Here is a 230,536-nt window from a genome sequence, read left to right as displayed (position 1 = left end):
TATACAAAAGTAAACTAGTATAATGAAATCCCGTATACCATCACTAGTGTCCCATCTTCCTTCCATCAATATCAGTAGCTGGCAAAGTGTACAGAGAAAAAATATTTTAGGTTTTGCAGACCATCCTACTTGAAAACTTAACAAAAATCAAAATAATATGTCATGATATGTGAAAATTAGATGAAATTCAAATTCCATTGTTTTTAAAGTTTGTTGGAAAACAGCCATACTCATTCCTTTACAATTGCTCCCTAAGGTAGCAGAGTTTTGAATAATTTGGGGTAGTTGTTAGCAAACTGTGCCTTTTCAAAATCTCTTGGTTCTCCAGCAGACCTGTGAAATGACATGTGAAAATTTTGGAAGTGGCAGGAGGAGAAGAAATTACCCTTGTTGCCATATTCCCCGTTTTAGTAATTAGCTGCTTCATTCTCCTAGAACCTAACAAGTATCCTCGCTGTCTTTTTTATATATGTCACATTCAGACTAAGCCTTTCAGCTGTATCTTCAAAACACATCTAACTATTTTTCTACACCACTACCACCAGGATGTGAGTTACTACTAAATCTTTTATGGATTATTGTAGTAGCCTCCCCATTTGTCTCTCTGCCTCTGCCTGTACACTCACCCCACTCATGGATTAGTCTCAACATAGCAACAAGAATGACCTTTCAGCATAGAAATAAGATGTTACATCCTTTGCACAAAACTTTGCAGTGGATTCCCATCCCACTTAAAAGGGCCAACAAGGACTTATGTTTTCCTCCCACACTTCCCTCTTTAACATCTCCAACTATTTTATTCTGGCCTTCCCTTATATCACTCCAGACACATGGCTTCCATGCTGCTCCTCAAATTCACAAAGCACATTCCACTCTCTGGGACTTTACCCAGAATATTGTTTCCCCAGATGCCCACACACAATCTTCAAGTCTCTGTTGAAGAATCACCATGTTCAGAGTTCCCACTATGGTGCAATGAGATCCACAGCGTCTCTGCAGCATCAAGACAGAAGTTCAGTCCCCAGCCCTGCACAGTGGGTTAAAGGATCCCATGTTGCCACAACTGTGGTGTAGGTGGAAACTTTGGCTTGGATATGATCCCTGGCCCGGAACTCCATATGCCACAGGGCAGCCAAAAAAAAAAAAAAAAAAAAAGAATCACTTGTCCATTGATGTACTCTGAATGTTTGTGTCTTCCCAAAATTCATATGTTGACATACCACCCCCCCAAGGTAATAGTATTAGGAAGTAGGCCCTAAGTCATGAGGGAGGAGCCCTTACGAATGGGATTAGTGCTTTTATTAAATAGGTTTAACTAGCTCCCTAACCCTTTCCACCAAGTGAGGATACAAGGAGAAATCTGGGACCTGGAAGAGGGCATTCACTCAACCATGCTAGCACCCTAATCTTGGACTTCCAGCCTCCAGAACTGTGAAAAAGGAATTTCAGTTTATAAACTACCCAGTCTTTGGTATTTTCTGTAGCAGCCCAAACAGACTAAGACATCTGCGTGCATTCCCTGACACTTCTTTAGAAAACAGCATCCCCGGAGTTCCCATTGTGGCTCAGTGGTGAGGAACCCAACTAGTATCCATAAGGAAGTGAGATCAATCCCTGGCCTCATTCAGTGGGTTAAGGATCCAGCATTGCTGTGAGCTGCAGTGTAGGTTGCAGACGCTGCTCGGAACTGCATTGCTGTGGCTGTGGCATAGGCCAGCCAATTCAGTCCCTAGCCCGGGAACTTCCATATGCTGCAGGTCTGGCCCTAAAAAGACAAAAAAGAAAAAAGCATCCCCTATTCTCCCTTAATCTATTTTTCACCATAGTATTTATCAGATGACATATAATTTATTTGTTTAGTGTGAGTTTCCCCCCTAGTAAAATTAAGCACCATGAAAACAGAGACTTTGCTTTCAAGTCTTTTGGACAGTGTCTTATACACAGTAGGAGCTCAATAAACATCTGCATACTGCATAATGAAAAAAAATACCTATTTCACTATGTATCTGTACTATTTCCACCTCCAGTTTTCCTCCCACTACAAATTTAGTTATAGCATGTTGGATTCATAATAAAACAGCTCTATAGGAGTTCCCACTGTGGTGCAGTGGGTTAAGAATCCAGCTGTGTTAGCTCAGGTCACTACAGAGGTGCAGGTTTGCTCCCCGGCCTGGCACAGTTGGTTGGGGATCAGGCATTGCCACAGTTGTGGCATAGGTTGCAGCTGCAGCTCAGATTCAGTCTCTGGCTTGCAAACTTCCATATGCTCTGAGTGCAGTCATAAAAAAAAAGAAAAGAAAAAAAAAAAAAAAAGGGAGTTCCTGTCATGGCATAGCGGAAACAATTCTGACTAGGAACCACGAGGTTGTAGGTTCGATCCCTGGCCTCACTCAGTGGGTTGAAGATCCAGGCATTGCCATGGGCTTTGGTGTAGTACATAGACTTGGCTTGGACCTGGCATTGGTGTGGCTGTAGCATAGGCCAGCAGCTATAACTCCGATTGGACATCTAGCCTTGGAAGCTCCATGTGCTGTGGGTGCAGCCCGACAAAAGACAAAAAAATAAAGTTCCCTAGTGGCTCAGTGGGTTAAGGATCTGACATTATCCCTGCCATGGCACAGGTTTAGTCCCTGGCCCAGGAACTTAAGCATGCCAAAAAACAAAACAAAACAAACAAACAAAAAAACAGTATAAAACATAAATTTAATCAATGTATAAATTACAGCAAAAATAATAAATGTGTTCATAAACAAAGGTGATAATATTATCATACATGTTGCTTCTCAAACTGTTAAATGCATACAAGTCCCCCAGGGATCTTAGTAAAATGCTGATTTTTAATTCAATAGGCCTGGGATTCAGTGGGTCAGCAGTCTATCAAACTCCCAAGTGATGCCAATGCTGCTGATCCACAAACCACACTTTTGAGCATTAAAGTTCCTATAGTTAATAAAAGATGCATTTTTCTTTGTTTTGGAAGTAGTCTGATAGCTTTGTATTCATCTACTGTCATATTCTTCACCTTCCCCTGTGATGAGTAACATAGATATTGGAGAGATAGGAGTATGTGACACAAAACCAAGCCAATTGCTACATGTAGGCACTGAATCCTCAAGTATGACATTATTGCTGTTATAGCAAGGAAGAGATAAACACATCATCTGAGGTGACACATGGATGTTCCCACTGGGACACAAAGGAGAGCAGGCTTTTTGTTTGTTTTAGTATCTACATCATAGGGGCAAGCCTCAGCTTTGCCACCAGTAAGGAGACTCCAGGGCACTGACCTATCCTAGTTAACTCAAAAAGGACTAATGCATGTAATCTGTGTGGCAGTTCCCCCCTTTCTGTCCCATAAGCCTCTAGCTATGCACTGAGGAAGAAAGTCAAGGAACATATAGTCTCTTAGGAATCTGCTGGTTGATGCTCTTTTCCATCTAATAATTCTATTGATGGGGTAGGCTGGTGGTACCCATCAAACTTCTGTGAACAAGGATTATCCACATCTAATATCTCCTTTCCCTTTTCCCTCTGACAAAATACACACTGGATTGCAGTCGAGGATTAAGCAGTCCTTTGCTGAAGTTTTCAAGTCTGCCATGCACCCTCTGCAAAGTCCTACCTTTAAGCTGTTCCTCTTCAATGTCTCTATTATCCTCACAGAATAAGTGTGGGTCCCAGGCCCCTCTTGAGTCTGCCAAATTCTGCTGCACTTAGATGTCAGCAGAGGCTTCTGACAGCTCCCCTGAGTAGGGATACGATTTTTTTGTGAGTAGGCCCTGCAAAAGCACCTATGTGTCTCTCCCCCAGTGTCTCTCCGGTCACTTTTTCTCCTGACAGACCTCGAGCGAATACATTTTCTTAAGTAACCTTCTTGAATAACTTGTCCCTATTATTGAAAATCATATTTCTGACCAGAATTTTCATAATAAAACCACATATACAGTAATACAAATAGCCCTGGATGGTCCTGCGCTCAAATAGTTTCTCTTCTGATAGCAGAATTATGAGTTTCAGTTCACCTCACTAGATACAGCCTTAGAATGTTACTAAATTAATTAACAATGAAAATTACATCTGTCAAGATAATTGGACTGTTCATGTGTCTCTTGGGGCATTATTTTGCCATAGAAAGAATTAAATAAGGAGATAAAATATAATCTTAGTATTTTTTTTATCATAACGCAGAGCAAGTTAATTAGATTAACTTGATGAGTAGTGACATCTTATATAAGAACCTGCAGGCAATTATTCCCACTATGGGCAACCTGACAACTGAAGCAGATACACAATTGTGCTATAGAGAAGGGTTAGAGGCATGTGAACAAGTTTTTACTTTTCAACCTTCCCTTTCAAAAATTGTTGTTGTTGTTGCACCCACAGCATATGGAGGTTCCTGGGGTAGGGACTGAACCCATGCCTCTGCAGTGACCCAAGTCACTGCAGTCAGAATCTTAACCCACCACACAACAGCAGAAATTCCCACAAATTCTATCCTGGCCATCCTCCCTTCAGTCCATACATTTTCAGTTAGCCTAACTAGAGGCTTACAGGTTTTACAGATCTTTTCTAAAAATCAGCTTTTAGTTTGTATATTTTCGATACTGATTTCTGCTTTAATTTTTATTATTTCTTTTCTTGCTCTTGTTTTCCTAGTTTCTTGAGGTGGAAGTTTATTTTTTATTTTTTTAATTGTTATTTCCCCAATACAATTTTTTTTCCTGCTGTACAGCATGGTGACCCAGTTAAACATACATGTATACATTCCATTTTCTCACATTATCATGCTCCATCATAAGTGACTAGACATGGTTCCCAGTGCTACACAGCAGAATCTCATTGCTAATCCATTCCAAAGGCAATTGTTTGTATCTATTAACCCCAAGCTCTGAGGTGGAAGTTTAGATGATTGATTTTAGACCTTTCTTCTTTTCCAATATATGCATTCAATAATGTAAATTTCCCTCTAAACTGCATTTGCTGCACCTCACAAGTTTCAATAAATTGTATTTTCATTTTCATTTAGTTCAAAATTTTTAATTTCTCATGAGATTACCTTTTTAACCATGTGTTATTTAGAAGTGTGTTGTTCAAGTTCCAAGTACTCCCGGGATTTTTTCAGCTGTCCTTCTGTTGTTAATTTCTAGTTTAATTCCACTGTGGTCTGAGAGGAGACACTGCATAATTTATTATTCTTCCACATTTGTTAAGGTATGTTTTAAGGCGAGCAGTTGGTCTATATTGGTGAATGTTCCATGCGAACTTGAGAAAAATGTATGTATGTATGAAGGAATATGGAAGTCTTACTATATCCAGTATGATTGATGGTCCTGTTAAGTTCAAATATGTCTTTATATCTGCCTCCTGGATATATTTCTGATATAATTGGAGTCTCCACCTATAATAGTGGATTCCTCTATTTCTCCTTGTAGTTCTATCACTTTTTCTTCATATATTTTGATGCTCTCCCTTGTTAAGTGCATACACATTAACAGTTGTTCTAGCTTCTTGGAAAATTTGCCACTTTATAATTATGTAAGGCCTCTCTTTATCCCTGATAATTTTCCTTGCTCTGATGTCTACTCCGTCTGAAATTAATATAGTTATATATACTTTCTTTTTATTAGTGTTGGCCTGTTTTATCTTTCTCCATCCATTTATTTTTAATCATTTACTTTTAATCTTTTTTTGTTTTTTGGCCACATCTGTGTCATGTAGAAGTTCCTAGGTCAGGGATCAAACCCAAGTCACAGCAATAACCAGAGCCACAGCAGTGACGCCAGGATCTTAACCTGCTGAGCCACCAGGGAACTCCAATCTATAAATATCATTACAGTGGGTTTCTTGCAGACAACATAAAGTTGGGCCTTATTTTTTTATCTGTTCTGACAATCCCTGCCTTTTATATATTGTCTTTAGAGCATTAATGATTATGATGATTTTATATGTTTTATATGATTATATGATTATGATGATTTTATATGATTCTGTTTTCTCTCCTTTCTTAGCATAAGAACTATACTTTCTTTTTACGTTTTTTGTTGTTACCCCAAAATTTGCAATATACCTCTACAAGCAAAGTCCACTTTCAACAAACACTATACTTCTTCACAGGTATTGCAGGTGTTTTTTTCTCTAGAGATTCTTTCAAAAATTTTTTTTCTTTTTTGCCAAATGAATGGTTTATTCTATTGTTATTATTGGTTTATTATTATTATTATCTTTATTCATCCAGTAATTTTAGCAAAGGCAACAGTAGGGTGATCTAAAAGTAAAGTTTCACCTTATTAATGTGACTCTACAATTGAGACATTGAAAGCGTGATTTTAAATGAAGGATCTGTTCAGTCATAAGTAAAAATCAGCCCAAGGTAATTTTTATGACATTTGACTGTTGAAAGTTTTTTTTCATTTCTCTATTTTTTTTCAATGAATTTTATTATATGTATAGTTGTACAACCAACATCACAACCCAATTTTACAACATTTCCATGCCAAACCCATGGCCCATCCCTCCCTCCTCCAACCTGTCACCTTTGGTAACCATAAGTTTTTCGAAGTGTGTGAGTCAGTTTCTGTTCTGCAAAGAAGTTCACTGTATCCTTTTTAATTTATTTTTTTATTTTATTATTATTTTTTGTCTTTTTTGCCATTTCTTGGGCCGTGCCCTCGGCATATGGAGGTTCCCAGGCTAGGGGTCGAATTGGAGCTGTAGCCACCAGCTTATGCCACAGCCACAGCAACATGGGATCCGAGCCACGTCTGCAACGTACACCATAGCCCGCAGCAATGCTGGATCCTTAACACACTGAGCAAGGCCAGGGATTGAACCTGCAACCTCATGGTTCCTAGTTGGATTCGTTAACCACTGAGCCATGACGGGAACTCCCATTGTATCCTTTTTTAGATTCCACATGTAAGTGATAGCAGATGAGGTTTGTGTCTCACTGTCCGACTAATTTCACTTCACATGTTAATTTCTAGATCCATCCATGTTGCTGCAAATGCCATTATTTCATTCCTTTTTTATGGCTGAGTAATGTTCCATTGTGTATATGTACCACATCTTCTTTATCCACTCTTCTGTTGATGGACATTTAGGTTGCTTCCATGTCTTTGCTACTGTAAATAGTGCTGCAGTGAACACTGGGGTACATGTACATTTTCGAATCGTGGTTTTCTCTGGACAGATGCCCAGGAATGGGATTGCTGAATCATATGGTAATTCTATTTTTAGTTTTCTGAGGAATCTCCATACTGTTTTCGACAGTGGTTGCACCAATTTACAATCCCACCAACAGTGTAACAGGGTTCCTTTTTCTCCACACCCTCTCCAGCACTTCTTGTTTGTAGACTTTTTGATGATGGCCATTCTGGCTGGTGTGAGGGGGTACCTCATGGTGGTTTTGATTTGCATTTCTCTAATAATGAGTGACGTTGAACATCTTTTCATGTGTTTTTGGGCCATTTGTATGTCTTTGAAGAACTGTCTGTTTAGATCTTCTGCCCATTTTTTGATGGGGTTGTTTGTTTTTTTGGTATGGAGCTGCAGAAGGTGTTTATAAATTTTGGAGATTAATCCCTTGTCAGTTGATTCACTCTAATAATTAGTGATGTTGAACAACTTTTCATGTGTTTTTTTGGCCATTCGTATGTCTTCTTTGGAGAATTGTCTGTTTAGATCTTCAGCCCATATTGAGCTGTAGGAGGTGTTTCTATATTTTAGAGATTAATCCCTTGTCAGTTGCTTCATTTGCAAATATTTTCTCCCATTCTATGGGTTTCTTTTCATTTTGTTTAGGGTTTCCTTTGCTGTGCAGAAACTAAGTTTAATTAGGTCCCATTTGTTTATTTTTGTTCTTATTGCCATTACTCTAGGAGGTAGATCAGAGAAGATATTGCTGTGGTTTATGTCAGAGAGTGTTTGGCCCATGTTTTCCTCTAAGGGTTTTATAGTATCTGATCCTATAATTAGGTATTTAATCCATTTTGAGTTTATTTTTGCGTATGGTATTAGGGAGTATCCTAATTTCATTCTTTTACATGTAGCTGTCCAGTTTTTCCAGCACCACTTATTTATGGAACTGTCTTTTCTCCATTGTATATTTGTGTCTCCTTTGTCATAAATTAGTTGACCATAGGTGCATGGGTTTAACTCTGGGCTTTCTATTCTGTTCCACTGATCATATTTCTGTCTTCGTGCCAGTACCATACAGTTTTGATGACTGTAGCTTTGTAGTATAGTCTGAAGTCAGGGTGCCTGATTCCTCCATTTTTCTTTCTCAGGATGGATTTGGCTATTCTAAGTCTTTTGTGCTTCCAAACAAACTTTAAGATATTTTGTTCTAGTTCTGTGAAAAATGTCATTGGTAATTTGGTAGGGATTGCATTGGATCTGTAGTTTGCCTTTGGTAGTATAGTCATTTTGACAAAATTGATTCTTTCAATCCAAGAGCATGGTATATCTTTCCATCTGTTTGCATCATCTTTGATTTCTTTTATCAGTCTTATAGTTTTCAGAGTATAGGTCTTTTGTCTCTTTAGGTGGGTTTATTCCTAGGTATTTTATTCTTTTTGATGCAATGGGAAATGGGTTGTTTCCATAATTACTCTTTCTGGTCTTTCATTGTTAGTATATAGAAATACAGTTGATTTCTATGTATTGATTTAATATCCTGCAACTTTACCAAGTTTTCTGGATAACCACTAGGCCACCAGAAAACTCCAATTTTATTTATTTTTAACTTAAATAGACACATATATCTAATGGCTATTGTATTGGACAGTGCAGCTCTAAAGCTAATTTGCACTGTAGAAAACACAGAGGATAGAGAAATAAGTTAAATGACAATTTAATAAAAATAAATTTATGTCTAGAGAGATTAACTAGCACTGTCATACACTTCTTATGGATGATGGAACTAGAATTAGAACCCAGAACTCCTTAATCCTAGGCTTTTTTCTTTCTTTTTTAGTCATAGCCATAGCATGTGGAAGTTGCCAGGCCAGGGATCAAATCTGAGCCATAGCAGTGACCTGAGCTGTTGCACCAACAATGCCAGATCCTTAACCTGCAGAGGCACAAGAGAACTCCATGGGCTTTTTTGACAATTATATTGTGCTGCCTTTTCAGAGTCCATAGGTTGATGAATTTTGAGTAATTTTTTTCAACCTCAGCACTATTTAAATTTTGTACTGGATTTTGTTGTTGTTGTTGTTCTGGGGAGATTTGCTGTGCATTGTAGAATGCTTAGCAGCATCTGGCATCCATCACTGGATGCCAAGACTATATTCCAGTTGTGACAACTAAAAATATCTCCAAATAAGGCTACATTTCCTGGGGACAAAACCATCCTCACTTGAGAACCTCTGGTTCCCTTAGTCATATAAGATGTCCTTTAGGACCCTCAAGAGAGGCAAGGTAGATCCAACTTACTTAACAGTGTAATGAGAACTTCAAGAATGTGATCTAGGAGTTCCCCAGGTGGCTCAGTGGGTTAAGGATCCAGCATTGTTACTGCTGTGGCTCTGGTGATTGCTATGGCACAGGTCCGAGTCCTGGCCCCAGAATTTCCACATGATGCAGGGAAGGCAAAGAAGGAAAGAAAGAAAGAAAGAAGGAAGGAAGGAAGGAAGGAAGGAAAGAAAGAAAGAAAGAAAGAAAGAAAGAAAGAAAGAAAGAAAGAAAGAAAGAAAAGAAAGGAAGGAAGAGAAAGAAAGATCTAGTTTTAAAATTGTAAAGTAACTCAAGACAGAGCTGCCTATTGGTGGCTCTCACAAGAGTGAAGACTAAAAATCAAGCATGCATAATAATTGTTGAGCACCTGATATGTAAACAGTGCTATATGTGCTTTACATCTTTTATCTCTAATTCTCAAACTAGCATTGCAAGGCATAGGGAATTCTCCTCATTTTACAGATTAGATGATGTGGTTGAGAAAGTGTAAGGAGGTCACACAAGTATCTAGCAAAAAAGAGAGGCAGAATTCAAACCAATTAGCCATATCTGAATTTAACCCCAATGTACTGTTTACTTGGATACCCATCTCTCTAACTTGTACTCAAGACTGCAGATCTGAAGCATAATATAGAGATGGGGGGGGGGAAGAATACCAGAAATTCTTACTGAGGTAAAGGTACATTCAATGGGGAGAGCTGCAGGGAGATACCACCAGATAATTACTATGATTAATCAGGTTTCCAGTAGAGAGTGCTACCTGAGCAAGATCTTGAAGGAATGTTAGAATTTGGGTGTTCAGAAAGAAGAGAAGGAGAATTCTGAAAAGAGAATGCCTTAGGTCAAGTCTTGACTTCTGAGGAAATTCTCCCCTAAATTTGAGGAGATCATGAGCAGTCTAGCTGGGGTGGAAGAAGGAAGACAATAAGGTCGGGGATATAGATTATAACTAGCTGACAAGGGGTCCTAAATGCTGGCTCAATGATTTAAATTTCATTCTGTGTAAAATTATAGTTTTTAGGTAGGGACATGATAAGATTAATACAGTATTTGTTGGAGTTTCTGCTGTGGTGCAGTAGGTTAAGGATGCGATGTTGCCGAAGCTGCGGCGTAAGTCATAGTTGCGGCTCAGGTTTACCCCCTGGCTCAGGAACTGTCATATGCTGCAGGTATGGCCAACCTCCCCTGCCCCCCCGCCCCCGCCAAAGAAAATCCCTATATTTGTTGCTCAAGACCCTGTAATAGCTTTCCTAAATCGAAATGTAATCATACATTCCTCCTCCTCAGAGTGTAATTAAAATTCAGTTGAAAAATGAAAGCAAGCCAATTCACGTTCATGTACAATGAATTTTCGATGGTGGCTGGGAAGTTAATTGAAAGTTAAGACTTCCATGGTTTACAATAAAGAAAAAGTCTTTAATCAAGAAGAAAAAGGAAATTTTAATATAAAAATCAGTATTTTCTTATTTAAAATTTTTATTTCCTTTTTCTTAAATGTGAAAAAAAAATTTGAGACAGAAAGATTTCTTGTTCTAAGAAAGCAGTTTTCTTGAAATTCAATTGCTCTAATTCAAATTCAAGTGAATCAATATCTGAGATCTTTTTATTTATGTATCAAGGAGTATCTTTCTCACAGCAATGTAATACTAGAAGAATTTGTGTGTGTGTGTGTGTGTGTGTGTGTGTGTGTGTGTGTGGTTTTTTTTAGGCCCGCACCCATGGCTTATGGAAGTTCCCAGGCCAGGGGTGGAATCAGAGCTGCAGCTGATGGCCTATACCACAGTCACAGCAACGTGGGATCTGAGCCGAGTTTGCAACCTACACCTCAGCTCACAGCAACACCAGATCCTTAACCCACCGATTGAGGCCAGGGATTGAACCTACGTCCTTATGGATACCAGTCAGGTTCATTACCACTGAGCCACAATGGGAACTTCCAAGAATTATTTTTTAAAAAAACAACTTTGTGTAATCTGTAGTCTTGTGTCTGCTGTACCACCACACATCTCCATCAGTTCTTTTCCCTACATTTTTCACAGGAAAAACAAACAAACAAATAATGTATGATACTTCTGACATTAATCAGCATTCCTAGGACTTATGTCTGGCACTGTGTTTTCAGGGTCTTTTTGTTCTGACTTGTATATTAATTTGATTGATGGGCTCCTTTTACTTTTTCTGTTTGAGTAATAAAGTGGATTAATAATCATCAGCTTATTTGGAATTAAATTAATGAGATCTAGGGTTCCATGTATAAATGACTGTAACTGTAACACTTTAAAAAAAGAGATCCAAGATCAAGTAATTAAATTAATACTTTGACACATTGAAGGCAGTCAACTCAACAATGATCAAAATAGGAAACGCTTCAGTTCTTTGAGGACACTTCTAAAAGAAGTTACATATTTCATTTGTCCTATTTTATTATAATAGATTTAATATAAAGAAAAAGATCTTTGTTTACTGAGCATTCCACTCTCATATTTCCTGCCAAAAGGATCATTAGCATTTGTTTATCACATGATTCATCACAGTGAAACACATCAGTAGATCAAGAAGATTATGGTTTCCAGCTATGAATAAGCTGATGGAAAAATAGTGCCCTAAAGAAATAAGTATGAATGAAACAAAAGCTTGTTTCAGTATAAATATGAGAGAGAAGAGAAAATTAAAGAAATTTTTTTCAGTTTAGTTTTTAAGTTTCCAAGTGAGATATCAAGCATCCTCTGTATAGGATATACCCTTAGTTGAATAATTTTACAAAGAGAAATGGCACCACAAAAGCCCGGTTTCCTATTTGCATCTTCTTATTGTTTACAGTTATCCACTCAGTCTTCATTAAAAGCTTTCTGATGTTTTAGTGGATATTAAAAGATTATTTTATTACAAAAAAAGAGAACCACATAGGGCTGGTGGAGAAAAGGACAATATTATTTAATGGTTATAAAGTTTCAGTTTGAGATTATGAATAAGTTCTGGAGATGGAGAGTGATGACGGTTGCACAATAGTGTGAATGTAACTGAATAGCAATAAACTGTACACTTACAAGTGATTAAAGTGGTCACTTTTACCTTATGTATGGCTCACCATGAGGAATGAGAGAGAGAGAAGCAGCTTATTCTGCTTGACTCGGTTATGGTAGAAAGTAAGAAATTCTAAAAAGAAAGTTATAAACATTTTATATAATATTTTAGACATTAAACATTTTATTTCTTATCAGTCAGTTTTTAAAACAGTAGAGGTTATGGAAGCAATTCCAAACTCAAGACACCCGAATGACCAGGTGAGTCAGATCATGGATAATGAAAACAGCAATTTCCTTTCCCTTTTAGTTTCTTGATCCACCCTTTTCAGCCTTTGCTTTAAAGTAATATCTTGGAAGTTCCCATTGAAAAGAATCCGACTAGTATCCATGAGAGTGCAAGTTCAATTCCTGGCCTCACTCAGTGGGTCAAGGGTCTGGCGTCACCATGAACTTTGGTGTAGGTCGCAGATTCGGCTTGGATCCTGTGTTGCTGTGGCTGTGGCGTAGAACAGCAGCTGCAGCTCTGATTCGATTCCTAGCCTAGAAACTTCTATATGCCATGGGTATGGCTCTGAGAAGCAAAAAAATAAAATAAAATAAAATAAAATAAATAAAATAAAATAAAGTAATATCTTGGTAATTGCCAGTCTTGCCCACTTCCTAGGGTATCTCTCTATTCCTGTTCATAATAAGTACCTGTGTAAGTTAAGGGGGGTGGGGATTAAACTAGCATGACACATATACCATAAAACACAGTGGATTAAACAGGACAGGAATTTTAAATCTTTCTCTAATGGCAATCTAATAGTAGGTAACCTGTCCAGGTGGTAGGGCAACTCCCTTTCCCAATGAGATCCAAGGATCCAATTCTTCCCTTCTCATTGCTCTTCCAACCCCTAGGATGTTGTCCTTGTCAACCAGCTCACAGGAAGGGAGGAAGAGTAGAAATAAAGGGCCATTTTTTCTTGTGAAAGTGACAGAGAAGTTGCCTATCATTTTCTCATATTCTATGGGCAGGACTTTAGTCAATGGCTACATCCAAATGGAAAGGATAGTGGAAAATATTCCTTCTCACTAGGAATCCATTTGCCTGACAAATACTATGGAAAAATGGATTTGGGATGGACAACTTGCAGTCAGCCACAGTACCCTACTTCTACCATCATCTGGATAACTAAACCTTGTTTGTTTGATTTTCTTATATCTCCAGAGACTGAAAACTTTTTTTTTTTTTTTTTTGGTAGAGCCACACACAGGGCATATGGAAGTTACCAGGCTAGGGATCGAATCAGAGCTACAGCCTCCGGCCTAGGCCACAGCCACAGCAATGAGGGATCCAAACAATGTTTGTGACCTACATCGCAGCTCACAGCAATGCCAGAATCCCCAACCCACCAAGGGAGGCCAGGGATGGAAGCTGCATCCTCATGGATACTAGTCGGATTCATTTCCGCTGGGCCACAATAGGAACTCCACGACTGAAAACTGTTAAGTTGCATCTATCACAACATTCTTCTAAAAGATTCCTACAGGATTCCACAATTTCTGTAAACCAAACCACCTCAAAACTTAGTGTTATAAAACAACCATTTTATTGTACTCACAGATTCTGTGGACCAGGAATTTGGGCAGAGCAAAGAAGGGATGGCTTATCTCCTCTCCACAATGTCTGAGGCCTCAGCTGGAAAACTCAAAGGCTAGGGATTGAAATAATCTGGAGGTATCTTCATTTACGTGTCTCAAGGTTGATGCTGACTATTGTTTGGAACTTCAGGTAACTGTCAACGCAACACCAGCCTGTAGCCTTTACATGTAGTCAAACTGCATAGACCTGTTTAGGCTTCCTCATAGGGATTTCTTAAACAAGAAACCAAAAACACTAGCTGTGAGAGAAAAACACAAATAAGTACATTAAGAATATTTAAGCACACTAAGAGTAAGAATGCTTGTTCCTTGAAAGCACCATAAAGAATAAAAAGACACCTTGGAATGGGAAAATACATTTGCAAAACACATTTTTGATAAAAGGTTCCTATCTGGAATAGATGAATAATTCCAACAAATAAGGAATACAAACTAACTACATTTTTTAAAATGGGCAAAATATTTGAATTGGCCATTCACAGGGAGGGGAATATAAATGGCCAACAAATATTGAAAAGATATTCAAACTCATTTGCAATTAAGGAAACACAAATTAAAATCATTTTAAAAAAACAATATATTTGTATCACTTTGCAAAAATTATGAAGTCTGACAATAAAAAGTACTGTTAAAGATATGAAACAACTGGAATTATCAAAAACTCTCAGAGAATACACTGGTACCATAAGATTGAAAATCAGTTTGGTACTGTCTGGTAAAAATAAAGATATGAATATCTGATGAGCCAACAACTACTTTGTATATAGGCTGGAGAAACTGTGCACATGTGACCAGAAGATATGTACAACCTGTACCATTTGAACATCAACCTGTGTATTTTACCAATTTAACCAACTAAAGGAGAAAAATCAAAAAAATCATCTCAATAGATGCAGTATGTGACTAAATTCAACAACTGACAACCACTATGGAGAACAGTATGGAGGTATCTTAGAAAACTATACATAGAACTACCATATGACCCAGCAATCCCACTCTTGGGCATATATCCGGACAAAACTTTCCTTAAAAAAGACACATACACCTGCATGTTCATTGCAACACTATTCACAATAGCCAAGACATGGAAACAACCCAAATGTCCATCAACAGATGATTGGATTAGGAAGATGTGGTATATATACACAATGGAATACTACTCACCCATAAAAAGAACAAAATGCCATTTGCAGCAACATGGATGGAACTAGAGACTCTCATACCGAGTTAAGTATGTCAGAAAGAGAAAGACAAGTACCATACCATATACAAAATCATTTATATCTGGAATCTAATATATGGCACAAATGAACATTTCCACAGAAAAGAAAATCATGGACTTGGAGAATAGACTTGTGGTTGCCAAGGGGAAGGAGGAGGGAGTGGATGGTTTGGGAGCTTGGGGTTAATAGATGCAGGCTATTGCCTTTGGAATGGATTAGCAATGAGATCCTGCTGTGGAGCACTGGGAACTATGTCTAGTCACTTAATGATGGAGCATGATAATGTGAGAAAAAGAACGTATACATGTATGTGTAACTTGGTCACCATGCTGTACAGTAGAAAAACAAATTAATTAAAAAATAAAAATATAAAATTTCCATATGACAGCCCATCCATCAGAAGATATGGTGCCTCAGGCCAGATTCACCAAGTACTTCCCTGAAGCAGGGGAGTCTTAAAGATATTAACGTCTTTTTAATAGGTCTTTAGCAGTCCACTCATGCCTAGTCCAGCACAAACCAGAAGCCTGGACACAATTATTACAGAGATAAATTGTTGGGCACTAACTCTGTGCCCAACAGAGATTTATTTCTACTTCTTTTTCAAGAATGAAAATCACTAAGCACCTGCTAATAAGATGGGAAAGGATTCTGGGGTCCTGGAAGCTACAGTTTATGCAAAAACAACATAATTACTAGCCCATAAAAGCATAAACCCATCACTTTCTCAGAAAGAGAAACACAAAAACATGACCACTCTGGAAGTGTATTTTTCATCTTTTCTGTGAGGACCTTCAAAGAAGCTTGACAATGAGAAGAAAACATGCCTTTTAGGAACAAAATAATGCCATTTACAGCAGCATGGATGGAAATAGAGACTTTAGTACTAAGAGAAATAAGTCAGAAAGAGAACAAAAAATGCCATATGATATCACCTACATGTGGAATCTAAAATATGACACAAATGAACCTATTTATGAAACAAAAAGACTCACTAATATAGAGAACAGACTAGTGGTTGCCAAGGGGGAAGGGAGGGAGGGGGATGGACTGGGAATTTGGGGTTATTAGATGCAAACTGTTACATTGAGAATGTACAGCACAGAGAACTATATCCAGTCTCTTGAGATAGAACATAATGGAAGATAAAGAAAAAGAATGCATATATATATATACACAAAAAAAAGTTATAAAATAAACACTTGGCATATGAGAGAAGCTCTGAAATATAAAGCACTCCAAAAGTGTTATGAACTACAAAATGTAATGCTTCCTTTCCAATTAAATATCCTCTGAACTATTTGGTATACAAAAGTCTAAGATAGTAGCTCAGGGACAATGTTCCTTAAAGATTGTCCCTTCTATTTACTCCATCTTTATAACATCTTTTCAATGAAATACTTTATTGCCAGGGATTTCAAAGATCAAGGAAAATAAAATTAAACTGTTAATAATAATTTGGAAAAGATACTAGTTCCCACATTTATATATGGATGCATATCCTATAGCCCGTAACTCAAAGGATCAACTTTTAAATTTATAGATGGTAATTCTCTAGATGGGCAGGAAGTTTACTCTTTCTTATGGTGAATTTTGATAGTTCATGAATAACTGTTAAATTTGGAGTTAAATCTGGCTATAATACAGACTAGGATAAAAAAGTCTTAGGTTTAGAGCTTCAGTTCTTGGCTTCGTGGCTGTAAGGTATTTAATTAATCTCACTGAGTTTACTTTTCTTCCATAAAATTGGGATAGTAATACCCAGGCCAGTTGTGAGGATTAACTTATAAATATAAAGCATCTGGCATTCAATAAGTATTAATTATTATTGCATTTTGGAACGAAGTTAAGCAAATACATGTTAAATGAACAACACCTTATTTTCCACCACTGTTGACAGTCTAAATACGGCATAGCTTGGGGAAGGGTAGGGTAGACAAGTTAAATAGGAAACGACACGCTGCTAGGTAGCAAGGCATTACACAATTCTTTCTTTTAAACGACTTTTCAAAACACTGAGCCTTAAATTCCAAGTTCATTATCGAAAACCAAATGATTAAACATATTATCATTCATTATACATTTAATTTTATATCTATGTACAAAAATCATATAATTCTTAAGTAAACATAATTCTTCTTTCATAAAAGTGGTTCAGTTCACTTCTGCTCATTTTCTCTTTAAAATGTTTTCAGTCCTGAATTGAGAGCAAAATTATTGTGAGCAAAGCTACAAAAAGTAAGGAAATTTAAGAATCCCAAGATTTAATAGTTATGGCTTATCTAATTTCAAATTTTAAAATTTCTCAGGAGTTCCTATCATGGCTCAGAGGAAACAAATCTGACTAGCATCCATGAGAACACAGGTTTGATCCCTGGCCTTGCTCAGTGGGTTAAGGATGTGGTGTTGCCATGAGCTGTGATGTAGGTCCCAGACGCATCTCAGATCCCGTGTTGCTGTCTGTGGCTGTGGTGTAGGCTGGCAGCTAGAGCTCCAATTTGACTGCTAGCCTGGGAACCTCTATATGTTGTGGGTACAGCTCTAAAAAAAAGAAAAAAAAAAAAACCAAAAATAAAATTACTCAGCTAAGTATCAAAAAACAGCCTTCAAATTATCATATCTACTATATAATTTCGGCTCCAAATGATTTTACAAGTAACAAAAAATGTCACTTATTCCCTACAATTTGGTGTTCTCAACTATAAAATAGGAAAATAATACTTAGACTTGGTTCTATGACAGAAATTTTGTGAAGTTAAGCAACATGTGAAAATATTTAGAAATAAAGTGATTACAAATCCTATCTCATGAGGGAAGTATTTATATCAAATGAGATATTATATATATAATAGGTTTTTCTGGAAATAATACAACACTCTGCAAGGTATTATTTTTGTTATTGTTACTTTTATCATTATTACCATTAATACTACTATCAGGCATCAAACACAACAATATCTAGAGGGAAGACAATTCATGAGTCTAGAGCGAATTTTCATACTGCATACAATAGGAGTAGTCAATTTATATACATTTATGAGTATTGTGACCTTTGCTTTCTTGTAATTTGTCTGCATGAAGAATTTTTTCCATCCCCTCCCTTTCTATCTGTGCCCTAACATGAATCTCCTGTAGGCAGCATATTGTAGGCCCTTGTTTTTTAATCCAGTCTGTCACTCTGTGTCTTTTGATTGCACAATCATTCCATTGTTATTTAATGTAATTATCTCTATTTCTTTTTTTTTCTTTTTAGGGCTGCACATGTGGCATATGGAAGTTCCCAGGCTAGGGGTCAAATTGGGGCTGCAGTTGCTGGCCCACCTTATAGCCACAGCAATGCTAGATCCAAATTGTGTCTGCAACCTAGGCCACAGCTCACGGCAATGCCAAATCCATAACTCACTGAGGGGGGCCAGGGATCTAACCCACATCCTCACGGATACTAGTCGTGTTTGTCACCACTGAGTGACAATGGGGAACTCCGAAGGTAATTATTGATATGTATTTATTGACATTTTAAACCTTGTTTTCTAGTTGATTCTGTTTCTTTGTTCCTTTCTTTTTTCTTTTCCTTCTTGTTTTGATGATTTCCTTTTATTTTATGCTTATGTTCCTTTTGATTTTTGTGAATCTATTGTATGTTTTTGATTTGTGATTACCCTGTTTTTCTTATTTTTCTCATCTATTTATTCTGTTTTTTTAATTAATTAATTTTATTACATTTATAGGTGTACAACAATCATCACAACCAAATTTTACAGCATTTCTATCCCAAACCCTCAGTGCATCTCCCGCCCCACAAGCTGTCTCATTTGGAAACCATAAATTTTTCAAAGTCTGTCAGTATCTGTTCTTCAAAGAAGTTCATTGTGCCCTTTTTAAATTTTTTATTAATTTCTTTTTTTTTTTTTTTTTGGTCTTTTTGCCTTTTTTTGAGCTGCTCCCGAGGCATATGGAGATTCCTGGGCTAGGGGTCTAATCAGAGCTTAGCCGCCAGGCCTACACCAGAGCCACAGCAACTTGGGATCCAAGCCTTGTCCGACCCACACCACAGCTCAAGGCAATGCCGGATCCTTAACACACTGGGCAAGGCCAGGGATCAAACCTGCAACCTCATGGTTGCTAGTCAGGTTCGTTAACCACTGAGTCACAATGGGAACTCCAATTGTGTCCTTTTTTTAGATTCCACATGTCAGTGATAGCATTTGATGTTGGTGTCTCATTGTCTGACTGATTACACTTAACATGATAATTTCTAGGTCCATCCATCTTGCTAAGAATGCTAGCATTTCGTTCTTTTTAATGGCTGAGTAATATTCCATTGTGTATATGTACCACATCTTCTTGATCCACTCCTCTGTCGATGGGCATTTAGGTTGTTTCCATGTCTTGGCTATTGTATATAGCGCTGCAATGAACACTGAGGTACATATGTCTTTTTGAGTCATGGTTTTCTCCAGATAGATGCCCAGGAGTGGGATTGCTGGATCAAATGGTAGTTCTATTTTTAGTTTTCTGAGGAACTCAATTTTTGTTTTTTATAGTGGTTGCATTGCCGGAGGCCAGTTCTGGCAGCCAGGGAGTGTACACTTTCCCGATAGGAGATGGACAGCGTTGGCAAATGTACATACATAGACAGTCTCTTTGTCCCTTCTTTCAGGGCACTGGACTGCTCAAATTTTATTGGCATAAGTGGTTGATTATATAGACAGTTTTTCACTATAGATTACATCACAGTGTTAAAAGTACATTGGTTAACTATTACATGGTATAGCAGCTATACATCATGTTCTAAGATCTTTATCTTAACTAAACTTAGTGAGTACAATTTAAGGGCAATTAGGTACAATACATCATGTAGAAAGGAGGAGACTCAGTTCAAAACATCCCATGGCCAGCCAGTCTTTACAAGTAAGAGGTCACAGACACAAGAATTTGGCATTCACAAATCTTGTTTTTAGACTGGTGCTTATCTTTAAAGCGTTATGGCAGGGAGACAGTGTAAGAAAATATAAACCAACTTAACTATCTATCACTTAAAAGCTTTCAAAATCAAGGACAAAACTCACAGCTAGGTTTCATGAATAATATATGTCTAACTTCTGTGAACTTCATTAAAATCCTAACTCTAAAGTTTACTATATAACTAGTTAGTAGATAAACACTATGTTTTAATTAAGTTGGATTTAAATAGGGGAAAGTCCTTCAGGATGAAATTTTTATTATATTATTGTTGTAATTGTTAAATCACAAATCACTACAGGAAAATGAGAATGGAAAATAAGAATAATAAGTAAATAATCAGGAAAGACTGAGGAAAACTGAATAATAAAACAGGAAAGACTAGGTCACCCGAGCAACAATCCATGTTTTCCAGTGCAAACATGGAAATTGTTTTCCCAGGAAAGCCCCAATTCTTCCCCATCAACATCAAAATGAGAGCTGTGTAACCTGAGGCCTGCCCTCGGCTTGTACCATACAGGCAGGTCTTAGCCTGACTGGAAGCCCACCTTCGGCATGCACCGTTCAGGCAGGCTTTTTATCCTGACCAGAAGCCCACCTTCGGCATGTACCATTCAGGCAGGCTTTTATCCTGACCAGGAGCCCACCTTCAGCTTGTACCACTTAGGTGAGCTCCCTTCCTTGATTAGGAACCTGCCTCCATGTTTTCCCACCTTCAGGCAAGGTCCTTTTTTCAGGTCCCTGTATCTCCTCAGCTCCCCGTGTTGCACCAGTTTTCATTCCCACCAACAGTGTAATAGGGTTCCTTTTTCTCCACGCCCTCTCTGGAACTTACTGTTTATAGACTTTTTGATGATGATCATTCTGGCTGGTGTAAGGTGGTACCTCATAGTGGTTTTGATTTGCATTTCTCTAATAATGAGTGATATTGAACATCTTTTCATGTTTTTTGGCCATCTGTATATCTTCTTTGGATAACTGTCTATTCAGATCTTCTGCCCATTCAATATCCACAAATTAGTGTGATACACCACATTAACAAAATGAAGAATAAAAACCATATGATCCTCTCAGTAGATGCAGAAAAAGCCTTTGACAAAATCCTGTTTTTCAAATATGTTAATCTCTTCCTTTATCTACTTGCTTTAGATTCAGTTATATAGGCTCAAACACACTGTAGGAAAAAAACCCCTATATTTTCTTACATTCCCCCTCAACATTTTACGATTTTGATGTCCTCTTTTACATCTTCATGTTAATCCCTTTGCTCTTCATTGTGGTTATAATTGCTTTCACAGAAATTTCTTGATTTTTTTTTTTTAATCTGTGTACTGGCTTATTTAGGTGATTTACTTTCCTATATATTCTTCTTTTCTATTTAGAGAAAACCTTTCAATATTTCCATTAGGACAGTCTTACTGTTGCTGTATTCTTTAATTTTTTGCTTGTCTAAGAAATCCTATGGCTTTATTTCTCTTCTAAATAATTTTGCTGGGTAGAATATCCTAGGTTGCAGATTATTTCCTTTTAGGACTTTGAATATATCTTGCCACTCCCTTCTGGCCTGCAATGTTTCTGTAGAGAAATCAACTGGAAGCCTTATTGGGGGGGGGGGCCCTTGTAATTAACTCTTTGTTTTTCTCGTTGCCTTTAGAGCCCTCTCTTTGACTTTTGCCGTTTTAATTATATCTTAGTGTAGGTCTGTTTGGGTTCATCTTGATTGGGACTCTGTACTTTCTGTACCTAGATATGTTTCCTTCTTTACATTTTCCAAGTTTTCAGTCATAATTTCCCTTTTTTTTTTTTTTTTTTTTTTAATTTTCAGGGCCATACCCATGGCATACGTAAGTTCCCAGGCTAGGTGTTGAATTGGAACTGCAGGTGCCAGCCTATGTTACAGCCACAGCAATACCAAGTCTGAGACACGTCTTCGACCTGCACCACAACTTGCAGCAATGCCAGACCCTTAACCCACTGAAAAAGGCCAGGGATTGTGTCCTCATATTCATGGAGACTATGTCAGATTCTTTTTTTTTTTTTTTTGGTCTTTTTGCTATTTCTTGGGCCGCTCCCACGGCATATGGAGGTTCCCAGGCTAGGGGTCGAATTGGAGCTGTAGCCACCGGCCTACGCCAGAGCCACAGCAACGCGGGATCAGAGCGGCGTCTGCAACCTACACCATAGCTCATGGCAACGCCGGATTGTTAAACCACTGAGCAAGGGCAGGGACTGAACCCGCAACCTCATGGTTCCTAGTCAGATTCGTTAACCACTGCGCCACGACGGGAACTTCCCTACAGATCTCTCATATATATATATATATATATATATATATTTTTTTTTTTTTTTTCTTTCATTTGGCATTTTCTCCACTGTTCTGATTGGGTGATTTCCATCATTCTAACTTTCAGATCACTTATCTGTTCTTCTGTATTATCACTCTGCTATTCATTGCCTTTAGCTCAGCTTTCATCTTGGCAAATGAGTTTTCCAATTTTTCTTGTTTCCTCTTTATAATGTCTAGTTTCTTTTTACAATAATACGCATTTCTATCAATAGCCCTTCTTAATTCCTTCAGAATTTTCATTATCTCCTTTTTGAACCTGGTGTCTATTAGACCCAAGGGGTCTCTTTCACCGTTTGTTCTTTCAGGGAAATTCTCTTGATCTTTTAATTAGGAGTGGTTCCTCTGCTTCTTTAATCAATTTAAAGTTCTCTTACTCTATGAGTTTTTGAGAAACGATTATCTACTGTGGTCTTGGAGAGCTATTTTTTTTTAAGTGGGAGCATTCCCGTGTAGCTTGCATGTGTTTAATATTTTTAGTGTGAGAGATGTTTTTCATATGGATGCCTTCCACTTCTTTCCTCAATGTGTGCTGACCCTTCTCCTTTTGATAGGAGGGAGAACAACTCTTGTTGTAGGGACCAGAGCTTGCAATGGATATTGAGCAGAGCCTTCTCTTTGCTCTGTGGCTGTCACTCACCTGTCAGGGGCAGGGTCTGCTCCCTAGTTGTTGGGATAAAATTCCCCAGATCCATTTCTGAGTTGCAGCATGAGGTAGGTGGGACTGGAGTTTCTTCTGGGAGAGAGGCCTTTGCCAGAGCTGTCCACTGGGGAGTATGCTCTGTGGTGTTATCTGTGTTGGCTCACAAAGTAGTGTTTTTGGCACTGCCCTCGGCCCCACCTCCACTGTGAAAATGCAGGCAATCAGCCCTGGAGGCACTTAGCATTGTGTTCACAAAGCTGCCAGCACCGATCCTTAGATGCCAAGTCAATGATGTCAGGTCCTAGGACTGTAGTATTCATGCACCTGGATCCACTCTGGGAGCTATGGAAGCAGCCAGACACCAGCCCAGCCTCCCTGTGCACATGCCCACAAAGTCCCATAGCTGCTAAGGTTGGACCCATTCCAGCAACTGAAGCACTCCTTGTCCTACTCACAAAGTTTACAGAAGCGATACCAAGAAAGTGGCTACTTTGGTGGGCCCCACCCCACCTTTTGTGGGCCCCTTAGCAATGGTGCTTTGCTTCCATGACTGGCCAGGCTTCTCCCGAGTACATTCCCCAGCTGCAGCCTATACCACATTACAGGCTATCTCTGTGCAGCCAAACGCTGTCCTCTGAAACCCAACTTTAAGCACTCAGCCCCTGCACATGACAGTAGGTGCTTGTGTCAGGCTGGGGATTGTAGAGGTGGCATGGATCTTCTGTGCTGGTCTCTGTTCTGCCTGTTGGTGCTGTCCTCCAAGCCTCTGAAGCCCCCTTTCTGTCCTGGATAATCTCCTCACTGGTGAAGGGGCTTCTCAGGGTGTAGGAATCTTACCTCATAGACAGTTCCCTCCCTGGGGCAGAGGCCCATCCAATCTTTTTCTTTCTTTCTTTCTTTCTTTCTTTTGTCCTACCCAGTTACATGGAGTTCTTGAACTTCTGGGTGTCTGATTATCTTTTGTAATGTTTAGAAAGGCATTCTATGGGAATTGTTCCATATGTAGATGTATTTTTGATGTATTTGTGGGAGGAGGTGAGTTTCACACTCTTCTATTCCGCCACCTTGAGTCCTTCCAGTCTAAAAATGTTTTGATCCATTATAATTTATTTTTATTATTATTATTTTTAATAGCCACACCTGTGGCATATGGAAGTTCCTGGGCCAGGGACTGAATCTGAGCTACAGCTGTGGCATCGGGGCAATGCCACATCCTTTAACCCACTGTGCCAGGCCAGGGATAGAACTTGCACCTCCACAGTGACCTGAGCTCTCTTCAGTTAGATTCTTAGCCCACGGTACCATAGCACGAACTCCAATTCACTATTATTTATTGATACTACTGATAAAATATAACCTCTTCCTTCTCTTGTTTGATGGTTTATGTAAATGTGATAAATTAGTTCAAGAAAATTAATAAATTTGAAGGGAGCTGGATTAGGATTTTTAGGGTTAGAATGAACTTTATTTAAAATCTGCTATCGTACATTTGTACAAAGTGAGACCAGGCATAGTAGCTGACTAATCTGTAATCATAAAATAGGAAACTGCAAACCAAGCACCAAAGGTAAAAAATCTCCCAGAGATAAATATTGAGATCAGTGGTTTCCTAAACTGTTCCTTCCACACATCAAAACATTTCTTTGAGAGAGTTCTGGTTATGACTCAGTGGTAATGAACCTGACTAGCATCCACGAGGACGCAGGTTCGATCCCTGGCCTTGCTCAGTGGGTTAAGGATCCAGGCTTGCTGTGAGCTGTGGTGTAGGTTGCAGATGTGGCTTGGATCCTGTCTTGCTGTAGCTGTGGCTGTGGCCAGCAGCTGTAGCTCCGATTCAACCCCTAGCCTGGTAACTTCCATATGGCCCAAGTGCAGCCCTAAAACAAACAAACAAACAAAACAAAGAAACAAACAAACAAAAAACCTCTTTAATTTAGATACTCTCTGAATAAAATAAAGAAAATTCTATTAACTAAGTCATACTATAAAATTAATGCATTTTTATTAATGCAGTTGAACAAATAATCATATATATAGGCAAGTCATATTATTCATTTGTTTAATGATAATGTTCAGTTCTCAGATCCCTCTGCAAATTAATCTACAACATGTCAGGGGTTTCAACCAACAGGTAGGGAAATAATGATAAAGAAAACTAGCAAATATCAATAGGAAATGTAATGATACAGAAAGAGAAAACAAATAAAAGATTGCCTTGCTATAAAGTGTGCCTCATACCCATTTAATGAACAAATTGTTCCATTTTATAGCTTTTTACTACTGGTTTGCATCCAGTCCCTGTTGACAGATACCCATGTCATTAGACGTATCATCAGCACTGGGGCCCATGTGGATAGTCTCCCCATGTCATGGGCTCCATAGAGAACCAATGAATTCTATCATTCATCCTCACGCTCAGGTTGCAGAGGAAGAAATCGAGCGCCAGAGAAATGAAGTGATTCATCCAAGATTACTCATTTAAGTGAGTAGCAGAACTTGTTTTCTGCTCCTATTACTTCATAGCAATTTCACATACCTCCCAAACTACATATTCTACCAGCATCCATTGCCAACTTTTCTTTTGTAGTTTACTTCCCATGAAAATACTTTTAGCCAAAGGGTACAGACAAAAATAGAAGAATTAATTTGTTATAATATTGCAAGGCAGGTTTAGGTGAAACTAGAAATAATCAATATACTGCTAAAGGTTGTAACTTAACGAAATTCATGACCATTTTAAGCCATCTTTTCGCATATATATATATTTTAAAGTAGAAATAGGTAAAGCTCTAGCTTCTGTGTTTAATACTACAGAGTTAAAATCTATGGAACTCTAGTGTAATTAAAAATTAAAATGACCTCAGTGTTTCCATGGAAATAAAAAGACCTCATGAATAAAGAATTATTTATGCACTTGACACAGAAGTCTGTTACTCTGAAAGTCATACATTGTTTCTTAGCTACCTCAAGCTTGATATTTTTGTTTTATTTTATTACTGCCTATATCCTTTGGTTAAATTCTTCTTGAAGGTCTAAAAAATCATAATTTCTATTAATATAATTCTGATATAAAAATATTTCAATATATTTTCAAATGTTAATCAAACCTGAAAGAGGAAAGATCTTCTAAAACAGTTAATATATTTATATAATTCTAATCATCTTTTTAAAGCCAGAATTTATACTTCCACTTAATCGTATTTTAGGCAAAAGCAAAGTAAGTAGAAAAATTTAATAATTTATTAAATCTAAAATTGAATAAAGTATAAAAAAGATTTAAAATGATAGTTTAAAAAAAAGACTGGAAAGCAGAAAGACTTGAAAGAAAAAAGACTTTTCTGAAATATTTTGAAATCAAGCCTAGAAGTCTGAATCCCCTAGTGCGGGGGAGTATTAAATGTAAATATGGTACAATAAAAGGCATTGACTGGAGTTACCTTATATTGCAATGTCTCTTGGAGATCCCTGTCTATGATACACTGATGTACTTGTTGACTAAGGGCCTGAAGAGATTGCGTCAATCAGCAACTAATTTGAGGTATCTCCTGCCCCTACATTCTCACACAGGTTCCAAGCCGGACTCAACTGACCAGTTGAAAGCATTGTTGGTGTTTTTTTTTTTTAATGCCTTAGCCATTTTTCCTGCTCTAGCTAATGTAAGTGTTGAAGGGCCCCAGAGCTAGATCCTGGGCATTCTTCTCTTCTTTATCTACATTTCTTTTGCTTACCTACGTATTTCTCTTTTCTGTTTTTAAATACCATCCATAGGTTGATAAATCACAAAAATGTTTATCTCCAATCTTGACCTCTAGATTTATGTTTCTAAGTGCCTACTAAACATTTCCATTTAGAAATCAAACTAACCAGTCCACAAGACAGCACTTGCTTTTCTCTTCTGAATCTATTCAACCCCAACAAGTCTTCCTCAATTCAGTAAAATTCACGACCTTCCATACAAGTCACTGAAGGCTAAACCCTGGAGTCATTCTTCATTCCTCTCCTTCCTTCATCACCAACCCCATAACCACTCCCCAACAGCCCATCAATCAGCAAGTGTTGATGACTCTTTCTCCAAAATATATCCTGAATCTGTTGGTTTCTCTTTGCTCACTGCATCACTATCACGCTAGTTCCAAATCACCATGTAATTGCAATAATCTAATTGCTCCCTCCATTTCCATCCACGTCCCTCTACAATACATTCTCCTGCAACATATAAAGCAAGATATATCACTTCTCCACTAAGAGTCTTCTAATAGTTATTATTGTTCTTAGGATGAAATTGACCCTATAATTACCATGGACTCTCAGGCCTTCTGTACCTGACTGACTTCATCTCATACCATCTCCTCTATTGCTCTCTAAGCTTATGCCACACTGACTTTTTTCAGCTCTTAAACACATTTTTTTTTTTCTATCTCAAGGTCTTTGCATTTACTCTTTTACCTGTGAAGCTCTTTCCTCTGCTTTTTGAATGCTATCTCCTTGAAAATACCACAAAAAAATAACTTGTTGATAAAGCAAAACTAAGTTTTCTGCTTACTGTAGCAAGGAAAAATACTACCTTGACAATCTTAACAGTGTGTCTGAGGGGGAAGAGATATTGGTGAGGTTTTGGGGGTATAGTTTAAGGTGAGTTTTCAATGCAATGAAATACCCCAAGACTAGCACTGGGTAAAGTCTGCAGAGCGGACAGGGAAACCCCAAGCCAAAGACACCCATCAAAGAATCCTCCTTCTTACAGAAATGGATCTGCTTTAGTGCCTTTGCCATGCTCAGTCATGGGCTGAGAGTAGCTTGTGAGAAGCACAGCTTCTGCACAAGTGGTAGGTCTAGAACACAGAACCTGGGGCCATCAGTCAGTTACTCTACCTGAAACAAGAGCCCCGAGTGGCTCATTTTTCATAGCTGCCAATGCCCATCTCTTCTGACAAACAGACCTATCTCTTCCCACAGGTTCAGGGTGCAGGTCTTCCATGGTTCTTGTGTGCCTCCCTTCCAGAGGGGAAACTCAGATGGGACCTCTGACATTGCAGTTGATCTTTAGGCTCACAACTGGTACTCATACTCTCCCTCTTTCAGTAGCTATTTTAATTCTAATCCCAGCTATCACCTCATCTGACTTTGGTGGCTTACAGGTGGTGTGACTCAAATCTTAACTTCCGAAGGATCTGAGTAATCACATTGTTTTCATGCTGGCATTGCTGCATGTGTGCACTCGCCATTACAATGGGACATGGGAGTACCAAAAGGTGCCCAGATGGGTCATTTGGATTCCATATGTAGTCCTTGCCCTGCCACCTCCTGCTGACCAGGGTCCATCACCCCTGCAGGAATGCTGATGCTGGTCTTACCTGCTAACACCTGGGTACAAGGACTCTAAAGTGCACTGACATTAGCTATATCTTATAATTCAATAAAAACTTTGTGTTCCTCCTGACAAGACTCCCCTTTGGGGACCAGGACCTGCAAAGCTGAAACTTAAAGGTGTGGGAAGCACAAAATTTCCCAGTGTGTCATTGGGAATGATGGAAAAAGGAGTCATTCCTGCCTCTGCCTGGTGGTTACTGGGCCCACACTTTCTTCCTTTTGGGAACACAGCACAATACAGAGGTCTCTGCCTTAATACACATACTACCTGACCAAAGATGGCACTGAGGCTTACAGAATGTTGCCTCTGAGTTAATGCTGTAGTCCTGCTTTTAGAAGGCCATTTCAGGAATCTATGAACCCATCCTAAGTGCAGCAATTTCTTTAAGAAACAAACCATGGTACATATACAAAATGGAATATTACTCCGCCATTAAAAAGAACGAAATACCAGCATTTTTTGCAACATGGATGGACCTAGAAACTGTCATGCTAAGTGAAGTCAGCCATACAATGAAACATGAACATCAAATGCTTTCACTGACATATGGAATCTGAAGAAAGGACAGACGGAACTTCTTTGCAGAACAGATGCTGACTCACAGACATTGAAAAACTTATGGTCTCTGGAGGAGACAGTTTGGGGGGTGGGGGGATGTGCTTGGGCTATGGGATGGAAATCCTGTGAAATCAGATTGTTATGATCATTATACAACTACAGATGTGATAAATTCATTTGAGTAATAAGAAAGAAAGAAAGAAAGAGAGAGAGAAAGAAAGAAAGAGAAACAAACCATGTAAGTATTTTGCATACATATTCACACCTCTTTGTAATTATACTGCGTATAGTCTTTTTCTTTTTGGGGTCTTTTTAGGGCTGCACCCACAGCATATGGAAGTTCCTAGGCTAGAGGCAGAATCGGAGCTGTAGCTGCTGGTCTACGCCACTGCCACAGCAACACCAGATCCAAGCCTCCTCTGTAACCTACACCACAGCTCATGGCAAAGCTGGATTCTTAACCGACTGAGCAAGGCCAGGGATCGAACCGGCATCCACATGGATACTAGTTGGGTTCATTATTACTGAGCCACAATGGGAACTCCTACCGAGTATAGTCTTCATTGCTTCATTTAACCTAGGTGACCAACTTTTTTCCCCCCAGATAAAACTAGAAGACAGAAAACCAGGGACTGTTTAGCTATTTTTCTAACGAGCATGCCTGTCATTTTATTTTATTTATTTTATTTATTTCTTGCTTTTTAGAGGGCCGCACCCACAGCATATGGAGGTTCCCAGACGAGGGGTCAAACTACAGCTACAGCTGCTGGCCTACACCACAGCCACAGCAACGCCAGAGCCTTAACCCACTTAGTGAGATCCAACCTGCAACTTCATGGTTCCTCGTCAGTTTCTTTCTGCTGAGCCATGAGAGGAACTACCCCCCACCTTTTTTTTTTTCATTTTATCTTTATAAGTTTTAAGGAGGCTGTGTAAATAACTAACTCCAAAGGTGTTTTGCAGCCTGTAAATCTATTTTTAAATGTACATTAACAGCTAAACTATTTAGTGACTAATGTTCCATCTCTCATTTTTTTCTTCAGATTATGTCTAAATCTTCAAAGATTATGTATCAGTTAACACAGTTTAATACTTATCTAACATATTTAGGTTACCTAAGTATGTAGAGATTACAGTTTTAGTTAAATATAAAGTTATTAAGAATTTTGATATGACAGAAATATCTTAAGAAAGCAAACCTTTTAAAGAAACTCATCATTAAAATTTTACCTAGTTAATCATGATTCTAAGTTTAAACAATTTGTAGAAATAATGATTATAGGAGTTCCCACTGTGGCACAATGGGATTGGCAGAGTCTTGGGAGTGCTAGGTTGTAGGTTTGATCCCCTGCCTAGCACAGTGGGTTAAGGATCCAGCGTTGCCATAGCTGCAGCTTAGGTCATGACTGTGGCTCAGATCTGATCCCTGGCCTAGGAATTCCATATGTTGCAGGGTGGCCAAATAATAATAATAATAGTAAATAATGATTATAATGATAACTCATTTGTCCCATAAAACCAATGAAAAAATATAGGAAGTTTAAATTTTAAGATGTCCAATCTTCTTATATAATCTATAATATTGTGTTGGCATTAATTTCATATATTAAAGTCAGGAAGATAATTGTTTTTCAGTCCTATAAACCAGTACAATTGACTTACTCTAATTTGTCTACCGATTCAACTATTTATCAGGAATATTCTATGAACATTTTCTATATAATATATAAACTCTGTATTCAGAAATAAAATCACAGAAGCTATTGAAATCCTGCTTCAAAGCTGGAACCAAGACCTTTTCTTCTTTTCTTATAGTTTTAATCAGAAATATCCCTTAAAAGCAAATTTAAAGAAAAGAAACACAAAAAAGTTAATGATTTTTCTTTCCATTTTAGAAATTCTTCATTAGATAGTCCTAGATTGAGCACATAATCACAGAATAATTGTTTTCATCAATTAATTCTTAATGTTCCCCTAAGGAGAAAAGAAAAAATGAGAGGGAGCCAGCTTTAGTTAAATACAAACTTATCATTATAAAAAACTAAGTGTCTTTCCTTAATTAAAGAGAAGGGAAAACTTAGATGCAGGAAAACTTATCATTATTTTTTTTATGGCCACACTTAATGTATATGAAAGTTCCCAGGCCAGGATCAAATCTGAGCCACGGCTGCTGCAATGCCAGGTCCTTAATCCACTGAATGAGGCCAGGGATCGAACCTGCATCCTCACAGATACTAGGTTCTTAACTGCTGAGCCACAACTGGAGCTCCCAGGAAAACTTATTTTGACACACATGCATGAGAGAGAGAGGGAGACAGGGAAACAGAGGGAGGGAAGGATAGAGAGTCATTATGACTCATTTAACATTAATTCAGGTCCCTTGACAATTTGATTTCTATGATTAAAAGCCAGTAGTTATTAATACCTGAAGTATAGAAATGAGAGGGAGGGGGTTTCTTATATTAAACAAAGTAAAGTTTCTCTTAGATTAATAAGACCATCTCTTTCTGAGGTGTTTTGAAGGGAAGAAGAAAAAGTCAGAAGGTGAAACAGAACAGAGGAAAATGGAGGAATGTAGGTTGAGGAAAGTGGAATAGAAGAATAAAGAGTGTTATATTCAAATTTTGATTTGAATAGATCTAGAAAAGACAGTTTTCATTTTCTCACATTTTTCCTTTGCTTTTGTCAAGGAATCTTTTAGGGAAGCAATTTCATAATCCCTTGAATATATTTTAGAAGTTTCCTTTTGCCTTAAAATGTAGAAAATTGTATGTTTGGGATATTGCTTCCTTTTTGATTCACGGTGCCTCCCAAAAGGAACAGTTTTATTCATAACAAAAGTTCCCCAGAGACCGACTGTGGTGCACTGGGTTGAGGCTCCTCTTGTGGCTCAGAGGTAACGAACCCAACTCCTATCCATGAGGACGGGGGTTCGATCCCTGGCCCCGCTCAGTGGGTTAAGGATCTGGTATTGCTGTGAGCTGTGGTGTAGGTTGCAGATGTGGCTCGGATCTGGTGTTGCTGTGGCTGTGGCGTAGTTGGCAGCTGCAGCTCTGATTAGACCCCGAGCCTGGGAACTTCCATATGCTGCAAGTGTGGTCCTAAAAAGACAGACAGACAGACAGACAGAAAGAAGGAAAGGATCCAGCATTGCTGCATCTGTGGCATAGGTCACACCTGTGGCTCAGATTTGATCCCTGGCCCAGGAATTTCCAAATGCCGTTGGTGCAGCCAAAAAAAATTTTTTTTCCTAAAGTAACCATTATAATTCCAAATAATCCTTTTGTCACTTAGAAAGTTAAGATGACATACCATCTTATATATATCTAGTATACATACAGATAAGATGCAGGAGTTCAGCCCAGAGTGGGTATACAACTAGACTAAAGATAAACCTATGAGTCTGGCAACAGTCAGTCAAATCTTGGGCACCTTGTGTCTTAGGGATCCAGCCGAACAAAGAGAACTAGACTTTCAATGGGCAAAATAAAACAAGAGTGATAAAGTTCTGACAAGATTCTCATAAGTGACTTGAGACAGTTTTTCTAAAGGATGCCAGTCTGAATAGAAGTTTTCTGAGCATACAAACTTACTCCCATCTTTATCCCTATGAACTTCCTTTTAGATGGACAATGAAGAAATAACAAGGACAAACAGTAGTATTGTCAGTAATAATGCATATTTCTACCCCAAATAAGAGTTTTTCAGACTGACTGATCAATGGATTTTTCAAAAGGGGTTTGTTATTCTTAGGTGTTACTCTAAACTAAACAGACTAAATTTGGCATTTGGAGTGTCTGATGATAAAATAAGAAATGAGGGCTCAAACCCAATATGAACTTACCTCACCATCGTCAATGGAGAGACCCTGTGAAGGAGGCTCAAAGGGCCTCAGAAAAGCATGCTTGTTTCCAAGTTGACCAGATTATGATGGGACCTCCAAAACAGTCAAATATTGGCTCCATTAAAATACCTCCAAAATAACCTGTTGATAAAGCAAAACTCAGTTTTTTGCTTACTGCAGTGAGGGACAATACTATCTTGAGTCTTAACAGTGTCTCACAGGGAAGACAGAGGCACAACATTTATGAGTTTTGGAATCTGGTTTAGGATGAGTTTCAAGGCAGGGGACCTAACTGGGATTAGGCAAAGTTTTTAACAATATTTTTGATTGGTCAAAGGGAGTTAAGAGTTTAGAAGTAAGTCTTGGGGAGTTCCCGTCGTGGCGCAGTGATTAATGAATCCGACTAGGAACCATGAGGTTGCGGGTTCGGTCCCTGCCCTTGCTCAGTGGGTTAACGATCCGGCGTTGCCGTGAGCTGTGGTGTAGGTTGCAGACGAGGCTCGGATCCCGTGTTGCTGTGGCTCTGGCGTAGGCCGGTGGCTACAGCTCCGATTCAACCCCTAGCCTGGGAATCTCCATATGCCTCGGGAGCGGCCCAAGAAATAGCAACAACAACAACAACAAAAAAGACAAAAGACAAAAAAAAAAAAAAAAAAAAAAAAAAAAAAGAAGTAAGTCTTTCACAAGCTTCTGTCTTTTTAGACTAATCTTCTGCTATTTCCCTACATAACCTGAGTTGTTGTGCCTGGAACTTTTTTGATTTAAAATGATTTTCCCTTTGTTAGAATTGATAGTACTTATCAGACCATTTTAAAATTGTAGAACTGTCTGCCACTACACTGTGAGTAGTTATAGGAGTAGGATTAGGTTTTGTTAATCTTTCTTACAGCCAGCAGGTCACAGTGTCTGGTTCTTAATAAATACTGTCACAGTTGCCCATGATTGGAGAAAAACACATAAACATGCTGACTAATCTGATTTTCAATTTACGAACATAACCTCAAAGGATCTCTTAATCAAGCAGGGCAATTAACAATAATATACCTTCCTAGTTTAATTACTCTCCTACTAGCTTTTCTAAACTCCCTAACATACTTCCCCCACACACCAATCTCCACAATCACCAAAGGCCTTGCTTATTTCACTGAGACAACTAATCAGAAGAGTATTTCTAAGGACTCTCACTTGTACCAACCTACCAGCATCTTTACCCACCGTAGTCTGTCTTAGCATCCATCCACAGAAGTGGTACCCATGCTTCTTCAGGCAGAGCCAGAACTTCGTATTCTTGCAGTTACCCTCATTGTGTGGTATCTGTTCTCTTTAAAAACTCTCGCCAAAATGAACCTACTAGCACTCCTAAATGTGCCATATAATTTCTTTTGCTTTCTCCCTGAATTCTATACATCTGCAATTTAATCTCATGTCCACATCCTGTCATGAAAGATCCAACCTTAAGACCCTACCATGGATAGATTGCTTGCTTTTCTGGACTGTGTAGTAAAACTTACGTGGAATGGTATTGGTCATACTTTGGTACCAAAATGAGCTTTATCACTTAATAGTTGTGTAATAACCTCAGGCAAGTTATTGAATTTCTGAATTTCAGTTCTCTCATTTATGAGAGACACTATTAGTAGGTTAAATGATATTCAATGAATTCTTTCTTTCCTACTAAAGCACAACTTTTCTTGGAGTGGTAATATAGCTCTTTTTAAAGAGTTCCCGTGGTGGCTCAGTGGAAACAAATCTGACTAGGATCCATGAGGACGCAGGTTCAATCCCTGACCTCGCTCAGGTGAAGTGGGTTAAGAATCCGACATTCCTGTGAGCTGTGGTGTAGGTCACAGATGTGGCTCGGATCTGACATTGCTGTGGCTGTGGTGTCGGCTGGCAGCTACAGCTCTGATTTGATGCCTAGCCTGGGAACCTCCGTATGCCACAGGTGTGGCCCTAAGAAAAACGAAAAAAAGAGGTAATTTTCCTAGCATCCTTTGTAACTAGAGTAGTCATACAACAGTTCTAACCAGTAAGTTAAACACAGAAGTTGCTGTTAGATCGTCTAAGAAGGACCTTTGGCTCATTTACCTAGATCAGACCTTTTGCCTATTCCTATTCCTGTCTGAGCTCTGATCAATGCTGGAGGTGGAATGACTGCCTCTAGTCAGTTTGGTCAGACTGTCTTTGCACTTCGTTTCATAGGAAAAAAGACCTTTTTATTTGGTTAAGCCACCATAATCATGTCTGTTCCAAGCAGCCAAAGGTGCTCCCTAACACATATACCATCCTGACAGTAAGAATAGTGCTTATGCTACAGGCTTTTAAAGTTCATTATTAATAAACTTATAAAAATTAACACATACTGAGTGGCAAGGATCAGATTCTGTCTAAAACCACAGCATGGTTAACTCACTAATTCTTCATAACAAATTAGGTAGCTGCTGCCACTACTATTCCTTCAGATTAAAAAAATGAAAAACGAGAGTTCCCGTCGTGGTGCAGCAGAAACGAATCCAACTAGGAACCATGAGGTTGTGGGTTCGATCCCTCGCCTCATTCAGGGGGTTAAGGATTGGTGTTGCCATGAGCTGTGGTGTAGGTCACTGACGTGGCTCGGATCTGGCATTGCTGTGGCTGTGGCTGGCAGCTGTAGCTCCAATTGAACCCCTAGCCTGGGAACCTCCACATGCCACGGGTGTGGCCCTAAAAAGCAAAAAAAAAAAAAAAAAAAAAAAGAAAGAAGGAAAAACTGAAAGCCTAAGTAATTTGTCCAGCTAAAAAAGAGGAAGTAGGATTCAAATCCTAGCTGTCTGACTTCAGAGCACATGCTCTTAAGTACAAATCCATGCTATGATAATAAGAAACAACTTACGCCAGACAAAATGCCAAGTGCTTTAACCAAACAATAAAAAGCACCACAGGAGTTCCTGTCGTGGTGCAGTGGAAACGAATCTGACTAGGAACCATGAGGTTTCGGATTCAATCCCTGGCCTCGCTCAGTGGGTTAAGGATCCGGCATTGCTGTGAGCTGTGGTATAGGTCGCAGATGTGGCTCGGATCCTGCATTGCTGTGGCTCTGGCATAGGCCAGCTGCAACAGCTCTGATTAGTCCCCTAGACTGGGAATCTCCATATGCTGTGGGTGCAGCCCTAAAAAAGGACAAAAAAGACCAAAAATAAATAAATAAATAAATAAATAAATAAATAAATAAATAAATAAATAAAAAGCACCACATACAATATCTGGTGCTCATTAAAAATGTCAGTTCTCTTCTTTGGAAGTAATGTCTTCTTTGAATTCCTATGTAATTTTATCTATAGTTCTACTATCAAGTTTACTGTTTTCTACACTGTATAAAGTTAAATATCTTATGTAATAGACACCTAGTTCCTTTGAGACATGGCACCTAACTATCAGTGACAGTACACACAAGGCTAAGTCATTATAACTGGTGGAGCCATGAAAGGGGGGGTTGGAAACTATACCATCAAAGGTGGTCCCTATATAATCAGGCAGTTCTCGAGAATTCCTGTAGATCAATAATATACCCTAAGTCCCACAATGATATACTTACTTGTCTCACCCAGATTTGTGGTGCCCCATCCTATCTCATAATCTATCCTTGCACTTCTCTTACAGTCTCCTACTTCATCTCCCAACTTTATTGCTCCTGCAGAAACTCAAATGTGACATTACGTCAGAATTATTTGGAGAACTTCCACATCTAGTCAAGATGGAATAACAGTAACCAGATTTACCCTCCTACCTGAAACAACTATAACATTGCATCAAATATATGAAACAGTGATACTCAAAACACTGGACATCATACAACAGAGGACAGTGATCCCTGAGAGATGGAAAACAAATGAGTTGAAGCCTATGCTATATCCCAGATTAGCACGTGAAGAGAGTTTTCGGACTGTAGTGCGTGGAGATATAACCCAGGAAGAGCCTCTCTGGGTAGAGGAGATGAAGCCTAGGCCAGGAAGACAGAAACAGCTAGAGTTTATAAGATCAAGCACTGGAGAAAAGAGAGCTACAGCAATTTAAAAAATCCAGAGATTTGCATTCAGAAGAGTACTTATGATCAGTGCACAAGTAAAGGAAACTACTTGAAACTGGAGAAAGAACATTAAAGGACTTAAGGGAACAACCTCTGAGGCTCACAAGGGATCAGAAGAGTGCCATTTCCCACCAGCCACGGTGGAAATCTCACTAATTCATAAGCACAATGTAGAGTACTCGGTAGCGTTTTGACTCAAGTGGGACAAAATCAACACTAGATTAAATATAGTTCTGGTCCTACATAACAAAGCTTGAAAGCGAAACATTAAACTATTTCTGAGAAATTGTGTCCTAGAACAAAACTCAAGAATATTTACAAGAATATAAAAACACCTAGCACTCAACAAGATAACAGCTACGTCTGATATCTTATCAAAAGTTACCAGACAGGAATTCCCATCGTGGCTCAGTGGAAACCAATTTAACTAGTATCCATGAGGATGCAGGTTTGATCCCTGGCCTTGCTCAATGGGTTAAGGATCTGGAGTTGCTGTGAGCTGTGATGTAGGTCACAGACACGGCTTGGATCTGGCATTGCTGTGGCTGTGGTGGAGGCTAGAGGCTACAGCTCTGATCCGGCCCCTAGACTGGGAACCTCCAAATGCCACAAGTGTGGCCCTAAAAAGACCACCAAAAAAAAAAAAAAAAAGTTACCAGAGTTCCCTTGTGGTACAGCGGGCTAAGGATCAAGAATGTCACTGCAGTGGCCTGGGCCCAGGAACTTCTACATGCCACAGGCATGTGGCAAAAACAAACAAATAAACAAACAACCAGGAATGCAAAGAAGCAGGAAAATGTATAAAAATAATGAATAGAAAAATCAGTCAATTGAAATTGCCTCAGAAAAAGAAAATGACAGAATTAATTTATAAGGGCATTAAAATAGTTTTGTAACCGCATTCCATGTGTTCAAAAAGCTAGAGGAGAGACTCAAGATATAGAGACATGGAAGATGCAAAAACTTTCCATGTTAAACTTTTAAATATGAAAACTCTGATGCTTTTGTTGAGAAATACACTAGATGATCAATAACCAAGTTTTATTCATAACCGGCCAATAACTCAGTAATTTGGTGTTAACAAATATGTTAGACATTACAGAAGAAAAGATCAGTGAATTTGAAGACACAGCAAAATGAAATATATAGAGATGGAAAAAATTAAAATGAGATATGGGATAACTTCAAGCAGACATAAATATATTTGAAATCTCTGATAGAGAGTAAGGGAGGAAGACAAAATGTTTTTTCAGGAAAAAAAAATTCCAAATTTGATTAAAACTATAGATTCAAGAAGATCAACAAACACAAATACAAGAAATGTGAGGAAAACTACATCAAGGTATATAATAATTAAATATCTGATAAAAAGAAACCATTAAAGTCAGCAAAAGGGGGGAGGGAAGACACACACTAAGGAACAAAGATAAAAATGATACCAAATTTCTCATAGGAAATAATTTAAGGTAAAAGACAGTGGAGGTAAAGGTAAGGTAAAAATCATTTTAAAAATAAAGTAAAAAAGTATTAACTTGGAATTCTTTATGCAGTTTCAACATCAGTTGAAACTGAAGGCAAAAATACAGACTCTTTGAGTCACAATAAATATGAAAAATTCAGGAGCAACAGATCTATAAAAAAATGTTAAAGTAAAAGAAAAAAATGACTCCAGAAATATAGATCTATACAAGAGAATGAAGAACACTAGAAATAATAACTATGGAGGAAATATAAAGATTTTTAATTATTTACATCTCTTTACAAGATAAGTAGTTATTTAACATATAAATAATAATAGTGTACCATGGGGCTGATAAGGTATACAGAAATAAAACTTATGAAAACGACAGCACAAAGGTGAGAAGGGAAAAAAACAGAAGTATACTCTTTTAAGAACTCTACACTGTATAAGAAATGTGGTGGAATAGTACTTGAAGATAGACTGTGATAGTTAAAGATGTACAATATACGAGTTCCCGTTGTGGCTCAGTGGTTAACAAATCCGACTAGGAACCATGAGGTTGCAGGTTCCATCCCTGGCCTTGCTCAGTGGGTTAAGGATCCTGCATTGCTGTGGCTGTGGCGTAGGCCAGCAGCAGCAGCTCCAATTAGACCCCTACCCTGGGAACCTCCATACGCCGTGGGTGCGGCCCTAAAAAAAAAAAAAAAGACCAAAAAAATGTACAATATAAACATTAAAGCAAACATTAAAATAATGATTTAGGGGAGTTCCCGTCATGGCTCAGAGGTTAACGAATGCAACTAGGAACCATGAGGTTGCGGGTTCAATCCCTGGCATTGTTCAGTGGGTTAAGGATCCAGCGTTGCTGTGAGCTGTGGTGTAGGTCGCAGACACGGCTCGGATCCTGCGTTGCTGTGGCTCCGGTGTAGGCTGGGCGGTTGCAGCTCCGATTCGACCCCTAGCCTGGAAACCTCCATATGCTGCAGGAGCGGCCCAAGAAATGGCAAACAAGACAAAAAAGACAAAAAAAAAAGGAAGAAAGAAATTGCATTTCTATATACTAATAATGAAAGACCAGAAAGAGTAATCAGAGAAACTATCCCATTTGCAATTGCATCAAAAAGAATAAAATACCTAAGAATAAACCTACCTAAAGAGACAAAAGACCTATACTCTGAAAACTATAAAACGTTGATGAAAGAAATCAAAGATGACACTAACAGATGGAAAGATATACCATGCTGTTGGATTAGAAAAATCAATATTGTCAAAATGACTATACTTTCCAGGCAATCTACATATTCAATTCAATCCCTATCAAATTACCAAAGACATTCTTCTCAGAACTAGAACAGAATATTTTAAAATTTGTATGGAGTGAGTTTCCATTGTGGCTCAGCAGGTTAAGAACACAATTAGTATCCACGAGGATGTGCGTTCAATCCCTGGCCTTGTTCAGTGGGTTAGGGATCTGGCGTTGCTATAAACTGTGATGTACGTTGCAGATGCAGCTTAGATCCTGTGTTTCTGTGGCTGTGGCTGTAGCTGGCAGCTGAAGCTCTGATTTGACCCCTAGCCTGGAACTTCCATATGGTGTGGGTGCAGCCCTAAAAAGAAAAAAAAACAAAAAACAAAAAACAAAAAAACCCAAAAAACAAAACAAAAACGACAATAACAACAACAAAAACAAGACATTTCTTCAAAGAAGACATATGGAGATGGCCAACAGGCATATGAAAAAATGCTCAGTATCACTAATTATTAGAGAAATGCAAATCATAACTACAATGAGGTACCACCTCAGAACAGTCAGAATGCCATCATTAAACAAGTCAACAAATAACAAAAATGCTGGAGAGGGTGTGGAGGAAAAGGTATCCTGCTCCACTGCTGGTGGGAATGTAAACTGGTATAACCACTATGAAAAACAGCATGGAGGTACTTCAGGAAACCAAATAGTGAGCTACCATATGATCCAGCAATTCCACTGCTAGGCATATATCCGGACAAAACTTTCACTGGAAAAGACACATGCACCCCTATGTTCATAGTAGCACTATTCACAATAGCCAAGACATGGAAACAACTAAATGTCATCGACAGATGAATGGAATATTACTCAGCCATAAAAAGACATACTAATGCCATTTGCAACAAAATGGCTCTGGCGTAGGTCGGAGGCTACAGCTCTGATTGGACCCCTAGCCTGGGAACCGCCATAAGCCGCAGGAGTGGCCCTAGAAAGGACAAAAAAAAAAAAAAAAAAAAAAAAAAAAGACAAATACCATATGATATCACTTATTTGTGCAATCTAAAACATGGAACAGATGATCCTATCTTAAAACAACAAACAAAACAGAAACAGATCGCAGCCAAAAGAGCAGATTTGGGGTTCCTGAGGGGGAAAGGGGAGGGAGTGGGATGGATGGGAATTTGGGGGTTTTTTGGAAGCAAACTGTTATGTTTGGAATGGATGGGCAATGGGATCCTACTGTACAGTACATGGAAAAAATGTGTGCTTGGGTCACTTTGTTGTACAACAGAACTTTATGAGACACTGTAAATCAGCTCTTATAAAAAGGAGTCACTGCTAGTAAGTCAATAAAAGAGGTAGAACTGAATCACAAAAAATGTTCAGTTGCACCAAAAGAAGGAAGAAAATGAAGAAAAAGTGAAAAAAGAACAGGTGGGACAGGAATTTCCATTGTGGCTCAGTAGGTTAAGAACCTGATGTTGTCTCCGTAAAGTTGCCGGTTTCATCCCTGGCCTTGCTCAGTGACTTAAGGATCTGGTGCTGCTGCAGCTGCAGTTCTGATTCAACCCCTGGCCCAAGAACTGTCATATGCCACAGGTGTGGCTGTAAAAAGAAATAATAAAGATAAACAAAAATAAAAATAAAAAGAACAGATGGGATGAACAGAAAATAAATAACAAGATGGAAGATTTAAGCCCAACCATAACAATAATAATATTAAATGCATCTGAAACCTAAAAATACATAAAACAGGATAAGGAGTTCCCGTTGCAGCACATTGGTTAACGAATCCGACTACCAACCATGAGGTCGCGGGTTCGATCCCTGGCCTCGCTCAGCAGGTTAAGGATCCAGTGTTGCCGTGAGTTGTGATGTAGGTTGCAGACTTGGCTCGGATCCCGCGTTGCTGTGGCTCTGGCATAGGTCGGCGGCTACAGCTCTGATTGGACCCCTAGCCTGGGAACCTCCATAAGCCTCAGGAGTGGCCCTAGAAAAGACAAAAAACAAAACAAACAAACAGAAAAAAACAGGATAAGACCTCCTGATGAATGAGTATGATCTATTCCAGAAATGCAAGGACAAGGCTGTTTTGCTCTTCGAAATTGTTTCTCACTATAGCGAAAAACTATAAAAAGAAAAACCAAATATCTCAATATACTCTCAATGCATCCAGAAAAAGCACTTGAGGAAATCAGATATCCATTCTTAATAAAAACTCTCAGGAGTTCCCATCGTGGCTCGGTCGTTAATGAATCTGACTAGCATCCATAAGGACACAGGTTTGATTCCTGGCCTTGCTCAGTGGGTTAAGGATCTGGTGTCACCATGAGCTGTGATGTAGGTCGCAGACATGGCTCAGATCCTTCCTTAATGTGGCAGTGGCTCTGGTGTAGGCTGGCATCTACAGCTCCAATTAGACCCTGAGCCTGGGAAACTCCATATGCCACAGGTGCGGCCCTAAAAAGCAAAAGTAAAAGCAAAAACAAACAAACCGAAAACCTCTCAGCAAGATAAGAACAGAAGGAATATCACTCAATTTTATAAATGACTTAATGCAAAAGCTATGGTTAATATCACACCTAATAGTGAAAGATCAGAAACAAAGCAAGGATATCCACTCTAGTTACTTCTAATCAAAATAAGGTTCTAGCCAGTCTAATAGTTGAGAAAAATAAATAAAATGCATCCAGATTGGAAAGAAAGATATAAAACAACTAGATTATCTATGTAGAAAATCTGATAGAATCTACCAAAAAGCTATTAGAACTAGTAAATGAGTTTAATAAGGTTGCAAAAAAATCAACTGTCAGAGTTCCCTGGTGGCTCAGTGGGTTAAGGATTCAGCATTATCACTGCTGTGGCTTGGGTGACTGCTGTGGCACAGCTTCCATCCCTGGTCCAGGAACTTTTGCATGCCAACAGGAGCAACCAAAAAAAAATCGACTGTATTTCTATATACTAATGCAAAAATCAGTATTGAAATAAACAATGTCATTTATAAGGTCTTACTGACGAACATGACAAAAGATATGTGACACTTCTACACTAAAAACTGAAAACACTGCAGAGAAAAATTAAAGAATACCAGAGTTCCCATTTTGGTGCAGCAGAAACTAATATGACTAGTGACCATGAGGTTGCAGGTTCAATTCCTGGCCTTGCTCAGTGGGTTAAGGATCCAGTGTTGACGTGAGCTGTGGTGTAGGTTGCAAACATGGCTCAGATCTCTTGTTGCTGTGGTATAGGCCAGCAGCTGTAGCTTAGATTCTACTCCTAGCCTGATAAGCTCCATATGCCATGGGTGCAGCTCTAAAAAGCAAAAAAAAAAAAAAAAAAAAGTATTAATGCTAAGATTTCAATTACCCTCAAATTGATCTATATATTTTACATCATCCCAGTCAAAATCCCTTCAGGTTTTTTGTTTGTTTGTTTGTTTTCCCCCAGCCTATGGGGTCTAATTGGAGCTGCAGCAGCCAGCCCACACCACAGCCACAGCAATGTGGGGTCCAAGCCAAATCTGTGAACTACACCACAGCTCACGGCAACTACCCACTGAACGAGGCCAGGGATCGAACCAGCATCCTCACAGATACTAGTCAGGTTTGTTACCACTGAGCCACAATGGGAACTCCTTGTTTGTTTGTTTTTTAAGAAATTGATGATTCTAGGTGTTCCTATTGTACAGCAGTGGAAACGAATCCGACTAGGAACCCCAAGGTTGTGGGATTGATCCCTGGCCACGCTCAGTGGGTTAAGGATCTGGCACTGCCACAAGCTGTGGTGTAGTTTGCAGACACAGCTTGGATCTCACACTGCTGTGGCTGTGGTGTGGGCCGGCAACTGTAGCTCTGGTTGGACCCCTAGCCTGGGAACATCCATGAGCCGTGGATGCGGCCCTAAAAAGCAAAATAAATAAGTAAGTAAGTAAGTAAGTAAATAAATAAATAAATAAATAAAATAAAATAAATTGATGATTCGAAAATTCATTGGACTTAGAATAGCCAAAACAAAGTTGAAAAAGAGGAGCAAAATTCAAGAAATTAATACTACTCAACTTCAAGACTTATTATAAGCTACAGTAATCAAGACAATGTGGTGCTGATATCAAGATAGACCAGAGCTTTTCAGTCTTGGTACTACTGGGGACATTGTGGACCAGATAATTTTCTGTTGTAAGAGCTGTCCTATGCCCTGCATGATGCTGAGCAGCATCTCTGGCTTCTATCTACCAGAAACCAGTGGTTATATCCCTAGTTATGACAACTAAAACTGTCTCCAAACCTTGTCAAATGTCCCCTGGAGGAAACTGCCCCAGTCGAGACTACTGAGATAGATAATAGATCAATGGAACAGAACAGAGTTCAGAAACTGGCCCACATATACCTGACAAATGAATTTTTTCATCAAAGTTATAAATTCAATTCAATGGAGAAAGGATAGTCCTTTCAAAAAATGATGCTGGGAGTTCCCATTGTGGCTCAGTGGCTAACATGGCTCAGTGGTTAATGAACCCAACTAGTATCCATGAGGACATGTGTTCAATCCCTGGCCTTGCTCAGTGGGTTAAGGATCTGGCGTTGCCATGAGCTGTGGTGTAGGTAACAGATGTGGCTCAGATCCCACATTGCTGTGGCTGTGGCTGTGGTGTAGGCTGGTGGCTTCAGCTCCAATTCAACCCCTAGCCTAGAGACATCCATATGCCACAAGTGTGGCCCTAAAATAGACAAACAACAAAAGCCAAAAAAAAAAAAAAAAAAAAAAGATGCTAGAACAGGTATTCATATGCCAAAAATAAAAAAGTCAATCTATACACCTTGTACTACATATACAAAAATTAACACAAAATGGATCACAGACCTAAATGTAAGCCTAAAGTTATAAAACTTCCAGAAGAAAACACAGGGAAAAAAATCCAACCCTTTGTTAGGCAAAGGTCTTTTAGAGACAATATGAAACTATGAACCTCAAAGAAAAATTAGATTTCATCAAAATTAAGAACTTCTGCCCTTTGAAAGATTCTGAGAGTGAAAAGATAAGCTCCAGATCAGATGAAAATATTTGCAAATCACATTTCTAATAATGAACTGTATCTAGAATATACTCTTTAAAACTCTGTAATATGAAAACAACAACATAAAAATAGATGAAAGATTCAAACAGACAATTAAAGAAGATATGCAGATGGCAAACAAAACATGAAAAGATGCTCAGTTCCTATTGTGGAGTTCCCATTGTGGCTCAACGGTAATGAACCTGACTAGTATCCATGAGGATACGGGTTCATTCCATGGCCTCACTCAGTGGGTTAAGGATCTGGAGTTGCCATGAGCTGCAATGAAGGTCACAAGTGTTTTGAATCTGGCTTTGCTGTGGCTGTGGTGTAGGCTGGCAGCTGCAGCTCTGATTCAACCCCTAGCCTGGGAACTTCCATGTGCTACAAGTGTAGCCCTGAAATGGGGGGAAAAAAGATGCTCAATGGTATTGGTCATTAGAGAGATGGAAATTAAAAGAAAAAATACAATGAGCTACTCGTACACATCTATTATAATGCCTAAAATTTAAAAGCCTCTCCATACCAATACGGAGTGCTATGAGATAGAGCACCTGGAACTCTCAAACACTGCTGATTGGAATGTAAAATGATACAAGCACTCTGGAAACTTATTTGACAGTTTCTTAAAAGTTAAAATTTGTACCTACCATACCATTAAAAGTTAAAATGTATACCAATCATTCTATTCCTATAGATATTTACATAATAGAAACGAAAGCATATGTCCAAAGACTATGCAAATGTTCATAGCAGCTTTATTTGTAATAGCCAAAAACTGTAAACAACTTAGATGTCCATTAACAGGTGAATGGATAAGCAAATTATGGTATGTTCAACAATGGAATATTACTCAGCAGTAAAAAGGAATGAATTAGTCATATATCCTGTGACACAGATGACTCTCATAACTATGCTGAGCAAAAGCCAGATTTTTTTTAATTACTCAAATGAATTTATCACATCTGTAGTTGTATAATGATCATAACAATCCAATTTCACAGGATTTCCACCCCATAACCCAAGCACATCCCCTCACCCCCCAAACTCCTCCGGAGACCATAAGTTTTTCAATGTCTGTGAGTCAGCATCTGTTCTGCAAAGAAGTTCAGTCTGTCCTAACAAAAGCCAGATTTTAAAAAGGTTCATACTATATGATTTCATTTTTATAAAACTGTAGACATAGCAAATTGATCTCTAATGACAGAAAGCAATTTAGTAGTTGTTTGGGGATGGTGGGATGGGGGTACAGGCAAGAAGTTGGAATGGATTATGAAGGGGCACTTGGTTTGGTGCTCATTATCTTGACTGTGGTGATAGTTTAATAGATGTGTATGTATATCAAAACTAATCAAACTGTACTCTTTAAACATGTGCAGATTATTGTATGTCAATTATATATTTCAATAGAGATAATTAAAAATAAAAACTCTGGGAGTTCCCGTCGTGGCGCAGTGGTTAACGAATCCGACTAGGAACCATGAGGTTGCGGGTTCGGTCCCTGCCCCTGCTCAGTGGGTTAACGATCCGGTGTTGCCATGAGCTGTGGTGTAGGTTTTAGACGCAGCTCGGATCCCGTGTTGGTGTAGGCCAGTGGCTACAGCTCCGATTCGACCCCTAGCCTGGGAACCTCCATATGCCGCGGGAGTGGCCCAAAGAAATAGCAAAAAATAATAATAATAATAAAAAATAAAAATAAAAACTCTGGGAGTTCCCGTCGTAGCTCAGCAGAAACAAATCTGACTAGTATCCATAAGGATGCAGTTTGATCCCTGGCCTTGCTCAGTGGGTTAAGGATCCAGTGTAGCCACGAGCTGTAGTGCAAGTTGCAGACGCAGCTTGACATATGCTGGACGTATGCTTTCATTTCTCTTATGTAAATATCTATAGTAGTAGAATGATTGGTACAAATTTTAACTTTTAATGGCATGGTAGCCACATTGCTGTGGCTGTGGTGAAGGCCAGTGGCTACAGCTCTGATTCAACCCCTAGTCTGGGAACCTCCATATGCTGCAGGTATGGCCCTAAAGACACACACACACACACACACACAAAACCTCTGCTAGTATGTAATTTCATTCTGTCCCTCTGGTTTTAGAATTCTTTTTCTAATTGAGATATAATGGACATACAACATTGAAGGTGTACAGTGTGTTAATTTGATAACATAGATACTGCAATATGATTACTACCATAATTTTAGTTAACACCTCTATCATGTCACATAATTATTATTTCTTTTTGCAGTGAGAACAATTAAGATCTAGTCTCCAAGCAACTCTAATGTTTATAATATGGTACTGTTGACTATAATCACCATGTAGAACACAGATCTCTAGGACTTACACATTTACTGGCTACAAGTTTGTACTGTTAAGCAACATATCCCTTGCACTCTTATGCTCATCACGTTCTCAAAGGTTTTCTACAGGAATCATACAATTTATTTTTCTCATAAATCAATTTAGGATCCATTAATAAATATGATTTTTTTTTTTTTTGGCTTTTTAGGGCTGCACCTGTGCATATGGAGGTTCCCAGGCTAGGGGTCTGAGCGGAGCTACAGCTACCAGCCTATGCCACAGCCACAGCCACAGCAGCGCAGAATCCGAGCCACATCTGAGACATACACCACAGCTCACAGCAGCACCAGATCCGTAACCCACTGAGCGAGGTTAGGGATCAACCCTGAAACCTCATGGTTCCTAATTGGATTAGTTTCTGCCCTGCCACTTTGAGAACTCCATAAATGTGATTTTTAAAAATTCTGGGGAGTTCCCATTGTGGCTCAGTGGTTAATGAATCCAACTAGGAACTATGAGGTTGCGGGTTTGGTCCCTGGCCTAGCTCAGTGGGTTAAGGATCTGGTGCTGCTGTAAGCTGTGGTGTAGGTTGCAGACATGGCTGGGATCCAGTGTTGCTATGGCTGCAACATAGGCCGATGGCTACAGCTCCGATTAGACCCCTAGCCAGGGAACCTCCATATGCCGTGGGTCCAGCCCTAAAAAGGAAAAAAATAAATAAAAATAAAATTTCTGATTTTATTCCTTAAGTTTTAAGAATTCAGTCAACAATGAATATCTGTAGTATTTAACAACAGAATTCATAGGTAACATGTATGAGGCAAAGGTATACAAGGCTTTGCCATTACCACTAAGTTAATTAAGTAGAATTACAGATATTTAGAAATAAAATTATACACCATTTAATATGGCTAAAGCTGGAGTTCCTGCCGTGGCTCAGTGGAAACGAATCTGACTAGGAACCATGAGGTTGTGGGTTTGATCCCTGGCCTCACTCAGTGGGTTAAGGGTCTGGTGCTGCTGTGAGCTGTGGTGTACGTCGCAGACGTGGCTTGGGTCTGGCATTGCTGTGGCTGTTGTGTAAGCTGGCGGCTATAGCTCCGATATGACCCTTAGCCTGGGAACCTCCATATGTGGCAGATGTGGCCCTAAAAAGACCAAAAAAAAAAAAAAATCGTCTAAAGCCCAATTGGTTGATGAGAGTCAAAGCAGTACCCTCTGGAGAGGGTGAGATTTTCTATGGTCTTGAAAAATAGGCAGAATGGAGTTAAAAAAAAAAAAAAAGCAAAGGGGGAAAAAAATTAACGATCCTTCCTTTTAAAATCATACTTGTGTCATTACTATGAAACTGTACTTGAAGATGTTACAGTGCCAAAATATGGGGGCAGCAGGTGGGGAAGAATTACTTATACCTCATTACACACATCGCTTTAAAATACTGATAGCTGACTGAGAACACGAAATGCACATATATGCCCAAACATAATGATAACAGGAGTTACTGGCTGTCATGCTTAAAAATTTTCAGGTTCAATTTTGAACATAAATCTCTAGCCAAAATTCTCAGGTATTAACGTGTTTATTCAGCATCTTTAAGATGAACAAAACTACTACTATGTCGAGGAAAAGTATAAAAAGGAAACTAACAGGTTTAAGGAAAAAAAACACAGGATTTTTTTAATGAAAAAAATTACATTGTAACAAGGACATACATTAAGTTATATATATCTATATATATATACATATATACACACTTTTTTAAATTTTTTAAAAAACATAGTATAAAATTAAACTGCATCTTTCTCATATTCACATGATTACGTATTACGTATATATTTTGACAGGATATAAAGATGAAACACAAGTTGGCAGGCCTCAAAATTAGAAACTCTAATGCAGGACCGTATCACCAAGTTTATTTTCTATCACTTCTGTGACTTTTAGAAAACATTTACTTTGGGTAAGACAAAAAAGTTTAAGTTCTTTTAAGTATGCTGCCTACCCAGAAAATTAACATTGAGGGAAAGACCCACCATGGCTGTGTATATCTATAACTCACTGTAGTGTATATAATGTTCACTTGGAGCCTTGGAACACGAAAACTACAATGAAGAAACAAGCTCAGCTGTAATTAGGAATTCTAACTGCTTATTCTGAATGTCCACCTTTCTACTACGATATTACACCTTGCAATACATGACACAAAAAAGCATGTCAAACTTTGCTGCAGAGCTGTTAGGAGAATGCCAAATATAGATACTGAAAATTCTATGCACTGTATTTAATACCCTGTGCATTTAAAAAAATAATTGAATATTTAAAATATGTAAACATACCTTTAAAAAAGCAATGCTAAGCACCTTTAAAATACAATACTGATATACTGTGACTGAACATGCATTTAGAGGACAAATTTAAAAACTAATTTAGAAACCACTTTTAAAGAACTACTCATTGAAATACTTACATGAAAATATTGATAGTTCCAGTTCCTACCTAAAAACCAAAAGAGTATACAATTAGGGATTTAAACCTTCCTTCATGCTCTCTTTTTCCTTTTTCTTTTGTTTGTGGGGCAGATGCACTGTAACTTTCTGTCCTCATAAAAACAGTATCAGAGGAGACGTTCACAAAGAATGAAGCTGAGAAATATTTTTTTAAACTATGTTTTGTTCTTGAGCAAGTTTCAAAGTCTGGATCCTCTGACATTTCTCATCCTCATAGGCAACTGACTAGAGTTTGTATCTTGACAAGCATTTCTCCTTAGCAACTCAACATCAAAAAGCAAGGAATGTCTCCAAAGGAATATATTCAGTTGGTGAAATATTTAATCATAAATTACTGTCATTAATGAAAGATGAAGATCTATTATTTAAGATCTTGGAAAGTTTCCATAAAAAGTAGAAATAACAGTTGTTGTGGCTGTGGGGTAGGCTAGCAGCTACAGCTCCGATTCGACCCCTAGTCTGGGAACTTCCATATGCTGCATGTGTGGCCCTAAAAAGACAAAAAGAAAAAGTAGAAATAACAATTGAAAATAATATTATCCACAATGCAACATTAAATGAATTTGGACTTACTCCCTTTTAAGTACACTCGGACTAAGAGAAATCTGGGTTTGAGGTAACTAAGAATTGTGTTTAGCTTAGCATAACATAGATTTGGCAGCCTGCCTCTATAAATGCTGACCAAGTATTTTTAATTCTTAGGAAAAAGAAAAGCAATTCTTTTTTTTTTTTTTTTTTTTTTTTTTTTTTTTTTTTTTTTTTTTTTTTGTCTTTTTGTCTTTTTGCCTCTTTTTGTCTGTTGTTGTTGCTATTTCTTGGGCCGCTCCTGGGGCATATGGAGGTTCCCAGGCTAGGGGCTGAATCGGAGCTGTAGCCACCGGCCTACGCCAGAGCCACAGCAACGCAGGATCCGAGCCGCGTCTGCGACCTACACCACAGCTCACGGCAACGCCGGATCATTAACCCACTGAGCAAGGGCAGGGACCGAACCCGCGACCTCATGGTTCCTAGTCGGATTCGTTAACCACTGCGCCACGACGGGAACTCCGAAAAGCAATTCTTATTTAAAAATCAATATATATGCAGCTCGGATTTGATCCCTGGCCCACAACCTCCATATGCCACACTTGTGGCAAAGTAAAAATCATATATGTAACTGAGTATTAGCTTTGCATTAAATAGCTATAAATATTAAATTTTATGTTAAATAGGGTATACATCTAAAGAGCAAGAAATTTTAGAATTCCACCTATTTCAAACACAGCGGTGCTTTATAAGGTACATAATTGTATACCTGTACAATTAAAGTGAATTAAAAATGGGAAGTTGGACTTAGAAAAGCCAAAAAGATCCATAGTCATGTAAAGTATTAAGGTTAAATTTCATATTCTGCATGCTTTCAATATTAAACATTAATATCCATTTGAAATTCTTATCGCTTTAAAATAAAAATGTAAATATACCCACAGTCTCTGGGGGAAAAAAAAGGCTTTAGGTTGATTTCTTGACAGCTATAATTGACATTTCTAGTTTACCAGCCTTGCAGAAAACAGTGGCTTATAATAAATATACTGATTAGTATTTATTCAGTATTTGAAGTAAATATACTTACAAAAAGACTCATTCATGTAAAGTGTTAAGGCTGAATTTCATATTATATTCTGCATGCTTTGAATATTAAACATTAATCTCCATTTGAAATCCTTATCATTTTTAAATAAAAATTTAAATAAAACCACAAATGGTTTCAGGTCGGGGTGGAGGGAGCCTTTAGTTAGATTTCTTGATAGTTAAAATTGACATTTCTTTTTACGAAACTTCCAGAAAACAGAAGCTTATAATGAATATAGTGATAAGTACTTATTCAGTATTTGAAGGAAATATACCTACTCAACAAGTAAATATAACACATCAGTTGTTTTAAAGTTTTAAATGTAAATTAAATTCTAAACTATAAGTCCTTACCTTGAAATACTATGAATTCTAATACCATCAATTAATTAAGAACTCTGGCATAGAAAAATAAATAAACTCAAATTATTTTTTCACTAGGGCTGAATCTTCAATACAAAATAGGAAAAAAATATCCTCTGCTGACACAAAAAATTCTCCTATCTGTAAACACCAGGGACTTCTCATATTCTTTCTGAATTCTCTCCGTTCCTACAATTTCAACCCATAAGTAGTATTTTACCTACAATATCATATAAATCTATGCATAACACATTTATTTCTCTTGCCTGTCTGATTCAAGTTAAAATGCTCACTACTTCCAAAGACATTTTAACTTTCTAGTGTGTAACCATTGGTGTGCTATTGGTTTGTAGGTTTAAGTCTAAAAATTAGTATGGAAGAAGCTAAAATGCAGCTACACAGTTTCCATACATGTGAATGCCAGACTTCACGTTATGATGTAAAATCTATTATTTTTCTTTCCAAATAAGACAAAGATATTCTCTCACTTATTTGCCAATTAAAAAATTTTCTTAACAACTTTAAAGAGGAAGAAATTTTTTAGAATTAAAAAAAAAGTCATTACACACACACACACACACACACACACACACTCACTCAAACACATGGTTTTTTGGCTGTTCTTTTTTAAGAACCCAAATTAGGTATTTTCAGAGGATGAGTCAGATAACTATTTGTGTTCAGACTGTATCGGTGTGGATAAGTTCAGATGATCTTTTGAAATACTGGCCTTATCAGATAATCAAAAAGCATAAGAATTATACAAGAGGAGTAAAATAAAATAAAAATAGGGAACTGGAAATAAATATGTTAAATTTAAGATGCTCATTGAACCAGTCTTCAGTCCACTTATCACAATGCTGCGTTTTGATAATATTCACCTTCTTTTCTCTGACATCAGAGGTCACCAGAGTTGTAAATTCTGAAAAGCTTCAATACTTTATGTAGCAGATAATTTCTTACAGTCCAAATTTTTTTTTGCTTCCACAGACAATGCTGGTTCTTTGGGTTCTTGCTTAACTTGGTTCAAAGAAACGGTACCTTCCGGATTTTCTTCAACTTTAAAACCAAACATCAAAAAAAAACCTAAGGGTTAATATTATTTATAACAGTGTAATCTTTGGAATTATATGAATTTAGAAGCAAAGCAAAAAAACAGTGGTTTGGAAAAAACCAAGTAATTTAGAAAATCAGTTGGTATATTTTGAGAACTTGGTGCTTTTGACATCTTAAATTCACATTAAATTCTTTCAAGATGGAAAAAGAGACCAAGAAAACTATAACGTTATTCTCTTCTAAAGATATTTTGACCAAAAAGCAGTCCATTATTTGATAAAATTATGAGGAGTATCTCATATTTAAACTATTTATTTATTTATTTATTTATTTAATTTATGGCTGTGTCCAAGGCATGCTGAAGTTCCTGGGCCAGGGACTGAACCCACCCAACAGCTGTAACCAACCAGAGCCACAGGAATAACACCACCAGATCCTTAATGCTCTGAGCCACTAGGGAACTCTTAAGTGTCTTTAAAAGTATGTGTGACTAAAAGTCAGGAAGCCTCTAATTATTTGAAAATATTATCTTTTACAAACATCAGACATACACTACAAATTCACTGATATGTTACCATTCTCACACGGCTTCCATATGTGGTCATATATCAAGGAAAATATTCTCTCCCTAAAGAAACTTCACTACGTAAGTATTTCAGAAAAATATGTCACGTCTTTTTTTTTTTTTTTTTTTGTCTTTTTGTCTTTTCTAGGACTGCTCCCACAGCATATGGAGGTTCCCAGGCTAGGGGTCCAGTCGGAGCTGTAGCTGCCAGCCTACACCATAGCCAAAGCAACGCGGGATCTGAGCGCATCTGCGACCTACACCACAGCTCAGGGCAACACCAGATCCTTAACCCACTGAGCCACGCCAGGGATCCAGTCCGCAACCTCATGGTTCCTAGTCGGATTCATTAACCACATGAGCCATGACGGGAACTCCAGAAAAATATGTCACATCTTAAATGATAGCTCTGTCTCAGCTGTGAGAACTATGTGTTTCCTTATCTGAAACATTTCGGAATGCACTTACCATTCTGATTTTAAAGTACTTATGACCAAATTAATGCAAATGTGGTATTCCAGCAAAACTGTGAGTTGGCAGGTGGGATATCTAAGTCTTTCTCTCTCTTCCTCAAGAATATCACTTTTTCAGTTGCTATAGGAAACCAAGGTTAAGGGGATCATACTTGCTTAGAAAAGTGTACTGAACATACCTAATGCTTGTCATACATAGGTGTGTTGGCATTTAGCCCACACCATAACTGAGAAAACAAGTAGAGGATGGGTTTGAGTGACCCTGAGAATTTACATTCAGGTGAAGCAGTCCCTCGGATCATATCTAACTTGATAAATTATGTAAGTTCAGATCCAAAGAGGGAGTCCTTTAAAGCAATCTGAATTAGGTCTCCCAGAAATACCTTGGCTCAGCAGAGGGAGGAAGCATCTTAGAATGGGAAGAAGCTTTGGAGGCAGACAGATCTGGTTTAAATCCCCTCTCTGTCACTTATTAGATGTGACCCTTAGGCAATTATTTAACTCCAAAGCCTTGGTTTCTCCATCTTTAGAATGGCGACACCACTGTCTGTTTCATAGAGTTGTTGTGAGGATTAGTTCATGTATATTCCTTTTCTCTCTTTTATATTAAAGTTTCTAAATAGACAACTGCCACAGCCCTCTGAATAAATTTTCTTAAAAGTAGTGCTTCCTATAAATTTAAAAGACTATGATTCTTTTCTGGAAGAAACTATCATACATGGAGGGAAAATACTTGACATATTCTAAGGATAATTTCTATGAAGACTTTTGTTCTTCAAAGCAAACTGCAAATCTCTTTCAACAAAAATGCCTGACCCAGAACAATTTGTATGAAAAGAAGTGACACAGGTCAAGCAGGAGTTAACAGAGTTAATTACTATGTTGACTGGGTTCATTCCAAAGTGAAGGCAATAAAGTCCTGAAATAAACCCAAGTCCCCAAGTCTTAGTTGTTCCCTTTCACTTTTCATTCAGCTCAACATTTAAGTCAAAAACTCAGAGTCCTCCTTTCAACCTTTTTTTTTTTTTTTTTTTGTCTTTTTCAGGGCTACATTTGAAGCATATGGACATTCCCAGGCTAGGGGTCTAATCGAAGCTACAGCTGCCAGCCTACGCCACAGCCACAGCAACATGGGATCTGAGCCGCGTCTGCAACCTATACCACAGCTCACAGCAATGCCGGATCCTTAACCTACTGAGTGAGGCCAGGGATCAAACCCACAACCTCATGGTTCCCAGTCAGATTCGTTTCCGCTGCGCCACAACAGGAACTCCACTCCTTTCAACCTTTATATCTGCTAATTTCATTCAATTTTACCTTGTGTGTATATCAATTTTTTCATAATAACCTTTACACTAAAGTTTTCCTTTTAGTTAATCTCTATTTTCATGCATTCTAAAATGACCTTCCTGATTTCATATCAGCACAGATTTTCCATACAAAACTAGGTAAATTCATGCTTATAAATTTCTTTCTTTTTTCTTATATTTTTACTTGATTTATGTATATATTATAAACACACTGAGTAGAAATGATAGGTTTTTTTCTGTAGTGTAATAGTGATGAGAGTTCATAAAGGTTAAAAAGAAAAGAAAATCATAAGATGGTTTTAACTTACTAAGAGCTGGGTGGCTGTCTACAATCTGTATTGGAATGGCCTGCACGTTTCCCAACAGAATTTGATGAACATTTCCTTCCAGATTCTCTGTGTCCTCAACATCTGCAACTTCCACCAGCTGATCCATTGCAACCAGATTTTGATCTGGTTCTGGAAGGCTACCCATGGTAGAGGCAACAGTATTGTTTTGGGTTAGGCATGTATCTGTTTGAAGGCTATGACTTTGACCAAGCAGTAGAGAATTATTACTCATTATAGCACTTCCTACTGAATCCAAAAGTCTTGAAGGACTGGAGGTGGGGTGGTTATTTACTGATATCAGAGCTGGTGTTCCATCAGGAGACATGAATCTTGGCTGCAACTGCAAACCCTTTGGAATCAAAAAGAGTTACATCAAAATGTTTGAATTTACTATGTATGGTTTTCTCATCGAATATATTACTCTTTTGATCAAAACTGGAATAAAAACTAAGAGTATAGTTACTAACAAATATTAAGTGAGGACAGAAACAAAAAACAAAGGAAAATTATTACAACTAAATTTTACTGTATGCATAGTCAATTCAAATGTTTCCAAAACATATCATTCATATTATCATCTTAAATAAAGACACAAAAAAGTCAGGAAATTAATGATGAAAACATCTTTGATCATTATTATAATTCTATAACAATTTCGTAAAATCGCTAAGAGAAGAGAGGAGACTGAGGAAAAAAGATAAGGGCCTCAAATTTGCCTATTACAATGGATCCTTACCTGTAGTTGTGTGAATATTTTTGGCTGAAATGAAGAAAGTGAGGAGAGCAAGTGAGCTGGCTCTGGAGACAAAGAACCTCTTGTCTGATTTGTTCCCAATTTGGTGGAAATTGATTCCCCTGGTGAATTTCCTAAATTATATAAAAAATAAACTATTAAAACAAAATAACTTTCATGGCTTCTACACTTTATTACAACCCTTACCATCAGAAATGGAATAGGAAATAAGGTCAGAGGTTTGAAAAGGATTTTAAGAAATTTAGTCCACTATTTCCAGAACCTGGTAGATCAGATCATCAGGATCTTTTTTTTTTTTGGTCTTTTTGTCTTTTCTAGGACTGCTCCTGCAGCATATGGAGGTTCCCAGGCTAGGGGTCGAATTGGAGCTGTAGTCACCGGCCTATGCCACAGCCACAGCCACAGCCACACAGGATCTGAGCCGCATCTGCAACCTACACCACAGTTCACAGCAACGCTGGATCCTTAACCCACTGAGCAAGGCCAGGGATCAAACCCGCAACCACATGGTTCCTATTCGGATTCCTTAACCACTGAGCCATGACGGGAACTCCGATCATCAGGATCATTAAGGGCACTTTAAAAAGCATAAATTCCTAGGTTCAACCTCCATTAATTTTAACTCAGTAAATATAGGGTGGAATGTAAGAAACTATTGTTTCCTTGAAAGAGTCTATATCTGTAGTTCTAACAGTCCATTGTCCAAACATCCATTGAGTCCCTCAGTTACAAAGAGCAAACTTAATCTTTGGTAGCCCTGGTGCTAGGACAATGCTTGGCATAAAGCAGGTCTTTAATAATAATAGTATTAAAGTTCTTTCGACAACTCATTTTGAAATAAATAAGAATAAAAATTTCTTTTATAAATACCTCAATTTTTAAAGTAACTGTCCTTAGGAATTTGAGAACTTTTCACATAATTCTTATATTTTAACCCAAATATATTCATCTCTTTAAGTCAACCAAAAACAAATTATCAACAACTATTTATTGCTTCTATACTGCATACTGCACCCATGTAACTAAGTAATTTTTTAAAAAATGGCCCTGGTATCAGACAAAAATGGATGTAAGTGCTGGCTTATCTATGTAACCACCAACATGCTACTTAACTCAGTTTCTAAACTTGAATTTCCTCACCTGTAAAATCAAGACAATAAGAGAATTTTCCTCAAAGGACTGCTGGGAAGATTAATGGCACCCTCACATTTCTTGATTTCTTCATTTCTTTTTTCTTTTTTTAATGGCCATACCTGTGGCATATGGAAGTTGCCAGGATGGGGGTAGAATCGGAGCTGCAGCTGCTGGCCTATGCCTCAGCTACAGCAATGCGGGATCCACTGCATCTGTGACCTACACCACAGTTTCTGGCAACACCAGATCCTAAACCCAATGAGCAATGACAGGGATTGAACCTGCATCCTCACACAGATAACATCAGGTCCCTAATCCACTGAGTAACAATGGTGACTCTGATTTCATTTTTAACTGTTCTACCTCATTTTGCTGCATGACCCCTTATTATAATCATACCCTGGACTATTCCACATCTGAAATCTCTAACTCAAACCACCTATTCTCTGATAACAACCTTTTATTCTTCCAGGGATTTTGCTCAGGTACTCCATTCAATTGTTCTCCAACCTCATGTGAACCTCCAGTTAACCAATTCCTCAGTTTTTTTCAGATCTACCAAAGTCTTCCTTAATTAAGTTCTCTTCCCATCCAGCTTAAAGTCCTGGGTTATAATTTTAGTCACTCTCTTGCAGATACCTCAAACTCCTTTGGTCACACCCCCTGGTAAAATCCTAACTCTGTATAAAAATGGCTTCCAGCGTCTATACATATGAAGCTGACTGCCCAGAAGAAATTTGCTGCTATGACTAACACATGAATTTCTGTTAGTAGGAGGAGGAGGAGTCTAACACAAATTCATGTGTTAGTCATCAACCTCAACAGGGCCTTCACATAATAACAGTTTTACAATGTTTCTCTCTCTCTATGTTAGGGGTGATAGTTAATCTCTTTTTTTCTCAATTCCTGGCCACTTTCCCTGAGATCTTTTCTCATTCTTAGCACTCTCACTTAAACAGAAAAGAGAAGCTATCAGAAATGTCTTCAACTTCCCATACCAAAGTTATTAAATATCTTTACCTTCATCTATCTCTTCAGGTTTCTCCTGTCCTAAAATATCCTCCCTCAACCCCATACTCTTTTCATAGCAAACTTTTTGAAAAAGTGGTCCCCACTGTCTCTGCTTCTTCATTCATCTCCCATTTATTCTTCAACCTCTGCAATATGGCTTTCTCCCAATCTACTATGTTAAAATAGCTCTGGTGCTTAGGCTTTTTCAAACTTGATCTCATGATCTTTTTCTCTCCTCTGCTACTCTACTCTTAGACCAGTGCTGCTGAGCTCAGTAAATGCCACTATCAGTTTCTCATGGAAGAAACCTGCAAGTCATCCCAGATCATTCCCACCCTTTCACCTCCCATAGTTATTCAATCAATAACCAAGGTCTTCAAGTTCAACTTTTAAAATAACTCTTGAGTCTGTCCAATTCTAGTATAAATGCCACCAGTTGTAATCTAAACCACTATCCCATCTTCACTTGGACAGCTGAACGTCCTCTTAGACCTTTGTTTTTTTGGTTCTTTGTCTTTTTAGGGCCATGCCCATGGCAAATGGAAGTTCTCAGGGTAGGGGTAGAATCGGAGCTGTAGCTGCCAGCTTACACCACAGCGACACCAGATCCAAATCGCGTCTGCGACCTACACAACTCATGGCAACGCCAGAACCCTAACCCACTGAGCAGGACAGAGGTTTAAACACACATCCTCAGGGATACTAGTAGGATTTGTTACTGCTGAGCCACAGTGGGACTCCCTCGAATCTGTTTTGTTTATCTGGTTTGATCTCTAAGCATTGCCTATACTTAGGACCATACTGGCTTTGCTTTGTTTTGTTTTGTTTGGCTGCACCTGTGACATATGGAAGTATCAGGCCAGGGATCACATGTGAGCTGCAGTTGTGAAATATGACACAGCTGCAGCAATGCCAGATTCTATGGGATCCTTTTGCACTGGGCTGGGATTGAACCTGCACCTTCACAATGACCCCAGCTGCTGTTGCAGTCAGATCCTTAACCCAATGTGCCACAGCAGGAACTCCTCTTTTTTTTCCCTGCATCCATAGCATCCAGAAGTTCCCTGGGCAGGGATGAAACCCATGCCACAGCTGTAACCAGAGCCACATGCTGACATGCTGGATCCCTAACATGCTGAGCCACCATGGAATTCCCATACTAGCTTTCTTAAGTTCCTTGGACCTGGCAAGCTCTATCTTGCTTAGCCTTCAAACATACTATTCCTTTGATTGGCAAATTCCTATTTATTCTTTTTTCTTTCTTTTTTTTTTGCTTTTTAGGGCCTGCACCTGCAGCACACGGAAGTTCCCAGGCTAGGAATCGAATTAGAGCTATAGCTGCCAGTCTATACCACAGCCACAGCAACTCAGGATCCGAACCACATCTGCAACCTATACCATAGTTCATGGCAACACTGGATCCCTGACCCATTGAGTGAGGCCAGGGATCAAACCTGCATCCCCATGGATATCAATCGGATTCGTTTTCACTGTGCCACAACCGGAACTCCCCTATTTATTCTTCGGTTTTCAGTTTAAAAGTCACTTTCTCAAGTGTCTCTTCTCTACTCTCAGGACCAAGCTATATGTCTCGATCACTATTCCCATACAATTTGGCACAAATCTCTCATGGCACGATTCATAATAGTAATTAGAATGTAATGTAGTGTATTTTTCTCTTGTTAAACTTTAAATTCAGTAAAGAAGGAAACATTTTTTGTGTGCAGCATTTATCTCACTGAGTTAAATATACACAGAACAAATGAATAATTCCAAAGAACCTGCAAGTTATTTTGTAGGCAAAATGACTCTTAAAGGTTAATAAGCCAAAGAATAAAGAAAAAATTGTACTGTATTATTACTCATTAATTTATTCTAAAGCATTTATTCAGATGTTAACTTTTTAGCAGCCATTATGTTAAGAACTTGGTATATTAATTTGAATAAATTACAATCCTCAAATCATTTTGAAAGATACAAATGCAAAAACAAAAGGATACCATGTTAAATGCAGAGGTAAATACAAAAGAATGAATATATAAATTTACATGGGGGTGAAGTTAAGAGAATAAAGTCAAAGAGACTGCTATTTGAGCAGTGAGGGGAGTTTCTCATGTGGAAGAGAGGAAAAGACTTCTAGAGGAATGAACAAAAGGGCTGAAATAAGTTTGGAAGATTGAGAGAACACAGGAATAAGAACATATGAGAAAAAGCAAATCTTACAAAATGGATAATAGTTTCTTAATCAAGGTATCTTAGGATTACTACTATTGAAATTAGCCTAGCTTTATAGTAAACTATGCTTAATAATCATTAGCCTCAAAATTTCAATCATAAAGAAGTATAAAAGCTGTATATAGGAGAACATTTAAACAACTAGCAATATTTTGATAAATCCTAACATAGTTGCTCTTGCCTCTTTGGACCACAGATTCCTTATCTATAAATCAAAAGACATAACATCCTAAATACCTTTCAGTTTGATTTTATATCTTAAAAGTATTCAAGATAACTTACCTTCTGCAAATGTAACTGTCACAGTCTCTCTGAGAATATTCCCACTATCTGTAGTCCATTGAAGCTGAAACGGGAACAGTTATTTCAATAAAAAGAAGAAAGCATTTAACTTGAAAACTATTTTAAAACAACAATGCAATTGTTCCATTTTATTCATAGTACAAATGTACTTTACTCTGTAATTACTCTCTTTACTTGTTCACATTCTCAAACATAGGTATATTTAACTATCCAAATAAGTTAGCTTCCCAAGTTCACATAGCAAGAATTTGGATAGCAAGTATAGAGGGCAAAGACCTCTGCTAACCAAATATGTTTTCATTCCTGAATGTTGGACAGTGAATGACTAAGCGTTTTGGATAGAAAAGAATAGTAGCTCTAACTTTAAAAATATCTGAATCTACACAGTAAATGAATTTACATAGTAAAAAAATGAAGAGCAAAGGATATTGCTAGTTGAGATTTTAATGCCAAAATCACGGCCTTAGTTTTTCTAAGTAGTTATACTACTCACTACAAAGTAGGGAAATTTTTCATAGAAATGGCCACTTTTCAGGGGGAAACTACAATATCACAATATGAGGTCAAACGCATATTTACAGATGACATATAGAAGCAACATCATCATTTTGTGTATTCAAGTATAAACTATTCTATTTAAACTTGCTGATCTATTTTAAAAAGGTGGAGATATACACAATATGCATTCAATAAATATCTGTTAAATGAATACAATATACTTTTTATAGAGATAAAATATGTTGATTTTTTTTTAAGTGAACATTACTATTGTTATAAGAGTCAGGGTTGGAAATTTACTGATATTTCTTCTTATGAGAGTAATCAAAAATATTATTCAGGAGTTCCCGTCGTGGCGCAGTGGTTAACGAATCCGACTAGGAACCATGAGGTTGCGGGTTCGGTCCCTGCCCTTGCTCAGTGGGTTAACGGTCCGGCGTTGCCGTGAGCTGTGGTGTAGGTTGCAGACGCAGCTCGGATCCCGCCTTGCTGTGGCTCTGGCGTAGGCCGGTGGCTACGGCTCCGATTCAACCCCTAGCCTGGGAACCTCCATATGCCGCGGGAGTGGCCCAAGAAATAGCAACAACAACAACAAAAAAGACAAAAGACCAAAAAAAAATATATATATATTATTCAAATCCTCATCTGAGAGTTCATAGTGTTTACATTTTAAGAAAAAGATATTACTGTTTTTCCTTTTATCACAGTTACTTATTAAAGACTTAATAGCAATCAAGCACACATTAGGCCAAATAATAACAGAAGCTGAGATTTAGTAGTAAAACAAGGAATTACAGTTGTAATCATACCGTTGCTGGAATAATCTCTGAGTTATATACATTATCTCCATTTCTCAAGGATTTCTGTACCTCATGGATGTGATTTTTTATATCATTTACAGTTGGAAAAAAGGATAAATTATGTCTTTCAGGTACCTCATCAGGTTTGAATAGTTCTCTTTCCACAAATTTTCTGTGGAGAATATAAAATAGAATAAAAACATAAACAATCTAGCAATCTACTCTGTATCAAATGAGAAAGGTTCTCTTTTAGCATAAACTTCTGTACAGTAGCTTTATGAGTGGTTTATATTTTTCCACTTTTTTCCCAAACATTGTCATAGAATTCATTCAGATTAAAGAAATGTAACATTTTCATTGGTTAAACACCTGTATATCTTAGAGTGAGCTTTGCTATTTTTATAAATTTAAAGAAATCACTATTTTTTTTTTTTTCTTTTTAGGGCCAAACCCGTGGCATATGGAGGTTCCCAAGCTAGGGGTCAAATCGAAGCTGTAGCCTCCGGCCTACACCATAGCCACAGCAACACCACATTCAAGCCATGTCTGCAACCTATACCACACACAGCTCATGGCAACAGTGGATCCTTACCACTGAGCAAGGCCAGGGATCAAACCCACAACTTCATGGTTCCTAGTTGGATTCTTTTCTGCTGTGCCACAATGGGAACTCCCTATTTTCAATTTACTTACTTATTTATTTTTGGTCTTTTTGTCGTTTTAGGCCACACCCGTGGCATATGGAGGTTCCCAGGCTAGGGGTCTAATTGGAGCTGTAGCAATGGCCTACACCAGAGCCGCAGCAAGGTGGGATCTGAGCTGAGTCTGAGAACTACACCACAGCTCACAGCAACACTGGATCCTTAACCCACTGAGTGAAGCCAGGGACTGAACCTGCAACCTCACGGTTCCTAGTCAGATTCGTTTCCACTGTGTCATGAAGGGAACTCCCTATTTTCAATTTAAATATAGTGTTTTGAATGCTTACTATGTCAGGCACTGTATGGAACACTTCACATCTAGTATCTCCTTTAACCCATGCTATAATCTTGTGAGGAAGGTATAGTTATCATTCCCACTTTACAGATGAGAGAACTGAGGGCTCCAGAAGTTAAGTAAATTGTCCAAAGTTATACACCTCCTAGTAAGAGAGATTGGGCTTACACTGAGGTTACGTGCATAAACATCATGCTTCACTGCTTTCAAAAGGTACCAATTAATATATGAAATATGATGTGCTCAAATTTTATAAGCAGACAAAAGAGAAGATATTAATAAAAGGCAGCACTGCCAAACGATGGTATAAAAAACAAACATATAAAAAATAATAAAATTCAATACATATATACTCTGTGTACTACATTCAGTAGTTCATACTGCAGAGCGGTATTGTATCTCAGTTCGTTAAGACTTAGGTTTAATAAATACTGGATAGCTGGGGAGTTCCCATTGTGGCTCAGTGGTTAACGAATTCAAATAGGAACCATGAGAGGTTGCAGGTTGGGTCCCTGGCCTTGCTCAGCAGGTTAAGGATCTGGTGTTGCTGTGAGCTGTGGTGTAGGTAGTAGACGTGGCTCGGATTCTGCGTTGCTGTGACTGTGGTGTAGGCCGGTGGCTACAGCTCCAATTCGACCCCTAGCCAGGGAACCTCTATATGCTGTGGGAGCAGCCCAGGAAATGGCAAAAGGACAAAAAAAATAAAAATAAAAATAAATTAAAAATAAATACTGGATAGCTTTGTTGACTCTGTTCTAACAATGCCGCAATAGAAATAAAAATAAAATGTCTAAGAAAGCTGCTAAATAGAAAAGTCATGTTCTAATAAAGAAATAATTGGAGTTCCTGTCATAGCTCAGTGGTTAATGATACCGACTAGGAACCATGAGGTTGTGGGTTCGATCCCTGGCCTCGCTCAGTGGGTTAAGGATCCGGCATTGCCGTGACCTGTAGTGTAGGTTGCAGATGCAGCTGGGATCCCGAGTTGCTGTGGATCTGGCGTAGGCCAGCGGCTACAGCTCTGATCAGACCTCTACCCTGGGAACCGCTACATGCTGTGGGTGCGGCCCTAGAAAAAAGACAAAAAGCCAAAAAAAGAAAAAAAGAAATAATCCTAGGAAATACTCATTGTGCTGTTCAGATCAGCCTATACAATAACCAGTAGGAATAAGGTCAGTTAAGCAGCAGAAATCATGGCAAAGAGTACAGGCTATAGAATTAGATCTAGATTTCTCTTCTGCCTGCACCTCTTTCTTTTTTTTTTTTTTTTTTTTTTTTTTTGTCTTTTTGTCTTTTTAGGGCCGCACCTGTGGCATATGGAGGTTTCCAGGCTAGGGGTCAAATTGGTGCTACAGCTGCCGGCCTATGCCTGAGCCATAGCAACACCAGATCCAAGCCGTGTCTGCAACCTACACCACAGCGCACAGCAACGCTGGATCCTTAACCCAATGAGCAAGGCCAGGGATGGAACCCACCACCTCAAGGTACCTAGTCGGATTCGTTTCTGCTGTGCCACGACAGGAACTCCAGCCTGCATCTCTTAAGCTAGTTATTTAACCACTCTTAGTCTACATTTCCTCATCTGCAGAATGAAGATAAATACACCAATTTTTTAGAGTCATTAGAATAAATGAGATCATGCATATAAAGTGCTTAGCAAAATACCTGGCACACACACAGTAAGGGCCACATAACCAAAATTTTCATTATTATATACTGACTACCAATAAAATTAGACCAGAGTGCCATATATAAAATTTCATTAGACAAAAAACTATATATTTTGTTGTAAAAAAATTAACTGCCTTTCAAATAGCTAAAAGTAAGTATCTTGGCTTATATTTTAAAATCTTGGGTTCTACAAAAAAATTTTTTTTATAAATGTATTTAGTACACAACTCAACGTATATATCGTTCAGAAATAGTCTAATTTGCCAAATCTGAATGTGGAATATCTCAAATGAGTACTCTGAATCATTACTCTGGCTTGCCAAGCATCTGCTGAAAAACGATCAGTTCATAAATAAGATTGTTTTAATAAATTAATGTACTATATTCCTACATTTTAATAAATTAATGTACTATGTACTCTGATAGCATATATCCTGGAAAATATCTATAATGTTAGGTGTATTATTTAAACCAACAAACAAAAGTGAAAGATGTCAAAGAACAATTTGTTTCTACTGTACCTTAGCTGCTTCCTTACTGCATACACTTGTTCTACTCCTTGTGATACTAGTTCTTGAATTTTATGTGCTACCTGAGGATGTAGACGTGAGGGTAATGCACAATTCTCATCTCTAATTGCAGTATCCTCTTCTTCAAGAGAAGACATAGGAAAAGGGGAAGGTGATAAAGGGAGGCAGGAAGTCTCTAATTCATGATACTGATGAGCCTGTTGCGTAGGTAGCTGTACATACCACCTAACAAGAGAAGATATTTAAAATCATACTACTAGACAAAGGCAAGGGTTATAGTTACTTGAATTGAACCTGGGCCTCAGCAGTGAAAGCACCAAACCCTAAACCACCAGACCACCAAGGAACTCCCCAGTCATAGTTACTTATATTAATACGCATCAAAAGAAGGAATAATCTTTTAAGAAAATACATGTGATTGTATCATATTACATAAGTATAAAACTTTTAAAATTTAAATAAATTAAATAGAAATAAAATACATATAAATAAAATTTAAAATGTCCTCTCAAAACCTTTTCTTTCTTCAAATGGCTGCACCCACGTCATACGCAAGTTCCTAGGCCAGGAATTGAATCTGAGCTGAAATTGCGACCTACGCTACAGCTACAACAATGCCAGATCCTTTAACCCACCGTGCTGGGCCAAGGACTGAACCTGTGCCTGCACAGTGACTCTGGACACTGCAGTCAGATTCTTTTTTTTGTTTTGTTTTGGCTTTTTAGGGCCGAACATACAGCATGTGGAATTTCCCAGGCTAGGGGTCTAATCGCAGCTACAGCTGCCAGCCTACACCACAGCCACAGCAATGTGGGATCCGAGCCACATCTGAAACCTATACCACAGCTCAGGGTAATGCTGGATCCTTAACCCACTGAGCAAGGCCAGGGATCAAACCCACGTCCTCATGGATACTAGTTGGGTTTGTAATCCACTGAGCCACAGTGGGAACTCCCTGCAGTCTGATTCTTAATCCACTGTGTCACAGCAGGAACTCCCTCTCTTAACTTTCCTAAGATTGGTTTTATACCCAATTTAAAAAAATCTTTATACACTCTTACAGACTTTTACTATGACCTTAACATTAAGGAGGGTGCAGGATTTAAGTCTACATGAAAATGGTATTCAAGATTTCATATTAAGTAAATTTTAATAAAGTCTCATTACAAAATAATGAGACTTTTAAAATCATTATCTTTGGAAATGTGTATTTTTGTATTCCTCCACCATTTTGTTCCCAAATTACAACTTCTGTGTTGTATCTATAGTCATTCTAACCAAAGAGTAGATGTAATTCGGTGCCTATAAAGACTGAGCTATGTCAGAATCCCCTCCGACAGGAGCTCAACATACTGCCTCTACAACACTCCAGCTCCTGTTGCCCCAAGGAGCAAGAGAATATAATGCAATGCAGAAAAACAGACACCAGGAAAATAAATTGATCTGATAGAATACTGTTTTAATAAATATTTTTATATAAAATGCTTGCATTGACTGACTGTGTGAAATGGGGCCTACTTAAAAATTACACGAATGTTCTGAAGGATCTAATTATTGACTATATTCATTTTTCATTATACTGAAAATTTTTCTAAAGATCACAACAACTGTATTCCATACATTTAACTCCATTACACAATTGCAAATTCTTCCCTCAGACTGGCATATAAAGGAAAGTAATAAAGAGAGCTAATATTTCTTATTTAAAACCTGAAGCATAAAAAAATATAAAATGGAATTTTATATATGGTTTAGAACACAAATTTAGCAGCCATAAGTAATCTAAGATGGATTTAAAAAAATATATATATATATTTTTGCAAGTTCAGCTTCTAATAAGTATCTGAAACAAAGTATTAAATATATAATGAAATATGTTGTTAAATACATATTTGTCATTTGGGGAAAAACAGTATACAGAATTCTTTGGTCAAAATTACCCACAACATTTGGCAGATAAACTGAATAGCTATACAGCAAAAATCATTTTAATACCCAGGAAGCTACAGGTAAGAACCATTTCTTATTGAAATAATTGAAAACCACTTCTTAATGAAAAACCATTACAAAAAACATTTCTTAATGAAATAATTGAAAACCATTTCTTAATGAAAAACCATTATAAAAACCATTTCTTTTTTTTTTCTTTTTTTTTTTTTTTCTTTTTGCCTTTTCTAGGGCCACACCAGCGGCATATAGAGGTTCCCAGGCTAGGGGTCTGATTGGAGCTGTAGCCACTGGCCTATGCCAGAGCCACAGCAATGCCAGATCCAAGCCAAGTCTGCGACCTACACCACAGCTCACGACAACGCCGGATCCTTAACCCGCTGAGCAAGGGCAGGGATCAGACCCGCAACCTCATGGCTCCTAGTCAGATTTGTTAACCACTGAGTCACGATGGGAACTCCATAAAAACCATTTCTTAATGAAATAATTGAAAAACATAATATAATTTCCCTTACAGACAGAATTTTTGCAAATAAAACCAAGTAATCTGTAAAATAAAAGAACGACATAAATGTCATACCTAAGAACACCACCAGCATCCACCAAGTTCTTCTTTAGCATGTTAAAGGCTTTCTCCTGCTCCATTCGGATGATTTTCCTGTCAATTTTGGGGTCTGTAGGAACTCTATACTCAGGAAACTTCTGTACCTTTTTAATATAAATCCTTTTTGTAAGAAAAAGAATTTGTTTCATTATATAATAATTTAAGAAAATCTAACTTAAGATCAATCAGAGGTTTACTTTAAGGCGCTCCATGTGGCTCAGAGGGTTAAGAATCTGGCACTGTCACTGGCTCAGGTAGCTGCTGTGGCATGGGTTCGAGCCTTGGCCCAGTAAATTCCACATGCCATGGACTAGGCCAAAAAAAAAAAAAAAAAAAAAAAAAAAAAAAGACATGAATCTAAGAAGTTCAAGCATCAAAATTTAGAGAAAATTTGATTAATCTAGAGAGCATTCAGATGACCATGCAAAAGAAATGGCATATTCCCAATACATAATACTTAGCAAATTAGCAATAATCATTACTGGTATTTCTGTTGTGGCTCAGCAGAAATGAACCTAACTAGTACCCATGAGGATATGGGTGTGATCCCTGGCCTAGTTCAATGGGTTAAGGATCTGGCGTTGCCTCGAGCTGTGGTATAGACTGCAAACATAGCTCAGATCCCATGTTGTTGTAGCTGTGCCATAGGCCAGCAGTTGCAGCTCAGATTCTACTCATAGCTCGGGAACGCCATATGCTGAAAGTTCTGCCCAAATAAAACAAACACACACACACACAGAGACAAAAAAATAACAACAACAAAAAAAACCCCAGTAATCATTACTTTAGCAAAAACATCTAAATAATATTTTTTTTTCCTGGATCTGTCTCTTCTCCATTCTCCTGGAAGCTATAAACACACTTTATGCCTGGATTACCTTCATACTTTCCTTCCAGGGCCTCAGGGCCTCCAGTTTTCTTTTCTTTTTTAAACTTTTTTAGGTCTGCATCCTCAGCATATGGAAATTCCCAGGCTATGCAACCTATACCACAGCTCATGGCAACACTGGATCCCCAACCCAGTGAGAGAGGCCAGGGATCAAACCCACATCTTCATGGATTCTAGTCAGATTTGTTTCTGCTGTGCCACAAAAGGAACTCCCCAGTTTTTCATGTTTTTAAATCCACTTGCTATATCAATGCCACAATAATTCTTCACATTTGTATTTCTCTGTTGAAGAATGTATCTACTCTTTTTTTCCTTTCCTTTTTAGGGCTGCACCCTCAGCATTTGGAAGTTCCCAGGCTAGGGGCTGAATCAGAGCTGCACCTGCTGGCCTATGCCACAGTCGCAGCAATGCAGAGTTGGAGCTGAGTCTGTGACCTACACCACAGCTCACGGTAATGCAAGGTCCCCGACCTGCTAAGCAAGGCCAGGGATCAAACCCACATCCTCATGGATACTAGTAAGATTCATTTCTGCTTCACCACAACAGGAACCCTGCATCTATCTGCTCTTTAATCAAGTACAAATTTTTTAGCAGCATTCATGGCATTCTATATGATTCTAGCTTATTTAGCCATATTTTAATTACTTAAAATATAAAATTGCTTTTTTTTTTTTTCTTTTTTGGCCACCTTGTGGCACGTGGAATTTCCAGGCCAGGGATGAGATCCGAGCCACAGTTGTGACCTACACTGCAGTTGTGGCAACAGAGGATCCTTTAACCCACTGTGCCAGGCCAAGGATCAAACCTGCATTCCAGTGCTAGATATTGCCAATCCTGTTGTGTCACAGAGGGAACTTTGAAAAGCCTTCCCAACTGGTTTTACTTATTTATTTATTTTTGCCCTGTTTGTGGCACATAGAAATTCCTGGGCCAAGGATCAAATCCACACCACAGCTGTAACCAGAGCCACAGCAGTGATAACACTGGATCTTTAACCGCTGAGTCTCGAGGGAACTCCCTTCTTAATTGGCTTTAAAAACTTTTTGAGAATGCTGAGGTTTATAATATGAGCTATAATGCTAAAATAAAATGTTCCAAAGCTCAACTACATCCAAACTTCACATGTTATTTTTAAACTTCATCTTATGATTTAAAACACTTTCAAAGTGTGAAAAAAGAATATTACTAAAGGGTATTATCAAAATCTTTTATTGGTGCACATTCTTCATTTTCACCCACGGCAATAACTACTCAGTAGTCCTAGTTCACCTAAAATTTACTATGTTGGTGTTATACATTGCTGGTATGAATATAATTGGTAAAAATCACTCCACAAAGCAACTACGCGCTGTCAACATTTAAAAAGAATATAACCATTACCCTAGAAATTTCATTTTAAGGAATTTATTCTACGGATAGACCTACACAAGTGTACAGATAGGCACAATATTATTAACTGCAGCTTTGTATATAATAAGAATACTTCTCAGCCTACATGTTCATCATTGGAGGACTAAAGTAAATGACAATTCATCTATAAATGGAATATTATATGGCTATTAAAAAGAAGGACCCATGTAGTTCCTATTGTGCCTCAGTGGTAGCAAACCTGAATAGTATCCATAAGGACATGGGTTTGATCCCTGGCCTCACTCAGTAGGTTAAAGGATCCACTATAGCGGTGAGCTGTGGTATAGGTCGCAGACGGGGCTTGGATCCCATGTTGCTGTGGCTGTGCCATAGGCTGGCAGCTATAGCTTGGATTTGACCCCTAGCCTGGGAATCTCCATATGCCATGAGTGCAACCCTCAAAAAAAAAAAAAAAAAAAAAAAAAAAGAACTGTGAAACTAATATAATATTATATGTCAATTATACAACCATCTTTAAAATCAATCAATAAAGGAACCAGTTCATTTTTAAACAGACATGGAACCAGCTTTCAGATATATTGGGAATGAAAAAAAAAAGTATAGAGTAGTATATATCATTATATTCACACTAGTATGAAGCATAAAGAGCTGTGCAGTAAATAACCACAATAGGCATTCAGTATGGAAATAAATCAATGTAAATTCATAGCAGGAAAGAAGGTGTGGTACTCCTAAGTTTAAGGAAATGAAATACTAGTAATCTTTACTGAGATGTTCACCATTTATGAGGATAAAATAAGGTATACACCCAAATGCATATACACAGAATATCTTTGCAAGGTTCCTCAAGAAACTAGTAAGAGTTGTTGCCTTAAAGTGGGACACAGGAAGCAAGGGTGAGAGGAAACAGATTTCACTGTATACTTTTTAGCACTGCTTAAACTTAATAGAAATGTGCATATTAGCTGGTCAAAAACAAGTACTTAATGAAAAAGTAAAAGAAAATAAAACTTACCGGGCTGGACAAGTGGCTTTGTAGAGCTGACAAGACCTGCTTTCCTGCTCACTGATTTTTTTTAACTGGAAACCTTTTCTTCTTGGCCCATACTGACACTCCATTACCACAGCTCTACTCCCTGTGGGCCAAAACCAACTATTGATATTAATTCAAATATCCATCTGTTCTGGATATTAATTAAAAATAACTTGGTTGTGGCAATGTCAAATCTAGATTTCCAACTATACATCAGTAAGTAGGGAAGAAAACATCAGTAAGTCTTATTAAGATGTACAAACACAAAGGAGTTCCCATTGTGGCTCAGTGGTTAACGAATCCGACTAGGAACCATGAGGTTGCGGGTTCAATCCCTGGCCTTGCTCAGTGGGTTAAGGATCTGGCGTTGTTGTGAGCTGTGGTGTAGGTCACAGATTTGGCTTGGATCCTGCGTTGCTGTGGCTCTGGCTTAGGCTGGTGGCTACAGCTCCGATTCGACCCCTAGCCTGGGAATCTCCATATGCCACGGGAGCAGCCCAAGAAATGCCAAAAAGACAAAAAAAAAAAAAAAAAAAGATATACAAACACATAAACTTTAAAGTTTATTGTAACAGATACCAAATGTACCACATTATGGTAAGGAAATAAGCAAGTACCACATTTACTGAATGTCAACTGATATTTACACGCATATGATTTTTTAATAATAAAGTTTTACTACTTTATAAGTATAAATTAGCAAATGCTACATTTGTTCGTATATATTAACAACAATTTAAATTTTTATTTCCTTTTTTTTTTTTTTGTCTTTTTAGGGCCATATCTGCAGCACATGGAGGTTCCCAGGCTAGGGGTCAAATCAGACTGTAGCTGCTGGCCTTCCCACAGCCACAGCAACACCAGATCTGAGCATCTGCAACCTACACCACAGCCCATGGCAACGTCAGATCCTTAACCCACAGAGTGAGGCCAGGGATCGAACCTGCATCCTCATGGATACTAGTCAAATTAGTTTCCACTGAGCCATGATGAGAACTCCCTTATTTCCTTTTTCTATTTGAGCTACTAGAATAGTGTGATGACTAGCCTTTAAGATGGCCCCAGTGATCCCTGCTTCCTAGTATCAACGTCCTTGTGTAATTTCCTCTCCAGGAGCATGGACTAGACTTATTAACGTACTTCTAATGAATATGGCAGGAGTCACAGGATTTTTTTTTTTTTTTTTTTTGCCATTTCTTGGGCCGTTCCTGCGGCATATGGAGGTTCCCAGGCTAGGGGTCGAATCGGAGCTGTAGCTGCCAGCCTATGCCAGAGCCACAGCAATGTGGGATCCAAGCCGCGTCTGCAACCTACACCACAGCTCATGGCAACGCCAGATTGTTAACCCACTGAGCAAGAGCAGGGATCAAACCCGCAACCTCACGGTTCCTAGTCGGATTCGTTAACCACTGCGCCACCACGGGAACTCCAGGATGTTATTTTTGATATTAGATTATTAAAAAAAAAAAACAAACCTGTGACTTTCATCTAGGGTACTTTCTTGCTCTCTCTGGTTGAAATCAGATGTCATTCAATAAGGTAGCTCTGTGGAAAGGCCCGCATGACAAGGAATAAGGCCTGCCAACTGCCAGGTAAATGAGCTTCAAAGCAAATCCTCCCCTAGTTGGGCCATGAAATGACTGCAGCTCCAGCCAAGACCTTAAATACCATCTTATGAGAGAACCTGGGGCAGAACCACTTGCTAAGCTGCTCTTGGACTCCTGACCCAGAGAAATTGTGAGACAATAAATGTTTGCTGTTTTCAACTACCAAATTTGGGGTAATTTGTTACACTCCAATAGACAATACAAACAAGTAGATGTGAAAACTATACAATGTAAGTTTTAAGTTGAATATCCTAATCTATGTAGAATAGGGCAAACTTTTCAGATGTAAAACCAAAAACACCATTCATGAACAAAAACGTTGCTAAAGCTGACATTAACTGCTATTTAAAAGACATCATAAATAATGGTAAAAGGAAAATCAGTTTGAGAATCAGTATTTTATAATACATAAAACAAAGAACTAATATGTTGAGTATAAATAACCAAAAATAGGAGTTCCTGCTGTGGTGTCTCTGGAGCGCTGGGATGCAGGTTTGATCCCCTGGTCAGGCACAGTCGGTTAAGGATTTGGCAGTGCCGCAGCTGCAGCACTGGTCACTACAGAGGCTTGGATCTGATCCCTGGCCTGGGAACTCCATATGCCATGGGGTGGCCAAAAAAGAAAATAAATTTAAAAATAAAAAATAAATTTTAAAAATGAAAGTAATAAAAGAACCATAGATAATTTTTAAAAATAAAAATTAACTATCAAACAGAAAAATGGCCAAAGAAGGAGTTCCCATTATGGATCAGCAGGTGAAGGACCCAGCATTGTCTCTGTGAGGATAAGGGTTCAATCCCTGATTTCACTCAGTGAGATAAGGATCTGGTGTTGCCGTAAAGTACTACATAGGCTGCAGATGTGGCTCAGATCCAGTGTTGCTGTGGAGTAGGCCTCAACTGTAGCTCTAATTCAACCCCTAGTGTGGGAACCTCCATATGCTGCAAATGTGGCCGTAAAAAGAAAAAAAAAAAATGGCGAAAAGCTATGAAGAGACAATTCAGAAAGAAAAAAAAAAAGGATATTAAATAAATAAAGAGAAGTTTATCTTCACTAGTCAAAGGGAAAGGCAAATTAAAACAACAGTAAAATACTACCTCACACTCCTCAAATTGGCAACAATAAAAAAATTTGATGGGAGTTCCCTTGTGGTTCAATGGATTAAGGATCCAGTGTTCTCACTGCTGTGGCTCTGGTTATAGCTGTGCAAGGGTTCAATCTCTGGCCTGGGAACTTCTGCATGCCGCAGGCACAGCACCCCCCCCATGCCCTGGCCAGAAAAAAAAAATTGACGATGCACTAAAACAACTGAATTGAAGTTCCCATTGTGGCGAAGTGGAAACAAATCTTGGATCTGGCGTTGCTGCTCCTGTGGCTATGGCCAGTGGCAACAGCTCCAATAAGACCCCTAGGCTGGGAACCTCCATATGTTGCAGGTGCGGCCCTAAAAAGGACAAAAGACAAAAATAAATAAATAAATAAAACAACTGAATCCACTGATCAGTCTTAAAGTTATAAATGGTTACATACGTAGTGTTAAAAGGACATAGCATACCTACAAAGTATTCTTGGAAAATACTTTAATGAAGATTAAATCTGCAATTAATCAAACCCCAAAGATCTAAAAGTTTACAGAAAATAAAGAAGACAGATAAAGGAATATGCTTTAAAACACCACAGAGGAGCTCCCATTGTGGCTCAACAGTAACAAATCTAACTAGTATCCATGAGGATGAGGGTTCGATCCCTGGCCTGTTCAGGGGTTAAGGAACCAGCATGCCGTGAGCTGCAGTATAGGTTGTAGAGACGTGGCTCAGATCTGGTGTTGCTGTGGCTGGAGTAGGCTGGCAGCTGCAGCTCCGATTCAACTCCTAGCCTAGGAACACCCATATGCCACGAGTGTGGCCCTAAAAAGCAAAAAAAAAAAAAAAAAAAATTTTTAATTAAAAAAACTACCACAGAGATGGAATCAGCAAAATCTCGAATATAGCAAACTCTACGGGACAAACAACCTGAAGGAAAAGAGGAGAGAAATTTTTAGATGGGAAGAAATTTAACTAAATTTAATCTGTTAACTTCACATGCGAATTTGAAGAAACCTATGAAAAAAGAACTATGAGATAACTGGAGAAATGTGAGCACTGGACAGTTTATGACATTATGAAATTACTATTAATTCATTTACAGTGTGATAATGGGATTATCATTATATTTTTATATCTATGTAGAGAGTCCTTATATTTCAGATACATTCTTCAGTATATTTTATATACTTTAGTAAGTATTGATGAAACAATCATCTAGAATTTCCTGTAAAGTCACCTTGGGGAATGAAGAAGTGGGGTTATAAATGATACAAGAATGACCACATGCTGATACTTGTTAAAGCTGGATGACAGATACACAGAATTATGAGATTTCATTTATTATTACCGCTACTTTGATACGCATGTGAAAACCCCCATAGTATAAAGATTTTAAAAAAACCTGACAATGCTAAATCACAGAATAATGTGGGAAAGGGAAATTTTCATACATTGCTTAAAGGACTAAACTTGATACAGGCTGTCAATCCCTCACATATGATTCTGAAATTTAAAAAGCACAGGAGTTCCCGTGGTGGCGCAGTGGTTAACGAATCCGACTAGGAACCGTGAGGTTGCGGGTTTGATCCCTACCCTTGCTTAGTGGGTTAACGATCCGGCGTTGCCGTGAGCTGTGGTGTAGGTTGCAGACGCGGCTTGGATCCCACATTGCTGTGGCTCTGGTGTAGGCTGGCAGCTACAGCTCCGATTCGACCCCTAGCCTGGGAACCTCCATATGCTGCAGGAGCAGCCCAAGAAATGGCAAAAAGACAAAAAAAATAAAAAAAAATTAAAAAATAAAAAAAAATAAAAAGCACAGAAAACAGGAGTTCCCATTGTGGCTCAGTGGTTAATGGATCCAACTAGGAACCATGAGGATGCAGGTTCAATCCCTGGCCTTGCTCAGTAGGTTAAGGATCCGGTGTTGCCATGAGCTGTGGTGTAGGTTGCAGACACAGCTCGGATCTGGCATTGCTGTGGCTGGGGTGTAGGCCAGCAGCTGTAGCTCGGATTAGACCCCTAGCCTGGGAACCTCCATATGCCACGGGTGCAGCCCTAGAAAAGACAAAAAGACAAAAAAATTAAAAAATAAAATATAAATAAAATAAATAAAAAGCACAGAAAACAAATTCTTTTGGAATTCATTTGGCTATAAAACCTGACCTGAACTTTTTGAGGCTAGTTATACCCTTATTTTCCATTTAGTGTGATTATCCATTAAGTACTACTGTGTTTTACTATAGGATATGATCTATAGAATACTTGCTAGGAATATTCTGTAATTTATTACCATATTACATTATAAAAATTTATAATTCTGAAATACATCTGGTCAAAAAAATTTTAGAGCAGGGATTTTTGGACCTGAACAACCACTTTAGAGAGCAACTTGAGATAATCCTGTACAGACGAAAGATGCATACTTCATAACTTACCAATTCCACTTTAATGCCTACACTCTAAAAAAACTACTTCTAACTATCCAACAGAAAATGTACATTGTAGAGGTTAGACTATAGGACTCTTTGTAATACTGACAAGATGGAAACAACCTTAAATGATCATTAACAGAAAAATAATTGTAATTTGGTCATATGCTGAAATGATCAAATCTAAGTAATGGTTTAATATTATATAATTTAAATTATAATAATATAATATATAATATAATAATTTAATTGGTTAACTAGAATCTGTAAGTATCAATATGGTAGATTTCAAAAAATGAGTGAGTGAAGTTTCCCTAAAAATGCCTATAGTTTACTACTTATATAAACTTTTAAATATTCAAAATAATAAAATGTTATTATAAATACAAACATGTACGGTAAAGTATAAAAATACAGACTGGAAAAATACACACTAAATTCATGTAGTGGCTCCATGAGGAGAGTTTAAAAGGGAAGAGAACTAGGAAGGAGAATAAAACTTGGGGCAGAAGGGTTACATCTTTCTCTAAGTAGTTCTGTTTATCCTCAAAGGCCCAGGATGAGGCTGCAACTCCTCCAGTGGAGTCAGTGCCCCGACAGTTCCGAAATAAAACATTTATTTTAAGGTTCTCTGGGGTCGGCTAGTCCTAGTGTGACTCTGAAAATTTAGACTCTACTGCTTTAGTAAACACTAACCCAGTGTTTGAGAAAGCTGTCTGTAACATACCTAGTGGTTGGGAATGCTAATACTAGAATTCTATCAAATAACTCTAGATTGTATACAAATGCTATACAGTAACTCCAGAGCTATAAGCTATATAAAATGGACACAGATTTTTTTCCCCCCACAGGACAAAACAAGAGAGAAGAGGGAGTTCCCGTTGTGGCTAAGTGGTTAACGAATCCGACTAGGAACCATGAGGTTGTGGGTGCCATCCCTGGCCGTGCTCAGTGGGTTAAGGATCTGGTGTTGCCGTGAGCTGTGATGTAGGTTGAAGACGTGGCTGGGATCTGGCGTTGTTGTGGCTCTGGCGAAGGCCGGCGGCTACAGCTCTGATTAGACCCCTAGCCTGGGAACCTCCACATGCCGCAGGAGCAGCCCAAGAAATGGCAAAAAGACAAAAAAAAAAAAAAAAAAAAAGAGAGGAGAAGATATCTGGATTGAATGGAAAAAAAAAAAAAAAAACAAACAACCATCCAACCAGCTATACATGTGTAAAACAATAAAACTGCTCTATTGTTTAGTTTCATTGAATAGTTCTACCTGGAATTTGAATATTTTTTACTTTCTTTTTACCAGTATAAAGTATTATTTATTTACCCTAATATACTAAAATACAACCTTACAACATAAAATAATTATATTTACTCTAAGTTTTCTTTTCAATTTAATATACATTCTCATCAATTAAGTCAGTTATCATCTAGCAAAATGAACATGTATCACCACAGGAAAAACCGTATTTTCACAATAGATCATGGCTGCTATTAAACTTTTAAAAATAACTCTTTAAAAAAGTACCTGCATTGACAAATGGGATTCCATCATATGGGACATACTGAGATTTCCACATCAAGCGTGTAGCTGGCTTGGCTGGGCTTGGAGACTGACGGGTCCCCCAAACACTCTGTGTTTGCTGTTTGTGAAATGTTAGGACACTTTCTAATTCAGTCTCACTTACACAGTAGCCACGGTATGAATCTCCAATTTTCTGCATGTGGAAATTCAATAACAAAATTATTAGTAAATATGTATCACTGCACAAAAAATTTAATAAGGCAGTTATCCAAGATGAAGGACTCCAAAGCTTTCAAAAGACAATGCCATTTCTCCCCTCAGAGCAATGGTCTATTACAACCAATAAGTCTGATCTGAACTCAATCAGCATCAATAAATGGATGTCGTCCAGGAGCCTGTTAGAGAATATAATGTTAAACTCACTGTTACAGTATCTTTATCAAAATCATGCTTAAGAGAAATAATATTTAGGGAAGATAGCTTGAAGAACATACTGTGTATCCACTCTTCCAAATATTTAAAATTCTATCCCTGGATCCAACTAGGTCAACATAAAACCAGCCACAAATTACTAGTTCCCTTTGGGGCTTCTTTTTCTGAAACTGATTTTGATACAATGCTATGAGTCTATCTGAAAATTGTGATTTTTATCTCTTATAAAAAAGATGTCAGGAGTTCCCATCATGGCTCAGCGGCAACAAACCCGACTAGTATCCATGAGGATTCAGATTCAATCTCTGGCTTTGCTCAGTGGGTTAAAGAAAAAAAAAAAAAAAAGTCAAATAATTTTTTTTTTTTTTTTTTTGCTTTTTAGGGCCATAACCAGGGCATATGGAGGTTCCCAGGCTAAGGTCCAATCCAAGCTGCGTCTGCGACCTGCACCACAGTTCACGGCAATACTTGATCCTTAACCAACTTAGCGAGGCCAGGGATCGAACCTTAAACCTCATGATTCCTAGTCAGATTTGTTTCTCCTGCGATATGACTGGAACTCCAAGAATTTGCTTATTATATCTCAAGATTCTTTTTATAAAGATCTTTCTCTGCCTGGGAACTTCCATATGCTGTGGATGCGATACTAAAAAAAAAAAAAAAAAAAAAAAAAAAAGATCGTTCTCTGAAATTCCTATCTGCCTTAGTACTAAAACTAGTTAATGTTTTCTTTTATGCTTGTGGAAATTAGCATAACTAGTTTTACCTGATGGATAGAGAACTTAATAACTAAATAGGTTTCCCTTTTGAAATGCAGATGCTTAGATTAGACATGTGTTGTGTGTGTGTGTACAGACAGACACACAGACACACATAATCATTAAGATATATATTTCTTACTTCCATTTTACGGTTCCATTCTTGTTTTTCTTTATTCTTTAGCTCCCACTTTTTAACTTCCACCTTGCTAATATACTTTATGTATTTTTGTAAGCTGTCTTAAATTCTTCCTGAAACAAGGCAAGGTATAAATAAATCATGTAAATAAACTGATATTATCTATCCATAACCTTATGAGTATCCCTCAAGTAGAAGAAAAGCTTTTTCTATAACAGAGAAATTTTTTAACTGTGATCTTTTAAACTGAAATACATTTAGAAGTTCCCTTGCAGAGCAGTGGGTTAAGGATCCAGCTGTTGCCACAGTTGTGGTGCAGCCACAGCTGTGGCATGGGCTTGATACCTGGCCCAAGAACTTCCACATGCCACAGGTACAGCAAAAAAAAAAAAAAAAGCATTTAGACCTAGAATTGAACGCATGTATGTTTCCTATAAGAGCAGAGATGTGGGGATACGGATTTTTTTTTTTTTCCTTGGCCATGCCCACAGCATGTGGAAGTTCCCAGGCCAGGGACTGAACCTGTGCTGGCAGTAACCTGAGCCCTTGCAGCGCAATGCCAGATCTTCAACCCACTGTGTCACAAGGGAACTCCAGGAAAAGGGATCTTGTTCCTTCTAATTAGACTAAATAATTCACCTGGCAAGAATACATTACACAAAAGGAAGGTTAGAAACATACTGTTGTAGGTATACTTTGGGACATAATAAAAAGAGATAATCTGGGGAGTTCCCTAGTGATGCAGTGGGTTGAGGATCCGTCATTGTCACTGCAGGGACTCAGGTTGCTGCTGTGGCACAGGTTGGGAACTTTTACATGCTGAGGGCACAGCCAAAAAAAAAAAAAAAAAAGATAATCTGATGCCAAACAATACATTATGTACAATTTCCCCTAAAAATAGAGAAAATACTTATGCTTATGAATTTTCTTCTAGCCTAGATATTTCTTCATCAAAATAATCACCTGCAAAGAAAATTAGGAACATCAAGTCTAGCCATAATGTGTTTTTTATAAATAAAATGAATACAGAGTATATAATGTCAATGAAAGGAAAAATTCAGAATTAGTACAATGTAATCAGGTCCACATCAGGAGATAAAAGTTCAAATTTCTATTGAAATTTGTCCAACTAGTACATTTTGGTCAAATCTAAAAAATACCTATAAGAAAAATATTAAATGGAAATTCAAAAAGTAAAAAGGACTATTAAACAATATATTGAAGCAAAATGAAGAAAGTATTTCTTCAGTCATTAAACAAAAGGGTTTTTTTTCTTTCTTTCTTTTTATCTTTTTAGGACCATACACATAGCATATGGAAGTTCTCAGGTTAAGGGATAAATCAGAGCCACAGCCACTGGCCTATGCCACAGCCACACCAGATCTAAGCCACATCTGCGACCCACATCACAGCCCACAGCAGTGCTGGATCCTTAACCCACTGAGCAAGGCCAGGGATAGAACTCACATCCTTGTGGACACCAGTCGGGTTCTTAACCCACTGAGTCACAACAGGAACTCCAAAAACGTTTTTCACTATTAATATAGCTTGGAAAAAAGAAAGAATCCTTCACTGTTGGAGATAATTCAGTATGCTGGGCAGTTTTAACTAATATTTTAAGATATATAATATTAGATAAGCCACACAATATACCATGATATAAAATGAGATAATTTGGCCACATAATTGCTAATGCTTTTATGTTCATAGCATTTCATGAAGTTTAGAATAATGATTTTTAAAACCCTCATTAAACAGCAAGAATAGTAACTTTAGGGAGTTCCCGTTGTGGCTCAGTGGTTAACGAATCCAACTAGGAACCATGAGGTTGCGGGTTTGACCCCTGGCCTTGCTCAGTGGGTTAAGGATCCAGCATTACCGTGAGCTGTGGCGTAGGTCAAAGACACAGCTTGGATCTCATGTTGCTGTGGCTCTGGTGTAGCCAGTGGCTACAGCTGTGATTAGACCCCTAGCCTGGGAACCTCCATATGCCAAAGGTGTGGCCTTAGAAAAGACAAAAAAAAAATAATAATAATAATAGTAACTTAAAAAACCAATGAAGGGAGTTCCCATCATGGCTAAGAGAAAAAAAATCTGACTAGCATTCATGAGGACACAGGCTCAATTCCTGGCCTTGCTCAGTGGGTTAAGGATCCAGCGATGCCATGAGCTGTGGTGTAGGTTGCAGACGTGATTCGGATCCCACATGGCTGAGGCGTTGGCCAGCAGCTACAGCTGATTGGACCCCTAGCCTGGGAATCTATATGCCACAGGTGTGGCCCTAAAAAAGCAAAAAAAGAAAAAAGAAACCAATGAAGGAGTTCGCGTTGTGGCTCAGCAGGTTACTAATCTGACTAGTATCCATGAGGATGTGGGTTTAAGCCCTGGTCTCACTCAGTAGGTTAAGAATCCAGTGTTGCTATGAGCTGTGGCATAGGTCACAGACATGGCTCAGATCCCATATTGCTGTGGCTGTGGCAGGCAGCTACAGCTCCAATTCGACCCCTAGCCTGGGAACTTCCACATGCCACACATGCAGCCCTGAAAAAGGAAAAAAGGAAAAAAAAAAGAAATAGAACCAGAGAAAAACTATGACTAACAAAAAAAAGTGTGAGGGGGGGAAAAATCTTACTCTCTGTGACTTAGAAAAGCAACAAGAGTGATAATGTCCTACTAAGTGTAATACATCATTAGACCTTACAATTAGAAATATTCTCAAAATATTAAAACTTAAGTAATGTTTGTCCTTCCCACATTTTAATATTTGTTTAAAACAATGAAGTATTTTAATAATTAAATACTTATTACTATGTATGGTGTATGTGTTGAAAAGCATGGCCTTCCCTCAAAAAGTATATAGTTTAAATGCTACATAATAATGAACAACCCAAGATAGCAAATAATTAAGAATGGTAATGGCAATAATTGTCAAATAATTTAAAGATATAAATAGGTAAAAGATAAAGTAAATCACTAGATTATTACAGAAAAGATATATAGGGATTGCATTGGGATTTGAAGAACAGTAGTTAGAAAGGTAAGTAGAAGAAAAAAATAACTTAGGAAATGGAAATAAAAAGATGTGGAGGAGGAGATAAAGGGAAATTCTCAAGTGTTTGTAGAAAGTAGAAAGACTGGGCTAATACAAATGAAAGATGCCTTGGAGAAAGGAGGAAGTAAAATAGGACAAGATAAGGTGATACTAGATTATGGAAGACTTTGAATAAGTAGCTAAATGATGTGGAAAAAATAATATTGAACTTATGAGGCAGTGAGAAAAAGACAATGAAGGTAAGATTTAAAGATAAGTAGTTTTAGGGAGTTCCCGTCGTGGCGCAGTGGTTAACGAATCCGACTAGGAACCATGAGGTTGCAGGTTCGGTCCCTGCCCTTGCTTAGTGGGTTAACGATCCGGCGTTGCCGTGAGCTGTGGTGTAGGTTGCAGACGCAGCTCGGATCCTGCGTTGCTGTGGCTCTGGCGTAGGCCGGTGGCTACAGCTCCGATTCAACCCCTAGCCTGGGAACCTCCATATGCCGCGGGAGCGGCCCAAGAAATAGCAACAACAACAACAACAACAACAACAACAAAATAAATAAAGGTAAGTAGTTTTAGAAAACTGCAGAGTTAGGGAGTAGAAATGGAAGAGTCAAAGAGATGAACAGGAAGGCTGTTACTATAATTGGGTCCAAGATAGCAAAGTTCTGCAGAAGAGTCTTCCCGACTCCCAAAGAGATACTTTAAAGCTACAAGAATCAGATGACTATCTGAATATGGGAAAATAAAAAATTAGTCTAAAACTTTATTTTAGACTTTTCCTTAGAAAAGTTATTTGTTACTATACAGGCAAGGCCTTTAGTAAGTAGAATGAGTTGTAGCATAGCAGATAATTTCTGTTTAGGGTATGGTGAATTTGAGATGAAATCCAAGTAAGCTTCAAGTAAGTAGCTAGAACAAAAGCAAGGGCAGAAATAAAGGACTGGTGATACAGATTTGGGGATCATTTTTATAAAAGTGAGAATTGAGGAGTTCCAATTGCGGCCCAGCAGAAACAAACCTGGCTAGTATCCATGAGGATGCTGTTTTGAACCCTGGCCTTGTTTAGTGGGTTAGGGTCCAGCGTTGCTATGAGCTGTGGCGCAGGTCACAGACGGAGCTCGGATCTGGCATTGCTATGGCTGTGGCTTAGAAAAGCAGCTGTAGCTCCGTTTCAACCCGTAGCCTGGGAACTTCCATATGCTGCACCTGTGGCCCTGGAAAAAAAAGGGAGAGTTGAAAGTCAACAAAGTTGATAAGCTCCTCGAGGGATACAATGTAGAGAAATAAGACAAGGTCAAACAGTGAACCTTGAGAAATTTCCACTGAGAATACGAAAAGAAATAAGTGCAACCAAAGAAAGAGAAAGAATCATAAAAAGTAGAGGGGTTCCTATTGTAGCTCAGTGGTTTAAGAACCTGACATAGTATCTTTGAGGATGCAGGTTCAATCCCTGGCCTCTATTAGTGGGCTAAGAACCTGACATAGTATCTTTGAGGATGCAGGTTCCATCCCTAGCCTCGATCATTGGGTTAAGGATCTGGTATTGACGCAAGCTGCGGCACAGGTCACAGATATGACTCGGATCCCACATTTGCCATGGCTGTGGCACAGGCCAGCAAATGCAGCTCTGACTTGACCTCTAGCTCAGGAACTTCCATATGCCTCAAGTGTGGCCACATGCCTTAAGTGTGGCCATAAAAAAGAAAGAAAAAAATATATATGTAAAAAGAAGAAACAGGAGTTCCCGTTGTGGCTCAGTGGTTAACGAATCCTACTGGAACCATGAGGTTGCAGGTTCGATCCCTGGCCTTGCTCAGTGGGTTAAGGAACCGGCGTTGCCGTGAGCTGTGGTGTGGGTTGCGGACGTGGCTCGGATCCCGCGTTGCTGTGGCTCTGTGGCTCTGGTGTAGGCTGGGCGGTCGCAGCTCCGATTCAACCCCTAGCCTGGGAACCTTCATATGCCGCGGGAGCGGCCCAAGAAATGGCAAAAAGACAAAAAAAAAAAAAAAAAAAAAAAAAGGAAGAAGGAACATGCCAGTGAAGTTTTATGGAAGACAAGAGAAAAGAGTTACAAAAGAAGAAATGATAGTGAAGTGTGAAGGGATTGACATGATCCCTACTTTAATAGAGCTTACCATCTCTAAGGAATAAAATGATAGATGAGTTAAGAATACAAACATAAACAAAATATTACAGAGACAGACTCCATCAGTTGTATGCAAAAGTGGCCATTTTGTAGTTATAACCAACTAAATGAATCTATATTGGATTATTGTAACTCACCTCACAGCTTCTAAGACGACAGGCCCATATAGGTGTGTTAGAAGAAAGTGGCTGAAGTGGAGCCAATAAGGGTTCTTCAAGGCTTCTGGGACAGAGAGAATACATAAAACTATACATTACAAGTTACACACACATGGCATTCAGCTATTTTATCCTCTTAGCCAGCATCAAAGACAATACGGAGGAGTTCCCATCTGCTCAGAGGAAACAAATCTGACTAGCATCCATGAGGATGCAAGTTTGATCCCTGGCCCTGCTCAGTGGGTTAAGGATCTGGCATTGCCGTGAGCTGTGGAGTGGGTCGCAGATGTGGCTCAGGTCTAGTGTTGCTGTGGCTGCAGCGGAGACCAGCAACTATAGCTCTGATTTGACCCCAAGCCTGGGAACTTCCATATGCCGCAGGTGGGGCCCTAAAAAGACAAAACAAAAAACAAAAAAAACTGAGACCATCAATTACAAACTGTAATAATAAATAGATTGGTGTGATAGGTGTAATTATGATATTATGTAATCATTTCTATTTTATCAATTGCTAAAATGAAGATCCAAGTTTGTTCTTCCAAATAACTGTAGTCTCAAAAAATTAAAGTGTTTTATATATTTTTGTCAGAGCTTATTTTGTATTCTTCTCATTAAATAGTTATTTTTCATTTAACAAAAAAGTAAGCTAATAAATCATCTTTGGGTGACTTATTAACAGTAATGTATTATGCCAAGCTCTAAGACTAAATTCACAAATATATTAACTCTAAAATATTTTCATAGAATTAAAAAAATAAATAATACAAAACCCACATCTGTATTTCCCTAAATTTTTATAAAGTGTTATTTTAAGGCAAAAATAAAAGCTGAAACAGACATTAATAACATTTTAAACACTTTACTACAGAGGAATTAAATGCCTAAAAATGTGAGGAACCATTAAAAATTTCAGGAACTTGGAGTTCTTGTTATGGCTCAGTGGTTAATGAATCTGACTAGGAACCATGAGGTTGCAGGTTCGATCCCTGGCCTCATTCAGTGGGTTAAGGATCCGGTGTTGCTGTGAGCTGTGGTGTGGGTTGCAAAAACAGCTCAGGTCCCATGTTGCTATGGCTCTGACGTAGGCCAGCGACTACAGCTCTGATTAGACCCCTAGCCTGGGAACCTCCATATGCTGAGGAGCAGCCCTAGGAAAGGCAAAAAGATTAAAAAAAAAAAAATTTCAGGAACTAGAATCAGTATTTCTCTCTCTCTCTCTCTCTTTTTTTTTTTTTTTTTTTTTTTTGCTTTTTAGAGGCACACCCATAGGTGTGAAGGTTCCCAGGCTGGGGGTCAAATCAGAGCTGTAACCACAGGCCTACACCACAGCCACAGCAATGCCAGATCTGAGCTGCATCTGCGACCTATACCACAGCTCATGGCAATGCTGGATCCTTAACCCACTGAGCAAGGCCAGGGATTGAACCTGCATTTGCATGGATACCAGTTGGGTTCGTTACTGCTGAACCACAATGGGAACTCCTTAACGTGACAATTTTAAAAAAATCTTTCCCCAGTGATTTCAAGTCAGAGTTCCTCTTTCCCACCAACTCACCTGGTCACTGTCTTTTTGGGTAATGTGAGAGATGCTTGTGGATGAAGAATGTAACTTCTGTTATTGTCTCCTAGGGCATCCACTCTTAGAGTTGGTAAGTTTCTGTCACTGGGTTTCTCTTCGGAAACATCTTAACAACAATAACAAGGACAAAGGAAGATCACGATCTTGAGTGAGACCATTAAGAAAGTAACTAACCGGAACTAATATATTTGAAATAGGAAAGGGAAGATATGCTCTGAAGCCAAAGATAACAAAACTTGTAATGTTTACTGAGAATTTCTCTGATAAACTTGTTTACTTTTAAAGTGTAATACTGTCTACTGAACTTTTGTAATTAAGTTTTGGAACTTTTATTGAACAGCTAGGCTATAAAGTGGTAGAAGTGTTATATTAAGAGTTTCACAATATAATAGGAAAATGTGAAACTTTTTTGTTTCTAGACCATGTTTGTAATGTTGTCTGCAAACTATGTTTTTTCCCTTAAGTTTTAACAACTGTCATCAAAGTCAGAGAATCATAACACTGAAGTAAGAACATCTGCCCTAAATCATTAGCTGGGAAAAAACAACTATGTAGGTATGATGTTAGAAAAGAGATTCAGATAGACGGGAAAGTAACGGAAGCAAAAGGAAGAAAACTAATAGGGATATTATCAAATAGGTAAAGAAAGAATGAAATTAAAATAGGGAACATGATTCTTTCTGAATCTGAAGGAACAAAGTAAGAGGAAAGAGGAAAACAGAACCAAGGATGAGAATAGTTAAAAAAAAAGTAAAGTGTCACATGTCTAACAATATTGATGAAAATACAAATGTAAAAATCTCTCCAGTAGCTAGTAGCACTATATTCTTGTTATTGCTGCTGTTATTATTACTGTTATTAAAATTAAGAAGAATTTATTTTATGCTCACTGGTCATTTGGGAGGAAGCAAGAGTCAACGAGCTTCATAGAATTCCAAAATGAAATAGACAGCTAACCTAGACGGAGTTGAAAAATGAACTTGAAATTTATTTGGGCTAAGAAACTTTTTCCAATTATTCAGTTTACAATCTTACCCAAAGAGATAAATTTTAGCATGGTCTTTTATGAGGTGATTTTCTGAAATACACATTTGTTCTTTTAAAACATTTTTAGGCCCCCTGTATCCCATGATTACTCACCCCGAGGACTGTTCACATCCACAAGCTGCTCCTGAGGTATAATCACTTGTGTCATTCCTGACTGGGTAGATGGAATTACACGTAGAACCTGTCCATTTTCTGATGGGCTGGCAACAATCATCTTGGAAGCATTAAAAAAAAAAATCAAATGCAAAAGTCTATAATGATTCAACAGAATCACTATTTAGAAAATTATTAGACGTGCCCTCTTCTACTACGAATACTTATTTTTATTTTTTATTTCTATTTTTTCTTTTTTTTCTTTTTAGGGCTGCAGCTGTGGCATATGGAAGTTCCCAGGCTAGGGGTCAAATAGAAGTCGGTCTATGCCACAGCCACAGCCATGGCAACACTGGATCTGAGCCACATTTGCGACCTATACCACAGCTCGCAGAAACGCTAGCACCTTAACCCACTGAGCAAGGCATTGAACCTATATCCTCATGGATACTAGTGGAGTTCTTAGCCACTGAGCCACACAAGGAACTCCTTCAATGACTATTATTTCATTTCCCTCACTTTATAGATGAAAATACTGAAGTGCATGAAAATATTTTCCAAAGTCTCACAATTGATAGGTAGTAAAGCTAGATTTCAAAACAGGGAGTTTGACCCTGTGTCCTAAGATCTTTACCACCTACGGTCTTAACCACTACAGGGGCGTGAGGTCTAACTGCTTAGTAATCTGAGTAAGTCTTTGATTAGACTAAACATATTTACTTTTTTTACTTACTGTATTATCTACACATCTTTGACCTATTTGTATGGGAATCATCTGTGTCATTTTTGAAGTCATTTTCATTTAAAAACAGTAATTTTTTAGATGTCTAATTAAACAAGATTTATTTTTCTAACTCTGTATTTTTATATATACTATCTTGGTCTATATGGAATACTACAGAGTACCCCCAAAAGTCTGGAAGCACAGGGAAACTGTATATTTATTATCCTTTTTTTTTTTTTCACAGTTAACAAATGAATTCATTGCCTCAAATTTAGAGGAATGTAAACTTTGAATTTATCTAAGAAGAAAAGGAAAAACATTTTGAGCCTATCATTTAACACTATAACTAGTACATTACTTAAAAATAAATTTACCCTGGAGTTCCCATCATGGCTCAGGGGCTAATGAATCTGACTAGGAACCATGAGGTTGCAGATTCGATCCCTGGCCTCACTCAGTGGGTTAAGGATCCAGCGTTGCCGTGAGCTGCAGTGTAGGCTGGCGGCTACAGCTCCAATTAGATCCCTAGCCTGGGAACCTCAATATGCCATGGGTGTGGCCCTAAAAATAAAATAAATAAATAAATAAATTTATCCTATATTTTCAGAACTTTCTGAACATCTTATAAACTTGATTACCTAACACAGAAGCAGTTTTACTGTTTTATCTGAAATCCACTGTGCTTGGTTTTCCCTAGTGCAAGAACTCTCCTTATTATTTCAACCTACTTTCCCGAACCTCTCTTTAGCTATGCAAAACATGAAAACATTGTTGATGGCCTTATAGAGACAGCATTCTTATGTGCTTTAAGAGTGTCATTTGAAAAACTTTAAATTTGAAAAAAAAATAAAACACCAAAACTTCAACAAAAAAAGAATGCTTTAAATATAATCATAGGAGTTCCCACTGTGGCTCAGCAGGTTAAGAACTTGGTATAGTGGCTGTAAGGATGTGGGTTCAATCCCTGGCCTCGCTCAGCAGGTTATATCAAGTATTACAACAAGCTGTGGCACAGGTTGCAGATGCGGCTCAGATCTGGTATTGCCATGGCTGCGGCACAGGTCTGCAGCTGCAGCTCCCATTCACTCCTTGCCTGGGAATTTCCATATGGCACAGGAGTGGCTTTAAAAAGAAAAAAAAAATTATAAATATAATTATAAATATTTCCTAGAAATTAAGAGTAGAAACTGTTTCCTTCCAACTTTCTTGTAATAAAATCTTGCCATACACATAAAAAAAAAATGCTCAACATCACTAATTATTAGAGAAATGCAAATCAAAACTACAATGAGGTACCACCTCACACTGGTAGAATGAATATCATTAATAAGTCTACAAATAACAAATGCTGGAGAGGGTATGGAGAAAAGGGAACCCTTCTACATTGCTGTTGGGAATGTAAATTGGTATAATCACTATGGAAAACAGTATGGAGGTACCTCAGAAGACTAAAAATAGAACTACTCCAGCAATCCTACTCCTGGGCATATATCTGGATAAAACTTTCATTCAAAAAGATACATTAATCCATATGTTCATTGCAGCACTATTCACAATAGCCAAGACATGGAGACAAACTAAATGTCCACTAACAGATGAATGGATTAAAAAGATACACAATGGAATACTACTCACCCATAAAAAAGAACAAAACAATGCCATTTGCAGCAACATGGATGCAACTAGAGATTCTCATACTAAGTGAAATAAGTCAGAAAGAGAAAGACAAATATCATGTGATTTCACTTATATGTGGAATCTAAACTATGGAACAAATGAACCTATCTACATAATAGAAACATAACAGAAAAAAACTCATGGACACAGAGAACAGACTTGTGGTTGCCAGAGTGGAGGGAGAGAGAGTGGGATGGCCTGGGAGTTTGAAGTTAGTAGATGTTAACTATTACATTTAGGACGGATAAGCAATCAGGTCCTGCTGTATAGCACAGGGAATTACATCCAATCACTTGTGACAGAACATGATAGAAGATAATATGAGAAAAAGAATGTTAATATATATGTATAACTGGGTCAGTTTGCTGTATAGCAGAAATTGACAGAACATTGTAAATCAGGGAGTTCCCGCCGTGGCTCAGTGGTTAACAAATCTGACAGGGAACCGTGAGGTTACAGGTTCGATCCCTGGCCTTGCTCAGTGGGTTGAGGATCCGGCATTCCCGTGAGCTGTGGTGTAGGTCGCAGACGTGGCTTGGATCCCGCGTTGCTGTGGCCCTGGCGTAGGCCGGTGGCTACAGCTCCAATTCCATCCCTAGCCTGGGAACCTCCATGTGCCATGGCAGCAGCCCTAGAAAAGGCAAAAAGACAAAAAGAAAAAAAAAAAAAAGAACACTGTAAATCAACTGTAATAAAAAAATTTTTTAAAGATCTTGCCATAGCTCTTACCACTTCAGCATGAAAAAAAATATAAACTCTGATGATGAACTGCTTTACATTTGTTGAGTGCATACTAAGTGGCAGACTTTACATGAATTACCTTATTTAATTGTCATCACATGTACATGAACTATACACATTTTATATGAGAAAACTGTCACAAAGTGGTTACAAAACTCACGCAAGGAACACAGAGGTATATAGTCCTGAGATAAAATTCAAACTCAAGTAGCCTAACTCCATTCAACCACTACTCTGCACTGCCTCGCAATATCTAATGATGCTACTTAACCTAAAAAAGGACAAAAATAAAAAAATACATTGGGCTGTATTTATTTGTTTTTCTTTTTAGGGCTGCACCAGAAGCATATGGAAGGTCCTGGGCTAGAGGTCAAATTGCAGCTGTAGCCACAACCACAGCAATGCAGGATCCAAGCTTCATCTGTGACCTACACCACAGCCCATGGCAAAGCTGGATCCTTAACCCACTGAGGGAGGCCAGAGATCGAACCCACATCCTCATGGATACTAGTCAGGTTCTTAACCTGCTGAGCCACAACAGGAACTCCACCCTACTGGATTTTAAAAGGTGCAATATTATTTTAAACTCTAATTCTTATAAATGAGATTAAATGTTTGTGAAAAATATTTCGCTCATTCTTAAAAAAGAGGAGTGCTGTGGTCATTTTTAAATCCAAATAAAACACATATAATAAAGTTATTATTTACTCATAATTGAGATTGATTTATGAAATGGTCTCCATTTTGAAACTGTTTCCCAAGCACAACAGCAAAGAGTCTCCTCCAAAGACAAAAAAAAAAAAAAAAAAGTTCCCGTCCTGGCGCAATGGTTAACAAATCCGACTAGAAACCATGAGGTTGCATGGTCGATCCCTGGCCTTGTTCAGTGGGTAAGGATCTGGTGTTGCCGTGAGCTGTGGTATGGGTTGCAGACTCGGCTGGGATCCCGAGTTGCTGTGGCTCTGGCGCAGGCCGGTGGATATGGCTCCGATTAGACCCCTAGCCTGGGAATCTCCATATGCCGCGGGAGAAAAGGCAAAAAAAAAAAAAAAAAAGAAAAGAAAAGTCTCCTCCATTTTCTGTTTCCTTAGCTTATTCCAGCTGGTATACAAAAAACTACTTTCAATTCATGTTATATGATAATGGTGATATTACTTTTTCTATTAAAAAAGGGATTTATCTTTGCTATGAAAACAAACATAGCTTTGAAGAGTCATCTACCGCAATACATTCTATTTGAGGCAGACCAAGAAAATAATCTGAAAATCTTGGCAAACAGCCTTTTATCTACTGGCTCTGTGTGTACAATACTTCTAAGTAAAAAATATCATCCCTGCTTCACTCCAAAAGCTTCTCTCATCCACTACAGATTCACCTACTACAGCCTCTACTAGTTCCTTGATAGTTTCTATATTTAAAAAAAAAAGTTGTTTCTTACAAAAAGTTCCATTTGGTGGGAGGTATTGATAATGGGGAAGATTAGTCACGTGGAGAGGCAGGGGGTATATGGGAAATCTTTATACTTTCTGCTCAATTTTTCTGTGCACCTAAAACTGCTCTAAAAATTAAAGTGTTTTTAAAATAAACAAATAGGGAGTTCCCGTCGTGGCACAGTGGTTAAGAAATCCGACTAGGAACCATGAGGTTGCGAGTTCGATCCCTGGCCTTGCTCAGTGGGTTAAGGATCTGGCATTGCCATGAGCTGTGGTGTGGGTCACAGACGCGGTTTGGATCCCACGTTGCTGTGGCTCTGGCATAGGCCAGTGGCTACAGCTCTGATCAGACCCCTAGCCTGGGAACCTCCAAATGCTGTGGGAGCAGCCCAAGAAATGGCAAAAAGACCAAAAAAAAAAAGGAGTTTCCTGGTGGCCTAGCAGTTAAGGATTTGGCATTGTAACTGCTATGGCTTAGGTCACTGTTGTGGCACAGGTTTGATCCCTGGCCCAGGAACTTCTACATGCCAAATAAATAAATAAACCAAAAACAAACCAAAAAAGCTCCACTATGCTTCCTAGCATATCACCACTTTCTGATCTGTAGTTCTTTACAGAAAATAGCTTCTTATACTCCATGTTCCTTATATTTATTTATTATAGGCTCATGCCACACGTTTCCTATTTCATAGCTTCAAATAACCCTCAGTATCATCTCCTACCCCAAGTAATGTAAAATCATCTTTTTTTAGCCATATCCATATATGGCGTTTGGCATATGGAAATTTCCAGGGATCGAATTCTAGCCGCAGCTGTGACCTATGCCACAGCTGTTGCAACACTGGATCCTTAATCTACTGCACCACAGCAGGAAATCCTAAAATCATCTTTATAATTGTTTACATAGAAAGTTTAACACAATTGCAAAGAGAATGGGACCTCTTTTTAGAGAGAGACAAATAAACAACTTTAACATCCTCTTAAGGAAAGGTACCATGTGTAAAACAATAACTCTTTATACAGTTAGACTCTTTTATCCTTCCATTAGAACACAGAGACTTTCTAAACATTCTGATAGAAACTAGAGTAAAGGTCAAATAACAGGCAATGGAAGTATTTCATTCTGAGCATGAAATATTAAAATCCATTGCTTTACATCTAGATGATCTTGTGCATGTTAACCTCTGCTGGTGATACAGTATGGTTACAGAAACTTACGCTTACTTTGCATTTTAAAGTAAGCCCAGAAACATATTGAGGCTGAACATACACAAAAAGTTGTCTATAGGAGTTCCTGCTGTGGCTCAGCAGGTTAAGAACCCAACTGGTACCCATGAGGATTAGGTTTTAATCCCTGGCCTCCCTCAGTGGGTTAAGGATCCGGCGTTGCCATGAGCTGTAGTGTAGGTCGCAGATGCGGCTTGGATTGCAGTTGCTGTGGCTGTGGTGTATGTAGGCTGGCAGCTGTAGTTCCCATTTGACTCCTAGCTTGGGAACTTCCATATGCTACAGGTACGGCCCTAAAAAAATAAATAAATAAAAAGAAGTTGTCTACAATTAGCCATCTCTCAAACAATTACCCCCAACCCTCAAATTTAAGTTGATTATGAGGGAGTAAATGGACATAGATTTACTCTAGAATGCTCTACACTAGGAACAAAAACAAAGATTAATTTTAGGTTAAATGGCTGCCTACTTATGGTATAATTTATTATTGAAGTTATGATTTTAAAGCAATTTTTCTTACTAAATTAAAATTAATTGCAGAAAGTTTGGAAAATACAGGCAAACAAGAGATACATTAGTTTTCATATTATTACTAATATGAAATACTAAGAAGAGATACATACTATTTCATATTATTACTTAATATGAAAGTATATTATTGATCAGAGAGCAATTTATAAGTTTTTCTCAGGAATTTTATTTCAATCAAAACTATCTTTCATCTATTCTCCAACTACAAACTTGGTCATAAATACTTTGGGCTAGGAGTTCCCGTTGTGGCTCACTGGAAATGAATCTAAGTAGTATCCATGAGGACACACGTTTGATCCCTGGCCGTGTTCAGTGGGTTAAGGATCTGGCGCTGCCATGAGCTGTGGTGTAGGTCCCAGACCCGGCTTGGATCTTGTGTTGCTGTGGCTGTGGCATAGGTGGGCAGCTACAGCTCCGATTCAACCCCTAGCCTGGGAACCTCCATGTGCTGCAGGTGTGGCCCTAAAAAGGCTCAAAACAAACAAACAAACAAACAGTTTTGGCTAAAAGTTTAAAGCAGTATTTCCAACTTTATGCATTGTTATTCACATATCTACCTATAAAGATCAGTAAGGTTACGTCTAAATTCCATTATTCCACTGTACTTCCACTGATTTTTCTTCAAGAAACCGTATCAACATGTGACATGCAAATAGTAACTGACATGTTGATAGAGCAATAAGCTTGAGTTCAGTCAAATGTATATGCAAAAAGGGGGAGCTGGGATAAAAACACACACAAAAAGCAAATATAAGTAATATGTAGGCTCTGGAACTTTAGCACTAGTTACAGATTATGCTACATTTCCAACTGATCTCAAAGCACTAGTCTGCCTAGACATAGTGGCTGTGATATATTGGTTTGAAGTACTATTTGTAGTCCTGAAAGGAAATCTTTTAAAATCCTGACATGACTTAAAAATTACTGTCACGGAAACAGTATTTTCAAAGCAACATAAATCAACAGTGTCAAGAAATCAAGGCCATCTAGTAAGACTAATACATTTTGCTAAGTAGCATAAAACTGGTTATTTTAAAAACTTACTCACCATTTGTGCATTAGAATCACCCAATGCCTGAAGCTCATATTGAATAGGTTGCCCATTTTGATCCACTAAGTGGAACTGCTCTGCAGAAAGAGTCTGTGTCTGCGTCAGAGGCTGTGGTATATTCTGTGATATGAGTGAATTTTCTGCTTCAGGAGTAGTAACAGGTAAAACTTTAGGAGAACCATTTTGTTCAAAAGAAGGATCCCTGGAGTCCATACAGGTTAGACGCTTTTGCAAAGAAAAAAACAAAAAACAAAAAACACTTAAGTGTTTGTAAAATATAATGTCACAATTAAAAAAAGTGTTTTAATAAAAATGGAAACACTCATTTTTCAGTTATTCACTTTACTTTTTGCAAGAGTTTTCTTTTTTTTTTTTGGTCCTTTCAAGGGCCACACCCCCAGCATATGGAGGTTTCCAGGCTAGGGGTCTAACTGGAGCTGGAGCTGCCAGCCTATGCCACAGCCACAGCAACACAGGATCCAAGCCCCATCTGCGACCTACACCACAGCTTATGGCAATGCCGGATCCTTAACCCACTGAGTGAGGCCAGGGATTGAACCTGCAACCTCATGGTTCCTAGTCAGATTTGTTTCCGCTACACCATGACAGGAACTTCCAAGAGTTAAAATTCTTAAATGCATTAAATATAACATTATTCCTTAAGCATAAAAAACTATTAAATGCATGTCATTTTCCATTAGAATGGAAAAACATTCCCAACAGTATCCCTACCTCGAATACCTGAGAATCTGTTTTTGTCTCTTCGGAATCATTATGGTCGACTCTTAATGAATCAATAGACTGTTCCATACTGATACCATATTCAATTCCATTTTCTTCTATTATTTAATAGCTGAAAGAGTTTAAATACCTTGTCAACTAAAGCACTTAATATTTTTGTGAAATGTTTGTCTTAAACAAATTTCTCATCTCCCCTACTGTGTTACCCTATATGATTATGGTTAAATCACTTATACCCTATAATAAACGTTCTTTCTTGTTAAATGACTTGCAAAGGCACAAGAATAAATTCAAGGCAGAGCAAAGATTCTTATTACGTAGTTTCCTCACCCTATCCTTATTACACTAATGTACTAGTTTATTAAGACTGCTGCTATGTGACAAATACTATGGTTACACCCCTTCGAATACTTCTAAAACCCTCATTTTACAAAGATTTAATGCAAATAAAGGTTTTTAATTTAATGAGCCATGCCCTACTGCAGCATTAGATAATTTAAAAAGAGATCTCTTGGTGCAGATGGAGATTATACACACACAACTCTTACTACAACACACAATTATACCAATTAATATCGGCATGACAAGCTTAGAAAATGAAGATATGTATTCCGAAAAGTTTGAGCCACTTAGGCCTACCACCGTGGTTTTCAACTGCATGCAATTTTGCCTCCAACATACCCCACCATCTTCTGCCCCCTGGGTATATTGCGCAATGTCTGGAAACTTTCTTGGTTGTCACAACTGGAGAGAGTGCTTCTGGTATCTAATGAGCAAAAGCTAGGGGTACTGTGAAACACTTTACAATGCCCAGGACAGCCCCCACATAAAGATGTCAACAGTGCTCAGGTTCAGAAACTGTGGCCTACTACATGATAGTTACTACTGGATTCTGCTGATTTATGTCTCAAAATTGGAGTAAAGTCAAAGTGAAGCTGGTGAAGAAGACCATTGAAAAATTTATAATACAAAATAAACTTCATAGAATCTTTTTAAGAACCCACTAGTTTAATTTTATTTTTCAAAAGACAGAGTACATTCTTTTTAAAAAAAAATTTAAATTTTATTTTTTCAATTAACATGCATTACTTGAACTCTTTTTTTTTTTTTTTTGTCTTTTTGCCTTTTCTTGGGTTGCTCCCACGGCATATGGAGGTTCCCAGGCTAGGGGTCGAATCAGAGCTATAACTGCGAGATCCGAGCCACATCTTCGACCTACACCACAGCTCACGGCAACGCTGGATCCTTAACCCACTGAGCAAGGCCAGAGATCAAACCCGCATCCTCATGGATCTTAGTTGGGTTCATTAACTGCAGAGTCATGACAGGAACTCCTATAGTTCTATGGATTTTAACACACATAATCATCATCACAATCAGGATATACAATAATTCCATCACTCTGAACCCTAATTTATATTTATACCTGTATCTAAGACTTATTTAGGAGTTCCCATTGTGGCTCAGCCGTAACAAACCCAACTAGTATCCATGAGTATGTGGGATTGATCCCTGGCCCTACTCAGTGGGTTAAGGATCTGGCACTTCCGTGAGCTGCAGTGTAGGTCACAGACGAGGTTTGGATTTGATGTTGCTGTAGTACAGGCTGGCAGCTGCAGCTGCGATTCAACTCCTAGCGTGGGAACTTCCATATGCACCGGTGCAGCCCTTATAAAAACAAACAAACAAACAAACAAACAAACAAACAAAAAAAACTTATTTAGTATATATATTTGAATACAAAGGAAATTTATTTTTTGTGATAGCATCCAAACATACATTTGTAAAATCAATCATGTCAGAAAATCTATAAGGTTTGCCATTACATATTTTAAGATAATTTTAAATAATCCTACTCAAATACAAGGAGTTCCCATCGTGGCTGAGTGGGTTAAGAACCCAACATAGTCTCTGTGAGGATGTGGGCTTGATCTTGGTCTCACTCAGTGGGTTAAGGATCCAGCATTCCTGTAAGCAGCAGCACAGACTGCAGATGCAGCTCGGTTCTAGGGTTGCCATGGCTGTGGCACAGGCTGAGGCTGCAGCTCCGATTCAACCCATAGCCAGGGAACTTGCATATATCATAGGTGCGGCTATTTAAAAAAAAAAAAAAAAAAAAAAAAAAAAAAGACACATACCATATGATCTCTGTTACATGTGGAATCTAAAATAAAAACTAAGCTCATAATCCAACTGCAGTGGCTCAGGTCACTGGGGAGGTGTAGGTTCAATCCCTGGCCCAGCACAGTAAGTTAAAGGATCCAATGTTACTGCTTGTGCAGCACAGGTTGCAGCTGTGGCTTGGATTCAACACCTGGATGGGAACTTCCACAGGTGCGGCCATTAAAAAAAAAAGAACAAGCTCATAGATGCAAAGAACAGATTAGTGATTGTCAGAGGCTAGGGGTTGAGGGTGGGAGAAATAGTTTATTGATGGATTTCTAATGTACATTGAGTATAAAAATTCAAGAACTCTATTCAAAGAGAAAACTTTTACAAAGTTAGATCCAGCGGAAAATAAAGTCCCACTGAAGGACATATTTAAACTGAAATAACTGCTGTTGAGAATACAAATTTTTTTTTTTTTTTTTTTTTTGGCCATGCCTGCAGCATGCGGAAGTTCCCAGGCCAGAGACTGAACATGTCACCAGAGTCACAGCAGTAACAATTCTGAATCCTTAACCTACTGAGCCATGAGGGAACTCCAAGAATACAATTTAACAAAATACAGTGTAATATTCACTGTTTAAACATGATGACATTAAGAGTAGAAATTTTTTGAGACTTCTTTATTTTTATTTTTAATTTTTTATTGTTATTATTATTATTTTTTCTTTTGCTTTTTCTAGGGCCGTACTCAGAGCATATGGAAGTTCCCAGGCTAGGGGTCCAACTGGAGCTGCAGCTGCCAGCCTTCACCACAGCAATGCCAGATCCGAACTGTGTCTGCAACCTACACCACAGCTCATGGCAATACCAGATCCTTAACTCACTGAGGGAGGCCAAGGATCAAACCTGCATCCTCATGGACACTAATCAGGTTTTTAACCTGCTGAGCCACAATTGGAACTCCCAATTTTGATTTGTAAATATTATGACTATTATGATAGAATACATGAAAATTATTAATTTAAGTACCATAGCTACAAAACAATTTAAAGTTCACTGAATGTTATACTTAAGAATTACTAACTAGAAATATTAATAATCATTCTGCTATTCTGTGATACAGGATCTATTATCAACATTTTACAGAAAAGGAAACTGAGGCTCACCACCATAAAAGGTTATAAGGTTATCTTTTTTTTTTTTTTTTTTCTTTTTAGGGCCAGACGCAAGGCATATGGAGGTTCCCAGGCTAGGTGTCAAATCAGAGCTACAGGTGCCAGCCTATGCCACAGCCACAGCAACGCAGGCTCTGAGCTGCATCTGCGACCTACACCACAGCTCACGGCAACGCCAAATCCTTAACCCACTCAGCGAGGCCAGGGATTGAACCCACAGCTTCATGGTTCCTACACGGATTCGTTTCCACTGCACCACGATGGAAACTATCATTTATTGAGCACTTATCATAGCAAAGCACTAAGCTCAGTGTTTTATACATGCCATTTTATTTAATCCTTTCAATAACCCTGTGATTCAGTTATTTGCTCCAATTTACATATAAGGAAGTAAGACTCAGGCATTTAAGTAACTTTCCAAAGACTACAAATATATTAGGTGGCTGAACAAGAACCCAAACCTACATATATTAGTCCTAAAGCCCACTCTTTATGTTACAATGGGAACGTTTTCAAGATAACAGACAAAGCTCCCTCCTTCATAAGACATGGTTTTAAAAAAAAATTGGGGGGGAACAGGTTAACAAATTAAAGATGCTGAAAGAAATTCTTTGTTCACGTTTGTTCTCAACTTTTCCCGGTTGAAATTTAATTACTGGCAGTGCTTAACACACAAAAGCCCTCTTACAAGGAATCTAAAGATATCTGACCCCACAAAAAGCTAGAGTTTCTAAGTATGCAGGAATTACCACCACTGAGAAAATATTCTGTAAACAGATCCAAAAGAAGATCTTAGTAAGGAGTGGTAAAAGGTGAAAATAGCTTAGGGGAAAAAAATTCTAAAAAACTGACTCTGTCTTCTAATAGATGCCCTCATTCCAATACAAATTATCCCTACTGATTTAAATTGTTTTCCATTTTGTTTACTTTCTCTATCTGAAATTTCATCAAAGAAATATTCATTGGCATTAATAAGGATTTTCTCTTTAAAAAAAACAACTCTGGAGATTATCAGTCATTAATAAATTCGTGTAGATTTATGTATGGACAGCTTTTTTCCTTTAAGATGAATTTAAAACAGCTCCCTGAAAAGTCTAGTTTGGAGGTGAGAAAGCAGGTATATTTGAGACAAGAGTACTTAAATGGGATTCAGCAGCGGGGTGAACTAGATGCTGCAGTGAAGAAGGAGAGCAAGACAATGCCCCAGGGAAGTGCACTAGGATGACATAGGATGATCAACAAATATAAACCACCCAATTCAGAACCCTGCCCAGACTGGGATTGTGCAAATGGGAGAATGATAACTTCTTTTCCTATATCTTCTGGGAATTAAAAACTCACAATTTTCCTTTCAATATGCTGCACAGGATAAAGTCTTTATGGTTCTTACACGGAAAAGTGGGTTTCAACATCTGTTAACCTAACTCATTGTTTCAGTGGAGATTAAAATTACATTTTTAAGTTACAAACATCCTTTTCAAAAAATATATATATTTTTTTAGGGATGCACCAGCAGCACATGAAAGTTCCCCGGCTAGGGGTCAAACTGAAACTACAGCTGCTGTACCATGCCATAGCCATAGCCAGATCTGAGCCGCGTCTGTGACCTACACCACAGCTCATGGCAAGGCTGGACCCTTAGCCCACTGAGTGAGGTTAGGGATCAAACCTGTGTCCTCATGGATGCTGGTTAGATTCGTTTCCGCAGAGCCACAGTGGGAACTCCTCAAAAAGTAATTTGAATGAAGTGAGAAGTATTACTCCTTCCTCCCCTAGTTCTTCCATTAATTTATACTCCTCAATCCTGACAACTGCACCGTGATTTACAATACCCCATTTTCCCATCTAACCTCAATGTCAGCACATGCTATATAGATTATTATCCCTAACTTTTAATTAACTATGTCAAAGTAAAGTTTTAAAGAATGAAGATATCAAGCAGTTAGGTATAATATATTTTTTTCCAACTGGTAACCATAAGCAGAACAAAACCATATACTAAGTGTAATTTGACTTTTTCATTAATATGTGAGACAATAGTTAACTTTTATAGAGTTTCTACTTTCAATTAGTTAAAAATAAAACTATTACCTTCACGTAGTTGCTCAATTTTAAATTCAGGCCTCAAGCATTCTTCTTTGCCCAGAAAAGCACTCTCCTTTCCACTTAAGTTCTTCCTCGTGGGGGCCCTAAATCATGATGGTTGTGGCTTCATTTAAGTGAAAGCTTGTAATTATGTCTTCACCGCAACATTTTTTTCTGTAATGAGAAGGTATTCAATGTATATTTATTTTCCTACACATAGAGAAAGCTACTAGATTTTGTTATGCAGATTTTATTATAAAATAGTATTACTGGCCTGGTATAGTTGACCCCAAAACTGTTGCAGTTAAATACTAAAACTGTCTTTATGGAAGACTGCATGTGTAGGGGTAGGTGACTTCATCTCTGTGTTGGCTATTTGGACCAAGGCCTTGTTTCAACTCTCGCATTCTATAACTACTACAGAAACAAAGATCTCCACGGTAAATTGCATTTTTCTCCACTATCAAAATATTTACTAATTGGGCATATCTTGGGGCCATATAAGCTTGAGAATAAGGGGTCCCCTCCCCATACCTCATCCCCTAAAAAATCCTAGCATTAACGTGATAAATTTCTTTCTTTCTTAAGCAGTATTGGGATTGGATAAAGAGAACAGCAGAAAAGAGAAAGTATTAAAAATGTAATCTAGAGAGTTAATGATATGAGTTCAGAAGACACATTAAGGCCATTAAATTTTGCTGGCAAACTGCTTTCTAGAATGTTTCATATCACATTTTCAAAAGTAGGTTTTACCTCATATCAAGAACAAAGATTAGGAAGAAACTGTTAAGTTAGAAGTTCAATGTTTTAATTTATGGAGAAACGGGGCTTTTCTTGTTTATACACATCGAATACAAGGCAGAGGGGAAGACATTATTCAGGCTGTAGTTATGCCAGTCTCTGTGGACCCTATGGGAGTTACTGCTGCTTTGATTGTGTTCAATAGCATTTTTTCTTTTCTTTTTTCTGTTTTGGCTGCCCTGAGGCACATGGAGTTCCTAGGCCAGGGATCCTATCTGAGCCACAGTTTCGACCTAAGTTGCAGCTGCAGCAATGCAGAATCCTTAACCCACTGTGCTGGGCTGGGGATCGAACCTGCGTCCCAGAGCTTCCAATACACCACCAATAACGTTGTGACACAGTGGGAACTCCATGATTTTGTACAACAGCAAATCTATTTGTTCAAAACATTAAAGGTATTTCTTAGCTGCAATTTCTAAAAATTACCTTAATGTTTAATTATTTTTTGAGTTTTCCCAGACTTTTGTGCGGCAAAATTTATCTGTTAAAACCAATAATCTAAGGGCAAATTCCCAAATAGACTAACTAAAGGATAAAGCCACTTGAAGTTTAGAGTTTCTCTTAATTCTAGGTACCTTGGTTAATGTCACAAGATTTAAAGCATATAAAAATCTTACATTTAAAAATCAGTGTCTGACCTTATTAACTACAAAAAAATACTGCTCAAAAGTACTTTCGAAAATAATATTTCCCTCATCTTTTATAAAAGGAACACAATGTTCCTTTTATGATTTATACAAAGTTGCTATGAATGAGTCATGTCAAAAATTAAATCAAGACTCCTAGTTCACAAATATTTTATAGAATAATTTATTTTTTAAAAGATGGGTTTTGAAGGTTATAGTGGGTTAAATCAACATTGAAACATTAAATGTGTGCAAATAAATATAAACAATAAACAATCTATTTTAACTTTTAACTTTTCAGGGAAAAAAAATTAAGGCCAATGTTCACAATGTCTCTTTTATCTAAGGTTTGTCCTCTCCATAAACTTCCCTTTAATCTTGTTTTCTACCCATTTCTTACCCTGCACATACATATCTCTTTATCTCTTTGCTCTTTAAGGAATTTATATAATTATTTCATTTAATTCTTAACAATAACTCTGAGGTAGATCTTATCTCTATTTATAGATAAGAAAACCAAAGGCGTCTCAAGTAACTTGCTTAAGATCACAGAACATTCGAGCTTAGTTCAAAAGTAGGGGAAAGAAATCACCCAAATCAGGACTGGTTTACTCTTTATATCATACCATATCTATGCATACTCTTTTTATCATACCATACCATGCTATCATATACAGAAATAAATAAACTTCTAATAAAGAGAAACATATTTTCCAAGCTGTGGTTCTCCAGATAACAATGTGTCTTCATAAGGACCTTAGGAAATGAATCATGTAGGAAATCATTATAACCAAAAGCTTGAAGTTAATGTTCTTAGTAAAGAAAAACATTCAAAGTAAAAATACTAACTACTCTAGGTATTACATGGAGTGAACACCAAATGCGACACATAAGTCACTGCTGAAAAAGCATCCAAGCCATCAGAGTAGGTGTTCAGCTATCCTGGAATGTTAACTAATTTTCCCTTAAAAAAGGTCTCAGTCAAATGAAACACATATTTCAGTGAACTCAACATTTCTGCTTTGCAAACTGAAGTCTTATTAAGCACATATTTAGGTTTTGTATCTTACTGATCATATTTTTCCATTTGAATTAGGATCAACCTGTATTAACTACCAGGTATAGTATTTTATTTTGATAAATTTTAAAACATAATAGTTAAAAATTAATCTGATTAACTATACATTTAAAAATATATTTTAACCAATGATATACTACTAAAATTATCTGAAAAACTATTAGATTTATTTCAAGTTTTAAGAATTTTAATTCAATTTTACTACTGTAACTTAAAAATCACATATGATTAAAGCAAATGATATTTGAAACTGTCAAATTTCTTTTTACTTCTACCAAATTCAAAATATATGGGTTAAATAGCAAGACTTCAATTAAGAAGGAAAAAAAGTTTCAAGCTTCAGGTGGTCTAACTAAGACATACAGTTCTTAAAATTACAATGATGCACATGGTTAAATGACCACGGATTCTACTTGCAAGTCTAGTCCTTTCCTAGGCCCTCAGCACAGAGGTTTTTTCATTTTACTCTTCTAATCATGAGGCTAGTCCTTATTCACGTTGTCAAAGCTTCTAGTTCACCTGGTATCTAAAGGGTAATGGTGGTAATAATAGTTAACATTTACTCTGTGGCACTTAATCTCACAGTTGACCAAGATGTGTCACAGAGAAGTTATTAAGTAGCGGAGGCAGGATTCGAAATAAGGCATTCCGGTTCCACTACCCACATTCTAAGGTGAGTAAACGGAAAACGGTCCTAATTTCACTGTCATTGCTGCTAATAACAGATTATTTTTCGCTTACAATTGTTTAAATTCCTTCTCATAGTCTATGATTGATTTAAAAACCAGGCGTCTACTTAATCGTAGTACATCTTTAAGCAACGTAACCAAGGAGAGCTTTAGTTGTTTTCACCTGCACACATACCCCTTCCCAAAATTTTGCAATCCAGTTCTGCCTTACTCTAAACTGCTGTCTCTTTAAATTTCCCTCTTGGAGCTTCTCTAATGAATGCCTTAAAAAGCGACTATGAAATCTAGATAGTATCTCTCCATCCATCTTCCCTCAAAAAAACAACTCGGTTGCATTAGAATAACTCCCGGGACCATTTGGTCTTTGGGTGACTTCAAAAAAAAAAAAAAAAAAAAAGAAAAGAAAAGGTAAAAAACCGTAGAGAGTGTGGGAGGACGCCTTTCTCCTTCTAGATAGTATCTCTCCATCCATCTTTCCTCAAAAAAACAACTCGGTTGTATTAGAATAATTCCCGGGACCATTAGGCCTTTGGGTGACTTCAAAAAAAAAAAAAAGAAAGAAAAGGTAAAAAACCGTAGAGAGTGTGGGAGGACGCCTTTCTCCTTCTAAAAGGAAATTAAAAGGGGGCTCCTAAAGAGAAAAAAAGAACTCTAAAAAGCGGGGCGCGGGGCTGCGCATGGGACTACACACTGGGCGCTCCAGCCCAGGGGTCCGAATCCAAGGCGGTTCTTCCTTGCGCTCTGAAACCCTCCTAAAAACACGAACTTCCACCTTCTCCAGCGAACCCCGTCCCGGGCGGGGCGCAGTAGGCCTCGACACATAGGGCCCCGAATACCGCCCAAGGTGGGGCGCTGAAGGCGCCACCGACGCCGGGTTGCAGCAGGGGGCGGGGGCCGGCGGTTGCTCAGGGACCGGGCGGGTCAAGAGGCGGCGGGAGGAGGAGGCAGCAGGAAGAAAGGGGGGTTGGGAGGTAGTGTCCCGTCCGTCGGCGCAGACAGCTCTCCCAAACCTCGGACTCCCCCAGTCCCACCGCGGCCGAGCGCCCTATAGGGCGAGAAGGGAAGTCCAAAAAGTGCTGGAGTAGAGGGAAGAAAATTCAAAACGAGTCTACTCAACCTCGTCTTGGCTCCGAGGCCCCGCCATGGAGACCCTCACAGTGCGCAGGCGCACCCCTCCGGGAGCGCGCAGCGCAGTCGCTCGAGATAAGACCACTATCAGCCACCGTCGCGTTTCCCTTCTGATTCGTTCTTTCTTTCGTATCCCCTCCTCTCACCTGGATCTAAAGCTTGAAGCTAGTGGCGAAACACCAAGAAAAATCTCGGTAGACCGAAAGTGTGATTGGGAGTATGCTTGAGCAGATAAGCCCGGAAAGGCTTTCGTGAATTAAAGCTGATGGCAGAGGAAATATAATAGATATTTGGCTGGAGTCGGGAAGGTTTAATGCAAATAAGATATCCCTAGGGGAGAGAGGCAAGAAAGACTACAATTCCCAGTGGGTACAGCTTCTGACAAGCGCTGCTTTCTGGGGTTTGTAGTATCTAGGAGCTGTGTTTGAATTATCGGGCCTAAGGATGGCCTCTTTAAAAAAAAAAGAGAGAGAGAGAGAGCGCGGATAAGCGGATTTGAATCAGGCCTCTCTGTATTTTCATAATCGAGCGCAAGCTTAAATATATATATTTTTTAAATACAAACAAAATTAAAGGGAAACGTCGCCTTTAAGACTATGCCTTACTAATCGATGACTCCTAAATCTAGGAATAGGTAGTCGATGTTTGTGGGCTGGGCCTTGTGGAAGGGGAGCCTCGTGGTGCTTTCTGGCTAGGCAGGCCGGAGGAAGGAAAGCGGAAGCCCGGAGTTGGACTGCAGTTTTTCATATACACGTGCAGTGTAATTTTGAGCAACCTCTTTTTGTAGCCTTAAAGACCCGAGCACGGGTTATCTAACTGTTACCCTGTACGTTTCTGTAGGCAAGCCATGGCTCAGCTCCAGACACGCTTCTTCACTGACAACAAAAAGTAAGTATGCTTACTCTCTTCCTCTACCCACTTCTCCCTTCCCTGGGATTCTTTGAAATGACCGCTTAGGGATGGCCTTGTGCATCCCTGGTTGTCTTTGCCGTCAACTCACTTTTTCTGTTTTGCTAGACTCCTCGCTTGAGCGCGTTTTCCGCCCGGGTGAAAGCAGTACCTAGCGAGAATTTCTCAAGGATCACCGATCCTTCTGCCTGGCTTCTCAAGCTCTGTGTAATTTGAAGTGTAGAGGGGCCTGAAAGGCCTTAGGTTTGCGTCCTGAATGAAGCGCATTATATGTAACTGAACAATTAACAACAGGCCAAGTCGTTATATCCTGTCTGCTAGTGGTGTTTCCCAGTATCCGAAAACACGATTTCATTTTCTTAAATAGGTAATAGACAATGCCGTTCTAAACCAGGCTAGAAAGTAGAGCTCTCAATAGGGGGTTGATAGAACTGGCTTTAGGTAGGAGTGTGAAGTCAATTCAGTTACAAACTTGTGTATTTATATACATACATAGTGTATGTATGGTATACATACAGAGCTTTGTGTATGCATACCTGTATGTATATAAACATTTTTACCAATTTTACAAATGTTCTGCAGGTATGTAGCATTCATTTGAAACCTAGTTGTATTCTGTTTTGTGGCATATAGCACACTACTATTTAACTTTTTGTGTTCTATCTCTGATTATATAGAATGCCTCTTGATGGTAGGGACTATATTATTCTTCTTGGATTGACTGAGTCAAATGTTTGCCGAGATTTTCTGGTGCTGATGATAAATAGTAAATATTTGTTGTATTAACAAGCTAATGTAAGCTCTAAACTGAAAAAAATACTACCTCAATTAAGATTACACTTCTTGGAGTTCCCGTCGTGGCTCAGTGGTTAACTAATCCGTCTAGGAACCATGAGGTTGCAGGTTTGATCCCTGGCCTTGCTCAGTGGGTTAAGGATCTGGTGTTGCTGTGAGCTGTGGTGTAGGTCGCAGATAGCAGACGCAGCTTGGATCCTGTGTTGCCGTGGCTCTGGAGTAGGCCGCTGGCTACAGCGCTGATTAGACCCCTAGCCTGGGAACCTCCATATGCCAAGGGTGCAGCCCTAGAAAAGGCAAAAAGACAAAAAAAAAAAGATTACACTTCTTTGAGTTCCCATCGTGGCTCAGTGGTTAACGAGCCCGACTAGTATCCATGAGGACTCGGGTTCAGTCCTTGGTCTGGCTCAGTGGGTTAAGGATCCGGCATTGCCCTGGGCTGTGGTGTAAGTCACAGACGTGCCTTAGATCCAGCATTGCTGTGGCTGTGGTGTAGGCCCGCAGCTACAGCTCCAATTAGACCCCTGGCCTGGAAACCTCCATACGCTGTGGGTGTGGCCCTAAAAAGACAAGACAAAAAAAAAAAATTACACTTTTCATTCTGTGTTTGTAGCTTTATGAGTTGACCTGGTAAATCATATTCACTTATCTTGTATTGTTGCTTACAGTATATGTAAATTGTATTATCAGTGCACATATGTATGTGTACTTAGCCTAAATACTTCTCAAGGAATACGGTGATGCTGTAGCATAATCACTATGTTTTTTTCCAGTTGAAAGTTTTATGAAGATTGTTGTAGACTAACATGAAGCTTTAGGAAATAATCATTGATCACTGTATTTTAACTCCCGGAATAAGCAGATAAATGTCATGTGTGTTATGTGTATACATTAGAGTTTGTGTATATTTAGATTTGCGAAAAAGGTAACAAAACCTACAAATTAGACTTACTTTGTCCTTCCACATAATATGTTCTGATCACTAAAATTGGGGGGTAATAGATTTTCTCACTTTGCGTATAATTTACATATATGTGTAGAGTCATATTTTGAGTGAGTTGTGCTACCCTCCCCCTCATTTTACTGGCCAAAATAGTAAACCAAAACTTTTAATTTGTAGGTTTTGTTACCTTTAGGAGAACCTAAATAACTGCTTGCTTTTTTTGGCATGATGAGTATATAACTATAGCCTTAATACTCAAAGTATAGTTTGAGAACCAGCAACATCAGTATTACTTGGGAACTGGTAAGAAAATGCATCAATCTCAGACGCTACCTGATTTAGAATCTACATTTTAACAAGTTCTGAACCCTCTGCACCTACCCTTCCATTGTGGCAAAAAGATAAATTACAGCATGTCTTGATGAGCCCTGTTAAGTTCTACCTTAACATCTTTTGAAACTTCTCCATTACCCACATATACAGCCTTAATTCAGGCCTTACAGAGACTTTTTTGTTTTTGTTCTTTGTAACAACTTTGTTGAGATGTAATTCACATACATCATTTGAATTGTCTAATTCAGTAGTTTTGAGTATATTTGCAGAATCGTGCAACCATCATCACAGGAAATTTTAGAACATTTTTCACCATTCTTTATCTGTTATCCCACCCCCCAAATACTTCCAGATCCCCTCAGCCCAGGGCAATCACTATTTTACTTTCTGTTTCTAAAGGTTTGTCTGTTCTGGACATTCATATACATGGAAATATACAATAAGTGGTATTTTGTGGCTGGCTTCTTTCACTTAGTTTGGTGTTTTCCAAGGTTCATCCATGTTTTAATATATATGTATCAGTACTTCATTCCTTTTTACTGCCAGATCATACTCCATTGTGTATATATACCACATCGTGTTTCATTATTCAGTTGTTGGACTTTAGGTTGTTTTCACCTTTTGGCTGATATGAAATAGTGGGGATGTGCACATTTTTGTACGAGTTTTTGTGTAGGCATACATATTCATTTCTCTTGGGTAGTACTTAGGAATGAAATTGCTGGGTCAAATGGTAATTCTGTGTTGAATTTTTTGAGGAACTACCAGATTTTTCTAAAGCAACTGTACCATTTTACATTCCTACCAGCAATGAATAAAGGTTTAATTTCTCCACGTACTCACCAAGACTTACTATCTGTCTTTCTTATTGTAGCCATCCTAGTGGGTATGAAAATGATATCTGTGTGGTTTTTCATTTCTTTGATGACTAACAGTGTTCAGCATCTTTTCATTTGCCTGTTGGCCTTTTGCATATCTCTTATGGAAAAATGTCTATTTTGGTTCTTTGCCCATTTTTAAAATAGGGTTATCTTTTTTATTGAGTTTTAAGTGTTCTTTATATATTTTATGTACAGTTCCTTATCAGATACATGGTTTGCAAGAATATTCTTTTCATTCTCTCTTCTAAGAGTTTCTTAATCTCTCTTCTGTTGTGTATGCCTCTAATCCAGTCTCCACAGTGCTGCCAAGAAAGATCTAACTAACAAAATTCTGATGATATTCTTTTACTTAGACAGTGGCTCCTCATTGACTAGGGAAAGAAGTAAAAAGTGCTTCACACAGTATCTAATCCACTTCATGCGCATCTCTTAATGTTATCTTTGTTCACTATCTAGAGTAAAATAACATTTTCTGGAATAAGAAAATGGGTGGGCAGTTGAGTGACTCTTAGGTTTGTTTTTTGTTTTTTGGGTTTTTTTTTTTTGCTTCTCTCCCTGTTTTCCTGTACCCCTTATTTCTGTCTTCCTTCATTTTACTTAGCAAAAATTCACTTTTCTAGACATAGCTTAAGGGTGGTCTTTTTTGTGCATCCTTTCAAACTCTGCTCTCCCATCCTCTTTTTCTGTGTTTGAAATGATCTACTGCTTCTTTGTTCTCCCATTTTATACATTACTTATGACATTGTTCTTACAGTTTCCTTGTATTTGATTATCAGACTTTTACCCTTTCTGAGAACAGAGACCACAGGTTAATTCATTTTTTAACTCCATGTAGCAAAATGTCTGGCATGTTTTAGATACTCAGCAAATGTTCGTTGAATGAATAAATGCACGTTTATTAAAATATCTGTAGACTTGATCTTGACGTGTCATTTCCTTTTTATAGATATGCGGTAGATGATGTTCCCTTCTCGATTCCTGCAGCCTCTGAAATTGCTGACCTTAGTAACATCATCAATAAATTGCTGGAGGCCAAAAATGGTGGGTATATATACTCTGAGAAGTTTGGAGAGGGCACAGGGACACCACCTAAACTAAAATATATCGCTGTGTTATTTATTTCCCTTTTTTTGGCCTTATTTTCTAATACTGCATACATTTATAATGGTAAAACTTATACATTTATAACATGGATTTTCTTGCTACATGATACTTTGAAATAAGTTTTCCAGAAGAAAAATTCAGTTTAATTTGTTTTTAAGGCAGTATGGATATAAGGTGGTTGAAATTTAGGAGTACAGATTTTAGTGTAAAAGTTGTGATGTAGAGGTAATCAAGGATTGTGAGGGCTAGGTTGGATAGGCATAGAACAAGCATCTTGATGTAGCCCCAGTTGCTATACTTCTACAAAACAAAACAATATTTGTATTTGAGTATTTCTTTTGTATGATACAAATGCCAGTATTTTGTATGGTAACGAATTTGTATAATAACAAAATGACAACATCTGTATTTGAGATTTTTTTATATGATAACAGTCCAATAACAAATGCCAAATACTTGGTATTTTATCTAAGTATTTAACATTCATTTAAAAATTAATGGACAAATCAAACATTTATAAACATGCAAAAGTATCAAGTAAAACATTCATAAAGCTATAAATGTAAAAATAGCATATTAAACTTAGGCTATTGCATGACTATAAATTTTTAGCCCCCAAAATTAATATGACAGTGTATGCAAAAGTATGGATCGAAGAAGATTGGTCATAAGTTGATAACTGTTGCAAATGGATGCTACGTATAAGAAGGTTTACTGTATTATTCTCCACTTTTATGTATTTTTGAAATTTTCTATATTATGTTCCTTTAAAAGGCGATGAAACCATACATATAATAGAAGATTAAAACATGAAAAACTGAAAATGAATAAAGCATGAGATTTAAAAACAAAATTTGTTGTAATTCTCTGGTGGCCTAGCAGTTAAGGATCTAGTGTTGTCACTTGGGTCACTGCTCTGGTACGGGTTTGATCCCTGGCCCAAGAACTACGGCATGCTGTGGGAGTGGCAAAAATTAAAAAAAATAAAAAATAAAAATTTGTCAATAGAGCTATCATTTAGAGGCGAGCATATTTTTATGCAGATGTTTCTGATGCTTCAAAGCTCTTTTGATTCTACCCTAATTGAAGTAATGGGGAAGTGAAAATTATAAACTAATGCCTAATGTTTTCCCCTTCATCTTCAAATAGTTTCATAACTTTTTTGTTAAGTTTAAGATGATGTTTTTAAACAACTTTTTTTGGCAGGGGGAGGGGATAAGTTCTTTTTATTGCTAGCAAGATAGAATTCTTGATGCAGAGATATTCACATGGCGTTTCCTATCAGCCCTTGTCTTTCATCATGGATGTAGTATAGAGATTTTGACGTATAGTTTAGTTTTCTGAGTTTCAAGAATGTCATATATTATACTAGTTGAAAAACTCTTTGAACTAGAATAAGAATTATTTTCTTGCAATAGATGTTTTGCAATACCGATATATGGTGGTTCGTCGTTACCCAAACGTTTGCATGTTTCTCTAAACTTGTAGATGAACATTGGTTTGTCTTTTTTGTCTAAATTGAATAACTGAGTCATTAATTTTGAATTGTAGATGCAAGTGATACAGATTTTTTAAAAGTAGCAAGCCAAAGAGTCAATGAGGGAATTCTTTAAGAAGGATTATAGCGGCGTTCCTGTCCTGGCTTAGTGGTTAGTGAACCCTGCTAGCATCCACGAGGACTCGGGTTTGATCCCTGGCCTCACCCAGCGGGTTAAGGATCTGACGTTGCCATGAGCTATGGTATAGGTCGCACATGCAGCTCAGGCCCTGCGTTGCTGTGGCTGTGGTGTAGGCCAGCGGCTACAGTTCTGATTTGACCCCTAGCCTGGGAACCTCCATATGCCGTGAGGTGAAGCCCTAAAAATACGGAGACCAAAAAAAAAAAAAGAAGAAGGATTATAGCTAATCAGAAATAATGAAGAATTTTTAGCAGTTTGTAATTCCAAATGATAAATGGATTGAAGAGGTGATTATGAGTAGCTACTAAAGTCACTAATTAAGTAAAAGGCTGACAGAACAACAGTATGCTGGATGGGGTCAGACTGACATTATCTGAGCCCAAAGGTGAACAATATTGTGAAGAGACACAGTGAGATAATGTGCCTCCTAATGTGATGCAATAGGAAATACAACAACGTGTGTAAATATTCTTGCCAAAAACAAACCAACCAGCCTGCAGTCTAATCACGCATTTAGGTCTGCATAATATACAAGTTGTAGATAGATGGTTGAGGAACGTGGTAAAGGATACTTGGAGATGTAATCAACCAAAGCCAGAACATAAGAAATACTATAAGACAGATGACCCAGATTCTTCACCGAATGAAAGTCAACAGGTGGAAAATGGAGGGAGAACTGTTAAAGATACTAATCAGGAGTTCCTGTTGTGGCTCAGCGGGCTAAGATCCCAACATAGTATACGTGAGGATGCGGGTTCCATCCCTGGCCTCCCTCAGTGGGACGGAGCTGCAAGCCATGGCATAGGTCACAGATGTGGCTCGGATCTGGTGTTGCTGTGGCTGTAGCCTAGGCCTGCAGCTGCAGCTCCGATTTAACCCCTCTCCAGGGAACTTCCATATGCCAAGGATGTGGCTATATAGAAAAAAAGATATTAATCAAATATAAAGATGTTAATTATGTGAGGACTTTGGATCCTGATTCTAAAAAGCTCACTGTAGAAAGATTTATGAAACAAGGAAATATGAACATTGACTAGCTTTTAATATTGTGAATTTTTGAAAGTCTTTATATTGTAGAGCTACATGCTAAAGCATTTACAGATGAAATGACATCATTTCTGAGGTTTGCTTTAAAATAAACCAGCAGGAGAGTGGAGGGAGGAGTATAGGTGATAGTCCATGAGTTGGCACAAGATGGGAATGAGGACATTATGTTATTTCTACTTTTGTATGTATTTGGGATTTTCCTTAGAATAAAAAAAGGTTTTTTTTAATCAAGGTAATTACACCATCAGCAATAAAAATATTATTCCAATAGAACAAAGTATTTCCGTTTTTAAAAATCACACAGCATACTGGGATACATGGCCAGATTATGAAATAATGGGGAAACTTGGAGGCCACAATGGAATGATAGGTACCTGTTTGTCGTTTACTTCTGCCAACACCACTTCAGGTCCTAAGAGTGATAATTTTATTATGTATTTTCTTTAGAGTTCCACAAACATGTGGAGTTTGATTTCCTTATCAAGGGCCAGTTTCTGCGAATGCCCTTGTTCAAGCACATGGAACTGGAGAACATCTCATCAGTAAGTTCAAATGCTTACCTGCTCTGTTTCACTCAAGGTACTACCAGATAACACAGGAAAACTCCATTTAGAATCAGCTTGACTCTATAAGAACCAAAATCCTTTTGATTATTGTTTTTTCCTAGAAATTTTAACCTCAGTTTGTATATATTCAATTTTGAAATCCTCTTTTTTCTTCTGAAAGTGTTAGTCAAGAAATGCAGATGAATGAACGTGGGACAGTACCACTCCGTGTTTGCGGAAGAACTGTCAAGAAAGGGAATAGCAGCTATATGTGTTTTTTGTTTTTTGGTGTTTTTGTTTTTTTTGCTTTTTAGGGCTACATATGAAGGTTCCCAGGCTAGGGGTCTAATTGGAGCTATAGCTACCGGCCTATGCCAGAGCCACAGCAACGCCAGATCCAAGACATGTCTGCGACCTGCACCACAGCTCATGGCAATACTGGATCCTTAACCCACTGAGTGAGGCCAGGGATTGAACCTGCAACCTCATGGTTTCTAGTCAGATTCATTTCCGCTGTGCCACGACGGGAACTCCCATGTTTATTATTAATAAAGATGTATAAAATGATTATGTACATGTATAAACTTAAGGGTTAGATTATTGTGATATGTTAATATCTTTGCCCCTTCCTCTAATTTTCAACCTTAATTTTATTTTTATAATTAAAAATATAACTTATAATTGCTTTTATAATTTGGGAGGCAGTTTTTGGTAAAATATACATAAAATTTATCTTTTAAACCATTTTAAGTGTACAATTCAGTAGCATTAAGTACATTCACAATATTTTGCAACCATTACTACTGTCCATTTCCAGAACTTTTTCATCCTTAACAGGTGTTCTATACTCATTCAACAATATGCTCTGGCTTTATAAAGTTTCTTATATTCTTTTTTTCCCCACTTTTAACATGAGATCATTAATATTTCTTAATTTTACTCTTAGCATATTGCTAGGTCACATAAAGTTTTTCACCTTTTGTATGGCTCCAAAATTTCTGTGCTGTGAAGGGGAGTTACATGAAGGTGGTAAACTGCAGGGGTCTTTTATTTTCATAATGTACCATTTAAAAACTGCACCACCTGATTGATTTCTGCTTCATCTCTGTGTCTAGGAAGAGGTTGTGGAACTTGAGTACGTGGAGAAGTATACTGCACCTCAGCCAGAACAATGCATGTTCCACGATGACTGGATCAGTGCAATCGAGGGAGCAGAGGAATGGTATGGCCAGATGAATGTTCTTTTTTTTTTTTTTTTTTTTTTTTGTCTTTTTGCCTTTTCTTGGGCCGCTCCCGTGGCATATGGAGGTTCCCAGGCTAGGGGTCTAATCAGCGCTGTAGCCACCGGCCTATGCCAGAGCCACAGCAACGCAGGATCCGAGCCGCGTCTGCAACCTACACCACAGCTCACAGCAACGCCGATCGTTAACCCACTGAGCAAGGGCAGGGATCGAACCCGAGACCTCATATTTTTCTCTGATTACCTGTTTCTTTTTGAAAGAAATTTTGTGACTGATAGTATCAGGGGCCACACCAAAGACCTTTAAGTTTAGTGTAGTCAAGAGGAAACATATCTGCTTTGTTAAAGAAAACTAAATATATAGTTTAAGTTTTCTTTGTTGTCTCAAGATATTGTAGTGGCATTTGTCTTCTGACTAGGTCATGTGTCTCGGGGCATTTTATTTGTCTGAGTATGTTGCTTTTAAGACCAAGAATATAATTTGTTTCATAGAAGAAAACCCTTTCTCACCACAGATCTCCTGGTCAGCTACCCTGAATGTGCAGATCATTCCTATTTTAGCGCTAAAGAGGGCACGCTAGAAGTTCTCTGGGTAACTGGCTGCATGCTGCAGGTGTGGCCAAATAAGTAAATTTTAAAAAGGGCAGATTGGAATCGAGAAGATATGAAGGGGAGTTCCCATTGCAGCTCAGTGGAAAAAAATCCAACTAGTATCGATGAGAATGTGGGTTCAATCCCTGGTCTTGCTGGGTGTGTTAAGGATCCGGCATTGTCTTCAGCTGTGGTGTAGGTTACAGACGCAGCTCGGATCTTGTGTTGCTGTGGTGTGGTGTAGGCCTGTGGCTGCAGCTCAGATTGGACCTCTAGCCTGAGAACTTCCATATGCTGCAGGTGCAGCCCTAAAAAAAAAAGAAGGTATGAATGATTTAGAACAAACCCCCTACTGATTTAATGATTTAACTTGTAGAAAAGCACCTCAGGAATGGATCATAGTGGGAACTTAACTTTTAAAAAAATGTCTCCCTAGAGTTATTACATAGTTGTCTTTACTGGCTTTACTTTTACTTTAAGTGGTTCTACTGTTTTTTCTCTTTAATGGTTGTCACTGGTTAAATACAAAGAACTATTAGGCTTCACAAACAATTCGCTTAGCTTCCCTGGGAGTTGTAGTATTTATAACAATAGTGAAAATGAGGTTCAGGGTTTATCAGTTATGTTTTTATTTTTAGGAGGTCAGGAAAAGCCAAATGTAACATCTTCTGATCTAGTGTGCTTTGGAATCTTAATCTTTATAGTAAAGAAGAGTTTAAAAATATAATCCTCAAGGTTTTATCATTGGTTTAGAAGTGTCACTAATTTCAGGATTTGAAAAAGCTGCTTTTTGTATTTAATAGGATTTTTTTCTCTTCATAGGATCTTGACTGGTTCTTATGATAAGACTTCTCGGATCTGGTCCTCAGAAGGAAAGTCAATAATGACAATTGTGGGACATACAGACGTTGTAAAAGATGTGGCCTGGGTGAAAAAAGGTTAGGACTCTTTGCCTGGGCTGAGAGGAATTCTGGCTTAGGGAACTGGAAATAAGCCATTTTCAGTGTTGGGACAGAATGGGGATGGGGTAAGAAATGTCTCATGCCTTTGTAAACCAGTTCAAGTGAAACCTGACTGAAATTGTATCACATAATATAAATTTCCAAGTTAATACTGAATGTGTTAAATGTCTATCTTTTGTAGTATTTTTGAAGAATCTTCCCATAAGTTACTTAGGGTAACTTTACTATAAGTTAGCTTCTTTTTCAGAAGCCAGTCACATGAAGTCTTTGACCTTTTTAACATCTTCCTCAACAAACAACAAAAAATTCAATTCTGGAGTTCCCATTGTGGCTCAGTGGTAACGAACCCAACTAGTATCCATGGGGATGTGGGTTCAATCCCTGGTCTCACTCAGTGGGTTAAGGATCCAGCATTGCTGTGAGCTTCATTGTTGGTCGCAGACACAACTCAGATCCTGCTTTGCTGTAGCCTTGGCAAAGGCCGGTGGCTGCAGCTCTGATTGGACCCCTTAACCTGGGAACCTCCACGTGCCACATATGCAGCCCTAAAAAGCAGGAAAAAAAACATTCAATATTTTGGTTTCAAAACACTATTTAAAATATTTGTACTAATTTGCTTCTGATTCTTGTGTTTTCCTTTCTTCAGATAGTTTGTCTTGTCTGCTACTGAGTGCCTCTATGGATCAGACCATTCTCTTATGGGAGTGGAATGTGGAGAGAAACAAAGTGAAAGCCCTGCACTGCTGCAGAGGTCATGCTGGAAGTGTGGATTCTATAGCTGTTGATAGCACAGGAACCAGAGTAAGAACTACTGTTATTAGTACTATGTGGAATTATTATTTGAGCTTCTTGTGCAAAAAATTTCTACATGGCATTCCCATCGTGGCGCAGGGGTTAACGAATCTGACTAGGAACCATGAGGTTGCAGGTTCGATTCCTGGTCTTGCTCAGTGGATTAAGGATCCGGCGTTGCTGTGAGCTGTGGTGTAGGTGGAAGACGTGGCTTGGATCCCGCATTGCTGTAGCTCTGGTGTAGGTGGGCAGCTACAGCTCCGATTTGACCCCTAGCCTGGGAACCTCCATATGCCACGGGAGCGGCCCAAGAAAAGGCAAAAAGACAAACAAACAAACAAAAAAAGTCTACATGAAGTCATTGTGATTGGTCTACTTTCATATCATTTGGTGACTAGAGAATATAATTTCAAACCAAAAGTAATACTGATATACTGATATAGTAAGCGATACAAAGATTTACTCCCTCACTCTGGGTATCTCTGGTTTAGAACTTTTTATAAATTGCAGAAAATTTAAGAACTCAGGTAAAGAAGTAATTTCTTTATGTAACCTTCTTAAATCATAGTGATTGATATTTTTAGTCTTTCAGATAATCACAGTCCTGTCATCAGTTGCTAATATCTAACTGATCACCTAGGACTTAGCATACACTAAAGTTAGTGTTTTCTCGGCTATGCCTTTGGCATGTGAAAGTTCCTGGGCCAGGAATCAAACCTGCACCACAGCAGTGACCCGAGCCACTGCAGTGACAATGTTAGATCCTTAACCCACTATGCCGCAAGGGAACTCCCTAAAGTTAATGTTGATAGAGGTTGTTTTACTGTTATTACTGATCTACTCTTTATCGTGACAAAATGGTAAAAGTCAGTTAAAAGAAAAAAACCATAAGGGCAATAGTTGACTTATGAGGGAAATAATATGAACTCTTACCATTTGAAATCTCTCTAAACTGTGATAGAGTATTCTAGATTCAAGAGTGTTTCTTCAGCATTTCTTTGCCAATTAGCATAACAGGACATTTACACATTCAGAGGTAAAGATTTATGAGTATTCCTATTGAGCCATAAAGAAGGTTTACATGTCGTTGAGTACAAACTTAAGTGAATTAATGGTACTCTGTGTTTTTTGGTTATAAGAGACAGAAACTCATCTTGAACTTTTTTAGCTTAAAAGATGGTGAAATCTGGAGTTCCCTGGTGATCCAGCATTATCATTGCTGGGGGCTCAGGTCACAGCTGTGGCACGGGTTTGATTCCTGCCCCGGAACTTCAAAAATAAAAGATAAAAAGTAAAAAAGATTGTGAGAACCAAGGAAGGCGTGATCAACCACAGCATGAGCAGGGTGATGATGCATATGGGTCTCAGGAACCAATGGAGTAGAGGCTTGCATGCAGCCAGCACACCCTCTCCCTTTCATGTCTCCCCAGATAGATTTCCTCCTCTCTCACCTCAAACTGGCTTTCTCCATATGGCAATAAAACCTGCAATATCTCAGGTTTTATATCCTGTACAATCTTTCCCTGGAAAAGACAGAACCTCTGGAACACAGGTTTTCAAACAAGGTTCTGAAGAAGGAGGAGACCTGTTGGCACAGTATACGTCAGTTGCCCGCCCTGATTAAGCAACCATGGCCAGAGTACAGGGCCATTTAAAAATGGTGCCTCTTTCAATTGCCATGAGATGGAGGGTGAAACTTATCAGAGACCAGGAAGACAGGCAGATAGATGATACCATACTAGTAAGAATTTCAAGTAAGCAGAAAAAACTAGGCAAATAATATGATGAATTATATTGCATATTCTCTTTCCCTTCATATACATACACATATATATATATATATATATATATATTTTTTTTTTTTTTAGTTTTGCAGTGGCTCCTGGGATAAGATGCTAAAGATTTGGTCTACAGGTAAATGCAATATTTCTTCTGCCTTGACTTAATGATATTTCAATAATTTCAGTGAGAGACAACTCTTTAGCTCATATTTTGATATAAGAATGGACCAGGAGTTCCCGTCGTGGCGCAGTGGTTAATGAATCCAACTAGGAATGATGAGGTTGCAGGTTCGATCCTTGCCCTTGCTCAGTGGGTTAACGATCCGGTGTTGCCGTGAGCTGTGGTGTAGGTTGCAGACGCGGCTCAGATCCTGCGTTGCTGTGGCTCTGGCATAGGCTGGCGGCTACAGCTCCCATTAGACCCCTAGCCTGGGAACCTCCATATGCCATGAAAGCAGCCCACGAAATAGCAAAAAGACAAAAAAAAAAAAAAAAAAAAAAAGAATGGACCAGAGCTTTTTAAAGTCACAAATAAAGTACCATAGTATAGAGAAAAATTAGCATATTTCTTTGTATTTCAAAATGTTTTCTACCCTCATACCCTCTTATTTATTGGACAACGTCCCTGCAAGTCTTTGTTGGTGCCTTGGGCCATAATTGCCTTGGTTCTCAAAGTTCCCTTATTCAGGAACCTAGAAATAAACAAAAATACCCTCTGTGTCATTTTCATACGTGTTACTGTTAGAGATATTTCTTTCTTTCTTTTTTTCTTTCTTTCTTTTTCTTTTTCTTTTTTTTTTTTTTGTCTTTTTAGGAGGTTCCCAGGCTAAGGGTCTAATCAGAGCTGTAGCTGCCGGCCTATGCCACAGCCACAGCAACACAGGATCCAAGCCTCATCTGTCACCTATACCATAGCTCACAGCAACGCCAGATCCCCAGCCCACTAAGAGGTCAGGTATCGAACCTGCGTCCTCATGGATACTAGTCAGATTCATTTCCGCTGAGAGAAATTTCTTCATTAAGGTGGTTTGCTTTAAAAATTTTTTTAAACTATAGTTTTACCAAACTTAATTTTCTTACTATGAAAACAGATTAGAAGTAACATTAGGGGAGGAAGAGGGAAGGCTCTTTGAGGAAGGCACCTTGATAATAGTAAGAAGACAATGCCAGAAGAAAAGGGAGGGGAACCCACAGATACTTTAAAACATAGTAGTCCAGAACTGTTTATTGTACAGGCAGACAGGTCAGAATACCTCTTACTTCTGAGGAAATTGCTTTATTACCATATATACCCTAAATACAGTATGCAGTTCACAACGTAGAGTTCAGGGGGGCAGGGGAGGGAGTTGGGGGTTGGCAATCAAGAAAAGCTTAAACAGTTTTCTTTAATTAATTAATTTATTTTATCTTTTTTTTTTTTTTTTTTTTTTTTTCTGTTTGTCTTTTAGGGCCACACCCGTGGCATATGGAGATTCCCAGCCTAGGGGTCCAGTTGGACCTGTAGCCACCAGCCAATACCACAGCCACAGCAGGAGGGATCTGAGCCATGTCTGCAACCTACACCACAGCTCATGGCAACGCCAGATCCTAACCCACTGAGTGAGGCCAGGGATCGAACTTGCACTCTTGTGGATCCTAACTCACTGAGTTAGGCCAGCCAGGCAAAGGAGGGTCATAGTAGGCTCATGCCCTAAAGACTGTGCCCCCAAGAAAAGCTTAAACAGTTTTAAATAATTACGTGTAAAATGGCAGGAAATAGACATCCATTTTAGTTGATTTTCAAAAAGTCCGTAAAAGTGAACAGTTTTGAGGCAAGAAGTGGTTTATGTACGAATTTTTCCTTTTGTGAAATATTTTTCAATAGTGCTGGATAAATGAGATATGATATATGATTAGTTCTTACCCTTAAGGTGCTCACATTCTAGTTTGGGAAAAGCACATGACATTTATAAAGTTGTTACAAAACATTAAATGTATGGTTTCTATCTCTGTTTGCTGCCTAGCCAAATGATGGGTAACACAGATTTTCTTTAAAAAAATAACCATCTATGAAACACTTTTAACTCATTGATAGGAAAGTGAAATAGTCAAGAAGAAACATGGCTGGGTCCTTTTAATGTGTTTGTTTACCATGTCATTCTCTTCATAGTATAAATGCAGTCTAGTCAGAACCCTCCTACAACTAAGAGTAAGAAACATTTCATAGATATGGTAAAAGGATTAATATTCATAACAATTTTAAAGACATAAGATATCAAACTGGTTAGGTTTGGAGTTCCCATCATGGCACAGCAGAAACGAATCCGACTGAACCATGAGGTTGCGGGTTCAATCCCTGGCCTTGCTTAGTGGGTTAAGGATCTGGTATTGCTGTGAGCTGTGGTGTAGATCACAGACATGGCTCAGATCCTGCATTGCTGTGGCTGTGGCTGGCAGCTGTAGCTCCGATTTGACCTCTTGTCTGGGAATCTCTACATGCTTACTAGTGTGGCCCTAAAAAACAAACACAAAAACAAAAGCAAAACAACTGGTTAGGTTTTATGATTTTAATGTACTTTTATTTTTTTGCTTTCTTCTTTTGGAAGATAGGTAACCCAGATTTTATATATAATTTTCCATTAACCAAAATAAGGAGAAATATTCATTCTCTAACTAGCTGAGATAACATAGAAATAGGATATACCGGAGTTCCTGTCGTGGTGCAGCGGTTATCGAATCCGACTAGGAATCATTAGGTTGTGGGTTCGATCCCTGGCCTCTCTCAGTGGGTTAAGGATCCAGCGTTGCCGTGAGCTGTGGTGTGGGTCGCAGATGTGGCTCAGATCCTGCGTTGCTGTGGCTTTGGCGTAGGCTGGCAGCTATAGCTCCAATTAGATCCCTCGCCTGGGAACCTCCATATGCTGTGGGTAGGGCCCTGAAAAGACAAAACAAAAAAAAGAAAAGAAATAATATATACCCAGAAATATAAGAATTCTTTGAGACTACTTGCAATTATTATTTACCTTAAATTTTAAAACTACCAAATCTTAATTCTCTGTGATACAGTCCCTACAGATGAAGAAGATGAGATGGAAGAATCCACAAATCGACCAAGAAAGAAACAGAAAACAGAGCAATTGGGACTAACAAGGGTAAGTATTTGTGAGAAGTGACTACTTGACTTAGGCCTTTATCGACAAATATGTGAACTTAATAATCTTTCATATTTAGTTTCCTTTTGTCTTGTGGCTTCAACCATAATTAGAGTTCCTTTCAGTAGATTTATGAATACTTATTATAAATACTCTACTAGGCTTCGTTTATCTGAGTTGTTGAATACAGTAGAATTAAGTCAGGTTTATAGATTGGTAGCTTGATTATTTAGCTATTATATTTGATCTCATGGTGCATTTAAAGTAGGATTTTTTGATTTTTTTTTTTTGCTTTTTAGGGCCACACCTGTGGCACATGGAGGTTCCCATGCTAGGGGTCTAACCAGGGAGCTGCAGCTGCCAGTCTACGCCACAGCAACGCGGTATCTGAGCCATGTCTGTGACCTACACAACAGCTCACTGCAATGCCGGATCCTTAACCCACTGAGCAAGGCCAGGGATCAGACTTGCAACCTCATGGTTCATAGTCGAATTCGTTTCTGCTGCGCCACAACAGGAACTCCAAAAGTAGGATTTATTTTTAATTCTTAAAGCTTTCAGTGGAGTTCCTGTTGTGGCTCAGCCTACTAGCATCTGTGAGCTGTGGTGTAGGTGCTGACCCATCTTGGATCCCATGTTGCTGTGGCTGTGGCTGATTCAACCCCTAGCCTGGGAACTTGCATATGCTGAGGGTGTGGCCCTAAAAAACAAAAAACAAAACAAAACAAAAAGCTTGTACTAAGTGAAACATCTCTTACCTCATTATTTAATAGTAATGTTTCATAGACTCACAGACATGAAAAAGCAAACATATAGTTACCAAAAGGGAAAGGGGAGGGGTGGAAGGTCAAATTTGGAGTTTAAGATTAGCAGATACAAACCACTATATATAAAATAAACAACAAGGTCCTACTGTAAAACACAGGGAAATATATTCAGTATCTTATAATAAACTATAATGGAAAGAATCTGAAAAAGAATATGTATATATACACATAATTGAATCACTTTGCTGTATACCAGAAACTAATACATTTTAGTCAACTATACTTCAATTTAAAAAAAATAGTAATAATCAGAGTTCCCGTCGTGGCGCAGTGGTTAACGAATCCGACTAGGAACCATGAGGTTGCGGGTTCGGTCCCTGCCCTTGCTTAGTGGGTTAACAATCCAGCGTTGCTGTGAGCTGTGGTGTAGGTCACAGACGCGGCTTGGATCCTGCATTGCTGTGGCTCTGGTGTAGGCCGGTGGCTATAGCTCCGATTAGACCCCTAGCCTGGGAACCTCCATATGCCGCAGCAGTGGCCCAAGAAATGGCAAAAAGAGAAAAAAAATAAAAAATAGTAATAATAATAATGTTTCATACACTGAGGATGTAATTCTAGAACATCTCCTAAATCACTAGAAACCAAGAGTTGGAGGTTTTGATCCTATTTAGTTACTAGATCCAGTTAAGTCAAACTCAGAAAGTTCATCCGGATTCTTTTTTGTTCTCTTTCATTAGAAAGATATTTATCATAATGTGATCTGACATGTATTAACATACTTTATGAGAAGGACAATACTGAGTCAAGTTTAGGAAATCATGGTCTTCATTTTCTAACAGCTACAGTGAATGTATAGTAAATCAAGCACACATTTGCACATTATTTCTTGTAGTCACCAATAACAATATATCTTATAAAAATTGTTGAAAATGGAGAATAAAGTATGATCATTAGCAATTCATCAAACTCTCATAAACTGCAGTAAACAAAAGCATTTACCAAGAGTTCCCGTCATGGCACAGCAGAAACGAATCTCCGACTAGTATCCATGAGGATACCGGGTTGATCCCTGGCCTTGCTCAGTGGGTCTGTGAGCCGGTGTTGCTGTGAGCTGTGGTGTAGGTCACAGACATGGTTCAGATTCCCCCATTGCTGTGGGTCCATTTCGACCCCTAGCCTGGGAACTTCCATATGCCGTGGATGTGGCCCTAAAAAAAGCACTTACCATTTCCAGCTGAAGGTAGTGGTTTTTAATTTATACATTTAAATTTGGAATGCTGAATTGCAAATGGAATGATCTGGCAGCAACTCAGCTTCCTTATCCCTTTTCTTAGAGGACAAATTAAGTCTGTAAATGTCTTACCAATTGAATAATGTGCCAGTGGTAATTTTATTGATGCATTTACCTGATCAGCTTTAAAGAATATATTTGAATAGGAAAAGACTTCTTGAATTATAAAAATCCTTTACTCAAAAGGTAGTGGTTTTTTTTTTAACCTTTCTTTTAATTGAAGTTTGGCCAGTGAATTTTTACAGTTGTGTATATATTCAGGTAATCACTATCCAAATCAAAACATGGAGAATTACCAACACGCTAGATGACTCCCTCTAGGCTCCCTTGAAATCAGTAGCCTCCTAAAGGTGATCACTGTTCTGTCAGCCAAAAAAAAAAAGTATTGCTGATAGGAAGAAAGTTTTACTTGTCTGGATAAAAGATCAGACCAGCCACAACATTCCCTTAAACCAAAGTCTCATCCAGAGCAAGGCCCTATCTTAAATCCTATGAAGGCTGAGAGAGGTGGGTATCATGGTTTATGCCTTTCAAATACTGAGCAGTAATCTTTTGTATAGATATACAGTAATTGGTTTAATTATTCCCCAACTGAAGACTGTTTGAGTTCTTTCTAGTTGACAGTTATGAATAAAACTGCTATAAACATTTGTGGCCAGTTTTATATGAACCTAGGTTTTCATTTTTCTTGGGTAAATACCTAGCAATGAGATTGCTTATTCATATACATTTACCCATTGTTTTTACATGCTGTTGCCTATCCTGGAGCCATAGTGATTATGTTATCTTTTAATTTTGTTTTGGATCACAACAGAGGTTGTTCTATTTCTTACTCCTCTATCAGGTTCCTTTACTTCTTTCAGGAAGATTTTAGAGCTAGAAGAGAGAGACCTTAGGGATCATTTGGTACAGGAGTTTGCAAACTATAGCCCAACAGGTAATTTGGTTGTGGCCCATTTTTGTACTGCAGAGAGTAAGAATGATTTTTACATTTTTAAGGGTTTTTTTTAGGGGGGCGTCTTTTTGTCTTTTTATGGCCACACCCACGGCTTATGGAGGTTCCCAGGCTAGAGGTCAAATCAGAGCTGTAGCTGCAGGCCTTTGCCACAGCCACAGCAACACGGGATCTGAGCTAGTCTGCAAGCTACACCACAGCTCACGGCAACGCCAGATCCTTAACCCACTGAGCGAGGCCAGGGATCAAACCGGCGTTCTCATGGATCCTAGTCGGATTCGTTAACCACAGAGCCACGATGGGAACTCCTTTAAGGGTTTTTTTTTTTAAACAAAGAAGAATATGCAGCAGAGACTATGGGCTGGAAAAGCTAAATTTTTTATTTTTTGAACCTTTATCAAAACACTTTGCTGACCTCTAGTATAACCCCCTTAAAGTGTAACAGAGTTACAAAAGTAGATTAACTGTCCCCATATGAGAGTTATTTCCCTCTTTCTTTCACATGTTCCTTGTATTAGGGATAGACATTATACCTGGTTTGAGGATTCTGAGGAAGATATTAGAGATTTCAGAGTATTAGTAAATGACCCATGGACATTATTTAAAGATTGGATGCTGAAGAAAGAGGTGGTGAGAATAACCTACTGTGATCTTTCTGACTCCAGAGCTCTTTTAACTAACTTCTGTATGCAACATGTTTGTCAACTGGGAGAATTTTTAATTAGTAATATTCCTCAAAGTGAAAAAGTAGAACAGGTGGGGAAGTGGCAGAAAATGGTGGAAAGATGACAAATTTTGGAGTAATACTTGGGTTCAAACTCAAATCTGCTGCTTATAAGCAGTATGACCTTGGGCAAGTTATCTCTCTCAGCTTCAATGTCTTCATGTATAAAATAAAAAGGATTTGGAGGAATGTTGTAAAGAAAAGTCAGGATATGAAGGCTAAATCACCTGGCAAAATATCTGGCATATGGGCTTCAGAAATAAAAGCTATTATTATTTCATTTACTCTAAACGGAAAATTATTATTTCATTTACTCTAAACTGAAAATGCTTTCCATTTTGGGTATCTTTCATTTCTAGACTCCCATAGTGACTCTCTCTGGCCACAAGGAAGCAATTTCCTCGGTTCTGTGGTCAGATGCTGAAGAAATCTGCAGTGCATCTTGGGACCACACAATCGGAGTGTGGGATGTTGAGTCTGGCAGTCTGAAGTCAACTTTGGTAAGACTTGTAAATTCAGTACTTCTTTGCTAACTTTGAGCTTTTAAATGTAAACTTCTAGAGATGGTTACTTTTACTCCACCCTGGTTACATGTTCTTTCTTTCTTTCTTTTTTTTTCCCAGACAGGAAATAAAGTATTTAATTGTATCTCCTATTCACCACTTTGTAAACGTTTAGCATCTGGAAGCACAGATAGGCACATCAGACTGTGGGATCCCCGAACTAAAGGTAGGTGGTATAAATCACTGGAAGAAAAATGGGTGAATCCATATCTCTTCTCGCTAGATACAATTTTCTACACTTTTTTTGGGAGGGGGGGTCTGTCTACTTATGTAAAATTCAATAATTGTTATATTTTTTTGTCTTGTGCAGATGGCTCTTTGGTGTCACTGTCTCTAACCTCACATACAGGCTGGGTCACTTCAGTAAAGTGGTCTCCTACTCATGAGCAGCAGCTGATTTCAGGTTCTTTAGATAACATTGTCAAGCTATGGGATACAAGAAGGTAATTCCTATAGAGAGAAAATGAACACTGAAATGACTATCCAAAAGCAAAAGGGTAAAAACTTATTAATCGTACACCCCGAAATGATACATATTGATATTAAAAGGGAGGCCAGAATCAAAGGAATTTTCTCAATGTTAATATGTTGTTTTTTGCATTGTGAATGAATTTAATTCTGATAGTTTATCTTTTACCAAAAAACAAAAAATTTAGAAGTTTGTGAAAACCATCTTTCTGACCTTGTTGTGAGGTTGTGGGTTTGATCCCTGGCCTCGCTCAATGGGTTAAGGATTCTGTGTTGCTGTGAGCTGTGGTGCAGGTTGCAGATGCGGCTCGGATCCCGCGTTGCTGTGGCTCTGGCGTAGGCCGGTGGCTACAGCTCCGATTTGACCCCTAGCCTGGGAACCTCCATATGCCGCCGGAGTGGCCCAAGAAATGGCAAAAGCACCAAAGAAAGGGGAAAAAACCTTAATTTTAATATAAATGTAATTATGGAATTGGAAGGCCAGTGATCTGAATGAATGGAACTGTGGTCAAATTATAAGTTATATGTTAATAGAACGTTGATATAACTAACCAAAGATACTGATATATGCAGAGGGCCTCCAATAGAATGCATATACAATTTATTTACATATTTCTACAAGCTAAATGGAAAGGTGGTAACCAGATACCTGTTTGTTGTTGTTTATCTTACGTCTGCATTCTGACATCCTTGTTACACTACCTTATGATACAGGATTTGTTAATATCTAGAAGGTACACATATTTTAATTGGACACTTTGTGTAATAATTAGCATATAGTTGGGGGGGGTTGTTTGGCTGCACCTGCAGCATGTATAAGTTCCCAGGCCAGGGATCACACCTGCACCACAGCAGTGACAACATCAGATCCTTAACCTACTGTACCACCAGGGTATTTCCAGCATGTAGTTTTTGATGATAGTAGTAAGTGCAGTGGGGGACTTAAAGCAAGGAAAGGGGCACTTCTTTGGGGAAAGCCTCTCTTTGAGAGTGATATTCTAGTAATGAATTGAACAATATGAAGGTATGAGCCATGCACAGATCATGGCAGATGTAGCGAAGCAGGACATGAGGCAGGTAGTAGTTGTATAGAACAGGACCTTATAGGCCATGGCTAGGAATTTGAGTTTTATTCTAAGTGTGATGAGGAAGGCTTTGGAGTTTTTGAGTAGAGGGGCAAGAATGGAGCAGAGGGACTATTATTATAATTCAAGAGACAGATAATGGTGATTTGGGTCACGGTGATAGCATCTAATGCTATCTAGGTATATGAGATTCTAGGTATATTTTGAAGTTAGCTCTGACGGAATTGGCTCATGGCTTGAATACAGAAATAGGAATCAAGGATAATGCTCATATTTTCTGCCTGAGCAGCTGGGTGATTAGTGGTGATATTTACTAGGCTGGGAGGTAATAGAAAAACAGGCTTATGAGGGAAAATCAAGTGTTTTGGTTGGTTTAAATTTGTAGTGCCCATGAGATTCAGGTGTCAGCCAATTGGATGTACATATCAAACTCAGGGGAACAGTTTGGGCTAATGATGTAAATCTGGGAGTTATAAGCGTAGAGTTGGATAGACAAAGGATATATAAAACCATGATTTGGAGGTAAAAGAAAAGTAGTCAAGGAAATGTAAAAATAGGCCTAATTACAAATAAAGAGCATCTTTTCTGAATATATTCTGAATATATTGCAGTAAATCTTTTTAGTTTGCTAATGATACAGGAAAAATAGAGATCAAGTAAATACTCAGAATTTTTAGATTAAGTGGTAATTGGGGCAAGGATGCTCAACTAAATTCAGAGAAGTGTAAGTGATTATTCATATATATTTATTTAATACTATGAAATGAATATAACATAACATGTTAATATTTTCATGTTTTAGTTGTAAGGCTCCTCTCTATGATCTGGCTGCTCATGAAGACAAAGTTTTGAGTGTAGACTGGACAAACACAGGGGTAAGAATTTATTAGTTATTGGTAGAGAAGAAACTTACTGGAATAAATCTGGTGTTTATGTTTACAGACTTAGTTTCAGTATATCTGATGTTTATAATTCTGTGTTCTAAGTTCCATTAATACTACTAAAATTTCAGTTTTCATTTAAAAGAAGAAAACATTGTCCTTTAATATTAGGAAAAATTTGGTAAAATTTGAATATTTACTATTTAATATTGGTAAAATTTGAATATTTCAAAACAGCTTTTGTCACATGAGTATTTTAATGAAATGTTTTAAGTCCCTAAACTTGCTGCATCAGACTAATTGGATCAACGTATTTCCCACTTAGAAAAATCCTATATATTTGGATTATAAAATGTGTTTAAAGATTTACGATTTCATTATTTTTATGTGTGTGTATATATATATTAGAGGCTCTTACTGCCTAAGAACGCTTCGCAAATACAGATCCTAGGGCTATTTGAATAATCTGTAATATCCATTTACCTGCAAATATGCTATGCTTGAAAAACTTAATTTTCCTAAATAAGTAAAACTATATTACCCTTCAAACTTTTAATTTTATTACATTTCTTAGCAACTGCTTCATAAAAAGTACAATAGTACGTTATGTTTTAACCAAATTATAATTATCACACTTGAACTGTTAATATACTGTGTGTGTGTGTATATAATGATACATATATATATATGTGATATAGTTGTGAAATTTAATGCAGTTGGCCCATTTAAGTGTTAACTCTCAGTGCACTTCAATGGCTCATCTGTAATTCCTTCTGTAATCAGAATCATCAGTGTTTAATTAGGTTTAGCTATCACATCAAATAATTGTATTTACTGCTGTGTTTGTGTTTTTTTTCCCTCTTCCTTTACGCAGTTACTTCTGAGTGGAGGAGCAGACAATAAATTGTATTCCTACAGATATTCACCCACCACATCCCATGTGGGGGCATGAGAGTGAATGATAATTTGACAAGAAAGATTCCTTCTGTAAATGAAATCGATAGAGAATTCTCAGATTACATCAATGCAGCTGTAGGAAGCAGCTTTTTAGATTAAAGGTTATGTACTGTTTCACCCTTGATGGTAGTTATCACTGTCTTTTTATTTATTTTGTATTTATTATACAACAGTTGTGTTTGTTAAGTATAAAACCTGGCCTGCATTCTCTACCTTATGAAAACCCTTGAGATTAAAACTGGGTTTTTAATTTCTTTTTTAAAGGTGTTGATTTAAGATTTGTTTTTGAAATGCTATAAAAGCATATATTAAAAATATAGGAATTGTTCAGACTATCATATCTGGGGAGAAACTTTTTAACATTAACTTTTCCCCAAAAAAAGCATCTTAAAAAACTAATAAACTTTAATAGAGAAAAAATTCAAAATATAATCTGCATTTGGTAAAATAAGTGATGTCTATATAATATTTTTTTAACCAAAGTACATTTGATTTACAGTGTTCTTTCTATTTCTGTTGTACAGCATACATATATGTACATTCTTTTTTTCTTTCTTTTTTTTTTTCATACTATCTTCCATTATGTTCTAACCCAAGAGAGTGGACATAGTTCCCTGTGCTGTGCAATAGGACCCCGTTGCTTGTTCATTCCACATGTAACAGACTGCATCTACTAACCCCAAACTCCTTATTCATCCCATTCCCTCCCCACTCCCTCCCAGCAACCACAGGTCTGCTCTCCATGTCTGTGAATCTGTCTCTGTTTTTAGATAGGATCATTTGTGCCATATTTTAGATTCCACACATGAGTGATATCATATGGTATTTGTCCTTCTGTTTCTGACTCACTTGACTTAGTATGAGAATCTCTAGTTGTATCCGTGTTGCTTCAAGTGGCATTATTTTGTTCTTTTTAATGGCTGACTAGTATTCCATTGGATATATGTACATCTTCTATATTTAAAAATTAATAAATTTTAATAGAGAAAAATTTTGAAAAATAATCTACATTTGGTAAAAATAAGTGATGTCTATAATAAAGTTCTTTATAGGCATTCAGAACATTAAATGTTGCCACTTAATTAAGAATTCGTTGAAATAGTTTACGTGAAGTACTCTGTATTAAATATACAGCAGAATCCTTTAGAAATAGCATATAGATCTCCTGGTAACCAGGAATCTCTCTCCTTATCCTTGTATATGGGTAAGAATAGATTCCTTAGACAAAAACTTTCCGTCAGTATTAGATGAAAACATTCTAAAACTTTTGTGGCATTAGCTTTTATCTGAATTCATACCTTATATAAAGTAAGTGTCTTAAAATGTGACTTTAATGGATTGGTGTTTCTCAGCAGAACACTTTAGCCTCTAAGTAATATGTGGGAAATAGTTTGGTCTCATCATTAAATTCTAATGCCATGTATCTCACATGATGTTCCTATCACAGAGTTCCAGAAAACAACTGCTGTAACTTGACTGCAGTTGAGAGCCAGATTGACAGTGGATCACACCAAGTGGGAGATTAGTTCTCTTAGGGGTAGAAGTCAGAGGCAGTCCGGTTTGGTTTTGTGGTTTTGTTTCATATTCCTTAGGGACCCAGGCTCCCTCTACCCTGATGATAGGGTCCTCATTCTCACACAGTCCAAGAGCCAGAGCTCCAGGTATATTCATTCCTTAAGAAATAATATATTTTAATGCCCAAGAAATGAATAAAGGTAGTCGTAAAATTCACACACAAAGTCTGTTTTTCTCCTTTGGGGCAGACAGGTGTAGATTTCATCATATCTGCAGTCTCTGGAAATCTAAGTTTCAGAGCACAAAGATGACTTTATAGTGCTGTTCTGGGTGGTCTCCGAATGAACCTTGAAGGCAGAGTTATTTAAAATCTCTTGTAACTCACCCAGTGTACTCCTCACATGTAGCATGCATACACGAATGGTTAAAGATGCCTATTTCTTAGATAAAGGACAAGCAAGGAAGTGGCATCAAGTACTAGTCCGTAGCCTATTCATGGTTTAGGCATTCTCCTTTGAAATGAATTAACATGAGTGACCAAGTGTCTTAGAGAAGGATTGTCTGATAGATTTCTGCCACACTTCTCTTCTTACATAACTCAAGTGGTTAGATCTTATTCCCCAAATCAGAACATGAGAGGCCAACAGAAGCCTAGAAGATTTTAAGTCCTCTTAAAACGTAGCTCTCTCCTATTCCCCATCCTCCAAGTTTTCTTTAAAAGTAGGAGTCTCCCTTGGAGTTCCCGTCGTGGTTCAGTGGCTAACGAATCCGACTAGGAACCATGAGGTTGTGGGTTCGATCCCTGGCCTCGCTCAGTGGGTTAAGGATCTGGCATTGCCATGAGCTGTGGTGTAGGTTGTAGACGAGGCTCAGATCCTGAGTTGCTGTGGCTGTGGTATAGGCCGGGAGCCACAGCTCTAATTAGACCCCTAGCCTGGAAACCTCCATGTGCTACTGGTGCGGCCCTAGAAAGGACAAAAAAAAAAAAAAAGTAAGAGTCTCCCTTTCCATAGTCCATTTTCCTCCATTTTAGATGCACCAGAGACGAGGGGCTTACATAGGCTTATTTGCTCCTAAGACTCACTTTGTGAAATGATAAGCACTGCTTTCCTAGCGTTGAGAGAGGTTTGAAAAAAGACAGTGCAGTGTTCAGGACCTGCAGACCAGTACAGTGTGATTTATGCTGTCTTGCCATAGTAATGCAGTTCATTAACATGTGGATACTTGCTCTTACCTAATCAAAAAAAGGTTTTGTGTGTGTGGTTTTTTGTTGTTGTTTGTTTGGCTGTGCCTGTGCTGTGCCCAGGCCAGGAGTCAACCTGAGCCACAACAATGACAACACCAAATACTTAACTGCTAGGCCACCAGGGAATTCCTTAAACAAAATTTTAAGAAATTCTTAGCATTTAAGAACAGCCTTCCTAATTTTAAAGTTAGGCTCAAAATACTCCCTAATTGCTAAAAAAAAGTCAGTTTGAGGAATAAGGCTGACCTTCCACCAAGTACCAGGGTCTCTGATGGGGTGGGGAAAAGGGAAAAAAACACAAACATGTGTAAGACATGGAGAGTACCTTCAAAAAGATCACATTCTGGGAGTTCCCATCGTGGCACAGTGGAAATAAATCTAACTAGGAACCATGAGGTTGCAGGTTCAATCCATGGCCGTGCTCAGTGGGTGTGGGATCTGGGGTTGCTGTGAGCTGTGGTGTAGCTTGTAGATGTGGTTCAGATCCTGCCTTGCTGTGGCTGTGGCGTAGGCCATCAGCTGTAGCTCCTGATTGGACCCCTAGCCTGGGAACCTCCATATGCCACTGTATCTAAAATGGAGGAAAATGGACCAGGTGCAGCCCTAAAAAGAAAAAAGAAAAAAAAAAAAATCACATTCTCACATGGGAGGTGCTTAATTAAAAGTTACAACACTGTCCTAAATGCAAAAAAAAAAATGTAAACCTAAGGTAGAAAGGAAACAGAAGGGAGCAATTTGCTTTGCGTGGAGCAAGTTGGCTGTCAAGAAAGGTATGTAGAAGAGTGACGTTTGAGCCAGATTTGGGCAGATAATTGGCTGGGAAGATGGTGAAGCAGGTTATTTTTGGCAGGGAAAGCAGCCCAGAGGCATCAGAAATGATAGCACAGAAATACTGTGAAGGAAGAAAAGCATAATATTTCTTCATATGTTAAGAAGTTTCATTTTGTTTTCCTCTTAAATAAAGCTGCCTTCTAGGTCTTATCTAAGATATAATGATCTTATATTGGAAATTATGAAAATTAAACCTTGCTGTGATGATCACCTAGAGATTATTAAGGTAGAAATTTGAGTGACTTAAGATTTTTATTCTACATAAAATGTTTTATAGCTTTTCTGAGTAGATAACCAATATTTGCTTTTTCATATCCTTCTCTGAGTTTAGAGTGACCATTTTGCAACTGTTATCAACAGTGCATAATAATTTATTGGAATGCTAGCATTAACGGGGAAAGAACAAATAAAAGTTTAAATTGACATAAAATACGCATAATTGCACAAACAGTTATGAAAGGCAAAACATACTATCTGGGGGTTTCTCATAATAACACCGAAATCTGTCTTTTAAGAATACTTTTGATGTATTATACTTTTAAAAAATCAGTTGCTTATAATGAGAAATATTAACCTTTGATATATATTACCATAGCTCCTAAAAGGGAAAAAATATGACACTTTAAGACTATGCATGTGTTAAGGGATACTCAATATCTTTTTTTATTTAAAAAAAAAAAAGCCACTAATTGGAATCAGGTTTCATTAGGCAATTGATATCCAACTTTGCTAATCAGAAACTGCCAGGTAGAAAAACAGCAAGAACTTATAGTCATTTTAATACTGACATTTTTGCCACCACAGACTTCCAGTAATAACCATATTAATAATGTAAATTATTATTTTGTTATATAAGCCAAATCTATCTTGAATACAACTTAGTAGAAAAGGGGTTTGGGGAGTTCGGTTAATAGAATTAGATTGGCTATCTTTGTTCCAATATTAGTTCCACCAATTCTCAGTTTTGAGGAAGTAAATCATTTTCTGGTGGTATCTACAAAAACAGCAGAAAACTTTCTTACTATAATGTTAAGTCCTCTGACATAGGTACTGAATGATGTATGTTTTAAAGAAGGCAAATATGTTAGAAAGTTATTTGACCAGATTTCATACAGCCATGAATGGCAGAGTAAGAATCTGAATTTGGATTTATCTGAGTCTAGAGCTCAAGTTCTTAACCAGTGCATATTCTGCCTGTTCTTCAGTCATGTGCACAATGATTTTATACATGGAAGGAAAAAGTGTGAACATGTCTTCACCCACATGAAAGAAAGGTTATATATAGGCATTTATGGTACCAAATTACCATGTTATGTTCAGCTTTGCATGTTTTTGCCTTTAAAATTAATTTTAGTATATCACTAAATGTATTAGCAGAATAGTATGTAAATGTGCTGTATTTTCATATAGGAATTGTATATAAGCAAAAAGGAACTTTAGAAATTATCCTGTTACTCATGTCATTTGAATTATCATGTTATTCATGCTATTAAAGGAAACCGCAGCCCAGGCAAGTTAAATACTAGTGTGAAGGTTTATAGTCAGTTAGTGATAGAGGTAAGAGATGTGCTTCTGAGTAATAAAGACTACAGAGAAATGATCTTGTTAGGTATAATCTGATAGAAAGTCACGTCAAACAATTCTGTGTATAGTTATATGCCTGGGACTTATGTTAATACTAAATACAGTTCAGTGGTTGTTTCAGGGGGAGGAAATACTTCTTTATATGTCTGTAACATTTCACATTAAAAAATTCATTTCAATAATCCTGTCTAATTCTAGCCTTATTTGAATAAGCAAAAATGCAGTATGGGAGAGCAAGCATGCTTACCTCACCATATATAAGTAATTTGTGCATCCGGGAAGATATCGTCTCCATACTCTCAGTGACTGCCACCAACCTGTGGCTTCTGGCTTCCGTGATAAAAATCAGATTATCAAGTGGAACACCTTGAAGAAATGGAGCTATGTCCATGATGTCAGGCTCCATGACATCAGGTTCAACAGATCTCTAATCCTTCAAAGTAAAACACTACAAAAGGGTAGAATTCCTAATGTTTTCTAACATGAATTGAGATTTCATTGGGGAGATTAACCAGAGGTTTGCTTGGTGCAAAAATAAAAGTAAAGATCACTGCTCTCTGTATCATTGCTCCCTGAGAAAATCAGGACTCCAGGTTGGGATCCCAAATTTGTGGAGCTTCACACATCAAGCCATGTAACGATCTTTAAGTTAGCTTGTAGAAGCATACAATGGAGGAAAACACTATTTATACTACAATAAGTCTGTTAATAAGTTGATAGGAAATAAAACAGCAGTTCTATAAATGTATTTCTTTTTCATTGTTTGTTTTTTTATTTTTATGGCCACACCTGCAGTATACAGAAGTTCCTGGGCCAGGAGTCAAATCGGAGCTATATCTGTGGCCTACTGCCACAGCCACGACAACACCAGATCTGAGCCGCATCTACAAACTACGCTGCAGCTTGCCACGATGCCAAAACCTTAATCTACCGAGTAAGGCCAAAGATCAAACCTGCATCCTCACAGAGATAATGTCAGGTCCTTATCCCCTTGAGCTACAATGGGAACTCCTCTTTGTACTTACTAATGAAATTAAGTTCTCCCATATAAAGTATTTTAGTGGTGTTTAATCCTTTCATTTTCTAAAAAAATATTGTTTTTATGAAACACTAAATTTTAACTACTGCAGCGGCCTCATTTGTTAAGGGAGTAGTACAAGGCCCTTTAAATGGTTGCTCATCAGCCCACCACCATGAGTAAGGAGACCTGCCCTGGAATGTCAGTAGCTCTAACTTGTTTGCTGACGTCTTTCCTATACTGGGCCCCCTCCTTGCACCCTTTTCTTAGTGACATGTGAAGGAAAGTGATTATGTGTAAATGCTACATTATATGGAGGTTTGGAGATCCCTTTTGGTAATTTTCCCTCATTAAGTGAACAAAACAGGCCTGGCCCCAGAGTTACTACGCTGACTTCGTTCTAAGTTCCTTAGAGGCCCTTTCTCTACTTCAGACTGAGCTGAAGAAGCTATTAATTTAATGTCCTCCTGAGTTAAACTTCCTGTTGGAAAAAGCACTGTCTAAAATATCCCAAGAAACTTACTATGGTGCCTATTAATAATCTGAAAGTCACCTTGTTTACCATACTAGAATCATTTGTTCTTTGGGGAGAACTTTTCTCTCAGCGGATGAATACTGTATCCTTCCCTTGTCAATTAGCTATCTTTCTTTTCATTGAATAAACATTGATTTGGAACCAAGTATGCATTAGACACTGTGCTGAGAGAGAAGGCTAGGGAAATGCATACAGTTTTCACTTTGGGGGAACTCAGTATCTAAGAATGGAGCTAGATAAATACTTATAATACAGTGCAGCTGCTGAATGAGAGTAGACGTATGCATTCAGGAGGGACTACCAAACTTGGCCTGAGCCAGTCAGGAAAGATCCAAGGAAGAACAGCAACCACCATATTTGGCAAATAAGAATTCTTACCATTTTAATCTGGACTCTTGAGAGAATATGAGGAAACCTGAGGATTTTTTCCTTAAAAAAAAAAAAAAGGCCAAAATTCTGCATACTATTTCATATATTTACCTTGAAACGCTACATATTTCAACGTAAGAATCCCTGGTCTAAAGGCATCTTAATATTTTCAGTTTCAATTAGCTGTGTGTGTACTATAAATAACCTACCCTTTCTCCTATTCTAAAACTACTTTTTTTTCCGGTTTTTAAGGTAAGTGCTTTATAATATTCTAGACTCTCACCTCATCTTTTTTTCTTTCATGATCTTACAGACCTTAGTTATTACCTGAAGTGTAAGCTTTTTTTCCTTGCTAACCTATATGCTACAGTTGCAATTAATTCTATTTTGTAGTTTTAGGAAAGGTGATAATATTTTTTTGAGCCACCTTTAAAAAGAAAGCACTTTTGACATAAGTCGTTTTACACCCATAGCAGTTTTACTTTTGCCTTATCTACAATTTTCCCCGTGGGTTTTGTTTGTTTGTTTTGGTCTTTTGTCTTTTTGCCTTTTCTAGGGTCGCTTCCTGCGGCATATGGAGGTTCTCAGGCTACGGGTGGAATCGGAGCTGTAGCCGCAGGGCTACACCAGAACAGCAACATCCCCATACAAGCCGCGTCTGCGACCTACACCACAGCTGACGGCAACGCCGGATCCTTAACCCACTGAGCAAGGCCAGGGATGGAACCCACAACCTCATGGTTCCTATTTGGATTCGTTAACCACTGAGCCACGATGGGAACTCCCCCCCCCCGGGGTTTTTAAGCACAAATTTTACATTTGACTCTTGAAGATTTTTCAAGAGTTATGTATGTGCGTATTTGAGGCCAGTTGTTAACAGCTGTTAATCCTCTAAACCTTTCAATAGAAGTTTAATATATATAGCACGTGAATGTTTTCTGTATGCCCACGCTGGTACTGAGAAACGCCTGAGGACTGAGGAATGACCAGGGCTCAAAAGCTTACATTCTCGCAGGGGTGGCACCGGACAGGTGCAGTGCCGGTTCAGAGGAAGCGCGGGGAGGGAGGGATCCGGGCTCCTGGCTCCGAAAAGGAGTGGAGAATTCCCTCCACTTCTCACGCCTTGAAGGTCTCCTACTCAATACCTTATCCTGGTGTTCTGAGGGGTGTGGTGTTTGTCGTTTCGCTTTATTAAGTAAAGAGGAATTCGGGAAAGGAGGAACTGAGAGGGTCCCGGAATTTCTTCAAGAACCAGCCGAAAGTCGGGCCCCCGCGGGGTTACGCGAGAGCCGAAGCGCCGTGGAAAGTGCGGCTTCTGCGCGCGCCCGGCCGCGGGGTTTAAATCTCCCGCCTCCCGCAGCGGGAGCCCGACACCTCCACGCTCTGGTGCGGAGGGGCACCAGCTGCGGGAGCGGCCGGGCGGCAGCGGCGCTGGGCTCGCGGGCGGCGGCCGTGGGAACGGGCGCCCTGGACCGACCTCTGCGCCGCCCAGCGCGACCGGAGGCGGAGGAGGAGCGGCGCGTCGCGGCCCGGCCGGGCGTCGAGGTGAGCGTCTGCGGCTCCCCTGACCCCCACGCTCCAGGGCGGCGGAGGGCCGCGCCCTCCCAGGCCAGTCGGGGCCGGAGGCCAAACCCTTGGTTCCTATGGCGACGCCCCAAGGTGGAGACGCAGCGGGCGGTGCCTGAGTTGAGCACAAGAGGGCACTTGGGGCCTCGCCGGCCTCCTCGGTTGCCTCGGGGAGCATGAGCCCTTCGGCCTCCCTCCCAGACAAGGTCCTGATGGGAGCTCCTCTGGGCTTAGTATCGGCAGATAGGGCCAGGAGTGGTTTTTGGCTTGGCTGGGTCGCCTCGGGACCAAGGGAGCATCCACCCACGCTCGTCCCGTTAGCTAGAGCGCAGGGCCCTGAGGCTTGTTTGGGTGATTTGTCTCATAGATGGAGATAACTTCCATTAGAGGCAGATGCTCTCGGCCCTGCGGTGCTTTCTTGCTGACCTCCTTTTCACGTCGTGTTTATTTTCATGTCATTATTTTGTAACGGGCATGTCTTCTTTAGGAAGTAAACGGTTAGCGATGGGCAAAAACAAAACATAAGTAAATGTGCGGTTTAAGATGAACTGCGGAAGGCACGAGCTCCCGAAGGGTTCAGCGCTCAAATCTAGAAGCCTGAGGCCTTTATCCCAGCCCCAGGCACCCATCCGCCTCGTGGAAACTCAGCTCACCTGGTCAGATGCCCAAATGCTGTCAGCGGTGAGATACCTGATACTCTGAGAAAGATGGAGAGGGGAAAAAATCCCTCCATTCTGGCAACTAACCCGCGATGCCGTGGATTTGCCAGTAGAGGGGGTGGGATTGTTTTTCATGTAATAGATCTTGATACATAGAACTTAAAAGCTCTCCTAAACTATGAGTCGCTGTGAAAAAGCCTATTGGGAAGATAACGTTTACCCATGGTTTTGGGTTTTCTCTAAGTATTTATGTATTAATTTAATTGGTTCTGACTCAGGCAACATACTGTAAAGTGATAGTACTCTAATCATCTTCACATCAATATTGATGGAGTAGCCAGCCACAGGTGCCTCATCCTTTAGTAGGAGTTGTTTATTCATTTATTGACCAAATAAGCAACCAATGGTATGTATATATTTAATCATATTATATTCGTTGTCTGTGCCTAACATCCAGTGTCCTTTGAAATTTCTGTTTAATAGTGCAGAATGATGTGCATATTGACATTGAAACGTGCAAGACATTATTCTAATTGCCAGTAATTGTCGTTAGATGGTTGCTCAGATCAGCCAGTCCAAAAGTGCAGTCTGCAGACATGAAACTGGTGGAAAAACTAGGAAGCCACATTTTTATTAGAAATATCTAGTATAAAACAATATAGCAAAATTTATACCAATACTGAACTAGGACCAAATCTCAAAATATTAACTATCAGATATAAAGCAATATTATTTTGTTCTACTATACTAGCATGCTTTGTTATTTTATTGTGTGGTACATACTATATTTAATTTTTTTTCTTTTCTTTTATGGTTTACCTTTCTCAGTACTCTGCCTTTAGCAACAACAGATGGAATATGTGAAAGACTTTTCAGTATGTCTATAACTGGAAAGATTTCATTATGTGAACTGGCTTTCATTATTTAATAATATGACATGTTACCTTTTTCCATTGTGTTGGTTTTTCATTCATCTGTTAGGTTTTTCCTTTTTTCTGAAGTCAGACTTTTCAAATTTCTGCCGGCATCCAATATTCACCTTCTATATACCTCATTATTGTGACACTGTTAACTCATTTGCAAATAACATTTTACGTTTTTAAATTTTTTTCTTGTGTGGATATAGTTAAGATTTTTAAAAAGCCAAAAGCTAAAGAACCACAATACATACTTTTACAACAGGCAACATTAACAACTAATATTGTGTTAATATTGTCATATTTCTTTCAAATATTTTTTAAATAAAAATAACATTTCCAGTAAAGCTGAGGTTCCTTTTCTGCTGCACCTATTCTCTTCCTGCCCACCATATATTGCTCATTTATATTTTTATTTCTTTTTTTCTTGATCAGTCTTCAAATGAACCAGCTTTTGACTGTTGATTTTCTCCATTTGCTTGTTTTCTGTTTTACTGATTTCTGCTCTTATTTTTATTATTTTATTTCTTCTATTTTGGATTTGCTACACTTTTTCTAACGTCTTAAAATGGAAGCATAAATAATTGATTTTGTATCTTTTTTCCTTTCATGTAGGCATTTAAAGCTAAAAGTTTTCTTCTTGAAGTTCCCATTGTGGCTCAGTGTAAACTAATCCAATTAGGAACCATGAGATTTCGGATTTGATCCCTGGCATCGCTCAGTGGGTTAAGGATCCAGCGTTGTTGTGAACTGTGATGTAGGCTGGCAGCTGTAGCTCTGATTCGACCCCTAGCCTGAGAACCTCCATATGCTTCAAGTGTGGTCCTAAAAAGCGGAAAAAAAAAAAAGACAAAAGTTTTCTTAGCATGGTTCAACTGTATCCCACAGCTTTGGGTGTTTTCATTATAATTTAGTTTAAAATATTTTAAAGTTTCACTGTAATTCTTTGATCCATTATTTATTTACACTTATTTTAGTTCCAGATATTTGGGGATTTTTTTTTAGGTAGATCATTGCTCTTGGTTTCTAAATTAATGTTGTTGGGGTCAGAGAAATACTCTATAAATCTTTAAATTTATTGAGGTTTTGGTGGGTTTTTAAAATTTATTTATTTATTTATTTTTCTGCCTAGGATAGGGTCCATTTTGGTGAATATTCCAATTACTTTTGGTGGGGGAAATGTATATTGAGCTGGTGGTGGTAGTGGTGGAATGGTCTATAAATGTCACGTCAAGTTGGTTGAGAGCGTTGCTCAAACCTTTTAAATCTTCACATTTGTTTATGTCTCCTTATTCAGTCAGTTACTCTGGGTGGGGGTAGTGTTAAGTCTCTAATTATGATTTTAGATTTGTCTATTTCTGTCTTCAGTTCTGTCAGCTCATTTTGTGACTTTGCTATTAGTCACGCAAACATTTAAGATTGCTCTTTCATTTGGGAGTTCCCACGGTGGTGCAATGGAAATGAATCTGACTAGTATCCATGAGGATTCGGGTTCAATCCCTGGCCTTGCTCAGTGGGTTGGGGATCCAGTGTTTCCGTGAGCTGTGTTGTAGGTCACAGACACAGCTCAGGTCCCTCGTTGCTGTGGCTGTGGTGTAGGCCAAAGCTGTAGCTCTAATTCAACCCCTAGCCTGGGAACTTCCATATGCCACAGGTGTGGCCATAAAAAAGCAAAAGCAAAAAAAAAAAAAAAAAAAAAAATTGCTCTGTCTTTTGATAAATTGACCCTTTTATTATTATGAAATGCTCATCTTATTCTGAAAATACTTTTTACCTGGATGCCTGTTTTGTCTGACATTAACATAAGCCTAATGATTGCTTCATATCTTTTGTATCCTTTTTATCTCATTTGTGTATTTTATATTTAATTTGGGTTGTACTACTTGTTTGTCTCTTCTTACAATTTATGCCTTTTAATAGTGTTATAGCATGCACTTATGTTTTTGTAATTGTTTTCTGTTTTTCGATCAGGCATATTGGTGTTCTTTTTCTGTTTTTCCATTTACTCTTCAGTCCTCTTTGGTGGGTTTTTTTGTTTTGTTTTGTTTTGCTTTTGTTTTTTGTCTTCTGTCTTCTGTCTTTTGCCTTTTTAGGGCCACACCTGTGACAGATGGAGTTCCCAGGCCAGGAATCTAATCAGAGCTCCAGCTCCAGCCTATGCCACAACCACAGCAACACAAGATCTGAGCTACATGTGTGACCTACACCACAGGTCACAGCAATGCCAGATCCTTAACCCATTAAGTGAGGCCAGGGATCGAACCCACAACCTTATGGGTCCTAGTTGGATTTGTTTCCCCTGTGCCATGATGGGAACTTCCTTCTTTGTTGTGTGTTTTGTTTTTGGTTTTGTTTTTTTTCTGGGCGGAACCCGCGGCTTGTGGAGGTTCCCACGCTAGGGAACTCCTGGCGTTTTGTTTTTTGTAATTCTCCACTTACTCTTTGGTCTTCTTTCCTGCCTTCTTTTTGGTAAAGTGAGTTTTATATTCTACTTATTCTCCTCTCTTGACTTTTTGTTTTACCTCTTTGTGTTTTTTTAGTGATTGTGCTAGAGATTACAGTATGCATCTTGAATTTATAACAGCCTGTTTTTCAAATATATTCTAGTACTTCATGAACAATGTATGAGTTTACAATCTATACTTCTAGTTACCATCTTATCTTTTGTGCTGTTACATATTTTACTTCTATATATGTTCCATGTTTTTATTATTTTAATTTTAAATAATCACCTTTTAGTGAAATTTAAAGATGCAGTGTAAATGGGTAGTTTTTGAAAATTCTTTTGTATTTATCAATATATTTTTACCCTTTGATTTCTCTCTTGCTTTCTATGGAACTGAGTTTCTGTATGTTATCATTTCCCTTCACCATAAAGAATGTTTAGAATTTTATGTAGTGCAGGTCTTGCCCAGGATAAATTCTTTCAGCTCTTATCTGTCTGAAATTTTATTCTGCTATCATTTTTGAAGGATATTGTCATGGATGTAGAATGCTTGGCCAACTTTTTCAGGGCTTAAAGATGTAGTTTGCTTGTTTTTTTTTTGTTTTTTTTTTTTAATGTCAAGCAGCTTCCTCTTCTTCCTACTGTTCTGCTGAAGCCCACGGAAGGCCACCATTATTCTATTATTCAGCATTGTTCTATAAATGCTAAACAATAGAATGAGATTCTGGATTTTAGTTCACTAGTTTTTTTTTCATCCTCAGCTTTTTAACCCATAATTTTGTAGGTTATTTAATTTATTCTCATTGTTAGGATGGGAGTGATGTTCTCTTGCAACTTTCTGAAGTGGAAATGGAATACCAGTGCATTACTGATTCACTTAATATTGCTTAAATATCAATTACTCCTATTTTTCACATTTTTTCTAGTTATTCTTAGATTTTTTTCTACAATGAACTTTTGACTTACTTTGTCTTTTTAAAAAGAAATATAACCTCTTGATAAATAATTGATATTACATTGAGTGCACAGATTAGAGACAAATGACCTTTTATTGAGTCTTCCTATCCAAAAACAAGATGTGTCTCTTCTTTTTAAAGGTGATTTTCTATATTAGTAGTGCTTTTAGTTTTCTTCATATAAGTTATTCATATTCAGGTTACTCCGAGGAATTTTAATAGAGATGAATTTTTTTCTTGCATTATTTTTTCTAATTAAATTTGGGAAATCAATAGGAAAACTGCTAAATTCTATTTTATTTTTTAATATTTTTTTGGCTGTGCCTGTGGCATGTGGAAATTCCTAGGTCAGGGATTAAATCTGTACCACAGCAGCAACCCAAGCCTCTGCAGTGACAATGCCAGATCCCTAAGCTGCCATGGAACTCTGGAAACTGCTTAATTTCATCTATTAATTTTATAACCAGCTACATTCTTCAAAGGTCTTATTGCCTTAGGTGTTTCGGTTATTCAGTCACATCATGTGTGAAATTATATTAATCCCATATTTCTTTTTTTAGTCTCATTCTATTGATTAGATTTTATAGGACGATGCTGAATAAGAGAGTAACGGTGGCCTTCGTTGGTATTGTTCCTCACTTTAATGAGAGTGCTCTTGGTGTTTTACCATTAAGCATTATGTTGTATTTGTGTGGGCGTGAGTGTGTGTGCCCCCTATTAAGGCAGAAGCCACATATTCCTGTTTCATTGAAGGATTTTTTTTTTTCTCCCCACATTCATGACACGTGAAAGTTCCCAGACCAGGGATCCAGATGCAGCAAAACGGGATCCTTTTTTTTTTTGTTTTTGTCTTTTTGCCATTTCTTGGGCCACTCCCGTGGCACATGGAGGTTCCCAGGCTAGGGGTCCAATCAGAGCTGTAGCCACCGGCCTACACCACAGCCACAGCAATGCGGGATCCAAGCCCCATCTGCAGCCTACAGCATAGCTCACGGCAACGCTGGATCGTTAACCCACTGAACAAAGCCAGGAATCATACATACCCACAAGCTCACAGTTCCTAGTCGGATTCGTTAACCACTGCACCACGACAGGAACTCCAAAACTGGATCCTTAATAAACACTTTGCCACACAGGAACGAACATGAAGGATTTCTTTTTAAAATATCAAGAATGGGTTTTAAATTTTGTCAAGTGCTTTTTATCATGAAAAATTTTCGTATTTTCCTTACTAACAGCTTAATAGTAGTTCTAGAGTTTTTTCACAGATGATATTTATCAAATTTTTCTTATTTTTACATTCTGTACCTATTATTTAAAGAGTGATGGAGCTCCTGTCATGGCTTAGTGGTCGACGAATCTGACTAGGAACCACAAGGTTGGGGGTTTGATCCCTGGCCTCGCTCAGTGGGTTGAGGATCTGGCATTGCTATGAACTGTGGTGTAGGTCTCAGACGTAGCTCGGATCCCGAGTTGCTGTGGCCGTGGTGTAGGCTGGTGGCTACAGCTCGAATTGGACCCCTAGTCTGGGAACCTCCGTATGCTGTGGGTGCAGCCCTAAAAAGAAAAAAAAAAGTCATAAAAGTTAACTTTTGTTTTGTTTGTTATAATCACATTTAGATTGGACTTAAATGCTTGCTGCTAACCCATTTCACCATTTACGTTTTATAAATTCTTGATTTTTAAATATATTTTAGTTGTATGGATTGTGGCTTCAAATAATTTTTGTTTTGTTGTTGTATCTTAAGAGGGATTTATGAGTACTGTATTTCTTATTTTTGTGTATCTTAAAAAAAAACTTTCTAGACACTCAGCCTGACTCAAATACCTAATTTGTTGATTCTAAGATGCACCTGTTCATATTTTCACACCTCTTGAAATCATTTCTGTAATCTTAACTTTTTTTTTTTTTTTTTGTCTTTTCGCATTTCCTGGGCCGCTCCTGCGGCATATGGAGGTTCCCGGGCTAGGTAGGGGTCGAATCGGAGCTGTAGCTGCCAGCCTACGCCAGAGCCACAGCAACGCAGGATCCGAGCCGCGTCTGCGACCTACACCACAGCTCACGGCAACGCCAGAGCCTTGACCCACTGAGCAAGGCCAGGGATCGAACCCGCAACCTCATGGTTCCTAGTTGGATTCGTTAACCACTGCGCCACGATGGGAACTCCTGTAATCTTAACTTTTAATGTATATGACATTTAAGATTTGATAGTTTACTTTGAAGCTCTTTTTTGTACATAGAGGTACGTAAAATAATACTGCACCTTTAGAATGATGATGTCTTCAACTGATGAAATATAATAATTGCACTTTATTACTTTACCAAAAAAATTTTTATATCTATAAGGTTGGCAAAGGTCAGAAAACTGATGAGTGCAGTAAACATAAACCTTCCTAAATTACTGGTACTGGGCATAAAAACTGGTACAATTTAGCAAAAAGAAAATAATTTCAAATGCCTGTACTTTTTGAAAATAATACATATATGTTTGTTAATTGCAGCATGTTTTAAAATAATAAAATTTCAGAAACAATCCAAATATACATGAGTAACATACTAGTGGAGTTTCTGTCGTGGCTCAGTAGTTACGAATCTGACTAGGAACCATGAGGTTGCGGGTTCGATCCATGCCTTGCTCAGTGGGTTGAGAATCCAGCGTTGCTGAGAGCTGTGGTGTAGATCGCAGATGTGGCTCAGATCCCCCGTTGCTGTGGCACTGGTGTAGGCTGGCGGCTACAGCTCTGATTGGACCCCTAGCCTGGGAACCTCCATATGCCACGGGAGCGGCCCAAGAAATTGCAAAAAAGACCAAAAAGAAAAAAGTACTGTGCAAATATACATGAGTAATATACTAGTTTAATAGATTATACTATATAATCTATACAAATGGAATGTTATATATTCATTAAAATTATATTCCAGCTAAGTAGAAAATTCCAGGTCATATTCTTTTTCCCTTATCACTATGCAAATTCCTCACTTTTATCCATTATCTAATGTTGCTGAGGAGATGCCTGAGGCCAGGATAAATTATTTAATATGTAGGTGGCCCTGTTTTTTCTGTATAGATGCTAATGGCATTCTTTCTTTACCCTTAAAATTCAGAAATATTCCATAGCAATTTTTTTTCCTTTAATGGCCACACTAGTGGCCTGTGGAGGTTCCCAGGCTGGGGGACTAATCAGAGCTGTAGCCGTTGGTCTGCACCACAGCCACAGCAACGCAGGATCTGGGCTGCACCTGCGACCTACACCACAGCTCACAGCAAAAACGAATCCTTTAATCCACTGAACGAGGCCAGGGATTGAACCTGTGACCTCATGGATGCTAGCCAGATTCATTAACTGCTGAGCCATGACAGGAACTCCCCCATAACATTTCTTATTCTTGATCATTCCCTGTGAGTTTTCCCTGGAACCTGAAGAACAGTTTCAATTTTCAGCTTTTTTACTTTTTATTTATTTATTTATATTTTTATATTTATATTTATTTATTTATATTTTTATTTATTTATTTTTTAGGGCCCCCCCGTGGCATATGAAAGTTCCCCGACTAGGGGTTGAATGGGAGCTGCAGCTGCTGCCTACACCACAGCCACAGCAATGCAATATCTGAGCCACATCTGTGACCTACACCCACAGCTCACAGCAAGGCCAGATCCTTAACCCACGGAGCAGGACCAGGGATTGAACCCACATCCTCATGGATACTAGGATGGCTAGGACTTCTAAAACTACAGTGAATAAAAGTGGTAAGAGTGGACATCCTTATCTTGTTCTTAATCTTAGCAGAAATTCTTTCAGCTTTTCACCATTGAGAATGATGTTACCTGTGACTTAGTCATATACAGCCTTTATTATGTTGAGTTAGGTTCCCTCTATGCCTACTTTCTGGAGAGTTTTTATCAAAAGTGGATGTTAAATTTTGTCAAAAGCTTTTTCTACCTCTATTGAGATGATCATATGGTTTTTATTCTTCAATTTATTAATTTACTGATTGATTTAAAAAAATCAATTGCATCCCTGGGATGAATTCCACTTGATCATGGTATATGATCCTTTTCATATATTGTAGGATTCAGTTGTTTAGTATTTTGTTGAGGATTTTTGCATCTGTATTCATCTGTGATAGTAGCCTGTAATTTTCTTTTCAATGGTCCTTTAATACTTCTGTCCCCTAGTCCAGACATGGAATAACCCACTCAAGGGAATGTTTGGGTCTCCATAAGAGGCACACTTATCTAAGACTCTTGTCCCACAGTTATCACAAGTGGTGGATAAGAGGTTAAAAAAGGATATTTTATTACTTTTGCTAAAATAGCTCTGTCCAGTCAAGAAAAGTGAACCAATCGTTAATTCACTAGTCAGGTTTCTCACTCCAGGAGAGAAGGAGCAAGAAGCTGGGAATATTTATGGAACATTTCTCCTCATAGAAACCAGAAGAGCTTAAAAGAAGCATTCACTACCTTAAACATAATGATCTCTCTTCTTCAGTAGTCTTCTTTGCTAGCCTGTGACATAGGGAGGTAGGTAGCAAGTAAGCTATTTCTTCCTTAAGTCTGGCTGCTATGACTTTACAGACACATGTTTTCAAGTTAGTTATTAATATTAGAATTGCTCTTCAGGGAGTTCCCATCGTGGCTCAGCAGAAACAAATCTGACTGGCATCCATGAGGACGCAGGTTCGATCCCTGGCCTTGCTTAGTGGGTTAAGGATCTGGTGCTGCTGTGAGCTGTGGTGTAGGCTGGCAACTACAGCTCCAATTCAACCCCTAGCCTGAGAACCTCCAGAGGCCATGGGTGCAGCTCTAAAAAGACAAAAACAAAAACAAAAACCAACAACAAAACAAAACAAAAGAATTGTTCTTTAGGACCCACTCAATTTGCCAAAGCCAAATCAGCTTCAGATTAGAAGATGCAGATTAGAAGATGCATGTCAGATTTGGACATCCTCTTTAAATATGATGCAAACTTCACTGTATCCTGGGAGTTCCCGTCATGGCTCAGTGGTTAATGAACCCAACTTGCATCCCTAAGGACTCAGGTTCAATCCCTGATCTTGCTCAGTGGGTTAAGGATCCGGTGTTGCTGCGAGCTGTGGTAGGTCACAGATGGCAGCTTGGATCTGGCGTTGCTGTGGCTGTGGTGTAGGCCAGCAGCTACAGCTCCAGTTGACCCCTAGCCTGGGAACCTCTATATGCTGCGGATATGGTGCTAAAAAAAATTCACTGTATCTGACATTTATTCATTGGTATCAGTGCTGTAAGGTGTGGCATTTTTTTCCCATTAAAGACCTGCTATAATAAATGGTGGGATTTTATGTATGTATGTATGTATGTATGTATGTATGTATTCAGTATAGTTGAGGTACAATATTCTGTAAGTTACAAGTGTACAAAATAATGATTCACAATTTTTTTTTGTCTTTTTTTTTTTTTTTTTTTTTTTTTTGTCTTTTCTAGGGCCGCTCCTGCAGCACATGGAGGTTCCCAGGCTAGGGGTCCAATCAGAGTTGTAGCCCACCGGCCTACACCAGAGCCACAGCAACGCAGGATCCGAGCCGCATCTGCAACCTACACCACAGCTCACAGCAACGCTGGAGCCCCAACCCACTGAGCAAGGCCAGGGATTGAACCCGCAACCACGTGGTTCCTAGTCAGATTCGTCAACCACTGAGCCACAACGGGAACTCCATGATTCACAGTTTTTAAAGGTTATACTCTATTTATGGTTACTTGAAAATATTGGCTACATTCCCTGTGTTTACAAGCTATTCTTGTAGCTTATTTATTTTGTTTATAACAGTTTGTACCTCTTAATCTCCTACCCATATATTGCCCCCCTCCTCTGTCCCCTTTGGTAACCATTACTTTGTTTTCCATGTCTGTGAGTTTCTTCCCTTTCTATTATATTCACTCATTTTCTAGATTTATGCACTGATTTATTTATTTATTTATTTATTTATTTTTTGGACGTACTCACAGCATATGGAAGATCCTGGGGCAGAGACTAAATCCAAGCCACAGCTGTGAACTACTGCACTGGGCTGGGGACTGAATCTGAGCAGTCACAGAGACAATGCCAGATCCTTAAACTGCTGCACCACAGTGGGAACTCCTCATTTAAAAATTTTTTATTCCACTTGTAAGTGATATCATATAGCATTTGTCTCCCTCTAACTTATTTTGCTTAGCCTAATACCCTACAAATCCATCCATGTAGATGCACATGGCAAAATTTCATTGTTTTTGGCAGAGTAATATTCCATTATATGTATATATGTATATATATATACACACATATATATATATTACATTTTATTTATCCATTCACCTATTGATGGACACTTAGGCTTCCACATCTTGGTAGTTGTAAATAATGCTGCTGTGAACATTGGGGTACCTGTCTCTTTTTGAATTAGAGTTTTTGGGTTTTTTTGGATGTATGCAGGAGTGGAATTGCTGGGTCAAATTCTGTTTGCAGTTTTTTGAGAAACTGACATAGTGTTTTCCACAGTGACTACACCAATTTATATTCTTACCAGCAGTATACAAGAGTTCCCTTTTGTACACATCTTCACTCAGAGCCCCCCCTGTGGTGCAGTGGGTTAAGGATCTGACTGCAGCAGCTTAGGTCACTGTGGAGGTAAGGGTTCAGTCCCCGGCCGGGTGCAGTGGGTTAAAGGACCTGGTGTTGTCACAGCACATGTGTAGGTCAAAGCTGTGGATCAGATTTGATCCCTGGCCTGGGAACTTCCATTTGCTGTGAGTGTGGCTGAAAAAGAAAAAAAAAATGACGACAACCTACTGAATAGGAGAAAATATTGCTACCGACATGGCTGTTAAGGTATTAATATATAAAATATAGAAACAGCTCATACAACTCAACATCAAAACAAGAACCTGATTGAAATGTGGCAATTTTGCAGGAGTTTCCTTCTCTGATTTTGGTAATATTTTGATCAGGGAAAGGAATTATGGAAACATGCACTCATTCCCTCATCTTTTCCAGAAGCCGTTAAGCTTTTAAATCATTGCTCATCTAAGGGATAAACATATTTTTCTTTCAATTGTGCTTTAGTTATAAGAGTAATTAAATAACACTTCTGTGCTTCTGTGCATTCATTGGACTTACAGAATTCTTTTGTGAATTGCCTATTCTAATTTCATTCTTTTTTTTTTTTGGCTTTGCCAATAGCATGTGGAAGTACCTAGGCAAAGGACTGAACACAACCCAATCCATAGCAGTGACAACACTGAATCTTTAACCCAGTATGCCAACAGGGAACTCCCATCCTTATTTTTTAATTAGAGAGTTTGTATTTTCACTATTGAGTTATGAGTTCTCTAATTTAAAAATATTAACTTTTTCTTCTTTATATCTTACTTTACCCAGTTATTCCTTTTCTGAAATTTTTTTGGGGGTGTGTGCCCACAATATATGGAGGTTCCCAGGCTAGGAGTCCAGTCGGAGCTGTGGCTGCTGACCTACACCACAGCCACAGCAACACCAGATCCTTAAGCCACTAAGCGAGACCAGGGATTGAACCTGAGTCCTCATGGATACTAGTCAGATCCGTTAATCGCTGAGCCATGCCAGGAACTCCTCTTTTCTGAATTTGTATACGGTCCATTTTGTTATATAAATTAGAATTTTTTATGATGTTCTACATGATTTCCGTGGCTGGTTCCACCTTAGGAAGGCTTCTGACTCCAAACTTGTAAAATATCCATCTATATTTCCGCATGTCATTGTTACAATGTTTTAACATTTAAATTTTGACCCTTACTTAACATTGACTAAGAATCAAACATATTTTTCCAAATAGATGATTAACTGACCCAATAATATTTATTGAAAAATATATCCCTTTCCTACTTTCCATTTGAAATACTGTATGCATTGTAGTGTGCTGAATGTGACCCCAAAAGGTAACAGGTCCTAATTCCTGGTCTCTGAGTGTGTTACCTCATATGGTAAAATTTTTGGAGATGTGATTAAAGAGCTCTCCTTTTTTTTTTTTTTTTTTTTTGCCTTTTAGGGCCACACCTGCAGCATATGCATGTTCCCAGGCTACGGGTTGAATTAGAACTACAGCTGCTATGCCTACACCACAGCTCACAGCAACGCTGGATCATCTACCTACTGAGTGAGACCAGGGATCGAACCTGCATCCTCACTGAGCCATAACGGGAACTTCCATGATTAAGGATCTTGAGATTACCTGGATTACCTGGGAGGGTCTTTAGTGCCATCATAAGTATACTTATTTTTGAGAGAGACAGAGGGAGGTTAAACACATACACGGAGGAGAAGGTGATGTAAAGACAGAGGCAGAGATGGGAGTTATGTTGCTGTTGCCAAGGATTGCCAGCAGCCATCAGAAGCTGGAAGAGGGAAGAAAGTGTTTTCCTTAGAGCCTCCCATAAGGGAAGCCTTGGTATTACCTCGATTTCAGACTTCTGGCCTCCAGAACCATGAGATAATACATTTATATTGTTTTGAGCCACAAAGTTTTTGTTAATTTGTTAACAACACCTATAGGAAATTAATATGCTGATAATATACTATATTCTTTTATATTTTTTAATCGCTTTGTAGATAGATTTCTTTTTCATTTGTTCCACCGCTCTGTGGTTCTGGTACCAGTACTGTTCTGTTTTAATTAGTAAGGTTCACATTCAGGCTTATTTTTCAGAATAATTCTAACTTTGTTTAAGTTGTATATGACTTTTAAAAGTCAAATATTAAAGGATTATGATGTTTAAAAGAAGTCCTTCCATTCCTGCCCCAGTTCCAGTCCCCATTGTCACCTATTTCAACCTTTTTGTTTCCTCTGATATTTTCTAAATCATGTTTTGTTTTGTTTTGTTTTCCTTTTTATAGCCACTCCTGCAGCATATGGGAGTTCCTGGGCCAGGGATTAAATTGGATCTGCAGCTGCTGGCCGACACCAAAGCCACTCAGCACCACATCTGAGTTGCCTCTTGACCTTCGCTGAAGCTTGCAGCAATGCCAGGTCCCTAACCCACTTAGCAAGGTCGGGGATTGAACCCTCATCTTCATGGGCACTATGTCAGGTTCTTTACCTGCTGAGCCACAACAGCAACTCCTAAATCACATGTTTCCTGCATTTTGATTTATTAAAGTATTTGCTTACTTTCCACATAGAAGATGAAGACTTAGGTCTCTTTTACCACCACACCCCTGTCTTGTGCTACCCCAGTATAGCCATATTACAATTTTTATTAAATCAGGTAGATATTTACATTACTATGAACAAGGATTTTTAGAACTTAGTCAAAAAATATTACTGGTTAACAAATCTGACTGAACCATGAGGTTGTGGATTTGATCCCTGGCCTTGCTCAGTGGATTAACGATCTGGTGGTGCCATGAGCTGTGGTGTAGGTCACAGATGCAGCTTGGATCCTGTGTTGCTGTGGCTGTGGTGTAGGCTGGCAGCTGTAGCTCCGATTAGACCCCTAGCCTGGGAACTTCCATATGCCACAGGTGTGGTGCTAAAAAGCAAAAAAAAAAAAAAAAAATTACTGAGACCAATGTCAAAGAACATACTACCTGTTTTTCTTCTGGAAGTTTTGTAGTTTCAGGTTGTATATTTTATTTTTTGTATGGTTGAAAATGTAGTCCAGTTTGGTTCCTTTGTATGTAGCTATCCAGTTTTCTCAACACCGCTTACTGAAGAGACTGTCTTTTCCCCAGTTATATAGTCTTGCCTCTTTTGTCATAGGTTAATTACCCATATAAGTGTGGGTTCATTTCTGGGCCTCTCTTCTGTTCCATTGATCTATGTGTCTGTTTTAGAGCCAATATTATGCTGTTATGATGACTGTAGCTTTGTAGTATAGTTTGAAATCAGCATGATACCTTCAGGTTTTTTGTTTTTTTTGTTTGTTTTTGGGTTTTTTGTTTGTTTGTTTGTTTTGTTCTTTTAGGGCCACACCCATGGCATATGGAGGTTCCCAGGCTAGGGGTCAAATCGGAGCTGTAGCTGCTGGCCTACACCACAGCCAATGTATATCTGAGCTGTGTGTGCAACCTATACCACAGTTCATGGCAATGCCGGATCCTTAACCCACTGAGCAATGCCAGGGATAGAACCTGTATCCTCCTGGATGCTTCTCAGATTCATTTCCTCTGAGCCACAACAGGAACTCCGATGCCACCAGGTTTTCTTTTGTTCTCAAGATTGTTTTGGCTATTCATGCTTTGGCTATACATATCTTGGAATTATTTGTTCTAGTTCTGTGAAAAATGCCATTGGTATTTTGTTAGGATTGCATTGAATCTGTAGATTTCCTTGAGTAGTATGGTCATCTTAATGATATTAATTCTAATCCATGAGCATGGTATATCTTTCCATCTGTTTGTGTCACCTTCATCAGTGTCTTGAGTTTCTTGTACAGATTTTTTACCTCCTTAGTCAGATTTGGTCCTAGGTATTTTATTCTTTTTGATATGATTGTAAATAGGATTGTTTTCTTAATTTCTCTTCTTATAGTTCATTGTTAGTGTATAGAAATGAACAGGTTTCTATACATTAATTTTATATGCTGCAACTTTACCAAACTCATTAATACGTTCTAATAATTTTGTTGTGGTATCTTTAGGATTTTCTGTGTATGGTATCATGTCACTTGCAAACAGGGACAGTCTTATTTCTTTCTTCCCAGTTTGGATTCCTTTTATTTCTCTTTGTTCTCTGATTGCTGTGGCTAGGACTTCCAACACTGAGTTGAATAAAAGTGGCAAGGGTGGGCATCCTTATCTTGTTCCTGATCTTAGAGGAAATGCTTTCAGCTTTACAGGCACATAAAAAGATGCTCAACATCATTAATCACAGGGGAAATACAAATCAAAACCACAATGAGATATCCCTTCCTACCTGTTAGAATGGCTTTTATCAAAAAGATAACAAATATCAAGTGTTGGTGAGGAGGTGAGGAAAAGGGCACTGTTGAAGGGAAAGTAAGCTGGTGCAACCACATGGAAAAGAGTATGGAGATTTCTCAAGAAATTACAAATAGAACTACCATATGATCCAGCAGTTCAATTGCTGGGTATTTATCTGAGAAAAATGAAAATTCTAATTAAAAAAAAAAAAGACGTATACACTCTTAACATTCATTGCAGAATTATTTATAAGAGCTACAATATAGGAACAACCTAAGGGCACTTCAATAGATGAAAGGATAAAGAAGATATGATAAACATATGCACAGTGAAATATTACTCAGTCATAAAAAGAATGTAACAGTGCCCTTTGCAATGTAACAAAACAGAAACAGTATCATAGATAACAGAGAAGAAATAGGTGGTTGCCAGCAGGGAGGGGTATGGGGTGGGGAAGAGATTAAGGAGGTGAAAGAGATTAGGAGGTATTTCCAGTTGAAAAGTAAGTGAGTCACAGGTATGAAATGTCCAGGGTGGGGAATATAGTCAATAATTATCATAGAGAACAGACCCATGGTTGCCAAGGGGGAGGAGGGAGGGAATGGGATGGTCTGGGAGTCTGGAGTTACTCTAACAGTAGATACAAACTGTTATATTTGGAATGAATAAACAACAAGGTCCTACTGTATAGCATGGGGAACCATATCTGATTTCCAGGATTAGACTATGATGGAAAAGAATATAAAAAAAGAATGTATGTATATATGTATGACTGAGTCACTTTGCTGTACAGCAGAAATTGGTACAACATTATAAATAAACTACACTTTAATAATAAAATAATTAAAAAAAATAAAGTCAGAGGGAGTTCCTGTCGTGGCTCAGTGGTTAACGAATCCGACTAGAAACCATGAAGTTGCAGGTTTGATCCCTGGCCTTGCTCAGTGGGTTAAGGATCTGGTGTTGCTGTGAGCCGTGATGTAGGTCACAGAGGCAGCTCGGATCCCGAGTTGCTGTGGCTCTGGTGTAGGCCAGCGGCTACAGCTCCAATTAGACCCCTAGCCTGGGAACCTCCACATGCCGTGGGAGCGGCCCAAGAAATGGCAAAAAGACAAAAAATAAAAAATAAATTCAGAGTACCAGGTAACGAACCTGACTGGTATCCATGAGGACTCTGGTTCAATCCCTGACCCCACTCAGTGGGTTGAGGATTCTGCATTGCTGTGAGCTGTAGTGTAGGTGACAAATGTGGCTTGCATCCCCACTGCTATGGCTGTGGCGTAGGCCAGCAGCTACAGCTCCAATTCAACCCCTAGCCCAGGAACGTCCATATACTGTGGGTGTGGCCCTAAAAAGACCAAAAATAAATAAATAAATAAATAAAATAATAATAAATTAAAAATCATTTAGAAAGTACTGAAAATATTAATGATTTCCACATAAATATTTTTTTATTGCCACACACACAGTATGGAAATTCCCAGGCCAGGGACTGAATCTGAGCAGCAGCTGCAACCTTTGTACCAGCTGTGAACTACAGCTGTGGCCGGATCCCTTAACCCACCATGCCAGGTCAGGGCTCAAACCTGCACCTCCACAATGACACAAGTCGCTTCAGTCGGATTCCTAACCCACTCTGCCATAGCAGGAACACTGAATCATATGAAATTTATGTTTTGTTAGGTCAAATATGATCTAATGTTGGCAATTTTATATTTGTCAACCAAAGAATAAAAGCTATTTTACTTATAAAAACTGTTGAATAAGTACACAGAGATTGTATTGCTACTGCTCTGGTGAATGATTTTATGACAAATGTTGGTAAATAACACTTTAACCCCTTTATAGCACTCCTGTTGGGTGATGGAATTAGTATAAAATTTTCACTCTAACTCTATATAGAATAAGTTTTCTCTACTTCATGTTACTCTCGGTTATGATGAATGTTTTTAAAATTATTTTACTGGTCTCTCATTATGTAGAAGTCTCCATCCCTTTTGAACTAGATGATGTAAAGTTGAACTAGATAACCTCTAAGATTCTTTTTAATTTCTTTCAATTATGGGATTTAAGTATCTGTTTTTGTTTGTTTGTTTGTTTTGTCTTTTTTTGTCTTTGTTGTTGTTGTTGTTGCTATTTCTTGGGCCGCTCCCGCGGCATATGGAGGTTCCCAGGCTAGGGGTCGAATCGGAGCGGTAGCCACCGGCCTACGCCAGAGCCACAGCAACGCAGGATCCGAGCCACGTCTGCAACCTACACCACAGCTCACGGCAACGCCGGATCGTTAACCCACTGAGCAAGGGCAGGGATCGAACCCACAACCTCATGGTTCCTAGTCGGATTCGTTAACCACTGCGCCACGACGGGAACTCCTTAAGTATCTGTTAAATATAGAACATATTTCTCATTAACTTATTATACTTGTTACGGTGAATCCATAGCACAATACCAGCAACCTAGTCCAAATTTGATTCAACTTCCTCAAGCCTTTTCTAAATTTTACCATCTTTCTATTTTCTTTTTCTTTCTTTTTTATTTTTATTTTTTCTGTCTTTTCTAGGGCTGCACCTGCTGCATATGGAGGTTCCCAGGCTAGGGGTCTAATTGGAGCTGTAGCCGCTGGCCTATGCCAGAGCTACAGAAACACCAGATCTGAGCCACATCTGAGACCTGCACCACAGCTTACAGCAACGCTGGATCCTTAACCGGCTGAGTGAGGCCAGGGATCAAACCCACAACCTCATGGTTCCTAATCGGATTTATTAACCACTGAGCCACAACAGGAATTCCTGTTTTCTTTTTGAAGGTCTCATCTGTTCTGTTTATCTTTATGTAGCTAATTCCCAAATTATCATTTCCAATCTAAAAATTAAAATGCAAAAGTATAAAATAACGTTATTCCTTTTTGTTGTTGTTGTCTTTTTAGGACCATACCATGGCATATAGAAGTTCCTGGGCTAGGGGCTGAATCAGAGCTACAGGTGCTGGCCTACACCACAGCCACAGCAACGCTGGATCCAAGCTGCATCTGCGACCTACACCACAGCTCATGGCAACGCTGGGTCCTTAACACACTGAGCGAGGCCAGGGATGAAAGCCGAGTCCTCATGGATACTGGTCAGATTTGTTACTGCTGAGCCACGAGGGAACTCCAAATAATATGGTTCTAATTGCCAAAAATGTCTGTTCTAAGTGCTTTACATATGTTTGTCTCATTTGATTCTTATAGTGATCTGTTTACTTCATCATTTCTAGGTTATTGGCAAGAAAACAAAAAGAGAGATTAAAATAACTTGTACAGTGTCCTGTAGCTAGTAAATAGTGGAGTTAATGGCTTCAGACTTAGGCTTTCTGACTATAGACTCAAGCTTGAAACAGTCTTTATTTCAATTGATTGTTAGTTTTAATTGGTTGTTAGATGTTTCTGTAAACTCAGATGTCCCTTGTAATTTCAAACTCACAAATATCACACACCAAATGCATAGTGTTCCCACTTAGATAGCTTCTTCTCCTAATTGCCCTATTTTTCAGGAGCAAAACTGTTAAATCATTATTAACAAGTTCTATAGACTCTTCCTTCAAATCTATTCTTACGCTGGAGTTCCCGTCGTGGCGCAGTGGTTAACAAATCCAACTAGGTTGCGAGTTCGATCCCTGGCCTTGCTCAGTTGGTTAAGGATCTGGCGTTGCCGTGAGCTGTGGTGTAGGTTGCAGACGCAGCTTGGATCCCATGTTGCTGTGGCTCTGGTGTAGGCCGATGGCTACAGCTCCGATTCGACCCCTAGCCCAGGAACTTACATATGCCAAGGGATCGGCCCTAGAAAAGGCAAAAAGGCAAAATATATATATATATATATATATATATATATATATATGTATATATTCTTATGCCAATGTCCTTGGTTCAGACTCCTATTAGGTTATGTCTGGAACATGTCAAGATGGTTCTGCACTCTTTAGTCTTTCTACTGCTTAAAAACCTTCCTTGGCTCCACATTACTTATTAGGCTGTAGACATCTCTACACTTTATTTGTCATCAGTCTACCTTTCTCTTTTTTAGGCTGTATTTGGAATGACATTTCCTTGCTTTATGCTGTTAAAATCTCTGCCTTGAATATTTCACTTGTGGTACCTGACATATTTGAATTCTAATCCTATTTCTGTTATTAATTAGGTGTGAGATTGTTGGCAGGAGAGAAGAATAGGCATGCCTTTAAAAATAGCATGTATGTGGTGTTCCTGTTGTGGCTCAGTGGGTTAAGAACCCGACATAGTGTCTGTGAGGATGCAGGTTTGATCCCTGGCTTCACTCAGTAGGTTAAGAATCTGGCATTGCCGAAAGATGCAGTGTAGGTTGCAAATGTAGCTCAGATCTGGTGGTGTTGTGGCTGTGGTGTAGGCCAGCAGCTGAAGCTCAGATTTGACCCCTAGCCTGGGAACTTTCATATGCCAAGTGCAGCTCTAAAAAGGAAAAATGTATGTGACTTAATACATAGGCTTTGTAAAAACTGTTTTAACTTCTCCAACTTTTTTTTTTTTTTTTGTCTTTTGTCTTTTTAGGGCCGTATCTGTGGCATATGGAGGTTCCCAGGCTAAGGGTGGAATCTGAGTACCCACTGAGCAAGGCCAGGGATCAAACCCACATCCTCATGGATACTAGTCAGGTTCATTAACCACTGAGCCACACTGGGAACTCCCTCCAACTTTTTTATGCACTTAATAATTCTTACTCATATTTCAGATAAGTAAAATTGCTACATCATGGACTTGGAAAATAGACTTGTGGCTGCCTGATGGGAGAGGGAGGGAGTAGGAGGGATTGGGAGCTTGGGGTTATCAAACACAACTTAGAATAGATTTACAAGGAGATCCTGCTGAGTAGCATTGAGAACTATGTCTAGATACTCATATTGCAACAGAGCAAAGGGTGGGGGAAAAATGTATACATGTAAGGATAACTTGATCCCCTTGCTATACAGTGGGAAAAAAAGTAAATAAAAAAAAGTACCTAGTATATATTTAACAATAAATGAATGATTATTACTTTGGATAAGGGCTACTGGTGTGTTGAATAGTAATAGTAAATATTAAAAAGACAAAATCCAAAAGCTTGATAATCAGTTAAACACTTTGCATAATAACAAGAGTTATGCAAAATCTAGTTATACATGTTAATTGTAGGAAATTTGGAAACTACAGAAAACTGTTACCTGTTATCCCACTACAGAGAAAACCTTTGTTGACATTTTGGAGTGTTTTCTATCAGTCCTTCCCCTACTCCACCCCCCACACCCACCCCAAACCCAAAGTTGAATTATTAACAAATTCTGATTCTTTCTGGAAATGCTGATTGTGTTTGTAAGAAAAATCATGGCTTGGGAGTCAAAGTCATCAGGAATACTGCATTAATATTAAACGGCAGACTTGTCTAAGTGTTTTCTTAATTGCATCAATCAGTAGTGTTATATTTAGTCAAAAATCTTCACAGATTGTTTTGCTCAAGGGAACATTAGTACTTCAGTTTGCACATTACCATTAGTCTGTTTGGTTTGCTTTTCAGTGATGTCACAGTAATGAGATCAGAAAGTGAGTACAGAACTACCTCTACAGAAAATACTGCTTGGTTTTATTTTGATATTTGTATTCCATATCCAGGAGATAGCTACAAGTACAAATTTAAATACTGTATAGTGCCAAAATGAATCAAGTGCTCTACATGGTATCTGTGTTTAAGTAAAAAAAAAAAAAAGAAAAAAAAAGATTGTACTCTTTCTAGAAGTAAAGATTTCTGGTTAAGAGGGCATAGTAAGTTTTGCTCCAAACTCATAGTAATCATAAAAAAATAAGCAAACCCCAGAAAGTATATCTTGGCTAGATAATAAGATAAGCATTGACCAGAAACAAAATAGAAAGACAAAGTGGTGAGTGAGACCGAAAGGAATGTCCTGAGCTCTCAGTATAGAAGTATGTGCTGGCTTCTGAGAGTTTGATTTCTGCAGGTTGGTAGAAATTAAACGTGTTTCAGAGTTCCCTGGTGACTCAGCGGGTTAAGGAACCAGTGTTGTCACTGCTGTGGGGTGGGTTCTTCGATGCCTAGCCTGGGAACTTGTGCATGTCACGAGGGTGGCAAAAAAATAAAAGTGTTTTACATACAATGTTACTTCAACACCCTGAGTAGGTCAATAGTATTTCAGGTGTCACTATATCAGGGGCCCTAAAATATCAGTAGAAGACACTGCGGAAGTAGAAACCCTGAATGTGAAGTGGAGACAACTGTGTATAATCACTGGATAAAGAGGGGTAACCAGAGAGAGGAATAAGGAGAAAAGATTTTGTACTCACAATAAACTTACAAAATTCAACCAACAAAATCAATATTTGGAACTTGAATTTACTCCAGATGAAAAGTCTAAGAATTCTGTATATTTAGTGTGACAAAGAGAAAAATTATGGAATGCTATTCATTAAAAAGGACACAAGTGATGAGACTATTAAGTACAACCAGTTAGAAACTTTGGAAGTTGAAGACGTCACTGGATTAAAAAAAAAAATAGCTGGGATAAACTCTAGACTGGACAGAACTGCAAGGAGAATTTATAAATTTGAAGATTGTACTGAGGGTCTTATCTAAAATATAGGACAGAAAAACAGACATAAAAAATGAGCCAATGCAGTTCCCATTGTGACTCAGTGGAAATGAATCTGACTAGCATCCGAGAGGACACAGTTTTGACTCCTGGCCTTGCTCAGTGGGTTAAGGATCTGGCATTGCCGTGAGGTTGCAGACATGGCTTGGATCCCACGTTGCTGTGGCTGTGGTGTAGGCCAGCAGCTACAGCTCTGATTCAACCCCTAGCCTGGGAACCTTCATGTGCCTCAGGTGTGGCCCTGAAAAGACAAAAAACAAAAAACCCTGAAAAACAAAACAGAGCCATTAAGACATACAAAGAATAACACCTAATAAAAGATATAGATAAAAAGAAATTATAGCTGAAAAGAAATATTTGAAGAGATTACAGCTTAGAATTTTTAAGAACTGAAGGAAGATGTGAACCTCCAGAGTGAAAATACAGTCTACTTAAACATATCTTAGAGAACCTAAGAATATCACAGATAAAAACTCTTTTTAAAGGAGTTTTCTTATGGCACAGCAGGTTAAGGGTCTGGCATTGTCACACAGTGGCTTGGGTTGCTATTGTGGTGCAGGTTCAATTCCTGGCCCAGAACTTCCACTTGCCATGGGTGTGGCCAAACCACCCAAACTTCTTTTTTTAAAAAACGATTCAGAGAATCTGACGAGGAACCATGAGGTTGCGGGTTCAATCCCTGTCCTCACTCAGTGAATTAAGGATCCCGAGTTGCTGTGGCTGTGGTGTAGGCTGGCAGCTGTACCTCTGATTTGACCCCTAACCTGGGAACCTCCTTATGCAGCGAGTGTGGCCCTAAGAAAGCAAAAATAAATAAATAAATAATATAAATAAATAAAATAAATTTAAAAAATAAAGATTCAGAGAGACATAGGAAGCTTACTTATGAAGGCGGGACAATAGAATCCCATACTTCTCGTTGACTACCATAGATGACCTAAGATATAGGGATTCTTTTTTTTTTTTTTTTTTTTTTTTACTCAAATGAATTTATCACATCTGTAGTTGTATAATGATCATAACAATCTGATTTCACAGGATTTCCATCCCACAGCCCAAGCACATCCTCCTATCCCCCAGATGTAGGGATTCTATCTTCAAAGAGTTAAGGAACGCTAAGGCATGTTATATAATAGAAACAACAAAACAGATACATGTATAACAGTATCTATAGAACTTAAAGACAAAGGGCTTTTTGGTTTTTTAATTTAATTTTTATTTTATATTGGAGTATAGTTGATTTACAATGTTGTGTTAGCTTGAGGTGTATAGCAAAGTGATTCAATTATACATATATCCATTCTTTTTCAGATTCTTTTCCTATACAGATTATAGAATATTAAGTAGAGTACCCTGTGCTCTATTGTAAGTCCTTATTGATTATTTTATATATAGTAGTGTATATATGTTTATTCCAAACTCCTAATTTATCCCTCCCCTCCATCTTTCCTCTTTGGTAATGATAGATTTGTTTTCAAAGTCTATGAGTCTGTTTCTGTTTTGTAAATAAGTTCATTTGTATCATTTTTTTATTAGATTCCACATATGTGATATCATGATTTGTCTGTCTCTGTTTGAATTTACCTCATTTAGTATAATAATCTCTAAGTCCATCCATGTTGCTGCAAAGGAGTTTTTCATTATTTCATTCTTTTTTATGGTTGAGTAATATTCCGTTATATATATGTACCACACTTTCTTTATCCATTCTTCTATCAATGGACAATTAGGTTGCTTCCATGTTGGCTATTGTAAATAGTGCTGCAGTGAACATTGGGTTGCCTGTATCTTTTTGAATTATGGTTTTCTCCAGATATATGCCTAGGAGGGGGATTGCTGGATAATATAATAGCTCTATTTTTGTTTTTTAAGGAACTTGCATACTGTTTTCTGTGGTGGTCGCACCAGCTTACATTCCTACCAACAGTGTAGGAGGGTTCCCTTTTCTCCACACCCCCTCCAGCATTTATTGTTTGTAAACTTTTTGATAATGGCCATTTTGACTAGTGTGAGGTGGTACCTCATTGTAGTTTTGATTTGCATTTCTCTAATAATTAGTGATGTTGAGCATCTCTTGTGTTTTTTGGCCATCTATCTGTCTTCTTTGGAGAAATATCTATGTAGATCATCTGCCCATTTTTTGATTGGATTGTTAATTTTTTTGGTATTGAACTGCATGAGGTGTTTGTGTATTTTGGAGATTAATCCCTTAGTTGCTTCATTTGCAAAGATTTTCTCCAATTCTGTGGGTTGCCTTTTTTTCTTAAAAAAAAAAATGGTTTCTTTTGCTGTGCAAAAGCTTCAAAGCATAATTTGGTCCCATTTGTTTATTTTTGTTTGTTTTCATTACTGTAGAAAGTGGATTAAAAAAGATATTGCTAAAAAAAAATCTGGAGTTCCCATCATGGCTCAGTGGTTAACGATTCTGACTAGGAACCATAAGGTTGTGGGTTCGATCCCTGGCCTTGCTCAGTGGGTTAAGGACCTGGCGTTGTTTTGAGCTGTGGTGTAGGTAACAGACATGGCTTGGATCTGGCTTTACTATGGCTGGGGCATAGGCCAAAGGCTACAGCTCCAATTAGACCCCTAGCATGGAAACCTCTATATGCCACAGGTGCAGCCCTGGAAAAGACAAAAAAAAAAATGTATATGTATATACATATATAGCTGCAATTTATGTCAAAGTGTGTTCTCTCTATGTTTTCCTCTGAGAGTTTTATGATATGTAGCCTTACATTTAGGTGTTAAATACATTTTGACTTTATTTTTTATGTATGGTATTAGAGGATTTTTAAGATTTTTTTTGCTTTTTTTTTTTCTTTGCTTGTAGGGCACCACACACAGCAGATGAAGTTCCCAGGCTAGGAGTCGAATGGGAGCTACAGCTACGGGCCATAGCCACAGCAACACGAGATCTGAGCCACATCTGCAACCTACACCACAGCTCATGGCAATGCAGGATCCCTGACCTACTGACTAAGGCCAGGGATTGAACTCGCATCCTCATGGATACTAGTCAGACTCATTTCTGCTGTGCCAAAATAGAAACTCCCTAGATTTTCTCTTTATATATATTTTTTTCTTTTTCTTTTTCAGCTGGCCCCACATCACATGGGAGTTCCCTGTCCAGGAACTGAATATGAGCCAGAGCTGCAACTATGCCACAGCTGCAGCAATGCTGGATCCTTAACAACTGTACTGGGCCAGGATTGAACCAGCATCTCCACAGAGACAAGCCAGATCATTAACCCACTACACCACAGCATGAACTCCTCTCTTTCTCTTTGGATTTAAGTAGTTTGTCTATGATGTGCCTATTTGTGGTTTCCCTTGTGTTTATCAATCTATAAATTCATGTCATTTACAAAATTTAGGATGTTTTCTTCAAATAATTTTTCTGCCCATTCTATCCTTCCTCTTCTGGGTCTTTTTTCTCTTCTTCTTCTCTCTTTCAGATTAGGTAATTTCTGTTGCTTCATCTTGAACTTAACTTCCTATATCTCTCATCTTCAGTTTGTTTTTAAGCCTATCAAGTCAGTTTTTAATTGCATTTGTTGAACTTTGCAGCTTGAAATTTTCTCTTGTTTTCTTTTGATATTTTCTCCCTATTCATGTATTATGCACATATCCTACTTTGAATCTTGTACACATTTATAATATCTGGTCTAAAGTACTTGCCTGATAATTACAATATCTGAGAAATCTTTGAAGTCTGCTTTTATTGACTGCTTTTTTTCATGGAGTATAGATAGTCACATATTTCCTATTTCTTTGCATATCTAGTGTTTTTTGGTTGGATACTTGGCTTTTTAAATGATGGATTTTAGGGACTGTGAATACCACTTTGCTTCTCTGAAGAATTTTTATTCCTGAAGGCAGTTAGTTAATTTGGCTGAACTCAAATTTCAGGTTGTCTCCCCTGTAGTGGTAGCAGTTGAAATCTTTCCCTCAGTGTCCAACTGCTGATTTTCTGCAAGGAGCAATGGGTCCCCCTCCCTTACCTCGTGATTAGTTTTAGTGAACAGCACAGGTCTTGGGAGGTCTTTTGTACAGATTCTGGGGGTCATCTCCTCTTTGGCTCCCCCTTCCTGAATTTCTGGTAGTTCTGGAGCCTTGAGCTCTGCCATCTGATATCTCAAGCCAGTAAGACTTGGCTTTCTACCCACCCTACCCTCAGTGGCAAGCAGATTTAGCAGTGTCCTCTGTCAGAAAAGCACAAATGTGCAAATCTCACCTTTTGCAGATTTACCCTCAGCCACTGTCCTCCACTTGTCGGGGAATGTGTGTCCTGCAGGCAGGATAGACTCCAGAGAAGAAAGGGGGGCTAAATTTATTGCTCTCAAATCCAATCAGATAAACTACTATTCCTCCCCACGAAGGAGCTAGTGAGGGAGTGGAGAGAGGCCAGGAGTACAGTGTGGGAGCTACATCAGCATGGAAGTCAAGGTAGGGAAGACATATTCTCTTCTGAAACTCCCAAGGATTTTTTTCCCTTAACCGAATGCACCTAAGCCTGCGTCAGTTTAACGGAATAGTTCAGCAGTTTAACATACAGTTGAACTGACCCTCATGCTGATAACAATCTTACGGGGTAGAACTAATTGAAAACCATCAAAAGCAGATAGAAATTTGAGGGAAAACTTGGTAGTTTATCTTTCCCCTCCAGACTGTGTGTCAGATAGTATAATGCTTACATTAAAGTCATTCCCCTTCTGTACCAAGATTAAATTCCCTATTTTATACCCCAAATTATATGCAACTAAGTTATCAGCATAGCACATGAGAGGTTCTGCAGTTAAATGATGACGAATCTATGTTGCCCAGGAATCCAGAGGATAGCCAAGGAAACATACAGTGAAATTGTGGAAGAGTGCCGCCTGTGGACTTTACATTTTATCTTTGTTCTGTACAATGCCTTTTATTTAAACCTACTTTATCTGGTATTAATGTGGCGGTTATCCCTTCTTTCATCTTATTTGTACTGTATTTACCTGATATAACTTAACCCATAATTCTTTCTCTATCTTTTTGTTTTAGGTGGATCCCAAATAGCATATAGTTAGATATAGTAATGTTTTTAAAATGTGAGAGTCTGTATTTAGGAGGAAGTTTGCATTTATCATACTAAATAGCATATTTGTTCTTATTTTGTCATCTTAGTTTACTCTGCTTGTTATGTTGTCTTCCTCCTGTTTTTCCAGCCTTCTTTTGCTTTTGCTAGTTTTTCTTACTCTCTTGTTTTGTTTCTAATAATTTAGAAATTAGATATCCTATTTTTATTTCATTAGTAATTACTTCAAAATAAAAAGCAAGTGAACCTCTATTTCTTTACCAACATTAAGAATGTATTAGTTATCTGTTGATTCCCCTGGAAATGGTGAATGAGTCACATACTTTAGTACTCACTTTGTTCCTAATAATTTAGGCTTTTAAAATTGTTGTTATTTTTTATATCTCCTTAAAGAACACTTTTCACATTTGCATTTCCTACATGTAGTCATGCTAACCATGTTAAGAACAGTTACTTAGGAGTTCCTGTTGTGGCGCAGTGGTTGACGAATGATGAGGAATGATGAGGTTGCAGGTTCGATCCTTGCCCTTACTCAGTGGGTTAGCGATCCGGCGTTGCCATGAGCTGTGGTGTAGGTTGCAGACACGGCTCGGATCCCGCGTTGCTGTGGCTCTGGCTTAGGCTGGTGGCTACAGCTCCGATTCAACCCCTAGCCTGGGAACCTCCATATGCCTCGAGAGCAGCCCAAGAAAATGGCAAAAAGACAAAAAAAAAAAAAAAAAAGAACATTTACTTAGACATTAATTTTAAGTTTACCAAAGCTTACAATTTCTCTATTTCTTTTACCACATATCTCCCCTCTACCTAAGATCTTTGTTTTTGTTTATTTAATGGATACTAAAGTAGTTCTTTATGTTATTTCTAAAGAAGTATATATATTTGAATCTTTGCATATCTGAGGATATTTATTAAATGTGTATTCTTCTAAAATAGCAGTTAATCCATAGGAAGTTTTCCTAAGGAAAGGATAGTGGGATGTAAAGATGTGTATGCAAGTGCATTTTTCAGTATTATCACAAAAGCAAAATTTAGAAACCAATGAATGTCTACAAATACACATTGGTCAAATAAAATAGAATTCTTTCTAGCCGTTATTCCAAAATCAAAACAGTTTTATCACCTTCGTTACCTAACTGAAATTAATATAAGTATCATTAATCTTTTTGCCTGTTACTTGTACAAGTTGTAATTAAAGCATAAATTTAGACCATACAAAGTCAACATTAACATGTTTATCTGTTAATATTCTATTTAGTATCTTTTTCAGTTTTTCAATTAGATTAAATATGGGCTAAATAGATACTTATTATTGGAAAGATTTTTAAAGAAATTTAATTTTAGCCTATTCCTTGTAGTCACTCCATGGATTCCTTTGGTCAACCCAGACCAGAAGATAACCAGTCAGTAGTCAGCAAAATGCAAAAGAAGTACTGGAAAACCAGACAGGTCTTTATCAGAGCAACAGGAAAAAAGGAGGATGAGCACGTGGTGGCTTCTGATGCTGAACTGGATGCTAAACTTGAGGTAAATTTCAGGATCCTGTGTACTACATATAACTTGTTTTTATTTCTATTATTAAGGGATAGAGTTAAAGTATTTCATAATGCATTTTTGGCTCTGTTTTTCATTTTAAATAAAAGAAATAATTATCATGAAGTAACTTTAAACCTATATGTGTGTTTTGCTCTTAAGTAATTAGGCTAATTAGAAAAAGGTCTCATGTATATTAATGAAAAGGTTTAGATTTTTAAAAACAGATTTGCCAATTCCAGTTACGTAAACTAATTTAAATTTTACAAATGTTTCCAGGCAGGGGCTCTGTTATGCTGGGAATATAATCATTTGTTGGGATTCTTCAAAATATAAGTCTAATTAAGTGTCTTTATTAAGTAATTTCATCCTACAAAAAAATAAAGTTTTGTCATTGCTATAACAGTTATGAAAATGGGATTATTTCTATTTAACAAGCTTTTACTATTTGTGTTGAAAGTATTCTTCTTAAGATTTAATGATGTGGAAAAAATGAAGGGACTTTTTTGTAAGTAATACATTTTAGCATTAAGAGAACTTGTCACTGTTTCCACATATATTCATTCCCACAGAAGTAGATTTTTTGTGTTGTTGCACGTCATTATGTAATCTGTGGGTAACATATTTTATATTCAGTTTTATCCTTGTCCACTAGACAAATATTTGGAATTAACCAAGAACTTTCTTTCATATTTGAACTGTTTTTTTAAAATGATAAATAGTAAAATAGTTTTCATTTCAAGTACACATAAAAGTCAAGTATGTATACTTAAATTATCATGTTGTACACCTTAAGTATATTTCAATTTTATTTGTCAAATTATACCTCACTAAAGCTGAAATAAGTATTTTTATTGTAAAAATACAAAGCAATAGTATGTAAATCTTTCAAGAACCCATGGGGAAAAAAATCAGCCATAATCACATCCATAATAGAACTATAATTTTTATATTTTTTTCTGGTCTCCTTCCATATGGATTTAAAATTGCTTTTTATATTGCCAAATCCATATAACAAATGCAGTCCAAACATACTTAAACCTATATGGAAAATTGATGTTTGGTCCTCCATTTAGATTTTAGTGTCTGTTATCAGTCTTCCTTTGGCCTGATCAAATGTCAAAATAATAGCAAACCTGCATCAGAGATAGAACATTCAGGCTTAATGGTGCTATGAGAAATTCATTTGATAAAAGAGGTTAGGACATTGCCATGGTCTTTTTGAACTAAAGTCTCAATAGCAATTCTTCAGCATAGGACTTTGTGAGTCTTCTTTAGGCTGCACCCTAAAACCTATGCTGCTTGTTTCTCCAGGAAAATCTAAATGTATAGATATGTATGAAGAGTTACCTCATGTGCACGATGTGTCCTGATCTCAAATTTTCATGTGCTTGCTTTGAAATGGGAGTCTATTGGACATTTTATTTTTTTGGTTAGGTTTTAGCCCCAATGGTAATGAGGGGATTAATATTCATGGAAAATTCTAAACAAAAATAGTCAAAAAGTACCTTATTTTTGATGTTTTAATGCACTGTTTAATTTTTACACACATTAACTGACCTGTTTTTCTTAGACCAATACTGGAGAAAAGCCAAGCTCCAAGTCAGTTAACATTTTCCAAGGCTATCTACAATTTTTTCATCTGTAGTAGGCAGTGTTTGATGTAGTTTATATTAGAGTTACCTTTTTGCTATTTAGTTTGGAGCTGAGGGGAGGACAAACTCCACATTATAAATTTTTATTAGCTCCATGTATTTATCACCATTTTTTTCAGCCCTCATCAGGGAAATCAAAATGTGCTTTTTATGTCAGAAATAAAACCAAAACTGAATATCAGTCAAGAAATATAGGCATAATACTTATAAGAAAATGCTTTGCTTTTGAAGTGTTTTTTTTATATTCCATATTTGTTTATGACTCTTTAAATTGTCCTAATAAAATTTATATTTCAAAGGTCTTTCATTCCATTCAAGAGACATGCACTGAACTTCTGAAGATAATTGAGAAATATCAGCTAAGACTCAATGGTATGAAATCAGATATCTATCCAACAATTCCCCATAAAATGAATATTCACTTGCATTTTGAAAATGAAAGATTTAATGTAAAAATAGTATTTTATTGAACTATTTTGTGAGAAGTTTCTTATGACAAAAGTGAATATTTACAGTGACCTATGCCTAAACTTCCAGTGTCCTCAGTTTATCAAATCCTCTGACACAGATTCATTTTGTTTTGTTTTCCTTCCCAGAGTCTTGTTTTGTTTTGTTTTGTTTTGTTTTGTTTTGTTTTGTTTTGTTTTGTTTTAGGGCCACATCCAAGGCATCTGGAAGTTCCCAGGCTCATGGTCAAATTGGAACTGCAGCTACCAGCCTATACCGTAGCCACATAAACGCCAAATCTGAGCCTTGTCTGCGATCTACAACACGGCTCATGGCAACGCTGGATCCTTAACCCACTGAGAGAGGCCAGGGAGGGAACCCACGTCCTTATGGATACTAGTTGGGCTCATTACTGCTGGGCCACAATGGGAACTCCTATTCTCTCCTTCTTGAGACACTCTTCCTTTGGCTTCCAGGCATCATACGTCCCTGGATTTCTTTTTAATGGTCATTCCCTCTCGGTATCCTGCCATTGCTGAAATCTCCTTTCTTCTTCTTCTTTTTTTAATTCAATGAATTTTATTATATTCATAGTTGTACAACATCATCACAACCTAATTTTACAACATTTTCATCCCAAACCCTTAACCCGTCTTCTTTGGTAACCATAAGTTTTTTGAAGCTTGTAACTCTGTTTCTGTCCTTCAAATAAATTCATTGTATCCTTTTTTTTAGATTCCACATGTAAATGATAGCAGATGATGTTGGTGTCTGACTGTCTAACTTCACTTAGCATGGTAATTTCTAGGTCTATCCATGTTGCTGCAAATGCCATTATTTCATTCCTTTTTATGACTGAGTAATATTCCATCGTGTATATGTACCATATCTTCTTTATCTACTCCTCTGTCGATGGGCATTTCAGTTGCTTCCATGTCTTGGCTATTGCATATAGTGCTGCAATGAACATTGGGGTACATGCATCTTTTCAAGTCATGGTTTTCTCTGGATAGAAGCCCAGGAGTGGAATTGCTGGGTCATATGGTAATTCTATTTTTAGTTTTTTGAGGAATCTTCATTATGTTTTCCATAGTAGTTGCAACAAAACTTACATTCCCACTGACAGTGTAATAGTGTTCCCTTTTTTCCACACCTTCTCTAGCATTTATTGTTTGTAGACTTTTTTGATGATGGCCATTCTGTGCGGTGTAAGGTACCTCATAGTAGTTTGGATTTGCATTTCTCTAGTAATTAGTGATATTGAATATCTTTTCATGTGTTTTTTGGCCATCTATATGTCTTCTTTAGAGAATTGTCTGTCTAGATCTTGTTTTTTTGATTGGGTTTTGTTGTTGTTGTTGTTGTTATTGAGCTGCAGGAGGTGTTTATGTATTTTGGAGATTGTTCCTTTGTTGCTTCGTTTGCAAATAATTCCTCCCATTTTGTGGGTTATTTTTTCATTTTGTTTAGGGTTTCCTTTTCTGTGTAAAAACTTTTAAGTTTAATTAAGTCCCATTTGTTTATTTTTGTTTTTATTGTCATTTCTCTAGGAGGTGTATCAGAGAAGATATTGCTGTGATTTATGTCAGAGAGTGTTTGGCCTATGTTTTCCTCTAAGAGTTTTATAGTATCTGGTCTTATATTTAGGTCTTTAATCCATTTTGAGTTTATTTTTGTGTTCTAAATTTCATTCTTTTACATGTAGCTGTCCAGTTTTCCCAGCACCACTTATTGAAGGGGCTGTCTTTTCTCTATTATATATTCTTGCCTCCTTTGTCATAGATTAGTTGACCATAGATGCTCTGGGTTTTCTGTCCTGTTTCACTGACCTATATTTTTGTTTTTGCGCCAGTACCATTCCATTTTGATGACTGTAGCTTTTGTAGTATAGTCTGAAGTCAGGGAGCCTGATTCCTCCAGCTCCATTTTTCATTCTCAGTATGGCTTTGTCTATTCTGGGTCTTTCATGCTTCCAAACTAACTTTAAGATATTTTGTTCTAGTTCTGTGAAAAATGTCATTGGTAATTTGATAGGGATTGCATTGAATCTGTGTATTGCCTTGGGTAGTATAGTCATTTTGATAATATTGACTCTTCCAGCCCAAGAGCATGCTAAATCTTTCCATCTGTTTGTGTCGTCTTTGATTTCTTTCATCAGCGTCTTATAGTTTTCAGAATACACGTTTTTTGTCTCTTTAGGTAGGTTTATTCCTAAGTATTTTATTCTTTTTGATGTGGTGATAAATGGGATTGTTTTCCTAATTTCCCTTTCTGATCTTTCATTGTCAGTATATAGAAATGCAGGCAATTTTTGTGTATTAATTTTATATCCTGTGACTTTGCCAAATTCATGGATGAGCTCTAACAGTTTTCTGGTAGCTTTTAGGATTTTCTAGGTATAGTATCATGTCATCTGCAAACAGTGATAGTTTTACTTCTTCCTTTCCAATTTGGATTCCTTTTATTATTTTTTCTTCTCTTATTGTCATGGCTAGGACTCCCAAATCTGTGGTGAATAGAAGTGGTGAGAGTAGACATCCTTGTCTTGTTCCTGATCTTAGTGGGAATTCTTTCAACCTTTCATCATTGAGAATGATGTGGTTTTGTCATAATATGGCCTTTATTATGTTGAGGTAGGTTCCCTCTATGCCCACTTTCTAGAGGGTTTTTATAAAAATGGGTGTTGGATTTTGTCAAAAGCTGTTTCTGCATCAAGAGGATCATATAGTTTTTGTTCACTTTGTTTTTCGTTTGTTTTGTCTTTTTTTTTAGGGCCACACCTCTGGGATTTGGAGGTGTCAGGCTAGGGGTCAAATCAGAGCTGTAGCCACTGGCCTGCACCACAGCCACAGCAAGGCAGCATCCAAGCCGAGTCTGCGGCTTACACCACAGCTCATAGCAATGCCAGATCCTAACCCACTGAGGGAGGCCAGGTATTGAACCTGCGTCCTCATGGATGCTAGTCGGATTGGTTTCTGCTGAGCCATGACAGGAACTTCTCTTCTGTAGTTTGTTAATATGGTGTATCACACTGATTGATTTGCAGATATTGAAAACTCCTTGCATCCCTGTGTTAAATCCCACTTGATCATTGTGTACAATCCTTTTAATGTATTGTTGGATTCGGTTTGCTAGTATTTTGTTGAGGATTTTTGCATTTATGCTCATCATTCAGTGAAATTGGCCTGTAATTTTCTTTTTTTTGTGGTATCTTTGTCTGGTTTTGGTATCAGGGTGATGGTGGCCTCATAGAATGAGTTTGGGAGTATTCATTCTTCTACAATTTTTTGGAATAGTTTCGGAAGGATAGGTGTTAGCTCTTCTCTAAATTTTGGTAGCATTTGCCTGTGAAGCCATCTGGTCCTGGACTTTTGTTTGTTGGAAGTTTTTTTAATCACAGTTTCAATTTCAGTGCATGTGATTGGTCTGTTCATCTTTTCTATTTCATCTTGGTTTTAGTCTTGGAAGATTGTACTTTTCTAAGAACGTGTCCATTTTTCTAGGTTGTCCATTTTATTGGCATATTGCTTGGAGTAGTCTCTTATGATCCTTTGTATTTCTGTGATGTCCATTGTAACATCTCCTTTTTCATTTCTAATTTTATTCATTTAAGTTCTCTCTCTTTTTTTCTTGATGAGTCTGGCTAAGGGTTTATCAATTTTGTTGATCTTTTCAAAGAACCAGATTTTAGTTTCATTGACATTTTCTATGGTCTTCTTTACTTTTTTTTTTTTTTTTTTTTTTTTTTTTTTTTTTTGCTTTTTAGGACTGTACCTGTGGCATATGGAGGATCCCAGGCTAGGGGTCAAATCAGAGCTACAGCTGCCGGCCTACATCACAACCACAGCAACACAGGATCTGAGCCACATTGGCAACCTACACCACAGCTCACAGCAATGCCAGACCCCTGAGCAAGGTTAGGGATTGAACCCACAACCTCATGCTTTGTAGTTGGATTTGTTTCCACTGTTTCACACTGGCAACTCCTGATCTTTTCTATGGTTATTTTTTTTGTTTCTATTTCATTTATTTCTGCTCTGACCTTTACAATTTCGTTCCTTCTGCTAACTTTGGGTTTTGTCTATTCTTCTTTCTCTTGTTGCTTTAGGTTATTTATTTGAGATTTTTCTTGTTTCCTGAAACAAGGCTTGTATTGCTATAAACTTCCCTCTTAGAACTTCTTTTTCTGCATCCCATAGATTTTGAATTATTATGTCTTTATTGTCATTTTCTTCTAGGTATTTTTTAATTTCCTCTTTGACTTCTTCAGTGATCCCTTGGTTGTTTAGTAGCATGTTGCTTAGTGACCACGTGTTTGTGTGTTTTGCAGTTTTTTTCTTGTTGATTTTTAGTCCTATATTGTTATAGTTGGAAAAGATGCTTGATAGGATTTCAATTTTCTTAAATCTACTGAGGCCTGATTTGTGGCCCAGAATGTGCTCTCTTCTACAGAATATTCCATATGCACTTGAGAAAATTGTGTATTCTTCTGCTTTTGGATGGAATGTTTTATAAATATCTATTAAGTCCTTCTGGTCTAATGCATCATTTAAGGCCTATGTTTCCTTGTTGATATTCTGTCTGGATGATCTGTCCATTGCTTTTAGTATGGTGTTAAAGTCCCCTGCTATTATTGTGTTATCGTTGATTTCTCCTTTTATGACTGTTAGCAGTTGCTTTATATATTGGGGTGATCCTATGTTGGGTGCATATATATTTACAATTGTTGCATCTTCTTCTTGGATTGATCCTTGGATCATTATGTAATGTCCTTCTTTGTCTCTTATAGCATTCTTTATTTTAAGGTCTGTTTTGCCAGATTATAAGTATTGCTACTTCATCTTTCTTTTGATTTCCATTTGCATGGAATATTTTCTTCCATCCTCTCATTTCAATTTGTGTATGTCCCTAGAACTTAAGTGGGTATCTTTTTTTTATGATTCCACATTTATTAATTTTATCATCTATACATTCTTTTTTTAATGATTTTTATTTTTTCCATTACAGTTGGTTTACAGTGTTCTGTCAATTTCTACTGTACAACAAAGTGACCCAGTCACAATATACATTCTTTTTCTCACTTTATCCTCCACCGTGTTCCACCATAAGTGACTAGATATAGTTCCCTGTGCTGTACAGCAGTGTCTCATTGCTTATCCACTCCAAATGAAGTGGGTCTCTTGAAGACAGCATATATATGGGTTTTGTTTTTGTATCCATCCATCCAGTCTGTGTCTTTTGGTTGGGGCATTTAGTCCATTTACATTTAATGTAATTATTGATATGTATGTTCTTATTGCTATTTTGTTAATTACCTTGGATTTTATTTATTTATTTATTTAGTTAGTTAGTTAGTTATTGGTCTTTTTTTCTTCCCTTCTCTTGTGGTTTGTGGTTTGATAATTATCTTTGGTGTTGTGTTTGGGTTGCTTTTTCTTTTTTCTGTGTGTATCTACTGTAGAGTTTTGGTTTGCAGTTACCATAAAGTTCTGATATATGAGTCTATATATATACAGGGTTGTTTTAAGTTGCTGGTCTTGTAATTGCAAATGCATCTCCTGTGTTCTGCATTCATACCCTCCTCCTCTCATAATTTCTGGTTTTGGTAGCATATATGTGTGTGGATAATTTTCTACCTTTACTGTATATATGTATGTCTTTACTGGTGAGCCTTGTCATTTGTAATATTTTTGTTCCTAGTTGTGACTTTTTTTTCCCATGTAGAGAAGTTCCTTTAGTATTTTTTTAAAAACTAGTTTAATGATGCTGGATTCCCTTAATTTTCTGCTTATCTGTGAAACTTTTGATTTCTCCTTCAAATCTGAATGGGAGTCTTGATGGGTAGATTAATCTTGGTTGGAGGTTTTTTTCCTTTCAACACTTTAAGTATATCATGCCATTCCCTTCTGGCCTGCAGGGTTTCTGCTGAAAAATCAGCTGACAACCTTGTTGGGATTCCTTTATATGTTATTTTTTTCTTTTCCCTAGATGCTTTCAATATATTCTCTTTGTCTTTAATTTTGGTCAGTTTGACTAATATGTGTCTTGGGGTGTTCCTCCTTGGGTTTATTTTATATGGTATTCATTGTGCTTCTGGATTTGAGTGAGTGATTCCTTTACCATGTTAGGGAAGTTTTCAGCTATTATCTCTTCAAATATTTTCTCTGGCCCTTTCTCTCTCTCTCTTCTCCTTCTGACACCCTATAATGCAGATGTTGGTGTGTTTAAAGTTGTCCCTGAGGTCTCTCAGACTGTCTTCATTTCTTTTCAATATTTTGTCTCTTTTCCATTGCATGTCAAGTGATTTCTACCAGTCTGTCTTCCAGCTCGCTTATTTGTTCTTTTGCCTCTGTAATCTGCTGTTTGTTCCTTCTGGTGAAATTTTTATTTCGGTTATTGTATTTTGCATCTCTGCTTGCTTAATCTTTAAATATTCTATTTCTTTTTCAGTGTCTGTTATATTTATCAATCTTTGCCTCCAATATATTTCCAAGATCTTGAATCATATTTACTATCATTAGTCTAAAGTCTCTTTCATGGAGGTTGGTAATCTCTAGATCACTTAGCTGTTTTTTGTTTTTTGATTTGTTTTTCTTTTTCCTTATCTGAGTCATTATTCTCTGCCTTTTCATTTTGTATAGATTGTTGGTGTGGTCTCCTTTTTGCAGGCAATAGGGTTGTAGCCTCTCTTGCTTCTTATGCCTGCCGCCTTGTGGCTGAAGTGATACCGGGGCTTCTTGCAGCCTTCCTGATAGGAGGGACTGGTGCCCGCCCACTGGATGTTGAAGCTGATTCTTTTCCCTCTGGTGGGTAGGGCTTTGTCTCTGGGTGTGATTAGAGATGGCTGTGTGTGTGGGGAGGTCTTTAGGCAGCCTGTTTGCTGATGGGTGGGACTGCGTTCCCATCTGAATTGTTGTTTGGCCTGAGGCTTCTCAGCCCTGATGGGTGGGGCCAGATTTTTACAAAATGGCCACCTCCCAGGGCGTTCACATGGATGGTTATTCCCTAGACCTTTGCCTCCAACATCCTTCCCCCACAACATGCCACAGTCACCCTCTGTTTTTACAGGAGATCCTCCAAGAACCTCAGGGAGGTCTGACCCATATTCCTATGGAGTCTGCTTTGCCCTGGGGCCCAGTTCACATGAAAGCCTGTGTTCACCTTTCAAGCCTGAAATCTCCCTCTCCTTCAGTCCTGGGGAGCTCCTGTGCACAAGCTCTGCTGGTCCTCAATGCCAAATGCACCAGGGGCTCCTCCTCCCAATGCCAAATCCCCCAGACATGGGAACCTGACATGGGCCTCAGAACTCTCATTCTTGTGGGTAAACTTTTGTGATAGTTACTCTCCAGTCTTGTGGGCCGCCCACCAGGTGGTTACAGGGTTATTTATATCCTGTAATCATCCCTTCTATAGCCTCAATGTAGCATCCTCTTTGTCTTTTGGTGTAGGATGTATCTTTTGGTAGTTTCCAGTCTATTTTGTTGGTGGTTGTCTAGCACTTGGTTGTAATTTTGTTGTTTTCATGACAGAAGGTGAGCTCCGGTCCTTCTATTCTACCATCTTAATGCCATCTGGAATCTCCTTTCTTCTGGACCTCTTCTGGTTGGAACTCAATCTTTGGATCTCTTCTCCTGCCTTAATTAGAGTGCCCTGCTGGACATGGCTACCTCTCTTGTCCTGGTTACTTCGCTTATCTCATCTTCTAAAACTCCTCTTAAACCATATTAATCTCCTTCACTGTAGGCATATCTGCATAGTAGGCTCCCAACCTTCTTTAGGTATTTGGTCAAAGGTCAACCTTTTTAGTGAGTCCCTGACCCCCATATCTGAAGTGAAGAGCCCTTTTTCATAGCTCTCTGCCTACTTAGCAATAGCACGTAACAGTATTCAGTGTTCTGTATATTTTATCTTTTATTTTTCTTACCACCACTAGAATATGCTCTCCTTAAGAACAGGAATTTGTTTATTTCTGTGTCTTCATAGCCTAGAGGCAACATTTAGAGTGTAGTCCATGCTCAGTACACATTTGCTCAAATGAATGATTTTCTTGTATAGCCATGTAATTTAGTCTCAAAAGTTTACAATCAAAACTCATATATTGTGTCCCATTAAAGCAAGAAATCCATTATAAATGTGTGATAATTTTTTGAGTTCCTTACATGTTTGAGACTGTGCTGTTCCCATGGAAATAGTTGGAGAAACAACTTTTTGTATAAAATGAGACAAATAATAGTATGTAATTGAGTTCAAGATAGTGATACAGACACACCTCCGAATTCTTTAGGTGTGAAATATAGCTGTACTAGAGTGATTGGTAAAGGCAGCTTCATAATGGCAATTAAGGTAAAACTTAAAGGATTTAAAGAAGTTGAATATGTGGGGGGAAAAGGGATTTGGAATCAAGGGAATAAATTTAAAGAGTGAAAATAGTCTGTGTGACAGAAGAGTTTGTAAATGGGACTAATAGGGTGATAAGAGATCAAAGGCTCAAGTCAGACTGCTGAGGACCTTAAATATTTTACCAGGCAGTAGAAAACCATCACAAGCACTGGACCAAGGGAGGCCTGTGATAGAAATGGCAATGTAGAGGAACACTGCCAAGTTTGTGTATCCTGCATTTTGTCCTGTAATCACCAGATCTTTTAACGTGCTGGTGGAGCATTTCAGGTTAAGAAAGAGATATGCATAAATAGATTTCATCATGTACTTTCTCTTCAAGATTGCATATAAATGTTCAACTTCTTGAAGACTATTTGATTAATACCTCTTCTGTTGAGACTAATGTCAGACAACTCTAGTAGATTCATCCAGCTATATAAACCTTTATGAGAATCACTTGACTGGGGGGGGGAGAACGCACAGGAATAAGGTCTCTGTGGTTTGGGGCAGCAAGTCCCAACACAGAATCAGCACAGACTTAGCTTCATCTCCTCCATTTCTGCATTGATAAGGATAAGGCTCAATGACTATTCATGTTCGGTTGATATAGGGTTTTTGTTTTTTGGGTTTCTTTTTCTTCTTTTTTTGGCTGCCCCATGCATATAGAGTTCCCAGGCCAGGGATCAGACTCAAGCCACAGTTGTGTCCTAAGCCATAGGTGCTGCAATGCTGGATCCTTAACCCACTGTGCCAGGCTGGAGATCAAATCTGCATCCCAGTGCTCCCAAGATGCTGCCGATCCCCTTGTGCCACAGTGGGAACTCCTCAATTGGTATTTGATAGTGAGGTAATCCAAGTTCTCAGAGAGCTTTCTGAATCATAATCTACCAATTAATATTTTTTTCTAGTAGATTTCATTAAGGTATATTTTATGAAGTTCTAATTAAAAGGAAATGTGTGTTGGGGGGATGTGCTTGGGTTATGGGATGGAAATCCTGTGAAATTGGATTGTTACGATCATTATATACCTACAGATATGATAAATTCATTTGAGTAATAAAAATAAATAAATAAAGACTAGGTGGTAGAAATTGGGTGAGAGGGAGCAAAACTTAAAGGAAAACTCACTCTTCTACTATTTGGTAAGTGGGATATTCAATCTGCTTCACACAGTCCTTCAAAGTCATCTCTTAGTTTGTGTGTCTGTGGGTCTAGTGGGGTAAGGATTGGGGTGGAATGGGTGACTTCTTTTTTTAGTTAATGGTCTGATTTTTCAAGATAATCATAATTTTCAAATATTTTGAATTATATTTTCAATAAATCTGCTTATACTAAAAAAAAGGAAGTGTGTGTAATCCATAAATCTCTGAAGTAATCAGAATATTAAATTAACGAGTCCTCAAATCTAATCCACTCATGATCAGGTTAGTTCATAAAACAGCACTTGGTTTTTGTTTCTTTGTTTGTTTGTTTAGAAGATTCCACATTTTCTTTAATTCCATGTCATTCTTTGGCAATATTTTATAAATTTAATCCTTTTTTAAAATTAAAGTATAGTTGATTTACAGTGTTGTGCCAATTTCTGCTGTACAGCAGAGTGACCCAGTCATACACATATATATTCATTTTCTCACATCATCCCCCATCATGTTCTATCCCAAGAAATTGGACACAGTTCCCTGTGCTATACAGTAGGACCTTATCATTTGTCCATTCAAAATGTAATAGTTTGCATCGAATAACCCCAAATCCCTCATCCATCCCACTCCCCCCCCCTCCCCCTTGGCAACCATTGTTCTCCATGTCTGTGGATCTGCATCTATTCTGTAGTTAGGTTCACTTTTACTGAACCTATCTATTAGATAGGTTCACTTTTACTGAAGATGATAATATAGAGTGTGTAGGCACCTCTCCCCTAAGATCTTCGAGTTCTCCTGGGCCTCCCTTGTAGACACAACAGGGAAGACCAGTGACAAGTGAGTGAGAAAGCCTGAGTTCTGCTGCCTCAGAGGTACTGAAAGGGACTTCCCTTTCAGTTTTTATTTTCAGTTGTTCCATCAGTAAACTGGGCTGAAATCAGGCCTGACCCTTGTCATGTTTTTCACCTCAAGCTTAGTTTGGACACTCTATGGGCTCCCCTTACCTTCTTGTCTCATTGTGGATTAGAGGGGTGTTTTCCACTTGATCAGTGCTTCTAAAACTTTGTGGCAAAGGATAATTTTCTCTTTTGTGTTTTACTTTCAATCTGTTATAAACTGACACTAAACAATAAAAATGAATTTTTAGAAAAACAAAATTAAAGAAGACATGCAAAATACAAGCATGCACTTTTTTTTATTAGATTCAACAAATACATGTCAGTTAAATTGGCAAAAGTTTCTAAATAGTTTCTTAGTTTTTGGTATTTGTTAAATGCTGGTAGCAAATGGTTCAGGACTGGCATTGGTCCATGGACCACACTTTAAATAGCACTGCGCTATAAGATAATTTTTAGGGTTTTAGCAGCAAACTTGTGGACAGTCATGTGTCTGAGATACTAAGTATAGGAAAATGAAGCCAGGTTGGGAGACAAGAATAAGTTAAGTTTAAATAGAAAACCAAATGCTTTGTTAAGAGGCAGTGATCCTAAAATGCATCGCTCCATATTTGAAAATGTGTCATCTGTGGTTTTGTTTTATCATTTTGGATTTTTTTTTTCACTGAAGATCAATCTTTTCTGAAGTGAGGTCCATAGAAGAAAAACCATCTGGAATGCTTATATATATATATATATGTATAAATTTATATATATATAAATCAGATCCTCAGACCTATAAAGTCAGTATCATCATTTCTGGAGATGGAACCCAGGAATTTGCATTTTAAAAATGAGTTGCTCTTCTTTTTCCCCCAAGTAATTCTTATGTATAGAGAATTATTGCTGTGAGAATTTTATACATGTGTGTGTATGTATTAAATAAATGATGAAGTGAAACAATGAACTATACTGAAATTTTTTTCCTAGTTATATCGGAGGAAGAAAACGAACTAGGGCTCTTTTTAAAGTTCCAAGCAGAACGGGATACAACGCAGGCTGGCAGAATGATGAAAGCCACTGGCAAGGCACTCTGTTCTTCAGCCAAGCAAAGGTGTACCATGGTTTTGCATCATCCTTATACCTGTAGTCAGTAAGACAGTTCTGATATATGTAGCTAACTTTGCACGTTTGTAAAGGTTTCTCTTCATTCCAGTAGAGGGTTAAAAGAGAATTGTATTGCAGTATATAACTGTTTTGTTGCCTACCTTTTATTTATTTCGTATTTAAAATCATTATTTGAAAATTGATGTTCAGAGGTGGCTTAATTACTAGAAGTAGCTATAGACCTGTGTTTAATTTTCTTAAGTGGTTTAACATAACAGGCACAAATTAGCTAACATTTAAATGTATATATGTATATATATTTTCACTCTTTGGATACTGTGAGTACATTATGAATACATTGTAACTTTTTTAAAGTGGAGAAAATTTCTTAATTATATACTTTGCTTTTTATTTATTTATTTATTTTGCCTTTTTTTTTTTTTTGCCTTTTCTAGGGCTGCTCCTGCGGCATATGGAGGTTCCCAGGCTAGGGGTCTAATCGGAGCTGCAGCTGCTGGCCTATGCCAGAGCCACAATAATGGGGGATCTGAGCCACGTCTTCGACCTATACCACAGCTCACAGCAATGCCGATCCTTAACCCACTGAGCAAGGCCAGGGATCACACCTGCAACCTCATAGTTCCTAGTCGGATTTGTTTCTGCTGTGCCTCAATGGGAACTCCAACTTTGCTTTTTATTATTTTACATCTTTTTAGCATAAAGATACCTGCTGCAAATAACTACCTACAATTACTAAATGTTAACTATTAGTAACTTTATAGGCAAAATCTTTGCATTTTCAGGAGAAAAATAAACACAGGCTGTATCAGACCTGTAATGATGTATAACTTTGTTTTGAAATAACCACATCAATGCAAAAGTCCATCTTTAAGGAGGTGACAAGGAGACACTCAATACAAAGCCCTCCAGTGCCACTAAGCCAAAAGGAGACCAGATGTTCTGGGTTTGAGTTGTGTTTCTGTTTCTTTCTTTCTTTTTTTTTTTTTTTTTTTGGTCTTTTTTTAGGGCTGCACTCAAGGCATATGGAAGTTCCCAGGCCAGGGGTTGGATTGGAGCTATAGCTGCCGACCTACACCACAACCATAGCAATGCCAAATCCGAGCTGCGTCTGTGACCTACAGCACAGCTCACGGCAACACCGGATCCTTAACCCACTGAGTGAGGCTAGGGATTCAACCCATGTCCTTTTAGATACTAATTGGGTTCGTTACCGCTGAGCCACAATATGAACTCCTGAGTCGTGTTTCTTAAATCCTTTTTTGTTTTTCTTGTTCTCATCCTCAACTGCTAAGAACTTTATCCTCTTTAGTTAATTTAGCATTTTATCTGCTTTTCTGTATCCTAGGTTTTCTCTAAATTTGTCAAAAGAAAGGCCTTCTGCTTATTATACAATGCTTTATGAATACAGGATCTCATTTTACTCATGGAATTCTGTTCTAAATGGCAGATTTATTTGGCAGATTATTGATACATGGATAAACATCCAAAATGTTGCAAAAACTTTCTAAAATAAGGCAAGGGAGAGATACAGACATGCCTTTATTAAGAGTTCGGAATTAGCTGTGTGATCTCTATTTGCTTTCTAAATTTTCTTAAGCATGTTAATAATTGCCTGTTTATCAACTCATCTTGATAGCAAATTATGCTTTATGGCTGTTTTTGTTTTATTTTACTTATGGGCTGTACATCTCTCTGATTTTCACCTCTCTGCCATTAGATTGGCCCTGTATACTCCTCTGTCTCGTCTAAAGCAAGAAGTAGCAACATTCAGTCAAAGGGCAGTCTCTGATACCCAGATGACAATTAATCGAATGGAACAGGCACGCACAGAATACAGAGGAGCTCTGCTGTGGATGAAAGATGTATCCCAAGAACTGGACCCAGACACCTTAAAACAAATGGAAAAGTTCAGAAAAGTATGAAAATATACCCTTTTTTTTATTGTTTTCTTGACCTTCTATAGACTATTTAATCAAGAGCATAAAATGTCAGACTATTTTTGGAAAACTTGTTATATTATCAATTCTTGGTTGCTTGGAAATCTTCAGTTGAAGTACAAAAGGTTGTCACTTTTTTTAACTCTCTGAGAGCATCCCACCTTATCAACCTTTTCTGTTATTTTTATCCCTCTCATAATAGATCTAACTACCTGTTAAATGTTGCTTACCTAGAATTGTAGGAGTTGTTTGTAGGAGGAAAATAGTTTATTAGTAAGGAAGAATATGCAGCTTAAGTAAAAATTCATGTAAAATGATTATTAAATATAAGTGAAGGTTGTCAAATTTTTCCTTCTGCCACAATGCATAGTGTCACCACAAAATTTTAAAGCAATGACATGTCTATGAACATATATTTTTGCTAAATAAACTCTGTATTATAAATTGTATTTCCTGCATTTACCATACATGATAGTAAAATTCACTCCTTCATTTTATAAATATTTAAAGTTCCTATAGGAAAAATCATATTTAACATTGATAGAGGCCTTATACTATCTGTTACAAGTATTTTGCCTCACTGATTATGCCAACAGGCCTGGGAAGTAGGTGGACACGTGGCCTTAGGCAACCTGTTTTTCTGTCCCTTTCATAATCCTTGAAATTAGAATATGGTCCAAGGGAGTGGTTGCATTGGACTCCACTCCACAAACGTCACTGAATTGTAGTTTTAAAATGATTTAAGTATATGTTATGTGAAGTCCACCTCAATTGAAAAAAAGAAAACAACCCACTGCTCTTATCTAGTACCAAATAGCCCTGCATAGTCTGATCCCTGGTCCCTCTGCAGCTACATCTTGTACTTAAACTTTCTATGCTCCAGCCCATTCTCTGCTCAAGGAAGGAATATACTCTACCCTTTTCCTTCCTGTTCTGCAAACATGATAAGCTTTTCATGCATCTCCCACACCCAGGACTTTTGTCTCTCCCCCGCCCCCACCTACCCAGCCTAGAAGGTTCTCAGCATGGCCCGCTTATAAACTTCCTGCCCCAGTTCAGACATCATGCATGAGTTCACCAACAGCTTCCCTGACTATCTTATCAAAAGTTGTCATTCATGTCTGTTACATTTATTTATCTTTGTGACTTGAGATTATTTATTTACATTCTGTTTCTCTGTGCCTCCTCACTCAGGGATGGTGAGGAAGAACATTGTTTTACTCACCACAGTATCGCTTTGCCTGGCACGTAGTAGATGTCTTATAATTTTTTTTTTTTTTTTTTTTTTTTTTTTTTTTTTGCTTTTTAGGGTCACACCCATGGCATATGGAGGTTCCCAGACTAGGGGTCCAATTGGAGCTGTATCTGCCAACCTACACCACAGCCACAGCAATGTGGGATCCAAGCCGCATCTGTGACCTACACCACAGCTCACGGCAACACAATGCCAGATCTCTAACCCACTGAGTGACGATAGGGATCGAACCCGAAACCTCATGGTTCCTAGTAAGATTCGTTTCTGATGCACCATGATGGGAACTCCTGGATGTTTCTTTTTATTTAGAATCTTTTTTTTCTCCTTAACTACATACTTTTCATCTATTATCACCTAGTTTCTCAGCATAAAGATACTAGGTGGGGAGTTCCCGCTGTGGCACAAGGGGATCAGCAGCGTCTCTGGAACGCTGGGACACAAGTTTGATCCCCAGTCCCGTACAGAGGGTTAAGGAACCAGCATTGCCATAGCTGCAGCTTAGGTCACAACTGTGGCTCAGATCTGATCCCTGGCCACGGAACTCGATGTGCCACGGGATGGCCAAAAAAGAAAAAGAAAAAAAAGACATCTGCTGGGAAGGATCTCCTATAATTACTAAAACTAGTCAAAATATTTTCCATTAATCATAGAACAATAATACAGGGAAGGGAATTAGTCTTCTTTATTACAATTTCATGTGTCTGATAATATGTATCACGAACCTGTATGGTATGTTTATACTTGTATTATCAGCAATAATAATTAACATTTTTGTGGTTGCAGGTGCAGATCCAAGTGAGAAATAGCAAAGCTTCTTTTGACAAGTTAAAGATGGATGTTTGTCAGAAAGTGGATTTACTTGGAGCTAGTCGCTGCAATATGTTGTCACATTCACTCGCTACCTACCAGGTACCCACCTCCATGGTCAGCATGTCCTTGCAGTAAAGATGAGTGCTGAGATTCCTTTTTAAAAGTTGTCTAAGGGTGCAAAAAAATTGTGTAATTGATCAGATTCCTTTGACTTTGCTAAACTTGGTTTTTTGAGGATATGACAGTTAGAATCATAGAACATTAGGCTGAAAAAGGTCTTAGGGATTGCCCACTTCTATACTTTCACGTTTTTCTCCTTGGTGTCCAAGGAGAGACAGACAGACTTTGGGACTCTCCAGGGTTGAGGGAGGGGAATGTGGAGAGGAGGCAAGATTCAAGGTCTGTCAGCCCTGGTTCATCCACAGCTAGTCCACTTTGAACTAGTTCCACATACAATTTTATTTTGCCATGATGCAAAAGTTTACTATGTTTCTATCATTTTACAGATGGGGAAAGTGAGAATTAAATGAAAATTAAAGTAAAAGGGAATGTTGAGCTTAAAAACTCAAGTTTTCTGATTCTAAGTCTTGCGTTTGTTTCATTCTGCTAAATTGTCATTCCACACAAGTTTAATCTCAGAAGTCTCGTTTGTGCTTGCTTACTTCAAATCACACATAAATAGCATACAGTAAGTTAAATATTAATAAGTAGCAGTTACTGATCTTATCAAGTATTTGTAAATGGCAAGCTAAGAGAGTAAACTGTTTTGCATAATAAAAGAATAATAAACTAAAGGAAAGGTACACTGCAGCTTTTAGGGAATCTATCTTATTCAGTTCAGTACTGTGGAATTTAGGAATCAAACAAAGATGCACTTGCTGAAATAATAAAAAGAACCAAAGAATGCCATTTGCAGCAACATAAATGGACCTAGCATTATCATACTATGTGAAGTAAGGCAGATGGAGAAAGACAAATATCATATGAGATCACTAATATGTGGAATCTAATTAAAAAATGATTCAAATGAACTTATTCACAAAACCAAAACAGACTCAAAGATTTCAAAAACGAACTTATGGTTACCAAAGGGGAAATATTGGGGTAGAAGGGTAAATTAGGAGGTTGAGATGAACATATACACACTACTGTATATAAAACAGATAACCAACAAAGACCTGCTGTATAGCACAGGGAGATCTACTCCGTAATAACCTCTATGGGAAAAGAATCTGAAAAGGAATGAATATATTTATATGTAAAACTGACTGACTTTGCTGTACACCTTAAAGTAACACAGCATTATAAGTCAACTATACTCCAATAAAATTTTAAAAATAAAAAACACCTAGAAAAGAAAAAAAAAAAGGGAAAGGATGCTCATGAAAATTGAAGTATGTGACAATCTATGTAGCACAGTGCCTGAAACACGGTAACTGCTAGTCCAGTTCTCCTTCTTTCTTGCCACTCCCCCCCCGCCCCCCCCCCCGCCACTTTGAATAGGAACCTTGCTACTTCAAGCACGGAAAATGTCCATTTACTTGAGTTAGCTTGACGACACATTTTTCAGACAAGCCTTTCTTGAACCCTAAATGGAAGTCCAGATTTAGTGGTTCATGTTAGTTTTCTCCAATTAATAAAGTCTTTAAATGCTTACCAACATAAAGATTTACACATATCCCTCTAGTGCAAATACGGTATTTTGGTGCTTTTAACATTTTTCTTTTGGATTCCTCAGAAAGTGTTCTACTGTACCAATTTCATTCTCTTGGCTGCACTTACTCTCCAGCTGATGCCAGCATGCATTCCAGCGCTGTATACAGATAGGCACACATGCATGCAGATACAACACCACTTCTTGTGCAGAATTACTGTTTATAGTACTTTCTGTTTCCCCAAACTTGGAAATTGATTTTAGCTCCTGCTTCTTATTATTGGACAACTATTCATTTACCAGAGTGAGGGAAAATAGCACTGAAAAAAAAAATCCTGGAGAGGAAGCAGAACTGTAGTGCCACCTTTTCTTTTTCTGTAGAGGACACTTCTTGGATTCTGGGAGAAAACAGCTCGAATGATGTCCCACATCCGTGGAGCCTATGTTGGCATTCATCCATATGATTTTGTAGCTCTCAAGGTACATTGCTTTCAGTGTTCTTTTGTTAGATGTATTACATTTCATTTGGATAATAACTTTGAAACTACTTTTGGCTAAGCTAATTTCAAATTTGCAAAACACTGGGAAATAGTTTTCTACATTCCTTTAGCCAGTCATTTTTCTATAAGTCCTTGATTCCAAATAACTATCAGCAGCACTAAACAAACATGGGAATACTACTGGTGGGTGAGCTCAAGATATTAGTATCATAGGGGAGGGGGAAATAAAAGAAGGAAAAAGTGAAAAGAAAATTAAAATACGAAAGAGAGAAGAGGTTATGGAAAGGAAAAACTTAAAAGGAAAAAGTGATAGGAATTCCCATCATGGCTCAGTGGCAATGAACCTAACTAGTATCCATGAGGACTCAGGTTCGATCCCTGGCCCCGCTCAGTGGGTTAAGGATCTGGCATTGACACAAGCTTGTGATGTGGCTGGCAGCTGCAGCTCTGATTCAACTCCTAGCCTAAGAACTTCCATATGCTGCAAGTGTAGTCCTAAAAAAAGAAAAAAAAAAGGAAAAAGTGATGGAAAGTGGTTATGCGTTTTCAAAAATGACCAGATTACTGGAGTTCCCTGATGGCATAGTGGTTATGGATCTGGTGTTGTCACTTCTGTGGGTTGGGTCAGATCTCTGGAACTTCTGTGTGCCAGAGGCACAGCCAAAAACTAAAAGGAAAAAGAAAATGACCAGATTATCTACCTGAAAATTTTAGGAGTTAAAAAAAAATCTCCTTGCTTTAACTTTTATACTCATATCATAGCTGTGATTCATGATACAAAAATTATGTCCGTTTTGGTCATTATACATGCGATTGCCACAGAGGAGACTACTGTCTTAGATCAGCTCTTTCCGTAACCACCACCTGTAAAGTGAACTCTTTCAGCCTTTTGTCCATTTGGCTCATAGAGCAGAGTTGCAGTTGTGCTAATCATTTCTTCACTTCTTGTAGGCTAGGTTTCAGTACCTTTGAACTTATTCTGCTTATTTTTAAGTAGAGCTTGAAAATGTTGAGTTTGCACAAGTTGGATGTGGTATCTGTGATAGTTCATATCCTGCAACTGTACATTGCAGGGGCTTGGTATGAATTTTTTTTTTTTTTTGGTCTTTTTAGGCCCACATCCATGGCATATGGAGGTCCCCAGGCTAGGGGTCCAATTGGAGCTGAAGCCAGCAGCCTATGCCATAGCCATAGCAACATGGAATCTGAGCTACATCTGCAACCTACACCACAGCTCACGACAACACCGGATCCTTAGCCCACTGATCGAGGCCAGGGATCAAACCCACATTCTCATGGATGCTAGTCGAGTTCACTAACCACTGAGCCACAATGGGAACTCCTGTTTTTTACTTTTTCTATATGCATGCTTCACTGGAGAGCATGATGTATATTTAGGCAAATTTAACATTCAATTCCTGCTTAGACTTGAAGTTGAAAATCTTTAGTTGGAGTTCCCAGTGACCAAGCAATTAAGGATCTGCTGTTGTCACTACTGTGGTGCGGGTTTTATCCCTGGCCTGGAAACTTCCAGAAGCTGTGGGTGCGGCCAAAAGAAACCCTGAAAAATAAGAAAATCTTCAGTTGTATTTAGAGTGTTGAAATACAGGCCAGCAACACACTGTGGGTCTTCTTTGGCATGTCACAAAGTGGTAAACCTTGTGGTTAGCCCATAGTATGTGTGATTGCCACAGGCAGCCAAAGGACATGGGACGTAGGACTCAGGTCAAATTACATCAGCATACATTTGCCATATCTCTCACTCTCTACTTAAGAATTCTTCCTATTTTATGTTATTCTTTATAATTTTTTTCTTTTTCTTTTTAGGGTCACACCTGCTGCATGTGGAAGTTCCCAGACTAGGGGTCGAATTGGAGCTGCAGCTGCCAGCCTACACCACAGCCACAGCCACAGCAACACAGGTCCAAGCTACAGCTTGTGACCTATGCCGCAGCTTGTGGAAACACCCAATCCCTAACCCACTGAGCAAGGCCAGGGATCGAACCTGCATCCTCATGGATACTAGTTGGATTCTTAATCCACTAAGCCACAACAGGAACTCCATTCTTTTGAATTTTTATTCTCATTTTTGTTTACACAAAGAGAGAAACAGATTCTTTTCTCCTACTTAACATTAAACTTCTTATCCTTAGCAACTACAAGACACTCCAAGCAAGCTTACTGAAGACCACAAGGAAGAACAAATTGAAGACAGTTCTCTTCCTGAGAACCTCAATAAGTAAGCAGGCAGAAGTTATATCATGTTACAGAAGTCCTGAATATCCTTGTATCATTTATTTGGAAAGAGTTTCTTCTCTGGCTTACTGAATACTTATTTCTATGTCATTTTTCCAAAACATTTGTTTTAAAACCTTTCCCCCCTATTTTTGATTTCACATGACAGGCAAAGCTGATGTGATAGGAGTACCGAAAATTTGGGGTGATAACACCAAATTCTGTGTTTGGGAGACTGAGCCTTGTAATAAGAGCCTCAACCAAATGAATCCCAGAAGGGGCAGCTTGATAAAGAAAGGGAGAGGGACTTCCCGTCATGGCTCAGCAGAAACGAATCGGACTAACATCCATGAGGACGCAGCCTTGCTCAGTGGGTTGAGGATCCAGTGTTGCTGTGAGCTGTGGTGTAGGTCAAGACACAGCTTGGATCTGGCATCGCTGTGGTTGTGGTTAGGCCAGTGGCTACAGCTCCAATTTGACCCCTAGCCTGGGAACTTTCATATGTTGCACTTTCGGCCCTAAAAAGCAAAAAAGAAAAAAAGAAGAAGTAAGTGGCAGTTCTGAAAGGAAAACAAAGGCAAGATGTAATTAAAGGGAAACAGGCAACATGAAGGAAGTACAAAACAAGAGCCCCCATTTTCAGGTAACCAATCCCAGTCCCATCTGTGCTATTTTGGAGATAAATTTTCACCAGCTCTCTCTTATAGCTGTTGATACCTCCCCCCACTTTTTTTTTTTTTTTTTTTTTTTTTTTTTTTTTTTTTTTTGCTTTTTAGGGCCACCCCCGTGGCATATGGAGGTTCCCAGGCTAGGGGTCCAATCTGAGCTGTAGCCACTGGCCTACACCACAGCCACAGCAATGTCGGATCCCTACCCACTGAGCTGGTTCAGAGATCAAATTCATGTCCACATGGATGCTAGTTGGGCTTATTACTGCTGAGCCACAACGGGAACTCCCAGAACTACACTTCTCATTTTAATCAGATTGCACTGATAGTAATATAATGAACCCAGAAATAGTCCCAAACAGTGACAACCATATAATGTTGAATGGAAGGTGATCTGAAATATAAGCATTTCACCCTTTTCTCTATGGGGAAATCCAAACAAGTTTTTTTTACTAACATGACTGTACAAATGTTTTAGGATATAGATTAATCAAATGCATAATTATAAATTAAACTTACTAATTTAATTATATTAACATTTTAAATCTTATGTTAAATATATTCAGTAAATATTTTCATTATCACATTTTATGAAAGTTTTATTTAGAATCATCTCATGTATCTTCAGCATCATGAGAGCTACCGTTCGAGTGAACAGATTCCAAAGCACTTTACCTTCTCTTCCATCCAAATTGTTTAAAACACCATCTGTGTATACTGTCATTGGAAATTTCATTCCAAGTCAGTCTCTATTTGCTCTGTGGGTTTATTTTTATGGTTTTTGCAAATAAATACTGTATTGCTTTTTAAGTGTCTTTAAAAACATTTTAAAATATCCTCCAGCATTAGAGTTCTGAAGTTATACCCCAGGAATAATAACTAAATCTGGTTCAATTTCTTTATCTCATTTTTTTATCATTATACCATAAGGATGATATGAATTTCCAAAATTAGTATTGTTTGAGGATGTTTGAGGCAAAAGTATTTTCTGTAAACATTACTTTGTTGTTAAAATAGTCTGTTTTTCTATAGCTCTTTATTCCTTCTAGTTCCCAAGTGTTCTTGAGCAAAGCCTTTTAATGCTTGAAAACTAAACTTCAGAAGTTCCTGTTGTGGCTCAGTAGTAAACTCAACTAGGATCCATAAGGGTGCGGGTCCGATCCCTGGCCTCGCTCAGTGGGTTAAGGATCCGGCATTGCCCTGAGCTGTGATGTAGGTCACAGATGCGTCTCAGATCCCACGTTGCTGTAGCTTCAGCTCCAGTTTGACCCCTAGCCAGGAACTTCCATATGCCGTGGGTGTGGCCTGTAAAAAAAAAGAAAAGAAATCTAAACTTCATACTTAATGGCTTTGGTAACAGGTGTTCTCCTCTGTGGTACTGTATTTAGCACAGCACTTAGCATGCTGAACACAGTGTCTGGTGCTTCATCAATATTCAGTAAAGGAACAAGGGGTGAAGGATTATTTTCAGTCTGTGCAGCTCCAGAGAAGAAGTAAGATTTGTCTCAGATTTTAGGAGATCAACTAGACACCTATTTTATATGTATTCTCAGTTTAAAAAATCTTTTAAACTGTATAAAACTATTTGTAGCATGTGAGTCCCAAAGGTATATTTTAACCAAAATCTCTTCATTTTTTGGTTTTTATTTTAGATTGGTTTTGTCAGATGAGGTAGTGAGCTTGGAAAGTGAATCAGGTAAGATAATAAATTCATTAAAATGTGAAATGACCACATTTAAATGTCAAAACAGTTTGTTACAGCCTTTTAAAAGAGATTGTGTTGATATCCATTCAATTAAAAAAATGTCACTTTATGAGTCTCTTCTGTACAAACCACTTTTTTAAATTTGTTTTTTTCTCTTCATATTTTCAATTTTATTATCTTTTTAAAACTCAGTGAATTTTATTATATTTATAGTTGTGCAACCATTATCACAACTTAATCTTACATTTCCATCCCAAACCCTGTACAAACCACTTTTGAATGCATTCTTTTCTTCCCCAAGTGTTTTGAGCTGTAATTGACATGTGACCCTGTAAGTTTAAGGAGTGCAGTGTGATGATTTGATATTTGTATGTATTACAGAGGAGTTTTCACAATAAGATTAGTTAACACATATATCACCTTACATATTTATCATATTTATTTGGGGATAAGAACATTTTAAGATTTATTTGGGGGATAAGAACATTTAAGATTTACCCTCTTACAACTGTTAAGTAAATAATACTGTATGTTTTGTTAACTGTAGTTACGATGCTGAATAAGTTAGATCCCAGAACTTATTCCTCTTAAAACTGGAAGGACCAATGGGACCAACCTCCCCATTTCCCCAATACCCTAGGCCTTAGCAACCACTAATGTTCTCTTTTTCTAGGAGTTCAGCTTTTTTATATCTCACTTTTTTTTTTTTTTTTTTTTTTTTTTTGTCTTTTTGCCTTTTCTAGGGCCACTTGTGCGGCATATGAAGGTTCCCAGGCTAGGGGTCGAATCGGAGCTGTAGCCACTGGCCTATGCCAGAGCCACAACTTGGGATCTGAGCCGTGTCTGCAACTACACCACAGCTCACGGCAATAGTTTTTAGTTGGTATAGTCCTACTTATTTATCTTTGCTTTTGTTTCTTGAGCTTTTTTTTTTTTTTTTTTTTGGGCTGCTGCCTAGGCAGCAGATTCCAGGCTAGGAGTCAAATCGGAGCCACAGCTGCTGGCCTATGCCACAGCCACAGCAATGCCAGATCTGAGCCACATCTGTGACCTACACCATAGCTCATGGCAACGCCAGATCCTTAACCCACTGAGGGAGGCCAGGGATCAAACCTACAACCTCATAGTTCCTAGTTGGATTCATTTCCGCTGCACCACGATGGGAACTCCTGTTTCTTGAGCTTTTGATGTCATATCCCAAAAATTATTGCCAAGATCAATGTCAAGGAATTTTTTCCTCTGGTTTTTATTTTAGGAGTTTTACACTTTCAGATATTACATATAAGTATTTAATCCATTTTGAGTTAATTTTTGTGAGTGGTATAAGTTAAGGGTCTAATGTCATTTTTTTTTTAGGGCCGCACCCATGGCATATGGAGGTTCCCAGGCTAGGGGTAAAATTGGAGCTGCTGGCCTACACCACACCCACAGCAATGTCAGATCCAAGCTGCATCTGCAGCCTATACCACAGCTCAGGGCAACACCAGATCCTTAACCCACTGAGAGAGGCCAGGGATCAAGCCTGCATCCTCATGGATCCTGGTCAGTTTTGTTTCCGCTGAGGTGGGTACTCCTCTGATTTCATTCTCTGTTTTGTTTACCATTTGCCTGGAATATCTTTTTCTATCCCTTCACTTTCAGTCTTTGTTTATCTATCCTTAAAGCTAAAGGGAGTCTCTTATAGGCAGCATATTATTGAATCTTAATTTTTATTCATTCAGCCACTTCTTGTCTTTTGATTAGAGAATTTAACTCGTTTACACTTAATTATTGATAGGTAAGGATTTACTAATGGTAGGCTTTGATTCCTTTCTCTTACCTTTTTGTGTACCTATTACCAGTTTTGATTTTGTTTTTTTTTGTCTTTTTGCCATTTCTTGGGCTGCGCCTGCGGCATATGGAGATTCCCATGCTAGGAGTCCAATCGGAGCTGTAGCCACTGGCCTACACCAGAGCCACAGCAACATGGGATCCAAGCCGTGTCTGCAACCTACACCACAGCTCACGGCAACGCCGGATCCCAAACCCGCTGAGCAAGGCCAGGGATCAAACCCGCAACCTCATGGTTCCTAGTTGGATTCGTTAACCACTGAGCCACGACAGAAACTCCTACCAGTTTCTTTTCTTTTCTTTTCTTTTTTACTCACCATGAGGCTTCCATAAAATGTCCTATATTTATAACATTTTATGAAGATAGCAATTTAGTTTGATAGCATATGGAAACTATGCTTCTACCCTCACATTTTAGGTTATTGATGTTACAGTTTACATGTTTTTAATACTGTGTTTCCAATAACAAATCAATATTGTTATTTTTAATGTTTATCTTTTAACTTTTAGAGTTAAAAGTGACTTATGCACCATTGTTACAATATTATAGACTCTGACTATGACTATATATTTACTATACTCATGAGTTGTATACTTTCTTTCATTTAAAATTTATTTATTTATTTATTTATTATTATTATTATTTTTTTCCTTTTATGGCTGCCCTGAGGTATTTGGAGTTTCCCAGCCAGGGATCAGACCTGAGCTGCAGTTGCAACCTACACTGTAGCTGCAACAATGCCCGATCCTTTAACCCAGTGTGCTAGGCCAGGGATTGAACTTGCATCCTAGCACTGCTGAGATGCCACTGATCCCATTGCGCCACAGCAGGAACTCCCATTCTTGCATTTTTACAAGGTTATTTGTATCCTTTTGTTTGAGCTTATATAGTGCCCTTTATTGCATTTCTTGTAAGGCAGGTGTAGTGGTAAAGAACTCTCTCAACTTGTTTGTTTGGGAAGGTCTATATCATTTCTTCATTTCTTTTTTTTTTTTTTTTGTCTTTGTTGTTGTTGTTGTTGTTGTTGTTGCTATTTCTTGGGGCACTCCCGCGGCATATGGAGGTTCCCAGGCTAGGGGTTGAATCGGAGCTGTAGCCACCAGCCTACGCCAGAGCCACAGCAACGTGGGATCTGAGCCACGTCTGCAACCTACACCACAGCTCACGGCAACGCCGGATCGTTAACCCACTGAGCAAGGGCAGGGACCGAACCTGCAACCTCATGGTTCCTAGTCGGATTCATTAACCACTGCGCCAGGATGGGAACTCCCATTTCTTCATTTCTGAAGGATAGCTTTGCTGGATATAGTATTCTTTGTTGACTGTGTTTTCCTTTCAGTATTTTGAATATATCATCCACTCTCCTGGCCTGCAAATTTTCTCCTGAGAAATCTGCTTATGGTTTTATAGAGGTTCCTTTGAATGTGACAAGTCACTTTTTCTCTTGCTACTTTCAAAGTTCTATCATTGATTTTAGACATTTTAACTATAATGTGTCATAGTCTCTAATTTGGTGAAGTTGCTGCCCATGCTCTGAAGTAGAGAGGGAGCAGACCACCTGCTGGCCTCTCTGGTAAAGTAGTGCTGTGTCCTGAGATCAGACACTGTTGCTAGCTGGGCTCTGCAATCAACCTTTGATCAGGCAAGGTCACTGTCTATGCTACCTCACCAGGTGGTGCTGCTGCCTGGCCTCTGCATCCAGCTAGGGCGACAGCAGGGCTTCATGATCTGATGCAGTCTTAGACTGTACTTTGTGATCAGGCAGAGCCACAGGCTGGGTTTCATAATGGGCAGGACTGTGGTTGTGCTCTGCTTTGGGGCAAGGCTGCTGGCCAGACTTCCTGGTTGGATGAGGCCCCATACTATGCCCAACAGTTGGGCGGGGTTGTTAACTGGATGAGACTGCAGGCTGTGCACAGCAATTGGACATGGACATAGGCTGGGCTTTGCCACCAGGCAGGGCTGTAGGCTGGGCTGTGCTGCTGGGCAGTACTGTAAGCTGGCTCAGAGGCTCTACAAGATCACTTTTAGGGCATCCTGGTAGGTGCGCCAGAGGCTTGTGATTTATCCCCCTGCCCAGGCACATGGTAGGATATACTCTGCAACAGCCTAGGGTCTCAGTCCAAGCTTCCTGCTGAAGTGGGACTGGAGGCTGTGCTCAGCAATGAGTTAGCTTTCTAACAGTATCTAGTTAGCAAGTCCTATTATCTTCTTTAGGGAATTCTGGTCTTTTCTAAAATAAGTGCTTTTAGGAGTTCCTGTTGTGGTACAGTGGTTAATGAATCCGACTAGGAACCATGAGGTTGTGGGTTCGATCCCTGGCCTTGCTCAGTGGGTTAAGGATCTGGTGTTGCCATGAGCTGTGGTGTGGGTCCCAGACACAGCTTGGATCCCACATTGCTGTGGCTCTGGCACAGGCCGGTGGCTACAACACTGATTAGACCCCTAGCCTGGGAACCTCCATGCTGCGGGAATGGCCCTAGAAAAGGCAAAAAGACAAAAAATAAAATAAAATAAAATAATATATATAAATAAATAAAATAAGTGCTTTTAGTGTACATATTCATTTCACAGATTGTATTTTTCCTCATATTTAAATTTGTGTTATTTTAAATAAATAGATATATGTTGACTGTGCATATAATATATAAATGACTGGTTTTGGAGCCAGAAAAATCTGGGTTTGAATGCTCCCTTTTTTTTTTTTTTTTTTTTTTTTTTGCTTCTCAGGGCCACACTTGCAGCATATGGAAGTTCCCAAGCTAAGAGTTCAATCAGAGTTGCAGCTGCCAGCCACAGCCACAGCCACACAGGACCTGAGCTGCAACTGTGACCTACAGTGCATGCCAGTGTCAGATCCTAAGGCCAAGGATCAAACCCACATCCTCATGGATACTAGTTGGGTTTGTTACCACTGAGCCACAGTGGGAACTCCTGAATGCTGGCTTTTTAAAAACAGGTCATTTATGCCTCTTTCATTTTTTTCATCTGAAATATGGTCATACACTCAGACCTTGTAGGACTTTAGGGCTAGATATATTTATAAGCTATATAGCGATAGTAGGTGTCCAATAAATGTGATAGATATTTTTAAGTATATACATAGAGACCATACTGATAAAGGAAACTATTTAACAAGCTATAATAATTATAAATTCATACATCTAACATAGCTTCAAACATATGTTCCAAAGTTTACTTAATTGTGCAGGCATAATCCTGTACCCAAGTAGAGAACATTTTTTTAATGGTCATAAATGAAATATAATTGGCATTGTTGTAGTTTAACCATTCATTTATTATAATATTTTATCTTTTAAAGCTTTCCGTATCAGTATATATATCCCTTTTTTATTGAAGTAGAGTTAATATATAATAGTATATGTTACAGATGTACAGTGTAATGATTCACAATTTTTAAAGGTTATATTCCATTTACAATTATTACAAGATATCGGCTATGTTTCCTGTGTTATATAATATATGCTTGTAGCTTATTTATTTTCCACATAGTAGTTTGTGTCTCTTAATCCTCTCCCCCATCTTCCTCTCCCCCTTTCCTTTCCCCACTGGTAACCACTGGTTTGTTCCCTATATCTGTCAGTCTATTTCTTTTTTGTTATAGTCACTCATTCATTTTATTTTTTAGATTCCACCTATAAGATACAGCATTTGTCTTTTTCTCTTTGGCTCATTTACTCAGCATAATGCCCTCCAGGTCCATCTGTGTTGCTGCAAATGGTAAAAATAAACTCAAAATGGATTAAAGACTTAAATGTAAGACTGGAAACCATAAAACTAGAGGCAAAACACTCTTTGACATAAATTACAGCAAAGTTTGTTTGGATCTGTCTCCTAAAGCAAAGAAAGTAAAAGCAAAAATAAACAAATGGGACCTAATTAAACTAAAAAGCTTTGTACAGCAAAGGAAATCATCAAAAACAAAAAGACAACCTGTGGAATGGGAGAAAAAGTTTGTAAACTATATGACAATAAGGAGTTAATAGCTAAAATATAAACAGCTCATACAATTCAACATCAAAAAAAAATCCAATAAAAAATGGGTAGAAAAACTAAATAGACATTTTTTCCAAAGAAGATATATAATTGGTCAACAGGCACATGAAAATATGCTCAAGATTGTTAATCATCAGAGAAATGCAAATTAAAAGTACAATGAGATATTGCCTCACACCTGTCAGAATGGCTATCATCAAAAAGAACACAAATAAAAAAATGTTGGTGGGGATGAAGAGAAAAGGGAATCCTTATACACTGTTGGTGGGGAAGTGAATAGGTGCAGTCACTGTGGGAAATAGTACAGAGATTTCTCAAAAAAGTAAAAATTGAACTACTACATAACCCAGCAATTCCACTCATGGATATATATATCTGAAAAAAAAGAAAAGAAAAGAAAACACTGATTTGAAAATACACATGTACCCCACTGCTATAGTAGCATTGTTTACAATTGCCAAGATATTGAAGCAACCTAAGCATCCATCAGCAGATGAATGGATAAAGAATATGTAGTATATATATACAAAGGAATACTACTCAGCCAAAAAAAAAAAGAAATTTTGTCATTTACAACAACATGGATGGACTTAGAGGGCATTATGGTAAGTAAAATATGTCAGAGAAAGACAAATGCTGTATGATATCACTTATATATAGAATCTAAAAAATAAAACAAGTAACTATAACAAAAAAGAAAAAGACTCACAGATAAAAAGAACAAACTAGTGGTTACCAGTTGGGAGAAGGATAAGAAGAGGGGCACAATAGGGCTGAAGGATTAAGAGGTAAAAACTACTATGTATAAAATAAACAAGCTTTGAGGATATATTGTACAACACAGGAAATATACACAATACTTTATTTTTTTGTTTGTTTGTTTTGTCTTTTTGCCTTTTCTAGGGCCGCACCGGCAGCATATGGAGGTTCCCAGGCTAGGGGTCAAATCAGAGCTGTAGCCGCCAGCCTATGCCACAGCCACAGCAACTCAGGATCTGAGCCGTGTCTGCAACCTACACCACAGCTCACGGCAACGCCAGATCCTCAACCCACTGAGCAAGGGCAGAGATTGAACCCGCAACCTCATGGTTCCTAGCCGGATTCATTAACCACTGCGCCATGACGGGAACTCCTATAGACAATACTTTAAATGAAGCATACCCTTTAAAAATTGTGAATCACTATGTTGTACACCCACAACTTATATGTTATTATACATCAACTATACCACTCTAAAAATAAGTTTAAAAAAAATTTTAAATGGCTCTAATAATAGTTGAAGATGTCAAAATCATGGATTTTTTTTGGGCGGGGCCTTTGTCTATACAAAAATGAGGGTTACAAATAAAGTAGGATGAATTATGTGGGAATTGGCTCCCATTGTAATAAAAGGGCATATTTGTCTATTATAGGCCATTGGTCAAATTACTATAAAATATAGTAATTAAGCATGCTAAATTTCTTCTTATTCAATTTATCTTTTATGTGCTTATGTTTCAGCAATTGAAGATCACAAGGAAAAACATTCTCAAATAAGAGAATTTGGAGCAGCTCAGCTTTCTAACTCAGAAAATGGTAAATCGTAATTTTACTGTACATATGGATAATTTATTCTTTAAAATTCTTTAGTTTTGATTTGATATTTATTTCCATAACATGAAAATGTGTATAAGTCTCTACACAGGAATGCAATCAGTACTACTTTGTAGCACATCACGATGGAGATTAAATCGTTGTTTATTCTGAGTATTTGCGGCTCTGTGGACTGTATCTGTAACTGATGACTGAGTCTATGTTACTGTCTATGGAGCTCTACCACCCACTCAGTAAACACTACCTTGAATATCTTTGCAGAGCATTTATGTTGCAAACATTTTCTCTCAGTTTGTCATTTGTCCTTTGACTATTCATTTAGTTTCTTCCTGCCCATGAAAAAATCTTAAATATTGTATGGAGTCAAGTTTATTAATCTTTTATTTTATTGGTTCTGGATTTTTGTCATATGCACACCCAGATTAGAGGAGTTTGTTTATGCTTTCTTCTAGTAATTGTGTAGTTTTATTTTTTACATTTAGATCTTTAAATCATTTGGAGGTTATTCATGGATACAGCATTAACAGTGGATTAAACACTATCTTTTTGCAAATGGCTGTCTTTTACATTACTTTATAAAATGCTATCTTTGCCACAGTAATTTGAGATAACTTCTAATCATATGCTAGATTTCTGTATGTACTTGGTTCTATTTCTGGACTTTATATATCTCATTGATGTGTACATGCATCTTTTCCACATGGTTTTAATGATAAACTTGTGTGTTTTTATATCTAGTGGAACTAGTATCTTCCCCTTTTTTCATTATTTTCTTGACTATTCTTGCACATTTGTTTGATTGGTTGGTTGGGTTTTGTCCTTTTAGGGCCACACCCACAGCATATGGAGGTTTCCAGGCTAGGGGTAGAATCAGAGGTACAGCTGCTGGCCTACACCACAGCCACAGCAATGCAGGATCCGAGCCACATCTGCAACATACACCCCAGCTCATGGTAACGTCCGATTCTTAACCCACTGAGCAAGGTCAGGGACTGAACCTGCGTCCTCATGGATGCTAGTCAGATTCATTTCCATTCCCATTGCATGTTTTTGTTTTTTGATTTTTGTTTGTTTGTTTGTTTTGTCTTTTTGCCATTTCTTGGGCTGCTCCCGCGGCATATGGAGGTTCCCAGGCTAGGGGTCTAATCGGAGCTGTAGCCACCGGCCTACACCAGAGCCACAGCAACTCGGGATCCGAGCTGCGTCTACGACCCACGCCAGATCCTTAACCCACTGAGCAAGGCCAGGGATCGAACCCACAACCTCATGGTTCCTAGTCGGATTTGCTAACCACTGAGCCATGGCGGGAACTCCATGTTTATTTTTAAATATGAACTTTATATTAAATCGTCTAGCTCCATAAAAAAGCTCATCGATACTTTCATTGTGATCACATTAAATTTTAAAACTGACAGCTTGATGGTGTCGAGACAGCCTAAGCAAAAACAGGAGGCATCTATTTATTAAAAGTTTACCTATAAATCTTTCAGATACATGTTTTTTTTATATAGGATTTGAATATTTCTTATTCAAAGTTTATTTCTGAATATTTTATTTTCTTGCCATTATAAATATTTTCTTTCCCTTGTATCTTTTAACTGGTTAGTATTTTGTGTGTTTGAATGGTATTGACATTTTCATGTTAATTTTATATCCTGCTACCTTGCTGAATTTGTTTATAGTTTGAATTAGTTTTATCACTGATTTTCTGGAGTTGTCCAGGTATACCATCATGGCTTCTACAAATAGATATAGTCCTGTTTTTCCTTTATCAATTCTTGTGACTGTAATTCATTTCCTTCGTTTAATTGCATTTGTTGTTATCTCCAGAACAATGCTAAATAGCAGTGAGCATTTCCTTTTTATTTTATTATATTTTCTCACTGTACAGCAAGGGGATCAAGTTATCCTTACATGTATACATTACATTTTTTCCCCCACCCTTTGTTCTGTTGCAACATGAGTATCTAGACATAGTTCTCAATGCTACTCAGCAGGATCTCCTTGTAAATCTATTCCAAGTTGTGTCTGATAACCCCAGGCTCCCAACCCCTCCCACTCCCTCCCTCTCCCATCAGGCAGCCACAAGTCTCTTCTCCAAGTCCATGATGTTCTTTTCTGAGGAGATGTTCATTTGTGCTGGATATTAGATTCCAGTTATAAGTGATATCATATGGTATTTGCCTTTGTCTTTCTCTGACTCATTTCACTCAGTATGAGATTCTCTAGTTCCATCCATGTTGCTGCAAATGGCATTATGTCATTCATTTTTATGGCTGAGTAGTATTCCATTGTGTATATATACCACATCTTCCTAATCCAATCATCTGTCAATGGACATTTAGGTTGTTTCCATGTCCTGGCTATTGTGAATAGTGCTGCAGTGAACATGCAGGTGCATGTGTCTTTTTCAAGGAAACTCTTGTCCGGATATATGCCCAAGAGTGGGATTGTGGGGTCATATGGAAGTTCTATGTATAGATTTCTAAGGTATCTCCAAACTGTTCTCCATAGTGGCTGTACCAGTTTACATTCCCACCAGCAGTGCAGGAGGGTTCCCTTTTCTCCACAACCCCTCCAACATTTGTTATTTGTGGACTTATTAATGATGGCCATTCTGACTGGTGTGAGGTGGTATCTCATGGTTGTTTTGATTTGCATTTCTCTTATGATCACCGATGTTGAGCATTTTTTCATGTGTTTGCTGGCCATCTGTATATCTTCCTTGGAGAACAGTCTATTCAGGTCTTTTGCCCATTTTTCCATTGATTGATTGGTTTTTTTGCTGTTGGGTTGTATAAGTTGCTTATGTATTCTAGAGATTAAGCCCTTTTCCATTGCATCATTTGAAAGTATTTTCTCCCATTCTGTAAGTTGTCTTTTTGTTTTCTTTTTGGTTTCCTTTGCTGTGCAAAAGCTTTTCAGTTTGATTAGTTCCCATGGGTTTATTTTTGCTCTTGTTTCTATTGCTTTGGGAGACTGACCTGAGAAAATATTCATGATGTTGATGTCGGAGAGTGTTTTGCCTATGTTTTCTTTTAGGAGTTTGATGGTGTCCTGTCGTATATTTAAGTCTTTCAGCCATTTGGAGTTTATTTTTGTGCATGGTGTGAGTATGTGTTCTAATTTCATTGCTTTGCATGCAGCTATCCAGGTTTCCCAGCAGTGCTTGCTGAATAGACTTTCTTTTTCCCATTTTATGTTCTTGCCTCCCTTGTCAAAGATTAATTGACCATAGGTGTCTGGGTTTATTTCTGGGTTCTCTGTTCTGTTCCAATGGTCTGTCTGTCTGTTTTGACACCAGTACCACACTGTTTTGATGACTGTGGCCTTGTAATATTGCTTGAAGTCTGGAAGAATTATGCCTTCTGCTTGGTTTTTGTTTCTCAGAATTGTGTTTGGCAATTCTGGGTCTTTTGTGGTTCCGTATACATTTTTGGATTGTTTGTTCTAGTTCTCTGAAAAATGTCATGGGTAATTTGATAGGGATTGCATTGAATCTGTAGATTGCTTTGGGTAGTATGGCCATTTTTACAATATTGATTTTTCCAATCCATGAACATGGAATATCTTTCCATTTCTTTACATCTTCTTTAATTTCTTTGATTAAAGTTTTATAGTTCTCAGCATATAGGTCCTTTACATCTTTGGTCAGGTGTATTCTGAGGTATTTGATTTTGTGAGGTGCAATTTTAAAAGGTATTGTATTGTGGAGAAAAGGGAACCCTCCTGCACTGCTGGTGGGAATGTAAACTGGTACAGCCACTATGGAGAACAGTTTGGAGATACCTTAGAAATCTATACATAGAACTTCCATATGACCCCACAATCCCACTCTTGGGCATATATCCGGACAAGAGTTTCCTTGAAAAAGACACATGCACCTGCATGTTCACTGCAGCACTATTCACAATAGCCAGGACATGGAAACAACCTAAATGTCCATTGACAGATGATTGGATTAGGAAGATGTGGTATATATACACAATGGAATACTACTCAGCCATAAAAATGAATGACATAATGCCATTTGCAGCAACATGGATGGAACTAGAGAATCTCATACTGAGTGAAATGAGCCAGAAAGACAAAGACGAATACCATATGATATCACTTATAACTGGAATCTAATATCCAGCACAAATGAACATCTCCTCAGAAAAGAACATCATGGACTTGGAGAAGAGACTTGTGGCTGCCTGATGGGAGAGGGAGGGAGTGGGAGGGATCGGGAGCTTGGGGTTATCAGATACAACTTGGAATGGATTTACAAGGAGATCCTGCTGAGTAGCACTGAGAACTATGTCTAGATACTTAAATTGCAACAGAACAAAAGGTGGAAAAAAAATGTATGCATGTAAATGTAACTTGGCCCCCATGCTATACAGTGGAAAAATAAATAAAATTTTAAAAAAAGAATGGAGAGATAGACTTTCTTTTTTTTAAAATTTTTTATTATAATTGATTTACCATGTTCTTCAATTTCTGCTGCAAAATGACCCAGACACACATATATATACATTATTTTTTTAATACTGTCTTGCATCATGTTCTAACCCAAGGGACTAGACACAGGTCCCTGTGCTGAACAATAGGGCCTCATTACTTATCCATTCTAAATGTAATAGTTTGCATCTACCAGCCCCAAACTCCCTGTCCATCCCACTTTCTCCCCCCTCCCCCTTGCAGTGCAAGTCTCTTGTCCATGTCCATGAACTGTTTATGTTTTGTAGATCATTTGTGTCATATTTGAGATGCCACATATAAGTGATATTATATGGTATTTGTCTTTATTTTTATTATAGTTGATTTACAGTGTTCTGTCACTTTATGCTGTATAGCAAAGTGACCCAGTTGTACGTCTCTATACATTCTCTTATATTATCTTTCATTACATTCCATCACAAATGATTGGACATAGTTCCCTATGCTGTACAGCAGGGCCTCATTGTCAATCCATTCTACGTGTAACAGTTTGCATTTATTAACCCCAAATTCTCAGTCCATCCCACTACCCCCTCCCTCCTCTCCCTTGGCAGCCACAAGTCTGTGGTCCATGTCTGTGAGTCTGCTTCTGTTCTGTAGATAGGTTCATTTGTGCCATATTTTAGATTCCACATATAAGTGATACCATATGATATCTTTCTCTTTCTGACTTACTTAATAAGAGAATCCCTAGTTCCATCCATGTTGCTGCAAATGACATTATTTTTTAATGGCTGAATATATTGTATTCCGTTGTATATATGTACCACATCTTAATCCATTCATCTGTTGATGGACATTTAGGTAGTTTCCATGTCTTGTCTATTGTGAATAGTGCTGCAGTGAACATAGGGGTGCATGTATCTTTTTCAGTGAAAGTTTTGTCCAGATATATGCCTAAGAGCAGGATTGCTGGATCATATGGTAGTTCTATATTTAGTTCTCTGAGGAACCTCCATACTGTTTTCCATAGTGATTGTACCAATTTACATTCCCACCAACAGTGAAGAAGGGAGGGTACTCTTTTCTCCACACCCTCTCCAGCATTTGTTATTTGTAGACTAATGATAGCCATTCTGACAGGTGTGAGGTAGTACCTCATAGTAGTTTTGATTTGCATTTCTCTAATAATTAATGATGTTGAGCATGTTTTCATGTGCCTGCTGGCCATCTATATATCTTCTTTGGAGAAATGTCTTCTGCCCATTTTTCAATTGGGTCATTTGTTTTTTGTTGTTGTTGAGTTGTATGAGTTGTTTGTATATTGTGGAGATTAAGCCCTTGTTGGTTGCATCGTTTACAAAAATTTTCTCCCATGCTGTGGGTTGTCTTTTGACTTTTTTAATGGTTTCCTTTGCTGTGCAAAAGCTTTTGAGTTTAGGAGTTCCTGTTGTGGCTCAGTGGTTAACAAATCCAACTAGTATCCATGAGGACATGAGTTTGATCCCTGGCCTCGGTTAAGGATCCAGTGTTGCCATGAGCTGTGGTGTAGGTCACAGATGGGGCCCGGGTCCAGTGTTACTGCAGCTGTGGAGTAGGCCAGTGGCTATATCGCCAATTGGACTCCTAGCCTAGGAACCTCCATATGCTGTGGGTGTGGCCCTAAAAAAAAAAGACAAAAAAAAAAAGCTTTAGAATTTAATTAGGTCCCATTATTTAATTTGTGTCTTTATTGTCATTATTTCAGGAGGTGTGGCTGTGATTTATGTGAAAGAGCATTCTGCCTAGGTTTTCCTCTAGGAGTTTTATAGTATCTGGCCTTACATTTAGGTCTTTAATCCATTTTCAGTTAATTTTTGTGTGTGGTGTTATTTCCAGAGACTTTAAATGGTTGTTTTAAAAATAATTTTCAATTGGAGTTCCTGCTGTGGTGCCATGGGATTGGAGGCATCTGCCACGCCAGGACAAAGGATCAATCCCCGGCCCAACACAATGGGTTAAAGGATCCGGCATTGCCACAACTGTTGCAAGGGTCACAACTGTGGCTCAGATTTGGTCCCTGGCCTGGGAACTCTATATGCTGCAGGGCAGCCAAAAAAAGAAAAATAATAATTTTCACTTAAAAACTACAGATCCCTACACCTCACCATTCTATTATGCTGAAAGCCTCTATCTTTTGTTTTTATTGATTAAGGTTTTTAGGGTTATGATTTTTCCTGTTAATCGTTATTTAAATATCCCATGGATTACTATATGAAATGTCTTCTTTATCATTATTTTTCAGAAATCCATTCCCCTTCAACCAAGAGTTGTTTAATAGGAGGTATTAAAAACATACAGGTGGAAGAGCCTTTTAGGTTTTTTTTTTGTTTCATTAAAAATTATTTTATTGCATTATAATCAGAACATGTTATTTGTAATATTTCTGTTTTAAGAAACTGATTTGTATGTGTGTGCCTTAGTTATAATTACTTTCTGTGAATTTTCATTGTGTACTTGGGGAAGTATATTTTCTATTAGGGTTTGTGTATATTAAAAAATAACCACCAGGCTGATTATGCTGTTTAAATGAGTTTTTTTTTTTCTTTTATTATTTTTTTTTTCTCTTTTGGCCACACTTGCAGCATATGGAAGTTCCTAGCCCAGGGATCAAATCTGAGCAATTACTGCAACCTCTGGACAGTTATGGACAACACTGGATCCCTAAGCCACTGCCCTAGGCTTGGGCTCAAACCCCATGGCCACAGAGACAATGCCAGGTCCTTAACCCCTTATACCACAGTGAGAACTCCTCTTTTTTTTTTTTTCCATTTTTTTTTCTTTTATAATTTTACTGAAGTTGATTTACAATGTTGTGATAATTTCTGCTGTACAACAGAATGGTTCAATTATACACATAAACACATCCATTGTTTTTCAGATTCTTTTCCCATATAGGTTATCACAGAATATTGGGTAGAGTTCCCTGTGCTATCCAGCAGGTCCCCAATGACCATCCATTCTATATACAATTAGTTTTGTTTTCCTGGCCTATTTTTTACTGAGAATGGTATATTAAAATTTCCTATTATTGTTTGTTTCTCCTTTCATTTCCTGTAGTTTCTGTCTTACAGAGGTGGTTGCTTAATTATTTTATACATAAATATTCATAACTATTAATATATTAATATTTCTATCATGAGATGTGGTCATTTTTGTTTCTTGGTTTTGGGGTGGTTTTTTTTTTTTTTTTTTTTTTTTTTTGCTTTTTAGGGCCACAGGTGTGGCATATGGAAGTTCCCAAGCTAGGGGTCAAGTTGGAGCTGCAGCTGCTGGCCTACACCACAGCCACAGCAATGCAGGATCTGAACCACATCTGTGACCTGCACCACAGCTCACAGCAACACCAGATCCTTAACCCTCTGAGCAGGGGCTGGGATTGAACCCACATCTTCATGCATACAAGTTGGGTTCATTTCTGCTGAGCCACACGGGAACTCTGAAATGTGGTCATTTTGACCTATAGCCTACCTAACTAGAAATCATTATCACATAAACTCATGTCAGTTTAATTGTTCGTTAGAAATTATGTTTATAAAGCATAAGAACAATGAAACAAACTTGACTTGCCTTATATCCTATTTTCATTTTCTCAAAAAGAAAAAAGCTATTCTGTTTTATGTTCACTCAACAGTTGCAAAAGATTTACCAGTAGATTCATTGGAAGATGATTTTGAGAAGGAATTCTCATTTTTGAACAGCCTCCTAAGTCCTGGTTTTTCGAGTGCTAGTGAACTTCCCCAAGAATGCCAGGCTGTCTTTGGGAGCCCCAAGGCCAGTCTCTCGTCCCAGGAGCCTCCCAGGGGATCTGAGCCTCTTGTTCACTCCTCACGATTCCTTCCTTCACAACTCTTTGACCTTGGTCTTCGTGCTTCTGGAGCTTTCAACAGTAAGTGTCTATGCAACATTTGGACACCCTTAAATTGTTTGATCTTTGTGAAGCAAAACTATGTACATGTGGATGCTAAAATCAACAAGGAGACTGAGTTAGCTTCAGTACTGCTAGGTAATTCTGCAGTCACACCAGTCAACTGGAAAAATAACTAATATCATCACCTCTGGAGTTGGTCAAGAGGAGTGAAACAGGGTCTGCTTTCCTGCCCCATCCACTAAGCGCCATATTTTCCACATTGACTTTCCCAAGTGTCTTCTCTACATAGAAAATCAGTGTCTTGTTTCAGCCTTTTGACCTGCTAAGTTACCCTGCTTACAGCAGGTGACACTGTTTCTTCCACCTGGCAAAATGCGGTGTGTCCTCATCATGTGGGCTCAGAGGTGACAAGAGAAAAAGAACTGCCCTGGAGCTGGTTCCATGGCAGTGGGAGTGGAGGACTGGAATGGAAAGCGGGGGAAGGGGTTAAAGTCAGGCCACCTGTGTTGTTTCTATGTCAAGGGCTCTCCCCTCTCCTGCTGCCCCCATCCCTGTGTCCAGCCCAACCCCTTGGGAATCATTTCACTCCCCATTTCCATATTGATTCCTCAGGTCTACCAGTGCTGTTTCTGAAACATGTCTCACATTTCCCGCTTCTTCTCCCTGCTAAATGGCCTCATTTGGTCTCCTGGGTTACTGTGGTTCCTCCAACAAGTCTTCCAAACCCCATTTCATCCTCCGTGCCTCCTCCCAAATTCTCTCTCCAAGAAACAGATTCAGATGTCAGCAACCAGCTTACATTTTTCAAAAATGAAGCACCATGGGCTCCAGAGTCAAACCTTCCTGTGCCTGCATTCCCACACTTTCTCTTGTCTTTCTCCAAAACACCTGCCATCTTCTGTAAGCTCAGTTTCCAGATACCTCTGGGCATCTCTGCTGGCACCCCCCCTATGGCTGGGATGTTCAGTGATGCACCCCATCGTGTGTTTCCTCCATGATGCCAACCTTGAGGACGCCTCAGTACTGCCAAGTGGAGGTGCTTTCTCCCCCCTCAGGCCTCCTGCAGTGCTTTTTCTGTTTCATGGCTGTGATCATAGTTTATCTTGCCTTATATCCCTGCCTTTCATCCTCTAGCAGGTTTTAAATCCTGAGAAAAAGCCTCCACAGCACCTCAAGGTGTCTTAATGCATTGTAGTTTGTATTAAAATACGCAGGTTCATACTTTATCTTCAAGACCATCATGCTTCATCCAGTCTGCAAGCATCTCAGGTTATGATCTGTGGGGTGATTTATCTTCAGGCTAACGATCACAGCACATAAAGTTAGCTCAATAAATAAAATAAATATCGGTTAAATAATTACTCAGTAAGAACTGGTTACATGGCCTAAAAGAATGGATAGTTTTATTGATAATGAGGCACTCTACCTAGGATAATTCAGATGTTTTGCTGTGATAAAATTTTGGACAACAGTTATTCTTGCATTGGCATATCAGGGGCCCAGTTGTGACAAAGATTTACACACTCACTCTCTCCTGTGAATTCCTACTCTTTTTCCTGCACTTGCCACATGACTGGAAGCACCAGAATCTTCTCTTATTTTCTGGTAATACTGTCTCAACGATATTTCTGCACCGCTCAGAACGTCTGTTGTGGTCCCTGCTTGCAGGCTCACAGGATATTCCAAAGTCAGAGCTGAGGGAGCTGGTCCTCCCTCATGTTTGACTGTCTTGCTGACTCATCAGGCAGTTAAAAGGGGACTGAAATCTGGTCTGCAGCCTCCCAAGAACAGGACTCTTTCTACTTCACTAGTCTCTCCTTTATGTCCACTTCTTTTTCTCCTGTGATGGAGACGAGGAAGGTGAGCTGCCCTGAGAGTTAGAAGATCTATGTTCTAGACGCCCCAAGTAAGAACTTGGGCCTCAGAGGATCTCTTCTCTACGAGGAAGGTAGTAGGCAGCACAATCTAAGTTCCTTTCTGGTGCTGTGTTTTAATTAAAGTGTAAATAGCTTTTCAGGTTACAGCAAACATTGCCCTGCTTTAGTATTCATAATGATACTTCTTAAGGACTGCATCATGTTTTGTCACACTTACCCACCCATCTTTTTTTTTTTTTTTTTTTTTTTTTTTTTTTTTTTTGTCTTTTTAGGACAGCACCTGTGGCATATGGAGGTTCCCAGGCTAGGGGTTGAATTGGAGCTACAGTTGCCAGCCTACCCCACAGCCACAGCAACACAGGATCCGAGCTGCATCTGCAACCTACACCACAGCTCACAGCAACGCTGAATCCTTAACCCACTGAGTGAGGTCAGGGATTGAACCCACTCCTCATGGATCCTAGTCGGGTTCGTTGCCTCTGAGCCATGATGATAACTTCCACCATAATCTTGTTCATTTCTTCCTTATTATTTCTCCTTTTTCATGTCATAGATAATGCTGCAATAAGCATAATCATGCATGTGCTTTTTTCCTTCAGTTAAATTATTTCCTTAAGGCAAATTTCTAGGAATGGGATTACCAAGTCAAAGGGTATAAACCTGTTTATAGGCTTCAAGATTCTGGGTTTCAAGTTTCTTTCCTCTCTTCCTTACTCCTTAGAACTTCTCTTTCTATACCTTATCCATTTGCAACTGTTTTAAGGAAAAAACCCCCATTTATTTCAGAGCCACTTTGTAACATGTAAGAAAGTCTAGCTCGAGCTCGGACTAAACCTAGATGGCTTATATAAAAGTCATAATTGCAGATAAAATTCATAACTGCAGATATATGTCTTACACTGCAGAATATTGCCCTTGTACAAAGATTGGAGCACTTTTATTAGATACCTTTCTCTTTTCTTGTTTTTCTGATGCTACTTCCTATTTGATTAACAGTGGATAATTCATTATTTCTCTCTCCCCAGGCTGGGCCTCCCAAGGGGGAGAACTTCCTCTTTCACACATGGAAAACCAGCAGGTGCCTTCAGGGAGTTCCAAGAAATTAACAAAATGTAAGTTATTTTACTTGTATTATCTGCCATCATATTAATAATCTGTTGAACTCAGGTAAATTTAGGAAAGGATTACTTTATAAAATCTTCATTTCATATTGTTGAGAAAAGTATTTTGTTAACCTTGAATTAAAATGAAAGCGGTACCTGTCTATCTCTCACCATGGAAAGAATTGAATAGAAATTGTGAGCTTGCCATAGTAAACTAAATTCTGTTCTTTAATCTTTTATATTTTGTGTTAAGGTTTGTTGAGAATGGATAATACCATGAGGGATAGACAATGGCTGTTGACAAAGAATGCGTTTAAGCACTTAGCCTAGGGCCTGGTATATAGAAATTGCTAACATATATCGAGTAATTACTGCATTTTGTCCGCAGAACTGGCCCATGTTATAATTACCATGTAGGATATACAGAAAAGACACATTCTCAGTCTTGCAGGATTTTAGATACATATTAATCTTAGCGATGTTGATTTAACTTTTTAAATGGACAGAATTTCAGATGTACAGAAATATTTCATAAGTGAAAATGGCAAGGAACACCTGTATATCCTTTCCACAGATTCATCTGTTGTTAGTATTTTACCCCATTTGCTTTATGCAGGCCTTTCTCTCTCTCATGAGAGAGTGTGAGTGTGATGCATATGTTATTTTATTCTGAGCCACTGGAGGGTTAGTTATGGACACAATGACCCTTAACCCCTAAATGCTGCAGTTTGTGTTTCCTAAGAACAGGTATATTCTCTTGCACAACCAGTGTGGCTATAAATGTCAGGAAGTTTAATGTCAACATAATACTTTTCTATAATCTCCCATGTATTTGTATTCCTTTTTTATGAGTTGGCTCGGTAATGGTCTTGATAGAACTGTCCCCTCTGGGACAGCCAGTCTAGGGTCATGGATTGTATTCAGTTGCCATGCTTTTAAGCCTCCTTTAATCTGAAACATTTCCACAACTTTTGATTTTTGGACACAAGTATTTTAATAGAATATAGTCCCTCTGGTCCACTGTTTTTTGTTTTTAAGAGAGTGCCCCTTATTTCAGTTTTATCCGAAGTCTCCTCTTAATTAAATTCAGGTTATTTGTTCCTGGCTAAATACGCATGGGTGATGTTCCTTTCTCAGGGTTTCACATCTAACCGGTTATACCATCTGTTTCTCCCTCATGGGTGTGGTTAATTTTGACCATTCAAGGTATTGTCCAGTTTTTCTCCTATACAATTACTGTTTTGTCTTACTTTATCCTCTCTTGCAGTTACTAGGCAGTTTGTGAGAGACATTTTGCAACTTTGCACACGTCCTGCTCTTTGTCAGAATTTCCACTTAGATTTAGCATTATTGTTGCTTTTTGCCTGATTCAGTCTTTACTACGATGGGTGAAAAGTGATGATTTTCCAACCCCAGCACACCATCCACATTTTTAAAAAATTGTGGGCAAAATACATAACAAAATTCACCATCTTAACCACTCTTAAGTGTACAGTTCATTGATGTTAGGTACATGCACATTGCTGTGATACACATCTCCAGAAATTTTCATCTTGCAAATCTGAAACACACTAACTCCCTGTTCTCCCTCTCCAGCCCATGTTAACTACCATTTTACTTTTTTGTTTTCTTGCTGCAATGTGCAATAGCTTGATATATGATCTCAGTTCCCAAACCAGGGACTAACCTGGGCCACCCTGAATCCTAACCACTAGACCACCAGGGAACTCCCTTTACTTTCTGTTTCTATGAATTTGACTACTTTAGATACTGCATATAAGTGGAATTATACAGTGTTTTTCTGTAACTGGCTTATTTCATTAGCATAGTGGCCTCAAAGTTCACCCATGTCGTAGCATGTGACAGGATTTCCTTCCTTGTTAAAGTTGAATAATATTTCATTTTATAGATATACCATATTGTGTATATCCATTCATCCATTGCTCACATTTTTAAAACAGACTTATTGGACATATAATTCACATGCCATACAGTTGGCTCCTTCTACTGGCCCTCCATACTCTGCTGTAAACAAAAAAAACCTCTCCTTTCACGCTTTTGTGTGTATTTATTATCAGAATGGATTCATATTTTTTCAAATGGTTTATAATTACTACCGAACTTGATCATTTTGCTGCTCAAATCACCTGTGTTGATCAGTGGGAACCCTTTCACACTGACTTCCGAATCCTTGTGGTATCAATATTTTAAAATTTTTTCTGAGTTCCCTTTGTGGCTCAGTGGTTAACCAATCCAACTAGGAACTATGAGGTTGAGGGTTCGCTCCCTGGCCTCGCTCAGTGGGTTAAGGATCCTGTGTTGCTGTGGCTGTGGCATAGGCCAGCGGCTACAGCTCCAATTAGACCCCTAGCCTGGGAACCTCCATATGCCACAGCTGCGGCCCTAGAAAAAAGACAAAAAAAAAAAAAAATTTTTTTTTCCAAATAATTTTTTAGACTATAGAAGGGCTTGCAAAAATAATACAAAATATTTTCATGTATCTTCATATAGTTTTCCAAAAAATGTTACCATATTTGCCTTTTTCTCTGTGTGTAAAATATATAACTTCTGAACTGAAATTATTCTAAAGAATATATCCTTTATTATAATAAAGCCCCTTCCTCTCGAAATACCTCAGCATCTGTTTCCTAAAAACAAGGACATTCTTTTACATAATCACAATTCAGTGATCAAAATCGGAAATTAAATTTGCCATTGTAGTACTGTCTATAGACCTTATTCAGATCTTGTCATTTGTCGCACTAGTATATTTTATAACAAAAGAGAAAAAGGATTTTGCCTCATCCATGGTCCAATCCAGGATCACAGTTGTGTGTGTAGTTGTCAAGTCTCAATCTGGAACAATTCTTCAATCTTTGTCTTTCATTATCTTGACTTTTTATCATACATAGGCCATTTATTTGTAGACTTTTTTTTTTTTTTTTTTTTTTTTTTTTTGTCTTTTTGCTATTTCTTGGGCCTCTCCCATGGCATATGGAGGTTCCCAGGCTAGGGGTCAAATTGGAGCCGTAGCCACCGGCCTACGCCAGAGCCACAGCAACATGGGATCCGAGCCGCGTCTGCAACCTACACCACAGCTCACGGCAACGCCGGATCGTTAACCCACTGAGCAAGGGCAGGGATCGAACCCACAACCTCATGGTTCCTAGTCGGATTCGTTAACCACTGCGCCACGACGGGAACTCCTGTAGACTATTTCTTGAGTTGGGTTTATCTGACGTCTCATAATTAGATTGAGGTTACGCATTTTGGCAGGACTATCAGGACAGGAATGATGACGTCTGTTCTTAACAAACCATTTCAGAAGGCATATGATGTTTATTTGTCCCATTGCTTATGATATTAAGTTTAATCAGTTGGTTAAGGTGGTATCTGCTAGGTTTATTCACTATCAAGCTACCATTATATTTTTCACTTTAGTTAATAAGTATCATTTGGAAAAATATTCTGAAACTGTATGAACAGCTTGTTTCTGATTAACAATTTAGCATTCATTGATAATTCTTGCACGAAAGGTCTGTTGCTGTGGTTGTTGCCAAATGGTACTTCTCTATTCATTTATCTACATTTATTTGTTGGCATTCTACTGTGTGGAAAAGCTTTGTCTCGTCTCTCTCTTTTACTTATTTGTTGATATGTCTCATTGTGAACTCTTGGAATCCTATTTCATTCTTCCAAATACTGTGGGATAAATCAGTTAGGGAATCCATCAATTCCAAGCAAACCACAGATTCACACCAGCAAATTCTGAATATGGCCATCCCTTAGAGATTCAAACTAATTAGTTTTCTTTTTTTAAACTCACTAAAACTGAATTTGTGCTTAATCATTAAAATAAAGACTATACAGTGAATAAATCTCAGAACTGAACATGAAAAAGCCAAGGTATTGGGAAAGCTGCTATTTGCCTGTAATCCTTGAAGCTTATTGTGGGGGAAAAACTCTCAGCAAAAGTCTATAATAAAGTTGAGCCTGATAATTTTGATAAAAATTGACATTCTTAACAACTTTGAAATTCACTCATGAAGTACTTCACTTCATTAGTCCTTAAGGAAATGCTAATTAAAACCAAAATGCGATACCATTACCCACCTATCAAAATGGTTTAAATGAAAAAAGAAAATCCCACATGCTGACAAAGATATGGAGGAACTCAGACACTGCTAGTGGATGTGTGAATTCATATTACCATTTGGAAAACTGGCAGTTTCTGCTAAAACTGAACACACATATACCCTAAGATCAAACATTTCCACTCCAAAGTACACATCCAACAGAAATGAATCCATTTGTTGACCAAAATATGTGCAAAAGAATGTTATGGCCTCACTGTTGCTAACAGCCCCAAATGGAATTTATTTCAGTGTTGCCTGGGTGGGGGTTGGGTTGGAAGGGTGTCACAAGGGGCACCTGTAAGGAGTGGTCACCTTCTGTTTCTTGGAAGGCAGCTATGCTCACCACAATACCAACACCAACACCATGTTCTGTTTCTTTTTTTTTTTTTAAGTTTTTATTTATTTATTTATTTTTTTTTTTAAATTTTTTATTTTTTTTGTCTTTTTGCTATTTCTTTGGGCCGCTCCTGCGGCATATGGAGGTTCCCAGGCTAGGGGTTAAATCGGAGCTGTAGCCACTGGCCTACGCCAGAGCCACAGCAACGCGGGATCCGAGCCACGTCTGCAACCTACACCACAGCTCACGGCAACGCCGGATCATTAACCCACTGAGCAGGGGCAGGGACCCTGCAACCTCATGGTTCCTAGTCGGATTCGTTAACCACTGTGCCACGACGGGAACTCCCATGTTCTGTTTCTTGATGTTGGTGTTGTTTGTGGTTGCCTTTATGAAAATTAATGTTATTTGAGCTCTTTTTCTCTGTACATATATTACAGTAAGTATAATTCATTCATTTTTTTTTCATTCATTTTTTATTTGTTGTCCTGTAAGTATCTCTGTAAGGTAAGAAAAGTGTGCACAAGGAGAATCCCTATGAAAATAATGTAAGACCTTCATTTCCCATTGTGACAGGTGAATCTAAAACCATCTGACTGTTGTAAAATGCTGTACCGTTTTCATGTACAGAACTCAACAGCTGCATGAGGGAGTTCAGGGATCAGTGGAATGGCCATATGTCTATTCTTCAAGTATAATTATTAATAGCCCCCCCTTCACCCTGTTCCCTCTCAAGTATCTTGGGTTTAATAACAAATTATATGATCAGTACTTTACAGATGAGGAAGCAGGAGCCCCTGACTTTAAATGACATGTCCATTATTACTTGTTAGTAGGTAGGACACCCAGGATTCAAAGCCAGACTTGTGTGGGTTTATTACTAACTCTACCTGGGGGTTCCCAGATGTAAGGATCACTCTATCCTGATCCCTGAGGCTCGGGATCCCCACAGCCCCAACTCCAGCCCTCTTATCTGTGGAAAGCGGTAACCATGACTGAAAAGAGGGTTGCCTTAGACTCTTGCGCATAGGACTGCTCTCCATCCTGGTCCCACCGTGTCTCTGGTCTCATGTGTAGGTCTCAGGTGCCTGCCTTCTCATGTTTTATCAAGTCCTTTCATCAAGACTTAGATTGACCCCCGGGTCTCAGCCCTGCTTTCTGGACCCCCTGGCCTTTAAGAACTTAGGCTTCTGAGATGACCCACTCTCTGTGCCACTACATTTTTTTTTTTAATTTTATGATTTTTATCTTCCATTACAGTTTATTTACAGTGTGTTGTCCATTTCTACTGTACAGCAAAGTGACCCAGTCATACATGCACATTCTTTTTCTCACATTATCCTCAATCACGTTTCATTACAAGTGACTGGATATACTTCCCTGTGATATACAGCAGGATCTTATTGCCTATCCACGCCAAATGCGATAGTTTACCTCTATTAATCCCAGATTCCCAGCCCATCCCACTCCCTCCCCGCCCCATACATTCTTTCATTAGTCCCAGCCTTCAGCATAAATGCCCTTGACCATCTGCCACACAAAAACCTGTAGACAATCGATAAATGCAATTTTCCAGTCTCCACAGAGGGAGAGAGTTGGTTAACAGGAAGTTGTATTTAAGATATAATCCACTCCTTAGTATATGTATAAAAAAATTTGTAAAGCATACATAGAAAAGACAAAAGGAAACTAAACCAAAATGACAGCTATTGGGTGCATTAATATGATAGGAGTAGAAGGATTTGCCCCCTACATCCAGTATTTTAATATTACTTTTACAGTAAATACAGGGTGTTTTGTTTTGTTTTTTGCTTTTTAAGTCTGAACCCACAGCATGTGGAGGTTCCCAGACCAGGGGTTAGATTGGAGCTGCAGCTGCCAGCCTACACCACAGCCACAGCAATTCAGGGTCTGAGCCGTGTCTGTGACCTACACCACAGCTCACGGCAACACCGGATCCTTAACCTACTGAACAAGGCCAGGGATCGAACCCACATCCTTATGGATACTAGTTGGATTCGTTTCTGCTGTGTCACAATGGGAACTCCTAAGTACAGATTTTTAAACACTGAGTTTCCAAGTGTTATGTTCCTATTTTGTCGGAACAAAGGTTACTTTTAATTTTGAACCTGAGAGCCTTTTGCTATTGCCTGCCTTCTTACGTCTCATCAGGTCCTTTCTCAAAGCAACAGGCAATTACTTAGCCTCAGCAAAGCATGAAATAGCTGCATTAGCTTGCCAAAATTATTTCCAAGCAGGAGTTCCCTGGTGGACTACTGGTTAAGGATTTAGCATTGTCACTTCTGTGGCTGGGGTTCAATCCCAGGCCTGGGAATGTCTGCAAGCCATAGGGCAAAAAACAAAATTATCCTGGGAGGTTCCCAGGGTGATGCAGCGGAAATGAATCCGACTAGTATCCATGAGGATGCCGTTTTGATCCCTGGCCTCACTCAGTGGGTCGAGGATCCTGCATTGCCCTGAGCTGTGGTGTAGGTCACAGATGTGGCTGGGATCCCAGTTGCTTAGGTTGTGGTATAGGTCGGCAACTATAGCTCCAGTTCTACTCTAGCCTGGGAACTTCCATATGCTGCTGGTGCAGCCCCAAAAATCCAAAAAAAAAAAAAAAAAAAATCCTTAAGCAGATATAATTGATGTCTCGTCTTGTCAGTTGTCAAAAGAAGCATCTACTTTAAAATCAATAAAGTGAGGAGTTCCCATTGTGACTTAGCAGTAAACAAACCTCACTAGCATCCATGAGGATGCAGGTTCAATCCCTGGCTTCAATCAGTGAGTTAAGGATCCAGCATTGCAGTGAGCTGTGGTGTAGGCTGCAGACGTGGCTCGGATTTGGTGTTGCTGCGGCTGTGGCGTACAGCTCCAATTTGAGCTCAGGCCTGGGACCTTCCATATGCTTAGGGGGCAGCCCTAAAAAGATAAAATAATCAAAGTGGGACAATAATGTAATTTTAAAAACCTGAGACTCCTTAATATGTTTTTTTCTTTTTTAATAGCTCCCAACAGTGGTACCCAGGACATGTCAGCTTGGTTCAATCTATTTGCAGACTTGGATCCACTTTCAAACCCAGATGCTATTGGACACTCAGATGATGAACTTCTTACTGCCTGACTGAAGTTATGATGTCACCTCAATGGCCTTGAGACATCAATTTTGCAACTTATTGCCTTTGTGGAAAGGAGTTTGCATTGTCACACATACACGAAAACATTGCGTTTGCAAATTTAACACTTGACAGCCAACTTTAGACAGATAGTGAGGACTACACTTTAATATATTAAGTATCTCTTTAATATCTTGGATTTGCAGCTGCTGATGATATATGGAAAACATTAGAAACTATTGGGTCTTAAATATTTACCAAAATTTATTTTAAAATACAGGAATAATTCTGTCAGTAGAAGTTGGGATTATTTGCTTGGAAAGCCTTTTATGTGTAAGTTGCCTTGCTGGCTGTGAGAAGGCAACCTGTGGATAAAGGACAGCATGTAAGCTAGGTTGTGATTCGGGGTTGGTTTTAAATCAAACAGTGGCAGAGGGAATTCTCTGTTAGAGAAGGTAGCAGTAAAACCAGACCAGTTTTGTCTTTGGTTAGAAAGGTAGAATAAGATTTGAGAACTCATTTGCTTTGATGAAATCAGAGAAACTTGGTGCTTGTTTTCTTCACTTGGAGGTTAAAATGTAATATTACGTAGGTTTTTTGCTTCATATAAAATGGACACCCCCCCACCCCGCATTTCACTATTGAATTTTCCTGGGGAAATAACAAGATGATTTATTTGCTAAGTGCATCCTCTGTAGAAACAGCAAAACTCTCTTCCCATCTCATAAACCACAAGAACAGACAATAATATTCAAGACATTGTGCATCTTCAGGCCTGGTTCTTCCTACATCGCTGCCACACTGTACCCTGTTCATGTTCTTCCTGGAAGAAAATGAGGGGAGGATACTCCCTGAGCAACTGGCAGTAGTATTCCTGAAATTACCCAGAAAGTTCTATATAACTTACCCTCAGATTTGCATACTTACCCCCTATTTCTTAAATTAACCCAGAAGACCTTCTGGCAGAGTTACAGAAAACTCTGCCCCATCAGTAAGGGAGTGTTTTATTTTTTTTTTTTCCTCCTGAGGATCTGTTTGGTGACTAAGGACAAACTTACCCTTAGAAGGTTGAGAGTCTAGGTATTAGAGGGAAAGCTATTTAATGGAAGTTAGTATAACGTAATGAAATCATAGCCATTATACACATATGGTCACACAGTTTCCTATTTTTTTCCTGCTCACCCTTTCATTTTGGGGCAGTTCACCGGGTGTCTTATTTTTGTCATCCAATCCATTTAACGAAGATGTTCACAGTGGTTTCCATTTTACTCCTAGTTCTAAACAGGCTTAGTTATCACTTACATGAGAACGGCTTGAAATGTCTGAGTCACATGGGCTCTGCTGGTTCCCTCGCAGAACCGCTGACCTGGACCCTAGCCCTGGCTTTTGGAGTTCCGGCTCATGTCCTCCTGTGTGAGGTAGGGAACGGGTGAGACTAGCCCTGAGGGGTGGACTTGGCTGGTGACCTTATGTGACCAGGTCACCTCAGAGTGTGTGACACCTGTCAACACAGGGTGTGGGCCATGCTGTCATGCCAGCAGTATGCCAAGGTGCCTGGAAGGAACTTGGAGTGCTGCTGGGGGTTCCTGTGTAATGTGCTGGAAGAATCCTAATAAACTAGAGACTCTACACCAAAAAAAAAAAAAAAAAAAGAAAGAAAAAAAGAAATGTTTGAGTCATTGAATATAGAAAAATCTTTTTTTAAAAGAATGGGCTAGAGCAGGTAAGATGCAGTCTACCTCCCATCCACAGACCTATGATCTGAACTGCCCACAAGGTCTTCAGAAAACCACGACTATGGCCAAGTAGCCTGTAGTCTGGAAAGACCTTATCTGAGGGTCAGAAACATCAACTCAGGGAAAGGTTATTATAAATCTTTCCTTAAAATATTTTTACACGCTTATTCCTATTTTTTATTTGGTTATTCTGTAAGCATTTTTTAACTCTTTCTTTTGATTCAGTGAAATTCCCTGGAATGCAATACCATCATTGTTCTGCTAAGATTCCATCACCAAGTGTTATGATTACAAATCACAATCTAAATTCTACACCCATGGTCGCTCTGTGCTCTCAACTTGGAATACCTCAAAACATGCTAGTTTTATGTCTTGAGCTTGTGCCATTTTTCTTCCATTAATTTTCACTAATGCATTAGTTCAAAAATATCTGTATAGTTCCCTCACATGCATGCAGGGCAGTCCTTGCTGTAAACAAAGAAACTCAATTCTTAACTGCTATTTTCTCCAAGCCCAAATCCTAGATTATGCAATGTGAAGGGGATAGTGTCCCCAATTTTCCAAGAGCGAAGGTTATCAAAAAATCGAAACATAAGGATTCTTATTATTCAGTTTTCAGTTTCTCTAACATTTTCTCTTTCAACAGAGTATGTGAGTTACCCATTTAACCCAGAAGCAACATTAACTGCCTAAGCAGGCCCAGTTATAACCTCAGCAGGTCTAACAATTTTTGAAGTACATACTTAAAATTCTTATTAAAACGAAGGTAACTGTTCATATTTACTCAAGATTAGTTATATGAAGCTCAATCATTAATTTAAGGGGCAGAAGCAGACCCTGGCTATATTACACCTAAATTGCCAAAAGAGGAAAACAAGCACATATTCAGTAGGGGGTGAAAGAAGGACAGGATAAACATAGAACAGAGAGGAGGTCTGTTGCTATTTGGTTAAAACTAGACCAGCCATTCAGTAAGAAGTAAATTCATTAACCTTAACCAAGAGTGGGCTGAGAACAATTCTTTCAAATTAAATGGATGTTTTTTATATTAAATGGGGGGAAAATTCCTATCTTATACTTTTTAATGCTAAATAAGGAAGCACTTAAACTTAGAAAAGCCCCAGAATAACTAAAATTTGTCTCATCTTTCTAGCCACACTTTTAAAGAGCAGCAGGAATACCAGATCAGATTAAGATTGCATTGGTGTAACTTTGTATTTTTTGAAATCTTTCATTAATTGTAAAACATAACTCTGCTATGTTTAAAAGCAAAATGTATTTTAACAAAACAGGTTTCAGTATTTGTACAATGAAAACAGTGTTTGTATTTCAACTATGGATATTTCACATAACTATCTTTATAAACCATCTGGAAAGTAGAGGTCTTACAACATAAGAACAAAGTAAGTTTGTGCTATTTTTCTGAGCCTCTTTTATTTTATTTATTATTATTATTATTTTTGCCATTTCTAGGGCTGCTTCTATGGCATATGGAGATTCCCAGGCTAGGGGTTGAATCAGAGCTGTAGCCACCGGCCTACACCAGAGCCACAGCAACACGGGATCCGAGCCACGTCTGCAACCTACACCACAGCTTACGGCAACGCCAGATCCTTAACCCACTGAGCAAGGCCAGGGATCGAACCTGCAACCTCATGGTTCCTAGTCGGATTCATTAACCACTGCGCCACAATGAGAACTCCCTGAGCCTCTTTTAATAAAGATTACAAGATGTCATAAAACAAAGTTGAAATATTTCCTAATGTGTTCAATACAAATCCAATTACTGTTTCCCTGTTCAAAAACTTGGTTTTTACCTCAGGACCACAGTAGTAAGAAGGCAGTTTGAATTGATAAAGATACCACAGAATGAAAATAAAAACAAGGCAGTTAATCTCCTTGTGTGAGACTGATGCTTTCTAATTTACTTTGTGCAGGAGGGACTTTGTAAGATACAGGAAATCACAGAATATGTGTTTCTTCTATAAACACTCCCCATAACAAAATACAAACTATTAAATAGCAAAATGTTGAGTCTAAAAGCAATAACCAGTGTTGAAGAAAGGAATAAAAAGCAAACCAGGACTAATTGATCCAGTTATTCCTATTTTCCACAGCACTGGCAAGGCCCTGCATTTCCTTACCTTGAGCAGTGAAGCAGACCCAGAATCTTGGGATATAGACATTTAACTAGGAAGGAAACACAAACTTTAAATATTAACTAATTTAGCAATACTGAAGTTAATGCATTTAAAACACACAACAGTAAGGTATTTAAATATGGCAAAGATAACCTATAGAGCAAAATTTGAAGAAATATATTTGTCAGGGAGTTCCCATGGTGGTGCAGCGGAAACAAATCTACTAGTAACCATGAGGAATGAGTTCGATCCCTGGCCTCACTCAGTGGGTTAAGGATCCGGTGTTGCTGTGAGCTGTGGTGTAGGTCGCAGACGTGGCTTGGATCTGGCATTGCTTTGGCTGTGGCACAGGCCAGCAGCTGCAGCTCTGATTCAAGCCCTAGCCTGGGAACTTCCATATGCCATGGGTACAGCCTAGAAAGAAAAAAAAAACAAATCAACTTCTTCCATATTTTGTCATTTAAAAGAAGACTAAAGATTAATTCAGTAACTCTTGATGTCCGTGGCATCTAAAGTCAAGATATGGTCCTTCCCACTTGGTGTTGTAAACAAACTGATCAATGTCCAAAATGAAAATATGAACTGGAGATAAAGGTCTGAGAGACATTAACAGGTAAGATTTTGAAGGGTATGTCTTTACATTAAAGAAGAAAGTGGTTTCTTTTTCCCATTTCAAAGTAATCTGCTCTCATTTAAGAGTCTGGAAAAGTAGAAGACAAATCACCCACAGCCCTACCACCTAGGAATAACTACTGTTAATATTACATATGAACTAAATTGTGAGCTGGGTGATTTCGTTTATTGTCTGAAATGGGCATACCAAGTAATTAAGATTAAAATTTACTTTTTTAAGTCTTTTCCTCAAAAAGGTTTAAAAAAATCCACTAAAAATGTAACTGAAGACACTATTCTCTGACTCTCTAAAAGATGTGCTCCCCAACAACTACTAAAGGAACTTCTTTAGCAGAAAAGAAAACGCCACAATGAGCAAAAAGATTTAAAATGAGAAAACTCATTGGTAAAGACGAAGATAATATAAAGATAGAAAATCACCCACTGACAAATATGAAATCAAAACCAGCAGGCATGAAAGAGAAGACAAATGCAGAACATTGAAAATGCATTAGAAAATAAGAGACCTGCAACCCAAAACATTCTGTACACACAGATGGTCATATCCAAATCTAATGGGAACCACAAACCAAAAACTATAATATACACACACATAAAGAAAAAGTAATCCAAACACAACAATAAAGAGTGAAAAAAATCGAGAAGACAAGAAAAAGAAAAAGACCCGAAATAACAATCCAAAGCAATTAACAGAATGGCAATAAACACATACCCATAATTACACTGAATGTAAATGGATTAAATGCTCCAACCACAAGACATAAACTGGTTGGGTGTATATGAAAACAAGACCCATATATATATATACTGCTGACAGGAGACCCACTTCAGACCCAAGGACACATACAGACTGAAAGTGAAGGGATGGAAGAAGATACTACATGTAAATGGAAATCAAAGGAAAGCAAGAGTAGCAATGTTCATATCAGACAAAACAGACTTTAAAATAAAATCAGAAGAGACAAAGAACAACATTACATAATGATCAAAGGGTCAATCCAAGAAGATATAAAAATTGTAAATATATATGCACCTAACATAAGATTACCTCAATATATAAGGCAACTGCTGACAGCCATAAAAGGAGAAATTGATGGAGTTCCCGTCATGGCACAGTGGTTAACAAATCCAACTAGGAATCATGAGGTTGCAGGTTCAATCCCTGGCCTCGCTCAGTGGGTTAAGGATCTGGCATTGCTGTGAGCTGTGGTGTGGGTCACAGACACAGCTCAAATCCTGCATTGCTGTGGCTCTGGTGTAGGCCAGTGGCTACAGCTCCAATTAGACTCCTCACCTGGGAACCTCCATATGCCACAGGGCCATGGGTGCGGCCCTGGAAAAGGCAAAAAGACAAAAAAAAAAAAAAAAAAGAAACTAACAGCACATGATAGTAGTGGGGGACTTTAACACTTACGACAAGGGACAGATCATCCAAACAGAGAATCAACAAGGAAATACAGGCCTTAAATGACACCCTAGACCAGATAGATTTAACTGACAGTTATAAAACTTTACATCCCAAAGCAGCAGAATATACATTCTTCTCAAGTGCACATGGAACATTCTCCAGGATAGATCACATCTTGGGCCACAGATCAAGCCTTAGTAAATTTTAAAAAGTTGAAATTATCCTATGCATTTTCTCTGACCACAATGCTATGAGACTAGAAATCAACTACAAGGAACAACACAAACTCCTAGAAGCTAAACAATATGCTACTGAACAATCAATGGATCATTGAAGAAATCAAAGAAATCAAAAGATACTTAGAGACAAATGACACTGAAGATACAACAACCCAGAACCTATGGGACATAGCAAAAGCAGTTCTGAGAGGGAAGTTTTATAGCAATACAATCTTATCTCAGGAAAGAACAAAAAGTGCAAATAAACAGCCTAATCTTACACCTAAAACAGCTAGAGAAGGAAGAACAAAGTCCAAAATTAGCAGAAGGAAAGAAATCATAAAGATCAGAGCAGAAATCAATGAAATAGAGACAGAAAAAGCAATAGAGAAAATCAATGAAACCAAGTTAGTTCTTTGAAAAGATCAAATTAATAAACCCTTAGCCAGACTCATCAAGAGGCCTTAAATCAAAAAAATTAGAAATGAGGAGTTCCCGTTGTAACACAGTGGTTAATGAATCCGACTAGGAGCCATGAGGTTGCAGGTTCGATCCCTGGCCTTTCTCAGTGGGTTGGGTATCTGGTGTTGTGAACTGTGGTGCGGATTGCAGATGCGGCTCGGATCCCGAGTTGCTGTGGCTCTGGTGTAGGCCGGTGGCTACAGCTCTGATTAGACCCCCTAGCCTGGGAACCTCCAAATACTGCAGGAGTAGCCCTAGAAAAGGCAAAAAGACCAAAAGAAAAAAAAAAAAAAAAAGAAATCAAAAGGGAGAAATTACAACTGATTCCACAGAAATCCAAAGGATCATAAGAGACTACTACAAGCAATTACACGCCAATGAAATGAACAACCTAGAAGAAATGGACAGATTCTTACAAAGTATATCCTATCAAGACTGAACCAGGAAGAAATTGAAAATATGAACAGACCAATCACAAGTACTGAAATTGAAAATGTGATTTAAGGGAGTTCCTGTCGTGGCTCAGTGGTTAACGAATCTGACTAGGAACCATGACGTTTCAGGTTCGATCTCTGGCCTTGCTCAGTGGGTTAAGGATCCAGCGTTGCCATGAGCTGTGGTGTAGGTTGCAGATGCAGCTCAGATCCTGCACTGCTGTGGCTCTGGTGTAGGCTAGCAGCTATAGCTCTGATTAGACCCCTAGCCTGGGAACCTCCATATGCCTTGAGTGCGGCCCAAGAAATAGCAAAAAGACCAAAAAAAAGGAAGAAAATGTGATTTAAATACCTTCCAAAAAACAAAAGTCCAGGACCTGATGGCTTCACAGGCAAATTCTATCCAACATTCAGAGAAGAGTTAACACCTCTTTTTTTTTGGTTTGCTTTTTAGGGCCACACCTTTGGCATATGGAGGTTCCCAGGCTACGGGTCTAACCGGAGCTACAGTTGCTGGCCTACACCACAGCAATGCCAGACCTGAGCCACATCTGTGACCTACACCACAGCTCATGGCAACGCCAGATCCTTAAACCACTGAGCAAGGCCAGGGATCAAATGTGCAACTTCATGGTTCCTAGCTGGATTCGTTTCCGCTGCACCACGATGGAAACTCCATGTCTTATTTTGAAACTTTTCCAGAAAATTGCAGAGGAGGGAACACTCCCAAGCTCATTCTATGAGACCACCATCACCCTGACAGCAAAACCAGACAAGGGTACCATAAAAAAAAGAAAATTACAGATCAATACAGAATGATGAAAATAGATACAAAAATCCTCAACAAACTACTAGCAAACTGAATCCAAATATAAAAAGAATCACACACCATGATCAAATGGGATTTATCCCAGGGATACAAGGATTCTTTGATATCTACAAATCAATCAGTGTGATACACCACATCAACAAACTGAAAAATAAAAAGCATATGATCATCTCAGTAGATGCAAAAAAGCCTTTTGAAAAAAATTCAACACCATTTCTGATTAAAAACTCTCCAGAGTGTGGGCAGAGAGGGAAATGCCACAATGCAATAAAAACTATATATGAAGAACCCACAGCTAACATCATTCCAATGGTGAAAAATTGAAAACATTTCCACTCAGATCAGGAAAAAGACAAGGATGTCCACTTTCAGCACTGTAATTCAACATAGTTTTGGAAGTCCTAGCCAATGCAATCAGAGAAGAAAAAGAAATAAACGGAATCCAAATTTGAAGCAAAACTATAACTGTTTGCAGGTAACATGATACTATACCTAGAAAACCGTGGAGACAGCACCAGAAAACTGTTAGAACTCATTGATGAATTTGGCAAAGTTGCAGGCTACAAAATTAACACACAGAAATAAATTGCATTTCTATATATTAACAAGAAATATCAGAAAGAGAAATCAGAGAAACCATCCCATTTACCATCCTATTAAAAAGAATAAAAAACCTAGGAATAAGCCTACCTAAAGAGACGAAAGATTTATACTCTGGAAACTATAAAATGCTGATGAAAGAAATCAAAAATGACACAAAAAGATGGAAAGATATACCATGCTCTTGAATTGGAAGAATCAATATTGCCAAAATGACTATACTACCCAAGGCAATCTACAGATTCAGTGCAATCCCCATCAAATTACCAAGGACATTCTTCACAGAACTAGAACAGAATATTTTAAAATCTGTATGGAAACACAAAAGACCCTGAAGAACCAAAGCAATATTGACAAAGAAAAACAGAAATGGAGAAATCAAGCTCCCAGACTTCAAACAATACTACAAAGCTACAGTTATCAAAACAATATAGTACTGGCACAAACACGGATATATAGATCAATGTAATAGGACAGAAAGCCCAGAAATAAACCCAAGCACCCATGGTCAACTAATCTATGACAAGGTGGGGCAGGAACATTCAGTGGGAGAATGTGCAATGAATGGTGCTGGCAACACTGGAAGGCTACATGCAAAAGAATGAAAACAGAACACTATCTAACACCATACACAAAAATAAACTCAAAACAGATTAGAGACCTAATTAATAAGGACAGATAATATAAAATTCCTGGAGGAAAACATAGGCAGAACAGTCTTTCACATAAGTCACAACAACATCTTGTTCAGTCCACCTCCTGGAATAATGACAATAAAAACACAATTAAACCAACAGAACCTAACAAATACTGAAGAGGGTATGGAAAAAAGGGTATCCTCCTTCACTACTGATGGGAATGTAAGTTGTACGACCACCATGGAAAAGAGTATGGCAGTACCTCAGAAAACTAAGTAGAGAACTACCATATGACTCAGCAATCCCAATCCTGGGCATATATCCAGACAAAACTTTCATTCAAAGAGATACACGCACCCCTATGTTTATCACACTGCTATTTACAAAAGTCAAGACATGGAAACAATCTAAATGTCCACAGATAGATGAATGGGTTAAGAAGATGTGGTACATATATACAATGGAATACTACTCAGCCATAAAAAAGATAAACTAGGCGTTCCCATCATGTCTCATTGGTGACAAATCCAACTAGTATCCATGAGGATGCATGTTCAATCCATTGCCTCGCTCAATTGGTTAAGGATCCAGCATTGCCATGAGTTGTGGTGTAGGTCACAGATGTAGCTTGGATCTCACATTGCTGTGGCTGTGGTGTATGCTGTCAGCTACAGCTCCAATTCGACCCCTGCCTGGGAATTTCCACATGCTGCTGGTAGTCAAAAGACAAAAAAAAGAAAAAAAGAAAAACTAATGCTATTTGCAGCAACATGGATGGCACCAGAGATTCTTATACTAAGCAAAGTAAGCCAGATAAAAAAAAAAAATACCGTATGAGATCACTTATTTGTGAAATCTAAAATAAGGCACAGATGATCCTATCTACAAAACAGCAAAGATCACAGCCAAGGAGAGCAGACCTGTGGTTCCCAGGAGGTAAGGGAGAGGAAGTGGGATGGATGGACAGTTCAAGGTCTTTGGATGCAAACTGTTAGATTTGGAATGGATGGGTAATGGGGCCCTGCTGTACAGCACAGGGAACTGTGTGTGACTAGGTCACTTTGCTGTACAACAGAAACTGAAGAAACATTGTAAATCACTTATACTTTAATTAAAAAAATGTGCTCCCCAAGTTATATATTTCTTTGGAATTTCTGCAGCTATAGCAACATTAAAACCCAGAGAGCTTGAGGATTTGTAGCACTAACTTCCTTGGTCAGGAACTGGTGTCTAACAGCTTGCTTTTCTCTTTGCACTCTGATCCAAGCTGCCAGCAGCGGAAGCAATGAAGACCACAAAGAACAAACAAGGCAATGACCCAAGGGCACATTATCTGCAATGATACTGAACACCTATATTTATTACTGTCACTATTACAGGAAAAGTAGCAGGAAGGCTTTACGGTTAAGTTTGAGATCTAGAGTCGGACTTGGTTCAGAGCCAGATTTTGACATTTCCCAGATGTATGACCATGGATAAATTACTTAGTCTAAACTTAATCTAATTCTGACTTAATGATCTATGAGATATTAACTAATAGGACCTGGCTTCATGGGATTATTATAAGCGCTAAGCCTGGCACTTGGAAAACTAACACTATTTTTATTATGATTTCAGCTCTACTGAAGGTAAATTCATTTACAAGGTAAAATGAATTTTATGGGGCCATTTTCCATGGCCAGCAACTTTTGGCTTTCCTTAGAATGAATAAACTTACCTAACAAAATAGAAAGGAGATGATAATAAGTGTTTGCTTTCCATTTTGTAAATTACTTTCATATTCACTAGCCATTTAACTGACTGCACTGTTATCATTTCCTTCATCACAACAAGGAAACTCAGGTTCAAAAAGGTGACTTCTTTGTCTAACATCCCATGACCACTAAGCTGCAGAAGCAGAACTAGTACCCAAATTGTGACCCTAAATCTTGGGCTTTTCCCACATCTCCTCTGAGTCATCCCAATTACCTCAAAAGTAATTGCTTAAGGCATGGAATTAAGATGAATGGTCATACTCCTGGGTTTTAGTTGTGACACCTCCAGGACAGTCTTATCTAAAACTTAAGGATGTAGCACAACTAATCCATGAGACTGAATAAAATCACACAAAGAAAGAGTATACAAATTCTCAGTTTGATGAAGATGCCAACCACTGAAAAGACAAGTATTTTTAATAAACCCAGCAATTTGGAGCTATTTACCAAAGGGAAACAGAAACAATGTCTTGAAAGTCTCTAGTCTCTATGCTAAGATACCAGACCAACCCCAAAACACATACACAACAGTGTTTTTCTTTTTTTGCTCTTTAGGACAACTCCTATGGCATATGGAAGTTCCCAAACTTGGGGTCAAATTGGAGCTGCAGCTGCTGGCCTACACCACAAGAACAGGAGCACAGGATCTGAGCCATGTCTAGGACCTACACTGCAGCTCACAGCAATGCCAGATCCTTAACCCACTGAACGAGGCCAGGGGTCGAACCCATATCCCTGTGGATACTAGTCTGATTTGTAATCTGCTGAGCCATAAGAGGAACTCCTACAACACTATTTTTCTAATCATTTTGATTACAACTTATAGTAAGAAATATATTTTACAACCTAGTACATATGTACCTCTACATCTATAAAAAGATTTACACACAAATACAAATCTCTTCACCTCTGAATATACTTGTTTTTTGTTCTGCTTCCTAAAAAACAATGTTGGCTGGACCCATTTAATTCATTTCAAGACTCAGTTTGAACAATACTGACTGAGATATAAGGCTACTTATATTCTCATGCCACTTTCTGGTAGATGTTTAAAATAAAAATACTTAGGAGTTCCTGCGGTGGCACAGTGGATTAAGAATCCAACTTCAAGGGCTCAGGTAGGTGCAGTGGGTTAAAGGATCCAGTGTTGCTGCAGCTGCAGCATAAATTGCAGCTGGGATTTGGATTCCATTCCTAGCCTGGGAACTTCCATATACTCCTGGTGCAGCCATTAAAAAAAATAAAAATAAAGATATTTTAAAAGCAAACCTATTCTTAGCAAAGAAAAAAAAATAATATTGATATACATTGGAAGGAAACTCCTACAAGAGTATACTGTATTTCATACCCAACCACTTAAAAGCAATTGAAGGATCATTATAGATCTGAAAACTTTTGGAAGGAGGGGGTATATTTAAAACTAATGAATCAATGCCAAATAAATAAATGAGGGAAGGGGAACACTCAACCTGAGATCTAAATTTTCTCCTCTCAACCTCTTTAAGGGAAAGAGACTAAGTGAAAAAAAAATGGGAGATGCCAATTTGAGAGATTCTCTTTGCATTTGACGCTATGTTAAATCACATTGTAAATATATATATACATATACATACACACACACACACACATATATATATATATGTACACACACATATAAAATCTCCAAATGCTGGTT

General features: G+C 38.3%; 3 protein-coding genes across 20 annotated transcripts; 2 read left to right on the top strand and 1 right to left on the bottom strand.

Moving 5' to 3' along the window:
• CARF (calcium responsive transcription factor) lies at window positions 33,072–105,329 on the bottom strand. 14 transcript variants are annotated; one of them, XM_021075545.1, is made up of 18 exons: window positions 105,034–105,156; window positions 100,729–100,896; window positions 95,345–95,465; window positions 94,610–94,837; window positions 87,229–87,349; window positions 86,065–86,194; window positions 84,489–84,573; window positions 77,843–78,032; window positions 71,181–71,301; window positions 67,881–68,024; window positions 65,345–65,578; window positions 62,166–62,328; window positions 60,838–60,901; window positions 56,158–56,288; window positions 55,401–55,770; window positions 52,570–52,747; window positions 49,675–49,703; window positions 33,072–33,212 (listed from the first exon to the last, which is right to left on the bottom strand). In XM_021075545.1, exons 3-16 carry the CDS (start codon window positions 95,420–95,422, stop codon window positions 52,629–52,631), a joined length of 2,178 nt encoding a protein of 725 aa, XP_020931204.1. In that variant the 5' UTR covers window positions 95,423–95,465; window positions 100,729–100,896; window positions 105,034–105,156; the 3' UTR covers window positions 33,072–33,212; window positions 49,675–49,703; window positions 52,570–52,628. The 14 variants fall into 14 exon arrangements, with proteins under 14 accessions (XP_020931204.1, XP_020931209.1, XP_020931207.1 ...); XM_021075550.1 differs by having other exon boundaries at window positions 95,354–95,465; XM_021075548.1 differs by lacking the exons at window positions 33,072–33,212; window positions 105,034–105,156 and adding an exon at window positions 105,191–105,329 and having other exon boundaries at window positions 48,858–49,703.
• Window positions 104,851–134,826, top strand: WDR12 (WD repeat domain 12). Of its 2 annotated transcripts, none has more exons than XM_003133592.6 (14): window positions 104,851–105,238; window positions 105,885–105,932; window positions 109,852–109,946; window positions 113,183–113,277; window positions 114,396–114,502; window positions 115,934–116,049; window positions 116,720–116,874; window positions 118,734–118,779; window positions 121,692–121,777; window positions 125,874–126,014; window positions 126,138–126,243; window positions 126,388–126,520; window positions 128,433–128,505; window positions 129,386–134,826. In XM_003133592.6, the coding sequence occupies exons 2-14, from the start codon at window positions 105,892–105,894 to the stop codon at window positions 129,461–129,463; spliced, it is 1,272 nt and encodes a 423-aa protein (XP_003133640.3). In that variant the 5' UTR covers window positions 104,851–105,238; window positions 105,885–105,891; the 3' UTR covers window positions 129,464–134,826. The 2 variants fall into 2 exon arrangements, with proteins under 2 accessions (XP_003133640.3, XP_013839854.1); XM_013984400.2 differs by lacking the exon at window positions 104,851–105,238 and adding an exon at window positions 105,273–105,409.
• Window positions 138,001–221,638, top strand: ICA1L (islet cell autoantigen 1 like). Of its 4 annotated transcripts, none has more exons than XM_021075560.1 (13): window positions 138,001–138,111; window positions 167,099–167,267; window positions 169,228–169,300; window positions 180,759–180,882; window positions 182,614–182,812; window positions 184,872–184,997; window positions 186,934–187,032; window positions 189,206–189,291; window positions 191,608–191,651; window positions 199,009–199,083; window positions 207,200–207,454; window positions 210,339–210,425; window positions 217,901–221,638. In XM_021075560.1, exons 2-13 carry the CDS (start codon window positions 167,106–167,108, stop codon window positions 218,014–218,016), a joined length of 1,446 nt encoding a protein of 481 aa, XP_020931219.1. In that variant the 5' UTR covers window positions 138,001–138,111; window positions 167,099–167,105; the 3' UTR covers window positions 218,017–221,638. The 4 variants fall into 4 exon arrangements, with proteins under 4 accessions (XP_020931219.1, XP_020931218.1, XP_020931220.1 ...); XM_021075559.1 differs by lacking the exon at window positions 138,001–138,111 and adding an exon at window positions 138,186–138,813; XM_021075561.1 differs by lacking the exon at window positions 138,001–138,111 and adding an exon at window positions 138,824–139,197.

The sequence above is a fragment of the Sus scrofa genome, chromosome 15 (genome assembly GCF_000003025.6).
Source record: "Sus scrofa isolate TJ Tabasco breed Duroc chromosome 15, Sscrofa11.1, whole genome shotgun sequence".
Taxonomy (NCBI): domain Eukaryota; kingdom Metazoa; phylum Chordata; class Mammalia; order Artiodactyla; family Suidae; genus Sus; species Sus scrofa.
The sequence above is the reverse complement of the archived record's forward strand: the minus strand, read 5'-3'. Positions and strand labels throughout refer to the sequence as shown.

Bases quoted from the DNA above. Each gene is read 5' to 3' on its own strand.
- CARF (XM_021075548.1), bottom strand. From the start codon at position 95,422: ATGGAACAGTCTATTGATTCATTAAGAGTCGACCATAATGATTCCGAA. The intron at 68,025-71,180 runs GTAAGTTTTATT...TCTTACAAAAAG, and splicing joins AAAGCCACTTGTCCAGCCCG to GATTTATATTAAAAAGGTAC. The intron at 55,771-56,157 runs GTAAGGATCCAT...TTGATTCCAAAG, and splicing joins AAATATTCACACAACTACAG to GGTTTGCAGTTGCAGCCAAG.
- ICA1L (XM_021075559.1), top strand. From the start codon at position 138,794: ATGCCCAAATGCTGTCAGCG. The intron at 182,813-184,871 runs GTATGAAAATAT...TTGTGGTTGCAG, and splicing joins AAATGGAAAAGTTCAGAAAA to GTGCAGATCCAAGTGAGAAA. The intron at 184,998-186,933 runs GTACCCACCTCC...CTTTTTCTGTAG, and splicing joins ATTCACTCGCTACCTACCAG to AGGACACTTCTTGGATTCTG.
- WDR12 (XM_003133592.6), top strand. From the start codon at position 105,892: ATGGCTCAGCTCCAGACACGCTTCTTCACTGACAACAAAAA. The intron at 109,947-113,182 runs GTGGGTATATAT...TATTTTCTTTAG, and splicing joins ATTGCTGGAGGCCAAAAATG to AGTTCCACAAACATGTGGAG. The intron at 116,875-118,733 runs GTAAGAACTACT...TTTTTTTTTTAG, and splicing joins TTGATAGCACAGGAACCAGA to TTTTGCAGTGGCTCCTGGGA.